General features: G+C 54.2%; 6 protein-coding genes across 23 annotated transcripts; 2 read left to right on the plus strand and 4 right to left on the minus strand.

Annotated features, from left to right (window-relative positions):
- Window positions 1-13,372: 13,372 nt before the first annotated feature.
- Slc22a12 (solute carrier family 22 member 12) lies at window positions 13,373-47,794 on the plus strand. Its single transcript, XM_042675827.1, has 21 exons — window positions 13,373-14,052; window positions 15,328-15,431; window positions 18,059-18,213; window positions 18,312-18,480; window positions 20,118-20,241; window positions 20,822-20,937; window positions 22,903-23,117; window positions 23,924-24,032; window positions 25,157-25,363; window positions 36,506-36,612; window positions 38,078-38,312; window positions 40,816-41,248; window positions 42,732-42,835; window positions 43,291-43,445; window positions 43,591-43,759; window positions 44,217-44,340; window positions 44,498-44,613; window positions 45,207-45,421; window positions 46,227-46,335; window positions 46,578-46,781; window positions 47,110-47,794. Exons 1-21 carry the CDS (start codon window positions 13,660-13,662, stop codon window positions 47,174-47,176), a joined length of 3,630 nt encoding a protein of 1,209 aa, XP_042531761.1. The 5' UTR covers window positions 13,373-13,659; the 3' UTR covers window positions 47,177-47,794.
- Window positions 47,795-52,586: 4,792 nt separating this feature from the next.
- Nrxn2 (neurexin 2) lies at window positions 52,587-156,952 on the minus strand. 4 transcript variants are annotated; one of them, XM_042676193.1, is made up of 22 exons: window positions 156,229-156,952; window positions 139,923-139,940; window positions 134,924-134,953; window positions 132,118-132,189; window positions 127,215-127,516; window positions 118,209-118,232; window positions 109,500-109,661; window positions 108,154-108,592; window positions 103,477-103,863; window positions 103,077-103,280; window positions 97,789-97,815; window positions 95,971-96,090; window positions 94,962-95,343; window positions 94,238-94,428; window positions 92,720-92,893; window positions 92,189-92,308; window positions 80,290-80,471; window positions 74,973-75,144; window positions 71,205-71,294; window positions 67,394-67,719; window positions 65,655-65,733; window positions 52,587-53,487 (listed from the first exon to the last, which is right to left on the minus strand). In XM_042676193.1, exons 1-22 carry the CDS (start codon window positions 156,950-156,952, stop codon window positions 52,601-52,603), a joined length of 5,112 nt encoding a protein of 1,703 aa, XP_042532127.1. In that variant the 3' UTR covers window positions 52,587-52,600. The 4 variants fall into 4 exon arrangements, with proteins under 4 accessions (XP_042532127.1, XP_042532125.1, XP_042532128.1 ...); XM_042676191.1 differs by lacking the exons at window positions 118,209-118,232; window positions 134,924-134,953; window positions 139,923-139,940; XM_042676194.1 differs by lacking the exons at window positions 71,205-71,294; window positions 97,789-97,815; window positions 132,118-132,189.
- Window positions 156,951-166,708, plus strand: LOC122104863 (translation initiation factor IF-2-like). The gene is made up of 4 exons (XM_042675828.1): window positions 156,951-157,232; window positions 159,181-159,231; window positions 159,877-159,948; window positions 166,361-166,708. The coding sequence occupies exons 1-4, from the start codon at window positions 156,951-156,953 to the stop codon at window positions 166,706-166,708; spliced, it is 753 nt and encodes a 250-aa protein (XP_042531762.1).
- A 4,212-nt stretch (window positions 166,709-170,920) lies between these two features.
- Window positions 170,921-187,262, minus strand: Rasgrp2 (RAS guanyl releasing protein 2). 5 transcript variants are annotated; one of them, XM_042675923.1, is made up of 17 exons: window positions 187,210-187,262; window positions 185,165-185,311; window positions 184,345-184,447; window positions 183,841-183,903; window positions 183,443-183,574; window positions 182,527-182,677; window positions 182,161-182,334; window positions 181,940-182,056; window positions 179,893-180,174; window positions 178,642-178,719; window positions 178,296-178,418; window positions 177,879-177,994; window positions 172,718-172,859; window positions 172,321-172,357; window positions 171,875-172,051; window positions 171,113-171,177; window positions 170,921-170,954 (listed from the first exon to the last, which is right to left on the minus strand). In XM_042675923.1, exons 2-16 carry the CDS (start codon window positions 185,235-185,237, stop codon window positions 171,119-171,121), a joined length of 1,827 nt encoding a protein of 608 aa, XP_042531857.1. In that variant the 5' UTR covers window positions 185,238-185,311; window positions 187,210-187,262; the 3' UTR covers window positions 170,921-170,954; window positions 171,113-171,118. The 5 variants fall into 5 exon arrangements, with proteins under 5 accessions (XP_042531857.1, XP_042531856.1, XP_042531855.1 ...); XM_042675922.1 differs by lacking the exon at window positions 187,210-187,262 and adding an exon at window positions 186,944-187,025; XM_042675921.1 differs by lacking the exon at window positions 187,210-187,262 and adding an exon at window positions 186,344-186,456.
- Window positions 187,263-188,403: 1,141 nt separating this feature from the next.
- Window positions 188,404-205,450, minus strand: Pygm (glycogen phosphorylase, muscle associated). Its single transcript, XM_042675920.1, has 20 exons — window positions 205,131-205,450; window positions 203,739-203,840; window positions 203,581-203,659; window positions 203,390-203,493; window positions 202,937-203,068; window positions 199,662-199,773; window positions 199,493-199,575; window positions 198,220-198,363; window positions 197,863-197,955; window positions 197,552-197,698; window positions 197,219-197,382; window positions 196,511-196,625; window positions 195,941-196,042; window positions 195,478-195,625; window positions 195,127-195,185; window positions 194,895-195,036; window positions 193,979-194,186; window positions 189,147-189,281; window positions 188,894-188,960; window positions 188,404-188,779 (listed from the first exon to the last, which is right to left on the minus strand). Exons 1-20 carry the CDS (start codon window positions 205,371-205,373, stop codon window positions 188,630-188,632), a joined length of 2,529 nt encoding a protein of 842 aa, XP_042531854.1. The 5' UTR covers window positions 205,374-205,450; the 3' UTR covers window positions 188,404-188,629.
- Window positions 205,451-211,762: 6,312 nt separating this feature from the next.
- Sf1 (splicing factor 1) lies at window positions 211,763-227,345 on the minus strand. 11 transcript variants are annotated; one of them, XM_042676261.1, is made up of 14 exons: window positions 226,929-227,345; window positions 225,111-225,239; window positions 221,222-221,297; window positions 218,070-218,222; window positions 217,562-217,651; window positions 216,832-217,015; window positions 216,621-216,736; window positions 216,412-216,519; window positions 215,223-215,403; window positions 214,693-214,966; window positions 214,358-214,417; window positions 214,062-214,241; window positions 213,133-213,337; window positions 211,763-212,704 (listed from the first exon to the last, which is right to left on the minus strand). In XM_042676261.1, the coding sequence occupies exons 1-14, from the start codon at window positions 226,957-226,959 to the stop codon at window positions 212,575-212,577; spliced, it is 1,917 nt and encodes a 638-aa protein (XP_042532195.1). In that variant the 5' UTR covers window positions 226,960-227,345; the 3' UTR covers window positions 211,763-212,574. The 11 variants fall into 11 exon arrangements, with proteins under 11 accessions (XP_042532195.1, XP_042532192.1, XP_042532200.1 ...); XM_042676258.1 differs by having other exon boundaries at window positions 226,572-227,314; XM_042676263.1 differs by having other exon boundaries at window positions 212,577-212,704; window positions 214,689-214,966; window positions 226,929-227,307.
- Between the last annotated feature and the right edge of the window lie 5,269 nt (window positions 227,346-232,614).

The raw sequence follows: 232,614 nt of genomic DNA on the forward strand, positions 1-232,614 counted from the left end.
CAGGAGGCTGCGATCTAAGGACTGAGTTTAGAAGCCAGCCCAGGCAAAAAAAAAGTCTGTGAGACTCTTACCTCCACCTAATCAGCAAAAAACTAGAAATGGAGTTGTGGTTCAAGTGATAGAGCACCAGCTTTAAGCACAAAGCTCAGGGATAGCTCCTTGACCCTGAGTTTAAGTCCCAGTATCAGCATGCACAAATACACACACACACACACTCAAAACAAAACACAAAAATAGAACTGCTTATATAGCCTTCCCTCATTTTATCCTGAAAAGCCTCACCGCCTTTGCCTCCTGGAGATGCCCTGAGACCACCCCCCCACCATCACATGCATATCCCAGGTTGCGATCACTTGTCACCCCAAATGAAATCTGCTCACATCATTAATATAAGTTGACAGTGTGTTTTCTGAGTTCTATTTGTTCTAGCAAATGGCTAAAAACCAAGGGCTCATTTGTAGCCAGTCATTTAGAAGTGCAGCTGGCCAAATTGTGATCCTCAAATCTCAGCCTCTTGAGTAGCTAGGGTTACAGATGTGAGCCACCGGTGCCTGGCTGGGAAACTGTTTTAAACTCATGGAAATGCAGAGTTGAGAATAGCAATGTCAAAGTAGATCAGAATTACTCCATTTATATTTTTGCATTTAAATTCAGAAATTTACTTCACTGTCATCTTAAGAACTTGCAAAGTCGAAGAGAATTTGGCACATTTGAGTGTTAGCATAACACTTAGGATTCTGATTTTAAATAGGCCCTTGAGTTACTGATTTCAATTGGTGATTGCAAGTTGAAATCTTACTAAGTTGGTAAATAGTTTTTGAATATTTAAAACTCATCATAATTGTACATTTAACATATCTGATTTATAAGAACCCAGGTAAAGACCTCAGAAGATTTGTTAGTCAAATAATTAAAAATAAAAACAGAAAATTGAATATAATAAATTTTGATTGCAGCTTAAAATGTTTAAGGAACTTTAATTAATTAAGTAGGTAAATGGTAGAAACATTAATCAAAGTTCTCCTTAAATATGATTGTTAAAATTTACTGTGTCTATTCATAGAAGATTTGTAACATTTTGGGAGCTGGAGAAATGGGGGAGGTGGGGAGGAGCAGCAGGCTCAGTTACACAAGATGAGAAAGTTCTAGTCACCTGGACTATTCCACACTGGGCCAATCGTTAAAAGTATTGCCAGCACCAGTGGCTTGCACCCTTAATCCTGAAGCTGAGATCCGAAGCCAGGGCAGTTTGAAGCCACCCAGGGCAGAGAAGTTCATAAAGTCATCTTCAATGAACTATCAAAAAATTGGAAGTAGAGCTGTGAGCTGTGGCTCAAGTGGTAGAGTACCAGCCTTGAGCAGAAAAAGCTAAGGGAGGGGGGGGCGGGGAGGGAGAGAGAGAGCGCGCAGGATCGATTGATCGAGAGAGCGCACTGCAATGTGTACTTAGAAGCCTTTGTTAAGCGGGGCTGGGGTATGGCTCAGTGATAGAATGTATATGAGGCCTGAGTTCAATGTGCAGCACCATAAGAAATATTTGTTCAGAGGGTAGATCTCATGTTGTGTTCTCACCATAAAAACAAAAGTAGGAAGGGAAGAAACTCAAGAAGCACTAGGTCTTTAAAACTGGCTTTGAAAACCAAACTAGCTGGGCACAGTGGCTCAGGCCTGTAATCCTAGCTACTTGGAAGGCAGAGGTAGGAGGATTGCTGTCTGAGGCTGGCCTGGGCAAAAAAGCAAGAGACCCTTTCTTTCTTTTCTCTTTTTTCTTTTTTTGTCGGTTGTGGGGCTTGAACTCTGGTCTGGGCTCTGTCCCTCAGCTCTTCAGCTCAAGGCAAGCACTCTACCACTTGAGCCACAGCGCCACTTCTGGTTTTCTGGTGACTTATTGGAGATAAGAGGCTCATGGACTTCCTTGCCCGGGTTGGCTTTGAACCTCCATCCTCAGATCTCAGCCTCCTCAGTAGCTAGGATTACAGGCATGAGCCACCAGCGCCCAGCTTGCAAGAGACCCTTTCTAACAGCAAAAAGCATTAGGGCACTACTCAGGTAGTAGATCACTTGCTTAGCAGGTGTGGGTCACTAAATTCTAGGACGCTCGAGAAGGTTCTGTTCCCCAGGAGCAGGGTGGGACTGAGGCAGCAACCTGCATCTCCGCTTCCAGGGCTCCCTGAGAGGAGCACTATCTGCTGCTATCCTGGGACGTGGGGCCTGGCGCTCACGTGCTGGCGTTGGCTAAGGGCAGCAGGAAGCTGGGCCCAGAGAGCTCCAAGTTAGCAGAACCATCTGGAACAAGAAGCCCAGGGGTTCTCCATCTGTACCAGGCCTGGCGTGGCCACAGCTGCATGGCTGAGACTCCTGGGAAGAGTGCAGTTGGTCCCCAGCACGGGCAGCTGCCTGTGGTGCTAACGGGTCTTTACCACGTGACGGGAAGTTCACTCCCTTCTTAGTTCTCTTTCACGCCGTCCCCCTCACCCCAGATAGAAGAAGGGGTTCCTGGCCCTTCTATGCTATCTTATTCATCCTTTGCTATCTGTGTTTGTGTGTGCGCGTGCGCACGCACCAGTACTGGAGCTTGAACTCAGGGCCTGCCGCTGTCCCTTAGCTTTCTCGCTTCAGCTTGGAGCGCTTGAGCAGAAAAAGAACCATGGCTCCACCCACTTTCAGCTTTTTTTGGTGGTTAATTGGAGCCCAGCCTGGCTTTGAACCGTGATCCTCAGGTCTCAGCCTCCTGAGTAGTTAGGCTTCCAGGTGTGAGCTGTGGTGCCTGGCTTGGTTTATTCTGGCCTGCAGCTGTATGAAGGGCACTTACCTAGCTCCTGCCCCGGGTCCCGTAGGAGAAAGGGGGAGAGGGACAAAGAGAGAGGGAAAGCGCGTGTACCGTTCTCCGCACGTCCGTTTGTTTGCTTGGGATGTGTTTTTACGGTTCCTTCTATTTGTGGTGAGAGACGCTGGCTTTCAGCGTGACTGCTGGTGGTTCTGCTCTGCGCACCCTGGACTTTAAAGCGGTCAGTGATGAAGGGAAACCATGGGAGAGATGCCAGTACAAATGGCCTGGGGAAGGGAGAGACGGCGAGGCGTGGCCGGAGGCGGGGGTGGGTCTCTGCCGGCCCCAGAGCTCATTGTTCTGTCACTGTCCTGTTGCTGGGCCTGTCTGATATCTTGAACTCGAGCCCAGGCCTAGAGGACTTGGGAATCCCTGGGGCCCATGAAGCCTTTCTCAGATGTGTTTTCGTGTAGAAGTGTGTCAGCTCTGACCAGGCCTTCCCCTTCCAGGAGCTGGCTGCCTCAGAGCACCTGAGGGCTGCATCATCACCGCCATCGTCACCATCATCCTCTGTACTGTAGAGATGAAATTGGTGTTTGAGACTCCAATAAAGAGATGACTAAGGTGAAGGGCAGAGAAAGGAGACTGGTTGCACGACCCAGGCTTGCCGTGGAAAACAGCCCTTCACACCAGCTTCAGCTGTCTTCAGGGGTACAAACATGAGCTTTAGGTTTTATAGACAAAAAAAAGAGAGCTGTTTTGTCATGGTTACCCAGTCCTGCTCAGAGTGGCCTGGTGACTTCAGTCCAGAGGGGTCATCCTTCCCTAGCGGGTGCTCTGATGCATCCCCCCTGCCCCATACCACCCCAGGTGGAGACAGGACCCCGGAGGAGAAAGGCCACACAAACCCTAGTTTTATTCTGGGAGCCTCACCAAGACCTAGGTTCAAAGCTCTGCACCTCCGGATCGTCTTCCTATTCCATGTCTCAGAGAAGCACACAGTCTGTCACCCTTCTGGAAGAATCCGTGGTCTCCCCGCCCCCCTCCCCCCTTCCCCAGCCATGCCCTGCCCCAGCCCGGCCTCCCGCCCACAGGTTGGCCCTGGCCTCCGGGCTGAGCGTGATGTGCTGAAGAGAAATCAGATTGTGGGTGAACGAGACTATCTAATAAAACGTGAACTATCTAACGTGGCAGGCGGCTTCCTGCAGGGCCTGGTGACAGCGCAGTCCCCGTCAGTGTCACCCAGACAGGGTGTGACAGGCCCAGAGCCCCCGGCAGCAGCCTGGCGCACCTCACAGGAGCCAAGTGGACAGCAGAGGCTGCGGTCCAGGAAGGCGGCGCTCGCCCGAGCAGGCCAGGCCTGAAGGCTCCCCGCGAGCCGGGCCCGCAGCGCCCCCACGGTCAGAGCCCACAGCCCAAGGAAGGGCAAGCTTGGATTAGGCTCAGCACCCCATAACGTTAGTATTCGTGGCTCTGGATTTAGCAAGTCTTTATTTGCAGAAATATCTTTTTTTTTTTCTTTTGGTTGGTGGTGGGGCTCGAACTCTGGGCCTGGGCGCTGTTCCTCAGTTCTTCAGCTCAAGGCGAGCGCTCTACCACTTGAGCCACAGCGCCACTTCCAGCTTTTTCTGCTTATGTGGTGCTGAGGAATCGAACTCAGGGCCTCATGCATGCAAAGCATGCACTCTGCCACTGAGCCACCTTCTCAGCCGCTTTTTCTTTTCTTTTTGTCCAGGCTGGTCTCAAATGGAGATTCTCAGGATCTCAGCCTCCTGAATGGCATAGGATGACAGGCGTGAGCACTGGTGCCCAGGTTGCACTGATCTTCTCCTGGGAAACATCATGGCTTCCAAGCTCCCCTTTCTTCCCACTTGGGTGAGTTTCCAGTGTGCCTTTCAAGCTCATTCCTTTCTCATCCCATTTAGATCTGGGGGAGCAGGGTGAGGTGAATGAATGCCAGAGTCCCGAGCGTCCTCCACACCCCTGAAACCAGCGAGCCGACCTCAGGGCCTTTGAATCCACGGGAGATGCCACCAAGTTGCTTATTGGCAGTCCTGGGACTTAGACCCAAAGCTTCACATTTCATAGGCATGTGCTTCACAACGTGAGTCACACCCGAGTTCTTTTTTGGCTCTAGTCACTTTACAGAGAGAGGCTCAGATTTTTGCCTGGGGCTGCCCAGGACCACGATCCTCTGGTCTGTGGGTTCCTTAATTAAGGGCAGGATCCTTCATGGGTGGAGAAGCGGCTGAGGGGGTTTAGCCTGTAGCTGGCTTGCATGAAGCCCTGGGTTCCATTCCTCAGTACCACAAACATAGAAAAAGCCGGAAGTGGTGCTGTGGCTCAAGTGGTAGAGCACCAGCCTTGAGCAAAAGAAGCTGAGTTCGAGCCCCAGGACTGGCGATAAATAAAATAAAAGCTCCTCTGCCCAGGGAGAGGGTGTAGAGAAGCCGTAATTCTTGAGAACATTCTAGGCCAGGGACAATGCCCCCTCCCTGGCCCAGAGCAGCGGAGGCCCAACCTCCTCCCGCACCCTCCGTCCACCTGCTTCCCCGCATGGGTGAGCACCCATACAACCCCTGCAGGATCAGAGCTGCCCCTGGGGGCGGCCGTGCCCCAACCCTGGGCCCAGAGATGGGTTGCTGGCCAGCCTGGCCTGCATGGGTGCCATCAGCCGGAGGGAAAGGCCCGTGTGTCCCTCAGCTCTCGGGGGTTGTAGTGGGTCCTCATGAGTGGGGGATGCTGCTGACAGGCGTGTTCACTCGTGACAGGTCCCAGGACCCTCCGAGGGGCTGTCTCTGGGGCCAAATGACTCACCAGTGGCTAGCCGCTGACCCGTGACTGGCTCCCACAGGGTCCCGCCAGAGAATCCCGAACAGCTGACACTCTGCCACCCGTGGTGGCTTGGGCCACCCTGGAGCCCCGATGCCTGGTAAGCAGGAGTGCTGACCCGAGGTTAATGGGCTCATAGATTAATCCAGCACGGAGCAGGACACGCCTGCTCCACAGGGGACTGCGGTCAGGTGGCTCTCCCTCACCAGGGAGGTGGCTGAGTTCTGAAACCCTTCTATGGGTCACCATGAGCTCCAAAAGAGCCATGCATTATAAAGCCCATTCTGGAGACTTGGCAGTGGTTGCTTGTCTCTCTAGAATGCAAGCCTTTGACATATATCCGTTCCTTACTATCCCCACCCTGTACCCAGCTAAGCCTGGCAAAGGCAGGCTTCCCTCCATCCCCACATATTCTCCGGGAGCCAGGCCCTCTTATCTCTGGTGGCCCAGCCTCAGGACCTTTGCACATACTGTTTGGCTTCCCAGAATACCTGTCTTCCTTCTTCCTTGCTCTTTGAGTCCATCTCACTCCCCCTCCTCCCCCGTCCCACCATTAATATCATTTCCCTTTGTTTCATGGTCTTTTGGGTTTGCTGTGGGCCCTGGCGTGGGGAGGTGTTTAGTATATGTTTGTGGAGCTCAGCCCTGAGGATCCAAGTCTTGTGGAGTGGAGAGAAATTGCTAGGGAAGAATGTCAAGAACAAGTACAATAAAAGTGTGCGATGAGGCCAGGGGCTGGTGGCTCATGCCTGTAATCCCAGCCACTCAGGAGGCTGAGATCTGAGGATCACCGTTCCAAGCCAGCCCAGGCAAGAAAATCCAAAAGACTCCAAATGACCAAGAAGCCGAAAGTGGAGGCTTGGCTCACGTGGAAGAGGGCTAGCTTTGAGTAAAAAAGCCGAGTAAGAGCGAGAGGCCCTGTGTTCAAGCCCCAGTACTGGCACACACACAGAATGATGATGACATACGTACGTGACAGTGTCTTGGGGCTGTGGTATCAAAGCCACACACTGGGTGGTGAGCTGCAGCAGATATTTCTTCTCTCACAGCTCTGGATTGAAGCCCACAGTCAAGCAGGCGGGGCCTGCCTCCTCCCCTCCCATCGAGGTGGGCGGGGCCTGCCTCCTCCCCTCCCACCGAGGTGGGCGGGGCCTTCCTCCCCTCCCATCGAGGTGGGCGGGGTCTACCTCATCCCCTCCCATCGAGGTGGGTGGGGCGGCCTGCTTCCTCCCCTCCAATTGGGGTGTGGGCGGGGCCTGCTCTCTCCCCCATGGGGGTGTGGGCAGGGCCTGCCCCTTCCCCTCCCATTGAGGTGTGGTCCCCTCTGAGGACTGGAGTGGATTTTTGTGGGGTAGGGATGCACATTCGATCCATCAGACCTCAAACAAATGTAGACAGCCGGGCTACATGGGGTTCTGGCCTCTGCTGCACCTTCCAGCACAAGCACAGCCCACCTGGAACCTAAAGGGAGAGGTGGAGCCTCCTCTGCGCGCCCTGCAGTCTCCATTCTGGCGGCCCTTCAGTTGGTCAACGATCTCAAACGGGAGACAAAGGCAGCAGCTGGCCAGGGAGGCATTCTGAGCAGGGGTGAGATCTGGGATTTGATCCTCTCCCTCTGGCCTCCACACTGGGCTTGTCATCAGATTGAACTTTGCAGAGCCTTATCCCAGGGTGATACCTCCACACTGTGCTGAGCTGGACCCTCCACCCCTGGTCTTCACCACGGCAGGAGCTGCTGTGAACCAGCAGTGTTCCACCTCTCAGGAAAGCTAGAGCCGGGTATGCTGGTGCATGCTCCCCAGGAGGCAGAGATAGGAGGATCATGGTCTGAGGCCTGCAGGGCAAAATTATGAGACGTACCTAAAAAACAAACATAAGCAAAAAGGGTTTGGGAGGAGGGGTGACTCAAGTGGAGGAACACCCGCCTAGGAAGCAGAAGGCCCTGAGTTCAAACCCCAGGGCCACAAAATAAAGCAGAGCACAGTTGGAGCCGGGCGCTGGAGGTTCACGACTGTAATCCTAGCTACTCAGGGGGCTGAAATCTGAGGATCGATGTTCAAAGCCCCGGCAAGAAAGTCCAGGAGACGCTTATCTCCAATTAACCACCAGAAAACTGGAAGTGGCGCTGTGGTTCAAATGGTAGAGCATTAGCCTTGAGCTGAAGAGCTGAGGGACAGCGCCCAGGCCCAGAGTTCAAGCCCCATGACCGACCAAAAATAAATAAATAAATAAATTTATATATGTGTGTGTGTGTGTGTGTGTGTGTGTGTGTGTGTGTGTATGGGACCCCCCGATCAGTCAGTTCTTCAGCCCCAGAGATTGGAAGGCGCGTAGTTTTATTTGCTGTGACTCCAGCAAGTCATCCTGACTGCAGGCTGCTCTGGGCCTGGGGTCCCCAATGTTGCTGCTTTGCTCCAGGCGAGGCTGTGGGCAACGGCTGCAGACAAAGCCCCAGGCGCCAGGGGGAGGGAGGGCATCAGAGGCCTGAGAGGGGAAGGCCCGTCCCCTTCCTCCCCCTCAAAAAGTCGAGGAAATGACCCAAAGTCAGAAGCCAGGCATGAACTCCAGTCATTTTTCCTGAGGGAAAACTAGGCCTGAGGCTACTGCCTCAGGCAAAGCCCGGCACCGGCGCCCTTGCTGCTGTTTAATCCGAACACAGCAGATCCTTCCTCCCATCCCGGACAAAGCTCCACCTGGAGAACGAGATCGAATCCAGCCAGAGCTCTGGACAAGCTGTGCCCACCTATCTAGGAGCCATGTGCAGGCGGGGCACCGGTTACCATCGGGCCTCCGGGAACTCCCTGCTGCACTCTGACCCGCCCTGGCCCTGATCCTCTTCTGCGTCTCAGACCAGAAAGGAAGGAGGCGTGAGCAGCGCCAGCTCCATCTTAGCTGTGAGGTTTAATGACAGCCTGGAAGTGATACGGTGACGCGCAGGACCTCGCTGTACAGGAGGGGAATTATACACAACACAGGGACATGAGCGCCATCCTGGAATGAAAGGAAGGCTTGACATTAGGAAATCCATTCATATAATTCATCTCATTCATACACTCAGGAAGAAAAGGCATACTGTCACCTCTATAGAGACAGAAAAGCAGGCGATAAATCCAACAGCCATTACCCATGAAAGAAAAACAGCCATCAAAGAACTCCTTTATCACCAGGGAGCCGCGAAGACCTTTCTAATTATGCTTCAAAATCCAAAAGTCAAAAAGAAGATATTGATAATTCAATAGCCCAAAAATCTCAGTCAACCAAACAAACAACCTATTAATAACAACATGCTATCAAACATGCTATTAATAACACGCCATTAATAACAACATGCTATCAAAGTCCAAAGGAAAAAAAATATTTGCAACTTGTATCACAGTCCATCGCCCAAACCTATCAGATGCTTATAAAAATTGGAAAGACAACAATAAATGATTTAAAAATAGACAAAGAGGGGCTGGGAAGGTGGCTCAGTGGTAGAGCGCTTGCTTGCATGAGGCCCTGGGTTCGATTCCTCAGCACCACATAAGCAGAAAAAGCTGGAAGTGGTGCTGTGGCTCAAGGGGTAGAGCGCTAGCCTTGAGCTGAAGAGCCGAGGGACAGTGCCCAGGCCCAGAGTTCAGGCCCCACAACCGACAAAAAAAGTCAGAAGAAGAGGCATGGCTCCAGTGGTAGAGCACTATCCTTGAGCAAAGAAACTAAGCAAGAGTGAGAGGCCCAGTAGTGGCATACACACACGCATGCACGTGCACACGTGCACACGCACACAGCATGTGGATAAATTCTGGAGGCTTGCAGAAAAGAGTTTTTGTAACACAAACAGCACAGATTTCTTAGCTGCTGCTGGGAGGAACTTGCACTGGGCCCCTGCCCCCGCTGAGGAGCCCGGAAGTGCTGATGTAACCGGAAGACCTGCCCTTGCTCCCGGGGGCTGAGAACCGCACTGCCGAACTGGAAGGTAATGGGAAGGTGAGGTGGCCCTGACTTCCCAGCGGCTCCTTGGGCATCATTGTCACTCAGGCACAGAGGGAAGTGAGGCCACAGAACAGGAGCCAGGATCTGAGCCCTTGGAGAGCCAACCTGCCAGTGTGCACCCAGGAGAGAGCACCTTGGCAGAGCCCGGCTGTGACCGGGAAAGAAGGGGGGGGGGGGTCATGTTTGATGGTGATGATAATGGCGGTGATGATGGTGGTGATGGTGGTGATGTGGTGATGGTAGTGGTAGCAAGTGAAGGATAATGATGGCTACAAAGTTTATCATCAGTCTCATGCATCTTACTCTTCCCATTCCAGAGATAAGGACACTGGAGTTCAGAGGAAGGAAGTTCTAAGGTCTTTGGAAACAAACCTGACTCCTATAGTTTTGTGGGTTTTTTGTCGGTCGTGGGGCTTGAACTCTGGGCCTGGGCGCTGTCCCTCAGCTCTTCAGCTCAAGGCTAGTGCTCTTATGCCACTTGAGCCACAGCGCTACTTCTGGTTTTCTGGTGGTTTATTGGAGATAAAGAATCTCACAAAGTTTCCTGCCCAGGCTGGGTTGGAGCCGTGATCCTCAGATCTCAGCTTCCTGAGTAGCTAGGATGACAGGCGTGAGCTACCGGTGCCCCGCCAAGTTTTAACTTTTTTAAATCAAAGTTTTGTTATTTATAGTCATTAAAATTTCATATATTTTCCTAGCCATAAAGAGATGTGTTATCAAAGAATTGCCTTACATTCTGCCTCTTGGTGAGTGGATCGCATATAGAGGAATCTTTTGATTTTAGCTGGAATCATAATCAAATAAGTTGATGTTTGGTTACATTGTGTCTGTGCGCCCGCACCAGTCCTGCGGCTTCAACTCAGAGCCTGGCGCAGCGTCTGCTCAAGGCTGTCACTCTATGTTTGAGCCACAGCTCTACTTCCATCTTTTCTTTTGGTGGTTAATTGGAGATAAGAGTCTCAATGGACTTTCCTTCCTAGGCTGGCTTTGAACCCTAATCCTCAGATCTCAGCCTCCTGAGTAGCTGGGATTCCAAGTGTCAGTCACCCTTGGCTAGTGTTTGTTTACTGGATGGGAATCTTTAGCTGAGAGTCAACTAGTATGGTGATTCTGGTTCAGAGTAATGGTTCCTCCTTATATACTCTTAATGGGGTGCCCCAGAGGCCTCAGTGACTAAAGCTGAGGCAGCCACCATGTTCCCCAAGGCTCCCCTCCATGCTCCCGGACGCCCTCCCTGCTCCCTAAGCCCTCCCTCCCTGTTCTCCACTCCCCCTCCCCTCCATCTTTAGAAATGGACAGCCTGGGCCCAGGTGAGCCTGGGCCTGGGAAGTGACGCAGTGCCGGGTGTGACCACCAGGTGGCGGAGCAGCTGCACCAAGCCCTGCCCCCAGCAGTCCCAGAAAACCAGAAAATGGAGATTAAAAATTCCTTGGCCTGGAAGCAGAAAATCAGTTGGAGATTCCAGGCGCCTTCTGGCAAATCTGGGAGGTTTGACCTTCCACTCTGGGCAAAGCCTGAGTGTGTCCGTGACAGGCAAAGGGCAGGAAAGAAGAAACGAATTGTAAAAGCAGATGGAAGACGGAAGGAGAAAAGAAAACATATTCCTTCTTAGATGCCTGGGTTTCCAGCCCCAAGAAGCCCAGAAACTCTCAGTGTGAACCGGGGTCCCAGGGCAGTAGCCCTGTGCAATTGGTCACTGCCGGTAGTTCCTGGTCCATGCTAAGGTTTGCAAACACCCACACACCACCACTTAATTTTACAGACTAGAATCCGGAGTCAGGGAAGGGGGAGAAGATGGCGTCCACTGCTGGGCCTGGTGGCTCAAGCCTGTCATCCTAAATACTTGAGAGGCTGAGATCTGAGGCCAGCTGGGTCATCAAAGTTTTTGAGACCCTATTTCATGCCATGGCTGGGTGTGGTAACTTATAGCTCTTACCCTAGCTGCAGGGGAAGCACGGGTAGGAAGATTGCTATCGAAGCCTGCCTGGGCACAATATGGAACCTTAAAGATAACCAAAGTAGCCAGGGGCTGGTGGCTCACCCCTGTAATCCTAGCTACTCAGGAGGCTGAGATCTGAGGATCGCGTTTCAAAGCCAGCCCGGGTAAGGAAAGTCTGTGAGACTTTTATCTCCAATAAACCACCAGAAAACCCAAAGTGGTACTGTGGCTCAAGTGGTAGAAAACTAGCCTTGAGCTGAAGAGCTGAGGGACAGCGCCCAGGCCCAGAGTTCAAGCCCCATGACCGACAAGAGAAAATAAAAAATAACCAAAGCAAAACAGGGCTAGAGGGGTGGCCCAGGTGGCAAGGCTTCTGCCTAGCAAGCATGAGATCCTGAGTTCAAATCCCTGTACTCCCTACATCAAATAAATTACCCCCAGTGTCCAGTCCCTGTGAGGACAGAGCTGACACAGGGTTGAGATTCGGCCTTCGGCTGTTTAGCTGTAGCTCTGCCCAGTGAGGCCCTCTGCCCCGTGGCCTCCTGAGCTTCTCCTTGGCCTGCCTCTCTCCCATCTGTCTCTGTTTGCTATTTTAAAATCCATAATGACTTCCTGCCCAGAGAGGCAAAGTCAGGAAGGAGCCTGGGCTCTGAAACCCAGGTCTAGGATCCCGGCTCCCCGGCTTCCTGGAGAGCTGCCATCTTGGCTGATGGAGTGGTTCTCGGCAGTGCAGAGTTCGGGAGCCCTCCCAGTACTTCTACCTTGGTCGTGGTGACACTGGAAATGGAGGATAGCAGCAAGGGCCTGCCCCTTTCTCCCACACCCTGGCAGGGGACGTGGGGCTGGTCCACCTGCTGATCACATCCTAAAATCCAGCTCTTAGCTGAGATTTTTTTTTTTTTTCCTCCATGACAGGCTGGAAGGCCATTCAGCAGCCATCCAGAAGCTTTGCTGTGTGACCTTGGCAAGTTGCCTACCCTCACTGAGCCTTGATCTCCTTGTTAGAGGGCATTGACCCCATTTCTCCCATCAGCTATGAGGAAGAAATGCCATCAGGCAGGTAGCCCTTGGTGCCTGAAGGAACTGTTACCAAGAGGCTGAGACGCAGGGCTGCGTCACCCCTCCCATGCCTACTACTGAAGCTGGGCTGGCCTCGGGCTGTGGGCATTTCCCTTCTGCCCAGTTATTGGGTTCCAGCTTGCCATGAAATGGTTTCCATGACTACCAGGAGGAAGCTTCCAGTCCACAGCCTTAGCATAGAAGACTTCTCGACAGGGGCCTATAGCTCATGCCTGTAATCCTAGCTGCTCAGGAGCCTGAGATTGGGAGGATTGTGGTTTTTAGCCAGCCTGGACAGAAAAGTCCATGAGAATTCTTACCTCCAGTGAACAGCAAAAAGTCCACCTGGAGGTGTGGCTCAAGTGGTAAAGCACCAGCCAAGAGAGCACGCCAAGTGAAAGCAAGGCCCTTAGTTCAAACCCCAGCACCATCTCCCCGCGCCCTCCCCCAAACACACAAAAAAACGTAGCTTCTGTCTGCAGGCTGGTCTGGTCACACCGGAGGAGGAGAGCCAGGGAGACAGGCCCTGACCGAGCTGATAGGCTTCAGCCAGGGTGGTTCTGGGTTAGGCCGATGGTGCCCTGATCACACCAGATCACACAGAAGGTTCAAAGTGTGAGGTGAGCAGGTGTTGTGCGTCCAGCACTGAGGTTAAACGTTAACGGGACACTCTTTCCAGGACCACTGTAACTCAGTAACGGCCTGGCCCTGGTGTGACCTTTTAAAAACCTTTACCCTCTTGGTGCTGGAGCAGCCAGAAGATGGCCGGGCCCTGCTCAGTCTTGGTTGGAGGATGGCTGGGTGTGGTAGATGTGGGGGTGGGGGGCCGCAGTGGAGACTCTCCCTGATACCCCCCGGAGCATGCTGGGATGTCTTCTAGAGACAGTGGGCACGCTCCCTGATGCCCGCCCCTCTCCCAGGGCATGCTGGGATGTCTTCTAGAGACATCAAAGCCTTCCAGAGAACCTGGGGACTGTCATCCTGCTGGTGTGGGGACGGTGGCCACTGAGAGGCTCAGCCAAGGCCTGGGGTCTGGTTCCAGGCAGGCGAGGCCCTGGCCTGCACCCTGGGCGCCAGGGGCAGCCAGGGCATGGCGTTTGAGGAGCTGTTGGAGCGTGCTGGTGGCATGGGCCTCTTCCAGGTGCTCCAGTTGGCCATACTGTTCCTCCCATCCCTCTTCACCCCTCCGAACCTGCTGCTGGAGAACTTCTCGGCCGTCAGCCCCAGCCACCGCTGCTGGACCTCCGTGCTAGACAATAGCTCCCAGATCCCCGCCAATCTCACCCCGGAGGCCCTCCTGGCCGTGTCCATCCCCCTCGGTCCTGACCAGCAGCCCCATCGCTGCCGCCGCTTCCGACACCCCCAGTGGCAGCTCCTGGACCCCAACAACACGGCCACCAACGGGAGCGAGGCTGGCACAGAGCCATGCATGGACGGCTGGGTCTACGATTACAGCACCTTCACCTCCACCATCGTGACCACGGTAAGCCCCCCTCCCTCCCCGCTGGTCTCGTGTGACAAGGGGTGTGTCATTTATTCTTGTTAAAAAATAATCCCTATAGGTCCCTGTGGTTCACGCCTGTGATCCTAGGTAGTCAGGAGGCTAAGATCTGAGGATCACGGTTCAAAGCCAACCCGGGCAGGACTCTTTGGTTGAATTAATCAGCAAAAACCAGGAGTGGAGCTGTGGCTCAAGCAGTAAGTGCTAGCCTTGAGCACAATGCTGAGGGACAGCGCCCAGGCCCTGAGTTCAAGTCCCAGTATCTGTGTTCACGTCTTGCATAACTCCCACCCACCCACCCAAACACGCACACACGCAATCTGGTGACACGAAGGACATCACAGGCAGAAGACTCCATTCAGGGCCCTGGAGATGGGCACAGGGACCACTGCCTGGGCTGAGGTGCCCGGGCACCTTGTAACCATGGAGCAGAAGCAGAGGAGTCTCAAGGGCTGGAAACCAAGGAAGGTTCAGCCACCAGAGGTTTTTGCTTAAACCAGGCCTACTGAGACTGCCACTTTCTTCAGGGTGGAGGGGGATGATGAGCCCCCACTGGGGTGAGATAGAAGTTGGGGGGGGGGGACATTGAAGCACACAGAGCAGCCAGTGTTTTGTGGTGCTTGTTTTGTTGGTCATAGTTCTTGAACTCTGGGCCTGGGCGCCGTCCCTGAGCAATTCAGCTCAAAGCAAGCTCTCTACCACTTGAGCCACAGTGCCACTTCTGGTTTTCCCGTGGTTCACTGGAGATGAAAGTCTTACGGACTTTCCTGCCTGGGCTGGCTGTGAGCCACGATCCTCAGATCTTAGCCTCCTGAGTAGCTAGGATTATAGGTTGAGCCGCCGGTGCCCAGCTCCAGCCAATGTTTTGAATCGTTCATTGTGTAATTCCTGGCTGGGAATTGGGCTGGGGATGAGGGATGGCAGAGGGGGCCACAGGACATGTCCCAGCCATTCTATCAGCATTTCAGCTTGTAACACGGACACAAGTTAACCCTCACCCACACCCACCTGGCGCCTTTCGGGTGGCGGGCACTGTCCTGTGTGTTTGCCTGCTGGTCTCAACCTCACGCACGTGTGTGGTGTGGTTGTATCTCTGTTTACTATGGACCGCACGTATTGTGTCCTTGTGGTCTGCCACCAGACCCCTTAGCCTCCACCGTTGCCACTAGAAACCTAGGGGGTCTCATGGCGGACGGCTGGGGATCTCAGCCTGTCCTCTAGCCCCATGGCTCCCAACGGTCACACCTCCTGTTCCAGTGGGACCTGGTGTGCAGTGACCAAGGCCTGAAGCCCCTGGGACAGTCCGTCCACATGATGGGGTTACTGACGGGGACCTTCGTCTGGGGTATCCTGTCTTCCCGGTGAGTGTTCCCGCCCCCCCCCCCCCCCAACGACATTGCAGAAGCATGGAAGTGAGCCATGATGTTCCCCGAAAGAGCAGCTACCTGGCTCTGTCTCCTGGGGGGCAGAGACTCCCCAGGCCCTGATGTGGATGGGTGGGGAGGGGACCTGAACCTGGGTATGTGGCAGCTGGATTGTGAGAAAATCAAACTCGGAGTGTCAGAAACAGGTTGTCCCCTTCCTTACCACCAATAGACAGCACCCCAGGAGCCAGAAATCAGAGGCCCTGGAGCAGGATGGCAGGAGGGGGGGGGGGGCCTTGAAGGGTGACTGGGATTGGACAGAGGAGGACTCCAAGTCAACAGACACTCACGCGTGTCTCTCGGGCTGGGTTAAGCTGTTCCTGTCCCTCTGAAGATGCCGGTCCCTGTGTCTCTCAGCTGCTGGCCGTGTCTCCCTTACCCTGAGGCGGCATCTCTCATCTGCCCATCCTCAGGCTGGTTCAGGTGTGCCCCACATGGCTGGGTAGGAGAGTGGAGGCCGGTCCTGCACTGGAGTCCCAGCCCTGTGTGTGCAAAGGGACAGACCCCGTCTCCCACCCCAGCCTGCCCCCCCCCCCCCCCCGTTTCTCCTCTCCCCAACAATCCACAGATGTGCAGGCTTGCCCTTCCCCCTCCTTCCCCGCCCCCCTCCTCCACCTTCCTAGGTGAAGAGCCAGGACTCAGTCCAGAACCTTCCACACCCTCCTCCACCCAGGACAGATAAAGTGCAAGTTACCCCTCCCCTCACACCCTGCCAGATTGCCCACCTGGGGCTCGAGTCCTGTGCTGGTCCCTGAACTGCAGGCCCCTCCCATGCCGACCCCCTCCAGACTCCATCCACAAAGCCGTCCCCCATTTGGATGCCCCCCCACCCCCTGGTCTTCTTCGCTCACCCTGGTCCCACTTTCCCCTGGAGGTCTCTCCAAGCCTACCAGTCCCCACCCCTACCTGGAGGCCCCACCTCCCCAAAAGGAAGTCCCCCCCAGGAAGTCCCACCTCTCACAGGCAGCCCTAGCCCCTCCTGGAAAGCCCCACCTTCTCTAGGAAGCTCCACCCCCACCCTGGACGGGAGCTCCCCCTCGGCCAGGAAGTTCCACCCAGCCCTCCTGCTGCACTGCTCAGTCCCTCAAACCTGGAGGTGGGCCTGGTCGGTGACCCCCTCCCCACCAACACGCCTCAGAGACACCGTGGCAGTGAGGATAGTCCCCTGCCTGCCGGTCTCCAGCCACACCAGCCTCCTCCCTGACCATAGGGCTCCATGGTGGCCAGACTGCCTAGGGGCTGCTACATGGCCTGCCCCTAGACACCAAGCCCTGCACCTCCTCAGAGAGGTCCTCACCCAGGCTGCCCCCCCCCCTCCCCCAGTGCTTTGCTCAGCCAGTCCAGGCTGGCTTGCTCATTGTCTGGGTCTCTGTGGCAACAGGAATGTGGGGCCAGTGCAGCACCTGGCGGGTGGTGACACCCCATCATTATTTTGTCAAGGCACGAGTGGCCCAACACGCTTGGACCTCCCCAGCCACAGCACAGCACAGCACAGCCCAGCCCAGCCCAGCCCTGCCCAGCCCAGCCCAGCCCAGCCCAGCCCAGCCCAACACAGCCCAGCACAGCCCAGCACAGCCCAGCCCAGCCCAGCCCAGCCCAGCCCAGCCCAACACAGCCCAGCACAGCCCAGCACAGCCCAGCAGAGTTGGGGATCCCCACATTAAAAATCGCAGCATTACCCAGTCCAGCCTGCCCCTGGGAGCACAGTGTCTTCCCTTCCCTGTGCCTCAGTTTCCCCACCAAGGGGGCACCTCCTGTGTGGTTACTGTGGGGATGAGGTGAGTTAACCCAGACAGCTGGGAGGTAGCCTGGCACAGTCAGCTGCCATGGTGATGTCGTTGGAGCGTGGCGGGAGCCTGAGCGGCAGGGATGGGGTCCAGTCTGCATTTTAGGGGACTGAGCAGCTGCCATGTATCGATTACTGTCCATCACTCAGTCCTGCTGCCCATCCATGCGCAAAGCCAAGTGGCGATCGGTCTGTGAGTCATGGGATAAGCCTGGGGTCTGGGCTGAGGTCAGACGGCAGACTTAACCCTGGATCTGGGCTGGCTGTCCCGCTCTCCTGAGCACTGCACACACGGGCCAGGCACGTCTGGCCAGCAGGCCAGAGGAGCACGGATGAGCTCGTGGTGAGCTGGGGCGCCAGGCCAGAGGCTCTGCCCGGGCCTGCAGGACGTCTGTCCCCATGCACAGGGGACGGGGGCTGGCTTTTCCGAGGTCACGTGCGCGTGGCCTCTGTGGTAGACTGCCTCTTTGCTTAAGGTTTTGATTTCAGGAACCATGAGTCGTGGCCATCTGAAGACCTGGTCATATAGCCAAGGCAATCTAGGCAGGGCAGAGCCAGATTCAAATCCAGTCTTTGCTCTTGACCACAAGGCTGCATTAACTCTGAGAGCAAGGTCCTCACTGTTTTGATGACAGAAGCACTCTATGTGTACTCCTAGCAGCTCCTAGAACCTTCTAGAAGCTCCTTCCAGAAGTTTCTGGAAGGTTCTAGCATGAGAGGATTAGCCTGCCCTCCCCACGCACCTGCTGTGTGCATTGTCCCTGGGTCTCCTCCACAGGTTAGGGCGTAAGCCAATGCTGACCTGGTGCTGGCTACAAACTGGTGTGGCTGGCACCAGCACTGTCTTTGCCCCGAATTTCCCCATCTACTGTGGCCTCCGGTTCCTGAGTGCCTTCGGGCTGAGCGGCAGCATCCTGATCACAACCACGCTGAGTGAGTCTCCCATGCCTCACCCGCTCTGGGAGGGTGGGTAGGGGGAGAAGAGGAGCCAGACTCTCAACTCTCATGGGCACCTCTGCATTGCCTTACAGTAGCCGAGTGGACCATAACCCGCTGGAGAGCTGCTGCCATGACAATTCAGTGCTGCACCTACAGCATGGGCCAGATGGGCCTGGCCGGCCTGGCGTTCGCCCTGCGGGACTGGAGAGCCCTCCAGCTGGCTGTGTCGGTGCCCTTCCTGCTCATCTCCCTGATCTCATGGTCAGTGCGGTGGGGAGTCTCTTCCCAGGGGAGACCTGGGGCAGAGGGGACAGGGTCCCTGCCTCCCACTGCCTGACAGTCCACGGTCTCGACACACAGAAGGACGGTGACATCTGTATACCTAATTCTCAGGTGAACATTTCAGCCAGAGGCCTGGGCACCATCCAGCCTGGACAGGCGCCCACGGCTCAACTAATGATGTGAAAAAGGAAAAGAAAAGAAAAAAAAGTAGTGAACAATGCTGGAAACCCAGGAGATATTTTAAAACAAAACCAAAGACAAACACTATTTTGACCTTTTCTGGAAAGAAACAAGACATTCCCAGGACACAGGGCCACTCCCACAATGGCCTCTGTCACCTCTGTGGTGGCACACTGTCATGTGCCACAGGCCCGCCCTCCCCATCATCCGGATCTCTGCAGTGACATTGGATGTGAGAATTTGTCACTTATTTGGAGTCCTACAAACCAAGCAAACAAACCCTATGGTTTGGAAAACCCTGTTTGCATGTGGAAGGGGGAAGGGACTCCAAGAGAGACGCGCAGCTGAATGTCACCCTAAGGTCACTAGTGCACAGGAGCTGGAGCCCAGCGGTGCAGGGTGGGGTGTGGAGAATGACAGGTCCCTGTAAGGAAACTGAGTCACGAGGGTATCAGAATAAACAGGGCAGAAAGAGGACTCCACAGGCCAACAAGCTTTTATTCAGGAGTGAAACCTGTAAGAGCAACCAAGTCTCCTACAGCCTGGCTGAAGGGGAAATGGCATGTGTGCACGTGTGCGTACTCGCGCGCGCTCACACACACACACACACACACACACACACCCTTGCAACTAGGGCTGTTTAAATATCAGGTAGAGTGAAGTGGGTTGAGATGGAGGTGGTGATGAGCAACATTTTTTTTTTCTTTTGGTCGGTTGTGGGGCTTGAACTCTGGGCCTGGGCACTGTCCCTGAGCTCTTCAGCTCAAGGCGAGCGCTCTACCACTTAAGCCACAGCGCCACTTCTGGTTTTCTGGTGGTTCATTAGAGATAAGAGTCTCACAGACTTTCCTGCCTGGGCTGGCTTTGAACCAAGATCCTCAGATGTCATCCTCCCAAGTAGCTAGGATGACAGGGTGAGCCAACGGCGCCCAGCATCCCCGAGCTTCTTTTGCAAAAGCCTCTACCACTTGAACCACAACTCTACTTCCAGCTTTTTTTTTGTAGCTTATTAGAGATAAGTGTCTTAGAGACTTTTCTGCTAGGGGGTTGGCTTTGAACTGTGATCCTCAGATCTCAGCCTCCTGAATAGCTAGGATTACAGGTATGAGCCACCAGTGCCTGGCTTGAGGATCTGTTAAATGAGCTGAGAAAAAAAGTGTGTGTGTGTGTGTGTGTGTGTGTGTGTGTGTGTGTGTGTTTGAGAGAGAGAGAGAGATGGGGGGAGGGAGGGAGGGAAGGAACCCAGCACTGTGTGGGTGGCCTGGCACCCATGGGAGTACTCTAAGCCTCCCAGCATGGCCTCTACAGCCCAGAAGGGAACGGCTGGACTCCTGGCCATGGCCCCAGAGGCCCCCCGTGCCCCCTTCCTCTCCTTCCCCCTCCTTCCTCCCCCCCCCCTGCACAGAGCGCAGGTCCAGCCCCTGCATCCTTCACAGGTGGCTGCCAGAGTCCGCCCGATGGCTGCTCATCAAAGGCAAACCAGACCAAGCCCTTGGGGAACTTCAAAAAGTGGCCAGGATCAACGGCTGCAAGGAAGCCCAGAAGACCCTGACCATAGAGGTGAGCCGGTAGCGGGAGCCGCGGGAGGTGAAGCGGTGCAGAGAGGAAGCGCTGCCAGCCACACCCGTCCCCACCAGCGCACAGAGGCCGCGGCAGTGCCTGCTGCCTGCAGTTCCAGCTTGGAGTGTATTAGCCATGCAGGGTGCTCTCGGGGAGCTGTTTCAAGGGAGGGGGGAGGGAGGAAGCCACAGGGTGCTTTTGGGGATAGAGACTGGTGGGGGGGCTTCCAGGAGGAGGCAAGCAAGAGGGGAGGGGACTAAACTGAACCCAGGGCAGGTCTGCGGAGGGCCAGAGGAGCAGATGGACTGAGGGAACTCTTGGGGAGCATTGGGGAGCCTGGAGCCGGCCTGTGGCAACCTCTGGTGCCATCTCTGAGGGATGAGGAGGGGTGGTGGCGTTTTGTGGGGTTCCTGCTGGGTTCCCGCAGCTCAGTGGCCTGAGCCAGGCCAGGGGCTCCTCCTCTTCCCAGCCTGGGGGTGGGGGGAGGCTGGGGGGAGGCAGGGGCCCCACACCAGCCCCGGGCGGGGGGGGGGGGGCAGACCTCCTCATTCCTGTGCGCGCCTGCGCCCCTGTCCCCCAGGTGCTCAAGTCCACCATGGAGAAGGAAATGACCTCTGGGGAGGCTCAGCGGACGCTGCTGGACCTGTTCCAGGTGCCCATACTGGTCAGGAGGATATGGGTCATGTCCATGGTGAGGTGCGTTGCCTGGGAGTCAGGACAGCATTTGTGGGGTGACGGCATGTCCTCCGGACCCCAGTGGAGCCGAGGAGGCCAGGGACTACCTCCCCCCACCGCCCCTGCACTAGCCTGGAGCTGAAGAGCTCGGGGACAGCGCCCAGGCCCAGAGTTCAAGCCCCATGACCGACCAAAAAAAAAAAAAGAATCAGGATCCGGCTGGGTAGTGGTGTCTCACGCCTGTAATCGGAACTACTCAGGAGGCTGAGATCTGAGGATTATGGCTTCAAAGCCAGCCCAAGCAGCAAAGTCCATGAGACTCTTGTCTCCAAAAAGCCAGGAGTAGAGCTGTGGCTCAAGTGGCAGAGTGCCAGCCTTGGGGGTGGGGGAGGGGGGAAGAAAAGGCTGAGTGAGAGCATGACACCCTGAGTTCAAGTCGGGTACAGAACACAACCAACAAAAACACCAAAAACCAAGCTAAAACATCTTCCAGAGAGGCGGCGCTGTGGCTCAAGGTGGTAGAGCACCAACCCTGAACAGAGAGTGTGTGTGTGTGTGTGTGTGTGTGTGTGTGTGTGTGTGTGTGTGTGTGTGTGTGTGTGTTGGGGGGGAGAAGCTAAGAGACAGTGCCCAGGCCCTGAGTTCAAGCCTTACAACCAAAAAAAACCCCAAAAAACAAAAAACAAGCTGGGCACCAGTGGCTCATGCCTGTCATCCTAGCTACTCAGGAGGCTGAGATCTGAAGATCAAGGTTCAAGGCCAGCCCAGGCAAGAAAGTCTGTGAGACTCTTATCTCCAGTGAACCACCAGAAAACTGGAAGTGGTGCTGTGGCTCAAGTGGTAGAGCGCTAGCCCTGAACTGAAGAGCTGAGGGACAGCGCCCAGGCCCAGAGTTCAAGCCCCATGACTGACCAAAAAACCAAAAATCCTTTAAGCCTCTGGTCCTCCCAGGGGCTACCCAACATCCTTTGTTATTTAAATCAGAAGCGCCTTGATGCCTCTTACCCTGTAGGTTTCCAGGAACCAGAGACCTGGCCTGCTTGGGCTCCCACAGAGCTGTTGCTCCTCTACTGACAGAAACTTCACTACACACCGGGGCACTGGGTACCGGTACCTGCAGACATTGCCTGTCCCCCACACCTGTCAGGGGTCTGGTCTACGGAGTGAAACCATCAGGGACTGCAAGAGGGACCAACTGAAAAGTGCAGGGACGGGGACAGATTTTCCACTGTGGTTAGAGCAGAGCCTGGGAGCTCATGCCTGTAATCCTAGCTACTTGGGAAGCTGAGATTAAGATGGATGACTTTAGAGGCCAGCCCAGGAAGACAGTTGAGGAGAGTCCCCAACTCCAACTCACCCCCTGACCAATCTTAAGAGGAAAAAAAGAATCTGGGTGTGGTAGTGTGTATTTATGAATCCCAGTCACTCAAGGAAGCAAAAATAGGAGGATCACAGTCCAACCTAGCCCAGGCATAAATGTAAGACCCTATCTGAAAACAAAACAAAACAAAAACAAAAAGGCTTGGAAAATGCAAGATCTTGAATTCAAAACCTGTCACCAGGTCTCAGCTGAGGACAGTGCTCTTAGGGGTGGAGGACTAAGTCTTTCCATCCTGATGGGGCCTGGGCAGCCCAGCATGCCCCGCTCAGCCCCCATTGCTCTTCCTCCAGGACTTTCCAAGCATATCTGGGAAGCAAGGCAGAGGAGCTACAGCAGCTGCAGAGCAGCTCAGCTGACCCTCCGAGGTCTGAGGGCAGCCTGGGGGCTCTCCCCACAACCAATGTGGGGATGGCTGTGGCTGTCACTCCCCGCCTCCCCCCCTTTCCTAGATTGAGCTTGACCCTGGGCGACGGGCCTTGCACTTCACAGGTTGCTGGGGGGCCTGGCCACCGCTAGCTCTGACAGGTGGCCTGGTGGAGGTGGCGTGGTGGGCTGGCGTCCCTGTTCTCTGTGGCAGTGACCCAACCCCTGGCTCTGCCCTGCAGCGTCTGCATACAGCTGTCCTACTACGGGCTGGTCCTGGACCTGCAGAGCCTGGGCCGGGACCTCTTCCTCCTGCAGGCCCTCTTCGGAGCCATAGATATCGTGGGCCGGGTCACCTCTATCCCCATGCTCAGCCTCCTGGGCCGCCGCATGACTGTGGCCAGCTTCCAGGCCCTGGCCGGGGTGTGCATCCTGGCCAACGTGCTCGTGCCCCAAGGTGAGCAGGAAGGCTGAACAGGAGCGGCTTGGGTCCCAGTCCCTGCCCACCCCACCACACAATCCACGCGGCCTCCTTCCCCTCCACTGGCCCAAGAGGGTGTGTTTCTGTGGCCATGGCCACTGGGCCTCCGTCTCTGACCATCCCTCCCTCTGGTGCCTGGCTCAGGGGTCCAGAATCCACTTCCGTCTCCCCAAGCTTCAGAGAGGTGAGGTAGATGCCCAGGCCACTCAGGGCCTGGCCCAGGCTTAGGCTTGATGGGCCTGGAAGGGCCTGGAAGACTGCTTCTTCCAACTGAGGCAGTGGGGACACCAAGCAGAGAGCGTGCACAGGTGTGTTGCACATGCATACTTGTACACACGTGATTGCCTATGCACAGGCATGCTCCGGTGTGTGCTGCATGCAGTGTGTGTATTGTGCACACATGTGTGCTTGTGTGCACCTGTGCCTGTGTGTGCACACGCGCATGGCAGGTGCTGAGATGGGGCCCGGCCTTGTGTTTGCTAAGCTCATCTCCGCTCACTGACGGCCCAGGCCCATGGCAGGCAGAGACCCAAGCCCGGCTTCTTAGCAGGGACTCAGGCCACCCACCTCTGCCTGGCCTCCCCCATACCCCTACTGCCGCCACCTTGCCTTGTACCTGCTCTCCTCCTGGACTTGGGCTTGGGTGGCCTGGCACCGGGTCAGCCCTGCCCAGGGCTCGGGTGGGGGGGACCTGTCTCCCCTCCCCAATACACACAGCTCCTGAAGGTGATCTGCCCCTGGGGGGCCTCTCAGGAGACCCCACTCGTCCCGTCTCTGCCCAGATCTGCAGGCCCTGCGCGTGGCGCTGGCTGTGCTGGGGAAAGGCTGCTTTGCGATCACCCTGACCAGCATCACTGTCTATGGGACAGAGCTCTTCCCGACCTCGCTGCGGTAGGCTGGGGTGGGTCCCAGACAGGACACCCTGGCAGGAGGTGGGCAGGCCCTGGGGGAGAGGGAGACCAGGCCTGGGGGCAAACCTGTGGGGCAGGCCCAGGGAGGGGGCAGGTGGGGGAGCAAGCCTGGGGGAGGGCAGGCCCAGGGGGTGGGCAGGCTGGGGATGGGGGTAGCCTGGAGGGGGTCAGGCCCTGGGGGAGGAACAGGCCTGGGGGTGAGGCAGACCCTGGGGGAGGGGGGGGACAGGTAGGAGGAGGGGCAGGTCTTGGGGGACAGAGAGGATGGGGGACAGGCGGGAGAGGGGTGCAGGCTGGGGGGGCAAGTGAGGGGGGCAGGGCAGGCCTGAGGAGGGGGCCAGGCGTGGGGGGGGGCTAGGCCCGGTATTTATGCCTCAGGGCATCCAGGCTTCAGTGCTTTGTTTTGTTTTGGCTGAGTCTCAGAATGTAACCTCGAACTCAGAATCCTCCCGCCTCCGGCTCTCCTGGGCTGGCATTATAGATGTGCACTACAACACCTGACATCTTAGGCTTGAGTTTTGAAATTCTTTGGGTCTGGCTAAAATCTTTAAAAACAAAAACCCTCGTAAAGAGATGGAAAGTGGACTCTCACGTTCTCTCTACTGCCCCAAGTACCCCAAGTCTCCTCCTTAGGACGCAACATAATGGAGGACCAGTGGCCTAGAGTCTTAGGACAGTTGAGTAAACTGAGGCTGGAGGTAAAGGGCTGACAGCAAAGAGGAGATTGAGCCCCAGCCTCCAGCCTCTGCCCAGCCTTATCGCTACCATTCCTGCCAGTCATGTCTTCCTCATTTCTCTATTCTTTCACCCACATGTTTTGGCTCTTTATTGGTTTGACTGCTATCATAAGGAAACCGGGGGCTAGAAGCTCCGGCGCTGAGGCCATCCCCAAAAGTCAGGGAGACTCCGGGGGGCCCTGAGTGTGCACTTGAAGGAGGGAAAGGGAAAATCGAGAAGGTGGGCTTCATAGAGGTAGGGGTGTTTTCAGAGACCTGGAGGAAGCCACTAACGCCTCAGCACAGATTCCCATCCCTGCCGCCGCCAACTGTCCTCTTACCACAGGGGCAGCTGTGACGTGGGGCCGGGCCTGCTCTTTCCCCACAGCATGACAGCAAGTGGCTTCCAGCAGTCTCTAGGCCGTGTGGGAGCTATAGCTGGGCCTCTGCTCAGGATGGCCCACCAGACCCTGCCTCTGCTGCCACCGCTCTCCTACGGTACTGTCCCCATTGTCTCCGGCCTGGTCATGCGGCTCTGCCTCCCTGACACCCAGGGACAGCCACTCCCCGACACCGTACAGAACCTGGAGAGCCAGTGAGTAGCCAGTGGGAATCAGGGAGGGGCCTGGAGAGACTGGGAGGGGCCTGGGGAGTTGGGCGGGGTCTAGAGGGGTTGGGAGGGGCCGGGAGGTTATATATACCAGGCACCAGTGGCTCAGCCTTTGAACCAGGATCCTCAGACCTCAGGCTCCTGAGTAGCTAGTATTACAGGCAGGAGCCACTGGCGCCCAGCTTTAGCATCTGTTTGAGACAGAGTCTATTTAGTCCATGCTGACACCAAATTTGCAATCCTCCTGCCTCAGTCTCTGAGTGCTTGATACTGCAGATGTGTGACTGCACACAGAGTCGCATGTTACCAGAACAATCCAGCCCTCCACACAGTGGTATAATTGTCTGTTTCTTGGTCAAGGGAGGTGGGAGACTGATAGCTTCTGTCATTTGCCTAAAGGCACCAGGCTGAGGTGGGCAAGCTGGGACCTAATTCTCCCTTCGCGTAATCCATTCTTGTTGCAGACGACTCTGCTCTTGGTGCTCTCTTAGCTTCTGAGTATTTAGGGAAGGCCAGACTCTAACACTGGACTTAGAGCCCCACAAGCTTTGGTCCCAAGTTGTGCTCACTTCTATTTGTCTTTCTCGATTGTTCTAGGAGACATAGTGCAGCCAGGGACAACAGAAAAGCGGTCATCATTACACAGAGCACCTGGCTCTAGATATTCCGCCACACGGAGCCCCACTGCCCCCTCCCCCCCAACACCCCAGGAAGGAGCTGCCTGGACTCTGGGGTTTGGCGTGGCCCAGCCAGTGGCCACCAGGCTGGAGTGAGATCTGCTGTGACGGGAGGCTGCGTGTCCTCCCTCGCCTCCCCTCGCCCTGCCCCAGCCCTGTAGGAGCCTGGCTCACGTCTCCCCACCTTCCCCCAATCACACCCGCCATGTACAGAGTCTTCCTCTAGAAAACAAGAATGGTTTCGGTGTCCACCTCCCAGGGCCCGAGTTTGAGGCCCGCCAGGCCAGGCCTGCTGTGGGCCCTAGCCGAGGCTCGCAGCTGTGGGCTTCACCATCGCCTGCCCACCCATCACCCATGGGAGATCCTGCCCTGGGCTCTGAGGACCCAGACACTGGACACGCGGCCTGCGGGCGGCGTGCTGGCTGCCGGCGTCTGTGCACAGGGCTGGGAGGTGGGGAGAGGGGGTGGCTCCATGGTGGGGGAGGGGTCGGGTGACACCGGGCTCCTGGGAAGACTTGAGGGGAGGAGACAAGAGGAACGGCTCCCGGGCCCCTCGGTGTGTAGGCCTTCTGCCACGCTCCATGCACCCCCACAGTCCCTCCTACCCCTCCCTTGGGCTGCCCATCACTGTCTGCCGTCCAGACCCCACACAGCCCCGGGGTCCCCACAGGCTTAGGCACCGCCTCTCCCAGTCCCCTGGGAGCCCAGAACCCTCCAGGGGCTCCAGATGCAGCTCACTCACACCCGGACCCTAGCAGGTGCCCCCCGCCCCCCAGCCTCTCCCCACGCAATAAATTTCAGTGATTCAGATCGTATGAGAAGACTGCCGGCTGTCCGGGAATGAAATGAGAACTAGTGATAAGTTTTGCAGAAGCTGAGGGGGGAGAAAGGAAACCACGGCCTTAGAGTCAAGGACTAGGGAGGGGAAGAGGGCTAGAGAAGGAGGAAGGAGGGAACAAGGGAGAAAAGAAGAAGCGGGAGGGAGAAAGAGCAGTACTTCACTTGATTTAGAACTAAGGGATTTCTTGAAGAACACTGACTCAACTAAAGAAGAAACAAACATTTATTGGTCCTAGACCTATTAATGACATTAAACTTACGGTTCAAACGCTCCTCACAGAGAAAACTCCAGGCTTCTGCCAAACATTTAAGAAAAAAATAAATCATAGCAATGCTTCAGCCAGATGTGATGGTACACACCTACAATCCCAGCACTGAGACTGAGGTAGGAAAACAATCTCTGGTCAGCCTGGACTACATAGCAAAACCTGTCTAGAAAGAAAGAAAAGCAGGCTGGGAAGGTGGCTCAGTGGTAGAGCGCTTGCTTTCATGCATGAGGCCCTGGGTTCCATTCCTCAGCACCACATAAGCAGAAAAAGCCAGAGGTGGCGCTGTGGTAGAGCTGAGGGACAGTGTCCAGGCCCAGAGTTCAAGCCCCACAACCGACACACACACACACACACACACACACACACACACACACACACACACAGAGAAAATGAAAGGAAGGAAGGAAGGAAAAGAGCTAGGCGCTGGTGGCTCATGCTTGAAATCCTAGCTACTCAGGAGGCTGCCATCTGATGAATCCAGTTGGAAGCCGGGCTGGGCAGGAAAATCCATTGACTCCTATCTTCAAGCACCCAGCAAAAAAAAAAGGCTGAAAGCGGGGCTGTGGCTCAAGTTGTAGAGTGAAAAAAAGGGAAGGAAGGGAGAGACAACACTAATTCCGTACAACTTCTTCCAGATTATTTACAAAGAGATCACGCCTCCCATCTTATTCTTGACACCAACCCCCCAAAAGAGACAAGAAAACTGGAAACCAATTATTTCTTACAACACAAACACGAAAGATGATGTGGTGCTGGAGATTTAAAAAACAAAAAACCTCATACATGCTAAGCAAGCACTTTACCACTGAGCTATTTTCCAGCCTGAGACAAAAATTCTTTTTTTTTGTTGGTCGTGGGGCTTGAACTCTGGGCCTGGGCGCTGTCTCTCAGCTCTTCAGCTCAAGGCTAGCATTCTACCACTTGAGCCACAGCACCATTTCCAGTTTTCTTGTGGTTAATTGGAGATAAGAGTCTCACAGACTTTTCTGCCTGGGCTGGCTTTGAACCATGATCCTCAGATCTCGGCCTCCTGAGTAGCTAGGATTACAGGCGTGAGCCTCCGGCACCCAGCATGAGACAAAAATTCTTAACAAACATTAAATAAACAACATTGAAAAAAAGGCACCATGAACAGGTGGACTTTATTTCAGGAATGTAGATTTGGTTTAACATTTGAAAATAAAGGTTAATAAACTAATTATTAACAAACTTCAAAAAGAAAGTTCAGTCCGGGTATGGTGGTTCACACCTATAATCCTAGACCTTGAGAGGCATCCCATGTGGAATACATACTGAGTTCAAGGCCAGCCTGGGTTACGAAGCCTGATGTCTAAACAGGAAACGTCATCGTGAGAGATGCGGAAAGAATATTTTACAAAATATTTTTTAAAAATCAAAACATTCATCCAACTAGGAGTCAAAGGGAATGTCTAGCCGGGGAGGGCCGCTCACGCCTGAAATCCTACCCACTCCAAAGGCAGAGATTGGGAAGATGGGGTTGAAAGCCAGCCCAGGTAAAAAGTTCTTGAAATCCCATCTCACCCAATAGCAGGGCATACATAAAGGACCTGTCAGCTGGACATCCTGGACTTTACTTGTTAAACTGGACTCTCTACCATCATATTTAAGGTGAAAGATGGAATGCTTTCCCTTTAAGACCAGGAATTAGGGGCGGGGGGACACAGGGTGTCTGCTCCCACCCTTCCTATTCCACACTGCTCCTGAGCCATGCCGCAAGCCAGGCATAGAAATAAAGGGGTCTGCAGGCGTGAGGGGTAGGTAGCTCTCGCCTGTGATTCTAGCTGCTCTGGAGGCTGCAATCTGAGGATCGTAGTTTGAAGCCAGCCTGTGTAGACAATTCTAAGAGACTCTAATCTCCCACCAATCAGCAAACAGCCAGAAGTGGAACTGTGGCTCAAGGGGTAGAGCACCCGCCCTGTTTGAAAAGGCTATGAGAGAGCAGGAGACCCGGAGTTCAAGCCCCAGGACAATTTGGAAGACACACAACAGTCTTCGCGATTGTCCCTCCTGAGTAATGGGGACAATGTTACTGGAACTAGTGAGAGACTTCAGTGAGGCTGCAGGGTGTACAGTGCGTGTAGGAAATGGATGCAATTTCTGTGGACTTGTAACTACAGGGGACAAAACCCTTCAATGCAGATGTGTAATTCAAGCTGGAAAAAAGCGACCTGGAGATAGAGTTGTTCCAGGATCGTTAGTTGCAAAGATTATGCAAAAGCAAGGCAAGCCCCATGAAATATAAACTAGTATATTGCAAAAGGGAAATAAAGATGGCCTAAAAAATTGGAGACGCAGATGTTCTGTGGTGAGAGATTGAAAATCTCAGTATTACCAGAACTCCAATTCACAAGTGAATCCATAAATCCAATGAAATCCCAACCAAAATGCCAGCAGATTATTACTTTGTATGAATTAACAAGTGCATCCTAATACAAGAAAATGCAACCAACATTGCCTTAGAGGAGCTACAGAACTTCAAAAAAGAAGAAAGGAGGAGGAGGAAGAGAACAAGAAGGAGCAGGAGGAGGAGGAAGAGGAGGAAGAAAGAAGAGGAAGGAAGGAAAGGATGGAGGGAGGAAGGAGGGAAGATAAGAAGGAAAGAAAGAAGGAAGGAAGGAAGGAAGGAGGGAGGGAGGAGGGAGGGAGGGAGGGAGGGAGGGAGGGAGGAGGAGGAGGAGGAGGAGGAATCAAAGAATGCAGCACTTTGCCCAGCAGCACTCCAGCACTGATGGTGTTTAATTTGGTGATGTGGAGACTCAGAAATAGAGCCCTGCCTGCCTGTGTGGTGCATTGATTCTCAAAGTGCCAGATAATTCAATGGGGAAAGCATAAATTTTGCAACTAATGATCCTGGAAAAATTGGATTGCAAAGCACAAGGGGGGGCCCTCAAATCTAACTCATACCACATCCAAAAAGTGACCTTACTCATACTATAGATCCAAGCGTAAGAGGTAGAATTATAATCGTTTTTAAAAGAAAATTGGAGAATGTCTTAGTAGTTTGTTTGGCAAAGGTGTGTGTGTGTGTGTGTGTGTGTGTGTGTGTGTGTGTGTGTGTGTGTGTGTGTGTGCGCGCGCGCGCATGTCAACATTGGGGCTTGAACTCAAGGTGGGCTATGTCCCTTAGCTTTTTCACTCAAGACTGGTGCTGTACCACTTGAGCCACAGCTCCACTTCCAGAGTTTTGCTTGTTGATTAGAGGTAAGGGTTTCACAGACTTTCCTTCCCTGGGCTGGCTTTGAACCGAGATCCTCCACATCTCAGCCCCCTGATTAGCTAGGATTACAGGCATAAGCCTCTGGCACCATGCTAGCTTGGTGGTGGAGCACTTGCTGGAACATGTGGAGCTGTGGTCCAGCCCTAGCGCTGCCCTAAGAGACTCGAGGCCTCCCCCCCCCCCACGCCCCCAGGACCAGCGACTCCACTCCTGAACATCCACCCAGAAAAACTGCACGGCCTGTCCTGTCCTTAACTGTGCAGCAGTGTGCACGTGAGAGTTCACAGCTGTTTTATTTGCAATTACCCAGAGCTGACGTCAGGCAAAAGATCAATAGACAGATGAACAGACAAAATTGCTCGTATCAATATAATGGAGTACTACATATATTCCATTTACATATTTAAAATTCCAGAAAAATGTAAATGAGTCTACTTTGACAGAGGGCCCAGGTCAGTGTTTGCCCAATACCAGGAGAGGGGGGGGGGATTGGGGAGGGATTGGGGGCTGGGAGAGAGGATGGGGGAGGGGGCAAAGGAGGGGATGGATGGGGGAGGGGAAGTGTTTGTGACTGAGCATGAAATGGTCTCACAGGTGTCCACACATGAGTCAAACTCCATTTAATATGTATCACCGATTATACTCAAGAAAATTGATGCATTAAAAACTACAGTCACCTGTAGTTGTCTGTATTCTTAGCTACTTAGGAGGCCTGAGAGGATCATGGTTCAAAGCCAGCCTGGGCAGGAAAAGTCCGTGAGACTCTTCTCTCTCATGAACCAGCAAAAAAGCAGGAAGTGGAGTTGTGGCTCAAGTGGTAGAGCAACCACTTTGTATGCAAGACGCCTTGAAGTCTATCCCCAGTATCACATAACTAAATTTAAATTACCAAAAAAAGCCCTTTATACTGGCGACCCAGCTGACAAAACAGAGCCGCCCCATTCATTACCTAGCAGAAGCTGTCCCATGGCTCAAGGCACCTTCACCCGAATGCTCTTCCCTTCCTAGTGAGCAAGGTGAGCACGCCACGCTCCCCTGAGACAGCGTCACCCCACTAGATGGAGATGCCCAATCTGTGGCTGCTGGCAGGGCAGGGAAGGGAGACAGTGCCAGGCTGGGGGGGGGGGATGACGCTGGAGGAAGGGGCTGCTCTGCTGTCTCAGAGGGAGGGGCTTCCAGGAGGAGAGAGGGAAGGGGAAACAGAGTCAGACTCCTGGGAGGGAGAAGTCTTGCTTGCATCTGGCCATAAATCATCCGTGGGCTCTCCCGGCAGGGCTGTGTGTGTCTTCCTCTTTTTGTGACGTTGAGGATTGAACCCAGGGCCTCATGCACCCGGAGCCTGGGGCTCAGCATTCTTTCCAGCCCAGGGGCATCATTGGACACCAAGAACTACCAGGTACCGGCTAGACACTGCCACGTGACACCAGGAAGCCTCCAGGCAGCTGAGCCCCGCCTGGCCAGCACACTATGCGGGCCTGACCCCTCACCATCGTCCCCCGCAAAGCACCGCCCCGATCTAATCGCAAGAAGGAAAGATGGAGGCTCTGCTCCAGGCCGCAGGAGCCGGTGAAGATGGGCAAAGCACACACCGGATTCTGGACAGCAAAAAGAAAATCAAAAACAACAAAAAAATCCAGACAAACTCTGAATGAAGCAGGATGCTCATCATAGCCAGGCTGCGGGAGGGGCAGTGTCGCTGCCCCCCCCCCCCACCAGTGGTTGCCATGGAGCTGGTGAGCGCAGGGATGTCTGGAGTCACTGGAGGTCATTTTTAGGTGAGCTTTGCAAGCATTCACCTGTCGCTGGCTCATTCTACTCACCTCTGGACCACCTCGGAGCCAAGCGAGGACAAGGCCCGGCCTCCACACACTCCCTTCCTGGGCCTGTCCAGCAGGCTCGGAGGTCAGGCCCAGCCAGGCTCCTCCCCACACAGCTGCGGCTCTGCAGCCCCTGCACTGCCTTCTTGAGTTGGCGGGGACGGCTCTGCGTGGCCTTCACTAAACTCTGGGTCAATGGCAGGGGAGCTGGATGGGCAGGTGCCTGTCCCGGAGTTCTCTGTTCCAGGGCCTGACTCTGGCATCTGACTAGAAACTGGCTGGATGATGGAGGGCTGGTTGATGGATGGATAAGAGGGGACGGAAGGATGGGCAGACGAGTAGGTATAGCTGATGGAGGGATGGACAGTGGATCGATAAAAGCATGAGGAGCAGAGACCTGGGTTGTCAGTTGTGTCCCCATCCATTCTGACTCCATCTGCTAAAAGCTCTGGTCCCCCCTCCCCAACATGAGTGTACAGTGCTGGTGTGTGCACGTGTGTGCCACACATGGTTGTGTGCGGGTGTGGGTAGATCAAGGCCGCTTGCAGGGCAAAGGTCACCCAGGATAGACACAGGAGTGTTGCAAAAACCCAGTAACTCCAAAGAAAGGAGGAGGAGGAAATGGAGGAACAAGAGGAGGAGGAAGAGGAGAGTTGTCTTGAGACTTGAGAGCTGGGCTGGGTGAGTGCAGGGACAGCAGGGCAGCCCCCCCCCTTTGCCCCAACCTCCCCCCTCCCCGAGTTCTACCCAAGCATCACAGCTGGGAGCGTTGGGGGAGGGTACTTCATGCTCAACATCTCAGCAGGTGAACTTGCTGTAGAAAAACGAGGGCTTTCTTCAAGAGCAGATTGGACCCATGTGAGAAGATAAGTCACATCTCCACCCAGATTCGCACCCGCTGGCCGTGCGGTGGGCGGCGAGGGGCACTGCTCATCCCCCAACACCCATTCCACCCCTGGCCACCCGCGGCCCTTCTCCAGCGTAATCCTGGGATCCCCTTCCTTGTCAAGTCATTTAAAACAACGGTAATAAGCCAGGTGCCGGTGGCTCACGCCTGTCATCCAGCTACTCAGGAGGCTGAGATCTGAGAATCGTGCAGTTCAAAGCCAGCCCAGGCAGGAAAGTCCAGAAGACTCTTATCTCCAATAAACCACCAGAAAACCAGAAGTGGTGCTGTGGCTCAAGTGGTAGAGAGCTCACCTTGAGCTGAAGAGCTGAGGGACAGTGCCCAGGCCTACAGTTCAAGCCCCATGACCAACAAAAAAAGAAAAGATGGTAATAATAATGGCAGGTGTATGAAGCAGGGACTAGTCTCAGTTATTTATGTAAACTCGTGGGGTCCCTACATGAATCTTACGAGATCAGATCTAGTAGCCTCCCAGGGAAGAGAACTGAGACACGCAGAAAGGTTAAGCAACTTGCTGAAGCCAGAGAGCGGGTGTGGGGCCAGCACAGACAGCCCAGGGAACTGGATAGAGAAGTCTGTGTGGGTCATGGCTGGACCACACAAGCCACAGCCCACTCTGGCTACTCTGATCTCTGTCTGGGCAGCAGCAGGGAAGCTGGGTCCAGATCGCATGCTGGATCTCTGTGCCAGGGCCCACCGCAGTGTGTTCTGGTTAGATGAGATTTTGTGCCCCCAAATCCCTGTCCCCCCCTCCCCTGGCCCTGTCTTTGCAGCCATTTGAAGTTTTCTCCTGAGTAACGGGGCTGGGGCTCACAGCCAGGGCCTGGCAGGCCAGCTGGCCGGGAGCTTGGGCGGCCAGGGCCTGCTCTCCCTGAGCACTGGGATCTCTCTGGTGTGCTGTGAGCCCCGGGCGGGTGCAAAGTCCAACCTGCCCAACAGCTCCCAGTTCCGAGGGCTGCTTAACATTGCCGCGTTGAATTTTAACATGGAGCATCTTTTTGACGCGGCGAGCAGAGCGAAGTCCCTTTGGAGTGAGAAAAACAGACTCGCAGGAGCCGCTGGGCACAGGAAAGACAAGGGAGCGGAGCCAGGCCAGCTCCTTGACCTACTTACAGCGCGGCACAGGCTGGGCTGGGGAGCTGGGCTGTGGGGTACAGGGCCCAGCAGGGAGAAAATGCCTGGGAAGGGGATCTGGGGGGGGCCTAGGGGGGTGACTGGAAGTCAGCTTAGGGGAAGAGCTCCTGTTCTGGCTAGGGGAGCCTTTGTGCTGGAAGCTGGACCACGTTATCTCTGGGGAAGCTCCAGGCCCTGACCCCCCAACCATCACCCCCTCCAGCCGCCTGCCCAGATTGGTCGCCCTGCCCGCAGGGCTCAGGCTGTGCTGAGCCACTCCCTGTCAGCGCTCCGCTGCCCTTTCTCCTGCCTGGCTTGGGACCCGAGGCAGCTGCCCACGCCACGGGGCATCGGGGCTGGGAGGGTTTACAAGAGGAAAAAAACACCCCAAAACCTTTAAAAAAAATGAGATCTGCTGCCAGGCAGCCGTGCCCCAGCCTGCCGCCCAGGCGGGGCTGGTGACCATCGCTCCCGGTGAAAGGGGTCAGGAGCAGCGAGTGCCGTTCAAATCCAGAGCAGGCCGAGACCTGTGGATCAGGGTTCAAAGCCAGCCCCGGCGGGAGAGTCCGTGACACTCTCATCTCCAATTGGGAAAAAGCTGGAAGTGGAGCTGTGGCTCAAGTGGTAGAGCACTAGCTAAAACAAAAACCAACTCAGGCACCGAGCCTAGGCCCTGAGTTCAAGACCCAGGACTGGCGGGCACACAGACACACACACAGACACACACAGACACACACACACACACACAGACACACACACAGACACAGACACACAGACACACACAGACACACAGACACACACACACACACACACACACAGACACACACACACACAGACACACACACACAGACACACACACAGACACACACACAGACACACACACAGACACACACACACACACACAGACACACACAGACACACACACACACAGACACACAGACACACAGACACACACAGACACACAGACACACACACACAGACACACACAGACACACACACACAGACACACACACACAGACACACACACAGACACACACACACAGACACACACACACAGACACACACACACACAGACATACAGACACACACACAGACACAGACACACAGACACACACACAGACACAGACACACACACACACACAGACACACACACACACAGACACACACAGACACACACACACAGACACACAGACACACACACACACAGACACACACAGACACACAGACACACAGACACACAGACACACACAGACACACACACAGACACACACAGAGAATCGGGTGAACTGCCGTCCTCTCTTCCCCTCTGGCTGGGTGCACACCTGGATGACAGGTGAGAGGTGGGCCGGGAGAGCCTGCCTCCCCAGACTCCACCAGCCCAGAGGACATCCATTTCTCTGGCACTTGTTTGAGCTGCTGTGTGTTTCAGGGCTTGCTTGTTAGAGCAGCCAGGAGTCCACCCGCCCCCCCAGCCCCCCCCAACCCCACCCCCACCCCTCCCCAGCCTGGCCCTGTCTCCCCTCCCCCACCTTCCACAGCATGGGCATCACTGAAGGAACGGAAACTTCTAGAAGGCCAAGCCCCCCTTGGCCCTCATGCCTTACTGATTTGGCCTCCCACCCTCTTCAGCCTTCTCTGATCCTCCTGAGCCCAGGGCCTGGGCCTCCAGCTCCCCACAGTGCTGTGTGGTGACCCCCATTTTTTCCCTGCCCTTCCGTGGCGCCCGGCTGGCTCAGGCCATGCCCTCTGTCCTTTCCCACCATCACGTGACCAATCTCCACCTACCTCCAGCCTCAGTTTCTTCTTTCTGCCCATTCTTTTCACTAACCTAACTCCAAACCAAAGCAGTGAGCAGACCCCAAGTCCAAGTGCTTCTCCCTGCCCTGCTGCGCTGACCCGACCCCTCCTGGGGCTGCTGACGTAAGGCCCTGTGGTCTCGGGTTCCTCTCTCCACACACGCCGCCTTCAGGCAGCCAGGGCACCTTCATAAACATAAGCGATGGATTCATCCCTTCCCCCAGGCCCTGAGGGATCTGGAGACTCTTCTTTGCCCCACCCCAAGCTCACTGGCCTTTCTACGCCTTCAGCATAGGAGCACATGCCTACCCCAGGGCTTTTGCACAGCCTCTACCTTCTGCTAGTTCTAGTCCCTTCAACTATTTGAGCTTCTTCCAATATCACCTCCACAAATAGGACTTCGCTACTGTGCTGCCGAAGGTGACGCCCCTTGGACTCCCCAGCTCACGCTACCGCCTTTCCCTTTAAGGCCTGATCACTACATGCGCTTCCACAGAGCGAGAAATGGGGCTGGGAATCATCTCACAGGCAGCAGCTGGCGCGTCATCCACGCAGAACTACCGGACAAGCGAGCGAGTGGGTCTCCACGCCAACAGCAGCAGCCAGGACAGGCCTGTGACCCTGGCATTCACAAGGGGAAGGCAGGGTCATAAGTTCAAGGCCAGCCTGGGCTACATAGCAAGACCTTGTCTCAAAAGGCGGTAGTAGCCTGGGGATGTGGCTCAAGTGTAAGCAGAGAACCTGCTGGCCAGCTCTAAGGCCTGCATGCACACCCTAGCTCCACCACAAATCTAAGTGAGTAAACAGCAAGAAAAAGGGGGGGAGGGAGGAACACAACACATCCAGTGTCCCCTAAGAGACAAAGAAATGAGGGACCCCCCCCCCATGAAACAAGAACGGGCAGAATCAGAATAGGAAGAAGCAAGGTATGGTTTTCAAATGAAAATTATGATCAATTCCAAAGTCAAGGGCTGCGTATTTTAAAATAGAAATTTTAGAGAAGGACTAAAGAGCAGAAGGAATCTGGGTAAAGAACAATTGGCAAGATGGCCGTGGGCAGGGCCGCGCAGGATGCACATTCCGGGGTTCTGGAGCGTGCTGGTGACATCGAACTCATGCCTGGCTCCCTCCCGCCCTCCCGCCTGCCATCCACGGTCACTGGTCACCCATGGGTTTACCACGTGCCAACCAGCTCCAGGGCTGGGGCCAGCAAGAAACAAAACAGCCACTGTCACCTGCTGCCTTCGAGGAGGTTACATTCCAGGGGTGAGAGGCTGCTCAAAGCTCAATAAATGAGTAAATTATGACCTGTGAAGGTGATAGCCAGAGAAACAAGGAAGTCTAAGTTGGGGTGCCAAGAGCCGGGGCAGTGAAAATTTAGATAAAGCGGTAGGAAAAGCCCTCACTGAGGAGACTTCTAGCAAAGACGGGAAGGAAGTGGGGCCATGGGGAATCTCTGGGAAGAACAGCAAGTGCAAAGATCCTGAGGCAGAAAGCCACAGCAGGTTCATTCACGGGATGGCCAGGAGGCCAGGAGGCCGGGGCTGGGGTGCGGAGCTCAGGGCAGGAGGAGGCAGCTTCAAGAGGCGATGGAGGCTGCAGCCTCCTTGCGAGGGCCGTGCCGTTTACTGGGAATCGGAAGAGGAGGCAGTGCCAGCTTTGGAGCCCAGCAGGGGCAGGGGCTGACTGAACAGCATGGCTCGGGGCTTAGGCCAGATGCGGAGTGGGTAAGAAGTACGTCTGTCCAGGGGCCGCCATGGATTCTCCATCTGCTCCTGGGAATCCTGCTGAACAGCTGGAAGGATCCAGGTTCCAAGTGGAGGTGAAGGGTGGGGGGTGAAGGGTGGGGGCAGACGTCCAAGAAGCACATCTGGGAGAGTCCCGCTGTGGCCACGCTATGTGGGAGATGCTCGCAAAGGACGGAACTCAGACAGCGGGAGGAGATGTGGGCCACTGCAGGAAGAGGTGGAGGCTGAGATGAGAACTGACGGACAAGGGAGAAGACACCGAGAATGGAGCCCCGGGTCCCCCCTCTCGTCAGGGCAAGCCTGTGGGGAGAGGAGGAGGCCCCGAAGGAGCCTGAGGAAGCCCCCGGAGGACGCGGGAAGCAGGGAAGAAAGTGTCTCAGGAGGAGACGATCGGAGGCTGCGGGGGCAAAAGGGGATGCAGACGGGAGATGCCACGGGCCCCAGCGACGGGTCAAGACTTGACCAGAATGGATCAGAGAAAGAACAGGAAGAGGGACTGAGGATGAGGGTCAATTCTATGCTCAAAAGGTACTACGGTCGCCTAGCCACTCAGGAGGCTGAGGTCTGAGGATCGCAGTTCAAAGCCAGCTGGGGCAGGAAAATCCACGAGATTATCTCCACTAAACCATCAGAAAGCTGGAAGTGGCGCTGTGGCTCAGCTAGCCTTGAGTGAAAAAGCTCAGGCACAGGCCCTGAGTTCAAGCCCCTGGATCGGTGTGCATCCCCACCCCCCCCCCCCCCATGTATTGTAGGTGAAAGCAAAGAAGGAACAGTAGTTGAAGAGGGAGGAAGGAGCCAAAGAAAGGAAGATGCCGGAAAATTAGAACCACCCGGAAGGAAAAGGACAAATGCCAAAGACGGGAGGGGAGATGTTCCCAAGTGGGGGTGCCGAGAAGGGGGGGCTGCTGACAAAAACGAGACGGGCGGCTTCTATTTTCTTAGTGGAATAAGCAAGGCCTTCTGTTGAGGGTGAGGGTGGAGGAGGAGGTGGGAGGTTTGGAGAGAAGGGACAGCACAAAATAGCTCCTCGTTTGTGCGTTCAAATGTAAGGAGAACAGAAATGAAAATGTATAACTGCTACACTGAGACAGAGAAAAATAGAACAAGAAAAGTCAGGGGGAAATCGGAACCAGAAAAGCATGATTTAAAAAGAAAATACAGTGCAGAAGAAAACATACCGTAAATCCAACGTATCGGCCATCACAATAAATGTGAACACGTTAAAATCACTAATTAAAAGTCAGAGGCTTTCTTTGGGATTTTACCAAAGGACATGTTAAAGCTGTTTGATAGCTCACGCTGGTCAAGCTGAATGTACCTGGATATAATGACTTCAAAACATAAGCAGTGGGGAATAATGGCTTGTGGGTTTAGGAGCAATATTTATTTTTGTTAAAACTTTCAATGTTTTCTGAATTTCTCGGGAGAGGTGTACATGAAAATCTCAATTAGGGGGGAAAAAACAACTTGTTTTTAAAAAATAACTCATACCTCCATAGGTCTTTCCCGAGTCTTCATTTGCTTTTCAAATCAGTACTAAAATCTGAAGAGACGTGAAAAAAGGGCCCATGACCAGAGAGAGGAAGATAGGGGGAAGGCAGGGTGCCACCAGGCCCCATAGGGAAGGAACAAGCCTAGGAGAGCCCCCTGGAGGAGCCCCTGTGCCTCCTGGGGGAGCCCAGAGAGGGCCCTCGGGACAGGCACAGGAAGGGCAAGGGGGCAGCCAGCTCACCTGAGGATCACAGTTCAAAGCCAGCCAGGGCAGGGAAGTCCAGGAGACTCCTACCTCCCACTAACCACCAAAAAGCCAGAAGTGGAGCTATGTCTCAAGCGGGAGAGCACAGCCCTGAGCACTCAGACTCAGAGTTCAAGCACATACACACAGACACAGACACACACACACAGGTAGGTGGCAGAGGAGTTATTCCCAGAAACATAGAATACCTGGCCCAGCTGCACATACACACACTGGACACACATGGAGACGTGAGCATGCACACGTGCAGGCCCCTGTGTGCACATGGACGCACAGATTTGCAGCTTTCTGTTCTCTGACCCTCTAGCCTGGACAATTCACTACTGCAGAGGTCTTGAGGCTGCACCTCCCTGAACGCAGAGACCCACGGGCACTGTGGTCTGTCCCGCTTGGAAGCAAGAGTCTCTAGCTGTCACTGACCTGGAGTCCATCCATGCCCCCCCCCCGCCCCACTGTGAGGGCTCAGAGTGTGGGTCAGCCCAGAGGGACAGGAGCAGGGGAGGGCAGCCCAGGGCGAGGCTGGGGGGGGACCCGCTGGGACTACCCATCCAGAAAAATTAGGAGTGGCGACCATGTTGCTGGTTGCAAAATGGAGGACGCGCAGTGGGGACGGGAGACCTGGGCAGAGCACGGCTGGGGGCACCCAGCCTGAGGAATGTGGTGACATCACAGAGGTGTCACCCGTGGGCTGGAAGGCCCAGCACGCACGCGCTCCGCCAGGTCCGCCACCCAAGGCTCCTGCCAGCCTCCAGACAGGAGACGTTCCCCGAGCTCCTCCCTGTGGGTCCCTCCACGAGAGGCAGGCGGGGCGCCGTGAGGAGCAAGGCAGCGGACTCGGCACCCCCTGTGCCAGCGCCAGAGCCTGGGGCCTCTCCAAGAGCCATCTGAGGCCAGGCTGGGGTGGGCAGGAGACGCGGCTGTATTTCTTCTGCTTGGGTGCCTCCCCTGCCCTCCAAACCAGGTTAAAGTTTGTCAGGGGAAATAATTACCCACATCTGCAAAGTGAGCCCTGGTCACACTTTAATTCCAATCTGGGTGACTTCAGTCTCCCGGGCTCCCCTCCCAAATTTGACTTTTCCTCATCTCGGGGGGGAAGCCAACAGCCTCCTGGCCTCAGCCCAGGACGGGATCTCAGGGAGAGCCACCCCGGGGGCCAGCGGGCGGGCAGATGCCAGCGCAGCCCCTGCCGGAACCCTGGGCAGGCGGGCGTGGGCGCCGCTGTGAGGGAAGCGGCTGGCACGCTCTGTCCCGGGGTCCCGGCCGGGCCTCGTGACGGGGGTGCTCACCGCGCCTCCACGTACGCGCCATGGCTTTTCCTGACCTCCTGGACAAAGTAGGGGACCTGGGCAAGTTCCAGCTGCTACAGAATGTGGCCCTACTGGTCCCCATCATTTTGCTCACCAGTCAGAACATGATAGAGAACTTCTCGGCCGCCGTGCCCAGACACCGCTGCTGGGTGCCCCTCCTGGACAACGGCACTGCCCAGGCCAGCCTCCCCGGGGCCCCGGGCCCCGAGGCCCTCCTGGCCGTGTCCATCCCCCTTGGCCCTGACCAGCAGCCCCATCGCTGCCGCCGCTTCCAACACCCCCAGTGGCAGCTCCTGGACCCCAACAACACGGCCACCAACGGGAGCGAGGCTGCCACGGAGCCATGTTTGGACGGCTGGGTCTACGATTACAGCACCTTCACCTCCACCATCGTGACCACGGTAAGCCCCCATGTCGACTACATGTCCTGTCACCGCCGCGGCTACTGCTGCCACCACCGGGGAGGTCAAAGGCATACTTTCACTTGGCCGGATTCAAAATGATTTGGTTCCAGTGGTTGAAGCCTGTAATCCTAGGTTCGCTAGAGGTTAAGAGCAAGGTTTGAAGCCAGTCGGGGATGAGACTCTTAATGCCCAAAAAGTAGAGCTGTAGTTCAAGGGCTGGCACACTAGTTAGGAGGAAAAAAAAGCTCAGGGTCCCGAGTTCAAGTCTCAGGACCAGCACACACGCATGCGCACACATCATCCAATCTTGAGAGGGAGTCACCTCCCTAGACCTCCCTCTCCTCGTCTCTCTTCCTCTCTTTCTCCCCCTTCCTCCTCTTTTCTCCCCCTTTCTCTCTGTCTGTCTCTCCCTCTAGAGGGCACTCAGTTCATCAGTCACTTGGTCCTACAAACACTGGGTGGTGTAAGCACCTCTGCAGATTCACATCTGCACACCCAGTCTGACACTGTGAATCCAGGCAACTCAATAGTGGGGGTGAGCTGGGCACTGGCGGCTCATGCCTGTAATCCCAGCTACTCAGCAGGCTGAGATCTGAGGATTGCGGTTCAAAGCCAGCCTGGGCAGGAAAGTCCATGAGACTCTTATCTCCAATGAACCACTAGAAAACCGGAAGTGGCGCTGTGGCGCAAAGTGGTAGAGCGCTCGCCTTGAGCTGAAGAGCTCAGGGACAGCGCCCAGGCCAAGTTCAAGCCCCACAACTGACCAAAAAACAACAACAAAAAAAAGTGGGGGTGTGTGTTCACCTGCAGGTTCTCTGAGGCTGGGCACACAGAGCCCAGGATGCCCAGGTACCCCACATGGGCACCAGGCAGAACCAGGCCAGCGGAGAGGGGCAGCTGTCCCAGCAAGTGAGCAAGAAGCCTCCTAAAGAAAGAGAAAACTAGCCAGGGGTGGGGGGGCCCTCACGTCTGTAATCCTAACTACTCAGGAGGCTGAGATCTGGGGATCATCTCTCAAATCCAGCCTGGGCAAGAGAGTCCATGAGACCCTTATCTGTAATTAAGCATCAGAAAAACTGGAAGTGAAGCTGGGACTCCAGTGGTAGAGTGCTAGCCTTGAGCATCAAAGGACAGCACCCAGGCCCTGAGTTCAAGTTCCAAGACAGGCAAAAAAGAAAGAAGGAAAGAAGAAAAGAGAAAAAGAAAAGAAAAGAGGGAAGTGGCTTCAGGGCACGTGAAGAGGTAGAAGCTAAGGTGGCCAGGCAAGGTGGGGGAAGGGCATAAGCACAGATATGACCTATGACCCACTGGGTAATAAGGAGTCCTGGAAGTGCTGAAGCAAAGGGTGATGGGATACAGAGGAGACCACGCTGTGCCTGTGGGCGCCCTTGCTCCCCAGGGCATCTCCTGAACTGCTCTGGCCTCTCTCACGTGGGCCCTATGACCTCCTATGCTGAGCTCTCCCCTCCTCTCCCTCCAGTGGGACCTGGTGTGCGACTCTCAGGCCATGAAGCCCATGGCCCAGTCTATCTTCTTGTCTGGGATTATGGCTGGAGCTGCAGTGTGCGGCCACATCTCCGATCGGTAAGACCCCCATCTGCCTGAGCAGGCCCCTTCTTCTGGGGTATCAGAGAGCCTGCATCTTTTCCCAGCCACAGTTCCTCAGTTTTCTCCCGGCTTGCTGAGGGTCCTTCTTTCTCATCAAGATGGTCATTCGTAAAACCTGCTCAAAGCCAGGCACAGGTGGCTCACGTCTGTAATTCTAGCCACTCAGGAGGCTGAGAGCTAAGGATCTGGGTTCAAAGCCAGTCCTGGCAGTGAAGTCTGTGAGATTAATCACCAAGAAGCAGGAAGTGGGGCGCGGCTCAACGGGTAGAGCTCTAGCCTCGACCAAAATGAAGCTCAGGGTCAGCACCCAGGCCCTGAGTTCAAGCTCCATGACCAACACAAACAAGTAACAGCAGCAGCAACAAAAACCTACCCTGCTCTACCACATGCTCGGAGGCCCCAGTGACACGGCGTGTCCCTGTGTGCCACAGGTTCGGGCGCAGGAAGGTGCTGACGTGGAACTACCTTCAGGTGGCCGTGTCAGGCACGGTGGCCGCCTTTGTCCCCACCTTCTCCCTCTACTGCCTCTTCCGGTTCCTGGTGGCCTTTGGCCTGGCAGGCATTATGATGAACACAACCACTCTGCGTAGGTCCTGGCCCTGGGTCGTGGCGGGGAGGCTGTGCGCAGGCGCCAGGCCATGGCGGGGAAGCTGTGCGCAGGCGCCAGGCCATGGCGGGGAGGCTGTGCGCAGGCGCGGTGCTGGCCTTGCGGCTCACTCTTGTCTTCCTAGTGATGGAGTGGACGTCCGCGAAATCCCGAACAGTCACGATGATCTTCAACTTCATGGGCTTCAGCTTTGGCCAGATGCTGACGGGCGCCGTGGCTTACGGGGTGCGCAGGTGGCCACTGCTACAGATGGCGATCTCTGTCCCCTTCTTCATCTGCTTCCTCTACTCATGGTGAGTGTGCCGCACCCCATTTCCTGCCCACTGTTAGGGTGTCTGGTGTGAGAGATTTTCATTTTCCCGGCTTCAGAGGGCAGGAGCCAGGGGGCGGGGCCACGACAGGAGGGCGGGGCCAGGGCTGGAGGGCGGAGCCAGGGCCGCAGGGTGGAGCCAGGGTAAGGACAGTGGAGCGAGGTAAAGGAGGGCGGGGCCAAATAGGAGGGAGGAGCCAAGACAGGAAGGCGGGGCCAACGTGGGAGGGCGTGGCCAGGACAGGAGAGCAGGGACTGGACAGAGGGGCAGAGCCACAGAAATTAGACGTTCTGGCCTAGTGTTCAGGTACCAAGGATGCAGCCTGGGTCTCCAGGAACCTGCTCCAAATTACCCTCAGTGAACCCTGCAGGCACAGGCTAGCCTTGGAATCTGTAGGGGATGACCCAGATGACTCCCTCTCATGTCCCCTCCACTCCAGGTGGCTGCCGGAATCGGCACGGTGGCTCATCATCACAGGCAAGCTGGATAGGGGCCTGCGGGAACTGCAGAGGGTAGCCATTATCAATGGAAAAAAGACTGTGCAGGACACACTGACGATGGAGGTGAAGTGGGCCGGGTCCTCCCTCAGGCCCACCTCTCAGATCCTCTTCCTCGCATAGGGTCCTCATGGAGGCCAGCCGAAGGCCCCGCCTCCCAGGACAAGTGTGTAGAGGAAGAGGACCTATTGGTGCCCAGTGCCAACAGCCCCTGTCTCCACAGGCCTTGCTGTCAGCCATGCGGGAGGAGCTGAGTGGGGACCAGGCTACCATCAAGCTGAGCACCCTGCTCTCCACACCTGTACTGCGTCTCCGGATCTGTGTCTCCATGCTTTGCTGGTAATCGCCTCTCAATCCCATGCCTTGGGTGCAGCCTCCTCCACCTCTGGCTGCCAGCTGCAGAGGACCTGAGTCAGGACTAGGTGCTCAGGGTAACAAGGTGGGCCCTGCTGGGTCTCCTGTGGGCCACCGGCCAGATACGCCCGGGACAGGCCTGCAGCACTGTCACCTCTGTGTATATCAGGGTCCAGGAGGGACCAGTCAGGACAGATGAGCACCCTGGCAGGGGTGAGCATGAAGTAGAAAGCAGAGTTTGAATAATGGAGCTTCGTGACAAAGACACGAAGGCTGCGGAGCCGGAAAGGACAAGAGGTGATCCAGGGGTCCAGGCCACTCAGCAAAGCCCCAAGCCCACAGAGGAGGGGCCAGATGTGATGGCTCAGGCCCATAACCCCAGTTACTGCAGAGGCAGAGAGCTGGAGGATGGCAGGTCAAGGCCAACCAGGGCAAAAAGTGCTACCCCATCTCAACCAATAAGATGAGCATAGTGGTACCAGTCAGAAGCCACTATGGTCAGCAGGCTCAGGAAATGCAGTCTGAGAAAGACAGAAGAGCAGCCCTGCCCCGCCCTGCCCCACCCTCCCTGCTCCCAGGTTTGCCTTTGGCTTCTGCTTCTACGGTGTGGCCCTGGACCTGCAGTCCCTGGGCAGCAACATGTTCCTGCTCCAAGGGCTCATCGGGGCCATGGACTTCCTGAGCAAGATCTTCACCCTGCTCCTGATGAACTATCTGGGCCGCCGCTCCATTCAGGCCAGCTCCCTGGTGCTGGCTGGGCTCTGCATCCTGGCCAACACGCAGGTGCCTCAAGGTGAGCTGTACTGCTGTACCACACTATGGAGCTGGGAACAAAGACCTTTGGGTCCCTCCTCAGAGGGCGCAGGACCACCGCAGTAGCCTGTTAGGAAGGAGGGTGTTGGGATTGCCAGGATACTGAGGCTGTGCTGAAGCCCAGGGACAGTGATAGAATTGAGGCAGTGGGGAGAAACACTGTGCAGCAGTTGGGCACTAGTGGCGCATATCTGTCATCCTAGTTACTCAGGAGGCTGAGATCTGAGGATTAAGATTCAAAGCCAGCCTGGGAAAGAAAGTCTGTGAGACTCTTCTCTCCAATTAACTATGAAAATAAGGCTGAACTGGAGTTGTGGCTCAAGTAGTAGAGCACCAGCTTTTCAAGCCCTAGGACTGACACAATAAATAAAATTATATATGTGTGTGTATGTACGTGCATAGACGTGTAGTATATATGTATATACACACATAGATGTGTTTCAACAAGGGGAATGAGGGCTCAGAGAAGATTCTGACTCTGGGAGTCTGGTGGGAAACATTGGGAGTACAGGGCTAAGATGTAGCTCAGTGGCAAAGTGCTTGCCTAGCAAGTGCAACGTCCTGAGTTTGACCTCAGTACTAAAAAAGAAAAGACAAAAAAATACAGTTAAAAACAAACAAAAACAGATTAGGGGCACAGTGTGGTGTGGGAGACCATTCGCAGGCATTTGGAAAGATGGGCGTAGAGTTCGTGGTGATGTTCCGAGGATGAAGGGAGCCCCCTTCAGACCCCCACCCCAGCCATGACCACCCACTCTAACCCCAACCCTGTCTCTTGTCCACAGAGATGGGGGCACTGCGCTCGGCTCTGGCTCTGCTGGGGCTGGGGTCTCTGGGGAGCACCTTCACCTGCATCAGCATCTTCAGTGGCGAGCTCTTCCCCACGGTGCTAAGGTAAGACTGTCCTGAGCCCGAGGAGAGGGGGCCCGTGATTTGGGAGGGGGGGAGGGCAAAGGACCTCCCCTAAGACCCCAGTGGTCATGCCCTGGGTCTTCCTTCCATGTGGCCTGGTTGCTGCCTGGCTGTCCTGGCCCAGCCTCACCTGAGCTTCCTTGGACTGAAAGGGGGGCTGGGTCAGGGCAGAAGGTCCAGGCTGGGGGTGGGGGGAGCGCTCACAGGGACATCTGCGCGGACAGGATGAGAGCAGTGGGCCTCTGCCAGATGGCGGCCCGAATGGGGGCCTTCCTGGGGCCTCTGATCCGGATGCTGAGCACCCACAGCCCCTCCATCCCCCTGTTCATCTACGGGAGCGTGACAGTGCTGGGCGGTCTGGCCACCCTGCTGCTGCCGGAGACCAAGAACTTGCCGCTGCCTGACACCATGCAGGACGTGCAGAAACAGTGAGTGGCTAGTCCTGGAGGGCGGGTTCCCCCCCCCCCCCCCGCCTTCCTGTCCCCTCCTCTCTCCCTATCTCCCTCCTTGGCCCAAACCGCCCTGCCATTCCTCAGGACCACCTTGAGAGAGGCCAAGTGGGAAAGAACGTTAGTCCTTTGCCCAGAGGGCATTTCTAGGGGGGGGGGCTCACAGGCCCCAAACCCTACTCCAGAGCCCTCAGATGGCTGGCAGGGCCACCAGCAGGTTCTCTGGAGCCCTCAGGATGCTTTCAGGTCAAGGGTCATTCAACATCCCCACAACACTCTCCTTTCCTCTTGTGTCTTTCCTGAGCAGGGCTGTGAAGAAGCCGGCGCGCCCCACTCCGGCGGCACCCTCCGTGCTCAAGTCCACGCAGTTCTAGCCTTCTGCAAGCCCACAAAGGATGAGAAGAGGGAAAGGAGGAGAAGGAAGAGGAGGAGGAGGAGGTAGCTTCTTTTCTCCCCTGAAGATGGCAGAGGCTGTCTCTTTGGCAGCTCTGTCTAGCTCAGAAGGGACAAAGGACGGCGTGATTGGCAAGAGGCTGCAGGCAGCGCGTCGCCCCGACTTGCCCCTGTGACTGCAGAGAGGGGAAAGGCCAAGGCCAGGGTACATGCCCCCACTGCTGGGCGCCCCACCGGGCCACCTGGTGCACGCCGGCTCTCACCTCCCTGGCTGGGCATGCGCTGTGGAGGCCTTTGGCTATGTGACCCCTCCCACCCTTCAGGAAACCCCAGCCACATGCTCAGCTGCATCCTCTGCCCGCCACTGTCCCCCCTCCACCATGCCTCTTGGTCTCCCAGACCCAGGACAGGGGCCCTACCTCCCTGGTGCAGAACCAGACTTCACCCTAGCCCACGGCGAAGGCCACACGCCTATCTTGTCCACAGCAGTAGAGGGCCAGGTGGCCCCGTTGCTCCGTGACCCAGCTGGTACAGGGCGGGCCAGAGAGACATCGGTGTGAACAAAGAGCCGAGAATAAATGAATGATGTCCCCTATTGACTCCAGTGAGCAGCGATGGGCCAGGGGCTGGGCTGGGCTCCTTGGAGCACTGACCCCTTTCCTCTTTCATCCCAAACCCCGTCAGGTATGCACTGCCCCTGTTTGACAGATGAGAAACTTCGGGCTCACAGCTAGGAGGAGACTCTGTAGGTCTCCAGAGCTTAACTGGGCCTGCTCCTAACCTCCTGATCCGAGCATCTGACACACTCATCAGGGCCTCCTCATCCCTCTCAGAATCAGCCAAGAGCCTTTGGGGCTCCCTGGCACAGCTCACGGGAAGGGTGGTGCAGTGCGCCTCAGAGACCAGGCTCCAGACAGAAGCTGTGTGCCGCCCAGTGATCGTTGACAGCCCGCCTGTCAGCCAGTTCTGGCATTCATCCATGTGGCCACTGCCAGGCACCTCAGTGGAGGCTGAAACACACGCACACACACACACACACACACACACACGTGCGCGCATGCACACACGCCAGCTATGTGCACTCACTTGTACATAGACGCAGAACACTTGGTAGGAGAACAGAAAGCAGCTCCCACCCCCCAGGAGAAGGGGTCCACTGGCCTGTTCTTGCAGCTTCTGGGCCTCTGGGGCCTTTAACCTTTGGCCCTCTGCCTATGACCCTGCTCAGATCACTGCTCTCTGAGCAGCCCCCTGCCCCAAGGCAAAAGGGCAGAGGCGGAGATTGCGTTTGTACAGATGCTTGTGCCTGGGCCATGGGGCCTGCCCTGGCTCTGTCTTCTATCTGCCTCTACCCAGCCAAAACCCAGCTGCCTTAGTAAAGCTCACTCATCATATGGGGGACTTTAGAGTATCTAGAAACTTCCAGAAAGCAGACCCCAGGGGAGATGGCTCCTCCTCTCCTGCTCACTGAGCAGGCAAGGACTGCCCCTCTACCCACATTCAGAGTGGCCTCTCTCCTGGCCTTGCCTGCTGGTCTCGGCCTCCTAGGAGCCAGTCCTTCAGCTCCAACACAAGTCTCCCCTTTTCTTTTCTTTTTTATTTATTTAATTTTTTGGGTCCGGTTGTGGGGCCTGAACTCTGGGCCTGGGCGCTGTCCCTCAGCTCTTCAGCTCAAGGCAAGTGCTCTACCATTTGAGCCACAGCGCCACTTCCGGCTTTTTTCTTATGTGGTGCTGAGGAATGGAACCCAGGGCTTTGAGCATGCAAGGCAAGCGCTCTACCACTGAGCCACCTTCCCAGCCCAAGTCGCCCCTTTTCTAACGCACTAACGTGACAGGTCTAGTTCCTGCCACTCCCTACTCCTCTAGGGAGTGACATCAGGAGCCCAAAGGCCTCCCCTCAGAGATGCTGGGCACCTGGATAGCAGCCTCCATGGGGAGGCTCCTATTCTTACTGCCATGACCCGAGAGGCTACAGAGCTCTTACGGTAGAAAGACCAACTACACAGTGTGGGAAAGGGGAGCCATGGGCACCCGGCAGTCCCGGGCTCTCAACCAGACCACTGCTGGCCTGGATGACCGGTATAGGAGCAGCAGAAGGCGCTGTGACTCCACTCCCACCTCTGGAGGAAGGACTTGAGGAGACCTTGGCACTGACTGGGCTGGCTTGCCCTCTGTGGCTGGGTAGGTCTTCAAGGAAAAGAGGCATCAGCCAGACTCCATGATGAACTTCTCAAACCCTTGGCATTGGTGCCCCTAAAATGGGATTTCCTGATCATCTTCTCTAAGCACCATTCAAATAGCCCAGACCTAGAATTTCTGCCACTTCCACAGGCTATTTGGGCCAATCCTGGGGTTGCGGCCAGGTGAGCCAGGTATCAACCGCACTGATGCAGGGGGCAATGACTGGGCTGCAGTCAAGCGCTGGTGGCTCACACCTGTAATCTTAGCTAGCTGCTCAGGAGGCTGAGATCTGAGAATCACAGAAGCCAATCAGGGCAGGAAAGTCCATGAGTTTTAAGAGCAAGAAACATCTCCAATTAACCAGCAAGAAGCTAGAAATGGAGGTTTAGCACAAGAGGTAGAGTGCCAGCCTTGAGTGGGAAAAAAGCTGGGCACCAGCTTTTTTCAGGTGGCTCACACCTGAAATCCTAGCTACTCAGGAGGCTGAGATCTTTGGATCAAGGTTCAAAGCCAGCTTGGGCTAGAAAGTCCCTGAGACTCTTATCTCCAATTAACCACCAGAAAACTGGAAGTAGCACTATGGCTCAAGTGGTAGAGTGCTCACCTTGAGTTGAAGAGCTGAGGGACAGAGCCCAGGCCTAGAGTTCAAGCCCCATGACCAACCTCTCCCCCTAAAAAAAAGCCAAGCAAGAGTGTGAGGCCCTGAGTTCAGGCCCCCGTACCAACAAAGAAACAGAGACAGAGACAGACTGAAATGACCATCTCTAAGGGAAAAGTAATCTAAGTCAATGGCCAAGTCTAGAAATCTTCCAGCAAAGCCCTTTAGGGGCAGGAAGTCTCAACCTTCTAATCACAAGCAACCAGCAGGGCCACAGCCAGACTTCCAACTCTCTGAGGTCATCCTAAAGCCTGCTGGAGCAAGCATGTGCCCTCCTGTCACCAAGAACTCCCGGCTGCCTGACTAGTGACCATGGGGGAGAAGCTGAGGTGAGTCTTGTCCCTGGGTGGAGGGCAGTGACAGAGGATCCAGGCGTGAGGCTCAGTGCGAGACACCCTAGCAACACTGGCTCAGGACAGGGCCTCTTGACTCCCACCAGCTTTAGAGCTCAGGCTCCAAGACTGTGCAGTTGGGGGACAAGCGGGGCTGGAAAGTGCCTCCGGGCGTGGCTGGCTCAGGTGGGCAAAGAAAGCCAATGTCCCCAGCGCTCCACACGTGAGTCAGGCTAGGAAGGATGACGTTGTGCCCAGAGCCTAGCAGGCAGAGGCAAGAGGGGGAAGGGGAGAGCCACAGGGTTGAGGGAGGGGCCCTCATGACATATCCTGGTGTCCAGCGTCATGACCACCCTCTCCACCTCTCCTGGGACCCTGACCCACCCTCTGAAACCCCAGGCCCCCACACGTGGGTCCTCCTGGACATTTGAAGCCTACTGCCCAGAAGTGCCCATGAAGCACAAAGGACAGACCCGCCCTCAACCCTGCCAGGCCACCGGGAAGGAGCAGATTCCACCGATGGCCAGGCTGCTGGGCTCTGCCTCTCCCCTTCAGCATCAGGAGCTGCCAGAGGACTTGGGGGCCAAGATGTCCCCAGATTCAAGCTCCTGTTGGCCCAGAACTAGAGCAGAGAAAGGGGGTGTGGGTGGGGCTGTGGGCATCGTGGGCTCAGCCACTGACACACCTGGAGGCCCTGGATCTATGAACCCAGCAGGGGGCCGCCTCCCTCCCAGGGCTGGACAACATCTGTCCTGCATCAGACCAGTACAAGCACAAGGCCCTTATCAGACACATCCTGAGTAGCTGAGGTCATGACCTTGATCAGAGACCGGCCTCCCTCACCAGCTGCAGCGTGTCCCACCCACACCGCTTCCCCCCAACTGCAGGACACAAGACACCAGGGGTACTAGAAGCCCAAAGCTTTGTTCAGCTCAGAAGTTTGAGGGGTACTTACCAGTTCTCATGGGCCTCTACTTTGGGCCCAGAACCCAGCCCAAAGCTAGGACCCACCCTGAACAAACTGCACAGGACTGTTGGAATTTGGAAAGTTTTTGTTTTCTTTTTCCCACACATTTCCAAGGTTGGGGGTGTTTTCCAAGACTTAGACACGTTTGTTAACAAAGAGAGAGAGAGAAAAAAAAAAACTGGGGGAGCAGGGAGCCTATGGGCCGAGAGGTGACCCCAACAGTCCACAGACACCGGCTCGCTCCCTCCTTTGCCCGTGCCCAACTTGGCGGCTGCCACAGGCGGTTGCTCGCGGTATCTAGATTATTTGTCTTTTAATATATATCTGCATTTGCCTTCCCCCCCCACCGCCCCCCCACCCTGCTCCGCCAGCAGCTTCCCAATGCACGTTGCCCGGCAGCACACAGAACAGGCCTTCAGCCAGGCCCAGGCCCCCTCCCGAGGCAGCCCCAGAGGAAGTTGGGGGGCACTGAGGGGCAACCCCAGCGATGCCTCTGCCCGCTGGCCACGTCGGGGCCACCCTCCCACCCTTGTTCCACCAACTCTGGAAACCCAAAGGGAGGAAAAGGAGAAACCAGATACATAAAAAAGAAGAAGAAAAAGAAGAAAGAAGAGGAAGAGGAGGAGGAGGAAAAGGAAGGCAGAGGGAAGGAAGGAAGGAAGGAAGGAAGGAAGGAAGGAAGGAAGGGAGGGAAGGAGGGAGGGAGGGAGGGAGGGAGGGGAGGAAATTAAGAAAAAAAAGCGGGAAGTGGGGTGTGGAGAGACACAGCAAGCCTGGGATGGGGGCTTGGGAGAAGGAAGGCGGAAGGAACAGAGGGGGGAAGAAATCTTGAGGGGGGACGCAGGGGGACACGTGGTGGACACTTTACAAAACCCCAGCCTTCCTTCCCGCCCAACAACCCCACCAAAATAAAACTAACCCCCCCTTAAAAAAATAAATCAACCAGGGCTGCCAGCGCGGGCCCTGCCTGGCGCACGAAGCCGGCCAGACAGGTGGACGCGGGCCGGACAGGTGGACGCGGGCCGGCGGGGCGCGCGCGGCGCGGCGGGAGGAAGGGGACGAGCACGGGGTTCTGATTCCTTCTCTTCTTTCGTTCTTTTTTTTTTTTGCGTTTGTTTCCTCCTGGTGAGGGAGGCCGAGGCCGCGGGGTTGCGGCCCCCGGCGTCCCCCCCACCTCCGGCGGGGCCGCGCCCTGCTCCGGGCCCTCCCGGGAGGGGCGGCTGGCAGTGGGGCGGTGCGGGGTGGGAGGGAGGGGGGGGGGGCGCTCAGACGTAATACTCCTTGTCCTTGTTCTTCTTGGCCTTGCTGGGCGTCTTGGGGGCGGCCGGGGCCTTCTCCTTCACCACCGCCCCATTGCTCTGGGCCGAGTTACTGATGTAGTTCCGGCTCTGGTCCACCTGGTAGGAGCCCTCGTCGCGGTTGCGGTACTTGTACATGGCGTAGAGGAGGATGAGGATGCAGAGCGCCGCGGCCGCCACGATGCCCACCACCATGCCCGTGGTGCTGCTGGACTCCCGGATCACCTCCACGGCGCCCGGCGGGCCCCGCTCCCCGGGCCCCGTGGGGCTGGCTGTGGGCAGATGGGGGAAGCCGGGCGCTGAGCTGGCGCCGGGGCGCGGCGGCGGCCGGCGGGGCTCGAAGGCCGTGGGCGCCCCGGGGCCCGCGGGGGGCGGGTTCTCCAGCAGGGGCTGCAGCGGGTCTCGGTGGTTCATTTTGCCCGCGGGCAGGTTGGGGGCCGGGGCGGAGGGGGCGAGCAGCACCCCGGGGGCGCCCGTGGCCCCGTCTGTCCTGAGGTTGGGCCGGGGGGCGGGTTTGCGGGGGGCCCGGAGCGTGGTGCGGTCCGTGACCAGGGGGAAGGTGGTGTAAAAGTCCTCGTCGTCCGTCGGGGGGAGGCTGGAGTCAAAGACCTCCCCGGAGGCGAAGCCCGAGGCCTCGATGGGCTCCTCGCAGTCGCTGTCCTCGCGCTCGGCCTGGCACGGGCCCCCGGGGGCCGGGCGGCGCGCGGCGGGCGGGGGCAGGGTGTCTTGGGTGGCACCCAGGCCGGTGAGGAAGGGGTAGAAGGTGGGGGGCGGGGGCACGAAGGGGGAGCGGGTGGCCACGGGAGGGGGGTCTAAGGAGTCCTCCGTGATAATGGGCAAAATTAACTCTCCTCCTAGAAGAAGAACGAGAAGAGAAAAGAGGGGGCGTCAGCGCGGGCCCGGGGCGCGCGCGGGCCGGCGCAGAGAAGAGAATCAACAGCCTGACCACACCCACTTGCACCGCTTCCCCCGGGCTTGGCGGACACTCGCGGGCCGGGCCCGGCCGCCAGCCGCAGCGCCCCGCGCCCCGCGCCCCGGCGCGCTCTTACGCGGGCGGCGGCGCCCCACGCGCGGGCTCTGTGACTCCCTGGGTTTGTATTATTTGTATTCATTTCCATTTTTTTCTTTATTTTTGATCTTTTGTTGGTCTTAAGAAACCAAAAGGAACAGAAAGGAAAAGGAAATCGAAAAGAAACGGAAAAAAAAAGCTCTACCGGCTTAAGGCTTTAAAAACAGACACAACAGTAGTATTTACACAAACCTAACGACAATATTTGCTTTTTAGTTAGTTTTTTTTTTCTTTTTGCTTTTTTTTTTTTTGTTTTTTTTTTTAAAAAAGAAGATAGCATACCACGGAATTCAGGCAACTTACATCAACAAATAGGCCGTGTGATTTTAGCATGAAGAAAAAAATTACAAACAGAGCTGTGTAAGCGGGTTCTCCCGGAAAAAAAATAAGAAAAAACAAACTTTTCCGAACCACTTTCTCTGTCTATCTGTTGGGTCTCTCCCTCCCTCGCGCTTCTCTCCCTGGACCTCCTGCCGCCTGCGGCTGGCTCTCCTCCTCCTCTCCGCCCTCTCTCCGGCCCTCTCCCCCCTGGCTCCACCCCGGGGCTCACGCGTGCGCAGTGCAGGCCGGGGCTGAGCCCCTGTCACCACACTCCCAGGCGCAGGGGTGGGGAGGGCGGGTGGAAGATGGGCAGGGACCCGGTGGGACAGGGTGGGCCACCAGGCAGGAACCACTACCAAAGGGGGGTGGGGGTGGGGAGGGGCTGGGCCTTGAAGGCGAATGGCAAGCTGGCTGGGGGGGGTCGGGGAGAGGACACTCAAGGGGGAAGGCCTGGCAAGGAGTCAGATGTGTAGGAGCAAGGGCCCCCTCTGGAAGGTGTGGTGAGAAGCCCAGGGAGACAGGGACCCCCAGGAAGAGAGTGAGGGGAGTGGCCATGGGATTCCTGAACTCAGCCTAACTCAACTTTCTCTTGCTTCACCCTCCACCTCTGACCCCCACTGACTTCCCCCCTCCCCCTCCCCAGAACCCCCGATGGTTCGCCAGAATCTGGCCCAGGGCTTGACAGCCTCTGGCCCTCTTATTACTGTTAAAACGATAATGAAACAACGGAAAGAAGAAGAAAGCAAAAAAAGAAAAGAAAATACATACACAGCCATCTGGGAGGGATGCACTTGCTAAAATAGGGCCCGGGGGGAGGGGCGGGGACTAGTGGGGAGGACCTGTGGCTGGGGTGTCTTTCTAGAATAACTGGAGTCCCCTGGGCAGAAAGCTGCAATTCCCATCAGGCCCTAAAGGGTGAAAACTACAATTCCCATTAGCCCTTGGAGGGGTATGGACCATAATTGCCATTAGTCCCTGGATCAATGACTACAACTCCCATAAGCCTTTAGGCCAAAGGAAGGCAACCCACTGGCCTTGGATAGAAGGAAGCTGGAGCCAAGCTCTGGGTAGCTGAGGGGGATGTTCACTGGCTGGTCTTGGAGAGGATGCCTCTGGGCCTGGTTTCCTCTCTCTCCTTTCAGCACAGCCTAAACCACCATCCCTGGTCTCTGCTCTATGTGATCTACAGACACCATACCTTCAGTCCTCCACCCTGCCAAGGTAAACCTCCCGGGCCTCCACTGCCAAGTCCGGCCCCGCTGTAGCCCCTGCCTACATCTAAGTAGCTCTCTTCTCTTGCTCCCCCTACCCCCATCCCCCTGGCTAACTCTGTGGTTCCCACCAATCCAGCCCTCTGGCAGAGAGTCTTTGGCCCCACCAGAACCAGGCCAAAGCCTTGCATTAAACTGGAACCTCTGCCTTTGCCAAGCTCCCCAGATTTACTCTACCCAGAAGGTTCCAATCCCTCACTAAGTGCTCCCTTGCACCACCATTTTTGAAGCCCTGGAATCCCTGTCTTATGGCTTTAGCAACAATCAGAAGCTGAACTAAGAACAGAGAAACGTGTCTTGTGTGGCTGCAGCTGCCAAACTCTAGTTGGGTGTTTTCATTCGTTCGTTGTGCTGAGAATAGAACTCAGGATCTCATGAGTGCCAAGCAAGAACTCCACCACTGAGCTACATCCTCAACCCTCAACTCCAGCCTCCACTGGAAGATGCTGAGGCCAGAGGTAAGCAGAACTTCCCAAGGCCACCAAGTGCCAGTGAAGTGAAGGAATGGACTGTCCAGTCCTCTCTGTGACTCCCAGAGGCCGGGGATGGGTCAGGTCTCCTGAGGAGCCAGGGAACCATCTTTGTGCCTGCCCGAAGCTGTTGTACTTCTGGCTTAGAAGCACACCTGGTAGGCTGCTATACCAGTCCTGTCTGAATTCCTGTGCGACTGTAGGTGAGTTTCTTCCAACCACTAGGCTTCAGGTTTCCTCTGTCTATAGAACAAGGGTACTGGACTCCAAGCCTGGGCCAGGGGCTGGCTCTGTGGGCCCTGCAGCATATGGGTGAACATATGTGATCTCCAACCTTCCCTGAGCCCCAGACCCACCAAACAACAGCCCAGCACTCGGGCCCCTGGATGAGGAGAAACGCAGCTGTCACCCTGGGCCCCGTCATGCCCGGAGCCCATCTGGGGTTCACCACCTGCCATCTCCCTGAGCTTTGCCTTGTGTTCTTTTTAGCACATACCCTCTGCCAATATCTCAGTGGATCCCACACCATGCTCCCTGCCTCTGGTGCCTCAGTCCCTGTGCAGCCCTGGAGACCCAGGTTTGGCCTCGCTGCCAAGAGAGGCCTAAAAGTTCCATCTGTCCACCTCCCTCATACACAGCAGCAGTTCTGGAACAGAGCTCGGGTCGCTATACTTTTCCAGGGAAACGATGGCCCTTGGACATTTCCCCTGGGTTGAGTCAGACTCCCCCACACTGGGGGAGCAGAGAGAGTTCCTCTCACAGCAGAACCGACTTCTGCAAGCCTCCTCCTCTACCATCTTGGGGAGTAGAGCCCACTGAGAGCTCAACCTGACAGGCCCAGATCCCAACCTCTGCTGGCCCTGCCTTCTGCCTTAGACCAGGCCACCATCACTGCTGTGAACTCCAGGATCAAGACTTGCCCTACACAGACTTAGGACTATCAACCTGGCATATGGCATAGCTGGGGCTCTAGCAAAGTGCCAGGCCCAGGCAATAGGATCAAACCTAGAAGCTCTTGCCAGGGACACGCCCTACCTAGAGCGCTCATCCTGCTGCTCAGGGCATGCCTGGGTTCTCCACCACCCTTTCCCCAGAAGGGAGGAGGTGATTCAGGCCTTGGACCACAGACAAAGCCTGTCCAGGGCTGGGAAGGTGGCTCAGTGGTAGAGCACTTGCCTTGCATGCACGAGGTCCTGGGTTCGATTCCTCAGCACCACATAAGCAAAAAGAAAAAAGCCGGAAGTGGTGCTGTGGCTGGAGTGGTAGAGCGCTAGCCTTGAGCTGAAGAGCTGAGGGACAGTGCCCAGGCCCAGAGTTCAGGCCCCATGACCGGACCCAAAAAAAAAAAAAAGCCTGTCCAGCCTGAGTACCTCACAACCATTTACCCCGGCTTACTGATGCTTGGGACACCCAGGCTTGCTAGCTTTTCCTTCTCACAAACCCCCAGAGCCCTTCCAGGCTCTAGATGGAGGCCTCAACCTGTCTCTGACATTCTAGCTTCCCTGAGGCTCTCCTGGCCCTTTGATCCTGCCCACCCCAAATCCCTACACCACTGTGATTCCTCCTCAGTGCCCCCTTGGCAGGGCAGTCTCTGTCTTCTACTCTCCTTCATCCCTGTGTCTTACACGCCATTCCAGAAGGAGCCCCCAAACCCTCACAGCTTGCTTCCCCTTCCCCCGCCCCTCCCCCCCCCCCCCCCCCCCCCCCCCCGCAGTCACAACCCATCCTGGGCTCTGGGCATCCAGACACATGCAGCATGGGGCTTTCCCGAGATGAAGTGAGTCTGCCCTGGAGCGGAGCCAACGGGGCTCTGCATAGCCCATGCCACTGGGCTTTGCGGGGAGATGGACAGATTCAGGACGACTCGTGGTGCTGCCAGGGTGCATGCTGGAAGGTACAGCCCCTGGAGCCACCAGAGTCAGACAGGGGACCCCAGGCAGGCTGCCTCCAGCTTCCCTCGTTCAGACGGCTTCAACAATTGGAAAATACTCACAGGTGCATGCGAGTCACAGGTGCTACCCACCCACAGGTGTTCCTCAGCATCCTAAGGAAAGGAATTTCAGTGCATGTCAGGTCCACTTGCTAGAGAATTCCATTCTGGTCGGGCGCCGGTGGCTCACACCTGTAATCCTAGCTACTAAGGAGGCTGAGATCTGAGGATCACAGTTCAAAGCCAGCCCGGGCAGTTAAGTCCTTGAGACTCTTATCTCCAATTAACCACCAGAAAATGGGAAGTGGTGCTGTGGCACAAGTGGTAGAGCGCTTGTCTTGAGCTGAAGAGCTCAGGGACAGCGCCCAGGCCCAGAGTTCAAGCCCCATAACCAACAAAAAAAGAATTCCATTATGGCCAGGACACAAGCAGCCATTCCTAAGTGCCCCTTCTTCCTCAACCCTCCTCTCTCTGGGGACATGTGCCCAGCAAGTAGGATCTTTTAGTCTTTAGAGCACAGAAGAAATATACCCACAACTCTTATTTCTCTCCTCCCCTCACCCCAGTCAAGATATGCTCAGTCCCACAGAAGGGGCCAGAACTAGGGTTAAGAGTGTCCCAAACCCAGGCTCTGGTGGCTCTCGCCTGTAATTCTAGCTACTCAGGAGGCTGAGATCTGAGGATGGTGGTTCAAAGCCAGGTCAGGCACAAAGTCTGTGAAAATCCTATTTCCAATTAACCCACAAAAAGCTGGAAGTGAAAGTATAGCTCAAGTGGTTGAGCACTAGCCTTGAGTGGCAAAGCCAAGCAAGAGTGCAGAGTCCTGAGTTCAAGCCCCAGTACAGGCACAAAAAAACAAACAAAAAAGCACAGGGTGCCAATGGCTCATACCTGTAATCCTTGCTACTCAGGAGGCTGACATCTGAGGATCTTGGTTCAAAGCTAGCCAGGGGAGCAAAGTCTCCATGAGACTCTTACCTCTAATTAACCATGCAAAAAACAGAAGTGGAGGGCCGGTGCTGGAAGCTCATGCCTGTAATCCTAGCTACTCAGGAGGCTGAGATCTGAGGATCATAGTTCAAAGCCATCCCTGACAGGAGACTCTTAACTCCAATAAACCACTCAGAAAACTGGAAGTGGTGTTGTGACTCAAGTAGAGCACTAGCCTTGAGCTGAAGAGCTCAGGGACAGCGCCCAGGCCAACAGTTCAAGCCCCATGACTGACTAAAACAACAACAACAAAAAAGAAGTGCAGCTGTGGCTCAAAGTGGTAGAGGGCTAACCTTGAGCAAAAGGGCTCAGGGAAGGTGCCTAGGCCGAGTTCAAGCTTTACAACTGACAAAAAAAAAAAAAAAAAAAGTATTCCAGACTAAGCCATCTGCTGGCTGTAGACCGCTGCACGTCGGTGCCATACAGAAAAGAGCATCCTCCAGGTGGACGAGGCGCTGGCCCAGGGCTCAAGCCATACTGCTACCTCCATTTCAGTCCCTACTCACCTGTTGGAGCAGAGAACTAGGCCAGAACAATGGTCCCCTGCCCACTCTGAAAAGCCAGTGTGACAAGGACAGAGGCCAGGGTGGCGCCAGGGTCAGAGAAGGTGAGCTGCATGATGAGATGGGCACACGCATGTACATACACATGCACACTCAGTGAGGGTTCCTGGGCCTCTGGGCGTATGTTCCTAAACACCGATGTGGGGACGTAAACCTCAGCGATCAGAGACATGAATGTCTATGAGTCTGAAAAGACATGTGGACATGTGAGTGGGTCTCTGGCCCTAGCGTGTGCCTGCTGGTCTCTGGGCTCCCGTGTGCATGACAGGGTAACTGTGCCCTTCAGAACACATGAGTGCATCACCATGTATGGACACCCCCAGTGAAGTAGGCCTCCATCAAGCTCACTTCCTCCTTCTCCTGGACAGCTAGACTACATTTCCCAGCATTCCTTTCGATTGCATGTGGTCACATGACTGAGCAGTTTGTCTTCTAATAACCCCAAGTGTGCCATCTTCCACACTCTTCTCCTTCGGTGACCTTGGAAACCACAGGTTGATGGGAGGAGAGTGTGGATTCCTAAAGCATCAGAGCCCAGGTAGGGAGCACCTGAGTGAGAAACTTCTTGGCTAACTACTGAGATTCAACAGAAAGTAATGTTACTTTATCTAATACAGGCCTTAATACCTATAATGGGTGTCACAGTAACAAACCCCTGTGGTACTCAGGTGACAAATATAAGAAAAGCGACGGGGAGGCTGGGAAGATAAAGATCCACCTAGCACAATGGTCAGCCATTTAGGACAAACCTTTACTTGTGATGGCCAGAGACCGGGACCTGCTGGGAGGAAGCACTGGACAGGCGGAGGGACGACGCCAGCTCTTACTTTCAGCCTTTAGCAGTGTCATGAGGAGACACACCTGAGCAAGAACTGGCTGCTTTGCTGGCAGGAATGAAGGGAATGGCAACAGCTGGAGATGTGAGTGCTATCAGGTCAGAGAAGCCATTGCTTCCAAACCCCAGACAGAAAGAGAAAGGCTGAAAAGGAATGGAGGGACAGGTGAGAAAAACTCATCTGAATAAGGGCTGCAGCCAGGCTCAGAGATCAGATGGAGCTGAGAGCCTGTGGCACCTGCCTGTCATCATAGCTACTTAGAAGGCTGAAATCTGAGAGGGTCATGGTTCAAAGCCAGCCCAGGCAGGAAAAGCCCATGAGACTTTTATCTCCAATTAACCGGCGATCAGACTCTGAGTTCAAGCACTGGCACACACATGCACAAATAAAAGATCAGATGGACGATGTGGCCCAGCCATGGTGTTACAAAGGGAAATGGAGGCACAGAGAAGCGAGGGCAGCCCTGGGCTTGAGGACAGTGCCTAGGCCAGAGGTCTGGTCGGCTTGCTGTGACCAGGTCTTGCAGTCAAGACCTGTGCATAACCCACAGTGGCCGTCAAACATATCATGTGCCAAGAAGACATTTCTCTCCCACTTCTGAGGGTGCCACAGGGGCATGGATGGGAACACTGCCCAGTGGCCGGTGTGCATCTTTGTCTTACTCCAACCCTAAGACCTGAAAGTGGCCCATTCATTCATTCACTTATTTCTTTGAGGAATGGGAACTTGAATTCAGACTTTGTGCTTTCTAAGCAGGTGCTCTACCACTTGAACCATACCTCCAGCCCTTCTTTCTCTCTCTGTAGGCCAGGCTAGCCTAGAGCTCATGACCCTGAGTGTTGGCTACCACTGTATGTCTTGGTGTGTGTCGAGCTGTAGGAGCTGTGAGATAAACCATCCTTCAGTTCATGGTTCTCCACAGTCCAGCGGGCATTCCAGCAGAGGGGGCAGGTCTGGGCTGGAGGGAAGGTCCAGACTCTCCCAGGCTCCCTTACGTTGAGATGGTTGCCCTTGCTGGCTAGGACTTTACTTTGTCTCCTTTGAGGAGGGGTGGGCGTGTTGCTGGAGGGGAGGGGAAAGGCCAAACAGATCACGGGTGACCTTGGAGGCCAGACTGGGACAAATAATTCAATAGCTGCTCCCCAGATTTGTTTACATTTCTGGGGTACAGCTCACAGCTTTCCCGAAAGCTCGGTTGTGACCCCCCAAGACTAAGCTGTAGACAGTGGAATGTGGCAGGAGCAATGTGCACTGCCCAAGCCTGGCCTGTAGAAGCCTTGGGGGCTCTAGGCTCCTGTTAAAGATGGTGCAGCCAGAAGAGGGCAGGAGACCAGGCCCCTGCATCACCACCTGGACCAACCAGGAGCACAGTTTGGAACTTAGGTGAAAGACATACAGTGTCATGTGCTGAGCTACAGAGCTTGTGCAGTGTAACCTTAAGAGCAGCGCAAACATGCTGGAGCCATGTGGGCAGTAACTGTGTGCGATCCTGTGGGATGAAGCGCTGCTCTGACGCCTCAAGGAAGATGCATGAAGCTTCTCCTGTGCATCTGAGCATGCGTGGCCTGTGGCCATCGGAAGGCTGTGTTTCTATGTCCCCAAGCATGTGTGCACTTGCATGCACACATGGAACCTGAGCCATCTGAGAGGTGAGTGTGCACCTGTGCATCTGAACGGCTGTGTGTACGGAGGGTGACGGAGGACGTGCAGGCAGATACTACATTCCACGTAGATCTGAGCACGTGCGCATGCCTGTGAAGATAGCATGTGTGCCCTTCTGCATGACGCTGCATGGGTAATGCCAGACACACGAGTATAACTATGGTTGTGAACACCTGTGCAGGTCAGTGAAGGCCTGGGGGTGTGTACCAATGGATGTGCTTTGCCTGTGCGCGTGTGCTTCGGTATAAACCTTGCTTGTCTCTGTGGTGTGTATGTGTGCATACCACCATGGAGCTGGGCACATGCATGTGCACCCTGTGGGATCTGAGCACAGGTGTGTACATGTAATGCATGAGCCCCAAAGGGTGAGTGAAGGAGGCCTCAGAGGGCCCCTCTCATGAGAGCAGTGTGGGACAAATGCAAGTCGGGAGACTGAACAAGTGTGTACAGAGGCATGGCCGCTGCAGCGGGGCACACATCACCTTCCCCTGAGGGCACGCCCCTGCACCCTGGTTTTAGGACATGCATGCACACTAGTGCAGGTGCCTTCTGTGAGCAAGCACGCATTTGGTGGTTGGGTGTGCATCCTGGCCAGTATACCTAGAGAGGGCTGACACGCATGCAGAGATGTGTCCTAGCATATGCAAATGTGTGTGCACACTTCCAAGAGTCTGGCCACTCTTTGTACATGCACACGGAATCTCTGGGGTTCTGAAACACAGGATTGTCTGTAAGTCTGAACACATCGGTGGGTTCAGACACATGTGAGTGTGTAATACAGATCTGTTCACATAGATGGAGGTGGCTTTGTAAGCTGAACACACATGTGGAATCTGTGAGACTAAGGGTGTGTCACAGGTGTGTATCTGGATGATGTGAGCACACACCCTGACATACACGCATGTCAGGAGTGCTTCTGCAGCTCTGGGCACGTGTGTGGTTCTGGACATGTGGTCTGCATATGCCCCTCTGGGAGTTTGGGTGTGCACAGCTATGTAGCTCTGAGCTCACATCAGGACATGGGTGTGTGGTGTGTTACCTTTGTGTAGCTGAACACACACACGAGCCTCCAGGGCTGAGCAGGCAAGCAGCTGTGTCTGAGCATCTCTGGGCATCTGGGAGCTCTGAGCTCACATATAGGACACTGTGAGGAATCACACACCTTCACGAGTCTGTTCACACGTGCCCAAGTTTGCACTTTTCTGGTTCTGGCATGGGCATCCAAGCATGCAAGGGACTCTCAGTGTAAGCACGTGCGTGCCCACTGTCGATCTGGGTGTGTGTGGCACGGGCTCTACGGTTGGCTATAGGTGTGTAGAAGATCGCGTGAGCTTGCTGACAGTCTACAAAGGTGTGTTGGATGTGTGCATACCTGTCTCCAGGCAGAGCAGCATGTGTGTGGATATATGCCTGTCTTATATCCAAATCTACAGAGGCAGGCCACGTGAGAGAATGGGAGACAGATAGCTCACACTACCAACTGTAGGTGCATGTCCCCATTTGAAAGAATTTTAACGATCATCTCTGGCTGCCATCTTCAGGTAGAATACACTGTTCGAGGCCTGGCTCACTGACCAGGGAGGTGGCACAAGGCCTGAGGTCTGGTGGGGGGGGGCTGAGTTAGGGGAGAGGGTGGAAAAGTGAGCAGACCCTGGACGATGCTGAGGCCTACACCTTGTATCCGGGGACGAGGCTCTGGAAAGGCAGGAAAGCGCCGGCACCCTGGGCAGTCAGTGTTCCCAGACAGGCTGTCTCCACTGCCACCATGAACGTTGGTGCCAAGGGGTCTGAGCCTCTGCTCCAGAAAGCCGCCCTTCCTGGCATCCCAAAGAAGCTCTTGCTGGAAAATGTCAGCCAGAAGGGGGAAGACATGGTCTACACCAGCTCAGGGACCCTGAAGTCATCCTGGTTCTTGCCTGGCCTCCTGTTGGGATGCTGATGGCCAAGTTTAAGCATTTTGCATGTGGATCTGCAGACCCACGGCAGACCCATGGCTGCGGGGGGAGGGGGGGGACAGCGGGATGGGAGGGGGGAGCCAATGGCCCTTGTGGTTTTCTCTGGGGGCTCCAGTGAGGCCTCTGTTTCTCTCCAAGCCTTATTTTTAAAGCTGATGATAGGGCGGCCACCAGTCCCTCCAACCCCAGCTTCGGGTCTTCTACCCCCCTCCCCATCCTACCCTCACATCTGTGGCTGTCTTCCTAGTGGCCTCCAAAAGCCATGACTAGGGGACAGTTGGCCTGTCTTCTTCAAGTGACCCTCTGGTCCCACAAAGCCTGAAAGCTCAGGCCACCAGAGCACACACTGTGGGTCACATGCCGGCCTCTGGCTACACTGAGCCGGGAGGCTAGGATGGAGCGCCAGCACATGCTGCTCTTGCCGGCATGGTGACCATCTGGCCCCAGATGGCCTCTGCAAAGTCCGGGGCGAGCACAGAGGCTTCCCGTGGCTGGAAGCTCCCCGAGCGTGAGGACAAGCAGAGCCCTGTTCTCAGAGCTCCGTCCCACGGCCTCTACCGCCATTGACAGCAAGCTTAGGAAAGAGAGGCTATGACAGCCCTCAGTCTGTTCCTGGAGCTCAGAGACAGGGCTGGGGGAGATGCTGTTACAGCCCGTAGCTTCCCAAAGCAAAGACAGGGTCAGGGCGATGGTGGGGTGGCTCCCAGCCGAGGGCCTCTGTTCCAGGAAGCCCAGGCCCTGAGCTGGGAGGCCAGACACCAGGCCTTCCCAGCCCAGCAGCTGGCAACCCCTATGAGTACCCTGGGCCCAGCACCATGGCTACTCAGGAGATACAAAGGACAATGGGGTTCAACCCCTAGGTGTTGGAGCCTCTATCCTTGGTCTCTGAACTTCAGCCTTGGCCCCAAGTCTCCACAGTCCATATTTGGACCTTCTGTTCCCTTCTTTGCTCTACCGACGTCTCTTCAGATGCTACTTTACCCCCAGGCCCTCTCCCAAAAGCCAGACTGTACCAGGGTAGACTGCCTACCTCCTGACCGCAGCCCTCCCTCGGCCCTGCGCATACCTGCCCCAACTTCCAGCCTGCCAGAGGTCTTCTTCCATTCCCACTATCACTCCCAAGCGTCTGCCACCAGCTCAGATGAGCAGCCAGGCACCCACCAAGCCACCCTGCTCCCACTCACAGATGTTCTCTCTGCAGCTCCAGCTGACACCATCAGACAGAGCCCCACAATACCCCTAAACACTAGCAATCCTCCTTCCAAACCCTGCCTTCCTACAGCAGCTCCACCACTGGGCTCCCCCCAGGAGATCTCATGGCTGGCTTAGGAGTACCTCATCCCCAGCATGCTGCCAAGCGTAGAACTGCAATGCAGCAATGCCTACCTTGGCCTGGCTTCCTGGCAGGCTCTACCCTGGGGATCCTTCAGATTAGAGCTCCAGATTTGTTCCTGAGGCTGGGCATGAGGGGGCTTAGGATCTAGCAGAGGGCTTCTCTATGAGTGACCAAGAGAACACCAGAACCCACAGCTGATGATGGGAGTTGTAGTTCTGTACCTCAGAGCTAATGAGAGTTGCAGTTCTGTACCTCAGGGCTGATGGGAATTGTAGTTCTGCACCTCAGAGCTGATGGGGGTTGCAGTTCCCCACCCTCCACCCTGGACCTGCATTTAGCTGTCTTTCTAAAGGAACATCTCCCTCTTCTGCCCCAGCTCTCCACCCCAGGACCCTGTGCTAAGGACCTGACTACCTCCAAGGGCTGGGGGCCACCAAACGGCACCACCAGAGGGCATGTGAGGGAACTGGGGGCTCTGAGCATGGGAGGGGTCTACCAGAGGAAGCTGAAGCCTATAGCAGGCCCTGGGCTGGGACCAGGTGGCTGGGACAGTCGCCCCCCTCCCATCAGCGTCGTGTCGCAGGGGCCCGGGGCAGGGGAGGGGGGAAAGGCACTCACCAGTACTGGGCTCACACTCCTCCAGGTCCTCATCATCACTAGGACACTCGGCTGAGGCCACCAAGAGGTCATCTGTGTTCTGGAGGGCCGGAGAGGAAGGGTAGGAAAAGAAAAGGTTCCAGGCTGGTGAGTGGACCCTACAACTGACTCTTGAGGTGTGCGACAGCACGGGGGATGCGCCTGGGCCGAGACCTAGCCCTCCCGTCACTTTGTGGGTGACTCTGGCTGTCTAGCTTCCCCATGCAAATGGACACGAAGTGGCAGCCATGCCAAGTGGATCAAGCCGCATATGTTGTGCCTTTTATTTCTGGAAGCGGGAGATGGCTCTCAGACCTGGGTGGGAGGGTGGGAGCCGGGGGCTCGGGGGGCGTGGCAGGGGCCCGCAGAGGCCTGCACAGGCACAGGGGACAGGACCTGGAGGGGTTTCTTAGCTCCACTCTCACCACCTCATCACCCCTCATCTGGCTCCCATCCCCCTTCGGGGAAAGAACTGGGCTGCACACAATAATTAGGGCTGTGGTTGCCATGACAACAGGAGTCGACTTTGTCAGCATTTTCTTTCCTCCTGATTGCAAAGAAAGAGAATCCCTGAGATGAATGAGTTGGGGGGGGGGGGGGAAGGAACTTGGGTGTTCGGAAAGAGACCCAAGGAGGGAAGCCCAAAGTCCAGGTAAGACGAGAGGCTGAGAGGCTTCAGGACAGGAGGCAGGGCCAGGCGAGGCTGCTGGATCGAGAGGCTCCTACCCTGCCTGGTCCTAGGTCCCTTGTCAGCTAGTGCAGCCCTCACCTGAGGATGTGTTCTCCGACTTGTACCACAGCATTAATCTGGGGGATCCCACCCTTCTCTTCCCCCTGGCTGGTCTGCCCTCCCCCCTGAGACTGGACAGTCCTTCTATGATCTGGAGGGCACGGATGCTAGGCCCAGCCCTGGCCCAGGGTTCCTGCCCCCTACAGGATATCTGGATAGCTCCTCAGATAGCTGGGCAGTGACAGCAGACAGGGAGGGGTACAGGCTTGTGACTTCCACCTGCCTACCTCCAGCCAGCCCAGTCCCAGGCTCCCCACAGCACAGCCTCACAGGGGAGATGGGCCTGGAGGCCCTTAGGACCCACCCCTCAGTTAGAGAGAAACCAGACACAGCTGCTGGTGGAGGTCAGGCCATGTCCTCATGGCCAGGCCCCGTGCTGCATGGGGGATGGGGAGACAGCCACTAAGCTCCAGGTGCCAGGTGCAAGCCCTCCATGACCAACCATCGGCACTGGTAACTACACCTAGGAAACTCAGACCTGGCCCAGGGAGCACTGGGCAAGTACTAGGGAGCACCTTCACCCTGTGCAGACCACAGCCAGAGAGGGGAAACGGAATCCCACTAAGCCACGCTGCCTGCTCAAGGTCACGTGGGGATGATGAGTGGAGGCCACGCCCCTCCCATTGCAGGGACTCCAACCAACCAGGAGAGGAGCTACCCACTGCCGGAGAGGCTAGAAGGAGCTATTCTCCAGGTACTCGCTGCCCAGGGGGCACTGGCCAGGGCCAGGAGGTGAAATCCATTGACCCGCCCCCTCCTTTCCCAAACTTCCTCTGTCTTAAGAAGAGTAGGCAGGCTTCCCTGTTCTGCTCCCCTCCACTCTTGAGAATGGACCTTCGAGAAACAGGTGTGGTCACCCCCACACCGGACACATCCCTCGCTACCACCACCCGCAGGCTACTTCCCGAAAGGTGGGGGGGGAGGGGCTTACCTGGGTGGTGCTGTCCCTCAGCGTGGGGGAGCGGCCCCGGCGTGTGGTAGTGGTGGCCATGGTGGTAGTGGTCTCCATGATGGTGGTGGCCATGTCGGCCAGCAGGGTGGTGGCGGTGGTCTCCGCGCTGAGTAGCACGGACGGCCCCTCCCCCACCAGGCGCAGATGGCCCTCGGTCCGCACATTGGGGTCACTCTCTGCGGCCAGCGCCAGCACCTTGAGCCCATTGTAGTAGAGGCCCGACACCTGGCCCTGGAAGGGGCGGCCCTGATCCCGGCCCCCGATCTTGATGGCAGCCTGGCTGTTGAAGATGGTCAGCTGGCGTCCTGGGGGGGGGAGGGTAAGGGAGAAGGGAGTACAGAGGAGGGGCAGGAAGTGGGAGGGGGTGGGGGGCAGAGGCAGGAAGGGATGGAGAGAATGGAGGAAACCAAAGGGAAGAGAGGAATCCAGGAAGAAGCCAGCAAGTGGGTGGGGGGAGAAACGAGGAAGGACAGACAACCAAAGAGAAAGGCCCCATCAGCCAGAGAGCCCCCAGCCCAGCCAGGCAGCACCCCAGCAAGGGGTCCCAGGACACACAGGGGCTGGGAAAGGGAGCCCGGTCACCCCCTTTCCCAGTGAGCACATGCCTCTCCCCCTCTGCCAAGTCCCCCTGCCGCCCTACCACGGGATCATTTCCCTCTTTACTTCGGTGCGACCCCATCTTCTCTTTCTGCTTTCCCAAGCCTCCCACCCAAGCGTCCAGCCCCACCCTACAGGTCTCCTCCCGGAAGCAGCGCACAGTGGTGACCAAGGCAGAGATAGAGGGGGCACTGCCCGGCTGTGGTGGAGTTAGTGCGTGTGAACAAAGCCAGAGGGAGAAGAGGGGCGCAGTGGGCGCAGCCGCTGCCCAGCCTGCTCTGGGCTGGACTCTGACCCCAAGCGACCCTTCTGCCAGCCAGGCTCCCTGCCCACTCTTCCTCCTGCCCACAGCCACCCAGCCACTGGCTGAACCCAGGCCCTGGTGAGCACAGCCCTTCCTCCCAGTCTGGCCGTGCAAGCAGAGAGGTGAAAATGTTAAAGGGACCTTGCTTCGCTTGCTGACAGCCAAAACAACCGCTCCAGCTCCAAGTTGGTTCGCACCTCAAAATCCCCACCTGTGTGGGCTCAGGCTGCTTGCTTTGGTTTTTGAGTGGATCTGGGGGTCGGTTTAACCCTCTGAGTTTGTAGTTTTAGTTTTTTAGAAAAGACGTTTATTATGTTTAAGTTTAGCTTTAACTTTGGTTTTTGGTGTGGCTTATTTGGTGGGGGAAGGGCAGACGGGCCACTGCTTTGCCCCTTGTTCCCCTGGACCTTTAGCTGCTGGCGCTGGGGGGCGGTTTAAGATCTGGCTTAGCCCTTGTTAGCCTCTGGTTAGTGCCTCGTTAAAGATCTGGTTTAGAGTTAGGTAGCTGTACCCCCAAAAACCCGGGGTGAGGCCAGTCCAGCTTGTGAGACCCATGCCCTGCTTGGAAACACAGGATATCTCTGGAATGGCTTCCAGTTCTCCCTGCCCGGCTTCTCTTTCTCCCTCAGTACTTTCCCCTGGCCTACTTGAGACAAGGCTGGCCCTGCGAACGGATGCCTCCCTACAAATGGGGAGCAGGGGGGCAGGAAGGAAAGTCATAGAGTCTGCAGAGCTAGAGGACAGGTGGCAGTTTGGGCCTAGGCCCCTGAGAACCAGGTGTCCCACGTTGATTTCCAGGCAGAAGAATTGCAAACAAAACAAAGGAAAGAAGGGTCACCAGTGGTCGTGAGTTTGGGAAACAAACAGGTCACAACCATACAGGATTTCTTTCTCAAAGGATTTCTCTATATACCTGTGTATCAGATAATGCTAAGCAGGACCTAGCATTTCAGGCTCATTTTTACCACAGATCTCTTCATTGTGCAGCCTCTCAGGAAATATGCTTTGGAACTAGAAAATAGATTCATTCTATAAATATTTATTGAGCACCTACCATATGCCAGGTGCTGACAATAGAATATTCCCTCCTTGAATGCCTGCCCTTGTTCCCTTATTTTTTTTTTTTTTTGCTCCTCTTTTTTTTGTTTGTTTTTGTCGGTTGTGGGGCTTGAACTCTGGGCTTGGGTGCTGTCCCTGCACTTGAACTCTGGGCTTGGGTGCTGTCCCTGGGCTCTTCAGCTCAAGGCGAGCGCTCTACCGCTTGAGCCACAGCGCCACTTCCTGTTTTCGAGTGGTTTATTGGAGATAAGAGTCTCACGGACTTTCCTGCCTGGGCTGGCTTTGAACCGAGATCCTCAGAACTCAGCCTCCTGAGTAGCTAGAATTACAGGTGTGAGCCACCAGCACCCAGCTACCTCTTTTGTTTTATGTCATCCTCAGGACCCTGCCTGTGATGTGGACTGAGCCAAAACTATGGTCACTGTCTTTCTAAGGAGAGAACCAGGCACAGACAGAAGTACAAGGCCCAGGCTACATTAAAAGTAAGTTTCTCTTTTAGGAAGGAATTGTCTTTCCAGGCCTGAAGAGAAGATACAGACAAGCTACTGGTGGACAGCCCCTAAATCCCACCCTCTCCCCCTGGACCTGTCCAACTCTCCCTTCTTGGCATCGCAAGCTGTTCCAGCCTCAGCCAGGCTGCTCCTTGGCCTCTGATTCTGGTCGAGAAAGGGAGGTGGGTGATGGAGAGGAAGCCACATCATTTAGTCAACTTGGTCTCTGTGGCTCCAGACCCTGGCCCACCTACCACAAACACCTCAAAGGGTTAAAGTTCGCCCCGCTGGAGACAGCAGCCCAGTGTGGCTGGGGGCTGGAGGTTTTAGCACATCTGTTACAGTCCCTTTAACTTTTTTTTGTTGTCGTGTTATGGATTTATCACATCTGGTTTATCGGCATGTTTAGGCCCACTGGTGCAGGGCTAGATGTGGCGTTTGGGGGTTTATCGGGGAAGGCCCCATGGACATTTAAAGCACAAGTTATCAGCTGGTTAAGTGGGAGTTTAACAGTTCTGCTCCCCGCTAGAGTTTAGCCTTAGAGGTACAGAGCTCGCCCCTCCTCCAGAGGGAAGGAGACGGTTTTGCCCTTGGCCCACAGCCACCCGGTGACAAGATGCCTTCTTCCTCTCCCCCGGCAGCACCTCACTGCCACATGGGGCCTCTTGGGGAGCCCCCTGTCTTCCTCATCAGCCCAGCTGGAAGGAACCCCTACTCAGCCACGCTCTCCTCAGCCTCCACTATTTCTAAGAGGCTGCTAGACAAGGAAGGAAGTCCATTCCTGTCTATTCCATAGCTGCTCTCTTTGGAGGGGGGGGGGGTCTTTCTAGAAGGATCTAGAACCCAGCTTGTCAGTTCTCTCCTCTGTCTTGGTGAATGAAGCCTTCCTAACCCTCCTCTGAGTCTCGGGATCGGCCATTCCCACTTCCCAAAGCCTTTGGGCCTCCAAAGCACCCGAGGCCCTTGTCCAAATCTTGGCAGCGAACTTGGGCAGGGAAACCACCTATGAACCTCATGCCCGCCCACCTGTCATGTCTGGGCTTAGCACCTCAGAAAATGGGGAGCTTTTATCCTCAGGGGCCTCAGGGATGGTCCTAGGCAGATCCTAGCTCTTCTCCTCTAAAGAAAACAGACCCTCCCATCCTGCCTCAAACCAGGGTCCTGGCTCTATCCACCCTCACTGCAAAGGGAAAGGGGGCCTCCTGGCCCAACAGTCATTCCTTCGCTCAGGGCTGGGCACGGCGAAGGCGGGGGGAGGGGGGAGGGAAGAGAGAGCTCTGCACCTTTAAGATAGTGTTTTTAAAGTTAGTTAGTTAATTAATTAATTCTGGTGAATTACCTTTGTCGAGCAGCCACTCATCTACTACTCGACCAAGCCGGTAGGGGATTCTCTGTCTAGCAATCGCCAGCCGCTCGTTATCAAAGTTTCCTTGGAAAAGTTTAGAAAGACAGTAGGTTTCTCAGGCAGCGAAGTCCAAAGGAGTTAGAAAAGTAGTTATGCATTTCTCAGGAGACCCAGAGTGAGCAGCAACATCCACCGGAAGGAGGGAGGGAGCAGGAAGAGAATAGCTGGGTCCCTCTTCTGCCCTGCCCACCTCCCTAGGCTCCCATCCAGAGCCAGCCCCACCCTGGGGGGGGGGGCAACCCAAAGAAAGGGGGGAAAAGGAGAAAAAGGAAAAAGGGAAGTGGACGTGTAAAGAAAAGGCAGCTGGAAGGTCAAAGGTTAAACAGATTTATCTGGTCAGGCATTGAGGTTGACATCCGCTTCCTTTACCATCCCAAAGTGGGGTGGCAGGGCTGGGGCGGGACATTTAGCAGGTTTAAGTTGGGGGGGGGGCAGAAGGCTTGGGGCCCAGCTGGTTACTGAATTTAGAGGGTGGTTTAGAAGTGAGGGGATGGGTTAAGCGGGGGTTTATGCGGCATTTAAGGGGGTCACCCAGTACACACATTTAACTGAGATTTAACCACTTCTCGAAGCCTTTGCAACTCCCTGTTCTTTCTGTGCTCAACTCCCACCCACCCCTCCTTTCCCATCCCACCACACACACACCCCTTAATTCCCACCCTCTGTGTGTCCCAATCTCTGCTCTCCCTGAAAGACTCTTCTCCCTCATGCTGGTACCTGGTGGCCACTGCGGCTGACCTCAGGGAAACGAGTCTCCCCAGCTCCCTTCTCCCCGCTGCAGCCACCCTAGCTCTCCTCTGCTGCCCGCTCTGCCTGGCTCTTCCCCATCCCAGCCCCACTTCCAGCTGCCCAGCTCCCTCTCTGTTCAGAGCCAGGTTCTGTACCTTCATCCCTTAGGACCCAGCCTGGCCCTAGTCCTCTCCTCTCCTTTAGCCACATACCCTGCCGGGCCCCTGGCTTTTCCCCTTCCGGTTCCTTCCTCAATTCAAACCCCATCCTTGGCGGCCTATCAGTTCCCTTCACTCTCAAGCCCCAGTCCAGTGTGTGTGTGTGTGTGTGTGTGTGTGTGTGTGTGTGTGTGTGTGTGTGTGTGTGTGTGTGTGTGTGTGTGTGTGTGTGTGTGTGTGTGTGTGTGTGTGTGTGTGTGTGTGTGTGTGTGTGTACACGCATGCCTTTGTGGAATGAGGTATGACAGTGTGTTTATGGGAATCTGTGTTCAGTCATGGGCCGTGGGTGATTTCTATCTGCATAGTGGAAAGAAATACGACTTCCTTTGGGAATCTGACCCCTTACTTAAATTCCCTCACACGCCATTCAGGGCCTGAGAGGGGCAGGAGGCTTCACTCACCTGCCTAGACAGACCTGACCATGGTCCTGCTGTGCACAGCTCCCCTGACACCTGTATCCCTGTGCGAGGATGAGGATGATAGCACCTCGGGTGCTTGAGAGGCACCGAGGATTCAGGACACACTTAAAGATGAATAATTTGATAGTCTGTGTGTGTGTGTATTGACTGCAAAAACACACTTCTGCCTCATTTGGAAAGAGATTGAGTATATGTAGATTCTAACCAAAGCTCTGTTTGTGGATCATCTCCTCTAGGCCATGCTGTTCTAGCACCTTCCTTGGATTTTCCTGTGGGAGTCGCAGGATGGCTATGAGTCAGGTACTATCCCCACAACTCAGAGGTTCAGAGGGGTGAGATGGTGCCCACGTCACACAGCTCTGTCAGTAAGATTCAGGGTTAAAACCCAGGTTCTGCAGAATGGAACCCAGTGTCTCTGTGCTCGCTGCAAGACGGGGTGGGGGTGAGGGAGCTCACTCTCTGGACCCTCGGCACCTCAGACTTGGCCTGCCAGGGTGCTAAGGCTCTGCCCTTGCTGTGCACACAGGTAGCAACTAGGTCCTCGGGTTATACAATGTGCAGGCATGGGACATCAGGCAGGCTTTCCCTTACTCCTAGCCAGGATTCCTGACAGAGCAGAACAGGCAAAAGCCCTCTGGCCTGCTCAACTCTAAAGAGTGAAGCTCTAACGGTAAGTCATGGCTAGATATGGGTTGATTTCCTGCCCCCGAGTCTAGCCCGGTCCGGGCCAAGCCAGAGTCATCACTGCAGTAAAGACTAGCCTGAGCCAGGGCTTGGCGGCTCACCCCTGTAATCCTAGATACTCTGGAGGCTGAGATCCAAGAATTGCTGTCCAAAGCCAGCAAGGGTAAGAAAGTTCTTGAGACTCTATCTTCAATTAACCACCAAAAAGCCAGAAGTGGAGCGGTGGCATAGGCTTCGAGATGCCAGGCCATGCTCTGTGCAGCTGCTTTCTCGTGTGTCTGTCTGACCTCACAAACGTGTGCAGTCATGTGGGTGCTGGGCAGCCAACACCCAATGTGTCAGCCTCTGTGTTTAATAGGAGCTGTGTGGGCATAATCTCAGGGGCTGCCCCCAAAAGTCTGGGTGCAAGGCTTCATGACTGGGAGTTGGGGCTGTGTACTGGCTTCTCTGTTCCAGCATGGGTGAGCCTTGAATGCTTGGCCACGGTCTACCCACGCCCCTCTCACGCTGCATTGGGGTCAGAGTCGCTCGCTCTGCTCCTCAGTTGGCTCCTGTGTGACCGCAGATCATCCAGCCTGGATCTCAGCATCTCTGTATCCCTGCAGTGCCTCTAACTCCCTCCCTCTCTGTCTCTAGACTGAGCTCTTCTCCACTCACTCCCTCCTTCGCTCAGCTCTGTCCACCTCTTCTCTCCCTGGCTGAGTTGGTGTGTCAGCATCTCCCCTGGAGCTGCCTCCGTCTCTGCAAACGTCTCAGTGACTATTTCCAGATCTCCCCCACGCCCCCCCACCCCTCTGGTTTCCTGTCACCCAAAGGCCCCCTCCCTATCTTACACGGGGCCTCTGACTCCCTTTCTTTCGTGTTCTCATCCCCACCCCTCCCAAGTGCTCCCTAGACCTTGGTTTGTCATTGAGCACCACAGCTATCACCTTGTTCGCTTGGGTCTGTGTGCATTGCTAAAGCATCCTGTCTCCTGCACCTCTGTGTCCCCAGGGGCCAAGCACTGGGCTCCATACCTACGAGTCTGTGCTTGGAGGTAGCTGAATACACTTGGCCCTCCTTTCTACTTTTCGTGTCCTTTGTGTCTCCCTCTTTTTCACTTGTCCCTTACTACCTAAGAGTCTGGGGTTCCTTTTCTGTGGGTGTCTGCAGCTACTTCTCTTCATTTACGTACTTCTCCTACAGGTTGTTGGCTTGCTCTTTTAAAGACTTTGTTTCTTTCTCTAGCTCTATTTTTGGGAACAGCTCTGCCTTCTGCCAAGATGACTTTTATGTTACTTCTGGAGCCTCTCTCCTAGATTTTTACATCTGTCTCACTTTTTCTTCTGCCCCTCCTCTCTGAACATCCTTTTCACTCTCTCTACCTTTACCCCCTCCCCTTTTCTCTCCTTCTCTACAAACTGGACCCTAGCCTGTACCCTCCTCCTCCAGATTGTCATACTTGCACCATTACCAACAAAAGCCTCACCTGCAAATCCCCATTTTCTCAACCATGCCCACCCTGGTCCTACCCCTTTATTTTCCATAGCCAAGGCCCCGTCAGCGGGAAGCCTCTGCCTAGCCACGCCCCACAGAGGACAACCCTCCAATCAGAGGCCACCAACTTCCAACCCCATCCACACTGCACCACTGCTGTGGACCTGGTCGCCTACCTGCTGGGTACCGTTCGTTGACCGGCCAGCTGTCCACCTGCAGAGTGGCGTTTCCACCGCTTCGAGTAAAGCGCACCACATGGTATTTGCCGTCGCTCACGATGGCGTTGGGCTCATCAATAGTAATGTCGTCCGTGCCCACATTAAAAATCACCCCCACGGTGCCCTGGTCCTGAGGACAGGGAGGTTAAAGGTCAGAGAGAGACCTGGAAGGAGCAATTGGTCTCTCCTTGTAGAACTCCAACTGTGGCCGCTATAGGCCAGCAGCCTTTTACAGATATATAATGTCCCTTTCCTGGTCTCAACGACCCAAGGAGGTGGGGATGCCGGGGGCTTGTCTCCCAACCCATGTGCAGGTGGAAGAATAAAGCCAGGCTCAGAGGTTGGGGGCAGCCAGGACCAGGAGCCCCTCCTGTTCATCACCCATCTTTTGTGGTTTGGGGGGGGGGGGGGTTTGTCGGTTGTGGGGCTTGAACTCTGGGCCTGAGCGCTGTCCCTGAGCTCTTCAGCTCAAGGCAAGCGCTCTACCACTTGAGCCACAACGCCACTTTTGGTTTTCTGGTGGTTCATTGGAAATAGGAGTCTCATGGACGTTGCTGCCCGGGGTGGCTTTGAACCATGACCCTCAGATCTCAGCCTCCTGAGTAGCTAGGATGACAGGCGGGAGCCACCAGGGCCTGCCTCCGTCTTTTGCTTTTGAGTTCACTGAAAATATTCACAAATGTTTACAAAGCACCTACACAACGCAAGGGCCACTGAACCCAGACAAGGTCGATGGGGGTCCAGCTGGGGACCAGCCTGGCTCTCAGAGTGGAAGCTTCCCTAAGGCAAGGAGGTCCTTAGACCTTAGAGGAGCTTTACGCCGCCCCCACCCTCACCCCCCACCCCCTACCCCTCTGAATGCCCTGCCCTAGGTGGCAGCAGGGCTACCCCTCCCCCCCCAGGTCTCCAGCCTGCCTGGTGGACAGGCAGCCCCTCTGCAGTCACGGTGTGGGACTCTCCCAGCCTTATTCAGGGAAGGGTGTAGGGTAAGGGATGGCACTGGGAGTTGGGGAAGAGCAGGCAGAGGATAGACAAGGACTGAGACCCGCTGAAGGGGAGCAATTTGGGGACCCAGGCCCAAGGGGGGGACCCTGAAGGGGCTATCTGATATGTAGGCCAGAAAGACTTCTGCAAGTTGTGCAGATCCCAAAGGTGCCAGGCCCTGTGGGAACCATGTGCAAGTGATCTGTCATCCCTCCAGTAGGGGGTGCTCTAAGAAAGTTCACAGCGCCCCTGCTGTATCCAGGAAGAAACTGGGGGCTAGGGAGGTTAATGAATGGAAGGGACTGGGAAGGTGGCTCAGTGGTAGAGTGCTTGACTTGCATGCAGGAGGCCCTGGGTTCGATTCTTCAGCACCACATAAGCAGAAAAAGCTGGAAGTGGCTGTGACTCAAGTGGTAGAGTGCTAGCCTTGAGCTGAAGACTGAGCAACAGTGCCCTGGCCCAGAGTTCAGGCTCCACGACCAAACAAAAAAAAACCACCCACAAACAAAAGAGGAGAGCCCCAGGTCTGAACCCCAGCTGGCCTGACTCCAAAGCCAGTGCTCTTACCCCTGTGCCCACAAGTCAAAGAGCTGGGGTTGAGGATGGGCTGGAAGCCATCAGAACTGGACGGCCCATTGGCTTAGGTCCTCTGCCTAGGCCCCTGTGCCATTCACCTGCCCCTTCCAGACACATTCTGAGCATGGTTCCTAAGCCAGCCCTGCCCTTCCCCACACAGGGCAGACTGGAGGCGGACCAGCCTCGCACAAAAACACACTATATTCCTGGCATCTTCCCCAAAGACTCCAGCCTGGGCAAGAGGAACCACTGGACTGTCACTTCCCTGGTGGTCCTGGAGGTGGAGGCAGGATGTACAGCTATTGTCACTTTGGAGATCCTTTCCTATCCCTCTCCACCTCCCAGAACCTAAACAAGCCACACACGCCTGCATGCACACGTTCACACGCACACTCCAGATGCAGCAAAGCAGGGAAACTGAGGCCAGCCTTGTCTAACCAAGAGTATTAGCGAGCCCCACCCAGGTGCCACCCACAGCCTTGACAACATCCCCAGGGAGATGGGCTCGTCATCTGCTCCTCACCCCCCAGCCTGCTCCTTACTATTGTTAGTAATAATATCACCCAGAATAGTGCCAGCCTCTTGCATGCCTGGAGGCTTTCTCCCTACGAGACTCCGCCTGGGCAGAGATGGCACAAGGGTGCATGCAACCTGGGCGCTGGAAGGCAGGACACCTGGGCTGCCTAGAAGGCAGCGGAGCTGGGAGCTGTGCACTCCGGGGGAGAGGCAGCTCCCCAGAGCCGTTCCCGATGTGAAGTCAGTTGTCACTTCTGTTAAAGTCATTAATTCCTAATTCCCCAATTACCTCATTAGGCGGCGGTGGGGAGAACGCGGCCGCTCCTACAGCAAATAATTATGGGAGTCAAAATTAATTTGGCAAAGTGGAGCGACGCTTTATTAGAAACGTCAAATTGCTTTTCTCTTATTTTGCTGCCGCCTCCCCACTCTCTGAGAGCTGCTAACGACGCTGTGGTGGGAGCTGATGTGTCACCGCAGGAGGGCGGCGTTTGGGGGCTGCCCACAGGGGGCTTTAGTCTGTCTGGGGCGTAACTTTCCCTACAGTGCTGGCCTTTCTAGTGGCCCTCACCCTTGCCAGGCTCTCCACCCTGGCACCAAGCACACACAGAGGATTGTGGAAAGGAGAGACGATACCTTGCTCACAGCCCTGAGAGGAAGTACCGTCCCTTACACCTGCAGGTCAGACACACACACACACAGCCCAGGTGATCAGTTCCCTGAGCACTCCGTGCCAACAGAGCAGTACTCTGCGTGCATTACACACTCATTTAAGCCACTGGCATGGCATCTCTCTGTCCTCTTATCTTTGCTCCACCCAGGGAAGCATGCTCAGAGAGCTGCAGTGATTTGAACAGAGACAGAACAAGAAAAGAGCAGAGCTGAGATGTGAACCCAGACCATCTTCTCCACAGCTACAAATGACCTCACTCAGAAGAGACAAAGATGAGAGGAAGAGCTAGGAGCTGGGGGCTCACAACTGTCACCCTAGCTCCTCAGGAGGGTCAGATCCGAGAATCCCAATCTGATAGCCCACCCAGGCAGAAAAGTGAGACTCTTATTTCCAATCAGTCAGCAAAAAGCCAGGAGTGGAAGTGTGGCTTAAGTGGTAGAGCACCAGCCTCCAGTTTAAAAGCTAAGCAGAAGCCGGGTGCCGGTGGCTCATGCTTGTAATCCTAGCTACTCAGGAGGCTGAGATCTGAGGATGGCGGTTGAAAGCCAGCCCGGGCAGGAAAAGCTGTGAAACCTCTTATCTCCAATAAACCACCAGAAAACCAGAAGTGTGCCGTGGCTCATAGCCTTGAGCTGAAGAGCTAAGGGACAGTGCTCAGGCCTAGGGTTCAAGCCCCATGACTGACAAAATATAAATAAATCAAGCAAGCAAGCAAGCTAAGCAGAAATTGGAGACCCCGAGTTCAAGCCCCAGTACCAGCAAACACCAAAGGGGGTGGGGGAAGTGAGAGGAACAGCAGCCTGGCTCGCAGTGGACCCTGCCGCACAGACAGATGACTGAAATCCCAGCAAACACTGCTTCGCGGGAATGTACAAGCAGAGCAACATGGGGTGCAGGCTCTCTTGGCCGCAGCCATTGTGCACCCAGCGCCACACTGCCATTCACAGCCACACCATCTCTGCCAACAGGCTGCCACTCACGGAGACACAGCCTGTCTCATTCGCTCACAGGCACAGGCCTCTCTCCCAGACCCGACTCTCTCCCTTGCTCATCTTTCCTCTGTGCCCCCTCCCTAGTGGGTGTCATTCGTCAGCTGCCACTGCCACAGCAGCCACACTCTGCCCACAGGCCGCCTCCCCCCTGCCTCCTTCCTTCACACTCTGGTGTTGGGCGGGAGGGGGCCAACTTCAGAACTGTGCATCCCTAGCCTCCAACCGACGGGGAAGGTCAGCGCCTTCTCCTCTGGCCTCCTAGGCTTCCTTCCCAGCCCACACCTTTCTGACCCACAGCCTGGCCGCCTCACAGCTCAGGGACCTGGCCAGGTAGGGAAAGCAGGCAGAAAAGGGGTCCCCATGTGGAGATGGAGACTGAGGGCAAAGGCCCAGAACTTAAGACTATGGGGAGGGGTAGGAGGCAGGCTGACGCCAGTCTTCCCTGGGAAGACTGGGGGGGGGGGGGGAGACACAGAAGGAAGCACTGAGAAGGAGCAGAAGAGGATGGGGGCGGGGGGAGGGGCTCAGTACTCAGGGAAGGGGCAGAGGTCTGGGCCAGGATGTGGGCTGGGCCAAAAGGTCAATGAGGCTTGAGCTTGGCCAGAGTCTGGTGAGGGGCCTGCTGGGAGGGCTCAGGTCTCAGAGGTCAAGAGCAGGGCAGAGGCCAGGGCAGGATCTGGAGAACCACAGTGGCTGCTATTTGGGAGTAGATCTAAAGGAGGGGCAAGGCCGGGTGCTGCTGGCTCACGCCTGTAATCCTAGCTACTCAGGAGGCTGAGATCTGAGGATCCCGGTCCAAGCCAGCCCGGGCAGGAGAGACCGTGAGACTCCTATCTCCAATAAACCACCGGAAAACCGGAAGTGGCGCTGTGGCTCAAGTGGTAGAGCGCTCGCCTTGAGCTGAAGAGCTGAGGGACAGCGCCCAGGCCCAGAGTTCAAGCCCCACGACCGACCAAAAAAAAAAAAAAAGAGGGGCAAGAATGGATGCAGGACACCCTAGTGGACTGCTTTAGGTGGTTTAGGAGTGAGCAGACAGGGGTGTCACAAATGTGAGGGCAGGGCTGGGAAGGTGGCTCAGTGGTAGAGTGCTTGCCTTGTATACATGAGGCCCTGGGTTCGACTCCTCAGCACTACATAAGCAGAAAAAGCCGGAGGTAGCACTGTAGAGCGCTAGCCTTGAGCTGAAGAGCTGAGAGACAGTGCCCAGGCCCAGAGCTCAGACCCCACGACCAGCAAAAAAAAAAAATGTGGGGGACATTTCAGAAGGCTACAGAAGAATGACCTGGAAGGCTCAAGGAAGCCTTTGACTAGGTTTATAGTAAGTTTGGGACTCAGGAGGTCTATGAACCAGATGGGTGGCTCTGGGAGATGTGGTGGATGACCAGGAGAGGGCCGAGGCTCAGCAGCAGAACTGCTGAGGAAAGCCCCAGGGACCAGGGGTGGAGGACCCGAGGGTGGGCGGGGAGGTGCTGAAGGTCTGGAGGGATTTGGAGTTGGGGAAGGTGGAGTGGAAGGGCTGAGCCCCGGTCCTTACAATGTGCAGCTGCAGATAGTCCCCGAGGCCGGAGGCGCTGTCCACTCGCACCAGCACGGCACTCCGCTGATGGGTGCTGAAGCCCACGGCCAGGCGGTCCATCCTCGTGCTGGGCCGATCATTGGGGGGCCATGTGTAGGTAATGAGAGCGCCCCCCTTCCCAAAGATGTATGTGGTCCCGGCTGTAGAGAGAAGGGAGAGAGAGGAAGCGCTGGGTCAGAGGGACAAACTCAGCAGGTCCTTGGGTTGTGGCCACAGCATGAGGCCTCCATGAGCGCAGGGTGTGGGATAGACGTTCAGCCCTGATGCCCTCAGCAGCCACCAGCCCCTCGGCCTTAGGCACACTTGGCAGGCAGGTACCTGGGTGATAAGACAGCCTGGGCACACACTCAGGCAGATGTAGCTGCCTCATCAAGAATCCTAGCTTTAAGTACAGCAAAACAAAAGAGGTAATACCCTGACACCCAGAGCATGCCCAGAGAGGAGCTGCAAGTGAACCAGACAAGTGTACCTGGGCAGGAAGGATGGGGTGGGAGGGGGACACACAGCTCAATTTCTGCTAACAGAGATGACAGATACAAGATGTGGGTTTCTTGGGGGCCAGAGTTAAGCAGTAACAGGGCCAGGTGAGGGCGGGAGGATGAGCAGGGCTGTGGGCAGCTCTGACTCACGGGCTGTCTCTGGCTCACTGCCAGTGTCTGTCCATCCCCCTGCCTCAGGCCCCTCCCAGCGCCCTGAGAATCCTCCAAGTTCATCTCAAACCCGTTGCTTCCACCTTCGGGTAGGGGTGCTGGGTCCCAAAGCAGGGAGTTCTGGAGCCCTGCCCAGAAAGGAAGAGACAGACATGGGGGGGGGGGGGGGGGAGGCTGACAGCCAGAGGAGGAAGGAGGCAGAGAGACAGATGGACAGAGAAGGACGGAGAGGGATGTAGGTGAGAAGCAGGAGAGTGGGAGCCCAAGATGTAGGTTCCCTCTCCCAGCCTTCCCCCACCCCACCCTCTCTCCCCTTCTCCCTCTCCTCTTCGCCATCCGGCTGCCGGGGGCGGGTGTGAGGTCCCTAACGATCTCAGCCCCAAAATAAACCCCATTAGTCGCCATGTTCCCTCCTGCGGCTGACTGAGCTCCCTGGGGGTGGGGTGGGGATGGGGGCCTGGTCACCCAGTTTCTGAGAAGGGAGCCTTGTCTGGAGTACTAGGGCTCTGGAGCCTGCAGGGAAGGGAAGGAAAGGGAACCGTCTTTGTTCTTTAAGATATAAATGGAGCAAATGAGATTCATAAAATGCTTAATTAAATAATTAGCCATTAACGACTCTTCTCAAACCACTACTTGGGGTGAAAAGGGTTCAAGGAAAGCCTAGACCTGAGAGAAAAGGAGAAGCAGATGAGCGCGCAGGGCAGAACCCCGGAGCATGCTGGGAGAACACAGGTGCCTCAGGTCTCTCTCCTCAGGCACTCCTTGTAGTTCAGGCAATCAGGTGGAAGAGAGTGTGTGCCAGGGAGCACCATGGCCGCCACAAGAGGTGGGGGGGGGGGGGGCTTTTGAGTGCCTCGAAGGGAGGCATTCTCTGCTTGGTCACTAGGAGCTGAGGAAAGAAGGGGAGCTTGCTGCCTGGGTCCCCAAGAGGCCTGAGTTAGTACTGGGGAAGCAGGAGCCACAAATCCTCCCCCACCCCCCCCACCCCCCCTCCTCCTGCCCCGCTGTCCCCTGGCCCTGCCACACTGCCCTGTAGGTTATAAATGGAGCAGATGAGATTCATAAAGGCCAGAGTGAGAGGCACGACCCCCAGGGGCAGGGCAGACAGGGAAGGAAGGATCACCTAGATGTCTAATGACTGACAGCGCACCCCAGCTGTGGTGGGGGAAACACACCCAGCAGACAGGAATCCCAGCTCTGCCCAGCCAAGGCTCCAGTGTCCTTCCTCAGGACCCCTCAGGGTGGATTTGAAGTTTAGTGTGGAGAGCTGGCTGGGGGTGGGGTGCACGCCTGCGGGTCACTGGGCCTGGAGGAGACAGGGGGGAACCTGGAGGCCAGAGCTCCCTGCACAGGCTAGGCCTCAGCCTGTACGGTCTCTCCACTCCCAACACTGCAGCACTCCGGCAAATCGGCTGTTTCCATGGCAACTGTAATACCCAGGGTCCTCCCTCCCTTCCCTCCACTCACAAGCTGCACGTCCAATTTGGGGGCTGGGAGGGGGGGAGCTCAGTGGCTGACCTTCCTCCACAGAGGCTTCCAAACCAGAGGCTGGCAGCCTCTTCGGCCCTGGGTTCCACGGCCCCCAGGAAGAGGTTTATTGGCTTTCTTGGTCCCTGCACGGCAGGGGAGGCGCCCGCATCTACCTGGGGTCTGAGATACCCAAGGCGCTCAGGTGTGGTTGGGGGCGAGGCCGGGGAGAAGCGCTTCCTCCTCCCGGGCAGTCCTTCCCCACCTCAGCGGGAGGGGGGGGGGGGCTGATGGCCTGTGGGGGGGCGGCCAGGCCGCAGGGATCCGGGGTGCGCGCCCCCCCACCCCGCAGCAGACACGTGCCCGCCCAGTGACGCACGCCAGGCCGCACACCCACGCACCCGGCCGCACACAAAGCCGGGGCAGGACGGGCGGCCCCGACGGGAGGCTCGCGGGCCGCCGCGAGGGTGGCGGAGGATGGCGATGGCGGCGGCGCACAAAGACGGCGATCGCGGGCGGCCCGGGCAGGGCGAGCCCCCGCCCCCCGCGGCCCCCTCCCCAGCCCTCCCCCGGGATTTACTACCCAGCTGTTCCCACACTGCAGCCCGCTTTATTACGCTGGGCGCGCGCGCGCCCGTGGAAGCCGAAGGGCGTTTATCACACGGAGGGGGACCCGGTGGAGAGGCTTCCTGGGCCGAGGAGGTGAAGGATGAATGCTTTACTGGACCCGGGCGGCGGCAATTGCCCTGGGGACACATTTCTCTCCCCAGCGCCCCGGCTGCAGCCCGCGGCGAGATCAGGAAGGGGGGAAGGTTGTTGGACGGAGGAGGCGGGGCCTCCGGAGGCCCTGCCCCGTCACGTGACCAGGAGCTCCGCCCACCGCCCACCCGGGGCCGGCTGTTCTCGGCCCTCCCCGCCTGGATCCCCCAAAGAAGGCAAGGCTGCCTTCCAGCAGACACGGAGCCACCACCCCGCATCTAGAACCTCTGACAGCCCCCACGAGGGGCTCCGGAGGAGGCGGGGCCTGAGCCAAGCCCCCCCCATGCTGCCCAAGAGTGGTGCACACCCGATGTTCCCTAGGAAGTCGCTAGCGAGCAGGATTGTACATGCATTTCCGGGAGTACTACACACCTAAAGCCCTCAGCAAGAGTGTTTCCTGGCCAGACACAAGAAGCCAGAGAGGCCAGGGCTGGCACCTTCTGCCCACACCCAAAATAGTCTGCTCCATGCCTCCCACATCCAGAGAAAAAAAAAAATCACTGGACCAGTAAAACACTGGAGACCATCAAGAATCGTTCACACTCCCCACACACCCCCATTCTAGAAAGAAAACAACAACAACAACAAAAAACCCAACCATTAATAATAGCCAGCAAAGCCGGGCACCGGTGTCTCACACATGTCATCCAAGCCACGCTGGAAGCTGAGATCTGAGGATCTCAGTTCCAAGCCAGTTTGGACAGAGACATCTGTGAGACTCTTATTTCCAATAAACCACCAGAAAACCAGAACTGGCACTATGACTCAAGTGGTAGAGTGCTAGTCTTGAGCTGAAGAGCTGGGGGACAGCGCCCAGGCCCAGAGTTCAAGCCCCACAAAACAAAAGCTAGCTGACCAGACTCACAACATAATCGCATCCCCTGCCAGCTAGAATGACCCACGCAGTGCAGACTATCTACTTGTGTCCCTGCAGTCTCAAAAGCCATGACAAAAGCCTTCTGAGAGATCTAAAATTGCAGGAGGATAAAGCTCCCGCACAATCCAGAATAAAAACTATCCTAGGTGCCTACAAGTAACACCAGATCCTTCTGTAAGACCCTCCACAGTTCAGAGTAGGGAGATCTGTACTGGCCCTGGTCCCTGAGCTCCAGTTCTCTCTTGATCTAGAATCCTGGAACTTGTCTTCACCACTCTTAAACCCATGCTTGGCCATAAACCATGCGGTCTGAACTCTACCAAGCAAACACACCCATACCCAGAATTAAAATATATGCTGGCTCTTTTACAAGCTCAAGGGATAAATCCAGAAGCTCTGGAAGCTAATGACTCAGAGCTGAGCTGGGAAGGACCCTTCCTTCCCAGGCTCCTAAGAGCACCAGAAATGAAGGCTGAGGGGCTCACAGCTCCTCAAGAACTCTGAAACCAGAAATTGGGAAGCAGGAGGGTGACACCTCCTCAATCCATTTTTAGGACCCAAATGTGCTGGCCTTGCCATGCCCCAGTGTGCCATCAGGAGTGTCACTGGTGTCTGGCAGGTGGGCAGGGACTTTATATAACAGGGGTTGGGGGATGGGTGGGGAATGGGGAAGAGGTGAGGAGGAGGCAAGTAGAAACTCAAGACTCCAAGAAGGGAAATGGAGCAGTAGGTGAAGCCTGGCCTGGCCTGGCCAGGCCTTCAACCCAGCATGGAGTCCCCAGAGAAGTCAGTTCTCACCTCCCAGGTAGTTAAGGTGAGCCAGAGGAGGGGTTCAAAATAACAGATGTTCTCTTCTCTTCTCTTCCATCTTTCCTGGGCCCTATCTGCCTTCCTCTCAGTCACTTCACCTTCCAGACTGGACCATCTACCTCCAACCACATCCACCCCTGTGTTCCACAGCCTCCAGCTCCTCCTTTAGTTCTTCATGGCCCTGGGTGGCCATTGGCCACCTTTTTCCTCTGCCCAGCCAGAGGACAGCTATCTCTGAACCAATCCCAAGGCCAACATTCCATAGATCTCCTCTATTCCCACCCAAGCTCCTTCTGCCCGTGTCCCTGAAGTATCAGAAGCCATAACAAAAACCTTCTGGAAGATCTAGAATGGCGCGAGGATGAAACCGCCTGGGTCCATGCTGTTCCCTCTGCCCCTCTCCTGCTCTTTGTCTGCGCTTTGGACTCGCCAGCTCCTGGGGCCTCCTTCCAACCTGCCCATCATTCCTACACCAGCACCTCTCTCCTATGGCTTCCTCTTTCACGTCCTCTCCTCTTGCCCCATCAAACACCCCCTCCAGGACACCTGACCCCCTCCTTTCCTATCTCACTCCTTCATGCCTCACTTTGCTGCCCAGAAAGACCATGGCCTCTCCGGGCACCTTTGCCAGCCACACTGGAACTCAGGACCCAAATGTGGACAAACAAGGACAGGGAGGGGAAGAGAGGTAAAGAGGACCAGAGATCCCGGGGAGAGAGAGGGAGTTCAGATTCCAAGCAAGGTATGGGGTGGGAAGCTGGGAGTACCATGTGGGGCAGGCCCAGCTGAGCCAGAGATTAAATGAGGGAGACTATAGCGAGGAAGAGAGAAGAAAGGAGTAAGGAAGCGTGTGTAAGGGGTGCTCTGGGGGAACTGGATGGAACAAAAGTAGAGGCATGGAAAGGGAGATAAAGAAGCAAGAGAAAAGGGAGGAAAAGAAGGGGGGGGAAGACAGGAACTAATACTAGGAAGCCAGGAAGATGATATGGAGGACAATAGTAGAAAGACAAGAGACTGGGCCAAGACAGAGGTGGCGAGGGACATGGGTGCAAAGAGATGGAGGAGCAAGTGAACAAGATGATGGAGGAGCAAGAATGGAGTCAGAGTGGGAGGTGATGGGCAGACAGCATCGATGAGGGCCCGGGGACAGGAAGAGACAGAAGTTCAGAAACTGGAGGCCACCCTGGGACCGAGCGAAAACGGATGAAGGCGCCATGACAAGATCAGAGGTGATAGGGACCTCGAGGGGTCAGAATGCCAGAGGGAGGTGACAGAGGTGACAGACACTAGAGACGGAAGGACGGGCATGGGATGAGCTGGAGGTACAGAAAAGGGAGGCAATGGAGGGCTGGGGGGAGGGGTACGATGCAGGAGGTAAGAGGGACAGAGACGGAGGGGGTGGAGGTGACATAGCAGGACAAGGTACAGAGATGGGGGGGGGGACAGAGAAGGGAAATGAAGAGACTAAAATGAGAGGCGATGAGGTTCCCTGGGATGAGAGGCAGCAGAAGCTCTGGGCTAGACCGTGGAGGAGAGACTGAGATGGAAAGCCATGAAGGCTGGTGTGCAATGAAACAATGTGAAGAGAGGGAGGTGTGCAGGAAATGGGGGGCACACAGCATGCAAACTTGTGGGGGGGCCGGTGATGGGTGCCTGGAGTATGGAACACAGAGGTGGGAGGTGGCAGGTTCAGAGATTTACCAAGAACCCCCGAGAAGCCCAGGGGCTCTGATAGGAGTAGTGAGGGGCCTGGGCTGGGAGGGCGGCGGGCAGTGCTGGGGCTGTCTGGGAAGGAAGGGAAGCCAGCGGACAGCGGTGACCCAGGGCTGACAAGGAGATCACAGGGAGTCTGGGAACGTAGAAATGCTGGGACTACAGGGGTGAAAAGCAGAGCCGAGGAGGAAGAATCAGAGATGGGGGAAACAGGGATGGGCAAATGAGAGGACTGGGGGGGGGGGGAAAGTCGGCGGCTGGATGGGCAGAGGTGAACCAGACAAGCAGTGAGAGGGGCCGAGGTGACAGATGGGAGGGGGGCGCCCCCCGAGGGTGAGGCCGAGGCCGGGGGTGAAGGAACCGGGGCGGGGAGGGAAAGGAAGGGAAGGGAGCGAGGATGGGAGGGCAGGAAGGTGGCAACAAAGCAGCCACGGTGAAGGTGAGCCGCGGAGGCTCGGGGAGTGGGGGGGGGAGAGGAAGGCAGACATGGAGGTGAGGGCGGGGCCCGGCGGGACCGGGAGGTGAGGGGCCGGCTGGGGTGCGGCCCCGCGGGTACCCCGAGGCCCCGGGGCCACTTACCGTGCCCGCCGCGGGTGAGGAAGGGCATGCGGTTGATGGCGATGGGCACGGTGCCGTGCTTGCTGTGGAAGTGGTGGACGTGGTGGGTGGTGCTGAGGCTGGACGAGACCCGGGCCCCCTCGGCCGCCCCCAGCAGCAGCAGCAGCAGCAGCAGCAGCGGCGGCGGCGGCGGCGGCGGCGGCGGGAGCAGCGGGAGCGGCGGCGGCGGCGGCGGCGGCGGCCGGGGCCCGGCCAGGGCGGGGGGCCGGCGCGGGGTCCCCCCCGGCCCGCTCCCCCCGGGGGGCATCTCGGCCCGGGGGCGGCCGCCTCACAGCCCCATGGCCGGGGGGCGGGGACGCGCGGCCCCGCGAAGCCCCCCCTCCGGCTCCGCGCTCCGGGAGGACGGGGCGGCGGGGAGGGGGGGGGGGAGATGGGACGGGGGGTGCGGAGAAGGAAAAAACCGGAGCCCCAGCCTCGGCCCGGAGCCCGCGGGAAATCAACTGGAGGCCGCCGGAGAATCCGGGGTCCGCGGGGCGGCGACGCCGAGGTGCAGGACGCCGGGGTCCATGGCGGGAGGCGCGGGGTCCCCCCCCACCGCGGGCCGGCGGGGGTCGCCGTCAGAGCCCCGGGGGAGGGGGCATGGCGCGGGGCGGGGAGGGCGGGCCGCGCGGGGCGGGGACGGCGGGGGGAATCCTGCGGAAAAACCGAGCGGGGCGCGGGGGGGGGGGACGAGAGGAGAGGAGAGGAGAGATGGGGGACCGCGGCCCGGCTCCCCGAAAACGCGAGAGCCACCGAGGCTACCGGCCGCGCCGCTGCCGCCCGCCCGACCGAGGCCGGGGAGGAGGGAGCGGCCGGGGGAGGGGGGCGGGAGCAGGGACGGGGGGGGGGGGAAAGGGAAGCAAATCCGGGTGAGGAGGGGTGGGGTGCGGGGAGCCGAGCGGAGGGGAGCGGAGGGAAGGCGCAAGCCTGCGAGATTCCGGCGGAGAGATGGAGGCAGCGGAGTGTTGCTGCAGAGGCAGAGAGGGCTGGAGGGGCGGGGGGGGGGCGGGGAGGGGGAGCGCGGAAGGAGGGGGGGCCGGGCGGAGGGGCCCCCGCGCGCGCGCGGCTCCCGAGCTGCGGGCGGCGCTGGGCAGCTCCGCGGCGCGGCACCTGGCTAGCCCGCTCGCCTCGCCTCTCCGCTGCGCGCGCGCGCACGCGCCCCTCCCTCCCCCGCGCCCGGGAGCGCGCTCTCCACCCCGCACCCCCCCCCGCACCCCCCCCACCCCGCTCCGGGAGAAGGGGCCCTGCTGAATAATTGAACAGGACTGAGGCTCGCGAGAGAGGCTGCCGCTGCTCGCTCTCCCCTCCCCCTTCCCCCTCCCCTCCTCCCCCCCACCTGGACCAGCCCCGGTAAGTGCACGACGGTCCAGCGCGGGGGTGCGCCCGCGCCCGCCTCTCCACGCGCCCCTCGGAGCGCACGTGCGCGTGCCGGGTTGAGGCCTGGCCTGGGCCTGGAGACACCCACGCGCCCACACAGGTACCAGCCAGTGTACGGGTGGGCACACGGCTCACACACAGGTGCGTGCCTGGGCTCACACACACACACACACCGGCACACCGAGTCACGCTCACCCAGCCTGCCCTGTGTACACGCTCGCAGGGGCACACCTGCGCACCGACATTGAATGGCCAGCCAACACCCCTCCAAATCAGGGTCCTCTGCGCCCTCGGGAACAGTGTCACCCAGAGCCCTAAAGGCACTCAAAAGGAAGACATCGATGTCCCCTGTCTGCCCAGAAGGGATGCCTGCCTCCTCCTGACCCAGGATCCCTTCAGGACCCTTTGGATCCTGCCTCTTCTAGCCTTTGCCTCTACCTCACACCTCCCCTAAGGTCTCTAGGACATCTGTCCACTGGGTGCCCCACTTAGGACAAAACCTTCCTGGGGTTTTGATGCCCAGCAGAGGAAAACATGTCTTCTCTCAGATGTTCCTCTACACTATAATCTGCACCTCAAGGCTTGTAGGGGCCTCTGGGAAGCATCTGTGGCGGCCCCAGAGAGAGGTCAGTGTGAACAGACTCCTTCCCTAGCCTCTGAACCCACCGCCACACCCTCCTCCACCTGCCCCACCGGGAGAGGTTAATGCTGGCCGGGCAGATCCAAAGAGGTGCCGAGAGGAGACCCTGGGAGGAAGATGAGGGAATGGTGTGGCAGAGTAAGGGCAGGTGGAGAGAAAGGGCAAAAAGAAGGGGCAAATGAAACGAGTAGAGGACAGGCTGGAAGAGGGGAGGAGAGAAGGGGCAGGAGAGGCGGCTCCTGCTTATTGATCATAAAGTCCAGTTTGGAGCAATATTATCACAGTGACCATTGCATGCTGGCCCAGCCCCTGCAGGCAGTCAGGACCCCAGACGGATTCCCCCATTGCTGCTGCCACCCCTCCACCTTTGCTAGATGCCCTGCACGACCTCCAACCCTTCAAAAGTGAAGAGAGTAGTCCTTCAAGGCATCCAAGAGTCTTCAGGATGGTACATGGCCCCAGGAGGGTGGACAGACAGGAGGCTGGGGCTGCCCATTCTCTCATCCCGTCCCATCCTTGTACCCCCGGCTGTGGAGTAGACTGACACAGCTCTGAGCAGGCAGAAAGTGAAGGGCCCCAGAGGGAAGGAGGGAGGAGCCGGTGGCAAGAGAGGAAGGGAAACCGCCTCGAGGCCAATCAATATCAGTGAGTGGGAGCTGGAGGTGGGGGTGATGCGAGGGAGGGGGGAGGCCTAGAGGGTAAAAAAGAGAGAGACAGAGGTGTACAAGAGATCAATAGAGGCTGCAGAGGGGAGCAGAGACAGGGAGGCAAAGGGTGAGGAACTGGCTCCTGGGAGAGGCAGGAGACGCTTGAGAGACAGCACAGGCCCAGGGCTACAAGGAAGTGTCCCGCCACAAACACCCCCCCCCCCCCATTTCATCTTCTCTGGTCTGGTCTCTCCGTTTGCCTCCCTCTGATCTCTTCTCTCCATTTCCTTATAGAGCTCCCTTTATCCCCAAGGGGAGGCCCCATGTCACAGATGGAGAAACTGAGGCAGCCAGCAGGGAGAGGCTGTCCTGAAAGTCGAGGGGGCCTCCTTGGCCCCCTCCCTTGCAGACAGCTTCACCCTCCCCCTCCCCAGAGGGCGGGCTCTGCCCTCCCACCTTGGCCACGTCCCCTCCCCTCTCTCTCCAGGCCCCCCTGCCCCCTGCCTCATTGAATGTCCCTCTTCACTGGGCTCTGCTTGACCTTGTGTGCAAGGGGGCGAGGAGAGGAGGAGGGACAGGAAGACCAGAGGTGGGCAGGTCCCAAAAAACCAGACATCAGTGCCCCCAGGAGAAAAGGGGGTACGGCTTGAAAAGCCCACCCTCGCCTCTCCATCTCCCCCTTACAGCTCACAAATGTCGTCTTTCTCTTGAGGCTGAGAGATCTCGAGGTACCGGAGCGCGACGCCCCGTGTGGCTCCCAGGTCGTACCCACCTTGTCCTTAGCGTTTGCTCAAGGCCATCCCACCAGTCGCGCATAGGCCTCTGGACCAAAGCCAGCCCCAGGTCTGCCTACCTCCCACCAACCTGGAACCCAGAGCAATTGTTCTCCCCCAATAATTCCCATCCCACCCATCTCTAATGCCCTTTTCCAGAAGCTTCTAACGGGTGGAAGTGAAGTACTATAGATGGATAGCAGTGCCTCTTGATCCAGATTCTCTCCACCTGGGCAAGAAATGCTCCCCCTGGGTCCCGCTGCCATACTGAAGTTCAATAAGGGCAGGGCAACCATTGGCATGGCAGTGGGCGGGGCGTGGTTTCGAGTGGAGCTCTGCCGCCAACTGCCTGGCACTGGAGGCTTGGTTTCCTCCTCAGGTAGATGAGAAGGGCAGTCCCTACCTCACCCCCACCCCACTCGCAGCCACAGCAAATGCTAATATTAAGCCATACGATTACCATGGTCTCCAGATGTGTGCCAGGCTGAGCACACGGGCGGCCAGGCTGCCGCCGCACCCAGTGAGGGCTGAGTGCCCTGAGCCGACCGGGAGGGGGGACAGGTAGAGGGCCCCCATAGGGAAGACGGGGTAGATCCCCGGGAGTGGGGGCAAAGTAGGGGAGATAGCAAGACCCAGGGCCGGCCGTGTCTGAGAATGCAGGAAAACGCTGAGCACCATGGGCTGGACATTTTTCAAAGCAGAAGAACAAATCAGCAGCCAACCAAGAGCCCCAGCCTGCGGGACCAGCACGGGTCCACCGGGAGATGAAAGGCTGGAGGTGTCGTGCAGAGACAAACGCCCGATCCAGCCACGCTCTGACCCAGAGCTGCTATGAACTAGCTCCAGAGAGGTGCCTCTCTTCTGTTCTCCAAGTAGAGAAGCTTCGTCCTCAAGTGTGTAAGAGGTAATGTGTGTGCACGTGTGTGCGCGCGCCCGCGCACGCGCATTTTCTGCTCATTTCTCTGCAGGGCTGAAGAAGCCTGCTCACTGCGTCCCCCATCAGAGGGAGACCCCAAAACGTTCCCCCAAAGTCCAAGGTTGCTCTCCTCCCCTCCCCCAAGTCTAGCCCCCCTGGCTTCCCTCTCCCAGGCTCTGGCCAGCTGCTGGTCACTAATCCCTGGGGACTAGAAAGTGCTGCGGAAGCTCCCTTCAGTGGGGACAGGCGGCAAATATGCCAAGTTGGCAGAGAGAAGAATCAAGCGAGGAGACTAGGGAATGTCCTTGGGCCTCCAGGGGACAACCTGCAGTTGGGGTTCCTGAGGGAGATGGAGGGGAAGAGCAGGGCCCCAGGCCCAGGAACATCATCTCTTCTACCAGCTCAGGACCAGCTATCAATGGCTAGCTCCAGAGACTCAGGCCATAACCTGAGCAGCTCTGGGAAGGGACAGGGGACAGCAGCTGGTAGCTCCCTTGCATGCCACAGCAATGAATAAGAAGGAAACAGGCAGCACCAGGCTCTGAGAGACCCTCCTGCTGTCCCTGCAGCTGGGAATGAGTGTGAGGAGCGGGGAGTGTCCGTTCCCCCCACCCAATCTCTAGACACTCACGGTCATTGCAGACAGGGCCTCCGTAAGAGGTCATAGTGCAGTCGCAGGTGAAGCCGTCCCACTGCTGCAGGCAGACGCCCTGGTTGGCACAGGATTCTTCGGTGCAGGTGGTGCTGGGGCCTAGAGAGGGAGAGGAGGAAGGAACACCTCCAGCTCAGCCAAACCTCCTCCCTCCTCCGAGGGCATAGAAGCTCCAGGTGCCTGGTTGGACCCAGAGGTTGCTCTCACAGGCCCTAAGAGCCAAATGTTGAGCAGAGAGATGGGGAGAGAATGGGAGGTTTCAAGACTGCTAGGCTGGGCTTTGGGGCTGTGATCGTGGCCAAGGTGCGAGGCAAGGGGGGCCGGGAATGAGCAGCCCTGTACTCCCCTGAACCTCTGCCACAAAGCTCTGGGGTCAGGGTCCAGCAAGGCGTGAGGAGGAAGGCCCCCTTCGCCACCCTGGCTGCCTGCCCTGGTCAGTGTCTGCAGCTGGCCCTTCCATCACCCCTCAGGGTCACGCCTGACCACGCTGTCCTCTGGTCTGGTACTCACCGTCACAGCCCCTCTCCACCTGCCCGATGCGGTGCAGGGCGTCGGCGATGAGATCTGGGAGGCGCCCGTTGAGGTCCACCGAGGCCAGGCAGCCCTGAAAGCCATCTCGGGAGGCCACCAGCTTGGGCAGGTTGCTGAACATATTCTTGCTCAGGCCACCAATGTACAACTCCCCTGCAAAGGGATGGGTATCAGCTCCCTGCTAGATGTCTGGGTCCCTGTCCCCCCGCTTCTCCCCCACCAGCCCTCTGGGAGGCTCATGATGTTCCGAACCAGGATACAGTGACCTACAGATTCCCCTGCGTGCACACACACACACACACACACCTTCCTCCTTCCTTTGCCATGGAACCATCTGTCTACTCCCCTCCCAGAGCAGCCCAGATGCCTGGGGGTGTGGGGGTTGGGGGACAGCTGGAGGAGCCCGCTCCCCGCTTGCTCCCACACGCTGGATTCCAGTTCCGGCCTGTAATCAGGGCCTTTCATAATGTGCAGCCCCAGCCCCTCCACCCTCGTTCCCTTCTTCCCAGAGAAGTCTCTGCTTCCCCTTCAGGCCTCTCCCAACTCTGAGTTCTCTCCTGGGACATTCTGAGTCCCCTTCCCCCCAATGACTAGAAGTCCTTCTCGGGGACTCCCAGTTCCCCACATGGGCCTGAACTCTCTGGAAGCCTGGTGTAAGGTAAAGCGAGCTTTGGCTGGCAATGGCCAACCTGCTGCCCGGTCCAGGTGGCTAAAGCCATCCTCATTGGTCACAGCGACCCCTAGGTTTGCTTGCGTCTTCCATTCTCTATGACATATCGCCCTCTCCTGGAAGCAAGGCGAATCTGCAGCACTGTGCCTGGAGATGGCAGAGCTCAGATCTGCCGAAATCCACCCATCTCTGAGGAGCCTCCCTGAGATGGGACAGTTTGGGTCACACAGACACCGAGAGGGCCTCGTGTGGGGTCACGGACAGGGAGGGAGCTCCTACTGGTGGGGACAGGCTCTGTGGCAGCGTCTGCCTCCTCTCTCCTCTGCCTGCTCTCAACCCAGCCCTTCTGCAATGCCTGTCTCGATGACTAGAGCGGAGGCCCTGGAGAAGATAGGGCCCAGAGCCTGCCCAGCCAGTGCCCAAGATACAGAACTTGGGGATCCCAGGTGCTGCTGCTCCCTTATATTCTATCACACACACACACACACACACACACACACACACACACACACACACATGCACACACAGAGCACTGGCCAACGGGAAGCTCCCTGGCCTCTCTTCAGCCCTCCAAGACGCCAAGACAGACACCTCAACGTTGGGGCCCCTGAAAGGCCTGGGCCACCTACCCAGACCTCTACAATCAGGCCACCGACCACTTTTGTGACCCTTCCTGTCATCAGTAAGAGGTGATCTCAAATGGGGCATGTCAGCTGGACAGTGGAGGATGGGAAAAGGGAGCCTTCAAGGAGGGGGTGATGGGTGATCTTGCTGGGGTGAAAGGGAACTAGGCTTAGGGCTGGCCTTCTCCAGAGGCCCCACCCCACCTTTGAGATCGAGGTTTCGGGCACCATTGGAGTGCTGTGTGACCGTGCGGGAGTCAATCTTGAGCGTGTGCACGTTGCCCGGGTCCCTGGACACCACCACGTTGTGCCACTGGTTGTCATTGACCGGTTTGTCGGAGTTCCCCTTCATCAAGGACGGGCCATTCCCCAGGTCAAACACGTAGTGGATGTACCTGCCCCGCAGTAGGGAGGAGACACTGGGTCAGCCTGGATGAGGCTGGGAGCTATGGCTGGCAGGGGCCCAGGGGGCCTGGGAAGGAAGGACAGAGGAGGAGACCCCATCGCAGGAGACCAAACCAAGGGCAAGAAGCTAAGGTGTGAAGTACTGTCACGGGAAATGGTAGTAGGCCATCAAAGAGCTGGCTCCTGCAACACTGCTGAGGAGTTGGGGGGGGGCAGGAGGGCCCCAACCCAGAAGTAGGATCTGCTCTGCTCTGGGGTGGGCTCTTCCAAAGCAAGAGAGGGGCCAGGCTGACTTCTGCCATCAAGAACACAATGGAGAAAGAGCAGAATGGAGATCCCTGCTAAGCAAGTAGCTGGGGAGTCAGCAGCCTGGAAGTTGGGGTGCTTCTCCATCTCATTGGGGGACTGACCTTGATCTGTGGTTTGGGGATGCCGGACACCCCCTGGTGGCTAGGGGTGGGGTCTGGGTGCGTCACGGGTCGGGGGCCCCTTCTTGACAACCCTACCCTAGCCAGCCCCTCACCCCTTGACCAGCTCGATGACGATGAAGTCGTTGCCGTTGCCCGAGTTGAACAGCAGCAGCCCGTCGGGGGCCGTGGTCTTGAACTGGAAGAAGAGGTGCATAGAGGCGTAGGCCTGGAGGGTGGCGAGCGCCAGGTAGCTACTGCGACTCTTGAAAGTGACAGGATCGGCCACGATGGCGCGCAGGCCGAAGCGGGCATTGAGCTCGCAGTAGGTGATGTCGCCGTCCTTGCACTGGTCCATGTACGGCTGCCCGTTGAACACCAGCCCGCTCAGGTGCCCTATGAAGTTGGAGGGCACCACGGAGATGAAGCGGCGCTCGGTCATGATGCCCGTCTCAATGTTGTGGAACTCCAGCCGCGTGTGGGCGCCTGCCATCTGTCCTGCTCGGGACGGGAGAGGAAGATGACGGGACAGCTTTGGATCACAGCCCAAAGAATCATTTCTGGGGCTGGGCCTCAGGTGCCCCAGGGACAGACTTCCTCCACGTGAGACTGACTAGCAGGAGACCTTCAATTAGCCCTAAGCAAATGTAGCTTCGGAGTGGGGAGTGGAGGGCTGCCGGGCATCCGGTTAATGCTGTTGCTGGGGGGAGGGGGTGGGCTAACATGGCCCCTGATGCCCAGACTCCCATGATGCACCACACCCTTGGGACAGGGAAGAACATGGATCCCCAAAATACTTCCCTAGAACAGCAGCCCAGGCAAAGGTCCCTAAAAGAAACACAAGGTTAGCTGGGCACCCGTGGCTCACACCTATCATCCTAGCTACTCAGGAGGCTGAGATCTGAGGATCGTGGTTCAAAGCCAGCCTGGGCAGGAAAGCCCATGAGACTCTTATCTCCAATGAACCACCAGAAAACCGGAAGTGGTGCTGTGGCTCAAGGGTGGAGCGCTCGCCTAGGGCTGGAGAGCTGAGGGACAGCGCCCAGGCCCAAAGTTCACAACCCATAACCAAAAACAGCCCACAAAGCCGTAGAGACGTGTGCGCGCCGGGCCCAGGCCACCTACCCTCCACAGTCACGTTGTCCACAGACAGCTGCAGGCTCCTGCCTCGTCGCACCACCCTCACCGTGTGCCACTCATTGTCGTTGAGCTTGTGGCCCGCAAAGAGCGTCTCGGGGCCTTTACCTGCAGCACCAAGGGGGGGGTGAGCAGGGCGCCCGCACACGTTCACACGGCTCTGCGTGCAGTTCCAGGCACACGCGTGTATACATCACCTACAGCATGGACGCTGTACGGCACCCATGAGCAGACACGTACGCGCACCTCATGGTCCGCCTCCTACCCAGAGTGTGTGCACGGACAACTTTCACATGCTCCGCATCTGCCCCGCTACCCACTGAAAAACCCACTTGCTCGGCCACTTTGTGTGATTTGCAAGGGTGCTGTTCCTATAGCCTGGAAAATGACTAGTGCCCTGGAGTTGTACCCTGAGGTAGGTCCTGCCCACACTCACACCTACCACCTTAGCATCAGCAATGCATGATGCCAAGCAGCTAAGTTCCCAGGCCTAATGTTTTGGTTTAAAAAAAAAAAAATAGCACAAACCAGGCGCATATCTGTAATCCTACTTAAGAGGCTGAGATCTGCGGATCCCAGTTCAAAGCCAGCCTGGACAGGAAAGTTTGTGAGACTCTTATCTCCAATTAATCACAAAAGAAAAAAAAATGCTGGAAGTGGAGCTGTGGCCCAAGTGGTAGAGCGCCAACCTTGAGCAAAAATGCTCAGGGACAGTGACCAGGCTCTGAGTTCAAGCCCCAGGCCCAGCACATGTGCATGCACACACACATATATGCACACACACACACACACACACACACTGCACAGCCTGGCTCCACACCCGTGACCATGTACTCCACAGATTCATCCTCCACCCACACACTCGGGCTCCTCCATCGGCAGGGGACCCCACGTGACCCGGTTAACCTACATACTGAAATCCTGGGCATGGCCAGGGGACAGTGTTCTATCTCTTGGGAACTGTGGCCTTCTCTTCCACACCCGAAGTCTGAAAGCAAATATATTTCTCTTTCAAATGCTGCTGAGCTTTGCAGCCTAACCAGGCCATCCCTGAGCTGGCTGGTGCCCCCTGTGGCTCTCTCTGCCTGGGACTGGGGGTCCTGGCTCCAGTACGCACACACACCATGCCACACACACATAAGGCAGGCATCTCCCCCCCCCCCCACACACACACACAGAGGTCTCTCTACCTGTGCCTTCCATGTTCCCATGCCCCCTCAGGTGATGAGCCCCAAGACACCCTCTCCCTAGCCAGACACACAAGGAAGCCTTGTTCCCAAGAACTATTCTTCTGACCCCTTGCTGCTGGCTCTCACTGGTACCCCCCCCCAAATAACTCTCATTTGGCATTTGTCCCCCAGCAGGTATAGCAGCAGTGGAGAGCCTGCAGAACTCGGGAGGCCGGCATCTTCTTTCCATGGGCCTCGCCTGCCCCCTGGTGGCCACTGCTGGAGCTGTGCCGCAGAGCCCCAGGTACTCCGCCAGGTCCTGACCACAGGTTGGCAGGGGCAGGCCAACTCCTTCCCACCCCTTCTGCTGACAAGCTGTCCTGGCCTTGGTGTCCTCTTTTCCAGAACCTAGTGAGCATCCTGACCACGGTGGCTCCACCAACTCGCCTAGTTGTGCTTCAATCCATTCAGCCCTTCCTGCTCCCAACCTCCCCCCGTACACCCATGCTTGTCCCCACCCCCATTGGCTTTGCCAGCCAGCAGTGACAGCTTCTTCTCCTCCCCCCACCCCTCCCCAAACCCCAGCGTCCAGCACCCCAGACCCTTGGGCCTGCAGAAGAAGAGGGAAGCCACTTACTGGGTGCGCAGCCGACGCGCAGGCAGTCTGGGGGGGCCGTGTGGGGCGGGCAGAGGGGGAGGGAAGACAAAAAGGCAGAACAAGTTTTTTTTTTTTTTTTACATCCTTCACAGGGAGGGGTATCTGCGGGCGGGGGTTCCCCCAGGGCCACTTTCTGGGGACCACGCGTGCCCAGGTGCCCTCTCCCCTTCCTCAGTTGCGCCCCTGTCTCTCCTGCCCCCAAGAGGGCTCCAACCCTCCCCAGAGCCAGGAGGCAGGGCAGTGGGGGTCCCCCTTTCTGGAGGGGCCCAGGCCTGTGTCCGAGGGAGATGGGCACCTTGGGATCCCAGTCGTACAGGGGACCACGGGGGGCTGAGGGCTTGGCCAACCCCCTATCTCCTCAGTGCCTGGGAGGGAGATAGTCGGGGAGGGCCAGGATCCCTGCACCCCCAGCTCTGGAACGACTCCCTGCTCAGAGCCCAAGTGTAACACATCACTGCTTGAGCTCTGTGCTCAATGGGGGGGTCTGCCCCAGGGCCCCCGCCCGAGGCCATGCACCCCTCGAAGCCCCAGGGGCTGTACCACTCCGACAGGAACCTTCCTTCTACCCCGAACCTTCCTTCTACCCCGCCCTATTCGGAGACCCCAGGCGCCCCGGGGACTGGGAGCTCTCCTTCATGCGGAAGAAATACTATTTCTTCTCTTTTCCTAAGAAAGGAGAAGGATTTCAGAGAGCGACAGTGAGTCCCCAGCCTGTGACTCCTCCTAGGACATAAAGCAAAGCAGAGGCCAGCCCCGTTTCCTTCCCTGGCCCTTCTTCCAGCTTCAAGGCTGGAAGGCGGACAGCCCAGGGCTGCAGGATCTCCGGCCATCTTTCCAGCTGGACCCATCAGCCATCAGCCAGAGCCCCAGCTCCGTGACATCCGGGTCTCAGGCCCTTCCCATGCCTGGACCGCTTCACAAGATCCCGGACCCTGATTGGTCCAAGGATACAGGCTGCCTGGAGGGGCCACGAGGCTGGAGCCTCTTCCGCCCTACACTAACTCCCAGTGCGGCCTTGGGAACACCTCTCTGAGGCTGGAGAAAGGGGAGGTCCTGAGCGGGCAGCAGGGGTGCCTTTCAGAGAGGCTGGGCTCCAGCCTTCAATGAGCAACATCCCGACTTCCTGTGATTCTTCTGTCAGCAGCCTCTGCCCATGTCCCCGCCCCCACCCTTGGCCTAGGGCACGCCTGGCACCCTTGGGCCTCTGAAGGTTCCTGGAGCGGAGGTGCACGGAGGCCCCTGTGGCTGTGGGGGTCATGGGCGCCTCGGGCAGTACATCTGAGCTCCACACGCGTTGTCAACCGCAGCAGAAGAGTGGGGGAGCAGCCGGGACCCTAAGCCACAGCCTGGCACCAGGGAAGGGCAGAGGAGGGCAAAGGGAGGACAAGGGGGAAGACAGGGAGGGTGAGAGAGAAACAGGATCAGGAGCCCAGAGAGGAAAGGCTAGACAGAGCGGGACAGTGGGGTGTCAGAATGAGGTGGAAGGGTGCCAGGCCCTGGAGTCAGGTCTTGGGGCTCTCTCTCTGAGCCAGCAGTCTTTCACCCATGAAGGGTCCAAAAAAGAAAAAAGGGGGGCTGGAAGGGTAGGCCGATCTCCTGCCGGGGAACAGGTCGGCCAGGAGTTTGACTTTCCCTTCCCCAGGAAGCAAACACCAGGAACGGGGGGCTCTGTCTGTCCAGAAAAGAGGTGAACGCTCCAGCCTAACCCCACAGCAGCTTTCCCCTGGGTGCTCCTGGAACCCGCCTGGAAGACGGACACCCAGGGGGGCCAGGCCCCTCCCATAGGAGAGCGAGCTGGAGAGTGGGACACACCCACCCACACACACACACACACACACCAGGTGTGGTCACTAGCAACGTGTCAACTTGTGGTTTATGCCTCAAGAGCAGGAAATGGACAGGACATGCCAAGGCCCCAGCTGGACCCAGAGCATGCAACCGACGGCGGGGGGGGGGGGGGTGGCAGCCATCCCCATGCAGGGGACGGGGGGTGGGGGGAAGGCCAGCCGCAGCTCCCCAGGGCCGCAGCCCCTCCCAGAGGGTGCAGCACAGACCTAGGGGTGCCCTCACTCAGCGGTGGTGGCTTGACCACTGAGGGAGCTGAGTATTCACCAGCTCCCACGGTCCCAGGGATCAGAGGGCTTTGGGGTGCAATGGGACTTAAGTGGAAACAAGAGTTAGAATTGCTCTAAAAGGCAGGCCTGGTGGGGATTTAGAAGCAAGGGGACGTTTCTGAGGGAAGGACAGCTCAGGGAGTGGAATGGCCAGCCAGCAGCCAGCTGCTGCTAACACAGCGCTTCCTGAAGCAAGCCAAGTCTCCAGTGGGCGTGGCCTCCTGTGGGCGGGGCAGAGGCCTTGCAGGTAGGTTGGAAGAAAAGGAAGCAGGGGACCGATGAGGCCCACACTGGCCCCAAAGGCCAGACCCAAGGTAGAATGCCACACTGGAATGGGGCAAAGTATCCAAAGGACAGTCATCCCCTAGCGACAAAGGCCAGCCACCCTGCTCAGAGACCACAGGTAGCTGGGAGGGAGGGGGAGGCCCACTGGGGGAGGGGGTACAACCCCCCTATCTGTGGTCTAGCTGGAGGAGCCAGCAGAGCCTTTCAGGCTTTCTCTCATCTAGCAAGTTCCCTACCTCGGGAGGTCGGCACCAAAATGCCCCTCTAGGCAATACTACCTCGTGGTCCCTGGCAACCTCTGCTCCCTTTTCAGGCCCAGTGCCAAGTGTCTTTTCTGGCAGGATCGCCTGCTGAGATGTGTGGCCACTTCCTGAGCCATTGGTGCCCTCCAGGAAGATGGAGATCAGACCTCCCCAGAATCCCCAGAGAAAGTCCAGCCTGGGACCCCGGTCTGGGTACTGCTGCCAAGTGGAAGGGGTGATGCTATGTAGAAGCAGATCCACATGCCCAACTCTAAGCATGGATTCTCTGCCAGAGAGGTCTGCTCTTGGTGGCACCTACATGTGTGTGCATGTATGTGTGTGCCCGCATGTGCGTGTGTCTGTTGCTTCTAGAGAATATCTCCACTCCTATTCTCCTGTTTGAGTTTCAAAACCACCCAGAAAACAAGCAGGGAGAGGATTCTCATCTCAATTTTACAGAGATGAAAGCAGGATCAGAACGGGGAAATGACTTACCCAATAAAGAAAGAAACCAGGTCTAGAACCCAGGTCTTCTGGCCCTGGTCGCAGAGCTCTTCCCATCCCAGCCTGAGGCGGGATAGGTGGCTGGGGGCCAGTTCTGCCTCGACACTGGCCACACACCCCTGTGCCCTCACATCTGGTGGTTCCAGCAGACAGATGTGTCTGCACCAAGTGTTTTGGTCACAGCTTTGTTGTCAGCTATACTAATGAGGGCATCTCAGCAGGGATGTCTCCGTGGATGGGGTAGGGGTGGGCATGAGGCCCATCATGTTGGTTGTCAGTCTAGGAAGCCCATTCTTAACACTGGGGTGGAGGGGGAATCTCCCAGGACGGCCATCTTGTTCTTCAACTTCTGAGAATGTGGTATGAACAGAAAAGCAGGCCCACAGGAAAGACAGGGTAGATAGGCTCCTCTATGGAAAGGTCCCAAGGACCCCGACAGCTTGACCTACGGAAGGAGCTCCAAAATGATTGTCTAGCCCTTCCCATGGCTCCAAGGATCAAGCTACATTCTCCTGACCCAAGATGCTGCCTCCTGTCTAGTCTCAAGAAACTGGAGTTTCTTCCCAGAGGACCTAGGGCAGGCCAAGTAAACGAGAAGTGCCTGTCTTTCCTGCCGATGGAAGGCTCCAGATTTCCTCTGCTGGGTCCCACCAAGCACAGAGCCGAGGGTTTTGCCACAGAGAGTGAGCACATGCAGCCAGCAAAAAGGGGGATCTTGTGCTGTGTACCCAGTCTTATGCAGTCTGAGACGCACAGGGTCACATTCGGGGAGAGTCGCGGGGAGGAGGGGGGTTGCTGGGCTGTCCATTTAGGACAGTGTCATGGGCCGGGGGTTGGGGCTGTGCTGACCTGGGAAGCCTTGATCAGAAGGTATGTTGCCCCTCACATTCCCCTATACAGCTTCCACGTGCCACCTGCCCTAAGGGCTGAGACAGCAGTGAGGGCGGGGCCAGTGACTCCTCCAGCCAACCAGAGGCCTTGGCCCCTGCCCAGCTCCCCACCTCCAGCCCTGGCCTCTCTCTGCAAGTCCTTGACATTGGAGTACAAAGGCCAGGGAACCAAAAGAGAAAGAGACACAATCTAATTCTATTAACAGGGTAATGGGCCCCTGAAGGCCACGCCTGTCCTCTGGGGGCCCAGGTAAAAATGAGATTTTGGATAAATATTTAAATGCTCCAAGCACTGCATTCTTTCTGGAGGGGGGGAGCGGGAATGAGACTCAAATCTGCTGAGAGTTCTCCCTTCTCCCTGTCCAGGTGACCTGGGTGGCCTGCAGGCTTCTCCATGGCACGTGCTCAGGGCCGCACAGTCCCCTGCTTCAGGCCAGTCCGAAATGGACAGACGTGACCCCAGCCTGATGTGACAGACAGCTCTGGCCGGGCCCCATGCGCATGGGTGGAGACGGTGTGAGTGGTCTGATGGCAAAGGCCAGCAGCCCAGCGCCCCACACCCCATGACCTGGGTTTGAGATGGGTTCCTCCCTCCTCCCCGCCCCATCCCCCATTAGCTTGAGGATGTTGGACATGTCCACGTGAGTTTTATGATCTGCAGAACAGCGACGGCAATGTCTGCCTGGCAATCTGCAATCCTCCCGGGCGGCTACGGGACTGAGGCACGGAAACACGCATGCGAGATGAGATGGTGTGTCCCCGTGTGCCCAGTGTGCGCACAGGCAGACAGCTCTCAAGCCAGCACAGCGGCTGAGGGCGGCTGCATGCGGGGACCAGCCGTTTGTCACCCCTAATCTGCCACTGCTCTGAGCATCCATGAGCGCCAGCAAGCATCAGTGAGCACTGCCCAAATGAATGAACCAACGAATGAAATTCGTAGATGGACCGGAAGTGAGAATGAGCTGGGTGACGGCGACAGGGGGGGGGGGGGGGGCCTGGCCACGCTCTGGGTCTCCACCCCTCAGTTGTGGGACGTAATGCACAGCTCTCAGCTGCAAACCCCTGCAAATGGTCAGAGCTCCCTGGGGCTCAGAGCTGGGGTGTCACCTCCCACCTTCAAATCCTGCTGAGGGCACCTCTTGCTGGTGCTGCCACCAGCTTCTCCAGACAGAGGGAGGTAGGGATGAGAGGCAGGCCGGGAGGGGCTAGGAGGCCTGGGGCGGGGTGGTTACCGAGGTTGACCGTGAGCTTCATCTGCCCCCCGTCCAGCTCAAGGCGCAGGGTGTCGGCAGACTCCCTGGAGGTGGTGGCCATCATGAGTCCATAGGCCCGCTGGGACATGAAGCGCAGGGACACGTCCTCAGCCTCGGTGTGCATGGCATTGGGCAGCATGATCTTCATGTACATGGAGCCGTCATAGCTCAGGACCGTGGCCTCTGCCCCAGGAGTGGGAAGAACGCAGGGAGGGGGACAGATGGACAAAGGGGAGTGGAGAGAGAAAGGAGAGCAGAGCATCGTTACAAGACCACAAGCCTCCCTCAAGAGGAAGGGGCGCAGGGGTGGGTGGTGCAGGTCACCTGAGCAGGGCGGCAGGGGTGAGGCGTGGGGAGGGCTGGGATCAAGGCAGCTCACCTCTCTCACAGACCCGCCCTAGAAAGCCGGTCCCGATGCAGTCACAGACAAAGCGGTTCCAGCCTTCCCTGCAGATGCCCCCGTTGCGACACGGGGCAGAGGCGCACTGCTTCAGCGTCTCGCGGGAGCAGAAAGGGGCAACACCCACAGCCCCCTGAGCCTCAGCCAGGCCTCGCAGGTCTCGGCTACGTCCATCTATGAACAGGTCTCGCACACAGCCCACGTAGCCAGCCCGGAGAGCTGCTGTCCACACCTCCGGGGGCAGCGGCAGGTCCACTCGGCCCCCCTCAGGGAGGCCACCCAGGTACAGCTCACTCTCCAGATCTAAGATCTCACTCTCTCCGGTGGCTAAGAACGGAGTGCTCCGGCTGTTCACTGAGATGGAGCCTGAGGACCGAGAGAAAGCCAGCCTCAGTGGGGAGAAGCCACGTACCAGAAGGGGGTGTCGCGACTCTACCCAGGAAGCCCCCAATCCCAGCTGGGCACCACCCCCCTGCACCCAGCAGTAGGCTCAAGAGGATGAGCAACATTCTGGCCTGGAGATCTGGCTTCACTGCCACGTTGCCCAAACTGCCTTAAGGTTTCTGAAGCTCAGGAGCGCCTGTGACCCAGCTGCTCTGGGCCCCTGCCTAGAACCTTCCCTGCTACCTGAGCAAGATCTCAAAGGACACACCCAAAAAGATTGTGTCCTAAAAAGACCAGATCATTCTCTGGGTTGTCCATGCTGGCCAGTCCCTTGGACCAAGAACCAGGTGGAGAACCGTGGTAAGAGGCACAAAGTTGAATCCAAGGTTCCTAGTTTGAAGCGGCAGGGAGAGCTTACAGGGACTTGGGGACAGGGGCCAAGGGGCTGCCTGAGTGCCACAGCAGTGGAGAAGCAAAGACCAAGATCCCAGAATCTGCAGCTCCACCCTTCAGCCTCCCTGCCCTGGCCTGGAGCCCCATCCTATGGCTGGCAGACAAGACAGGCAGGCAGATCAGTTCCTGGGAACTGTGAAGCAGGCCGGCAGCCAGGAGAAACGAGGCCAGACCTGGAGATTCTGAGTGAGAAGAGTTTTTTGTACCAAGAGAGAGTTGCTATGGTTAAACATAATTGGTCTCCAAAGCTCACGGTGAAATTTGGTTGTCATTGTGGTGGTATTGAGTGGAGCCTTTAAGAGATGATTGGGCCGTGGATTAATGCCTTTCTCAGAGTGGGCTCAGGGTACGTTTGTTCTCAGGAGAGCAGGTTGTAAAGCAAGGCTACCTCTCAACGTCTGTCTCCTTATGTGCTGGTCAGCCTTTTCACCGTGTGTGATACAGTACAGAAGTTCACACCAATCCACCAGGCTCTGGTGGTTCACACTTGGAATCCTAACTACTCAGGTGGCTGAGATCTGAGGCACAGCTCAAAGTCAGCCTAGGCAAAAAAAGCCCATGAGACTCTTTATCTCCAATTAACTACCACAAAGCCCAAAGTGGAACTGGGACTCAAGTGGTAAAGTGCCAGTCTTGAGCAAAAAAAAAAAAAAAACTAAGGAACATCACCCAGGTGCTGAGTTCATGCCAGTCCCAGTTCAGAAACACACACACACACACACAAGCTGCCACCCTATCCTTGTCTTTTCCAGCCTCCAGAACTATGAGCCAAATAAACTTTCCTTTATTAATATCCTAACCTCAAGTGTTTTGTAACAGAAACAAACAATAGACTAAGACAAGTGATCACCTTTGGAAAAAGCTTTGGGATCAGAAGAGAGTACCAAAGCCTTTACTAAGATCTTAAGCTATAGAAATCTATACAGTAGAAACTTTATTCTTTTTATAGTTTTTTTTATTCTATATGTTTTATTTCCTTCTTTTTCAAGTTTGGAAAAACCTTTCAAAGAAGGGTGTTGCCAGGCACTGGTAGGTCACATCTGTAACCCTAGCTACTAAGGAGGCTGAAATCTGAGGATTGCCGTTCAAAGCCAGTCCTAGCAGGAACACCCATGAGACTAGAAAACCAAAAGTGGAGCTGTGGCTCAAAGTGGTAGAGCACTAGTCTTGAGTAGAAAGCTCAGGGATAGTGCCCAAGCCCTGAGTTCAAGCCCCATGACTGACCCCCCCAAAAAAAAATTGGAGGAGGGAAAATATCAATGATTTCAATTGTGTGAGGTCTCTAGAATCACCAGATTTCACAGAGATGGAAAGTAGTGTCCAGGGTAGGGGAGACTCAGAGAAGTATGTGTTTAATGGAGATAGAGATTAGTTTGGGAAGATAAGGATGTTCTGGAGATCGATCGTAGTAACAGTTGTACAACAATATGAATATACTTCATACTTTCTAATTGTGCACTCAAAATGACTAAGATGGTAAACTTAAACTTAAGTACAATTTATGACAGTTTTTAAAAGAAAGCAATTTTGCAAAATATCATGGAAAGCTGGGAGCTGGTAACTCACTCCTGTAATCCCAGCTACTCAGGAGGCTGAGATGTGGGGATCATAATTCATAGCTAGCCCAGACAGAAAAGCCCATGAGACTCTCATCTCCAATCAACCACAAGAAAACCAGACATGAAGCTGTGGCTCAAAGTGGTAGAGCACTAGCCTTGAGCAGAAAAACTCAGGGACAGTAGTCAGGCCCTGAGTTCAAGCCCCATGACTAACACCCAAAAAGAAAAAAACATCAGATAGATCTGAGAGGGCACTATTAGAATGGCTGCCCCAGGTCTGTGTTTGTACGCCTTGTGAACAAGAGGCATCAGAAAAATCTAGAGGTGGGCAAGACTGTGACCCTCACAAAACCCAACCAGACATGGTGCCTGGACTGTGGGGCTCAGTGTGAGGTAACAGGACCCCAGCCTAAGGGCTCAGAGGAGCAGGAGGTCTGGCAGGTTCTGCAAGGCTGAAAGACACTGACAGCCTGCACAGACACAGTGGGAGGTGTCCACGAAGACCCCACTGGTGCCGACAGGAGACACAGCCCGGAGAGAAGCCATTTCCCATTAAGTCCTCTGAGGAAGGAAGAGGGACAGCAAGCCCAGGAGAAGCCGAGGTTTGCAGGAGCGCTGGCGGCCCCCTCCTCCCCACACGCAGAGGAAAGGTCACTCCACGCAGATCCCAAGGCCCTGGTGGTGACAGCCCGAGGAGCAGAAAAATTTAGCTGACATTGATAAGCACTGAAATTGGATGATGTGTCGGGTCTCATTTATATCAATTCTCTTTCTTGAATAATTCTGTGTCCAATAACACAGAGGAGAGAATTGGCAAGCAGAAAACAAGAGGCTGGGAAGGAAGGCTGAAAACGAAGGGTGGAAGAGAGTGGCTGGAAGGGATGGAAGGCCCAAGCACACACACCTGCTGACCAGGCACTCCCTACCCTGCGGCTCCATCATTCTAGTCTTCTCTGCCAGGCTGTTTACCGTGTCTTTCCTGGCCAGACATGGAGGATCATCTATTTGTGCTGTCCATAGCTCCAGCACCTTGGACAGTGCCTAGCTCACAAGAAGTAAGTGGCTCAGTAAACCCAGTCAGCCTTGGTTTCTGCATTCAGTTCAGCCAAACACGGATGGAAATACGGGGGGTGGGAGGAGGAGGGGAACGGACTGTGTCTGTACTAAACATGTGCAAGCTTTTCTTTCCCATCATTATTCCTCAAACAATACAATGGAACTACTATTATATATAGCAGTTACATTCTATTAGGTATTGTCAGATATCTATGATTAAAGGATTCAGGAGCCAGGCTAGTTAGTGGCTCACTGTAATCCTAGCTATTCAGGAGGCTGAGATCTGAGGATATTGGTTTGAAGCCAACTGGGGTAGGAAAATCCATGAGACTCTCATCTCCAAATAACCACGAGAAAACCAGAAGTGGCACTGTGGCTCCAAGAGGTAGAGCACTAGCCTTTGGGCAAACATGTTTAGGGATAGAACTCAGGCCTTGAGTCCAAGTGCCATAACCAAAAAAAAGAAAAGAAAAAATTATAAAACACTATATCGGGTTTTGGTGGCTGTGGGGTATCCTGGAACCAAGTCCCCCAACCAGAAACTGCACCCATTGGTTGAGACAATAAAAGAAGGTTCAATGGTTCTGGGTTGGGGAGAGGCACAGTTAGACGCTGTCTTCGTGGAGGGATGGGATGGGGTGTTCTGTTCTGCTAGGGGCTGAGCTGATGCTTCCCCAGATGTGCCCAAATATGCTGCCACTCTCTCCTCTTGAGGGTCCTTGTGGAAGTTCCTTTTGCTAATAAGCACAGAGTCCCACATGCTGTCTGTGGGAGCCAGGTCCGGCTGGCATTGAAAGCTGTGCTCTCTCTGTGGTGTGCGGGGATGGGAAAAACAAAGGCAAGACTGGAGGAGACATGGCACGGGAGCAGAGCAAGAGATGATGAAGAACAAAGACTAGCCGGACGCTGGTGGCTCACACCTGCAATCCTAGCTACTCAGGAGACCCAGACCTGAGGATCGAGGTTCAAAGCCAGCCTCTCATCTCCAATAAACCACTCAGAAAACCAGAAGTGGCGCAGTGGCTCAACTGGTAGAGCGCTAGCCTTGAGCTGAAGAGCTGAGAGACAGCGCCCAGGTCCAGAGTTCAAGCCCCATGACTAACAAAGAAAAAAGAACAAAGACCAGCTGATGACAGATAAGGAGGAAGTGGGGACACAAGGAGAGGAGTAGCCAGGGCAGGGGGTGATCCAGACGCCTCCTGACCTTTGCGCCCGTCCCTCTGGAAGTCCACATGGCACCATTCACCGTCGTTGACCTTGCGGCTGGACGCCCGAAGCTTGATGCCCCCAGAGCCCATGTCCAGAAGAAGATAGAGGTAGCCGTCCAACAGCTCCATGGCAAAGTAGTCAGCCCGCTGGGCAGCGCTATGGCTGCCTGCCCCGGCCCCAGCCCGCCGGCCCTGGCTGAACAGCAGCAGCCCGTTGGGCTCGGTGGTGCGGAAGTCCAGGGAGATGGAGCTGGTGCGCTTGGCACTCCAGCGGGGCAGGGCAACGAAGGCTTCGGGGCTCTCAAAGGTCACCGGGTCCAGAGCAGCCACATCCTCGCAGCGGAAGGACAGATCCCCCTGCAACTTCATCTTTGGGTCCCCTTCCTTTGCCAGGCGGGAGAGTTCCAGCTTGAAGTCATTGTTCTTATACACCACCTGCAGGGAGGAAAGGGTCAGGAAAGGGCCAGGGCCGGCCTGCCCTGCCACGGCCAGCAATTGCAAGGACCCCACTACCCATCCCCGGTGGCCCTGGCCCAGTGCCACTAGATAACCTGGCTCGGGCCTCTGCTTTGGAACCTCATATTCAGTGGCTGTGCCTGAGTTCCTTCCTTGGCCGCTTACTTCCTCCGCCCTGGCGAGGTGCCACTGGGTCATGGTAAAAACAGAGGCAACTGCCACTACTAGGTGGCTACCTTTTCTTTTTCTTCGTTTTTGTCAGTCCTGGGGCTTGAACACAGGGCCTGGGTGCTGTCCCTGAGCTCTTTTGCTCAAGGCTAGCACTCTACCACTTTTGAGTCAGAGTGTCACAATGGTTTTCTGGTGGTTAATTGGAGATAAGTGTCTCAAAGACTTTCTTGCCTGGGGGTGGCTTTGAACTGTAATCTTCAGTTCTCAGCCTCCTGAGTAGGTAGGATTACAGGCATGAGCCACCTTGCTGGGTTTTGTTGTTGTTTGTTTTTATAGACAGAATCTTTTCACTAACACTTGTCTCTGCTCCTCAAGACAATCGTAAGAACTGGGTCCCAACTACCCATCCTCATGTAAAGAGACTCAGGTCACCCAGCCAGTGAGTAGAAGGTATGAGACTGAAAGGCGGAGCTTCAGCCTTTCCCCTGTACTGCCGGCTGCTCCTGCTGCTCCCGAGGAGCCTCTGAAAGGAGCAGGGAGGAGGCAGTGCCCTCTAAAGCGCAAGCAAGTGAGAGGGGAGAGGCCTCTTAATGGCCATGGGTTTTGAAGAGAGGATGTGTCTCACCATCTAGCTAGGTCAGAATAAACCACATGGCAGATGGGGCGGGGCCAAAGGGCTCTGGGGCCAACCCCAGCCCCTCCGGGTCTTACTCACGTCCTTGAGGCAGCCCATGAAGTTGTTGCTGACGGGCGAGCCCGGCAGGTCAGCGGTATTGGGGCTGCCCCCAATGTAGAAGAAGTCGTCCGAGCCCAGCATGGTGTAATCCTCCTGCGTGTAGCCTGTGGTGGTCAGGATCCCGTCCACCGAGATGGTCACCTGCCCAGCCCAGGGAGGGGGAGAGACAGGAGACAACCGGCATCAACTCCCTGGGAAAAGCCAGGGCTGGGGAAGGGAAGGGCCGGGGGTCGTGGGGGAGGGGGACCCCCATTTTTATGTCTGCTTGTCTTGGAGGAGGAACAGTGGGGGTGGAGAAGGAAGGAGGAAGAGGAGGCAGCACAAGATTTGATGGTTTCAGGGTCTGCCCTCCACGCCTACAGCCCCAGCTTGGCAGGCCCAGGAAGAGGCTCACCGCAATGCCAACACAGGCACCAGAGGCAGCTCCTAGAAGGCGCTGGGGACGGAGGGTGGGACTCCGGGACGGGGTCCTGTTATGGGAAGAGGAGGAAAGCCAAGTGGTGCCCTTACTCTTCACTGGACAGTGCTCTCTGGACACACGCGGATTCAAAGCTTCCTCAAACAACTCCGCAGTCCACACTGGCCCTGAGTGGCTGAGACTCACCTGCACCTCTGCTCGGGGCACCAGGTTCTTTCAGCCTCAGTCCAGGAGGGAGATGAAGATGGCAGTGAAGACAGACACACATCTGTCTGAGCAATCCCGGGACTGATTCCCTACTTCTTGATACCCAACTTTTGTGGGTTACTAATAGTCTTTTTTTTGGGGGGGGGAAGTGTTGGTGGTACTGGGGTTTGAACTCATGGCCTCTTGCTGGCTAGGAAGGCACTCATTATTGAACAATAATTCTAACCCTGATTTTTGCTCACTTTAGAGATAGAGTATCACTTCCTGCCCAGGAGCCAGGCTTCCTAGTAGCTATGCAGCAGGCATATGCCACCACATCCAGCTTTGTTGAGAAGATAGGGGTCTTGCAAACTTTTTTCTTCCCTGACTGGCCTTGAACTGTGATTCTAACATCTCAGCCTCCTGAGTAGCTAGATTACAGGCCTGAGCCACCGGTGCCCAGCTTGTCTGTCTTTTCCCTCCTCAGATACCTGTTATTCCTCCAAAGAAGGCAGCTTTGCACCTGCTCCTAGCTAGTCCTGGCTTTTTTCACATCTAGTGTGCTCTCCATAGACATCCATTGTTCTACCCTTAGGGAACGGAGTAGGGTAGGGCTGATCTCCAGAATAATCTTCCCCAGGGTGGAAAACTGGAGGACAGGAGTGGGAGTGGCTGATATTCTGAGCCTTTCAGCATGGACTTTGGGGGTGGCCACTGCCCCCCCAGGCAAAGGCTCCCCGGGACCCTGCAGAGTCCAGGCACGTGAGCAGCCACAAGGCTCCAGCCCCCCAGTAAAGTTTGTAGGGAGGAACCAAGGCCTGTGGGATGATGAGCCCCTCTCTGGGAACTTAGGAGGGTCGATGCGGACAGAGGTAGCCCCCTGGGGCCCCCAGAGAGCTGGTTCTCTGTCATCCCAACTTTGTGTTTCACTATACCATCTGCTCCCCAAATATGCTCTAGAACCCCCTTTTTCCAGGCAAAGGATCGAGACTGGGGCTTTCCAATCACACCCAGTCCACGTGCACTGCTACTAGCTTTCGTCCAGCCTCCAGGGTTCCGCTGTCTCAGGGACTCTTAAGGGACAGGGGAGAACCCTATAGAAGGAGCGCCCCAACTTCCCCAGGCCGCAGGAGTGTCCCTCGTGTTGGCTGGAGCCTCTCGTGGAGTGGGAGGGCTGGCAGAGTGAGGGCTGAAGGAGCGCCCTGGGGAACCATCAAACCTTGTGCTGGGGGCCAAGGTTCAAGGACAGAAGAGAACAGGTGGCGGTGGCGGAGGGAGGGGACAGTCTGAAGCTTTTGAGTCATGTTTTGAGGGGAGAGCTGGTCATTACTTATTTCTTCTTTCCTCCACCTCGCCTTGAGGCTGGAATGGGGGGGTTGGGGGACAGGAGGATGGGGTCTGGGTGGCAAAGGGCAAGGGCAGAGTAAGTATTAGTCACAAACACATGCAAACAAGATTAGACCTGGCAGGAGAGGCTAGAGAAAGGGAAGGGGGAGAACTGGAAGGGGGGCAGGAGGAGGGGAGGAGCAGGACTGGGGAGGGAGAGAGAAGACAGGAGGAAAGGACCTCTCTAGGGAAAACGTGGCTCTACCTCACTCTCACGCCTCCTGATATGCAAGAGCCAGAACTGGACTGCTGACTGCTTCTAGAATCTAAGGCTCACCCCCTGCAGGCTGGCCCCTGAAGGGTGGCACCCCATCTGACACGTCCCTGTGACCCCACCTGTCCAGCGGGGTGGCGGACATCAAGGTACAGTATTGTCCCTATCTCCATCTACAAACCTAATGCTACCCGAGCCTGTGACTATGGTGGCAGCCTCAGGGGTCCTAGGGGTCCTAGGAAGAATGTTCTACTGGCCCCCAGATCTCTCGGAAGTCTCTCTGGCCTCCAGAAGTCTTCTCTGAGCTCCTCGTGGGGTCTTCTCCCTCCCTGTCTCAGGCCATCGCCCCCCCCCCCCCGCCCCCCGGCTCTGAGCTCTCTTCATCCTTCTCCATTGCCAAGGTCAAGGCCACCCTCCTTGCATCTCTCTGAGTGAGAAGCGCCTGACACAGGGCTGAGCACAGGGGCCCGGGATCACCCTCCTAAATCTGCTTCTGGGCTGGGAGCAAAGCCCACTGTGCCTCAGCGGCTTGGGGAGAAAGGGCTGCCTTAAGCCCCACTCTGGGGAACGGGGTGTGGGGAGAAGGTGGCAGGAGGCAGGGAACCACCAGGAGGTACACTGGGGAAGGAGATCAGCAGGGGAGGGAGGAAGGAGAGACAGCAGTGGGTGGAGAGGAAGCAGAGGGCGGAGGGAATGGAGGAAGGTGTCTGGGGAAGGCAGGGAGGAGATGACTTAGATTAGTAAAACCCGACTGTTCCCTCAGACAAATCAAAGTCCAGACACAAAAATGGCAGGTTCGTTAGTAAAAGCAGGAAACAGGGGAATCATTCCCCTGTCCCCCTCCACCCCAGGGGCTCTTGATGCCCCTGCCCCCCAACCCCTCCCACGCAGCTTTCTGGAAGGGGTGGGGCCAGTGGGGGAGGAGGAGAGGAAGGGGGGGCCTTGCGGGACAGAGCAGCCGCTGCAGCTGGGACCCATGCGGGTTAGAGGGGCAGGGTGGGGGCCAGGCCCAGCAGGACAGGCCAGAAAGGCGGCAGCATGTGAGAAGGCATGCCGGGCAGGGGCGATTGGAGGAGTGGAGATGGAGGCGAAAGAGCTGCGGGGTACAGGGAGGAGAAGCTTCCTTCTACTGAGGAGGACAGAGGAGCAACCCCTAGGACAGAGACTCTCACGAGAACAGAAAAGAAGGGCTCACCAGTGAGCCCCACACATCCCACTGCCACCAATCACAACGCATGCATGCGTGCACACACGCACACGCACGCGCGCGCGCACACACACACACACACACACACACATACACACACACCATCCTACCAAAAGCTGAGGAAGGAGGTCTCTAAGCAGCAGCACCATCAAGACCACAGTGCGGACCCCAAAACCCTGCCAAAGGTCTACGCCCAACCAATGCTGACCCATTCCACAGCCAACCAGCGCAGTAGGTCCTGAAGAGACCAGAGGAAATGACCATAGCCTCTGTGCTGTTTAGCCTAGAAACTGAGACTAGCTAGCAGTGGCCCAGGGGACAGCCTGTGACCTAGCAGGGCTCTGAGCCCCTCCTGCTGGCCCTGACCCCCCATCTCTGCCCTGACCACTCCCATTTGCTCAGTAGGCTGGGCAGAATAAGAACCAAATACTAGCCACAGAAAACCCTCATGGGTGGGTACCCAGCCCCACATGCCACCAGAAGAAAAGCTCAGATAGAAGGCACCTTCTGACGCTGTCCACCTGCCGCGATCCCAGGCTGACCTCCTATTTGGAGAATACAATGGAGTGCAGATGTGAGTTACTCAGTGGGCTTGCCCGAAGCCCCCTGACAGCATATACAAAACTCTATGGACGGGGGTTTGTCTCGTGTGGGAGTTCACTGCTGTCTTCAAATCTTCAAAGGAATCCACAAGCCTAATGTGGTTCAGATCAACAGTGCAGGCCAGGCACCGGTGGCTCACACCCGTAATCCAAGCTACTCAGGAGGCTGAGATCTGAGGATCACAGTTCAAAACAGTCTGGGCAGGAAATGTCTGTGAGACTCTTATCACCAATTAACCACTAAAAAAAATAAAAAGAAGTGGAGCTGTGGCTCAAGTGGTAGAATGCCAGTCTTGAGCAAAAAAGTTAAGGCACAGTGGCCAGGCCCTGAGTTCAAGCCCCAGTATAGGCAAAACAAAAAACAAAGAAAAAAAAAAAACAGTTGAAGCTGGAAGCTGGGAGCTCACGCCAGTCATCCTAGCTACTCAGGAGGCTGAGATCTGAGGATCACAGTTCAAAGCCACCTTAGGCAGGAAAGTTCCTGAGACTCATCTCCAATGAACCACCAGAAAACCAGAAGTGGTGCTGTGGCTCAAGTGATGGAACACTCGCCTTGAGCTGAAGAGCTGAGGGACAGCGCCCAGGCCCAGAGATCAAGCCCCAAACAAGCAAAAACAAACAAACAAACACACACCAGTCCACAGGAAAGTTCCTGGCTGGAGTGGAGTAGGCCAGGGAAGGGCTGGAGGAGGAAGCCCTATAAGCAGCTCCCAGTTTCCCACTACATGAGGAACTGCAGCCCTGCGCAGCAGTAAGTTCAGTCACCAGACAAATGGGGAGTTGACAGCCCTCTGCAAATCCTGAAGCCTGTGTTTCATAAAGTTTGAAATCCCAGGCTCTCATTTAGCCTTTACAATTTTTCTAGAACAATCTCACGTTGACTTTCTGGCTGTAGCCTGCAAAAGGAATTTAATACTCCTCCACCCCTGTTTCTTCCAGGCTCCCTGTGAGCAACAAATAAGAACAAGTCAAAGTGCTTAACTCTGTAAGCAGGCAAGGTGCTTTTCCTGGGACCCAGCACCCTCACCTGCCGACTGAGAACTCGCTCTGCCTCCTGCCTATAATGCAGGCATCATCAAGTTTAAATGACATCCAAAATGTGAATGCTGCTTAAAGACCTAACAAAGAACCATGATTGTTTTTATAAGCAAATGTTCATCAGCCTTACCACACTTAGCCCATCTGGCTCATTAGGTAAGCTTTTTTGGTCTGTCCATCTACTCTCTTAAGGAGAAATGCTCAAATAATATTAGACATGAGGGGTTGGGATTGTGGCTTAGTGGTAGGGTGCTTGCCTAGCATGCATGAAGCCCTAGGTTCAATTCCTCAGTACCACATACACAGAAAAAGCCGGATGTGGCACTGTGGCTCAAGTGGTAGAGTGCTAGCCTTGAGCAAAAGAAGCTCAGGAACAGTGCCTAAACCCTGAGTTCAAGCCCCACAACCGGCAAAAAAAAATCTATCTATCTATCTATCTATCTATCTATCTATCTATCTATCTATCTATCTATCTATATGCAGATACATATACACATATATGTATGTGACATGAGTCCATATGAATGAGTTAGTCTAACATAAATACAATACAATATGAGCCTGGATGATAGTCACTCAGGCCTGTAATCCTAGCTAACTCAGGAGGTTGAAATCTGAGGATCACGGTTCAAAGCCAGATGGGGCAGGAAAGTCCATGAGACTCTTACCTCCAATTAACCACCAGAAAACTGGAAGTGGCACTGTGGCTCAAAGTAGTAGAGCAGAACAAAAAAATCTCAGTTCAAGCTCCACTACTGACAAAAGCAAAAAACAAAAAGCTGGTGCCCCATTCTCTGAGTGGTCTTGGCTCCTAGGGCAGGTTAATGAAGGTTTGCGAAACAACAAAATCTGTTCACCCATCAGCTGTTGCTTATTCAGGGAAGCATGGACTTTGGACACAGCATTTGCCAAATACTTCCTTTGCCAGGACTGAAACCAGACAAAGTTGTTGGCTTCTTAACTAACTAAACTATGTCATTCATCTTCAGGCTTCCTCCCAACTCCTGAGGCATCTTGATTCCTAATAAGGGAGGATAACAAGATCTCCAGTGGGGCCAGAGCCTCTCAGTTCCCCCAGGACTCTTATGGGAAGGGAATAGCTTCTTTGTACAACAGCTCAGCCCCAGACACTCAGCGATAAGCAGCTAATGCTTTATAAAGCTTAATAAAATTATCATTCCCTTATGCAGTCCAAAGGCTTCCACACGCCTCGCATATACACTTGACCTTCACACTGATCCATGCCAGAGCAGTTCAGATACACTGTCAGCCCACTGGTGGATGAAAGCACTAAGCTTTTTTAGCCTTATTGAGACTAGCAGGCCCAGTTCTAATTCTAGGATGGTACCCCGAGTCACCCGGGAAGTCCCTCGTGGGTTGATCATACCTCCCTCCCTCTGTCCTCAAAGTCACAGGTTGTCTGTGCCTTGAAATGGCCAGCTTCTGACAGGTACCCAAGGGCCTGGCCCCAGCAGGGTAGACAGAAGCTAACTTCTAGAAGCAGCAGCAGGAGGAAGAGGCTAGAGAGGGCTGGCACTGGTCAATCTGTACACCTCTGTTTGTGGCAGTAGCCACACACCAGGTCTTAGACCGGGGAAGGCTGGGGTGGTGCTGGCTGAGCGCTAGTTTGTGTGAATTCAAGAAAGCATACATGGCCACACGCCAAAGGCTCACACCTGTCATCCTAGCTACTCAGCAGGCGGAGAGCTGAGGACTTCAGTTCAAAACCAGCCCAGGCAGGAAAGTCTGTGAGCCTCTTATCTCCAAAAAAAAAAAAAAAAAAAACTATAAGTGGAGGTGTGACTCAAGTGATAGAGTACCAGCCTTGAGTGAAAAAAACAAACCAAAAAACTCAGGGACAGTGTCCAGGCCCTGAGTTCAAGTCCCAGGAACAGCACAAAAAAAAAGAAAACATACACCTGTGAAGACATCAGAAAGACCAGACATGGCCTCAGAGATGCAGCCTCCTGGGGAGGTCGGAAAGCCTCTGAGGCTGGGAACTCCAGCTCCACTACCATAGACAGGTCCAGGAGGCTGAGTAGGCCAGACAACTGCCCCAAGCAGTTCCCACCTCAGACAGGGGCAGACAAGTCCATCTACAGGGCCCCCGCCTGGTGTTCAATCACTCTGCATTATTAATAGGCGATGACTAACCAGCTGCTGCCGCTGCGCCGGAACTGGGCAGGCAGGAGGGAATCCCAGGGGATGGCTCCGCGCAGCCCGCGGGCACACGCTCCCGCAGCGCCCGCCACCCAGCCCCTACCCTGTCTCTGTGCATCAAGGCATCTACACCGAAGGGCCGGCCTCCACCGCCTACCTCCATACAGAATCCCTCAGCCCCCTCCAAACCAGCCAGGGCTACAGCCCCCACCCCCCTCGGTTATACCCAGAGGAACACCAGCAGTCTCCCAAACACACAGCATGGCTTCCCACTCACACCCCTAAAAGTCACACCAACATTTACACACAGTCACACCCACATGCCAACACACACCAGCTGCCTTTCCACCGACACCCACACCCACGCCAGCATTCGCAGGGACCGAGCCCAACCCAAACACAAGAAGCCTGGCAAGGACAAGGACAAGACAAGGCTGCCCTGCTCCACCCCTGCACGGCCCGCTCCTCTGGCCACTCTCAACAGGGAAGGAAGCCCGGCCCTGTCAGAGGCCATGCAGGAAAGGCAGGGACAGGGGGGTGGGGGGGCAGGGGAGGGGCTCAAGGGGCAGGAAGACAGTGTGAAACACAGTGTTAGTCAGAGCAGCGGAGCTTGGGGGAACTGGACACTATCCCTGGTTGGGAGAAAAGACCATTCATGCCATGCAAAATGTAGGGGAGACAGAACTGGAAATCCTCAAGGCTGAGAGGTGGGGAGGGGTGCCACCTTTCCCCTGGTAAGCCAGCATGGGGCAGCCCACCAAACTGGTATGAACTGGTGATCTGAAGCAGGGCGGGATTGGTCCCAGGCCACTCTGCATCTCCTAAAGCCATCCCTCCACACCCCTCTGTGGAACCTGCCCCGCCGTCCACCAGTGGAGGTCACACCCCAGCCCCGAACCCTCAGCTTGAGGAGCCCCGTCTGGAGCCGACGGTGAGCAGAGCGTAGCATGTCATGGGATGGCGTTTTCCATGGATTTTCAGGAGACCAAGAAAGAAATCAAACCAAGAGAAAAACAAAAATAGGGAAGGGGAGGAAAAAAAAAAAAAAGAACAAAAGAAAGCGATAGAAATAAGCTTGTAGATTGGCATCGGGGCTGGCCTGATGGGAGCCGTGAACGGAGGCCTGCCCAAGGCCGCTCAGGCCAGGGCTCTGACTTCATTCGGAAGGCAGGGATGACAGGGCAGGACCAGGCCAAATTCTTTGATTGCCATTTGTCTTTTGGATTTGAGTTTGGACCAAAAAAAGGAAGAAGAAGAACGAAAAGGGAAAGAAGAAAATTAAAGAGAATCAAAAATCTAGATTGTCCAGGACGCAAAAAATAATAATAGTAATAATAATAATTGGAAGAGCAAAACAACCAAAACCAAACGAGGAGAGGAAACAAAAGTGGGATAATCGAACAGTTAAAAAAACCCACGGCAAACCAAACGGTAAGACAATTAGAGTGATATCTACCAGATAATGCAGTTTGTTTACCATAGCGTGTCCAATCCCTGCGTGCTTCACCGGAGATGGGGGAGGGGAAGGGGGTGTCAGAAAAAACAAAAAACAAAAAGGACAACAACAAAGACAACAACAAAAGACCAGAACGAAAAGAAAAGAAAAATAAAATGACCAACTGTGAAACTCAAGGAAGGAGGAAAAATATATATGCATATATATTTGGTTGGTTGTTCAGACCCTCCCACCTCGGGCTCAACAGCAGTATTTAAAAGAAAAACTAAATTATAATGAGAGGGAGAAATAAAACACACACACAGATTAAATCCCTTCTTCTCCCAATCCCCTTCCCACCCCTCTTCAGGATTCCTCTCCCCAGTCTTCATTCCCCTCCCCCCCAAGAACCCCATTCTGCAGAGAAGGGGAACAGTTAAAGACTTTGGTTAGTAGAGGTGGGGGGAAAAAAAAGGAGAAAAAAAAACCAACAAAAGAACTGGACCAAGAAAGCAAAGACTTAAAGATGGCCGACATTCCGCAGATGACACAGAAAGGTTAGTTCGGTTTTTCACTCATACCTTGCCCCACCTGTCCCTGCCCGTCCCTTGGTCCCCAGGGTTATAAGCGTGTTAGTAACACACACGGAGTCAGTAACGGGGTTTTCCAACAGAAGGTGAGAGAGGGAAGGTAAGGGTTAAGAAGCAGACCCAGTTATGCAGTATTAGTAGGTCCTATCCAGTTGAAATGTTAGGGAGTTGAGGGGAGGGGATGGAGGGAGGGGAGCAAGGGTGTGAGACGGGGTGGGCTGCTGCCTTGGGGGGATGGACGGATGGCTCTGTTGGCTGACTGGTCAACCAGATGGCTTTCTAGAGAACTGGCTAAGGAGTGAGATGCTATTGGCCAACTGGCTGACCGGTGGCCGTGTTGGGTTAATGGGTTAACTGGTTGCTGATGGGCCAGCTGGCTGTCAGGCTGGGAGACAAGTGGGCAACGCCCGTGGAGAATTGCAGGACTGGCAAAAATGAGAACGCTTTCATTGGAAGCGGCCCCCACCCAGAAGGGGCGTGGGCATCTGCTTTTCTGGGGGACGGAGGGGAGGAAAATGATTGCAGTCACTGGGGGAGAAGGGCAGCTCCTCTCTCTCACTCTCCTTTTTTTTTTTTAATCTTTGCTTCTTTTTGGGAGCCGAGGAGAGAGTGAGTCGCCATCACAACCGGAAGGAGGAGGGCTGGCAGAGGGCTCACAGTGCCCCCCCACCATCCCAAACCCTCCTCCCGCTCCTCCCCTCTCCCACCCACAGCTGGGTCCTCCTGCTGCCCACCTTGATTTGTCCCGAGCCCACATTTCCCAGAGTTCTCTGGGTTCTTCAATAACACATTCCCAACCTCCAATTCTCTTGTCCTTTGTGCAACCATCACCCCCCCTCCTGAATTAAGTACCCTAGAAGCACCCCTGAAAGTCCCTAGAACTGATGAGGCTTTCCCAGCAGTCATGTATACCCGCAAACCCCTGAACCTCTTTTTCCCATGGCCAGTGCCAGAAATTCACTCTCCTTGAACTCATGAAGAACACAGTTACCCACCTACCTCTGAAAGCCCTTACTCTTCCCTGTACTGAGCCTCATCTTCTACCCTGGCCTCTCAATTCTGATCTCCATATACTACTAAGTTTATTTTCTCTTCCCTCTGTCAAGGACACAGCACCATCCACCTTCAAAACTACCCGAGACTTTGGAGAGGAGAGGTCAAAGGCACTGAGGCAGCTTTACTTAAAAGTAGCAGAGATGGAGGGAGACAGTTGCTCAGGGTCCGAGACTGTGCTTGGGAGAAGGTGTGGAGTTCTAGGGTCAAAGTCATTCGTTAAGACAATTTTATAACCAGTGGGCACAAAACTAATTTAGTAAGACAATTAATAAGGGCCTCATATAATTAAAAATAACAGAATTCAATATTAGCAGCTAGAAGAAGTGCTGAATAACCAATGCAGAAGCCGTTTACATAGCAAGAGAAGAATCTAATTGCAGGTGCAATGTTAGATAAGATTAGCTCTGCTGGCTAGTAGGATTGTCAGGAAATGAAGAGGCCAGCTAGTCAGAACATGGAGTGATTAGCTTTGGGCAGCTAAATCAATTGTGACCCAAAAGGTTAAAAATAATAATAAGTTGTCTGACATCACTATACCAGTTGACCAAGAGGAAGAGGAGGGGCGTTAAAGGTAAAAACCTAAGTATTGTTCCTTTTAAATTAGAATTGGTTGTGGAGAATACAATGGCAGGGGGAAGAACATTTTTCAGCATGTATGAAGTTCCAGTTTTGTTTTTTTGTTTGGGGAGGGAACTCGGGGCCTCTCACTCTTTTTAGCTTTTTTATTCAAGGTTGGCGCTCTAGCACTTCAGCCATGCTTGCACTTCTGGCTTTTTTCTAATTTATTGAAAGTTAAGAGCCTCTCAAGAGATTTGTGTGCCCTACTGACTTAGAATCTGAATCTTCAGATCTCAGCTTCCTGAGTAGCTACAATTACAGGCTCGAACCAATGGCGCCTGACGGAAGTTGCAGCATTAACAATCAAAACAGTAGATTAAAACCAAGCCTGAGAGGGGAGACATGAGTTCAAAGCCTAGGCTTTCCATAAATTGGTCAGGAGATCATGCTTACCCAAAAACAGCAGGGCTGGCGTGGACAAGATAGGGCCCCTGTAGATCCAGAGAATAAAGACCCAGAGCGCTGTCCATGGCGATAATGCTTTGGGGACAACTGTGGTCAAACACTAGAATGGAGCTTCCCGGTGATCCGCAACACACATGGGGGAGGGGGACACCGCAGCCGGGCTCTGGGGAGCCAAGTATTAGACCAGAGAACGAGCAGTATAGACCTATCTACTTGTAGGGGCAGGGAGCACAAGAACTTGGATGTCTGATGAGTGGCACGGCATCGTGGTCGCAGAAGGGAGAAGACAGTCATTATATCAAGTGAGCTTACCATGGCCAAGGGGCTTTGGACATTATACCCATCTGTCAAGACAATGGGGGTATACACACACACACACAATGGAATTTTATTCATCTATTAGAAAGAATAATATGTCATTTGCAGGGAAATGGATGGACCTAGGAAAAATTATGTGAAGTCAGGCTCTGAGAGACAAATGATGCATTTTTTTCCCTCTCCTATATGGAAGCTGAATCTACTGTATTCAGGGTTTTATGCATAAGCCCACAGATAAGCTGACTAAAGGGTGGTATAGTTAGGGGAAGAGTCCAGTGGTGTAACTCCTCTGAACCAATGAACTGTTTACCAAGATGAATACCAGAAAGTAGATGAAGTGTAAACATGTTTTGAGGGGGGCATACAAAAGGAGGAAGAAAGGGTGAATAAATACAGTCATTATTCCATGTACGTTATGTAAAAATTGAACTACATAATGAGGGTAGGGCTGAAACGGGGGGGGGGGGGGGGGGGGAGGAAGATGGATGATACTGATCGGGATGCACTGTACTCCTAAACTGACATGTGGAACTGAAACCCTTTGGTACAACTACTTAAAGATAATTTTTAAAACATAGTTGCTGATATTAAACCCTCAATTTGCCTACCACCTAGAAGTAGAGATAAGAGTGAGCACAAATATTGACACACAGGCAGAATGTAACAAGAGGCCTAGAATACAAATTTCCAAGGGCTCAAAGAACATAGCAAAGAAGGAAGTTGGCTGGGGATGGAGTGCAAAAGGCTTTTTGTTGTTGCTGTTGTCAGTCGTGGGGCTTGAACTCTGAGCCTGGGCACCATCCCTGCACTCTTCAGCTCAAGGCGAGTGCACTACCTCTTGAGCCACAGTGCCACATCCAGTTTTCTAGTGGTTTATTGGAAATCAGTGTCTCATGGACTTTTCTGCCAGGGCTGGCTTTGAACCGTGATCCTCAGAGCTCAGCTCCTGAGTAGCTAGGATGACAAGCGTGAGCCACCGGCGCCCAGCTTATAAAGAAGATGGCATTTGCCGGGCACCAATGGCTCACGCCTGTCATCCTAGCTACTCAGGAAGCTGAGATCTGAGGATCACGGTTCAAAGCCAGCCCAGGTAGAAAAGTCCCTGAGACTCTTATCTCCAATAAACCACCAGAAAACCGGAAGTGGTAGTGTAGCTCAATTGGTAGAACGCTAGCCTTGAGCTGAAGAACTGAGGGAGAGTGGCCATGCCCACAGTTCAAGCCCCACAACCAATTAAAAAAAAAGAGGGGCTGGGAAGGTGGCTCAGTGGTAGAGCACTTGCCTTGCAGGCCCTGGGTTCGATTCCTCAGCACCACATAAGCAAAAAGAAAAAAGCCAGAAGTGGCGCTGTGGCTCAAGTGGTAGAGCGCTAGCCTTGAGCTGAAGAGCTGAGGGACAGCACCCAGGCCCAGAGTTCAGGCCCCACGACCGGACCCAAAAAAAAAAGAGAAGGAAGAAAAGGAGGAAGAGGAGGAAGAGGAAGAGGAGGAGGAGGAGGAGGAGGAGGAGGAGGAGGAGGAGGAGGAGGAGGAGGAGGAGGTATTTAAGCTGGGCCTGAAGGACTGTGGGAAAATACCCCACAGCTAACGATCATGGCAACAATCAGTCCCTCAGTGTCCCTCACGCCAGGCATGAGTGCTTGAAGCAATCTGTCATGAAACTCTTCCCTCCCACTTTGCCTATGAGGAACCAAAACTCCAAGGGGCTTTGTACTTTACCTAGGCAAACAATTGGGCCTTAAGCCCTCTCTGTCTGTCTATCCGTCTGAAATGTCAGTTCTGAGATTTCATCTGGCAGAAGGGTGAATGGGAGAGCTGTGGAAGGAAGAGAAGAGCTAGGAAAGCCTGTACAGACCCGTGTGAGGAACAGCAAAGTTGGGCCTCAAGATGGGCTGTGTGCCGTGGCAGCCAAGAGGAATCCCTCAGGCCAGCTGGGCTCCACCATGGAGGCACTGCCCTCCCCCTCACTGAATCCATCCCTGAGAATCCCATCCCTGGGGACTCTACTCTTGGTGGTCCCATCCTTCTCCATCAGGGGAGTTTCTGAAAGTGTCAGTAGTGAGAAGAGACACCATTTGAGGTGAGCCAGGAAAAGTACCACATAAGGTTTGGTAGTCACCTTGCCTTCCAAGTTTGGTCCTGGTTAATGATAAAATGGGTTTGCACATTCTGCTTACGTGGTGGTTGGAGGCAGTTGGGAGGTGCACTGGGTAGGAGAGGAGATTGGGCCCAGGGTTAAAAATAGGCCGCAAGAAATTCTCAGCGGTAATCATCTCGCCAAGATCCCCCCAAGAGAACTAACTGCCTGTTACAGTGGCTTCAGGAGCGGAGTCTGAAAGGGGAGGAAGAAGGGAGGGAGGTGTTTCAGTCAGGCCTCTTTTGGTCCTAACTGTTCAGTCTATCTAGATGATTGCACGGGTAACTTAATCCAAGGGTATGTGAGAGGAAATCCAGCCTCCTTCCAGTCTTTGGAACTGGCCTTTGACCTATTCCCAAGTTCCAGAAGCAAAAGGAAAGGAGAGCCTTAGATGCAGCTTCTGGGACAGGCCCTCCCAGAAGACGGTCTCTCCAGTGGAAAGTGTGTGGAAGCCACAGTGTTCTCAGATCCTGGCCCCTGGGCCAGCGGCAGATGACAGGGATTAAACTCAGGACCTTCAGCATGCAACCACCAAGCTATACCTCCATCCCTGATGTCATTTTTTTTACATTAACCCCTGCAGTCCCAGCCAATAAAAAACACCCATCCCACAAGATCCTTGGATCACAGAGGAATTTTCCACTCCCAGAACACGGTCTGGATACTGGACAAGCTGGCATGAACAAAGTTCTTTCCAGGAGCCCTACTGACTTTTGGGGTCAACTGATTCCTTGTTGATGGCTGTCCTTCGGACTGTGTGATGGGGAAGAGTCTTGGCCTTTACCTACAAGATGCTGGTAACACGTCTTGAGCTATGACAATACTTTAAAAGGTCTCCAGCTATTGGTGAATGTCCAGTGTGATTGACTGATTGAGAGTACTGTAGGAAGAGGACTCAAGAAATTACTCTTAAAAGTCCTGAAAGCCAGGCAGGTGTCCGGCCTGGCGAGGGTGCATTGGGCAGTGTAGATGTTGAATGAGGACAGTGACTTCAGAGCATGGTCCTGGGGGTGACCACCTGCACCTGTCACTCATGGACATAGACTAGACTGGACAATGAAAGAAATCCCCAGAGCCCCTTCTTAAAGAGGGCTCTCAATCAAGGTCTTTAAGCAAATACTCTCTATGATCCAGAGGTCCTTCTTTGGAGTTGACATGGCTTGCCTGTTCTCTGAGCCACCTTGTAGAACAATCTAGGGAGAAGGAATCTCTATCAATTACTAGCTTGAACCCACAATGCTGCATACCCCAAGAAGAGGTGGTCACGAATCACAGTCTACACTCAGCATGCTGAAGCCATATGTCCTGTTCTGGATGCCATTTCCACCTTGCACAGATCTCTTGTTTCTCTTAGGTGTCTCTTCTGCTGCCCACTGGGCACTTGCATAGCCTTGTTCTTTTAACTTTTCAGTTGTGGGGCTTGAACTCGGGGCCTGGGAGCGGTCCCTGAGCTTTTATGCTCAAGGCAAGCACTCTAGCTCTTTGAGCCACAGTTCTATTTCCAGTTTTCTGGTGATTAATTGGAGATAAGAGCGTCACAGACTTTCCTGCCTGGGCTGGCTTTAAACCTCGATCCTCAGATCTCAGCCTCCTGAGTAGCTAGGACTACAGGCATGAACCACTAGCACCCAAATTCTGTTCACTTTTAATGATCCTGTTCTGTCTCCTCAAGAACCCCAACACTGGGAGGGCAGGTACAATGTCCTTTTTCCTTCTATACCCAGTGTGAGGTGCTATATTTGCTGGCTAAATGATGCATGGATGGGGACTGTGGGATTGCAGTGTGTCGCCAAGTGCAGAGCTAAGTGGTAGTAAAAGCTCTTAAAAAGAGGAGGCCTGGCGCCCGTGGCTCACGCATGTAATCCTAGCTACTCAGGAGGCTGAGATTTGAGGATCGTGGTTCAAAGCCAGCCCAGGCAGGAACGTCCATGAGACGCTTATCTCCTATAAACCACTAGAAAACTGGAAATGGTGCTGTGGCTCAAGTAGTAGAGCGCTAGCCTTGAGCTGAAGTGCTGAGGGGTGGCACCCAGGCTCAGAGTTCAAGCTCCACAACCGACAAAAAAAAAAAAAAAAAAAAAAAAGGGAGCATGGGGAGTATCAGAAGCTCACATGCATAATCCTAGCTACTCAGGAGAGTGAGATCTGAGGATTGTGGTTTAAAGCCAGCCCAGGCCAAAAAAAAAAAAAAATCAGTGAGATTCTTATCTCCAATTAACTACCCAAAAAAGCCCAAAGTGGAGCTGTGTGTGGCTCAAGTGGTAGAGTGCTAATCTTGAGCAAAAAAGTTCAGAGACAGTATCCAGTGCCCAGTACTGGGTTCAAGCCCTAATACTGGAACAAAAGAAAAAAGAAAGAGGAAGCATGCAAACCAGAGGCACCAAAGGCAGTTTTCCTGCCCCCTCTAATAAAATAAGTGGCACCCAAAAACACAGGTCATGTGACACCCCCTCAGATGAGGGGGTAACCCAAGCCAGTGCTCAGATGTGGAAATGGGGTGATAGGACCCAAGGGGGCAGGTGGTAGCGTCAGGAGGGACACCATCAGGCCTGTCAGTCTTCAGAATGTGGGACCTCTAAGAATAGGTGTCTCCGTAGGAGATGGACTGCAACAGGTAGCAGGCTCAGGCTCCGGGAAAGAGCAGCGGGATTAGTCACAGCATTGTCACAGCAAGGGGGAGTGGTGCTCCATGAGGAATCCCCACCGGATCATCACTCACTCGCGGTGTTCTCTACGCACAGGTGAGAGGAGAGGGATGGGCCCTTCCGGAGAAGGAAGCCAGGAAGAGGATGATAAAGATGATGAGGAGAAGAGAGGCCAGGTGAACCACCCCAACTCGAATCAGAAAGCCCAGAGAAGAGAACTAGCAAGAGAAGCAGCAGGGTGGGGGTTCTGTGTGCAGGGCTGTTGGTTTTTCCCGGTGGCCCCAGAGATGGGGCTGGAAGAGCATCGTCGCCACCAGCTATGAGACCCAGGAGACTGCATGAGGACTCACATTCAGGAAGCAAGTACGCTGGAGAAGGAGCCAGAAGGAAGGTAGAGACAGGAGACCCGCTGGGACCCTTCTCTTGCTTGGGAAGAAAGAGGTAGAAATCTGATGGATTCTGGTCAAACAAAGTCTGGCCAGCAAAAGCCACTGGGGATCTTAGAAAAGATGAAGTGACCCTCTAAGCGGTGAGAGAGTGTGGGAACAGAAGCCGAGGGGGTACTGGGGAGAAAAGTGTGCTACTGTATCCAGGGCTGACTCCCAAGGGGATCCTAGGAGCAACTGCACAGCTGATCTCGGAACCAGGGGCAAAAGGCAAGCATGGATGGCTGGGAGAGGCCAGATCCTTGGAAGGGCAAGCACTGCCTAGGGGAACAGCACGGCCCAGCTCCCCCCACCCCCGCAACCTGCTGCCTGCGCCTCCCTCTCAACTCCAACTCCTCACTGCCTCTGCCCTGGAAATGCCCGGCTGAGGGCAGCCCAAATGCTGCCTCAGGCACTGCTCAGCATCTTTGCTGCCCTACTGTCTGAACTCTCCCTGCTCTCCCAAGCCTGAGCTTACCCAGCATGGAGGACATTTCTTCATCTCTCAGCATCCCAGGCCCTTAGGAGCTCCAGCCCACCTCTTCCCATCAGCTGATCGCTGAGCCTCAGCCTTTGAACCCCAGCTTCTTCACCCATCTGAGCCCAGTCCTTCCCTTGGCCTGGGGCTCCCAGCCCTGAGGCAGCCCTGGCGACTCCTCCGAGCTCAGCTTCCACGGTGCTGAGGCCTCTGAAGCGTGGCTGAGTTTCAGGGAAGGGGGCCACGTGTCCCCCCCAGGCCCCCGCCACACACACACACATCCAAGTACTGTTCCTCTCCAGAACCATGCCTCAAGCCCTAGCCCAGGCGGCCCTCTCTCCACCTGCGTTCTGCCCTGGCCTTCCTGCTCCCCCTACCTGGCGCAGGTTTCGCGTAACCCGGACGTCGTGCCAGGCGTTGTCGTTGAACTTGCCATTGACCGGTTCCACGAGGGCCTCGAAGGCACCTGAGCCTAGGTTGATGACCAGCCAGACGGCACCGGACTTGAGGGAGAGGTTGACGTAGTCGGCCGACTTGCCCGTGTGCAGCATCAGCCCGTTGCGCTGCAGGGTGCGGAAGGCCAGGGTGATCTCGTCGGTGCTGCTCTGGATCGGGTTGTGTGACAGGTCGTAGCAGAAGAATTCATTGCCTTTGAAGGTGGCCACAAACTCCTCCTTGCCTGGACGCCGTGGTTTGGGAAAATGGGAGAAGGCTGAGTAGAACAGGGGACACCCTTGCCTCCTTTTCCGCTTTCAGCAACCCAAGTGCCAGTCCTGGGCACCAAGAGTCCTGCAGCCCCAACCCCAAGCTTTCGGCCTCCTTCCCTCCCTCCACCAGCCAGCCCAGCCCTCAGGATCCTGCTGTCTTTGCAGTCAAAAGTCAGCGTCCCCCAGGTCCATTTCCAAAGCAGGAGGCTGCTAAGTGGCTTTCACACTGACAGCTGACAATTAAGCTGCCACAGGGCCAGGCAAAGTGGATGGCTGGACCTCACCATTTCCTCCCCACCGACCCTCCCCATCAGCCACTCCTCCACAAAAGGATGTAGGAGAGAAACAAGAGGCTCTACCTGGCTTCTCCCTGTGAGCTCCTCCCTAGGATTGGGGGCTGGGGGGGAGGGAGAGCCTCCCTCCTGTCCCCCACACACACCTCTTCTTTGGTGGCAGCTATACTCAGTGGCTGAGGACAAGTTCAGGCTTTACCATCTTGGATGGGGCCAGCAGGCCTGTTGTGTAGCACTGAGCAGATGAGGGGATGGGAAGCAGTGGGGTGGGGAAGAGTTAGGGAGAAGATGCCCAGGAAGGCAATGCAGGTGGCATGGACATGCGCATACATGGGTAGATACTGTGCCAGCGCTCACCCCACCCCCAGCTTTCTACTCGAACCTGTATAGACCTATGTGTAGCAGGTAGTGGCAAAGTGAACACCATAGGGGTAGGCCTGGCTTGTATGTGTGTGTGTGTGTGTGTGTGTGCGCACGCACATGCATGTTTATATGGACATAGCACCCAGCCTAAGATCCCTTCCACTGACAGTTTTTAAGCAGAAGCAACAACTACTACCAGGGCCTTACCATTTGCTAAAGTTCTACTTGTGGGTGACAAGTAAGAGAATGGTGACTCTGGTACCAAGAAGTCCAACTTCATACCCTAGAGCACAAGTAGAGGGAAGAGAACCAGATGCAGACTCAAAAGAGAGCAGAGGCCCTGGCCTCAGGCAATGGCTCCTGTCTCCACACCAGAAGGTAGTGACATTACAGCTGGTCCTAATATCTCTCCAGGTGGACAAGGGCAAACAGGGCCGAGTGATGAGGGGCTCCACTGAGCTGCCCAAGTGCATGAATTACCAGGAGATGCTTCCAAGGCCCAAGAAGAAGCAAGCACCACACCTGAGACACATCTAGCCACCAAGAGGCACTTGCTCTCCCCATAGGAGAGGGGGCCAGGGGGAGGGGGCAGGGCTCAGCAACGATGCCACATGTGGACACTGGGGGGGGGTGTCTCTGGGTGTGGATTCTGCAGAACCTTCTTCTATGCACACAGCCTGCCTCTCCCCATCTGGGCAGGCTGCCCACAGATTCTGCCCTCACTGCCTCCGGATGCCAAGGCACCAGCTGCTGCCCCAGCCCTTGGCACAACCCTCACTGCAGCTGGCAAGGCCTGGTGTCCCAAGGCCACAGGGCAATGAGCTGGGGGGGGGGGGGGAGCGTGGGCCACATCAGGACAATCTGCATCCCTCCCTCTGCCTACTTAGGGGACCAGAGGTAAAGGTGAGGAATCTAGCAGACAAGAAGGAAAAGGGAGAAGCAGGTGAGGTAAAAAAGAGCAATGTACAGTCAAGAGAAAAATGGACCATTGAAAGGGCTGAAGAAAACAGAGCCAGCACTGGGCTGTGAGGGACAGAGAGGTCATGTGAAGCTATAAGGATAAAGGAGAAAGCCCAGAGGGGACAGGTAAGGAAGATGGGAAAAGGGCCAGCAAGGAAAGGGGACAGGGACCTCTAGGGAAAGAAAGCCAAGGCTTTCTAGGGCCTTATTGTTGCCATAGCAACCAGGCCTGCTGCTCAGACACTGGCAGAGCCAGGGGGGCTCAAGGAAGTGAAAAAGGGAATGTGTTTGACCTTGGGTTTGCCACCCGTTTTGCTAGTCCCACCCAGAAGCCAGCCCTCGCCTCCTACTACCAAAACCTCGACTACAGCAAAGAAAAAAACCATCATACAGTCAGACGGAAGGGAAGACTAAGGCAGCCATGTTTTTTAAAAAAAAGTGACTGAGCCAGAACAAAAGAAGCCAGTAAAAAAAAAAAAAAAGGGAGAGAGGTTGGTTTGGGGCTGGACCACACCTGCCAAGACAAGGCAACGAAACCTCACACCTCAATTCCTCAGCTCAACCTCAGTCTCTCGGGAGAAGAGGCAACGTCAGCTGCACCGCAGCCGATGCCTACTGAGCTCTCATCCCTTTGGCCGCCAGAAAACAGGTAGGGAACACCAGAAATGGGAAGGGACACAGAGCAGCCTGAAAGCCTCTGAAGAGAGGTGAACAACTGCAGAAAAGAAAACTAGAGGATGGAGAGAAGGGAAGAAGGCTCACTATTGGGGTCAAGAAGTAGGATGGTGGCCGGAGCTCAGCAGAGCACAGACCATAGCGAAGAAGCAGAGGAAAGCACCAGGGGGCGCTCTGCTCTGTCTCCCGCACAGCCCAGACCAGAAACTACATCTCCCAGCAGCCCCTGAATCATTACATCCTGAGAGCTCCGGGTGCAAGAAAAAGTAATAGCAGATACTTGTTTGTCTCTCTCAGTTAGGGCTCTCTCTGTGGCCCTACAAGTGTTCCCAAGCGAAGCTGAATGTAACCAGAGATGAGTTGTTGTGGTCCTGGGTTTCTGAAGGCCATGAAAGGAAGGGGACACAGCATCTGCCTCCTTCCCAGGCCCAGCTCAAAGGCCTCCTCTGGGAAGGTCTCCAGCCCCCTCCGCCCCTCCCTGCTTTCCAGCACTACAGCTGTCTGTTCTGCGCATTTGGCACTTACTGCCTAGTAACATCTTGTACTGCTCCCCAGGGAGGAAGTGTGATGTGAGAAAGAAGACCTGGGCACTAGGGCTGGCTCACCACCAGCTTTGTGACCTTGGCCGAGACACAACAGCTCTAAACCCAACTCTTTCCTGGAAAAAGCAGCTCATCCTCAGCCTACCTTACAGGTCGCTCTGCGTCTCCAGAAAGCTCAGACAGGGGCAGCTTCCAGTGGCAAACCAGTCCCCACATAAACTACTCTTCCACTGGGATACGACTATTTACTTTTTGGTGCCAGTCCTCAGCTTCTTTTGCTCAAGGCTAGTGCTCTACAACTTGAGCCAGAGCTCTACTTTTGGTTTTTGGGGGGTAGTTTATTGGAGATAAAAAGGCTCATGGGCTTTCCTGCCCAGGCTAGCTTTGAACTGCAATCCTCTGATCTCAGCCTCTCTTTCTCTCCCCCACCCCCTTCTCTCCTTCAGTGAGTGCAATTAACTCCTCTGAACAAAGTCTGCAGTTTGCATACAGTTTGCATGGACCACAATTCAGTGTAGTTACGTGTGGAATGCCAATGATCCTTCTAGGTCAGACACCATTCACTCATTTAAAGTGAATGTGCTGAGCTCACACCTACGTATGTGCAGGAGCTGTGCAGAGCACTGGGAGATACAAATAAAAATACCTAATCCCTGTCCTCAGGGAGCTCAGTGTAGCGGAGTGGCAGACAGGTAAAGTGACAGGATGTAGTGTGACTGACTCTACTGGAGGTGTAGACAAAGGGAACTCTGGGAAGTGCCAGGCTGGCCTAGGGAGCTCAGGGAGCACCAGTGTGGATAGCCTGGCTGCTTTTTCAAGAGCTGGCTGAAAGAGGCAGCAAGGAGAGGAACTGGAGGAACAGGGGCAGCAGTAGCACCCAGGAATTCAGAAGCACACAGGCCAAAGGATGGAGATGGGGACTCCAGATGCAGTTTCTGGAGGTTCCCAAACTGGCCTGTGAACTTTTTTTTTTTGGTCAGTTGTGCGGCCTGAACTCTGGGCCTAGGCACTGTCCCTCAGCTCTTCAGCTCAAAAGGCTAGCACTCTACCACTTGAGCCACACCGCCACTTCCCAGTTTTCTGGTGGTAAATTGGAGATAAGCGTCTCATGGATTTTTCTGCCTGTGCTGGCTTTGAACCACGATCCTCAGATCTCAGCTTCCTGAGTAGCTAGGATTACAGGTGTGAGGCGCTGGCACTGGGCTTTCTGTGAACTTCTTTACAGAGATTCTGCTAAGAAAGGCAGTCTTGATGTGGAAAAAGGAACTGAAATTCAGGAACCCTGAGACACAGCCTTGGGGGCTGTGGCCAATATTGGGTCTCCTCATCCGAAAAATGAAAAGCAATGATTCTCTACCAATGAGAGTGGGAAAAACTCCATGTGGGTCGTAGATGCCCTGAATAGTGCACTAGTAGCCTTCCAGAATCAAATGGTGAAATGGGGAACTTCCCACTACCCATTCACTCCACCGAGAAACACACACTTTCTAGGGACAGGCTTGACAACTGTGTGCTAGAAGGGCATTATCAACATGGCCAAGCTTCAAGAAAGAAATGGAAGTTGTGACTCTTCACACTACAGCAGGAAAGTGGCACTGGATGGGGGGGAGGAGGGGAACACTGGCACAAGGGAATGCGAGGCACCTGTGTCCACACAGCTTCCCCCAAGAAATAGTGCAGTGCAGTTAGCCTGCAGCAGGGTAAAGGGCTGGGCTCTCTGGGGACCGTGGGGTCACTGACCTTTGGTTGGCTGGTGCACATCGCCGGCTCCTCCTCTCCCGGCCCCCCCCTCGGAGAACAGTAAGGACCCTACTGGAGAAGCAGAATTGGGGAGTCAGGCACAGGGGCTTCCCAGCCAGTCCCACCCCAGCCTTGAGGTGATGGAGGGCCCTCTCCAGGCCACAGGTGCTGCTTGCAGACACAGGTGCGGGGAGGGGCTGCCCTGGAGACTCGTTTGCCTTCAGGGACCCACAGACCCCCATCAGATTCCTGACCACCAACTCCCACCTTTTGCCCACAGTTGGGGGGAGATGGTGGAAGAACAGAAGGGCCAGCATCCAGGCCAGCCCTGGGCCGCCGGAGACTCCCGCATGCTCTCCTGGCTCCTGCCTCCCCGAGACTTGGGCTCTCCCACTTCGCTCACACCCTCCCCTGGCTCAGGATTCACATTCATCAACTTGTTCAAAAAGCCTGACTCCAGAAGTCACCTTGGAGTCGCCCAGCAGAGGATCCCTCGTCTGCTCTGTGCCTCTCCTCCCTCTGCTTACCCTGCACCTGCTCCAGTCCCTCACTGTGGGGCTCTGTGGTTCCACTGTGCCCACAGAAAGGCCTGCGCCCATCGAGAGACATACCAGCGGGTAGAGCTCACCAGGGCTGTGGGAAAGCCTTCACCCTGTTTGTCATCACCCAGGCCCCTGCGCCAAGCCCCACAGGTGCAAGTTATCACGTCCAGGTCCTAGGCTAGTTTGAGCCTCACTCACCCTGCCAGGAAGCATGTGCTCTTGGCGCCTGGACTCCCTCAGACAAGTGTCTTGTTGCCAGAGCCACAGGATGGCTTTGGGACAAGGGGAACTCAGGGATGAGGGGGAAAGTTCCTACGTGGGCTCTTACTCCAACTCCATTCCCAGATCCCCAGAACTACCACTAGAGTAACATCTGAGCTGCAGAAGTTTTTTTAAGAGGAAGGGAAGGATTTCTGGATCCTCCAGTCAGGGGTCCTCATAGATGTCTATGGTGACTGAGCTACCTGGGGCTTCCTCCTTCCCTACACTTCTCAATGTAATTTCACATCCCTGCAAGAATCCCAGGCCCTTACATCCCCAGATCTAATGCCATCCCAAATTTCAGACATCTCTGAGACTCTCTGCAGCCCAGCTTTGGTCCTCTGTGTTTCCTTGCCTACAGTCAAGGACCCCAACCAGTGCCTGTGTGGACTGACCCTGGCTGAGGGCCACACCTGCAGACACAGCAGCGCCCAAGGGTCAGGAAGGTCATCAAGATGGAGGACAGGGAGAGTGTGGAGGGCAGAGCTGGAGGGGATCAGTCAGGACTCCTGGGTTCTGCCTCTGGGTTTGCTGAACACTACGTAGGGCTCTCTGCCCCTCAGTGCTGAGAATTGAGGTCGGCATCATGCACTCTTAGGCAAACACTCTATCACTGAGCCAAAGCCCCGGGGCTTTGAAGGTGGTGAGGACTTGGCCAAAGGAAGGCTCAAATTAGAATGACTAGTCCTAATCATACCATCTGTTAGGCCTGGGCAATCACTAGCAAGTCACTTCTCTCTGGTTTTCAACATTGTCATCTGTCAGGCAGGGATAAGAGTCATTCAAAAGATACAAAGTGAGCTGGGCACGGGTAGCTCACACCTGTCATCCTAGCGACTCATGAGGTTGAGAGCTGAGCATCATAGTTCAAAGCCAGCCCAATAGACAAATGCAAGACACTCATCTCCAACTAACCAGCAGAAAGCTGGAAGTAGAGGCATGGCTCAAGTAGTAGAGTGCCATCTTTGAGGGGGAAAGCCAAGCATGAAGACAAGGCCCTGAGTTCAAGCTCCAATACTGGCACACACACACACATACACAAAAAGAAAAGCCTGTTTCATCATATTCTGAGTCAAGCAGATGGGTCCTTTGGAGAAACATGTTTCTCCTGCTTAAGTGAGGGCTGCTTATTCCAACCTCAGAGACACCAGTGTCAGGAGAGTGGAGGACCTCCTTCCTGATCCTTAGTACAGAATCATAAAGAATAGACACTGGGCTTGGACTGAAATCAAAATCCAGAGCTACACTTTTAAAGATCAGTAAAATATAAATCATATTTTAAAATAAACAGCAAAATGCAGGGTTGGGGTGTGGCTCAAGGGGCAGAGTGCCAGCCAAGCAAGCAAAGCCAAGCAAGCACAAGGTCCTGAGTTCAAAACCTCCAGTACTGATTTAAAAAAAAAAAAACAGGGTGAACACACATGGTGGGACACTGTGAAAAGGCGGAAGTCCTACACCTCCCCCCCCCACTTTTTTCCCTCTTCACTCCATTCTGGGGACAGGGGTCTCCCAACATCAGGAGGGGAGGTGGGGGTACGGCTGCCTGAAATCCCTTTTCCAGCCCAGGCCCTTCTCTTTTTTACTTGGTTTTATAGAAAGGAAAGAATGGTGAGAATGAGTGGAAGGAAATAAAACACCACCGTGAGAAAGAAAACAAGTGAAATAAATACACTACCAGGAAAACGCAAAAAAAAAAAAAAAAAAATGACTGGAGACAACGGCAGGAGTTCAAACATCTCTTGATGTCAGAAACCAAGGTGAGATGAGGGTGGATGGAATGAATCGGGTGGGTGGGGAGGGAGCGCACAGACAAGGACCAACCCCCCACCCCCACCCGGCACCCCTCAATAAAATAAAGAAATGGCAGAGGAAGGAGGGAGGAAAGGAAGGAAGGAAGCTGGACAGGTGGAAGAGGGAGAGGGGAGGGAAAAGAACAGAAAATCCAGGTGCAGGCTGGGAGCAATCCAATCCAATCCAAACCAAACCAAAACTTCAAACCATACCTTCGCTGTTTAACGTCAGGTGAGCCGGACCTTGGAAAAGGGAAGGAGAGAAAGGAAGAAAGAAAAAAAAAAGAAGAGAAAAAAAAGAAAGGAAGGGGAAAGAAACAAAGAAAACACGAGTCATCAAAATCAGCCAGAGAGAAGGAAGGAAAAAAAAAAAAAAGCTTTTGCTGCCACAATTTAAAAACCCTTTTTAACTTGTGACAGACATCGGGGGAGAGCCCCCAGCCTAAAAGCTGAGGGAAGGGGCCCGATGCAGAAACAGAGGGTAGAGGGCAGGAAAAGGGAACAGAGAGAGAGAGAGAGAGAGAGAGAGAGAGATAAAGGGGTGTGGGGCGGGGGGAGACCAGAGGAAGATGGGACAGGAAGTCACTGCAAAAGGGGAGAGGAAATTTTGGTTTCTTTTTTTTTCTTCTTGCCGGAAAAAAAAAAGGAAAAGGAGGAGAAGCATGAGGCTAGGAGAGTTGCTTTTTCCTTTTTCTTTTTTTCTTTTTTTTTTTTCTTCCGGGAGGCGGAGAGAAAAAAAAACGGTCAACGAGAAAAACGATTCGGATGGAGGAGAAAATAAAACACGACACAAAAAAAATCAAAGCCACCTGGAGAGAGAGAGAGCGTCCTGTTAGCGTGGGATTGAGTGGGCAAAGGGGCCTCCAATCCCACTCATGTACACCCCCCCCACGTTCTCCCCCTTCCTCCCCCCCCCCCCCCCCCCCCCCCGTCAGCCCCCAGGAAAGGTGGGAAGTGGATATGAGGGACCTAGGCCTAAAAGGAAACTTGCACAAAATTGTCCTTATCTTTCCAGCTGCCCCTTCCTAAGCCCCTCTATGTGGCAAGCCTGTACCCCTGTACCCCTAGGTTGTAAAAGGAAACTGGAGCTCCTAAGGACAGTTGGAGAGGAAGCAGGGAGGGGGACAGTGAGTGGAGGGAAAGTCTGAAACAAAATTAAGTCATGGATTCTTCCCCAGGGAGGTCTGGGAGAGCGCAAGGGCACAGGTCATGGACAGCCAGGCCCAAAGACAGCATCCCAGACCCCAGGGCGGGAGGTTCTGCTCTCAATCCTGAGATGCCCTGCAGATCCCCTTGCTCTGGCCAGGACCTCTCTGAAAGGATCCAAAAGCTGAATTTGGAAAATAGACTTGACAGCAAAATCTGTTCGGCTCTCCCACCAGGATTGCCTAGTCAGCCCTAACCTAACCCACCTCTCCCAGACCTGACCCATCCCTCCCAGACCTGACCCATCCCTCCCAGACCTGACCCATCCCTCCCAGACCTGACCCAGACCTCCCAGACCTGACCCACCCTTCCCAGACCTGACCCATCCCTCCCAGACCTAACCCACCTCTCCCAGACCTGACCCATCCCTCCCAGACCTGACCCACCTCTCCCAGACCTGACCCATCCCTCCCAGACCTGAGTGGGGAGAGCCCAGCTCACTGGACCGACCAGAGTCCCAATCCCCAGAGAGGCTGCTGGTACCAGGCACACAGTTGAGCTGAGCTGAGCCCCCTGGGCTCCCTGAGATGACCAGCCCTGCCTCCCTGCTGTGGGGTCTAGGTAAGTAGGAACAGCCCTGCCAGGCCTCTGTTGTACTGGGAAACCATCCCAGCCACTGTGGTGATGAGATGTGGGCCCCGGGGCCAGAAAGGAAGCAAGGCTAAAGACCTACAAGGGTCTCTGGGGCAGCAAGAGCCAGGATGCCTGGGACCCAGGAGAGAAACAGCAAGGAATTGAGAAGGGTCGGGGTGGGAGGACAAAGGGCAAACACAGCTACCCCGGAGTCCTGGCGCCTCTTCTCCTCACCTCTCTGAGATGGCATTCATTCTTCCCCACCTATATATAGGTCCTGAGGAGGAAGAGGAGGAAGAGGAGGGGAGGAGGCCACAGCTGCTGGGGGCTGCCTCAAGACAGAAGAGCTCCCGGGAGGGATTACACTCACAGCACAGGTGGACTACTTTCTGACTCCTTGCTTGGAATAGCCCCACCCTACCTCAGACTCTTCCCAAGAAAGCTACCAGCACCTTCTAACAAAACCCTAAACTCAAAAAACCCAGGTGCAGCTCTGACCCTCCTCCCCCTTGCCTGTCAGCCGCAGCCTCGCCCTGGAAGCAAGGTCTTGGAAGTCCAGGTTTCTGCTGCCCTAGCCTAGCAGCCAGAGGCCCCTCCAACCACCGGCTGTCCCCCCTCAAGTCTGACTACTGTTGGGGGGAGTGGCATCTCTCCCCTCCAAGACCCTTCCACTGCCCAGCTCCCCGCCAGCCTCATTAGCATGCCGCGCTCTCCCTCTGTCACCACGGCAACCAGCTGCTCAGCTCCCTCAGGCATGACAGCGCCAGCCATCTTGGTGAGGGGAGGCCAGTTCCCTTCCTGTCTACCCCTGGCTCAGCCCCAGCTGGCAGAGGGCCCCTCCCTAAAGCCTGTTCCCCCCCCTCACCCCATCTATAGTCTGTGCCTTCTCCCAGTCTCAGCCCCACTGGGGTGCTCGCAACCCTCATCCACCTGTGGCATCGGCCCCTCCTCCCACCGCCCAAGAGGCTGGCAGTGATGGATGGCGCTGCCAAGGGTCCTTCCTAGGGCACTCTATCTGGCTGCTTCTGGGTCTCCTCTCCTTGCTGCAAGAGACGGGGGGGGGGGGGAGCAGGGGGGGGAGGAGGCGCCTGGCAGGCAGGGGGTGCCAAGTAGGATGCCCAAGTTCCCAGAGAAGCTAGGCCTCAGGCACAGTAACCCAGTGTCTCTGGCATAGAGGGATGGACCTGAGAGATCGGAGGGGGGACTGCGGTGCCAGGAAGGAGGGCATCCTGGGAAACCACCACCAAGCCCACTTCTCCACTTCTAGTCTTACCCCTGACTCTCCTACCGAGCCCTAGAGAGAAGGCCATGGGAAGGAGAAAGACGGCTACGGGCCAAGATTAGGACTTATATGTGCAGACACACAGACATGGCACAGAGACAAACAGAGGGAGCACAGATCTGAACACACACACACACACACACACACACACACACACACAGCCTTCCAAATACACCCTGCCCAGCCACGGACATGCAGCTACAGGCAGTGCCCATCTAAACCAGATCAGCAAGATGCCCCCCAAAGAAATGGTAGGTGTCACCCATAAGGTCTCAGGCCTATTGTCCCCAAAGCCCAGCTTCCCTTCTTGTCCCTGTCTATACTCCCTTCCCTCTTCCCAATCTAGACCATTCCTCTGAAGCCCTCCTGCCTTTTTCTCCTGTCTTGCCCCCGCCATACCCTCCCTGAGCTTTTCCGGTCTGCCTCTCCCTCTCCAGTCCTTCTGGCCCCACCTCTTCACTTAGCCCTTTACCCCTCTCCCGGCTCTGCTCCTTCCTTCCTCCTCAGCCACTCTGCTCCCCCCTCTTTCTCTCTCCCTCTTCCTCCCTCCACCTCTTCTTTGTTCCAAGGAGACATGACATCAAGAGCAAGTAAAAGTCACATCAGCACTAAATCTTATCGCCAGCCCTCAGAAGGCTGCGTCCAGCCAGACACACAGAGTCTCTCTCTCTCTCTCTCTCTCACACACACACACACACACACACAGAGTAAACACTGTCACAGAGATGCAAACATAGATGTGGACACATGAAGGCTCAGCAGCTCCTAGAGGCACACCACAGAAGACACAATATGTGAATGTGCAACACACACATAGACACAAAGCCATGCTATGTACACACAGGTGTTGAGCCACAAATGTGTGTGGCACCCAGAGCTACATCAGATCAGCAGAGAGGCATGAACATGTGCTTACACAAATACACGTGCATGTGCACACGCACGCACACACATACATACACAACTACCTGCTGGGATCAAGAGACTTAAGGAACCCCAAGAAGATGACACCTCTAGGGGGAGAAACAAGACAAGCCATTGGCACTTCGGGGAAAAAAACGAGTTTCACTACCACACAAGCAAAGAACGCTGGCTTCTCCTGGGGCCGTGGGGCTCCCCTCTGCCCCTCTCTGTGACCGTGGGGCTCCCCTCTGCCCTTCCCTGTGTCCGTGGGACTCCCCTCTGCCCCTTGGGGAAGGGCTGGGCCCAGGGAGCTGAGCATCCCACAAGTCCTGCCCTCCCAGGTTGGGCCAGATGGTGACTGGTTGGTGGGCTCACGTCACGCCCACTCTGCTCCTTTCTCTGTGAGATCCCTACAGCCCAGCCTTCGTGTAAGAACTCAGGCAGGCTTCCCGCCCCTGATGTTAGACTACTGCAGAGAAGGAAAAGCAACAGAGGGAAAACCTAAAGCTAGAAGGAAAGGCAGAGAGAATGTCAAGAGCCTGCAGACCTAGAGAGAGAGGTCCAGGGAAAGAGCCCTGAAGGGAGAGAGGGGAGGACAAACACCAGAGAGAGAGGGCAACCAGAGCAGGTGGGGAGAGAATGAACACGGACCCCAGAGAAAGGCAGGCGCCCACCCTTGCTCTGGGGCTGGGCTGAGGGAAGAAGCTGCCTGCTGTGCCCTCCCAGCCATGGGCAGCGCTGGCAGAGCAGAGGAGCTGCTCCCACCCCGTCCACCCGCCTGCCCTGTCCGGGGCTCCACACTGCCCGCGCTCTGTGCCCCACCTTGGCCCACCTGAGCCCCACCGCAGAAGCATGGCTTTCAGGACAGCAGTCAGCCCTGCCAACCCCACCCCCAGCAACGTGGCCCGTCTCTCCTTCCTAAGCTGGGCTGGGCAAAACGGTGTCTACCCACTCGCTCTGGGACACTTCCGAGTTGTCAGCTATGACCTTCCCAGCAAGGAAAAGGCAAGGGCAGAGGGCTGGGGAGAGGAGTGTGGGCAAGGGGAAGGGCATGCCCCCTGCGGGCAGCTCCCCCCACCAAGCCAACCAAGAGGAAGCTGGGAGGACCCCAGAGAGCCTTCCCCTGCGGGGCCCCAAACATGAGCAAGGGAGTTGCTGTTGGGCGGTGGATGATACCCCCACACTCATGGACCACCCCCCCCCATGGTGACAGGTGCACCACCCCAGTGCCACAGAAGCTCCACTCACCTTCTATGGGGTGCTCCTCTATAGCCAGCGAGGTTCAGAGAAAGGAGAGGTAAGGAGAGAAAAAGAAAAGGAAGGCTGTTAGCAAGCGCCTTACCAGTAAGTGCTCCAAAGAGAGGGAGGGGCCCCTAGCCCACCCAGGCCCTGGTGGGAACAGCTCTGCTGGGGACAGAGAGGTGACACTGCTGCTCCCCGGGATGGGGGCACCACACATGGCCATCCCCTCCACACGTCACCCCTCGCCCCTCAGGGCAAGGGAAGTGACCAGACAAAAATCAAGCAGACACAGGACTTAAGAAACAAAGAACTCCCGCTCATCTGGTTGAACCACTACTAAATATCCTCATGCTGCTGATCACAAATATGGTATATAACATGTGAACACTGTTATATATTACAGACTGTGGTAGACAATTTGCTCCAGGGAAGTTAGAATGAACTTGTGACTTTGAAATTATGTAATCATTTAATCACAATCAAAAAAAAAAAAAAAAAAAAAGAACCTCGGGGAAGGGAGGGAGGGAGGGGATGGTAGGGGGAAAACAATGGAGGGGGTAACAATGTTCAAGAGGAAGTGTACTCATAACCTCACTCATGTAACTGTGACCCTCTGTATAGTAGCTTTACAATAAAAAAAAAAAAAAAAAAAAAAAAAAAAAAAATCAAGCAGACAACAGACGAGGGGTCAGGAGCTGCAGCCAGGCTCCCAGAGTCCCCAGAGGAGGCTCCTTCCCCCTTGCATTCCACAGCGGCATCTCAGAGACAGATGGGGACACACTCACACCACAAACCATCTCCTGAGACACACTCGCGCTCAGTGACACACTGACACACATAGGCGTTGAGCAATCAGTGATTCGTGCCGTTCTCACACAATTCGCCCTGGAAGCCTGGGTACACCAGGATCCAACTTGCCACACCCACCAGAAGAGGAAGGGCTCCACACACACACACAGATCTCTAGCACAGGCAAAGCTTTGAGATCCCACCCCAACACCACAGAAAAAGAAAATGCTGGCACCAATGGCTCCTGCCTGTAATTCTAGTTACTCGGAAGGTGAAGATCTGAGGATTGAGGTTTGAAGGCAGCCTGGGCAGAAAAGTCTCGGAGACTCTTATCTCCAATTAACCGGTAAAAAGCCAGAAGTGGAGGTGTGGCTCAAGCAGTAGAGCACTGGCCTTGAGCTGAAGAGGTGAGGGACAGCGCTCAGACCCGGAGTTCAAGCCCCATGACCAACAGAAAAAAAAAAAGCAAGAAAACACACTGCCCCAAACTGCTGTATGATGCCCATCCAAGTCACTTAATGTCGCTGAATCCCTTCCCCAAAGCTGAGAGGGTGGGAGATAGTTTCTGAAGCCACTCTGGGCTCTGCTTCTATGATTAGGATTCTGATTCTTAACCACCAAGTGAGGCAAAGGGTCCTCGGGCTGGATGGCCACTTCGGCTGTAAAAGGAACCATGCCACACCCCCTGGCGTCAGCCTTAGCTGTTAGGGCTTTCTGAGCCTGGCCTTGGGGAGCACCAGATGGGTAAAGAGAGAAGGTAGGAGGGAAGGAGGATGGGAGCCACTTCTGCAACTAAGCTACAACTCCTCAAGTAGGCTGCATCCCGGCCTGCTTTGTAAGAGGACCAAGGTGTCTGGCTCCCAACACGTCACATCCCCGCCTACTGGGAGCTAGCAGATGAAGGAAAAGGCAGAAGAGAGAAATAACAAATATCCCACCCATGGGGAAAGGCTCCTACATGCGTGCAGGCCCCGGAGATCACAGGTGGATGCACTCTCCCCATGCCGGCGCACATGGCCTCCCCCACACTCCCCCCCACAGGCCCATTTTGTGTTATTTGTTCATCTCTCCTGGGAGAGGAGTAACTACACTGCAAGAACAAATACCGTTATCATACCTCACACCACCCCCATATACAACATGGCTGAAAGCAAACATCAATAGCTGCATAGCAATCGAATACATAATATTAGATACATTCCCATCCCGTTGTCCCTGTGAGAGATGAAGACATACACACACACACACACACACACACACACACACACACACACACACACACACACACACCCCGCCCCGCCATGAACCAAGCTCCCCTTTCTGTCTGTCCTCCATTTCCATCACGCCTACATACACATTTCCTTGTATTACAAACACCTTTACAACACAGAGCTTTTTATTCTTATTTTGTGTTTGTACTAGGGCTTGAACTCAGGGCCAAGGTGCTCTCCCTTAGCTTTATTGCTTAAGGCTAGTGCTCTACCACTTGAGCCACACCTCCACTTTCAGGTTTTTGCTGTTTAATTGAAGCTAAGGGTCTCACCATGGACTTTCCTTCCAGAGTAGCTAGGATTACAGGTGTGAGCACTGGCGCACAGTGAACACAGAGTTGTTGTTTGTTGTGGTGGTTTTTCAATCTGACAACTAAAGCCCCCAAAGCTATTTATACAATGCTTTTCTCAAATGCACCGAGTCATAACCCATTGTGGAAGGGGCAGGCCAGGCTAGTTAAGGGGGCTTTCCAAGGACTGCTGTGTTGGGACTCTTTGGTGCTAAGACCAGCGTCAGCACAACCTGCTCACTAGCACCTGTGCAAACAAGGAGTCACAGACATTTCCACATAATCCAACACGGCAGACACTTCAAAAGAAATCTTCCTAGCTGGCAGGAGCATGCATTGTGCGATGCTCAGTCAGCAAGCTAGGTGAGCTCCTGCCTTCTGAGGGACAGCACGTGGGAGACCCAGGGACCTCTTTTCCTGGCTGTTCCTTGTGGTCTGCTGGCCCGGCCTGCGCCCCTCACCTGCCATCCCAGGCCCCGCCAGGCTTGCTCCCCTGCCCTCACACTTCTGTTTTCTTTCTCTCTGCTCTCCTTGGTGATAACTCACTTTGGTGGCTTAGGGACTCCCAGCCCCGTGTTTACAGCTCTGGTCTCTTCCCTGAGTGACAGTCTTGCATCCCCGCCTGACTGCTCCGTCATTGCCTAGACAGGTCTAACACCTCAGCTCTACCGCTGAGGCCATGTTCGACATCCCGCTCCTGAAACCAAGTGCCCATTCCCTGCGTTTCATAAAGCCACGGCCGATATTCTCTAAGCTTTCACTACATGCCCTACGCTACCAGGCGCCAGGGGCTCCACTTAACCATGTGCCAGGCACCCCGCAGATCCTCACGTGCATCGCCCATCAGCCGCATTGCACTCTAATGAGCTCAGTGGGGTCTCGTCTCTCTCTCTCCCACAAAGTAGGGGAGACACGCCCTGGGGAGGGGAGTCCCATCACCTCTCCTTTCACTGCCAACCTGGGTCAGCACAACTACAAGCTTACCCTACATGCTTGGTTTGCCCAGCCTCCTGCCGGTTGGTGCCCTGCCCGGACACACCCATGTGATCCACACACAAAGCTCCAAAATTGTTAGTGAGCCCGGCTGAAATCTCACTGTGTGTTCGCAGCCCCGCCCCCCCCCCCCCATACACACCTAGCTGCCTCCAGCAGCCCCAAGCAGGCAAGCCTCAGAGGCTTGCCCCAAGCTCCCTCCCAGCTCATGTACCCTGACCAGTTACTAGGGATTATGGGTCCTAAAGCCCCCCCACCTCCTCACCAGCACAGCCCCTCCCCCAGGCCTGTCCCTCACCTGCTCTTCTCCTGGGAGCATGAATGAACTTCTTAGAGGACCTACATACTCCACCAAATTGCTGCAATCGTGTCACCGCCCTGGTGGTAATGATCCATGGCTTCTCACTGGGTTTTACCCAGAAAGGTCCAGGCTTCTCAAGAAAATCCTTTTGAAGTCAGACAGTGCCTTCCTCCCGTCTCTTTCCTCCAATAGCCACACCCAGTTTCTGGCTGCATCCCTAGTAGGCCATGTTTCTGCACCTGCTATTCCCTAGGCTTGGACACACACACACACACACACACACAGAGCAGTCTAAGATTGATGCTTCCTTTAAGATTCAAGACAATACACATCTAGGTGTCAAGAACATACACGAGAGTAGCCAGCCTCTTCCACGTCAGCTGTAGACATGTAAGCTCTATTACTTTGCGCTTATTGAAGCTATATTGCAATTGTGTTTTCATGCCTGCTTCCTGACTGAACCATGAAAATATCCAGGAGCAAAAATAATGACTTGTTTGTCTCTATCTCCAGCTGCTTACAGAATTTCTGGTTAAGACAATGGCATTCCTGGGCTGGGAAGGTGGCTCAGTGGTAGAGCGCTTGCCTTGCATGCATAAGGCCCTGGGTTGGATTCCTCAGCACCACATAAGCAGAAAAAGTTGGAAGTGGCGCTGTGGCTCAAGTGGTAGAGTGCTAGTCTTGAGCTGAAGAGCTGAGGGACAGCGCCCAGGCCCAGAGTTCAGGCCCCACAACTGACAAAAAAAAAAAAAAAAGACAATGGCATTCCTATGTTTGTTAGGTGAAAACTAAAATAATACTTCACATATTAATCACTAAAGCATGCCTGGATCTTTTTTTTTGTCTATCGTGGGGCTTGAACTCTGGGCCTGGGCACTGTCCCTGAGCTCTTCAGCTCAAGGCGAGTGCTCCACCACCTGAGCCACAGCACCACTTCCAGTTTTCTGGTGGTTCATTGGAGATAAGAGTCTCAAGGACTTAACTGCCTGGGCTGGCTTTGAACTGTGATTCTCAGATCTCAGCCTCCTGAGTAGCTAGGATTACAGGTGTGAGCCACCAGCACCCGGATTATCTTAACATGCAGTTTCTTCCACCCACTGTTACTAATACATGGTTACAAATTACAATTACTCTTTAAGATGAGGAAACCAGCTTGTGGTTCACGCCTGCAATTGCAGCTACTCAGAAGACTGAGATATGAGGATTGTGGTTCAAAGCCAGTCTAGGCGAGAAAGTCTGTAAGGCTCATCTTTAACAAGCAAAAAGCTGGAAATGGAGCTCACTAGACTAGTGCTAGCTCACTAGACTTAAAAAGCTAAGGGAGCTGGGCGCCAATGGCTCATGCCTATAATCCTAGCTACTCAGGAGGCTGACATCTGAGGATCACGGTTCAAAGCCAGCCCGGCAGGAAAGTCCTTGAGACTCTTTTCTCCAATAAACCACTAGTGGAGCTGTGGCTCAAGCAGTAGAGCACTGGCCTTGAGCTGAAGAGGGCAGAGACAGCGCCCAAGCCCAGAGTTCAAGCCCCATGACCAACGGAAAAGAAAAAAAGAAAAAGCTAAGGGACATCACTGAGGCCTTGAGTTCAAGCCCCAGTACTGACACCAACCAAAGGAAGAGAAAGAGAAGGAGGAGGAGGAGGAGAAGGAAGAGGAGGGAGGGGGGAGGAGGAAGAAGAGGAGGAGGAGGAAGAGGAGGAAGAGGAGGAGGAAAAAGGAAGAAACCAAGATTCAAAAAGCAGAAGCAACATGTCAAAGGCCACACTGATGGTGAGAAACGAAGTTTGAATCCAAATCTGTCTAACTTTAAAACTTCTGATGGGATACGTTCTTGGTCAGAAAGTCAAGCCTTCTAGAAGTTTCTTAGAAGCTCTAATCTATAGTTTTATAGCCAACCTGGTCTCCTCATTAAGCCCTGTAGACCACTCAGCTCACACACCCCTGTACCTACCAGGAAAACCCTGCCCTTCCCTTTCTACCCCTGAAAGTCTCTGTCATCCTTTGAGGCTAGCCTCGCCCCGCCCTCCTCCTTCAAGCCTCTCCTGACCACTAGACATAGTAAGCCCAAGTAGTCCTTATTGAGCACTTAGAATAATGCCTAGTACATGCTAAAGGAACTCTGCATACTCCGTCCTGCAGTCCTTATACGTTATTACTTTCATTTTACAGAGGGAGACACTGAAGAGCACCAGGCGTTGGTACATTTTCCAAGTTCACACAGTGAACAGGTAAGTAGCAAAGCCAGGACTCAAAGCTAGCAGCCCATGCTCTTAACGGTTCTGTCACCTTTCCTTGGAAGCACCTGGGAACAGCCCGCAGGAAGTCCCATTCTGTCTGGAACCCTTTCCACACACCGGCAGTCAGGGCCACGGGTGCTGTGTCATCACGGACAGGAAACTCCATGGGACATGACCGCATTTACTTAGGATTTTGTTGTTGTTATTGTTGTTTTTGTTTTGGTGTCACTCCTGAGGCTTGAATTCTGGGCCTGGGCTTTTTTGCTCAAGGCTGGCACTCTACCACTCCAGCCACAGCTCCACTTCTAGCTTTTTGTGGTTAATTGGAGATGAGTCTCACAGACTTTCCTGCCTGGGTTGGTTTTGAACCATTATCCTCAGATGTTGGCCTCCTGAGCAGCCAGGATTACAAGCATGAGCCATTGGCACCTGGCTTCATTTACTCGGCTTTGATACACAGGGGTCATAGTTTCTCTGCCAGCAGAGATGGTATCAAGACGCCTTGTCTCACCTGAAATGAACTCAGGATCCCAGCAGACTCATGATCAAGTACAGTGATGATGACAGAGCAAAGAAGGAACAAGTTCCAAGCTGCCAAAACACGGTTCTATCAGGTCCATCTACTGTGACCATAATGTTGGGGGCCAAGTACCAGGGTTTGAACTCAGGGCCTCACACTCATTTGCCTTGCTTGCTAAGCTGTCATGGAACCATTTGAACAGACCACCAGCCCAGTTTTTTTGCTGGTAACTTTGGAGACAGAGTCTCACAGACTTCTCTACCCAGTCTGGTCTCAAACATCGATCCTCCAGATGTCAGCCTTTGGAGTAGCTAAGATTACAGGCATTAGCCACTGGCAACTAGCTAGTGCCACACAATTCTAATTTGGGAAGGGTAATTTTCAAATTAGCCAGAAAGAGAGAGAGAGAGAGAAAGAAAAAGAGTCAGGCTGGGAATGTGGCTTAGTGGTAGAGTGCTTGCCTAGCATGCATGAAGCCCTGGGTTTGATTCCTCAGTACCACATAAATAGAAAAAGCCAGAAGTGGTGCTATGGCTCAAGTGGTAGAGCGCTAGCCTTGAGCAAAAGAAGCTCAGGGACCATGCTCAGGCCCTGAGTTCAAGCCCCAAGAGTAGAAAAAAAAAAAAAAGTCAGTTGCTACTGCCCTTAGGATAACTCTTCTAAAGGCAAAGATGGAAAAATTAGAAAAAGCTGGTGTAAGAACTCAAAAGCTGGTCTGGGAAGGTGGCTCAGTTTTAATTCCTCAGTAGCACATAAGCAGAAAAAGCCAGAAGTGGCACTGTGGCTCAAGTGGTAGAGCGCTAGCCTTGAGCTGAAGAGCTGAGGGACAGCGCCCAGGCCCAGAGTTCAGGCCCCACGGCCGGCAAAAATAAATAAAAAATAAAAAAATCAGAACTCAAAAGCTGGGTTTAAAGGCATGTCTCAGTTGGTAGAGCACCAGCAATGAATGAGCAAAGCATCAGGTACTTAGTTCGAATCCCAGTCTTGCAACAACAAAAAGAAAGGAAAAAAAGAAAAGAAAGAAAAAACACAACAGTCAAGCACCATTTCGAGCCAGGAGAAACCCTCAGTGAAGGAAGCACTTGGTAAGTCTAGTGTAATACCTGAGGGGACGCTGAGCCTCCCTCTGAACATCTGTAGAATGGAGTCCCCTTCAGGAAGGGATCATGAAGACTAAATAAGATAAAACACCCAGGGCACTTAGCAAAGTTACTAGCTACAAGGCTCTTTGCTCCTCCTTTAACCCTCCATCCGGTTCTCCAGTTCTTTCTGGGTTCTAACTGCACCTTTGCTATTTCTTTTACCTTTTGATGACACTCGGGTTTGAACTCAGGGCCTCACACTTGCTTGTTCTGCTGGCACTCCACCACTTGAGACACACCTCCAGTGTGGCTTTTTGCTGGTTACTTTTAGAGACAGAATCTCTCCAACACTTTTTCTTTTTTTTTAGGTCCGGTCATGGGGCCTGAACTCTGGGCCTGGGCGCTGTCCTTCAGCTCTTCAGCTCAAGGCTAGCGCTCTACCACTTGAGCCACAGCGCCACTTCTGGCTTTTTTTTTTTTTTTTTTTTGCTTATGTAGTGCTGAGGAATCGAACCCAGGGCCTCATGCATGTAAGGCAAGCGCTCTACCACTGAGCCACCTTCCCAGCCCCTCCAACACGTTTTCTGTGGCTCACCTTGAACCTCAATCCTCCAGCTCTAAGACTCCTGAGTACCTAAGATTATGAGTGAGCCACTGGCGCCCAGTACAACCGTTGTTTTTGAGATAGGGTCCCATTTTGTGCCTGGGTCGGTCCAGGTGACTATCTTCACTGGTGCTTCCCTGCATTGCTGAGATGACAAGCATGTGACACTATGTCTGGCTATTGGTTGAGGTGGAGTCTTAAAAACGGTTTGTTGCCAGGTGCCAGTGGCTCATGCCTGTAATCCTAGGTACTTAGGAGGCTGAGATCTGAGGACAGTGGTTCAAAGCTAGGCTGGACAGGAAAGTCTTTGAGACTCTTACCTCCAACTAACCACCAGAAAATCAGAAGTGGAGCTGTGGCTCAAAATGGCAGAGTGCTGGCCTTGAGCAAAAGAGCTCAGGGACAGCACCCAGGCCCTAAGTTCAAGTCCCACAAGCAACCACAAGAAAAGAAAATATTTGTTTGGTCAGGCTGGCCTCACACAAGGATCCTACAGTCTCTACATCCCAAGTAAGCAGGATTATAGGAATGAGCCGTGGTACCTGGATCTTTTACTGCTTCTGCAGCTGTTCCTCTCCCCTGCCTCTTCTTTGGGATCTTGTACACAATTCTCATCTTCTCCTTGGCCATTCCATGCAACCCCAGAGCTTCAGATACTTTCTTTCTGCACATGTAGTTCCCAGAGCTACCTCCGCAGCCCCACTTTCAACTCAAAGCTCTGGTCTTACAGTTCCCACCACCACGACATCTTTGTCAGACACATGCACTATCTCATCCCTACTTTAATCCCCTTCCTGACTTCCCCCTTCCCTCTCACCCCTCCTCAGCCCCTTCCCCCTCACCCCTCCACCCCCTTCTGTCTCACCCCTCCTCCCCCTTCTCTCTCACCCCTCCACCATCCATCCAGGCAGGCACACTGAGGTCTCCTGTTCTCTGCGTTCTCCCCTCCCTCCCCACAGACAAAAGGCAGAGCCCCTCCCAGGCAGCGTCCATCTCAGCAATGGCTCCCCACCACTGCAGCTGCCAGGATGGCACCACAGCTGCCATTACCCTTCCTGGCCACTCTCCAAGCCAACCAAGCTTTAGGGCCTCAGAAATCTCTTACCCAAACGATCTCCTAAATGCCATCTATGTCTGCCCTCTGCAAATCCCTCCATACCTCACTCTCAGCTTCCTAACATAGCTCCTAACTACCTTGTCTTACACCTGATCAAAACTCTCGTGAGCCAGCCACCAGCGACACACGTCTGTAATCCGAACTGCACAGGAGGGTGAGATCTGAGAATCACAGCTCAAAACCAGCAGGAATTTCTATGAGATGCTTATTGTCAATGAACCAGTAAAAAGCTGTAAGTGGAGACATGAATCGAGAGCTGGAGTCCTAGCCTTGAGCCACAAAGCTTTGGGACAACGCCCAGGCCTTCAAGCCCCCTGGACTGGCATGGAGATTTTATTGTATTTTATTTTTTGGGGGTCTGGTCGTGGGGCCTGAACTCTGGGCCTGGACGCTGTCCCTCAGCTCTTCAGTTCAAGGCTAGCACTCTACCACTTGAGCCACAGTGCCACTTCCGGCTTTTTTCTTTTTTCTTATGTGGTGCTGAGGAATCGAACCCAGGGCCTCATGCATGCAAGGCAAGCACTCTACCACTGAGCTACTTCCCAGCCCTGGCATGGAGATTTTAAAACACAAACATACACACACACATACACACACACACACACACACACACACACACACACACACACACACACACACACACACACACACACACACACACACACACACACACACACACACACACACACACACACCTCTTGTGGCTGCATATACAAGTGCCTGTGCTAGTGAGAATTCACTAAATGTTGATTCAACAATTTGCTACAACCTGGCCTCAACCTGCAGCCCTGCTGTAGATCTCATTCTCTTCCCTCTACTGCCACCCCCACCCCCCACCCTGCTATTGTTGATTCCCCTGCTTGGAGTCATCTCCCCAAGCCACGCTTGCTAGTCAGTGCTTAAGGACAGTCCTAAATAGCATGCCTTTCATAAACCCATTACCAGTCCCCTCGGCTTGTAAACCCTCCTTCCTGGAGACTCCAATAGTACTTAGCTTATAATAACTATCATTTAATCATCACTAATTATGTCCTCGACACTCAGTTATCACAACAACCCTATGCAATAAGCATCCTTATTTATCCCCATTTTACAGATAAAGAAAAATTAATCTAGTGGGACACCTGTGGCTCACGCCTGTAATCCTAGCTACTCAGGAGGCTGAGATCTGAAGGTCATGGTTCAAAGCCAGCCCAGGCAGGAAAGTCCGTGAGACTCTTCTCTCCAATAAACCACTCAGAGAACCAGAAGTGGCACTGTGGCTCAAGTGGTAGAGTGCTCACCTTGAGCTGAAGAGCTGAGGGACAGCTCCCAGGCCCAGAGTTCAAGAGGCCCAGAGTTCATGACCCACCCAAAAAAAAATTTATTCTAGTGGCTCAGGCTAACTCAGGAGGCAGAGATCGGGAAGATCTTGGTTCAAAGCCATCCCAGGCAAAAGTTCATGACACTGTATCTCAACTGATAAGGTAAGCAAGTGGCAAGCACTGGTCATCCACATAGAAATTGTAAATAGGAGGGTGGGCTTGGATAAGACTCTCATCCAGATCTGAGCTACAGAGTATGTAGTTTAATCATTAAGCTGCATGATCTCCTAAGACATCTCAGGGCATATACCACACTCTGTTGTGTTGTTACTGTGAATTTTGTTTGTTTATTGCTAGTATAGTTGAGTAGCTTTACCTGAAATGCTGAGGACTAGCAAAATCTCTGATTTGGGGAGGATTTGGGAATATCTGCATATATCTCTATGTATCTGTCTTTAGAACTATCTTTAGATACAGGCAAATATCTCTTTTTAGATAGGTAGACAGATCTGGGAATAAGACCCAAGTCTAAACAAGATATTCATTCCCCTACCCTTTCTTTAGATAGCGTCTCACTGTGTAATCCTGGCCAGCTTCAAACTTGCAATCCTCCTGCCTCAACTTCTCATGTGCTAGAATTACAGCCATGATTTGCACCATATGCTTACAATCTGAAGGTAATTTTATACAGTATCTTCCCTGTGTCTGCATTTTGACCAAAACACTTCATATGACGTCAGTGGTGGAATTTTTCACTTGTAACCTCATGTGAGCCCTCAAAAAATAGCAGTTAGGTGTCACTGGCTCACAGTTGTCATCCTAGCTACTCAAGAGACTGTGAGACACAGAGATCTGCCAGCCTGGGTAGAAAAGACTGAGAGACTCCATCTCCAATGAGCCAGCAAAATGTTAGGCTAAAGGTGTGGCTCAAATAGTCAAGTGTCAGCTGTGACAAAACAGATTTTGGAGCATTTTGAATTTCAGATTTTTGGACTGAAGATGATCAACCAGTATTTACTGAGCACTTTCAATTTGCCCAGTACTGTTCAGTGTACTTTACATGAATTAGCTAAGATAATTCTCATAATAACTCTATGAGATTGGTATCATTATTATCACATTTTTTCAATAAGGAAGCTCAAGTTGAAATCCACTGCCCAGGCAAACTATTGTGTGTGTGTGTGTGTGTGTGTGTGTGTGTGTGTGTGTGTGTGTGTGTGTGCGCGCGCGCGCGCACGTACCAATCCTTCAGCTTGAAGTCTGGGCCTGGGAGCTGTCCCTGAGCTTTTATTTTTGTCAGTCATGGGGCTTGAACTCTGGCCTGGACGCTGTCCCTCAGCTCTTCAGCTCAAGGTTAGCGCCCTACCACTTGAGCCACAGCTCCACTTTCAGTTTTCTGGTGGTTTATTGGAGATAAGAGTCTCACAGACTTTCCTGCCCAGGCTGGCTTAGAACCGCAATCCTCAGATCTCAGCCTCCTGAGTAGCTAGGATTACAGGTGTGAGACACTGGCATCCAGATGCAGTATATCCCTCTTTCCTTCCTTTTTTTCTTTCTTTCTTTATCCCTCTTTCCTTCTTTCTTTCTTTTATTCTTTCTTTCTTTTTTTGTGCCAATACTGGGGCTTGAACTCAGGCCTCTCGCTTGACTTTTGGCTCAAGGATGGCACTCTACCATTTAAGCCACACTTCTATTTCCAGCTTTTTGCCAGTCAACTGGAGAATTTCTTAGATTTGTCTGCCTAGGCTGGCTTCACAACACAGTCCTCTGATTTCAGCCTCCTGAGTATTTAGGATTATAGACATGAACCACTGGCACCTGACTCAGTTTCTTCTTCTTAACCATTCACTGGTCTGTCTTTTATCTGCTTCCTCAATTAAACAGTGAAGTCCTGCAGCAGAGTCCACCCTGACTGCCACTAACAAACCTCCAAGATGCACATGAAACGTGTGTTCTGCCTCCCTGTAGAACATGAATCCAACCCAGGTCTCGCACACACCTGCACATCCTTCCCTGACCACTTCTTCACATACCAAGGTGACATGAGGAAGCAGACACACAACCCGCTGTAGAATCCCAGCCTACTCTATCCCAGCTTTGGCAGACACACCGAAGCAACCACTTAAACTGAGATCTGTCTACAGTTACATGTGGCCAAATCTCCACCCCCCACTCCACACACACACCCAAGAGAAAGAAAACAAATTTCCTGGCATGGAGGTTCTCAGTCAGTGGGTAAACCCAGACCCTGGGAAGGCAGAGGAGATTCCAAAAAAATCCACAAATCCATATGCACACCAAATATCTGAAGGCAGATGGGTACATCTTGCATACAAAACTAAAACTATTTTTCTAATGTATATTTTATCAACTACAATAGAGAACCTAACATCAACATCATCTAAAAGCTTTTCTGAATTCATAGGAGCTTTGAGTCATTTATTTTCCCCAATAAATAGATATAAAAAGAATAACTACTACTTGGAAGAGAGACTGTGAATTACTGACTTTTTAAAATGTCCTCAATTTCAAAATAAGGTTGGAAACAACTCAAAGCAGAAAATAATGTGACTCTAACTTCCAGAGGAGTCTGAGGACTCTAGCCCCAGAAACCAAACCTGTTCCCCTCCAAGTCATTCTGCCCTCACCCTAGTAACCAGCAGTGAGACCATGCCCTTCCATCTTGACTAGATAAGAATGTACTACTAAACGCTGGGCACAACTGGCTCCCATTGTAAACCTTGCTATTCAGGAGGCTGAGACCTGAGGATGGCAATTCAGACCAGCCTAGGCAGGAGATCTGAGGATCACAGTTCAAGTCCATCCCAGGCAGAAAGGTTGTGAGACTCTGATCTCCAATTTTTTTTTTTTTTTTTGAGTCCAGTCGTGGGGCTTGAACTCTGGGCCTGGGCGCTGTCCCTCAGCTCTTCAGCTCAAGGCAAACGCTCTATCACTTGAGCCACAGCGCCACTTATGGCTTTTTTTTTTCTTTTTGCTTATGTGGTGCTGAGGAATCAAACCCAGGGCCTCAGGCATGCAAGGCAAGCGCTCTACCACTGAGCCACCTTCCCAGCCCTCTGATCTCCAATTAACTACCAAAAAAAAAAAAAAAAACTAGAAAAACACTGTGGCTCAAACAATAGAGCACTAGACAAGTAAAAAAGCTCAGGGACAGTGCGTGGGCCCCAAGTTCAAGCCCCAAGACTAGCGCGCGCACGCGCACACACACACACACAGAATGTACTAGAAGTGAATGAACACAGGGTATTACAAAAGCTGCCTAGGAAATTAGAACGGAGGAGCGGACCTGTCATCTCCAGATACACTCAGTGTCTGCACCTCCACAACCACCCATAATATATACCTGAAAATATACACATGCCTATTTTCATGTACATATATGGCCTCACCTTTATTCTCCCAAATGCTTATTAATATCTCTCCATTCATTACACAAATCTTTATCAAACACCCACTAAGTGCCTGGTACTATATTAGGTGGAGAGAATACAAAGATGAATAAAAACACATCCTGCCCTTTTATCATAGACAAAGCAGCACCTCAACAGATCACACACCAAGATACACACACACACACACACACACACACACACACACCATACCCAGACACCCATGTCCCTGAGAGCTGTCTGACATCCACTGAATCTCTCTCTCTCATTCACATACACACAAAATGGGTCACAACACAGCTGAAAACAATTCACCTGATGCACATCCCCTTCACAGACACAACCACACACACAACAACTCAAACACATCTTTTTTTTTTTTTTAATTGGGGCTTGAACTCTGGGCTTGGGTGCTGTCCCTGAGCTCCTCAGTTCAAGGCAAGCACTCTACCGCTTCAGCCACAGCGCCACTTCCAGTTTTCTTATTGGAGATAAGGGTCTCACGGACCTTCCTGCCCGGGCTGACTTTGAACCGTGATCCTCAGATCTCAGCCTCCTGAGTAGCTAGGATTACAGGCATGAGCCACCAGCGCCTGGCTCAAACACATCTTAAGACACAACCATACAAGTGTGTGGTTACTGGTTTACTGGCTTACTGGAGCCTCTGGCCAATGGGTATTTTCACAATGACCAGGGTGCCTCTGAGTACATTTTCATATGACTAGGCCCAATTCAGCCACAGTGACACCACAGACCTGTTTCTGTAATCTCTCCATAGTTCAACAATCCGCTCCATCAAATTTTCTTAAGAAGCTTAGTGGGGAGGGGTTAAAGGAATTATAGAACAAAGCTAAAGACCTGAAAAGATTCTTCACAAATTCCAGGTATCTTACTGAGGACTCACATGCAAACACATGCACCTTGATGCCTAACTACACATCTAAGCACACATGTCAACTCATGCATACTGCTCACTATACTAAGACCAGACCTCTGCCAACAAGCACTACTATTCAAACTACCATTCACACCCTAAACACGCTGCCAGACTCGTGGGCCTCTGCACGCAAAACACGTGGTTTCACAGTTTAGGGAGCACCTGAGTTCCTTGGAGAAAAGGAGAGAAGGTGTCAGATTCCTTAATACGCACATTTCCTGAAGATGTAGCCCACAACCTTGTACAAACAACCCTACAAAAACAATCCAAATCCCTCCCAGGTATTCATCAAAGCACTATCCAAACAACAGAGTTCTCATACCTAGAGCCACACCTGCAGACTTGGCTCCTCTCAGGGCCTGCAACCATGGGGACACCCATCACCACAGCCACACTGGCCTATAGATACACACACTCACATACACACTCCCCCAAAGACACACACATACATACAGAGTGGCCCAGACCTTCTAGGAGTACTGGGATCAGGGAAGTCTGACTACACATATCTGCTGGGAAAAAGCTACTAGTCTCAAATTGATGAGGTAGGGCCTCACCCTACCTGCCCAGACAGACCAAATTAAAAGAGGCGCCTAAAAGTCCCTCCTCCCATCATCCCCAGCAAAAGTCACAACCAAGCCTACCTAGCTCAACCCAAGGCTCTCCACTGGTCTCAGCCAGACATACCCCCCTAAAGCCTGGGGTGCTGATGGGACACCGCCTCCAACACCTCCCTCTCATCTCCCAAATATATATTCAATCCCATGTTCCAGAGTTCTAGCAACCCTTAACCAGAGCAGTGACCCTCGCCAGAACGCCATGCTCCTAAGGCTTCCGATTTCTGACACAGACACTTCCCTTCTTCCACCGAGAGAGACGACCTGCCATCTTGGCCCCTCACCCAAACTAGTCAGCTCCTACTCAGGTCTCTCTCTGGTGATTCGGTAGTGAAAAACAAACGCTCAGCTCCGGCCCTCTTGGTCTCGTGGCCAATGGGGCCACTTTTGCCGCCCCATTCCCACGCGGGCTCCGTCCAGAACTCAAACGCGGTGCTCAACCAGCCCTTCAGCAGCAGCACCTCGCCCAGTCCCTCGGAGGCCACGCCCACTCTAGACCCGCCCACTCCGAACTCGCCAATGATGGCCCCGCCCGCGACGCCCGCTCCCCACGCTGCCTCCCGCAGGCCCCGCCCCCACCAGCCCCTCAGGACCGGTACCCACTGAACTCCAGGACTCACTGGCCACGCCCACGGCCGCGTGCCTCGCCCGCCTTCCGGCCGGCTGCTTAGGGACCGTGCCCTCCCTCAGACTCAAGCGTTCCCGGGCCCCTTCCTGGGACTTTTATCCTCGCACGCCCAAGCCTACAGGCCCCGCACCCCGGGACCTCCGCCCTCCGGGGCCCCAGCCCCGCGCTCCCGCGCCCAGGCGCAGGGCGTCGGCTCCCCCAGCCGGGGCTCACCTTCACTGCAGAACTTGCCGCCGAAGCCCGTGTGGCTGCAGTCGCAGCCCACCTCGCCGGGGGCCAGCACGGTGCAGAGGCCGCCGTTGGCGCAGGGGTTGCGCGCGGGCGCGCACAGCGGATCGGCCGCGGCGCCGCGCAGGCCCTGGCTGCCCAGCAGCGCGGGGGGTCGCTCGCCCAGCTTCAGGTTGGCCAGGAGGCCGCGGAAGGGCGGCTCGTACTTGACGGTGCTGAGCGTGAGCGCCGAGAGGCGCACGTCGGGCGGGATGCCGCCCACGAACAGGTCGCTGGCCACCTGCATCTCGCGTCGCTTGGAGCGCACCTCCGCCGCGCGGGCCTCGCCGTCCACCGCCAGCGCCGTGCGGCGCGCGTCGCGGGTGAGCAGCACCATGTGCCAGCGGTCGTCGGCCACCGGCGTGTCCAGCTGCAGCGTGGCCGGCTCGGCGCACGAGAGCGTGAAGCGCAGCCGCAGACGGCCGTCCACCAGCAGCAGCTCCAGAAAGTCGCAGTCGCCGCCGTCGTCCAGGTAGAGCAGCAGCGCGCGCGTGGCGTTGGTGCGCAGGCTGAAGCTGAGCTCGCCGCTGCTCGCCGCGCCCGCCCAGCGCGCGTAGCGAGCCCACTGCCCGGGGCCGCCGCCGAACTCCAGGCCGCGCGCGCCCGCCGCCAGCGCCAGCAGCAGCAGCAGCAGGTGGGGTGGCGGCCGCCACCGGCTTCCGGGTGCCATGCCTCTGGCGGCCCCGGCGCCGCCCGGCCCCCGGCCCCGCTCGGGCTTCAGAGCCGCGGGTGCATGGGGCGAGGCGGGGAGGGGGCCGGGCGCCCCTCGCGCCGAGCGCGGCTCCCTCGCCGGCTCACAGTGCCATGGGCCCGGCCGCAGGACGGGGCGCGCCCCGGCCCAGGTGCCCCCGGGCGGCGGCGGCGGCGGCGGCGGCGGCGGCGGCGCGGAGCAGCCCCTCCCCCGCGGCGGGCTCGGAAGCAGACTGGGGAGGGACAGGGACGCCTGCAGGGTGAAAGAGAGAGGAAAGGTTGACATGGGGTCAGGTTCTCCCCTCAAACTAGCAGATGACCACCTGTTTCCCTTTAGGACTTGCAGGAGCCGACCCTGACCTGCAGAGGTTCGCAAGGAAAAGACACCCTCAATGCTAGGCGCCCGTGGCACACACCTATAATCCTAGCTACTCAGAAGAGTGAGACCTGAGGGTCAAGGTTGGAAGCCAGCTCAGGCAGGAAAGTCTGTGAGACCCTTAATCTCCAATTAATGAGCACAAAACTGGAAGTGTGATTCGAGTGGTAGAATGCCAGCCTTGAGCGAAAAGCTAAAGGACAGCTGAGTTCAAGCACCAAAAAAAGGAAGACACCATCGCAGACGGAAGTGCTGGTGGCCCATCACCTGGGGAGAGATGGCACTCACTAGGGGCATTATTGGTTTAAGATATGGACAGTGGGGGAGGTGAGACCTAGAGTCCAGTGGGAATGCAACTCAGCTGCCCTCACCTGAATCCTCTTAAAGAACCCTGGTCAGGACCAAGGCCAGCTTCTACAGGCGGGCGTGGCCTGGCTTAAGAACTCTTCCAGTTGGTGACTCAGCCCCTTCCTCTCAGAGCCACCCAATCTGCAAGTGGCTCCCAACTCCAGCCACAAATCCCCCTTGAACACGCTCTCTCTCTCTCTCTCTCTCTCTCTCTCTCTCATCAGCTCTTGATGCTGGATAATGAAGTTGCTAAATAATTCATTGGGATTAATTAAATGCCAATTCGTCAATGGTATCACAGGGTAACCAAGCCGGGGAAAGGAGCAAGGGAAGAAAGCCAGCAGGACCCAGGTATCCACATCCCAAGACCTCTCCACCTCTGCAAGAACATCAGCATCCCATTCCCGGGCCTCTGATCTTCTCCCCCCTCCCCAACCACACTTGCCTCTACCTGCTAACCAGCCCAAGTCCTATGTGTGTCACCCTCCAAGTCCAGCTCCCAGTCCTCAGCCTCAGGACCTGGTTCTCTTCATCCCTCAGTTCCTCCAGGCCCACTACCTAGGTCTAGGGGAGCTACCAGGAGGCAGTCAGACTCATTTGCATAAAATTGCCTTTCTGAAATGATTACCCTTGTAACGGGCTGTCAGAGAGCAATTTATACCCCACGACGGGGAGGGGAATTTGCATCTCGTTAAACTCCAAGTCGTAATTATTTATATCCAACAACCCTCCTGAATATTGCATTGATTTTATTTTGGGGAGGGAAGGGGGTGGAGAGAAGCCTGGCAGAGAAGGAAGGAGGGGCCCGAGTTTAGGAGATGGGGGGGGGAGGCGCCCATGAAAAGTGGTCGAGATGGAAGAGTAATGGAAGAGAAAAGGGGCTTGATGGGGGAAGAAAAGAAATAGAAGATTGAGAAAATTAAATTCCAAATTCAAACATCATTTGTCAACGCCCTGGATCCTGGACATTTTTACAAATGTCATTTTACTTAATCACTCAGAGAAGTTCTATTTCCATTAAGCCTTGGGAAAACCCAAGTCAAAGAGTCTGGGGATTTGCCCAAGGGCACACACAGCCCATGGGCCTCACATGCAAGGCTGCCCAACACCTTTATGCCCATAAAGGAGACAAAGGATAGGACAACCCCAGGTACAGCTCAGAAAGGGGACCAACAGCACAGGAGAAGGCTGGCTTGGAAAGGGGGGAGGGCAGAGGGTAGGGTGAGAAATTAAGAGCTACAATACCGGAGGAAGCTGAGGTAGGAAAAGAAATTACGCCTCCCCCCCCCAAAAAAAAAAGGGACAAGCAGAGTCACAGGAGAGCAGGAGTGCTCAACTGGCACATGTGGAAGGAAGAAGGACAGAGAAGGTTCAGAAGCCATCAGCAGTGTCTAAGATGAGCTCTCCAAGAGACCCGCAAAGCCTCATCGGCCCCTTCTCAGCTCCTTCAGCAGCTCCTGATTGCCACCCTCCCAATCCTGTAGGTGGGCGCCCTGTCCCAGCACCCCTCCAAGGACTGCCCCTTCCCAAGTGAGGTGAGGAAATCCAAGCCTGCAGCCCCCCATTCCCCACAAACACTGTTGGGTTATATATAGCTTGCCACTGCCTCTCCTCATTGGGTAATGGAGATAATTAACATGCTCGGGCTAATTAGCCAATCAAATTAAATGCAGCACCTGCTCCCAGCCTGATTGACGCCCTTATCCACTCCCCCCCCCCAACACACACATGTATACACCCCAGCCCAGGGCAGAGGAGGGGTCCCTGAAGCTTGGTGAAGTGAAAACCAAAAATACCCCTCTTCTCCATTAAGGGCAAGCCCCTCACCCCTCAGTACAGCACCAAGCCCTGTTGTCCAAAGAGTGATCACCCTCCCTTCCTCCGGCCTTGCTTCTCTGCCTGGTCTGTCTCAGTCTCAGTCTGGCCTAGCCTCGCCTCTCTCCCCTCCCCCAGCCCCAACCTCTGGACCCTATTTTGGGGAGGGAATTAATTAGCTATCGATTTCTGCTGGTGGAGGGAATAGGATTGTGTGCTGCCTGCTGTCCACTCACCCCGCTAGCTTGCGGGAGAGGGAGGAGGGACTTTCTCCTGCCCCGCCCCCCCAATCCCTGGTCATGCTCACACACCCCATGCTCAGGAACATGTAAGAAAGCCTCAGAACGGGGTCTCCTTCCTCTCAGGAAGTTGGAGGAGCACAAATGGAGCGGAGGGTGGTCAAGACGCTGGGAAAGCAGCACCTGGTCCAGAGCCAGGTTACCTAGTTGAGAGGCAGAGTGCAAAGTGGGTTGGAGTCCAGGAGGGCGTGACTCCGCTGGTGTGGGTGTGGAGGGACAGCTGCAGGCAGGCGCGTGTGTGTGGGCAGCTGTGGGAGCAGAGGCTTGGCTTATGAAGTGCCTCTAGGGAAGGGCCAAGGCAGGGTCTGGGCCTGCAGCCCCTCCAAACTCATTGCTCATTCTCTCCACAGCCCACAGCTCTGCAGCACAGGCTGGCCTGGCTTAGCAAAGCTGACCAGCCCTCTCCACGTCCTTTCTCTAGAGACCCAAAGACCCTGGGGACGGCTTCAGGTGTGTGAGGAGGAGGAACAGCCTCCAGAGGAGCGTGAGCGAAGCAGACAGCTGGGCTCACATCTGCCACACCCCGAAGTGCCCAGGATACCCGCTGCTCTTGGCGACTTTGCTCCCCCCAGCTGCCCCCACCCCAGGGCCTAGCCCCAACCCACTCTGTTCCAGCATACCAGGATTCCTGCTGGCTTAGAATGTTGTTCAGGCCTCAGCAGCAGCCTCATGACCAGAAAGCTACTCCCTGGGGGCCCAGGGCCATTGCACAACTACATCAAGCGAAGGGTGTTCTGGGAATTTGTGTGAGGAGAGGCCCCTCTTCCCTGGCTTTGCACCCGGGATGTCCAGGCACTGTCCCCAAGATCAATACTTCTTCTCTAGGACCTACTGTCAGAGCACAGCCACCATCCAGAGTGGCCCCCAGGGTACCCTGTCTGCTCACAGACATCACTGTGCTATACAATGCCAGCCCCTGCTGGCCCCAGGCCACTGCTTCTCCAGGGAGCTGACCTCTCCCACGGCATCCCAGGATTCTGTGCCCAGTCATACCCCCTGCCCAGGCAAGTGGTACCACAGGATCGGCAGGGGTGGGGCGACCAGGCAGCCCTATGGGCCTCACTCTGCTCTCTCCCACTCTTCCCTCCCCCTGAAGACTCGCCCTGGGTCTCCTGAGCAGAGCTGCCTCATCTCCCCACAACCAGACCAGAGCCATGGTGGCACAAGGGCAGGAACCTTGTTCCTCCTCAGGCCCATCAGGTGCCATCTTGTTTATCCTTCTGATCCTAAGCAGCAGTGTTCCAGACAAAGCAACTGAGCTGAGGGATACATTCACTAGCACGGGAGGTCAGGGGGTGTCTGGCCCAAACTCCACGGCATCCCTCTACCCTGCCCGCAGACTGCAGGGCAGTGTCCATGGCTCAGAGCCCACCCACTGGCCTGGCCTTCACAAGGGATGTTGCCCTTAGAGGTGCCTCAGACTTTGAGCTTCCTGAGAACTAAAGACAAAAACCCCTGACTTTGTCCCTCTTGGGTTTTTTTTTTTCTTTTCTTTTCTTTTTTACTAAGATAAAAACAGAGTCCCAGAGAAGAACACAGATTAACCAGAATTCACACAGAAGAACATGGCTAGCACCAAGGTCACCGGCACTTCCATCCTAACACGCCCCCCAATGTACCCACTGCTCCAGGCCTGGCCCCTCGAGCCTGGCCCCGGGCCTCAGCCCTGCACCACCAGTGCAAATTAAGCAAATAGATGCAAATTCCACCATTGGCCACCCTGGCAGAGGCCCTGGCCAGGGGCTCCTCCTCTAGCATCCGTTCAGCCTCCTCTCTGGCCAGCTCACATCCTCCCCCCACCCCCCACACACACCTCCAAGCGTGGGAATATGCCAGCCTTTCTCTGGCTCTCCTCGCACACCAGCTGGGAGTGAGACAGCAGGGGCCTCCCCAAGCACCGAGGAGGAAGAGCGGGGTTTACACACATTCTGCTGGCCCCAGAAGGCAGCACGGACAGGTGGAAGAAGTGTGTGTTATGGGGGTGGGGAGAGGTTTTTTGGCTTGAGCAAAAGAGAAACTTGCTGGCAATCTACACCATGCAACAGTGGAGCAGACTGGGGGGGGGGGGGGAGTGTCTCCCCATCTGTAGCGGTATGCGAGCTGAGGCGGGTGACTGCTGCTCAGAGACCTCCAGGAGGGGGACTCTTGAATCACCATGGAGACATTGGATTGTTCAGCCCTGGACCTGTCCCTCAGGTTCAGAATGGTTTTGGAGCTAGGGACCTAGTGGCTCAATCCTGTAATCCTAGTTATTCAGGATACTTAAGATCTGGGGATCAAGGTTTAAAGCCAGCCCAGGTGGACATGTGAGAGACACTTATCTCCAGTTAACCAGCAAAAAAAGCCAGCAGGGGAGGTGTGGCTCAAGTGGTAGAATGTCAGTCTTGAACAAAAAGAGCTAAGCAAGCACAAGGATCTGAGTTTGAGCCCCAGTACCAACATACACACACAGAATGGTCTGGGGGAGGATGCCTTCTCCCCTGCTGAACTGCCCAAGTGGGACTGACAGACAGTAGTTCCTTCTCCACCTCCCTCCTCTCTCCCCGCCCTGAGGACCTAGACACAAGGGAAGACTGGGCACATCCACAGCCCATCAGAACCTCAGCAGTGGGCTGAACAAAGTAGCACCATGGTCAGAGAACCTGGCTCTGTGGCTCAGTCCCAGTGCCAGCTCTCCCTCCATCTACACCTGTGGGGCCTTTGGCAAGTTGCTTAGTCTCTCTGTACTGCACTTTTTAATGTATAAACCAGGGATAATAGGTGTGCTGTCAGAATTAGCATTCATCTGGGTAAAGTACTTAGTGCAGAGCCTAGCAGAGACAAAAGTGTGAAAGAGTGTGTTGTGCTAATGATGGCTTGTAACACAACTCAGCGCTGTCTTTTACAGCTTGCAAAACTACATGTGTCTAGCGTAGATCTTGATTCTCACCAGGGCCTTATGAAATGGAGTAAGAAGGGCTGCCATCATCGCTGCCCTTAGGGGAGTAGGGTCCCACAGAAGGTCACACCTCTGGGAGACGCAGAGTCAGGACTCAGGTTTGGGTCTCTTCTGGTCCTGGAGCGGTGGGAGGTCTGAAGACCAGGGAGCCTATGCAGCAGGGGCTGAGAGCAGGGGGGTACATGCAGGTCCCCTGAGCAGGTCCCCATGTGCGTGGAGAGAGGCAGAAAGGGGCTGGGGGACCAGGGTGGCAGCTGGAGTTGTGCGTGATGAGGCTGCTGCCAAGAGTGTGGGACTGAGGGAATGGGTGGGCTGGGCACCGAGGTGTGATGGCATGACTCGGTGGCGTGGGGGCCGCAGCACGGGTGGGTGGAAGCTCGGGGGTAGGCAGTGGGAGGGGTGAGCACACAGAGAGTCCCTGTGTCGTGCACAGCCAGGGCACGCCGACCTGCAGGTATGCCCCAGTGGGAAGGGGACAGATGGTTTCCAGGGGCGGCCTTGTGAGTAAGCCCAAGGTACCTGGGAGCCTTAAAGGTATCCATGGCAGGTGTGTGTGTGTGTGTGTGTGTGTGTAGGAATGGTTTTGATGATGACAAAAATATCTGCTTACTGGGGGCCTTCTGTGGGCCTGACAGACGTCGGATGAAATAAAGTTCCCAGTGCCAGGCACCAAGTAGGTGCACAGTAAATATAGTCATTGCTACTATTACTGTTGCCATGCTAATCATCTCATCTAGTCCCGGTAACATCCCCATGAGGGAGGTAGGAGAAGGCCCATTTTACAGAGGAGGAAACTGAGGCTGACTGAGGGACAGAGCACAGTCCACAAGGCCTCGCCTTCACCCGCCACATGAAAGGTTGGTGGGAGCGGAAGAACAGCTTTGTAAGGAAGGACCATGAGGGGCTGTGCCCACGCCAGAAGGTATGCACTGGGTTTTCTGTTGAATGAGTCTCGCCAAGCCCACAGGCCTGTCAGTGCGGAAGGGAATGGGACTGCAGAGTCACACCAACAGATGGAGCCTCGGGTGGGTGGTGTGTGAGGACACACATCCACACATACCGGGTGTCCCCGCGGGGGCTGGGCAGGAGCTAGGGATGAATGGACAGTGTGTCTCCAGGGTGGGTGTTAGGCTGGGCATCAAGGTTCCATAGGAAGCCAGGTAGAGGCTGAGGTGACTGTGGTCCAGGGTCAGGAGGGGAAGGAGGGGGCGGAGATAGGGCCTGAGGGGAGGGGGTGTGGAGGGGGGAATATGACCTAAGCATGTGAAGAGAAAAGAGAAAAATAACAGCATGATCTTGGGAGAGAGACTTAGGGGGTAAACCAAGGCATCACAGGTGTGTTGGCATGCATGTGCAGGCTGGCGTGCAAATACACATGTACTCATACAAAGGTCTAGGGCAGGAGGCTGAAAACCCAGATAAGCACCCATGTCAGGGGGAGGGGCTGGGCAGGTGTGCACTTGTGGGAGGTTGGGGGTGCCCAGGGAGGGAAGACTTTGGAAGTGAAGGGGGCCCCTGGGGGGGCGGGGGTCTTGTGCATCTGAAGGGTGAAGACAGGCCGTGCTGCCTCAGAGGATCTGGGGACACAGAGGGGCCATATGTGTGTCATGTACTAAAAGCAGGGCTCCTGGGGGAGGTCTCTGAGGCAGGCGACAAGGTGGCAGTCTTCCTGGGCGGGGAGTGTGGGCGGCGTGCTGCCGGGAGGTGTATTGTGTACGCAGGTGTGTGTGCTTGTGTAGGTGTGTGTCTGGATGGGTGCCACTGAGTATGCGGATCCGGGTCACAGTGTCTGTGTCACTAACGAGGGCTTGGGGGGAGGGAGCGGCTGGACATAGATAGAGAAGCCCCTTGGTCCCTCCTCTGGAGCCCAGCCCCCTCTTCTGGAGGGAGCCCTGTTGTCATGTGGATTCAGCCCAGGCCTAGCCTGGAGAGACCGGGGCTCCAGCTGCAACGGTCTGGCGGTCAGTCCCGCCCACCCTTAGGAAGCTGAGGACTGGACCGGTCTGAGCACACACGTCCTCCTACAAGAATGAGGGCCTCCCCGCCAAACCCTTCTCTTCTTCCCCCAGAAGGCTGTGGCCTATTCTTGGAGGCTGGCATCTCTGAGCCATCCTGGGAAGTAGGAGTTGGGACCTGAGTAGCTAAAGCACCCACCAGATCTAAGGCCCCCACAGTGAACAGACTAGTGGCTCTCCCCCTTCCTTCCTTCCTGCTTCCTTCTCTTTCTCCTTTTGCTCTGGCTGAAGACGAGAATGTAAAATCTTAAAAATCCACCCTGCTTCAGAAGGAACACCCAGACGCCCTGGGAAGGTGGACAGGAGGAAAGGGTGGGAATGAACTGAAAATCCTCACCCACCCCACCCACTGCCAACACGTACGTACAGCAAATCGGGTGTGTGGTACAGTCAGAAAAGCTGAAGACCCTTTCGAGAACCACCTCCTAAGATTCATTTCATCTCTCCGGGTCTGGACAGGCCCATCCCTTCACCTCCAGGTATCAGCAAACAGCCCCTCCCTGCCCTCAGTGGATCACCTACACACCAAATGCCCACTCAGGACTCAGAGGAGAGGGGTGAGAGTGAAGATCACAGCCCCCCCCCCAAAAAAAAATCAGTTTGCCTTTCCAGAGCTCATACTTCAGCCCAATGAACCCGGGTCAGACTGCTCCTGGAGCTGAGGGAGGAAGCTGGGACCTGAGAAATATCCCCTCCTCTTTAGGGGGTGGGGGAAGAGCTTGGACCCAGTGGCTTCGTCCCCCCCCCCCAGCACTCTGACCCGAACCCTGCCACCACCCCTAGCGCATTCCCACCCCGGCAGAGCCCCCTCCTACTGCTTTTCCAGTCTCCCATCACCCCGGCCTTCCCCCCCGCCCCAAGCTTCCGCTCCTCTCCCCCAGACACCCCCCCAATCCTGCCCAGCGCTCCCCCAGCACAGACCTGTCTCTGCCTCCCAGCACCTTGGCATCCCCCCCCCCTCTGCTCTCTCCCATAACCTCCTCTCCCCTTGGCTCCCATCCCCCAGGAAAGCCTGGTCCTCACTGGCTCCCCCAGACCAAGCGTGGCCCCGGCTCCTTTCCTCTCCACTTGTCTCCTCTCTCCTCCTCCTCCTCCTCCCACGAAGCCCGGAGCCTCGTTGGATTTTCCCCTGCAGACCCTTCAGCGCACAACAGCTCACAGCCCCTCTGGCCCAGCACCGCTGCCAGCTCCTGGAGCCGGCACAGACCGGGGACCCTCCCCCTCCAGAGCCCCTCTCCCGAACCTCCGGATGCCCCTCCCTCCCTCCCCATCCCTTCCCCCAACGACCCTCCCTCCCACCCTCCTCCACGCGCCCCAGCTCAGGGCTAATGCCCCTTCCACCGGAGCCTCCGGGCCCCCGGACGCCCCCCCAGCGGCTTCGCCTTCTCGCTGACACCCAGCCAAAGCTCTCACGGCGCCCCCGCCCCCCACCCAGCTCCCTGCCTCCCCCGCCCCCTCCGACCCGCTCCCCTCCCCCGATCGGCTCCCGCCCCCCGCCCGTCTCCGCCGCAGCCCCCCCCCCCCGTACCTGGTTCTGGGGGCGCCAGGAGCTGGAGGGTGGGGAGCGAGAGCTCCGGGGACGCTGCGTCTCCCACAGGTGACAGATTCGGGGCCGGCGGTACGGGCCGCCTCGCGCCTCGGTCCCCGCCGCGTCCCCGCCCGCCCCGCCGCGGTGCCGCTCCGAGGAGGAAGCTCCGCGAGTCAGGGCGGCTGCTCCCGCCGCCGCATCCCTGCAACACCGACTGACGGAAGCATCAGCACCAGGGCCCGCCCCCCGGGCGCGCGCATTGGGCCGCGCTGCGCTAACGGACGGGCGGCGCAGCCAATGAAAGGCGTGGAAACCGTCAGTCCCGCGGCTCCCCAGACCCACCTCCCGCCCCGCCGCGGGACCCAGGCGTCCCGGCCCCGGGCACAGCCGCTCTTCCCCGCCCCGCCAGGTCTTTAGCCGGGGCTCCGGCGCCAAGCAGGCAATAGCCTCAGTGTCTTTTCCAGGCTCCCTCGCTCCTCGCCCCTCGGGTCAGGTCCTGGGGTTCCGCACAGCCCCTCACCTTGCCCGGCAAGTCTGGGTGGCAGCGCCCAGGACTGGCACGAGCCAGAGGCGAGGCTCGAACCCAGACCCGAAGCTCCGAGGAAACAGGACGCGTGCGGGGCCTGGGCCGCAGCACCCCCTGCTGGCTGCACCCAGGGGCGGCCCGGACTGCGGGGAGCTTAGGGAAGGGACCCCGGCTGGATGTTGGGGCCCAGGAGAGGGGAGGGCCCAGAACTGAGGGTGGGGTCGCTGGGACAGGGAAGGCAGAGATGCAGGCGTGGTAGATCTAGGGGCTTGGGGATGCCCAGCCTCCTGGGGATCCCAGAGTTTGAACCAGACATTCCCCCCCCCCTTTCCTGCCTGGAAGCCAGGGCTGCGCGAGGAGTCGGGGTTTGCAGCCCCGTTACGGGTCTGTCCCCGCTACACCCAGCCATGAGTTTTCGTGCCAGTGTGGTACTGGGGCGCAAGTCTTTCCTGGCAAGGCGTCTGCAAAGTACCAATTGTGGCCGAGGGTGGGGACACTCAGCTGAGAAAAGGTAGATCCAACACCTAGCTAAATTAGACCCCGAGCATATGAATGAGGCAGTGTGGGGTTGTGTGAAGACCAGACCATTTTGCCAGCTCCCTCCAGGACCTTGATTTCTGTTGCAGGGCCTGTGATCTGCACAGCTGGTGGTAGCTGGCATTTCCTTAGCCAGAGGCAATATGCAAGAACATGCATTTAAGCCACGGATGCATGCATTTGCATTTGGGGGGCATACACAACTATCCCAGAACACTGATGTTCCACATGCCTGCAGATGCGCCCCAACAAGGGAAACACAGCCAGGTGTGCACACAGGTACCTTGCACATTCAAAGGTACACACATGTCCAGGGAGCCCGGCACACACAGAGGAGCTGCCCGCCCACGGGGTTCCCTGCCCTCCGCCCCCGCCCCAAGCGCTTGGCAGAAAATAGTCAATGAATGAGTGGATGGATGTGGACACTCTCCCTAGGGGATTCCCTTCAGCAGCCTGTCAGAGGCTGAGACTACTGGGGTGTCTCCAAAAGGGTGGGGAAAGGGAGAGCCCTGCACCAGGTGCCACACTGGAGGCCTGCCCTGACCTTGGAGAGACCCTCAGGCCGTCCCCACCAAGCCACTGAGAATGGGAACTGCTGAGTCAGGCAGTAGCTGGGAGGCCGCCTCTCTCGACCCCACAACCCACTGCCCCACCCATCCTCCACCATTCCTCCCCTGCAGCCTCTCCCTCCCTCCCTCTCTCTCTTTCTCTCTCTCTCTCTCTCTCTCTCTCACGCGCGCACACACACACACACACACACACACACACACACACAGAGGCATCAAGCATATAGGGGCAGGCAAGAGTGCAGCGACTCACAAAGACAACTCTCAGACCATGGACAAGGCTGGGAGGGAGGGAGGGAGGAGAGGGTGAGCACTTGTTTCCTGTCCCCACCCTCAGCTTTGCCCACAAGGGCAGGAAAGGTCACCTGGCTGCTTTGCCACCTCCCTGCCCCTCCCCCTACAGAGATGTCTCCCAGAAAGTCCTAGATGCATACCCTTAGAGCCTGGGGGACCCACTACCTCCATCAAGACCCGCCCCCCACACACAGGTACCCACCCCAGGGGGCACTCCTGGGATATACTGAGCACATGGCCTTCTCTCAGACACACAGGCCAATGCCGGCCCACCAGGGAGCAGCAAATACAGTGTGCAGGTCCACACATATGCACAGGCACACACATGAATAGGCGCACATGCACACACACACACACACACACACACACACACAATGGCAAGCTCAGACATCAAATTTTGACACCTGAAAAGGCAGACACGCATCACACCCTGGGCAGGGCAGCCTTGAGTGTCACAGATGCCTGTACACACACTGGGCTGGGCGAGGCCAGGCTGGGGGCCCGGGGGGGGGGGGGGGGGAGCCCACCTCCAGGAGGCAGGGATGGGATGGAGACAGTGCGGGAGGCGGGCAGCACCGGAGCAAGCTGCTCTTCACCACACAATCGCCGTCTGTTGTTATAGCAACTCAGCCCCCAAATCGTGAAACGGATATTACAGCCTCCAGAGGGGGAAGGGGGGGCTGAGGACAGAAGGAGGGGCAGAGCAGGGGACCCAATAAGGGACAGACCTGAAGCTGAGGTATGACAGGGAGGCAGAAGGGGGTAACCCAAAATAAGGAACAGGCCAGAAGTGGAGTGGACATGGAGAGATGGACATGAAGCAGGGGACCTTAGGGCTGGGGGAACACATTCATGGAGGGGGTGAGGGGGGGGAGTGAGGCCCTGCCAGGTCCGTAGATATTGTACTGGGCAAACAGAAGTTAGGGATGCATTTCTACCCCCCAGAACAGTCCCACTGTTTCTGTAGGAACCCCCAGTTTGGGGTGCAAGAAAGATAACTCTCATTCTCAGGACACCTATGTAGTCCCTTGAACCCTAAGGTCAGAATCCTTAGGAAACTCCCAGCCACCCCAAGAAGTGGCCTTGGACTTCAGGTAGTGGTGACCCCCAAAACCTCACGGGTCAAGCTCAGGAGGGAGGAAAAAGCAGGGCAGGGAGAGGCCTTCTCCGGAGGCTGAGTGCAGGATCAATATGCATTTCCTCTGGAAGTCACCGTCCTTCAGGCTGGCAGCAGCACCCAGCCAGGAGCTGCGGGACCAGGGAGCACCGCCCCCACCCTGAGGTTCCCTAGCCAGCTCTGGCCTTCATGGCTAGAGCCCAGTGCTCTTCTTCCAGGATTCCTGCAGTGAGTACTTTGTAGCTGCAAGTATTCAGACCACTTGTTTTGTTTTGTTGTCATCATGGGGCTTGAACTCTGGGCCTGGATGCTGTGATGCTGTCCGTCTGCTCTTCAGCTCAAGGCTAGTGCCCTACCACTTGAGCCACAGCCGCACTTCCAGCTTTTTCTGCTAATACGGTGCTGAGGAATCCAACCCAGGGCCTCATGCATGCAAGGCAAGCACTCTACCACTGAGCCACCTGCCCAGCCCCTCAGACCATTTGTTTAATAAAAGAATTTTACTTAAGAGCTGAAGGCTCTGGTGTTATATGACCACTGGGCCCAGTCATTCTGGGGTACAAAGATGCACTAGTTTTTTGGGGTTTGGTGGTTTTTGGTTTTTGTTGTGGTTTTTTGGGGTTTGGCTTTTTTTTTTTTTAACTAATCAGGGCCTGGGTGCTATCCCTGAACTCTTTTGTTCAAGGCTAGCACTCTACCACTCTGAGCCACAGCTCCACTTCTAGTACTTTTTGTGCTTAATTGGAGATAATTGTCTCACAGACTTTCTTGCCTGGGCTGGCTTTAAACCACAATCCTCAGATGTCACCCTCTTGAGTAGCTAAGACTACAGGTGTGAGCCACCAGAGCCTGGCTAGATGAACTGGTTTTAGGTCATAAGTCTGGGCTCAGATTCTAGGCCCTTCCCAAGATTCTTCAATTCCAAGGTTCCATACCTCCACCCAGATTCCAGACCCATGTGAGATTCCAGGCCTCCCACACTTCCCTGGTTACAGAGTTCAAGATCCTTGCCGGGCATTGGTGGCTCACGCCTGTAATCCCAGCTATTAGGAGGCTGAGATCTGAGGATCTCAGTTCAAAGCCAGACCAGACAAGAAAGTCTTGAGAGACTCTAATCTCCAGTAAACCACTCAGAAAACCAGAAGTGGCGTTGTAGCACAAGTGGTAGAGCGCTAGCCTTGGAGCTGAAGAACTGAGGGACAGCGCCCAGGCCCAGAGTTCAGGCCCCAAGACCTACCGAAAAAAAAATCTCTATAAGCACATATTCTTGCATTGCCCATTCCCCCTCCCACCCTGCCCTGGCCCCCCCCCACACACACATACACACACACACACACATACACACACACACACTTCCCAGCCAGGATTCTAGGCTCTGATGGTCCAGGTTAATTACATGGGCCTTTTTATTCCATCTGGAAAATACAAATATTCACAAGAGTCTGTACAACCTTAGGGACACCAGCCCTGGCCCTTGCTGTCCATGCATGCTACCCTTACACCCCACCTCCCAGCCCCAGCCTCCTCTTGTCCCGCCCCCCTCCCTGAACCCCAGGCTCCCTATTCTGGTCCCAAGACTTTTTTTTTCCCCAAGGCAGGAATGAATCCTTGATGCAATCACATCTGGGAAGAGATAAACAAAACACAGGTTATGAGGAGGACATTCCCCTAATGGGGGGGGGGGAGGGGGGGAATGTGCCTGAGTCATCTATTTCCCAGCACCACCCCTGACTCACCCCAGCCCTTGATGGGGAGCACTGCCAGCACCAGGGAGCACTCACCATCTCTTACAAGTGGATGTCAAACACTCCATCCTCCACCGTCTGCACCTCCTCCTCCCGGATCTCTGTGGGGACGGGGTGGGCGGGGGGGGGGGGGGGGGGGGGAGGGAAGGGGTGTCACAGAGCCCACCTTTAGATCCCTGTGATGCCAGCAGCCCCCCTCGTCACAGGGGACCCCACCCTCAGCTGCCAGTAAGCAATTCCCTGGATGACCCCACGACCCCATTTTTGTTGTTTCTCTAAGTTTTCTTTCTGCCACAGCCACTGATCTCTCAGTGTAGTTTGCTTAAATGTCAACGCTATGTACATTTCACCCAACCCTTCTGCAAGGTTCAATGCAAATGGTTTTATCTTCTCTATTTTTAAGGACTTACGCCAACCCAAGCAGCCAACTGCCTTAGACCCTCAGGTCAACACAGTTATTTATCGAAACCATTCTCAAAAAAAAAAAATCATTTAACAAGCTGTCACTTAGCAAACTGATGGGAAACTACCACCGGAGAGTGCCCCCCACCCCCCAAGACAGCTGCGCACCCCAGAGTTATCACAGCAGAAGGACTTTTGTCAGAATAGCCTAAAGGAGAACTGCAGGCAAAGGACTCACACGACTCCAATCCTTTGTCAACCCTCACTTGTCCCATTGTCCTCTCCATTAGCAGCCAAAGGCGGAGAATTACAAAGTCTGGAATGGCCTCCATTCTGCTCGGGTTGCCACAGAGCCCTGCCTATCCCCTGCCAGCAGAGTTCAAGGCTCCCTCTTACCAGGGGGCCGGGACCCACGCCTGCCAGGGCGGGGCAGGGAGAAGCTGAAGGCCCGATGGTGGGAGTGCGTGGGAGACGGAGAGGGCACAGAGCCCTCCAAGCTCACACTCTGGGCCCTGCGCCGGCACTCCACCGACAGGCGGTCCTTGCACTGTTTGTGGCAATTCACACCACAGGCTGGGGGAGGGAAGAGGGGGAGGCCAGTCAGGGGCAGCTGCCCCACCAAAACAAGAGCCTTCTTCCAGAGTGCTCTTGTCCTAATAACCAGTCCCTAGCCCCTCTCCAAAGTACCTCCCCAAAACAAAAAAGCTTCCCATCAATCCGCATGCCTCTTTGCTTCCCAGGTCCTGCACTTGGTGGCAATCACCCCTCCAAAGCAAAAACCACGACCCAGATAGCCGCTCCAACACCCCAGCCCAGCAGCCCGGCAATTTATTCCATCTTACCTCTGCACTTAAGACCCTGCTTGTAGATGCCCAGAATCTGCAAAAGAAGTGGGGGCCACGCTGGGGGGATAGGGATTTAGAGGTGATGACCACCTCCTCCTTACTGAGAGCAGGGGTCTAAAAGCCTGCCTGGGGGGCCTAGGGCAGGAGAGCAAGGGGCAAGTGGCATTACTGGTTGTGAAGGTTGACCTGGATTGAGGCCTTCCCTCGGGGGCGTGGCTAACAGCGGGGGCGGAGCCGCCAAAGGGGCTAGGCCGAAGGGCGTGGCCGGGGAGGGGCGTGGCCATTCGGGGGAGGGGCCAGTCGGAAGTGGGAGGGGCTAGTTGGAAAGGGCAGGGCGTGGACCAAGGCTGCCCAGCTCTGGAAAGGGAGGTCGGCAGAGGTGACTGGGGCTCACCAAAGCTTTGCAGTGGCGGCAAGCGACCGGACGCAAGGAGTTGCTCTCCTGGAAGTTGTGTACGAAGCCCATTCGCCCCCCCAGCACGGAGCTGGAGCGCAGGAAGTAGGAGATCATCTCCTCCCGGCTAATGCAGCCATCCCTAGTGTGGGGGTGGGGGGGGTACCTCAGCTCTGGCCTTCCCCATGGGCTGCCCATCGTCGGCCTCACACACCCCGCTAGGGAGCCCCCTGACTTTGAACTTCTGGTAACAGGGAAGAAGGAAGCCAGACACAAGGACCAGCTGCCACTAATCAGTCGTGAGGTTTTGGCCAAGACACCTTCCTGACAACAACGGGCGATCATATTCCTGCCCAGCCCATGGGGTCACGCAGGCCAAAGTGTATTCTGCAGGACCTGCTGGGAGGGACCCCTCCCGCCATGAGTTCTGGGGTTGAGCGTGGAGTGAGCCGCACCTGCATGGATTCCACCCGCCTCTCCCCAGGCTCCCCTCTAACCCAGTCTCCTGCGGGGGGGGGGGGGGGGGGGTCCTTCCACCTGCGGGTGTATTTTTAAAGGAAGAGGGTGCATGAATGCTGGTCAGCGACTTCAGTTCAAACCCCAGCCTTATTTAACCACATAGGACTTGAAGCTGTTTGACCACCCAGTGCCTCAGTGTCCTTCTTACCGAATGGGCTTCAAGTGTATTTCCCTACACTTCAAATTTTTGTGTGTGTGTACAAGAGTCAGTGTGGGCAGCAGGCCTTGTCTGAAACTTCCACCTATTATATTTGGGGTTCTAAAGTGTGATCCCCAGTGTTCTTCCAAGTCAGTGGAGCATTGAAGACAACTGGCCATTTTGAAAAAAAAAAAATTATCTAAGGTATGTGAGCTTTATCCTGTACATGAAAACCACAATCTTGCTGATTATGGACACTGATGGAGGGGTAAGAGGCCCAAATGGTAGAGTGTCAGTCAATGAGCAAAAGCATCAGGTACTGAGTTCGAATCCCAGTCTTGGACAAAAAAAAAAAAAAAAGAACCCTGATGAAAAGCAAGTAAAATTCTGAAAGTATCCAGAAAGACAGGAGGAAAGCTTTTTGTGATTTCGAGGGGTTGAGAAGTGTCTTCTTACACATAACAGAAATCTGCCTGAGAAGTCATAAAGGAAAAGACTGACATAGTGAACACACAAAACTTTTGAAATTTTTATACGGAAAAGACAACATAAATGACAGACAGGGAAGAAATATTTGCGAACACATTCGACAGCAACGGGTTAATATCCATTAACACAGATTCTTAAAAAAAAATCAATAAGAAAAAGACCAACAAACCCAATAGAATAATGGACAAAGAATAGGAGCAATTAGCAGAAGAAATAGAAGTGGCCCATAAATGTCTGAATAGATAGCCCCCCTCTCATTTGTATTAAAGAAATGCAAATGTAACCAAGACACCGTTTGCCAAGACTGGCAAAATTGTAAAGCTTATTTTAGCCTGGTTCTTGGCAGGGAGGTTGGGACACACAGGCACTTGTACGCTGCTGACTTGGGGGGTTGCTGGTATAACCTTGTCTGAGGTCAGTTTGGCAGCCTCTCTCCTAATTTTTAAATGTGTACCTCATTTGATCCAATTATCCCACTTCTAGGAATTTCTCCTACAGAAATACTGGCCTGAGTGTACGGGTACACGGGTGTTCCCAGCAGCATGGCGTATAATTATAGCACAACGCTGGAGCCTTGTGCATGTCCTTCAACAGAAAGGATGGCTAGGTAAATGATGCCCAGCCAGCCTGTGCAGCTGTTCCCAAGAATGAACTCGTTCTACATAAATCCATATGGGAAGATAGCCAGGATAAGGGGTTTAGTGCAAAGCAAAAGCAAAAGGGAAAAAAAAAGTGAGGAGTTCAGTTCTGTCAAGACAGTGACAAAAACAAAGGTGAAAAGAAAAGAATGAAAATGAGCCCTGGTGGCTCAAGCCTATACTAAACTACTCAGGAGGTGGCGTTCAGGAGGACTGGTCCAGGCCAGCCTTGAGTGTATGGGAGGGGTCCACAAAACTCCTTCTCAAACAATAGCTGGGCCCAGTGGCAGGTGCCTGTCATCCTAGCCAAACAGGAGGCTGAGATCAGGAAGACAGCAGTTCTAGGACAGCCAAGGCAGAAAAGTCCATGACTCCTTCTTGTTCAACAGAAGAAGCTGGGTATAGTCATGCATGTCTGTCATCCTAGCTATGGACAGAAGTAAAAAAAAAAAAAAAAAGAAAGAAAGAAAGGAGGATCACAGTCCAGACTAGACTAGACTGGTCCTTCCAACTAGAAGGAAGACCCTATTTGGAAAATAAATAGGACAAGATAGGTGCTGGTGGTTCATGCCCATCTTTCTAGCTACTTGGGAAGCTAAGACCTGAAGGATTGAGGTTCAGAACCATCCACAAGACTCCATCTCCAAAATAATCAGTAAAATGCCAGAATGGAGGCATAGCTCAAGTGGTAAAGCATCAGCTGTGAGCAAGAAAGCTGAGTGGCCTGCGTACCAGTGGCTCATACTTGAATCCTAGTTACTTAGGAGGCTGAGATCTGAGGATCCTGGTTCAAAGCCAGCCCAGGGCAGGAAAGTCTGTAAGACTTTATGTCCAATTAACCACCACCTCCAATTAACTAAAGTGAAGCTGTGGTAGAGCTCTAGCCTTCAGTGACAAAGCTCAGGGACAGCACCTAGGCCCTGAGTTCAAGCCCCACAACTGATTTAAAAAAAAAAAAAAGCTGAATGACAGCTTGAAACTCTAAGTTCAAATCCTAGTATGTGGTGGCTCACGCCTGTAATCCTAGCTAATCAGGAGGCTGAGATCTGAGGATTTCGGTTCAAAGTCAGCCCAGACAGGAAAGTCCAGGAGACTCATCTCTAATTAACCACCAGAAAATTGGAAGTGGTACTGTGGCTCAAGTGGTAGAGCAGCTAGCCTTGAGCTGAAGAGCTGAGGGACAGCACCCAGGCCCAGAGTTCAAGCCCCACAACCAACAAAAAGAAAAAAGAAAAAAAACCTCCTAGTTCCAGCACAAAAATAAACAAAATAACTAGTACCAAAAAGAATTGAAGGAATGACTCAGTGGTAGCGTGCCTGCCAAGCATGCAGAAGGCCCTTGAGTTCAAACCTCAGTAAAAGAAAGAAGAAAGAAAAAGAGAAAGGGGATGAAGGTGGGGGGAAGAAGGAAATCTCAATGCTACAAATATCTAGATGCTGGTTTGCTGGTTTAAAGTATATCAAAAATCGCTTTAAAACTGGGTGCTTGTGGCTCATATCTGTAATACTAGTTACTCAGGAGGTTCAGATCTGAGGACTGTGGTTTGAAGCCAGCTTGGGCAGGGAAGTATGAAATTCTTATCTCCAATTAACTACCTAAAAAGCCAAAGTAGAGCTGTGGCTCAAGTGGTTCAAGTGGTAGTGTCCTAGCCTTGAACAACAACAACAAAAAACAACCTCAGAAAAAGTGCCTAAGCCCCAAGTTCAAAAACATTTTTTTTGTTTTATATGCATAGATGACTTTTCAAAACATGGAAGCCTCAAGCTCAAGAAATGAGAGAACTTTGGGACAAAGCCAGGAGCTGGGGGCTGGTTGTGGGAGCAGGTTTCTGGTCTTCAATGGATTTTTGTTTTGTTTTTTACCTCTTGATTTTGTGGCGGGGAGGGGGGTCCTGGAGAATGTTGGGGGGGACAGTACTAAGAATTGAACTCAGTGTCCCCTGCACTCTACCATTTGAGCCATGCCCACCCCAGGACTTTTGCTTTTAGTTGCTTTTCTTTTTTGCTGGTCCTGGGTGCTGTCCCTGAGCTTCTTTTGCTCAAGGCTAGCGCTCTACCATTTGAGCCACAGCGCCACTTCCAGCTTTTTCTGAGTAGTTTATTGGAGATAAGAGTCTCATGGGCTTTCCTGACTGGGCTGGCTTCAAACCGTGATCCTCAGCTCTCAGCTTACTAAGTAGCTAAGATTACAGGCCTGAGCCACTTTTAGTTGGTTTTAGCCCAGCTTTTAGTTGGTTTTTTCAGGCTTGGTCATAATCCTTCTATTTCTACCTCCTGATTAGGTGTGCTGACAGGTGTGTACCAACACTGCTTACTTATTGGATAAAACAGGGTCTTGATAACTTTTGCCTGGTCTGACTTCCAAACTATGAACTTCTTGATCGAATCTTCCTAAGTAGCTGGGACAGGAATGACATACCTAACTTACTGTGGAGTTTTGTTATATGGAGAGGGAAAAAGAAAAAAAAAAAAAACAAGAGTTTTGAAATACAGGTCATATTTAAAAATAAATCGACCTGGCATGGAGTGTAAATTTTGATTGGGATTTTGTCTGCTCAGCAAAAAAATGGAGCATAAACATGGTGGGAGAGGGCATGGCTAACCTACTTCAGAGAACCAGCTGCTTTCCTGAATTGTCAGCATCTGAATTGTGGCTAAGTGGGTGCTGCGAATTATAGGCTTTTCTTTTTTCTTTCTTTCTTTTTTTTTTGTGCTGCCACTGGGGCCTGAACTCAAGGCCTCTTTCACTCAAGGCTGGCCCTCTACCACTTGAGCCACACTTTCACTTCCAGTATTTGTGTGTGTGTGTGTATCAGTCCTGGGTTTTGAACTCAGGGCCTGGGTGCTGTCCCTGAGCAAAAGTTTTGCTCAAGATCAGTGCTCTACCACTTGAGCCACAGAGCCATTCCTGCCTTTTTCTGAGTAGTTTATTGGAGAGAAGAGTTTCAGGGACTTTTCTGCTCAGGCTGGCTTCGAACCGTGATCCTCAGATCTGTCTTCTGTGTAGTTAGGATTACAGGTGTGAGCCATCAACACCCAGTTCTCGGGACTTTCTTATCTACTCATTAAACCCGGGGCTCCACTTGCCCATACTTTGGCCACCGTGAGCTTCATAAATAAAGCAGCCTTCATGTGGCAAAGGTCCCTGGGCTCACCATCTTTGAAAGACTCAGGTGGAACCTAAACTAATACAATACTAATACTGTTTCTGTAGTCAGCAGCCTCTTCTCACCCCAAAACATAGCCACCCCCCTCCCCCACCATTGACTACTTCCCAGTCAGCCAAGGCCATCTGGGTCAACGGCCTCTTCTTGCTCATGAAGGGGAAGTGGACAGGGCGCCTTCCCTCTCCCCCAGGCCCCAGCCCAGTCCTCACTGGTTCTGGTCGAGGTCCCCAAAGGTGCTGAGGTAAGGGAAGTTGCCCCGAATGATCTGGAATTCCTCCTGGGAGATGTGGCCATCGCCATCAACGTCAAAATTCCGGAATACAGACTAGGGGTGTACAGAGTGACAGGCAGAGGCAGAAGAGGGGATGAATAAAAGGTTCATGAGGGCCCGTCCCTCCCCACAGGCCCGTCTGTACTCTAAAGAGAGTCACAGATGTTCCCCACCACCCCGCTCCCTAACCTGCCCTTCCACCCAGCAGCTGGCCTGCGGCCAGGCCCCGTGCCCCAGTGCCTCTTGTTCCGTACACTGTGACACTAGTGCTGTGTCATAGGGCAGGACTCTGGCAAAGCTGGCATTTACCGACTACCACTTCCACCAGCGGACTTTGGTCTCTGTGAAGTCTCACCTCCACCATCTTCTCAATGTGTTCTGCCACAAGGGCCTGGTCCAGCTTGGGCTTGGCAGCTGAGGTCCACTCTTCTAGCACGGGGGGCCGCGGAGGTGGGGTGCAGCTTGTGGGGCTGGTCGGCTGCAGGAGTGGTCAGACCTGAGCTAGGAAGTGGTGGCAGCCCAGGACCCAGAAAAACAGAGAGAGGATCTGGGGCGGTGGGGGGGGGGGGGGGGCCGAGGGAGGAGGCAGCCCTCCCTAGCCCAGCGGTTCCCCCCAGGATCCCTCTGTCAGGCCGGCAGAGCCTCCAGCTGGGATGGATTCTTGGGCAGGGCAAAGTGGAGAGCTGGGGCTCCTCCCTCACCGAAGACTTGGAGCGTGGTTCTCGCTGCAGAGATAGTTGGTACAGCTCATCCTCCGTCTGATACTGGTCCAGAGACACCTGGGACACACAAGTCGGCTCTCATCCTCTGGCCAGGGCTGTTCCTACAAGCCCCCAGCCCAGGGCTATAGGGCCACCTAGAGGCCACAGCTCGGCCAGACCGTAACCAAAGGTAGACTCAGAACACGCAGTAGCAACCTACTGCTCTGGCCAGGACTCACACAGCTTGGCCCCCAACTTTGAACCCAATGCACTGCCAAACTCCCAAACAGGAAGCCAAATCAGAACTCAGCCCCAAGCTGTGAAATCCATCCAGAATCCAGCTCAGATTGCAACCCCAGCCCCAGCCACAAGCCGCTAAGAAAGAATCCACTCCAAACCCTCCAACTTCATTCCCAGTCTGTCACCTAAAAATCTTATACCAGGCTGGGAAGGTGGCTCAGTGGTAGAGCGCTTGCCTTGCATGCACGAGGCCTGCCCTGGGTTCGATTCCTCAGCACCGCATAGGCAGAAAAAGCCAGAAGTGGTGCTTTGGCTCAAGTGGTAGAGCACTAGCCTTGAGCTGAAGAGCTGAGGGACAGTGCCCAGGCCCAGAGTTCAGGCCCCACAACAGGCAAAAAAAAAAAAAAAAAATCGAACCATTCTAGCTGGGTGCCAGTGGCTCACACCAGTAATACTAGCTACTCAGGAGGCTGAGATCTGAGAATTGAGGTTTGACACCAATCCAGACAGGAAACTTCATGGACTCTTATCTACAATTAACCAGCAAGAAGCTGGAAGTGTGACTCAAGTGGTAAAGCACCAACACTGAGCAAAAAAGCTATAGGACAGCGTCCAGGCCCTGAGTTCACACACACACACACACACACACACACAATAGATAGATAGATAGATAATTTATAGACCTCAACTCCCACTCTAGACCTCCAAACTTGAATACAAGGCCAAAACTTAGCTCAGAGCTCACTGCCACATTAGAATCCACCCCCTCTCACCCTGCCACTGAATCCAATCCACAGGCTTGAGCTCAGCCTCAAATCTTAAACACAATCCAGTGACAGGGACTCATCCTAGAACCCAAAGCCCAGGCCCAGGCTCCAGTGCAGCCCCACAGGCCACACCGCACCTGGGAGCCATCTCAGTGCTTACTGCCCAGGCCACATCTCAGTTCCTTGGCCAGAACCCAGAAGCCCAGGCCAACCCCACAGGCAGGGCCAGCCGTCAGCCCCTCACCATGAGCAGGCTCAGCAGGTCATGGTTGGCCTGCATGGGTGGCCTTAAGCTGGTCACCATGGCCAGCTGCTCCAGGATGCTGAAAAGCTGTTTCATCTTGGTGCCATTGAGCCGGGTGCGGGCAGGGTCCAGCCAGTCGGGCAATGCCAGCTGCAGGGCCACCAGATCCTTGAGATGCACACCCAGGATAGGAAAGCGGAAGCCCACACAGGCTGCCAGCCGGCGTCGGTAGTTACCGTAGTTGCCTGCGGCGGTCACCAGTTCTGTCAGACTTTCCCAGAGCTGTGAAGCAAAGGACAGAGGGTCACTCACAGCATTCACGGGTACCCCACTCACCCTCAGTCCTGGGGTGCAGAAAAGGACGATGATCAAGGGCAGGGATAGGAGAAAAGGCAAAATCCTCCCCAACTCTCCCCTACCACCAGTCCCCTCAACCTCTAGAAGTTAGAGTTCACAGGTCATGAGTTCAAGATAACATCTATTGCCAAATACCACACCTCTACACCGGACCTGGACAAAGGTTATCTTCGACTAAGGCTTGAACTCTGGGTCTGGGCACTGTCCCTGAGCTCCTTTTACTCAAGACTAGCAATCTACCACCTGAGCCATAGCACCACTTCCGGCTTTTTCTATGCTTGTGGTACTGAGGAATCGAACCCAAGACCTCATGCATTTGAGGCAAGCACTCTACCACTAAGCCACATTCCTAGGCTCACTGACACTTAGTAGAAGAAGAAACTGAGGGCCTGGGTGCTATCCCTAAGCTTTTGTGCTCAAGGCTAGTGCTCTGCTACTGTGAGCCACAGCAATAATTCCAGCTTTCTGGTAGTTAACTGGGATAAGATTCTCACAAACTCTCCTGACCAGGCTGGCTTTGAATCATGATCCTCAGATCTCAGCCTCTTGAGTTGCTAGGATAACATGAGCCACCAACACCCAGCTTTTTTTTTTTTTTTTTTTTAACAGTGCTGGGGGTGGAATCCAGGGCCTTTCCACGTGCCAGGCAAGTGCTCTGCTACTGAGCTACACCCCCGGCTGGAGTAATACTGTTTTATTTCTTGAGCTGAAGATGGTTACACAAGCATTTTATGGGGTTGGTTTGGGGGGGGGGGGTTGTGGGGGAAGGATAGGTATTTTAGTTTTTGTTCTTAAAAGAATATTTCACTGGGGCTGGGAAGGTGGCTCAGTGGTAGTGCTTGCTCTGCATGCATGAGGCCCTGGGTTCGATTCCTCAGCACCACATAAGCAGAAAAAGCCAGAAGTGGTGCTGTGGCTCAAGTGGTAGAGCGCTAGCCTTGAGCTGAAGAGCTGAGGGACAGCGCCCAGACCCAGAGTTCAGGCCCACGACTGACAAAAAAAAAAAGAATATTTTACTATGTAGTCCAGGCTGGCTTTGAACTTGAGTTCATCCTGCACCCTCTGCCTCCCCAGTGGCTGGGATTACAAGCATGCCCCATCGGGTCCAGCTTTACACACAGACATTTTCTTTGTCATTTGTCTTTCAACTGTCCTAATGTTTTACATACATTTCTATAGCTCTATTGCCCAATTGTGTGTGTGTGTGCTCGCACGCGCACGCACAGTGGTTCTGGGGCTTGAACTCAGGGCCTGGGTGCTGCCCTTGAGCTCCTTTGTGCTTGAGTCTAGCGCGTTACCACTTGAGCCATAGTGCCACTTCTGGCTTTTTCTGAGTAGTTTATTGGAGATAATGAGTCCCAAGGGACCTCTCTGCCTAGGCTGGCTTTGAACCCCAATCCTCAGACCTCAGCCTCCCCCCGAGTAGCTAGGATGACAGGCGTGAGCCACGGGTGCGCGCAGCTTTTCTCCAATAGTTTTATAAAAATAGGAAAAAGCACCAGCTCTGGGGTCAGGCAGGCCAGGGCACCTCCCCCTTCCGCCTGCATTGCGAAACCTCGGGAAAACTCTTAACCCCTTCAAGCCTCCAGTTTCCTCCACCGGCAGAGGCAGACAATAATGGCCAGCCCCAGCCCTGCAGTTGAGAAGGTGGCAGACGGGAAGCCCAGGCCCCTCCCAGGTCCCCGAGCACCTTGATGGTTTCAGGGCTGACGTGGCTGTGGGTCTCCTTGAGACGGGAGATGGAGCTGTGGCTCAGGCCCCCGACCACCGCCATCAGCGTGTTGAAGTTCTGAAGCTGCAGCAGCTTCTGGAGACACACGAGGAGGGAAGGCAGTGAGCAGAGAGGAGGCCAGGAAAAGGCGTGGCCTGCCTGGCCCGAGGATGCACTGAGGGTGCGGGGAGGGAGGGCACCTCTGCCACGTGCACAAAGTGCGTGATGACCAGCGCCCGCTGAGGGGCGGTGGGCTTGCTGAGGATCATGAGCTGCACCCACTGGGAGACGCTGTTGAACAGGGAGATGAATCGCTCCAACACCGGGTTGTCCACCGTGCAGCCGTGAGTCACAAAGCTATGGTAGTCCTGAAACTGAGGGCAGGTGTGTGGGGGGGGGGGTGTGGCTCAAAGGTGGGGTCCCCTCCCCACACCCATGGCTGCCCTTTTGTGAGCCCTTCAACTCTCCCTGTGACCCAGCCTGGTCCAAAGACCCTGCTTTCCATGGAACTTCCCCCCGCCTTCCCCGCCCATGCTGGATCCCCACCACAAGCCCTTGGGCCACACCAGGATCTTGGAGAAGGAGCGATACTCCAAGTAGGTGAGGTGCTCCGCCAGCTCCATGGGTTCCAGGTGGTCGAACAACAGGGACATCTTGCGCTTTTTCTGTTCCATGGGGTTCCGCTGGGTCACCTGCCGCTTCCACTTGTATGTGGGGCTGGGGGAGGAGGGTTGGTGAGGCCGGGCTGGGGTACCCTCTGTCTCCTGTGGCCCCACACCGCACTGGGGCACACTTCGAGCCACTGTCCTACATCCATTTGTCCCCAGTCCCAGCAACGTCTCTGCTTCTCCCCACCTTGCCAGATCTCTCTCCCTCTCTCTCTCTCTCTCTCTCTCACACACACACACACACACACACACACACACACACACACTTCTGGACAACGTACTCTGTGCCAGGCACTGTGCTAAGGCGCGAGGAGACAGAGATGAGCAAGACACGATTCCTGCCCTCGAGGAGCTCACAGTCTACTGAGGGAGACAGACACAGAGACACATGATCACCAGACAGCAGGACACATGGCCCCAGGCCTAGGAGCAAGAGTCTGCACAAAGGGCCATGGGCAGACAGAAAGGAACAATACATTCTGCCCAGCCCTCAACCTGGGAAGCCTTCACACCAGAGCTGAGTCTTGGTGACAAGGAAGAGAGGAACAAGGACAGCGACAAGGGTGAGGATGCAGGGCTCAGACAATGGTGCATGGCCCCCGGTGGAGGCCACAGCAGGAGTGTGGGATGCGCAGTGGCCCGTGGGAAATGAGGCTGGCTGGAAACCATGAAAAAACTTTCACAGCCTACCGGAAGGTAGAGAGCAAGAGAGTGACATGACCCCCATTCATTCGATTCAACAGACATTTATTAAGCGCAGGTGGTGTGGGGTGCTGACCCCCCCACACCCCTGAGGGCCCCCCGCCCCACGCACACGCTCTCGATGTCGATGAGGCTGCTGTGCCGGCGGTTCCCTTCTTGGTCCAGGAGAGCCTTCAGCTCCTTGATCTGCTCAGCCAGCTCAGGGTTCAGGTCAAACTCCGCTGGGAATGCTGAAATCCAGTATCTGGCAAAGGAGTGGAGTCACCCACAGCAGCCCTTCCCCACCATCCCCAAAAGGCGGGGGGGCACCCAAGGTGTTCCATCCACCTTCCCACTGGTCAGCTAGGAACAGGAGGGCTGGGTAGATGGCTGGGCCACACCTGCACAGCCCACCTGAACAGTGCCAGGAGGAAACCCATAGGACCCAAGGGTGCTGTCCACTCTTCCAGCCTATCTGAAGTCTGAGAGAAGGGACAAGGGGAGGGGCTAGGGCCCCAGAGGGAGACTCACCTGACTAGGTGGCACGTCTTCACCTGTAGGGAATTGGAGTTGTCCTTCCGTGATTGTTGGTAGGTGAAGGGCAGTTAAGGGAAACAAGGATGGAGGCTAACACTCAGAAGGGGGCGGAGCCTGATCCCTGACAGGGGTGCGGGGTGGGGCCTGGGCAGGTAGAAACTCTGTAAAAGGTGCGGAGGATGAAGGCCTGGGTTCTGGGAGGATGCTGGGTGAGGCATCAGCGTGGGAGGGGCCGTGGGTGGGAGGGAACTGCTGGATTCTATGGGAGGCTGAGAGTAGGCTCTGAGGCCAGAGCTGGGGCAGATCATAGACCCTAGGGAAGGTGAAGGGCAAAGCCTAGGCTCAGGAGAGCCTTTGTGGCCAGGACAGGAGAGAGGAGGGGAGAGAAAGAGAGAGGGAGAGAGAGAGAGAGAGTGCCCAGGCAAGGAATTGTGGGATACCGGAGGGGCACCAGGACCAGCTCAGGGACAGCAAGACCTGGGAGGCCAGGAAGGATATATGTGGAGCAGTTTGGCCGCCAGCTGGGATGATGGGATGTACCAGGGGTGCATCATGAGGAACATGCGCACCAGCTGCGGATCCCGCACCTTCCCGGAATCATCTAACTCAGAAGGGTCAAAGAGAAGCAGGCTGAAGAGAAGAGACCTTGGTGCCAAAGCTCAGATCCCTGAACCCTAGCCTGCAACCTCCAGAACAGCGGGGCCGCAGCTGCACCACTGACCCTGCCTACCTCCTGCCTTCCCAGGTCTTCTCACAAGCAGCAGGCCAATGGGAAAGGAAAGGCAGGGTGAGAGAGGGGAGTAGGGCTGCACCAGAGACTCAGGAGGGAGCAGAGCTCTGTGGAGGCCCCGTCTTCCAGAGGGAAACCAGCTGGGCCCAAGGAGCCTGGGGGCCCCCCAAAAGTCAAGAATCTAGAGGTCATTTCCTGAATGTTGGGGGAAGGGGCACCCCGTTTGCCAGATAAGTCCACCCCCCACATCTGCCGGAAACAGCTCCCAGGCCTGAGAGATAGTGAGTTCCTCTGGATCCCCATGGGAGACAGATAAGGTCCCTCCTGTGTCAGAGCAGGGACGGAGGTCCTGTCCCTCCCCGCCAGCTATCACCTAAGACCAGGGGAAGGGGACAGGCCATCGGTAGCATGAACATCTCTCTACTCTGCCATGAGGAGGGGCTCTCCTTGAGGCGGGGGTCCTGGCCAGGGTTCTATCTTGAAGCCCAGATCCTGGGGGTGCCGGGTCCTGGCTAAGGTGGGGGAGATCTGTCCCCAGAAGAAGCGGCCCAGATTCTCTGGCTTGGTGTCCCCTCCCGTGCCACTCACCAAAGGCTTCGATGCAACCCCGGAGCAGCTCCTCCACCGTGCAGCCCTTGTCCAGGTCCAGGGTGCTCGCCATGGCCACCAACGCCCCGTAGGCCTGGCCAGGCCGGGCTTAGGAAGGCTCCTCTCCGGCTGGGACCCGGCCCGGTCCTGGGGGAAGCAGAGCTGGAGTCGGCAGGCGACGCGGGCAGCAGCGGGGCGGGGCGGGCACGCCCCCTGCCGGGCAGGGCCGGAGTTGACGCCGCGGTCACTCCCGGGGTTAAACGGCCCCACCGGGGATGGTGCAACCCGCTGGTTGGGAAATGGGCCCACTAGACGCTTCCGGCCCATCCTCCGAGTCGCGGGCGGGAGGGCCGCGGGGCTCCCCGGGGGGGAGGGAGATGGGGGCTCCCCGGGACTCCAGGGGTCGGAGATGCCCCCGTGTCCCCAGGCCCTGCCACTCCTCGCCGCTGCTCCCCAGGCACCTGCAGCGCCCCGCAGCTCGGCGCGGCGCCCCTCCTGCTCCCCTCCCTCCCTCCCAGCCTCCCCTCCCCCGCAGGGTTATTTTGGGAACCCGGAGCCTGAGGGGACCTCGGAGGAATTTCTTCTCCCCGGGATGGGCTGGGGGGGGGGAACCCAGGCCCGCGTGCCCCCGCCCGGGCGCCCCGCGCGGGGGAGGCCCGCCCTCCGGGAGGCGCGGGAGGGGAGAAGCGCATTCCTGGGGCGGGGGAGCCCGGGTTGGGGGGAGGCGTCCGCGGGAAGCCGAGCCTGGGAACGCGCGTGCTCCCAGGCCCCCTCCAAGGGCGGTCCCGGCTCGGCCGGGGTCCCGGGTCCCCTTCCTCCCCCACCTCGCACGGGCGACCTGAGCGCACCGGGTAGGGTGCCCGGGAGGGGGCGCGGGCACCGTGGGGGGGGGTCGTTGCGGGCATGACACCACGAGCGCCCCGATCCTTGGCGGGGACTATGCGGGGACCGACACCTACTCCACACCCGAGTCCTTTCCCGGAGGACAGGGGTCCTCCGGAGGTGCAGGAAGCCCCCACCCCCGGCCCACACGAGGTCACAAGCCCTCACCTCCCGGACCCCGCCGCTCGCACAATGGCACCCGGCCCCGCGCACACCTGCACCCAGGGACCCTCAGGGACACTGCCCGCCCAGCTCGGGGACCCGGGGCGCGGGCGTGGGCCAGGGCGCCTCTCCCACCTACTGGTCCCTGGTCAGCCGGGTCAGCGTCCGGTCCCGCGCGCAGCGGCGCTGACATCTGCGCACGTGTGCACGCAGGTCGGCGCCTCTCCACGCACGGACTCTCCCACACACGCACACACCCCCGTGGGTGCGACACGCCCCTCCTGCCGTGCCTCCCCCTTCGTGCCCGCCCCAGGGCCCCGATCCGAGGAGCCTGGCCCCGAGGACGGGGCGCTGTCCCAACGCGAGCCCGCCATGCCGGGCGGGGTCCTCCGCGGACTTCTCGGGACTTTCCCCCAGCGCCTCGCCCGCAGCCCCCCGCCGGGCTCCGCGGCTTCTCGCCGAGTGACCTTGAGAAGCACTTGGCCTCACGGAGCCTCGATGTTTCCCATCTGTCAAATGGGGGCGTGCAGGGGGAGCCCCCCCGGCAGGGAGGTGCAGGGGAGAAGCGGGCGCGTGCTGGGCGCGCCCCTCCCGCGGGGGCCCGGCGCTCTCCGCAGCTCCCCGGCCTGGGGTCCGAAGACTCCCCACCCACCCTCGTCCCGGTCGGCCGGCGCCGCCCCTCGGGCCGCGCCCTCCTCCGCCCCGCGCCCCGCTCCCGCGCTCCCGCTCACTTACTCTCGGGACCCGCAGCAAGGAGCCCGCACCCGGCCGGCCGGCACCGCCTCCGTGCGCTCCCGCCCGCCGGCCTCGCTGCGGCGGCTGCGGCTCCCGCCCGCTCCCGAAGCTGCGGCCCAGCTCCCCCGCGCCCCGCCCCCTCCCCGCCCCGCCCGCCCCGCGCGGGGCTCCGCACCGCCGGCCGCGCCTCCTCCACTCGGGCTCCCCCTCGCCCCGCACGCGGCCGGGCCCTGCGGCGGTGGCGGCGGCTTAACCCCTCCCCTTACCGTGCCGCACTGCCCCCCGGCCGGGGCTGCGCGCGGGCGGGGCGGGGGCGCCGCGCCCCGAGCCTCGCCGCGGAGGGGGAGGGGGTCTTCCGAAAGCCCCCTCCCCCGCCCCGGACGCTCCTGGGTGTCGATCGGGAGGAAGCCGGGAGGGGCAGGAAGCGGACTGCGGTGGGCAAGGGGCGCCCCGCCCAGCCCCCAGCCCGGGTTCCTGTTTTCGAGACAAACCGTTCCCACGGGGCAACCCGGGCCGGGCGCCTTCCTGCGGGTGGTGGGGGGCCCAGCCCGTGCGGCCGGGCCGAGGGGGCCGAGGGGCCTGGTGACCGTCCGTCCACGGAAGGAGGGGCGAGGACAATCGAGATGGGAGCTGCGGGGCGGGCAGCAGCCCGAGCGGGCGGGGAATGGAAACGTCGCTACCTGCAGAACTAGCCCCACGTCTGGGAACGGGGCGGGGGGGGGGGGTGGCGGGGACTGGAGGCCTGGGCCAAGGCGAGGAGGACCCTGGGAGGGGCAGCCGCAGGCAGTTGGGGTCCCCACAAGCCCTGCCTGGGGGAAGCAGTAACAGTTTCCGGCCATTGGGGTTCAAACACACTCACTCTGAAACCAGCGGCCCCAAGCGTCCCCGCCTCGGGCCGGGAGGCAGATCTCCCCGGCACCGCAGGAACGAGGGACCCAGAAACAGGCCATTTCTGATCCTGTTTCCCCATAATTGGGCGGGGGCGTCGCTCGGTCTGTGACTCTCCCCCTGTCCTGGACCTCCCCCGATTTTAGACTGAACCATAGCCACCTGCTAGGAGACCCTAAAAACGCCGCAGTGGGGCGGGGTTAGGGGAGGAGTCAAGAAGGTGCCAAGCATCTGTAGGCCGGCCCCCTCCTGCACCCCTCCCTAGATAGCGTGCATCCTCCCCAGTCCCGAGGCCTCAGCCCAAGTCCCCTCTTCCAGCCTGAGCGGGCCCCACCCAGGCCGATGCCCCGCCCCCAGCCAGCCAGGCTGGCCGCTGACCTAGTATGGACACAGCACTGGTAAGAGAGGCGTGGAGGGCGACTCTGGAAAAGGGACCAAGTCCCAGGCCACGCCCCAGGGCCGCCTCTCCCCTTCCCTGCAGAGGACGCACCTGCCAGGGTGTGGGGGACAAGGGGGTGATTTTGCTGCAGCTGTTGGGCTCGCCAAAGGCTAAAAATATTTCCCAAAAGAAAGAAGAGTAAAGAAGCTCCCAAGGAGAGTCAATTTATTGGAAGTGGGTACAGCTGGTCAGATAGGAAGGGGACAGTGTTCCTCGATCACACTGGACAAATGAGGGTTCCAGGAAAGGGCGTAGAGACCCAACTCCAGGCTCCCACCCTCTGGAAGAGGAGCTGGATGGAGTTGGCCCAAAGGATTGCAAACAGACACCAGGGCAGGTTTGGGGTTTGGCCTAGGAGTTCAGATCTTCTCATCAGGGGCTGGCAGGCGCTGGTAGGAAGGCTCCACGCCCCAGATCTCCCGGGCATACTGGGCAATGGTGCGGTCGCTAGAGAACTTGCCCGAGGTGGCTATGTTCCGGATGACCATCCTTGTCCATTCTCTTGGGTTCTATAAGCCAAAGGGGAGCTCTGGGTTCACTCCGCCAACAGGGTCCCCACCTTCTGCCTCAACCCAGGCCAGAGCCACTCAAGTCCTGCCAAGCCCAAGTTTGGGATCTCTCACCTTATACAAAGCACTGACTTTCTCCTGGCACTTAATGTATTCTTCATAATCTGCAAAGACTTTAAACCTGAAGTGGGAAAGAAAGACAGGAAGCTCTATGGGCAGCTGGGGCCCTGAGAATGTCGCTGCTTCCAAAAGAGCCTGACCACAAATGCCTAGCACCCCAGCACCCCTGTTGAGCCTCCCCACACCCTCCTGATGCTTGTCTAGGCCCAACAGCCATCTTGCACGGTTGCCTGGCCAGCCTGCTCACCGGTCATGGTGCATGAGCATGTTGACAATGTCCTTGAATAAGTCGGGCTGTTTGGGGGAGAAGAAGCCACTGCTCAGCTGCTCGATGATCTGCCGAAGCTCAGGAATGCGGTCATAGTATTCCTGGGCGTTGTACCTGCCAGGATAGAGCTGGGGTCAACAACCTGCTCCTCCTCTAGAGAAAATCCCAGCCCTAAGCCTCAGAGTCTAAGCCTGGAAATCCTTCTCTAATAGTCCTCTCTCTTTTCTACAGTCACTTTGTGGGTGAGGAAACTGGCCTAGAAGGGACAGAAAAGTGAATCTCAAAGCCAAGGCCCCCAAACAGGGCTCTTCCTACTACACATCACCAGTGGGTTTCCTCTGTGCATGTATTGGGCTGGGCTGTGGCTCAGTGGTGGAGCACTTGCCAAGCATCTGCAAAGCTCTAGGGTTCCATCCCCAGCACCGCCAGAAAAAGAAAAGAAAGAACTCCACACATGACTTTTCTCTCCCATCCCCAACGTAACACCCTCAGGTATGTCCCCACTTTCTGAGGCACTACGACTGTCCCCCCAGACTTCAGATTAAAACCCTTCCCAAAGGCCAGGGAGGTGTGGTGCATGTCTTTAATCCCTGAACTTGGGAGGCTAAGGCAGGAGGATTGAAAGTTTGCGGGCAGGCTGGGAAGGTGCTCAGTGGTAGTGCTTGCCCTGCATGCATGAGGCCCTAGGTTCAATTCCTCAGCACCACATAAGCAGAAAAAGCCTGAAGTGGTGCTGTGGCTCAAGTGGTAGAGTGCTAGTCTTGGGCTGAAAAGCTGAGGGACAGTGCCCAGGCCCAGAGTTCAAACCCCACGACTGACCAAAAAAAAAAAAGTTTGAGGGCAGCCAGAAGTGTGGCTCAAGTATGCCTTGAGTTCTTGCTTAGCAAGCCTGAAGCTTCATGTTCAGACCCCAGTATCAGTATCAAAAACAAAAAACCTCTGCACAAGGCCAGCCTGCCCCCCCCATCACCGAGTCACCACCCTTCCTCTATTGTCTTCTAATCAGAAACCAAGGCTTCCTCCAGCTCCCCCGCATTGGCCCGCTTCAGGTGACCAGACACTCTCCTTCAGGTATCAGCTCCTACACTGGTTCCCCATCTGATCCCTCAGCCCAGTCTCCCTTCAGCAGCCAGAATTGTGCTAATGCCTAGTGCTGAGTATGTGAGCCTGGATCAAAATATGTCAGGGTTCCTTTTTTTTTTTTTTCCTGTCCTGGGCTTTGAACTCTGGTCCTGGGTACTGTCACTAAGCTCTTTTTTCTTCTTTCTTTTTTTTATTTTTATTTATTTTTGTTGGTCGTGGGGCCTGAACTCTGGGCCTGGGGGCTGTCCCTCAGCTCTTCAGCTCAAGGCTAGCGCTCTACTGCTTGAGCCACAGCGCCACTTCTGGCTTTTTTCTTTTTGCTTATGTGGTGCTGAGGAATCGAACCCAGGGCCTTAGGCTTGCAAGGCAAGCGCTCTACTACTGAGCCAGCCCCATAAGCTCTTTTTTTCAAAGCTAGCATTTTACCACTTGAGCCACAGCACTACTTCTGGCTTTTTCTGTGATTAATTAGAGATAAGAGTCTCAAGGAAGCTGGGCACCAGTGGCTCACACCTGTAATCCTAGCTACTGAGGAGGCTGAGATCTGAGGATATGGTTCCAAGCCAGGAAAGTCCATGAGACTTTCCACAAGGAAACCGGAAGTGGCGTTATAGCTCAAGCGGTAGAGCACTCGCCTTGAGCTGAATTGCGCAGGAACAGCGCCCAAGACTAGAGTTCAAGTCCCACAACTAACAACAACAACAACAACAAAAAGAAGAATCTCATGGATTTTCCTGCCCAGGCTGACTTTGAAATGCAATCCTCAGATCTCAGCCTCTTGAGTAGCTACAGGCATGGGCCACTAGCTTCTGGCTTTTTTTTTGTACTGAAGATTGAACCCAAGGACTTTTACATGCTCATCAGGTGCTCTACCACTAAGCTACAGTCCCAGCCCTTTTATTTGTATTTTGGTTTTTGAGATAGAGATCTGGCTGAGTTTGATCCCAGCCTGGGCAAACTCATGATCCTCACAATTTTCAGGGTGCCCCTGCCTCCACCTCCTGAGCATTTGGGATTTCAGGACCACCACTATACAGCCCATGCCTGGCTCATAGGAGAAATTCCTTTCAGCATCAAATGCCAGCACTTTAAATCTGTTGGTAGAAGCAAAACCTGGTACTGACTTTTCTTCCTTTCTTTTCTTTCTTTTTAGCAATAAAACAGTTTGAATTCAAGGCCCCTGGTACTGACCTTCCAGAAAGCAACTTGGCAATCTGTGTCAGAGTCTTAAGCACTCCTTCTTTTTGATACCAAAATATCCTCCTTCTCGTCATTCTCTTAAGGAAATAATCAGATACTTGCACACAGATGTAAAAAGCTCTCACTGCAGCAATACTTAGACTAACAGCAGAGAAAAATCAATCTTAATGTCCAATCATATGGCACTGATTAAATAATATGGCATGTTGATAGGACAGAATACTATAAAAACACTTAAATTTTGTTAAAAGATGAATGATGTCAAGTAAGGTATTGGCATTCAAAATTATATATATTATTCCTAATCTCTTAAAACTGTAAATACAGCTGGGCCTTGGTGGCTCATGCTGGGCTCTGGTGGCTCATGTCTGTAATCCTAGCTACTTGGGAAGAAATATAGGTTCAAGGTTCAAGATCAGCTTTGGCAAGAAAGTCTGAGATTCTAACCATCAAAAAGCTGGAAATGAAGGTGTGGCTCAAGTGGTAGAGTACTATCCTTTAGTGAAAAAGCTGGTAGGTGTCTCATACCTGTAATCCTAGCTACTCAGGGAGCTGAGATCTGAGGATTGTGGTTTAAATCTAGCCTGCACAGTAAAACTCATGAGACATTTATCTCTAATTAACTACCAAAAAAACAAGTGGCATTGTGGGGTAGATGCTAATCTTGTGCACAAAACCTCAGAAACAGCACCAAGGCCCAGAGTTCAAGCCCAAGATAGTTACAAAAAAAAAGAAAAGGGGGGCTGGGAAGGTGGCTCAGTGGTAGAGCACTTGTCTTGCATGCTCGAGGCCCTGGGTTCGATTCCTCAGCACCACATAAGACAAAAGCCGGAAGTGGCGCTGTGGCTCAAGTGGTAGAGTGCTAGCCTTGAGCTGAAGAGCTGAGGGACAGCGCCCAGGCCCAGAGTTCAGGCCCCATGACCGGGCCCAAAAAAAAAAAAAGAAAAGGGGCTGGGAAAGTGGCTCACTGGTAGAGCGTTTGCCTTGCATGCATGAGGCCCTGGGTTCGATTCCTCAGCACCATATAAGCAAAAAGAAAAAAGCCGGAAGTGGCGCTGTGGCTCAAGTGGTAGAGCACTAGCCTTGAGCTGAAAAGCTGAGAGACAGCGCTCAGGCCCAGAGTTCAGGCCCCACGACCGGACCCAAAAAAAAAAAAAAAAAAAGAAAAGAAAAAAGGAAAAGCTGAGGGACAGCTCTCATATCCTACATTCAAGCCCCAGTACTGGCATACACACACAAAAAGTGAAATATGCTCCTATACATATAATACAACTGTACAAATATATACATATAAACAAGAATATACATAAAAAGAGAGCTGTGACTATAAATCTGGGTGTGAAGTTATACATGGTAGTTACTTGAGTCTGTTGTTTTCTATTTCTCAATGAGTATGTGTTACCTTTATTACTAAAAAAAAAATTTTAAATAAGTTTTAGAGCTGGGTACTGGTGGCTCACACCTGTAATCCTAATTACTCAGGAGGCTGAGATCTGAGGATTATGGTTTAAAGCCAGCCCTGGCAAGAAAGTCTGGGCTGGGAAGGTGGCTCAGTGGTAGAGTGCTTGCCTCGCATACATGAGGTCCTTGGTTCGATTCCTCAGCACCACATAAACAGAAAAAAAAAAGCCAGAAGTGGCGCTGTGACTCAAGTGGTAGAGCACTAGCCTTGAGCTGAAGAACTGAGGGACAGCGCCCAGGCCCAGAGTTCAGGCCCACAACAGGACCCAAAAAAAAATAAAAAAGAAAAAGAAAAAAGAAAGTCTGTGAGGTCTGTGAGATTCTTATTTGCAATCAATCATTAAAGAACCAGAAGTAGAGCTGTGGCTCAAGTAATAGAGCACCAGCCTTGAACAAACTAAGGGAAGCCCACACCCTGAATTCAAGCCCCACTACCATCACAAAAAATAATAATGGAATGGGCTGGGAAGGTGGCTCAGCGGTAGAGCACTTGCCTTGCATGCATGAGGCCCTGGGTTCAATTCCTCAGCACCACATAAGCAAAAAGAAAAAAAGCCGGAAGTGGCGCTGTGGCTCAAGTGGTAGAATGCTAGCCTTGAGCAAAAGAAGCTCAGGACAGTGCCCAGGCCCTGAATTCAAGCCTCAGGACCGCACAAGTAAATAAATATATTTTATGTATTATTTATATGTATGTGTGTTAAAATGTAGGAAAAATGTCTACTCTGAAGATTTATGTTTCAAGTCACAAGTAGAATTGCAAACACCATGTCCATTTTTTCCCTTGTGACAAGGCTATTCAGGAAGCTAATGATTTAACTTCGCTTCTAATTTCAGAACATTATCCCTTAGGATAGATATAATTTTCCCTTATTTTTCTTTGCTTCTGTCACTTCTTTCTTTTTCCATTTTATTACCTTTATTTGCTAACTCTCAAGTTTTCCAGAATCCTGACGGCCACTGCTAAGACCTTTGTTCAGGCATTCCAGGTAAGCCTCTCCCAGCCCAGGCCCCTCTAGCAGCTATACTTTGGTTCCTCCTGCCCAGGAACCCTGAACTTTGACCCATACCCTCTCTGGTCAAGCCTTTCTACGTCCTCCACGCGCATGCCAAAGATGAAGAAATTCTGTTCTCCTGCCTCTTCTGCCATTTCCACATTGGCCCCATCCATGGTGCCAATGGTCAGAGCCCCATTGAGCATGAACTTCATGTTGCCTGTGCCTGAGGCCTCAGTGCCTGCAGTGGAGATCTGCTCGGAGAGGTCGGCCGCTGGGATCACTGTAAGGCAGAGGTGGGGGTGGGGGGAAGGGTCAGCTTTGGGGTGGTCCTGCCATACTGGGTGAGGTTGGTTCTGCACATAGCCAAACTCAACCTCCCCTCTGCTGCCACCAATCTAGTCTTCCTCCCACCATCTCTTTTTCTTTTTTTTTTTTTCTTTTTGCCAGTCCTGGGGCTTAAACTCAAGGCCTAGGCACTGTCCCTGAGTTTCTTTTGCTCAAGGCTAGTACTCTGCCACTTGAACCACAGCTAATAGGAGGATCTCAGTCCAGGTAGGCCTGGATAGAAAGCAAAACCCTATCTCACAAACAGCAAAGCTGAGTGGCTCCTGCCTGCAATCCTAGTTACTAAGGATGATGAGATCTGAGGATTGTGGTTTGAAGCCAGCCTAGGTAGGAAAGTCTATGAGACTCTTATCTCCAATTATGTCAGAAGTGGAGCTGTGGCTCAAGTGGTAGAGCCCTATCTAGACTTGAGCAAAAGAAGCGCAGGTATCCCTGCCCAGGCTCTGAGCTAAAGTTCAGGACTAGTAAATTAAAAAAAATTTTTTAAAAAGAAAGCACAGAGCAAAAGGGCTAGAAATGTGGCTGAAGCAGCAGAGTGCCTGCCTGACAGGTGCAAAGTTCAAACCCCAGTACCTCAAAATAAATAAGTAAATAAAAGGAAAGCTAATGCCTCCCCTGGGATAGGGCCCATGGCAGTGCCCACCTTTCTCAGCCAGTGAGACTCGGTAGTTCTCCAGGAAGATCACACGGAGGCGGTCTCCCACCACCGGGTCGTGGTTCACCACATCCCCGATTGCAGTGATAAGCTTGATGATCATCTTTGCCATGTGGTACCCGGGTGCGGCCTGTGGAGCACAGTCTAGGGTCAGTGCTACTGCCCAGCCCTGGACCCACATGTCCAAGGCTCAGAGCCCAACCTGTATGCAGCTTCTCACCTTGCCTCCGATCATCACAGTCCGAGGCACAACAAACTTATTGGGCTCTCTCTTGATCCCTGTGGAGAAGAGAAGAGAAGCTTCAAGCCAACCAGCATTTGCCCTCCAGCAGTGGCTCCAAAAAGCACCCAAGACAGCCAGGCAGGGTCTGAGATGGGCTGCCCTGGCTTAGGCTGTCACTTGTTCTGTGCCTGTGACTTCCTCCTGAGATTCAGTTTGTCCATCTATGAAATGAGATACTACTTTCATGTCCTAAGAGTGGTCACTAGGCACAAAGAAATACCGATCAGGCAGTGTGGGGGGAGGTGGGTGGAAGTGAGGACTGAAACGAATGCAGTCCCAGCCACTCACGATTGTACAGGGTGATGACGTGAAGGCAATTGAGGAGCTGACGTTTGTATTCATGAATCCGCTTCACCTGGACATCGAAGAGGGAGTTGGGGTTGATTTGGACTTTGTATTCTCTCTCCAGGTATGCAGAGAACTTCAACTTGTTTTCCTGTAGGTAGGAGAGGCACAGGGCTCACCAATGAGCTTCGCTTCAGAAACTCTACCCAATCACTGATTTCCCTTCACTCAGGCCCAGGAAGGTAGGTAATAGGAAGCTCCATCGCTACCGTCCTCCACCTCTGTACCAGGGCAGACATTGTTAATGGATGTCAGCACTCGCCCAGTGAGATCAGATACCGCCTTCCACAACCCACTCCAGGAAGATTCTACCAGTGCCTGGGGCTGGCAAGAGAGATGTGCTCTTGCTACCATTCCTGACCCAGATATAGGGCCTTGGCATGGTATCCCAGGTTGCATTCCACACCTGCTTCACTTTGGCCACATCCCTGATGAAAGCTTCATCGTCCACATAGGAGAGCAGTTTCCGCAGCTGGTCCAGGTCTGAGATGTACTCCTCCCCAATGCGCTGTGGAAAGGCAGTGTTTAGTCATGCCTGCTCCCTCCCTGGGCACAGAGGGTTCCCTTTCCAGGTCAGCAGGGTGCCTCCACTTCAGGGACTGCGCTAGGGACAGGGCATGGTGCATCCGTGTCCGCCTCCCCTCCCTCGCATCTCTGAGCTCTGATGGCTGGTCCCACCTGACCCTCCCCACCAGTAGGCCTCCTGACTTCTACCCTCTTCCTCTTCCCCACTAACCTGATTTAGGGATGACACCTTCCCTTTAAGACTCTGATCTCCAACAGGAGGTTGGCCTCTGTAGGTAAAGCCTCTATTATCCTGTGAGGCACACTTATACACCCATATCCTCTCTTCCAGGGGGATGTCAGGATTGGAGAACACAACTGTATTGCAATCCTCAGCTGGGAGTACCTATACAGTGAGCTACCCACCCAACTGTATGCAGCAGATCCCTGCAGTGATACAGTGGCCTCTCACCTCAGCAATGACCTCTGCCAGGCCAGGGTTGCACAGAACCAGCCAGCGCCGAGGGGTGATGCCATTGGTCTTATTCTGGAACTTATGAGGCTCCAGTTCATAGAAGTCCTTGAAGCTGCAGCATGGGATTGAGCGAGGGTCACCACTCACCCCTGTAGGAACCTCCTCCCGGGGGCCCTACTCTAGTTTCCTTCCTTTCCAGGGGGCCTGGGAGATGGGATGCAGAAATGGGAGAAGTAGAGACTGTTGTGTAAAAAAGCGGTTAACTGGGAGCCGGGTGCTGATGGCTTACACCTGTAATCCTAGCTACTCAAGAGGCTGAGATTTGAGAATCATGTTTCAAAGCCAGCCCCCCCATAGGAAAGTCTGCAAGACTCCTATCTCCAATTAATTACTAAAATGCGAAAATGGAGCTGTGACTCAAGTGGTAGCCTTGAGCAAAAAGTCTCATGGACAATAGCAGGACCCTGTGTTCAAGCCCCAGACCCTGCACAAAAAAAAAAGGGGGGGGGAGAGGTTAACTGGAGTGTAACAGTACATATAACTATACCGGATGGAAAGGACTATAGTGCTCTCAAAACAGGTTATGTGTGGGAGGGGCCAGTGGGAGGAGACCATAAAGGGTCCAGGTGATGAAGAAGCAGGACGTGTGAGGCTGAGAAGCTGTAGGCAGAGCCTGGAGAAGCAGGGCCTGGAAGGAGGGCTCACATGGTCTTCTTGAGGATCTCCGAGTGGATACGAGCTACACCATTGACTGCATGCGAGCCCGCAATGCACAGGTGTGCCATGTTGATGCGTTTCACTGCACCCTCCTCCACGAGTGACATGCGCCGGAGCCGGTCCACATCCCCTGGGAATGCAGCTGCCACTCTCTGCGCCCAGAGAAACAGAATAGGATCAGGACCCCCAAAAGCACAGATCAACTTCATACCCCTCAGTCTTCCCCACACCTTAAGGCTCAAGCTCCTAAGGGACACCCCTTCCATGCACCTACTCTGGGGCCCATTGCACACCTGCCCACCACAGGCCCTCAAGACTCACATTAAGGAATCGCTGGTTGATCTCGTAGATGATCTGCAGGTGCCGGGGCAGCAGCGTCTCCATGAGGTGCACAGGCCAGCGCTCCAGGGCCTCGGGCAGCACCGTGTGGTTGGTATAGGCACAGGTCTTCACTGTCACGTCCCAGGCCTGGCTCAGAGGGCGGGGAGTCAGGGTAGAAGGCCTGAAACCTAAGACTCTACAAGCCCTGTGTTCTGCCCCTGCAGAGCTGGGTTTGAGGACTCCCAGCCTCATTCCCTTCCCATCCCAAGACAGAGCAGTTCAAACAAAGGTAGAGGAATCCCAAAGCCCACCTTGTCCCAGTCCAGCCGTTCCAGGTCCACCAGAATTCTCATCAGCTCAGGGATGGCCAAGGAGGGGTGGGTGTCATTAAGCTGGATGGCCACCTGTAGGCAAGGGGGCTGGGAGTCAGCCTGGGCCCAAAGCAAACATTATGGTTTCCCTTCAGAGCTCCTGGGGGAGGGGGGGGGAGGGGCCCTCAGGGGCAGAGGGTAGTGGATGGAGGAGGAAGGCTCAAGTGCTATGTGCATATTGGTTAAAAACCTTGAGCATGTCACCTCCATACTGCCGGTTTCCACATCCTTGTCTATAAAGTGGGGCAGGCGAGTCCGGAGGGCCAATGGGACACTCCAGTCCCTCTGGCACCGTACCTTATCCGGGAAGGCATCGAAGTTTGTGCGCACAGGATCCCGGCAACCGAACTTGGAAGATTTGAAGCGCCGGATGATGTCCTGGAGGGTGGCAGCCACTACGAAGTACTCCTGCTTCAGCCGCAGCTCCTTCCCCTCAAAGAACTAGTTGAGAGAGCAAGGCAGCATGGAGTAAAGGCAGCGTGGAGTAAGGACAGCAGGGGTGGGATCTAATGTTGCTGTGGGTGTGGCCAGAATAGATCTCACTTACTAGGACTCAGAACACTAAACTTTCCCTGCTTCCAAGACCCAGGGTTTTTGTCCCCATTAATTAGTAATCATGGGAGATGGTGTCAGAAACAGGGACATTATGGAGGTGCCAGAAAAGTCCCTTCTAAATACTCCATTCTAGCTGGGCGCTGGTGACTTTACCTGTCATCCTAGCTACACAGGAGGCTGAGATCTGAGGATTGTAGTTCAAACCCAGCCTGGGCAGGAAAGTCCATGAGACTATCTCCAATTAACCATCAGAAAACCGGAAGTGGCACTGTGGCTTAAAGTAGTAGAGCACTAGCTTTGAGCTGAAGGGCTCAGGAACAGCGCCCAGGTCCAGAGTTCAAGTCCCATGACAGACAGACAAAAAAACAAAAACAAAAAACAAAACACCTCCATTCTTGGGCTGGAGTGTAGCCTAGTAGCAAAGCACTTGCCTGGCAAGTGCTGGGTTCAATCCCCAGTACCAAAAAAGAAAAGACAGAAAAGAAATACTCCATTCTGCTGGACACTGGTAGCTCATGTCTATAATCCTAGCTACTCAGGAAGCAGAGATCTGATGATCCAGTTTCAAAGCCAGCCTGGGCAGACAAATCCAAAAGACTTATCTTCAGTTAACTAGCCAAAAAAAAAAAAAAATCCAAGGCTAGGAATGTGGCTTAGTGGTAGTATGCTGGCTTAGCATTCATGAGATCCTGGGTTCGAGGGTTCGATTTCATTATACCATATAAGCAAAAAATAAACCAACTAAAAAACAAAAAATATCCAGAAGTAGAAGTGTGGTTCAAATGGTAGAGCACCAGCCTTGAGAGAAAAAGCTAAGCAATATCTCATCCTAATCTTCTTTCCTCAGGACTCAGGCCTCTCCTACTCAAAGGACACTGGGAAGGTGGGAGAGAAAACAGGGTCCACAGGTCCAGGCCATAGAAGTGAGTAGGGGAGCAGCAAATGTCCCCCCCTCAGTCCCCTGACCATCTCCCAAAGACTCAGGCTTCCACGCCCAGCCCAAAGGGCAACGCACATTATCGTTGGGGTACAAGACACGAGAGATGTTCTCAGCCAGATTCCGGTCCAGCACAGCCTGGATATAGCCACCGACATTAACTGTGGGACAAAATGAAGACAGCATCAGAATGGGCACAGGCCAGGTAGGAGGTAAGTGGGGCTGCTCTCCACCAATGGAAACTCACAGTCCTTGAGGTTGAAGTCGTTGGGAGCCTTGGCTGACCAGAGGCGCATGGTGTTGACAACATTATTGCGGTATCCAGGCACAGGAGTGTCATAGGGCATGGCCAATACCACCTGTGGGAGACACCCTGTGTGATGAGCTGGACAAGCTGCCAGGAGACCAGCCCTGGGCAACTGCCTGTGTCTGACTCCTAGGATCTCCCTCACCTGCAGGGCTGGAAGTCCAGGCATTGTCAATGCCTGCTACCAGCTCCCAAGCCTGGGTTTCAGTCCTAACACTAGTGTTTACTAGCTGGTACACAGGAGAAAACTGCACAACTGGACCTCATGTATAAAAAGGGAACATTCCCAATATTGATTCCCAATACATCAACTCCCGTCTTGTTAGAATGTTCTGAGCTGGTGCTGGGGGCTCACATCTGTAATCCTAGCTACTCAAGAGGCTGAGATCTGAGGATCGCTGTTCAAAGCCAGCTCAGGCAAGAAAGTCTGTGAGACTCAATAAACTACCAGAAAACCAGAAGTGGTGCTGTGGCTCAAGTGGTAGAGCACTTGCCTTGAGCTGAAGAGCTGAGGGACAGCGCGCAGGCCCAGAGTTCAAGCTCCATGACCAACAACAACAACAAAAAGAATGTTCTGAGGATTAGGGGAAGAGGAAGTGTGACAAGAGTTGCAAGTACATGCCTATAATCAGGAGCCTGAAATCTGAGGGTCCCAGTTCAAAGCCATCCCAGGTAGAAAAGTTCATGAGACTTTTTTTGGTGGTGCTGGGGCTTGAATGTTGTCCCTCAGCTCTTTAGCTCAAGGCTAGCACTCTACTACTACTTGAGCCACAGTGCCTCTTCTGTTTTTCTGATGGTTAATTGGAGATAAGAGTCTTATGGACTTTCCTGCCCTGGCTGACTTTGAATTGCGATCCTCAGATCTCAGCCTCCTGAGTAGCTAGAATTACAGGCGTGAGCCAAAAGTACCTGGCTCTTATCTCCAATTAATCACCAAAAAGATGGAAGTAGAGGTATGGCCCAAGTGATAGACTTAAGGGATAGTGTCAAGGCCCTGAAATCAAGTGCAAGAATTGGCATGTGTACATGCTTCACACACACACACACACACACACACACACACACACACGAGTTGGCTAGCCTGGCCTGGGCAAAAATGAGAAGTCACTTTGGACTCCAGTGTGGCTGGGAGAGCTTGAGGCCAGCACAGGCACACCAGATAAACCACAGATTTATGTCTGGTTGAACATAGAGCTAATTCACAGTGACTAACGTTTTTCACCTCTCACAATAAGCAAACAGTAATAACAAACAGCTGCATTGTTCAAAATGAAATATACTCATTACCTGACTTATGTAACCATAAACCCTCCGTATATCACCTTTATAATAACAATAAAAAATGCTAAAGTTTTTTGTTGTTGTTGTTGGTTGTGGGGCTTGAACTCTGGGTTTGGGCACTGTCCCTCAGCTCTTCATCTCAAGGCTAGAGCTCTACTACGTGAGCCACAGTGCCACTTCTGGTTTTCTAGTGGTTTATTGGAGATAAGAGTCTCACAGAGTTTCCTGCACCGGCTGACTTTTTTTTTTTTTTTTTTTTTCGGTCGTGGGGCTTGAACTCAGCCTGGGCGCTGTCCCTCAGCTCTTCAGCTCAAGGCGAGCACTTTACCACTTGAGCTACAGCGCCACTTCCGGTTTTCTGGTGGTTTATTGGAGATAGGAGTCTCACGGTCTCTCCTGCCCGGGCTGGCTTTGAACCACGATCCTCAGATCTCAGCCTCCTGAGTAGCTAGGATTACAGGCGTGAGCCACCAGCGCCCGGCTGCACCAGCTGACTTTGAACCGTGATCTTCAGATCTCAGCCTCCGGAGTAGCTAGGATTATAGGTATGAGCCACTGGTGCCCAGCTAATGCTAAAGTTTTGTTTTTTGTTTTTTGGTCGGTTGTGGGGCTTGAACTCTGGGCCTGGGCACTGTCCCTCAGCTCTTCAGCTCAAGGCTAGCACTCTACCACTTGAGCTACAGCACCACTTCTGGCTTTCTGGTAGTTTACTGGAGATAAGAGTTTCACAGACTTTCTTGCCCAGGCTGGCTTTGAACTGAGATCCTCAGATCTCAGCCTCCTGAGTAGCTAGGATTACAGACGTGAGCCACCAGTGCCTGGCATGCTAAAGTTTTTTAATTGAAAAATATATGGCTGCTCAGAACTCGGTGTTGCCAGTGTGCCAAGCGCACCTGCACTTTTCCAAAGGACCCTAAAAGGGGCATCACCATCCTTCTCTAACCCTAAGAGGCCCTGACTGGAGCATGGAGGAAGCTGCAGCTCAGAGGTGGAAGGGACTTGATCCAATATCACACGGCCAGGTTGCACAGCCAGACTGAGCCAAGTTCCTGGCCTACTAGCCAGAGGTGCTTGTGCCAGGCCAGCCGCCCCTTCTGGAGTAACAGTGCAATGAATACCCAATGCTGAAAGCCTAAACGTTTGAGAATCCACTGAATGATGATTAGGATGGATGCCTGGACCGGCTTTAGGCTCCCTGGAACTTGGTGTGTGACCTTGGACAATTCAATTTCACTCTAGAAGCCTTAATGTTCTCCTGTGTTCCCATTTCTGGGTTGTTGCCTTTGTTTTCATCAGATCTCCAGGTCAAATGCACAGGCAGGCATGGAGTCACTGTGACAGTCCCCTGACATGTCTTGTGCTAGCTATGGTAAGGAGTGGGCTGGGGGTGGGGCCCTGGTGGAGAAAGGATAGCACTTTCCTCCTCTTGAGCTTTATTATTTAGTCTAAACCCATTGTGTCCCTGACTCCAAGGCTCTCCTGGTTCTGGCTGTGTGGTTTTGAGTAAGTCACTTAGCCTCTCTGGGCCTGTTTTCTAACCCACAGTCTAATAGACTGTATGTTTTTTCCTTGTATCCTGTTCCCTCTACTAGCTTCCTCCCTTTCCCCTGTCCTGTCACGGATCTTCCCCCAGCATCCCCCCCCCCCACCGACTCAGATCCCCCAGCATCCCCCCTCCCCCCCCACTCAGATCCCCAGCATCCCCCTCCCCCCCCCCACCGACTCAGATCCCCCAGCATCCCCCTCCCCCCCCACTCAGATCCCCCAGCATCCCCCCTCCCCCCCCACCGACTCAGATCCCCCAGCATCCCCCCCCCACCGACTCAGATCCCCCAGCATCCCCCCCCACCGACTCAGATCCCCCAGCATCCCCTCCCCCCCCACCGACTCAGATCCCCCAGCATCCCCCTCCCGACTCCCTGCTTCATCCTGACCTGTGTGTCTATCCACTTGGCTCCCTGGCTGGTGTGCTCCACTCGGCCATAGAAGTGCACTGGCAGTGTGAACTCAGGCCGGGCCTTCTCCCAGGGGTTGCCATAGCGAAGCCAGTCATCAGCTTCCTCCATCTAAATTAAAGGCAAGACAGGGGAGAGTAGTCAGTGTCCAACCCAGGAGCCCCATCAGCTGGTAGGGCACGGCAGAGCAGGAATGGTGGTCAGGAGTATCCTATATAGGGATTCTTGGTCTGGGAGACTATCCAGTGGGGTTCACAGATGTGGTCGACCTATTTCAGGGGCTACCAACTGGCTTTGGAGCCAGCAGAGAAAGAAGAGCAAGGATGTTTTCCCAAGTCTGTGGCAGGTTCTGAACCTATCCAGAAATAGATGACACAGGAGAACTTCTGCATCACAACCAAGGTCCAACGAGATCAGGGCCCAGGCTCTCACCTGCCAGCCCCCACAGATCTTCTGATTAAAAATCCCAAATTCATAGCGGATCCCATAACCATAGGCAGCCAGACCCAGTGTCGCCATGGAGTCCAGAAAGCATGCTGCAGAAACACAGGGGCGGGGGATCAGGACCCAGCACTGAAGCAGCCCTCTGCCCGCACCCCTCCCCACACAGATCACCTATTCACCTGCCAGCCGACCCAGGCCCCCATTGCCCAGCCCTGCATCCTCTTCAATTTCTTCCAGCTCCTCCATGTCCAGGCCCAACTAGGAGGAGGGATGGCAGTAGTCAAGGCCAAGTATCAGCAATGAGACCCCCGCCCCAGGCCTCAGTGCTCCCCACAACCTGGTAGGTGGCTTCATCACAGGCATTCTCTAAGGCCAGGTTCACCATGGTATTCTGTAGTGTCCGTCCCATGTAGAACTCCAAAGACAGGTAGTAGATCCTCTATCCAGAGACATGGACAGGGAAGGGGGGGGGGGGTAGTCAGGTTATCCACCAACATTCACCAACTGAAATTCACCGAGATCCCCCTCTCCTGCTCCGCTCCCAGGTTCCAGAATATCCCATTATTACTTGTGTGTGTGCACACACGTGCCAGTACTTGGGCTTGAAGTCAGGGCCTGAATACTGTCCTTGAGCTTTTGTGCTCAAGGCTAGTGCTCTACCTTCCTTGAGCCACAGCTCCACTTACAGACTTTTTGGTAATCACTGACTTTCCTGCCTGGGCTGACTTTAAACTTCCTTTTCTTTTTTTCTTTTTTTGGTCATGGGGCTTGAACTCTGGGCCTGGGGGTAGGTGTGGGCTGACTTTGAACTGTGATCCTCAGTTCTTAGCCTCCTAAGTAGCTAGGATTACAGGTGTGAGTCACTGGCACCAGCCAGCATATCCTACTTCTGTGTCCAAAATTTTTCTCTCCAGTCAGAACAACCATCTGAAACATAGAAGTCTAACAAGTAAGGCCTCGGTTCTAAGTCAAATCATTCCTCTGTGGCCTCAGTCTTCTCATCTGAAGAATGGGACAGGACAGGCATGCCTTAGGGATCAAGGTGCTTAGGAGAGGTGAAAGAACCCCTTTCCACACACATGAGCCCATCAGAGTCAAAACAAAGAAATACTTCCAAATGTTTTCTAAAAGGGCTAGGCCAAGGCCTCGAGGAAAAAAGTCCTTTGCTCAAGGTCACACAGTGACTCAGGGCTAGGAATGGTCTGGGCAGAACCCCTTCATCTTCCAACTTCTGACCCCAAAGAGGATAGACAACAGCCATGAGCATGCCAAGAGCTTGGACCCCTCCTGTCCCCGGGACCCCTCCCCCACCATGGGCATGTGGTATTAGGTTGCTGACATTTACCAATGACCCCTTCAGACACTTGATCCTGACCGCCCCAGCTGCTCCAGCCTCGCCCTGCCTGTGGCTCAGGCACACTGCACCGTGTACACATTAATGGCATGTCATTCTACCCCAGGTCTAAACCAGGCCACAGGACAGTTTTTTCCTCACAGCAGCCCCTCCAACCTTCTCAGAGTAGATGGGGCCAGGCCTTTGCAAGCAGCCCACCTGCTCTGAGACTCCCCCCGGCCTTCTCCTACCCCCAGCACCTACTCCATCTGGTACTCCTAGATCCTCCAAACCCAGTTCCCCGGAGCCATCCTTTTGCTGCAGAAAGCACAGGCCTTAGAAAGCGACAGCCACTTGGTGACGGCCCATTTCCCACGCGGGGAGCCCCCGTAGCACCTTGGGGTCCTTCTCATAGTAGTGCTGCTGTGTGCGGATCCAGCGTCCCACGAGGTGGTCTCGGACAGTGTGGGCCAGCGCAAAGTAGTAGTCTCTCGGCGTGGCCACATTGCGGTCCTTGACTAGCGTGAAATGCAGGTGCCGATTGAAGTTCTTTTTCAGCTCAGTCACATTCTCCACACCAGCCAGGCCACGCACACTGATTTGCTTTCTCTTATCCTGGTCTGACAGGGGCCGAGACATGGCTGCAGCAGGGTGGGCTGGCCTGACAGACTAGTACACAGACCAAGAGCTTCCGTGCCTCCAGCCAGGGAGTGGAGTGACCCAGCTGGGATGGGATTTAAAGCCTGGCTCTGGGCAGCATGCCCCGCCTCTCCCCCAACCTCATCACCCTCTACCTCCTCCAGGGGAGGGTCCTGGCCAGCAGGATCAGGGAGCTATTTTGGGGGCAAGAGGAGGAGAGAAGAGGGAAGGAGGAGGGGCAAGCTCTACAAGGAAAGGGCCAAGCCCAGCCTGGCTGGTTAGCAGCCTGTGCTGACCCACTTCTCCAGTCTCCTCTCTGTAGGGTTTGGAGACGGGAAAGTTACTACAGGCAGAACTCTGAGCTGAAAGGCCCAAAGCCTGACTGGAGCCTGCTAGCTGTGTCTTTCTTTGTCTAAGGTGCTTCCCAAATCTGGGTCCTTCTCTTAGTGTACAGATAAGAGGTGGGACTGCTGGGCGCCGGTGGCTCACGCCTGTAATCCTAGCTACTTAGGAGGCTGAGACATGAGGATCACGGTTCAAAGCCAGCCCAGGCAGGAAAGTCCGTGAGACTTATCTCCAATAAACCACTCGAAAACCAGAAGTGGCACTGTGGCTCAAGCGGTAGAGCACTAGCCTTGAGCTGAAGAGCTGAGGGATAGCGCCCAAGCCCCAGGACCAAAAAAAAAAAAAAAAAAAAAAGTGGGACTGAACTGTGGACCCTGCATCAGGTCTGAGAGACCAATGGGCTGTCATGTGGGCCAGGTTTCAGAATTCACACATCCTTCTTTTTTTTAATTATTTTTATTTTTATTGTGAAAATACTGTACAAAGGGGTTACAATTATATGGGCAAGATGAGTACATTTCTTATCAAGCATTGTAGCCTCCTCCTTTGTTTCCCCTTCCCATCTCTTCCCATCCTCCCTCCCCGCCCCCCCCATCCTCCTCTTCTTGAAGCAGTAGGATTTGGGGGGGGGGGGGAGTTGTTTGTTTTTGGTGGTTGTGGGGCTTAAACTCCAGGCCTGGGCGCTGTCCCTAAGCTTTCTTTTTTTTTTTTTTTGGTCCGGTGGTCGTGGGGCCTGGGTACTATCCCTCAGCTCTTCAGCTCAAGGCTAGCGCTCTACCACTTGAGCCACAGGGCCACTTCCGGCTTTTTTCTTTTTGCTTATGTGGTGCTGAGGAATCGAACCCAGGGCCTTGATCATGCAAGGCAAGCGCTCTACCACTAAGCAACCTTCCCAGCCCTCCCTAAGCTCTTTCACTCTACCACTTTGAGCCACAGAGCCATTTCTGGTTTTCTAGTGATTAATTGGAGAAAAGAATCTCATGGACTTTCCTGCCTGAGATCCTCAGAGCTCAGTCTCCTGACTAGCTGGCATTGCAGGCATTGTGCCACTGGCTCCTGGCTAGGATTGCTAGTTACGTACAAACCACAGGGAGGATGAGCACTCTTTAGAGCAGCTCTCAGTAGGTTGGTTACTGTGGCCCTCACTGGGTTGGTAGTTGTACTCTCGTGGGGAGACTCGGTGTGTGTGCTTTGTATGGGGTATGTGTGTATGTTGTGTGTGATGAGAAGCAGGAGCTAAAAGTGTGTCCTGAAGTGCAGCCTAGTGCAAGAGAATGCTGGGCAGATGTCCTGATCTAGGACTCTGGGCTCCAGGGAATAGTATAGGTGGAGGTCCCCTGAGGCACTCCCATTTCTCTGGCCCCACCCTCACCCAAGCTAAGTGGCTCTGAGTACCCCCTGTTGCTGTCCTTCAAGGAGCTCTGAATGACCTTTTCCAGGATGGGTCAGATTACAGCCAAGCTCTTGGCTGAGGTTCCAGCCTGGAGCAGGGCCCTCTGGGTACTGTAGTCCTGTAGGTGTATAGGGTGGGAGAAACTGAAGCATCATCCACTCTCTCAAAATACCATTCCTGGGGGATGGGAATGAGCTCTGAGGGTAACAGAGGGTTGAATGTGATTAAAGAATGTCATGGGGGCTGGGAAGGTGGCTCAGTGGTAGAGCGCTTGCCTTGCATGCATGAGACCCTGGGTTTGATTCCTCAGCACCACATAAGCAAAAAGAAAAAAGCCGGAAGTGGCGCTGTGGCTCAAGTGGTAGAGAGCTGAGGGACAGCACCCAGGCCCAGAGTTCAGGCCCCACAAATGGACCCCCCCAAAAAAAATGTCATATACATGTATGGAGTATCTCAATAAAACCTCTTACAGGGGCTGGAAAGGATGAGGCCCTTGGTTCGATTCCTCAGCACCACGTAAGCAGAAGTGGGGGCTGAAGCTCAAGTGGTAGAGCGCTAGTCTACAGCTGAAGAGCTGAGGAACAGCGCCCAGGCCCAGAGTTCAAGCCCCACAACTGACAAAAAGAAAAAAGAATATAGGTGCTGGGGTTCATACCTGTAATCCTGAGGAAGTTGAGATTTGAGGATCATGACCAGCCTGAGAAGTCTGTGAGACTCTTACCTCCAATTATCCAGCAAAAAAACAAGACAGCCAAGTAGAAGTGTGACTCAAGTGGAAGAGCTCCAGCCTTGAGCAAAAACTCCACTGAAGAGCATGAGGCCCTGAGTTCAAGCCTCAGTATTAAAACAAAAGAGCTATAAGCTATGGAAGTGGAGCTGTGGCTCAGTGTTATGAGAACTAGTCTTGAGCAAAAAGCTTAGGGACAGTCCCCAGGCTCTGAGTTCAAGCCCTACTACTTACAAAAACAAAACCCTATAAGCTGGACATGCCTATGATCTGAGAATCATTCAAAGCCAGCCCAGGCAGAAAAGTCCATGAGATGCTCTCTCCTAGACAGCAAAAACCTGGGCTGGATGTGTAGTTCAAATGGTAGAGTACCAGCTGATCAAGCAAGCCCAGCAACCATAATAAGGCTCTGGCATGCGCCCGCGCGTGCACACACACACACACAGTGTGCACCCCATAAAGGCTATAGATCTCCCACATGAGAGGCAATGTTTTTTTTCCCCCCATGGCTAGTCCTGGGGCTTGAACTCTGGGCTTGGCCCCTGTTCCTGAGCTTTTGTGCTCAAGGTTAGCACTCTACACTTGAGCCACAGCTCCACTTTAAAGCTTTTTCTGTGATTAATTGGCGCTAAGGGTCTCATGGAATTTACGGCCATGGCTGGCTTTGATCTCAGCCTGACCAGCTTTCCCCATCCGCCCCCCCCCCCCATTTCTACTTTACCCTAAATTAAATCCTTGCTAAAACTTAATAAAAAAAAAAATGCCAGGTAATAACCCTCAGGTCTCCCTATAGTGCACTGCTGTGCTAAGTGAGTGACTGAAGGCCTTTTTCCTCCCTTCTCCTCTCCCTCCTCCCATGTGACCACACAGGCAGAAACTCAACAGGTCCAGTGCTTGTGCCTGGCCCTCCCTTATAAACAGAGGCCTGTTGCCTTCCTACCCATCGTGGGTGGGGACTGCTAGCTTCACGGCCCTTCTATGCTTTCTTTTTTTGGGGGTCAGTCAGGGGCTTGAACTCTGGGCCTGGGCACCTGTCCTTGAATTATTCAGCTCAAGACAAGCACTCTATCACTTGAGCCACAGTGCCATTTCTGGTAGTTTATTGGAGGTAAATTTCATGGACTTTCCTGTCCAGGCTAGCTTTGATCTCAGCCTCCCGAGTAGCTACAATTACAGGTGTGTCTCCCGTGCCCAGCCCCTTCTATGTTTTGGCTGTCCCCGTTCACTGATGCTGTCCTGACCCCAACACTGCTTGACTCTGTAGCATTAAGCTGGATGCTTTGCCTTTCTATGCCTTGGACTCCTTTTTATCAAATTTATTTTTTATTGGTCGTGGGACTTGAACTCTAAGACTGGGAGCTGTCCCTCAGCCCTTCAGCTCAAGGCGAGTGCTCTACCACTTGAGCACCTCTTCTGGTTTTCTGGTGGTTTATTGGAGATAAATGTCTCACAGAGTTTCCTGCCCAGGATGGCTTTGAACCATGATCCTCAGATCTCAGCCTCCTGAGTAGCTAGGATTACAGGCCTGAGTCACCAGCATCGTTTCAAATGTACTCTTGAATGAGACTACAAGCCCTGCCTCATCCAGTTACTGCCTCCTAATCTTGAAGGGGCAGACTGGTTCTTGAGTTATTTTCTTGAGCAGCTCGACAGCTGCTAGATAGCCTGGTTCTGGGAAGGCCAAATTGTTTCTGAAGCTTTCAAAGCTACACCAGACCCAGCCCTGGCGCCTCCAACCTGCAAGCCTTTCTAGCCTACCCCAGGCTCACTGCCCTGCTCCATGATGCCAGGACTCCAAGCAGAGAGGACGGCAAGAAACTCCTGAAATATACTACACACACACACACACAGTGCATACTATGCATAACTTTTTCTACTTCCACTTTTGAGGTGCTGGTGGCAGAACCCAGGGTGTAATATATACTAAATAAACATCCTACCACCAAGCTTCCCTACCTCTGTATCCACTTTTTTTTTCTGTCGGTCCTGGGGCCTGAACTCTAGGCTTGGGCGCTGTCCCTCAGCTCTTCAGCTCAAGGCTACCCCCTCTACCACTTGAGCCACAGCGCCACTTCTGGCTTTTTCGGCTTATGTGGTGCTGAGGAATAGAGCCCAGGGCCTCTCATGCATGTGAGGCAAGCACTCTACCACTGAGCCACCTTCCCAGCCTTGCCATTGATTTTTGAAATAATGTATAAAGGACAATTCCTCAGCCTAGCCATTTGGGATAGGATCTACATAGAACAGGCCATCAAAACCCCATCCTGTAACTTCCTGACAGGAAAGCTCCTCTATCCAACTGCATACACAATTCTAATGTCCCCAAGCGGCTTTCCTGTGGGTTGTCTGTCCTGTCGTCAGCAGCCTTCCCTTGGGCTGTCTCCAGGCTCTCTACCCTAGGGAGACACCATTATACAGCCTTTCATTCTACATGCCCCAGCCTGGCATCAATTTTCATATCTCCAAGAACCTTCAAGGGACAGTTCCTTGCCTGAACTAACTTAAGGTTGTTTATGTCTGACTAAGTTTCTAACCAGAAACCTTGGCCTCTCTGTTGGGACCAATCTTGGGTTTCTACAGAGCACTTGGCTGGGTCTAAGTAACACAGCTCTCATGCTGACCTTTCCTTTCCCACCTGGCATGCCCCTCACCAAGCTTTGATGGGTGTGGGGACACTGCTGTAGCAGCAGAAATGGGACCGGGGCAGACAGCCCTGTCACAATGGGAATGAGGGTTTTCAGGGGGCATGGGTGTTTCCTAGCTCCTCATACTGCTACTACACTTGCTGTAGCTAAGTGTGCAGAGCTATTTCAGAACTTCCATTCTATCTTCTCTGCCACAGTTTTAACACTCCCCAAAATCTTAACAGAAACTGCAGGGAGTAGAAAGGGAGGGAGCACAAGCAAGCTGGACCCAGGGGAGTCAAGAGACAGCTGGGCTGTGGTTAAGTCATTTATTGATTTTATTTCTAAAACCCACATAGCGCCACTTTGCTGCTTCTAGAGCTTCAAAGAGCTAATTAACCGCCCAATGAGCCCACCAGGGAAACCAAGCTTGTGGGGGAAGCGATGAGGTAAAGCCAAGGTCAAAGAGGGCAGCAAGGCCCTAGTTCCAAGTCAGTTAAGGACAAAGTGGGAAAAATGTACATATACTCCTCCCCTCCCCAGTTAAGGACCTGGTTAGGGAAGGAACGTGCCTGCTTCTCTGGGTTCCTCAAGCCCTGCAGCCCTTAGTCAAGTGTCTGCTCTTCTCAACCCCGCAACACCGGAGCTGACACAGAACCTGAGATTTCCATGTGTTTTCCTGTTGCCACAATGAAACACTGAATCTGTTTAGATAGCCCAAGGCCCCCTTTGTAAGAGGCGCCTCCCAAGTGTGAGGGGCACTTTTATTTTGTCACTCCTCCCAAAGACCTGCAGTGCTGGCATGATGCAAGCCACCAGCAGAGAAAGAAAAAGACACTTGGCGGTTTTAATTTTAGCTGCTCTGTGCCTGACAGGCAAGATTAGTTGGTGTGACCTTTAGTGTTGATGCCTCCCCAGGCCCAAGGCCTTAATCAGGTGGCAGCTCACAAGCATATCACAATTGGAGCCCATCAAATGTAGAGATCCAAACCCTAGGAAAAGGCCTTCTAGAAGACAAGACTCCAGGGAGATACGGGTGGCCACGAGGGGTAAGGCTAGTTATCAGCTCTGTGAAGGGGAAGGGGAGATAGCAGAGCCACTCACACACCGTTCCCACCAACCCAGCCACATAGGAGGCGGCAGGTGAGTGGAAGGTTTCCTCAGTTCATGTCCTGTGGCTTCACTCCAAGAAAAAGAGAAGCTGGGGCCAGGTGCTAGAACACAAGGTAAGGTGACTTTGGTGCTGCTACAACGTGATAGCAGCACCTTCTCTTTTTAAAAGAAAATAAACAGACCCAGAAAACCACACTGCTCTTTTATTCAATGGAACATCCCCCCGTTAGCGCAGTGTTGATTGAATCAAACACCGAAAAAAAGCCCAGAGAAATTTCTGTAGATAAACCAGTGAAGAGAACGTGCGCTACACATTGTCAACATAATCACTCCATGAAGAGGGAAGGGGGGCAAAAGAAGCAGAACAAAGAACAAGGGGCTCAAACCCCTAGACACGGCAAAACATTCAGACATTTGGGATAAAAATAAAACAGAAAAAGCTTTCCAGGAAGGAGAGGAACAAATGGCCTCTGAGGCAGCTTAGGTGGTCAGGAGCAGAGAAAGGACTCCATGCAGGCCGGCAGGGCAGGCCCACTGGCCAGCCAGAAGCTTGTGCTGAGCCACCTACTGCTGGCAGGAGTGCAGAGTGATGTGGATCCTGGGCCTGGAGATTAACCCACCCTCAGCAACTTCACATTTCACAAGACTTGACAACTGTGGCAACAAATTGCACACTTAAAAAAAGACAAAACATCTCTGGGGGTGGCTATGGCACCTTGAAAAACTTAACCAAAGGACACCCCCTCCCCCAGCCTGACAGTAATGGTCAAAGCCTGTGCCTAGAACCATTTGCTCCCCTTTCCTTAGCAAGGGATGGAGGAACGGAGACAAGGGAAAGGATCTAATTGCAGCAGAAGACCGGGGAGAGCATCTCCTTGGACGGAGTCTGAAGAAAGGAAGCAATAAGAAAGTAACAAAGAAAAAATAGGAAAAAGAAAAAATTAATAAAAATATCACGATATGGAGCCAGCGTGTTCCGATTCCGTCCACAAAAATAACTCAGGCTGCTTTGCCGAACCATCCTGTCCACCAGGGGCGCTGCTGAGGCTGTCTGCCTGGAAGGGTCACCAATGGGCGCGGAAAGTCCTCACTCTCATGGCTCGGGCCATCGCCGCTGCGGGGAGGGATCCTGGTGGCCCGGTTTGGGGAGAGGCAAAGGGAGTTGGGTGAGGAGAGAAAGACAAAGAAGACACTCGATGCTACGGGGCGCCAGAAGAGCCCAAGCTGGCGCCCCTACTACTGCCTGCGCATTCCCAAGCGAGTCCTCAGTCGCTTGGCCCAGCCCAGTGAGTGCACACACACACATGCGTGCACACAATCACATGCGTGCGTCCCAATGTCTGGCTCCATATGGTGAGGTTCGGCGTGTTTAAACGAGACCAGTTCTCTCTCTATATAATATATATTTTCTTAAAAAACCAAGTCTAGTTCTGTGGTGGAGGCGGTGGGGGAGCTGGAGGCATCCCAAAGGGTGGCATGCCCGCCACCCCCATGCCCATCATGGTGACAAAATTAGAAGGGTCCATGGGAGGCGGAGGAGGGGGGGGCGGGGCATACATCATGCCGGCGGAACCAGGTGGTGGAGGCGGCGGAGGGGGAGGGGCCCCGGGCGGCAGAGGCGGCTGGACCCCGGGGGGCAGGGGCACCATAGTGGGGTTGCCTTGCATCTGAGGGGCTCCTGGAGAAGCTGCGGCAGCCGCCTGCTGCTGTTGCCATGGCGGGATGGACCCTGTGCCAGCGCTCGTGGTGGTAGTCGTCGTATCTGGGGTGGTAAAGAAGCCCAAGGTCACACGCGCGGGGGGCACACCGCGGCTCTCTGCGGCTGCTGCCTTGGGATGGGGGATGAGGGGCGCCTGCTCCTTGCTTGGCATGCGGTACGGTGGTGGGGGGCGGGCGGGCTGGGGCTGTCCTGGTGATGGGGAGTGGAGGGGTGGGCAGGACTACCCTGGGGGTCAGCCTCAAGGTCTCTGGGCTTAACAAAGTAAGCCCTTTGTCACCAATGCCCCTGGAGGAGCTGAAGGTAAAATACCAGACACAAGAACCGGCTCTGACATCCCTCCGCCCAGCCGCCACCGCCACCACCGAACGGCACATTCAACACCAAGGCCACTGCTCTCTCCCCACTGCCCCCATCTCTGCAGTCGCTCTAGCCCAATCACAGCCCCCTCCAGAGCATGCATGCACCATCCCATTATGACCCTGCACACAAGGTCTAGCCAGCCAGCAGCTCACTTAGCTGGTGAGAGCCTGGACTTCTGGCGCCCTACCTGCAATAGCAGGCTCCCCTCCAGTCCCCACGAATCTCTCCCAGTCACAACCACACCAAACATCAGCTCTCTTCCCCAAGATATCCCCCCTTGGGCTGGATGGCCTCACTTCCAACCCCCACCAAGACATGCCAAGGTGTCTCCTGCCCATGAGTCTTCTGCCTCTCAGACCTAAGCCCCATACCACCCACCCCCATAAGCCCAAAATATTCCACTCACTTTGCTGCCATGGCAAGGGGGTACTGGAAGCCATACTGCTGCTGGGCGGAGGGGGTGGCGGAGGCTGCTGCTGCTGCTGCTGCCATGGGGGAAGAGGACCAGAGGGAGGGGGCGGGGGCTGCCCACTGGGAGGCGGCGGCGGCGGTGGCATCATGCCCATAGGCGGCGGGGGCATCATACCTGCAAGGGAGGTGGGATACAGGTGAAACCTCAGAGAACCAGACCTGAGCCAGAGCCCCTGTTCACATTCAACTCCCAGGCCTCAGTGGAGACTCAAAGCAAGCTGACAAGGTTACCTTTTCCTTGATGCAGGCGATAGACCCCAGAGCCCACAGGCGTACTTCCCAGGTACTGATCTTGATGGAAGGAAAGAGCAGGGACTTAGCAGGACATTTGAACTGGCCATGGAATATATTCCCCAACAGCTTCCTCACATAGCTTGAGTCACTGTCCTTATGAAAGCCCTGCCTCTGAGCCCATCCACACAAAAAGTTTTCCCTGAGCCCAACAATCCTGCTTCCTCTGCAAAGCCAACAGACCTGGCAAAAACTACCTACCCCCCACTAGCACTGCTTCTAGCTCAAGTCACCTGTCCCAAAGCCCCAAGGTTTCTGGTCTGACACTTACTTACCCATTGGAGGAGGGCCATGGTGCCCAGGTGGGTGGGGGCCCTGGTTCATCGGAGGTGGTGGTGGCTGCATCCAAGGAGGTGGGGGTCCATTTGGATTGTGCTGCATGGGATGTCCACCATGCCCACCTGTCAGGCTGGGCAATGGATGTGGGAAGCTGTGGGGGCCACCTCCAGGCCCACCAGGACCACCTCCATGCATGCCATGGTAGGGCCGACTCTCTGAAGGTCCAGAATTCATCCAGGGTGGGCGGCTCTGGGTGGTGGACATGAGAGACTAGGTGAGAGCATTTCCCACTCACGTCCCTGGCCTGCTCCCCTGGTGGCAACACTGTTCTTCTGGCTATGTCACAGGACCAAAACACAAGGATGAGGACTCCCAAAATGAGAGGTACCTACACCGGCCAGACATTCCAGAAGAACAGTGTTGCCAGCCATGTCCATCACTCTACCCAAAACCCTTGGCCATAGCTCCCAGTCTCTGTAGAAGAGCATGGGCAAGCTAGACCAAGAGACCCAGTCCTAAGGCTCACCGGAGGAGGTGGGTTATTGGCAGGAGCAGCAGGCCGAGGTGCACTTGCCAAGGGTGTGGTGGCAGGCCCAGAGGTAGAGCCCACAGATGCAGGAACAGGGGCTTCCCCTAGCTCAGCCATGAGGGACAAATATTCTTTATCCATCCTTGCTTTATCCTGAGCTGACTGTGGGTCACCAGGCCTAAAGGATGAACACAAAAAGGAGAGAAAAAAAAAATTCACTCACTAGTTGCCATCTAGTCAGTGACCCAATTCTATGACTCAATCACATTAACTACCAGCTACAGCTGACATTCTAAATGGCTAGGACCAACGGGTTTATCAAACCCTACCTTCCCAGCCTGAGCGAAAGGCAATCAATGCATCATCGAAGTAACTATAATACTCTCCTTAACAAAACCCTTACAGGCTTTTTTTCCTGTTGGTTGTGAGGCTCAAACTTAGGGCCTGGGCACTGTCCCTGAGCCCCTTTCTGCTCTAAGCTAGTGTTCTACCACTTGAGCTACATACAGGACCACTTCTGACTTTCTGGTGGTTCATTGGAGATAAGAGTCTCATGGACTTTTCTGTCGGGGCTGGCTTTGAACCGTGATCCTCAGATCCCAGACTCCTGAGTAGCTAGGATTATAGGCATGAACCGCAGGCACCAGCTCTCACAGGTTGTTAATTGGTCAAATCCTGTCCTCAGTAGTATGTGTTGTATCAGGGCTTGAACTCAGAGCTTTGCATTCTCAGCCTTTTCATTTAAGGCTGAGCCTCTATCACTTAAGCCACTGCTATATTTCTGTTTGGGGGTGGTTAACTGGAAGTCTTACGGACTTTCCTGTCCAAGCTGGCCTTGAACTACAATCCTCAGGTCTCAGCCTCCTGAGTATCTAGAATTACAGCATGAGCCACCAGTACCCAGCTGACTGCTTGGTATTGAACAAATCTTAAAGCAGCAAAGGTAGTGAATATGAATATTGAGTCCCAGTGAAAATATAACCAATGACATGCAAGCTTCCAGTCAAGGCAAGTCAATAAAACAGTAGACTTCTATATGGCTTTTCTAATCCTCCTGAGCTATAACTCAACATCACAGGTCTCTTAAAGTGTGCTCCGCTTTGGTGCATGAAACCAACAACTACAGTTAATGTGTGTCTTATATACCACAGAATGCCAGGAAGCTACCAGAATGGTTGCTTCTCACCTCTGGAACTTGCAATCTGAAGCAATGTGACCAGCTCCTCCACATTTGGTACACACTGTAGTATTAGTGATGCTGCGGGTCTCTGAGCTCTGCCAGGGTCTTAAGATCCTGTTAAGGAAAAAAGTAATCAACTCAAGAGTATGTGGACATCCCCTCTACTTCCATAGACTCTTTCGATCCTACAGAGCCTCCACTACACCAATCACTACCTGTTATCGTCCTCCCGAAGTGTGCCATTCAAGCGAGCCAACTCCCGAAGCTGCATCTTCCGCAGGTCATTTTGGTCCTCTGGAGTCTCAATACCCTGTTTCAGGATGTTTCTGATCTAGTATAGACACAACAGCCAGTCAGTCACTTGCTAAAGTATTTGACAACTACTTACAGTTCTGGTAAGAGGCTCTTTCTGGGCCCACCACTCACCTGTTCTACTGCTTTTTTGACATTCTCCATTGTATTGGCAGTAACTAGGGCATGAAGGGGCTCATCTTCTCCTGGCAACATCTGGCCATCTTTGCGTCCAACTTTCCCTTCTTTCACAGACCCTTTTCCCCGGATCATGATCTTAGCATTGCACTCTTTCTCAATGTTCTTCAGGGTGTTCCCTCTATCAGAAGAAGCAAGAAAGATCTGTATTTATATCTATAACACAAGGTCATACTCCAGAAAGAACAGAGACTGGGCTGAGTAGGCATTTGTGGGAATCTGCAAGTATAAAGAAACAGCAAGATTTTCCACAGAGTTTTGTAACCTATACTTTCAGATTACCCCCAACAAATCTCAAGATTTCACTTCTAGCCGGGCGCCGGCTCACGCCTGTAATCCTAGCTACTAAGGAGGCTGAGATGTGAGGATCGCGCCTTTCCTTGAGACTCATCTCCAATAAACCACTAGAAAACCGGAAGTGGCACTGTGGCTCAAGTGGTAGAGTGCTCGCCTTGACCTGAAGAGCACAGGGACAGCACCCAAGCCCAGAGTTCAAGCCCCATGATAGGAAAAAAAAAAAAAAAAAAAAGATTTCACTTCTCTGCAGTAAATGGGCAAATATCAACAAGAATTTCTAGCAAAAGAAGGAGCTAAACACAGTGGCCCTCATAAGATGGGTGTTAACAGATTCTAAAGGAACTCTATACTACACAGTTTAGTTACTTACCTAGGTCCAATGAGCAGCCCCACAAAGTTGATTTCTGGATATTCATCTTGGGGGATCATTACTTTATCGCTCACACGTGTTGCTGGAGGTCTAAGAAGAAAGAGATTATCACCTTCTGCACACTTACGGGAAGTGACATAGATAACTAAAACCTATAGGTCTACTTGAACAAATCTGTGATACATGTACAAACTCTGCTGGGCACTGGTCGCTCACACCTACAATCCAGGTTACTTAAAAGCTAAGCCATAGGGCTCGAGGTTCAATGCCAGCCCTAGCAGACAAATCTAAGATTCTTCTCTCAACTACCAAAAAGCCAAAAGTGGAACTGTGACTTCAGTGGTACAGTACAAGCCTTGAGTAAAAAAGCTAAAAATTAGTGCCCAGTCCCAAACCCCCGTACCAGCATACACAAAAAAAGAAATGAGTACTTTTACAAAACTGCCCCAACAGGTCATATATGACTTGCATGCTGTCCCTAGACTAACTAGCCCACTCCTCTGCTTACTTGTAATCTGCAGGTGGCTTAAAATCAGGATTGAGGGCAACCATCTCTGTAATAAGGTTGTGCCGTTCTTCCTCGAGTTTTTTGCGAGTGCGGAACTCTCGAGTATTAAGCCTCTTCCCCTCGCTGTTGTAGATGGGTTCAGGGGAAGGGGACCTGTGGGAAACAGACCTCATTACTGCTCCACCTCAACTTCCCTCATTCCCACATGGACTACAAAGTCTTCCCAGCCCTTCTGCCTCTCAGACCCTAACAATACTCTTCGGAGGAACCGACCATAACGTGTGCTATTCAAGATCGTGTGGAATGGGGAGATGAAAGCTGGCTTAGCATTAAGGGAACTGCAGTGTATATGAGAAAGGAAAAAAAAAATGAGGGATGCTTCTAAAAGTGACAGGGGTGGGGAGAATTGTCCTTTAGAAGACAGTATTTGGGCTGTAAATGGCAAGGACAGTAATATCGTTCTCTGGAACCTTAACAATATGAATTTTCTTTGGTTTGAAAAAAAATTCCAATAATCCAACCTGATGAACCATTCAAACACCTCAAGTTTAGGTCAACTGTTAATCCTTGGAGAGCTCATGCCTATCAGGAAGAGCATCTTACACCCCTGACACTTAGTAAACACGAGCTCTTTCACCCAAAGCAGCTGGGACTCAAGCTACTGCAGCTACTTGGCCCCCCCCACAATGGAGAGAGATGGTGCAAGGCTTCGTCTCTGCTTTTCCTTCAATGGCCTGGCTGGCTGTGTCCAAGGCCCGGTAGACAACCTGTTTCTGGCTGTTCGAAGTGGGGAGTCTGGGTAGAGAAAACCGTTAAAAGTGCTAAAGCAGCTTCTGCAAGAGGCTGCCAATGCAGATTGGGTCAAATAGTTGTCTAGGGTCTGAACCTGCCAACAGCAAGGGGAAACCTATCATTCTCCACCAGTTTACAATTCCAGAAAGCAGATTTTTCTTTCATTTTTTGAGTAATAAAATGCTGATGCTATAAGCAAAAAAACAAAAACAAAAAACAAAAACAAAAATAGTAATGATAAAATGGTCAGTTTACTACAGCTAGCTTTTTGCGGTAATTATTTAAAAAAGAGAAGTTACACTCCTAGAACTGAGTTGAGATTACAAAAAGGACCATAAGCTTGATATTCTGTATGGAAATTTAGTAGCAGCTGCAAGAAGGGAAAAAACCATGTGGATCAGGTTATTAAAAAAAAAAACATCCTGAAAGTAGTCCAGACTCCTATACCCTTGGCTTTAGTTGAGAGAACTTTGCCTAGTTGGAGAGCAAGGACTGAACTCGGCTGCTCCCACTGTCTTCAGCCTAAAGGGAACCATGTCATACCACGTTACACACACGATGGAATAAAAGGTCAGGTTTGTTCATGGCTAATGACGCTAAATGACACCTCCGTTTCTAGCATTTATATAAACTGTTAGCACAATCCAGTGATAGTGAACACAACCAAATGTATCCCCAGCTCATTAGACTATCATCTTATACATTTAAGTCTACAACAGATTATTAAGACATTTTTAACTGTTTAAGTTAAACAACATTAAAAGAGCATTATAAAGTGGCTTAATTTCAATACACCTTAAGAAACCATCTTATTAAGGTAAGAAACTCATGTATTTCCCTCCAACCTGGGCTCAAAAACAAAACCAATCAGGCACAAGAGCCTCTTTCAAAATTGAACACAAGGGAGGAAAAACTCTGCTCTGGTTTTATTTCTAACATACTTAACATTTCTAAACCCCAAGTTTGTCTAGAATTAAGCATCTCTGGCTATTCACCAAAACAAGTTGTACCAAACTGGCCTTTTAAAGGCATCACAACAATTTAACCTCTTCCCAAAGTGTGGAAGTTAAAGGTAAAAAAATGCTAATAATCTAGGTTAGACTGGCAAACTTCTTCACCTAGAATAGGCACTGGATGGATCAACTAAACTCTAATCCCAGTTATCCAGGAGGCAAAGGTTTGTTAAAAACTCAATCTTTGGAAGAATTTCCTGGTAACCTGTGGACATATTATTAAAGGGAGAAAGGCCAAAAAGGCACTGAACAGTTGTGGTCTATAACCTACAATGTGAATTTTTTAAAAATTAAAAAAGCTAAAAAAATCTTCAAACAAAAAATATAGAACTCAACACAACTTTCCAACCAAAATCTATAAGTAAAAACAAACAAATTTAGTAAGTAAAATTAGTCAATATCAGGGGGGAAAAAGTCAATTTGTTTCTTGGCAAAGGACAGCAGAAAGATGCATGCTTGAGTGACTTCTTGGGAGTCAATATATCATCTTCCTGACTTAATGAGCTATTAATTGGGTACGAAAAGCCAAAACTCACTACTTTTCCAAGAAATTATTCTGCATGCACTAAAATATTCCAGTGAGAAAAAGCAGTGTTTTTATTAAATGACTAGACTTAAGCTGTTCAAAGATCAGCCAATAATTCACCTCCCTCATACAATCTTTTTATTTCTCAGAAGGGAGAAAAAAACTAAACTGTAATGATAGTACCACAGCTGTTTGAGGCCCACATTCCCTCTATTAAAAAATAGAGTAACAGGATTGGTTGCTTGCCTTACCAAAACAAATTATAGACTATTCTGGCCCCTCCCACCAGCCCCCAGGGCAACAGCCAAGTCTGAAAATTAATTGGCAATGAAGCAAGTTGGTTAGAAACCTCATCTCAAAAACAGGAACAGGAAGACTCCAGCAATAAGTCATCCGTGTTTCTGGCCTGCTCAAATTCAGTAATACTCAAAAATATTCTTAATCCCTACAATTATGTTCCTGTGAAAAAAACTATGCCCTCAAGCTTTCAGCCAAAGCAGGTACTGAAGAGGTTTAATGTCATCTTTCACTGTCTTTTAAGGGTGGTAAATCAGGTTAAAATCTACATGCTTACCAATTAGAAACCAGTTGTCCATTTTCCTGTAACTTTTTATTCTCTCAGTATTTAAGTTTCATTCCAATTTTCTAACTGTTGACTGACCATATATATACTGCTAATCAAACCCTAGTCCCAAAATGGTCAGAGCACCAATCTTAACTAGGATTTTATTGAACTCATACACAATATGATGCCACCAGTAAAATGTATTGAGAAAAAAGGTAAAAGCGTTACTGTCAGCTGGTTAAAACTGTTTCCCAACCTGTCCTCAGGGTTAGGGGGGATGCCCAGGTCTCCTGTGCGCAGTTTACGAGTCAGGTCTTCTATCTGCAGTTGCACTGGAAGAAACCAGGTTAGGAAAGAAAAAAAAAGGATGGAAAAAAGACAATGTTACCAAAAAACATCTCAAATCTCAACAACAAGCATGAAGAACTCGGAGACTTTGAAAGGGACGACTGATCAGTGAACACATTGAGGCAAAAACCCCCAACCACCTATTGGCAGGAGTCCATTTACATCTATAGTGTTTTTCACTTCAAAATGGTTATCACTTAAGGAAGCAAACAGTTTGTTGGAAGAGGGGTTAGCAGTGAAGACTCTTCACTAGGGCTAACATCAAAACAATTATTAGAAGGATTCACCTCTCCCTCCCCATCAATGATTGCTTACAACTGGCACTCAGAGCCAACACCATATATCATATCACCGGTAACCTGGTTCCCACCAAATTGAGTATTTTCTTTTCATTAAACAGTCCAAAATGAGACCCAATTAACAATGGGACAAGGAAAAATACCAGTTGAACATGTTTTCATGAAGACCTGGTTAAAACTCCTTAAACAAGACATTTAATAACCATTTCAACACCTTATAGAAATCTGTGCATTTGCTTTCTGTACCATTAGACCTGTACATTCAGATCTCTCAGTAGACAGTTTTTATTAAATGACAAACCATATACCTTTTCATAAACCAGTAGGCATAAGGTGCTAGTTGCTTATCTGAAGACCTACTATTAAGAAGGAGGTATGTAAAGATAGAAAACATGGGTCAAGAAAAATGTATATGCCAGGAGCTGGTGGCTCATGTCGTTAATCCTACTCAGGAAGCTGAGATCTGAGGATCGAGGTTCCAGCCAGCCCAGCCCAGCCCGAGCAGGTAAGTCCATGAGACTCTTATCTCCAATAAACTACTCAGAAAACCAGAAGTGGCACTGTGGCTCAGTGGTAGAGCGCTAGCCTTGAGCTGAAAAGCTGAAGGACAGCACCCAAGCCCAGAGTTCAAGCCCCACAACCAGGAAAAAGAAAAAAAAAAAAAAGAAAAATGTATATGACCTTCAGGCCTTGACCTGAGGCTACATTAAAAAAAAAAAAGTCAAAATTTCACAGAAATTGTCTGAAACTTCAGGGAAAGGTAACAGGTAATGGGGCTGCAGAGCCAGAGTGATTTTCAATGTGCTGAATAACCTCCTGCTCCTTACCTTTGTAGTATCCTAGATCTCTGAATGGGCATCATTAGTAAAAACAAATCTTATTGGGTTGAGCTAAAGTTGAGCTATTTCCAAGACAGAATTGATGTAGATCTGTCTCTAAATGTTCTTCAAATTTTAAGCATGTCCCACAAGACCTTAACATGACAACCTTACACTGAAACCCTGAAGAAATCAAAGTTCATTAATAATGGTATTGGGAGGCTGGGCGCAGGTGGCTCACACCTGTAATCCTAGCTACGTAGAAGGCTAGGATCTGAGGATCGAGGTTCAAAAAGCCAGCCCAGACAGAAGTCTGTGAGACTCTTATCTCAATTAACCACCAGAAAACCAGAAGTGGTGTTGTGGCTCAAGTGGTAGAGTGCTTGCCTTGAGCTGAAGAGCTCAGGGACAGCGCCCAGGCCCAGAGTTCAAGTCCCACAAGTGACCAAAAAAAGAAAAAAGATGTAATCCTAACTATTCAGGAGGCTGAGATCTGAGGATCACAGTTCAAAGCCAGCCTGGGCAGGAAACTGTGACTTTTATCTCCAATAAACCACTAGAAAATCAGAAGTGCTGCTAAGGCTCAGGCGGTAGAGCACTCGCCTTGAGCTGAAGAGCACAGGGACAGCACCCAGTCCCAGAGTTCAAGCCCCATGACCGACCAGAAAAAAAAAAAAGGCATTGGAGACATTCTGGATGAGACAGTATGTACCACAGAAAATAGAAGATGAGAAAGATACCCAATTCCTTGCTAGGTAAGTTGACTTTGTAATCAAGTAACTTTGCAGGAAGAGTTGTTGACATTTGAGGAGGAGGGGGCTAAACATGAACAGCTCATACCAAAAATTAAATCAAGGGTTGCATTTTTCTTGCGGCAGTATCTCTAACAGCCTCTGCTTTAATTCATCTACTTTGATGAAAGCTGTAAGTAGTTCTTAGGACTGGGTGCATTACTAGACAGACCTCTATGATAAGAGAATTGGAGTTCTAAATTTCATTTTCCCCATTTTTCACATACGTGTTCTGGCGATGACTATACTAGGAGCATTCCACAAGGCTATAAAATCTGACAATGGTAGCTGGGCGCCGGTGGCTCACACCTATAATCCTAGCTACTCAAGAGGCTGAGATCTGAGGATCAAGATTCAAAGCCAGCCAGGCAGGAAGTCCATGAGACTCATCTCAAAAACAAAAAAAAACAAAAATCAAAAACTCAGAAACCAGAAGTGGCATAGTGGCTCAAGTGGTAGAATGCTGGCCTTGAGCTGAGAGACAGCGTTCAGGCCCGAGATCAAGCCCCATGACTGACAAAAAAAAAAAAAAAGAAAAAAAAAGAAAAAAATTCCAACAATGATCTGATGAGACCTAAGAGGTTGGATGGAAGTAAACAGGAATAGGGAGAAAGTAGTAGTAGTCAGGAGATAATTTCAATGCCTCAAAATTCCCAGCAATTAAAAAACCAGGAAATTAGTTGGGTGCAGGTAGCTCACACGGGTAATCCTTGGAGACTGAGATCTGAGGATGGCAGTAGGAAGCCAGCCTGGGCAGTAAAGTGGGACTCTGTGGGACTCCTCTCCAATTAAGCACCAAAAAGAAAAGATGGAAACAGAGTTTTGGCCCAAGTGGTAGAGCACTAGCCTTGAGCAAAAAAGCTCAGGGACAGCCAACTCAAGCCCCAAGATCAAGTCCCAAGACTGACCTCCATCCAAGAAAAGGAAATTAAGAACCTCCAAATTCAGACCTTGCTGGCCTTGAAGCTTTTTGTTTGTAAAGGCCACACAAAGCCTCGTAGCAGGAAGTAATCTTAGATCAAATTTCTTCCAAAGAGATGTTTATTTGGTTAGTAGGAAATGTTCATCTAGTGCACCTTTTCAAGACAGTTGCACACACATGTATATACATAACCTTGCATTAGGGACCTTGCATTAAAGAAATAATTTTTAGGTTAATTCAAGTTACATTTTGGATAGCCACTCTTAGTTCTTGACATCTCCCAACCGAGATCTTTTATCCTAACACATCATTTCATATCAAGCAGTATAGTCCTTCCCAGTAGAGTCCTTTAGTAGTAAATACAAAGAGCCTTCATCTTAAGACAGCTCTGCAAAGCCCAAACCAGATGCTGAAGGGAAGGTTAAATTCAACAAAATAGTAAAAGGGGTAAACTGTAAGTACACTTTCAGAGCCACTTTTTGTTCAAACTGTTTGGTACCTATAAAAAGTAAAACCACATTTTAGGGGAAGGGAGGAATATGAAATTATAGTAAAAGGTCATGCTGTGAAAAAGGTACCTGGTTTAAAACGACACATCTGCAGTGTTCTCCACTGGGGCCTGTCCAGAGAGGCAGATGACACTCACCTCATCAACTGGCAATGCACAGCAGCTGAAAACGTTTAGCTGCTGACTAGAGAGGCTACTTACTCCTAAGTGGGTCCTGCTACCTTCCTGGCACTTGTGGAGAACACTGCTGTTAGGAACAGATCAGAACAAGGAGCTGCTGATGCAGGACTCACTAAGCAAAATCTGAAGGGTTACACCGAAGTCATGAAAGTACACCTGATCATAAGTAGTCTCAACAAAGAACGCTAAAGCCTCTAACTTCTTAACAAATGTGTAACTCAAAAAAAATACTAACAGTAACAATCTAAAAAAGTGCTTAGATACAGAACGTGTATTTACCTATATAAGCTCTTTCTTGCTCCCGAGTAAGTCCAGGGGGGATAACTGTGGGCATGCCTGGAATCACTGTCTTCTGTTCCATTGTGTCTTGATTCCAGCGGCTCCGCTTCCGCTTCTTGCTTGGAAAGTCTAAAAGGCAGACAAAGTCCATCAGATACAAATACAGACCAGCAAACATTTAACTACTAACAAGTTCAGCAGCCGTAACATATCATACAGAACTTCGGCAGACTAACGTTAAACAGTGAATGGAAGATAAACCTGAAGCCAAAGATGCAAACACTCTGCCGCCATAGGGGTATCTGATTCTGTATTAAAACCATTATTTCACATATGTAAGTTTTTTTTTCTGGAAGAACTTCCTTCCCTTCTCACCCCCTCAGTGTATCAACCAGTGCCATCAACCCAGGTCCTCGCATATGGCTCATGGGCACTCCATCACTGAGCCACACACACCCAAGCCCCCAACATGGTAACTAATAACGGGACTGTGGGTTAGTGGTAGAGTGCTTGCCTAGCATGCATGAAGCCCTCCCCGGATTCAATTCCTCAGTACTACGTAAACAGAAAAAGCTGGAAGTGGTGCTGTGGCTCAAGTGGAAGAGTGCTGAGTTCAAGCCCCAGGATTGCGCCACCCTCCCCCCACACAAATTAAAGTATGAAAGAGATACATATAATTGACATGTCAAATAGTCTAGCAAGACAAAAACTGAAGCATCACGAACAGGCTATAACAAAGCAGTAATCAGAAACTGCTGGCTCTTCCCACCAGTCACCTGTCTAAAAGAGCACTAACACACTATACTGCACTCAGTGCAAACCTCAATTGTTTCTTTTCTTCACTAGTGTATTCAAGAACAAAATATTTAAGCCAAAACGAGTAACAGCTAAATTTCCTTTCCTTGTATTTCCCACAGGAATTCTTTTTTTTTTGTACTTCCCAGGAATTAAAAGTCTTTTGAGACAATGAGGAGAAAAAAGATTGAACCTAACTACTCCCTGAAACCTTTTAAAGCTTCTCCAAGGTAAATATTCTGGGTATTCCCCTTTGTTTCTTCTAAAACCAAAAAGGGAATCGTTTCGCTATATCAGCAGGCCTTTCCACCCTACACGGCACCCATCATATACCCCCCATTTGACAATTCTACCCCATCGGATCGGGGGCACAAGATGGAACTACCCGGCTTCCAGAGTTACGCCACCAAGCCAGGGTATCAGACTGCGACTGCGCAGAGCACTCCGCCTCCCTTCCTCCCACCACCTCCCTCCCGCGGCGCGCGTGCGCACTCGAGGCCTCGGGAACCAGGCCGCGCGCGCGCCCTGGGGCACCTCCGCCCGGGCCTCCCACGAGCGCGCGCGCGCGCCCCTGCCGCGTGCAGCCGCCGTCGCCGCCGCCGCGCGCCCCTCCGCCGGCCGGGCCCGTCCGCGCGACGCCTCTCGCGCTCTCACGGCCCGACTCACCTCCTCCGCCGCCGGCCGGGCCCGGCTGCTGGTCCTGACGCGGCGGCTGGGGTGGCGGCTGCGACGGCGACACGCGCTGGTAAAGCGGCGGCGCGGGGGACGGCTGCGGTGGCGGGTACGAGGTGCCCGGGGACGGCGGCGGAGGCGGCGGCGGCGGCTGCTGGGGCGGCGGGGGGGGCGGCGGTGGCGGCGGCGGCAACGCCGCGAAGGGGAAGGCCGAGGTCAGGGCCCCCATCGAGCCCACGGGCGGAGGCGGCGGCGGCCCGGGCGCCAGCAGCCCCGCCCCGGGCGCAGGCCCCGGCTCGAAGACCCCTTTGGGCCCGGGAAGCGGAGGGAGGCCGGGGGGGCCCAGCTTACCCAGCGGCGTGGCGTTCGCTCCGGTCGCCATGGCGCCCCCGGGGACCGGCACCAGCAGCTCCTCTTCCGCTGTGGCGGCTTCTCCTTCGCGAACCTTCCAGGGGGGGAGGGGACCCGACTACGCGGCCGCGGAGCGCGGGGAACCCGTCCTCTCACGCGGCGGGCGGCGGCGGCGCGAGACGCACAAAGAGGGAGGAGAGAGGGCGCCGCGGGGGCGGGGGGGCGACGGGGCCGCGGCCCGGATTGGGCCAAGCCGGGGCGGAGGGTCGCAGCCGCCGGCCTCCGATTGGCAGAGCGCTAGTCTTCCTCGCTGCGCCCTGGGATTGGCCGAACCGTTAGGCCGGGCGAGGAAATGGCGGCGGAGTCCGGCGAGCTGTGAGGTGTCGAAGCGCGCACTTCGTTTGTTACAGCGCGGAGTGAGCTCGGAGGCCAGAAGGGAGGAGATAGGGCGGGGCCAACTCTATGACGTAGGAGGGAGGCGTCCTCTCACTGGCTGGAGCTGAAGAGCCAGTCAACACCGTTTGCGCCGTAGTGGCCTGGGATTGGCTGGCGCCACGTTCCGTACTCCCCTCCTTCCCCCAGGGACTAGTTGCGCGGTGCTTTTAGCGAGAAGACGCGGCGGAAAAGCCTCGGCCGGAACGAGATTTGAGGCGGGAGGGAGGGTGGGAGGAGCGAGCAGGAGCTGCGCATGCGTACTTGGGGCAAATCGACCTTTGCTTCCCCTCCCTCCACTGGTGACCCTTGAGTCCGGAACCAAAGCCCTAAGTGACGTCAATCACAGTTCCCATGGTAACAAGGAACCAAGGGGCCAGACGGATGGGGCGGTCTCGCGCCGCCAGTAAGATCCGTTGACACCGCAGGTAGCAAGCAACTTCCTGAGATTTGGGGGATTTTTTGGAGGGGAACAACACATCCCTAAAGAGTTATACAATAGTCTTATTGAAGGATTTAAATCAGTACCTGAACCGATGGAACAGCGTATAAACTTAAAGACAACATGAAGTTAATTAGTTTATAAATACACAGTTAATATTGTGATCCCAAAGCTGAGATATTTAATTAAATTTTCTTAAAGTTCCCTAACTAGTCCAGCACCGGCTCTCGCCTATAATCCTATCTGATCCGAAGTTCATGATTTAAAGTCAGCCCTGGCAGTAAAGCTTGTGAGACTCTTGTCTCTACCCAAAAGCAGGAAGTGGAGTTGTGGCTCAAGTGGTAGAGTGCTACTTTCATGTATTAAAACCAAGAATAAGCTGAACTTAACTAGGTAAGATTCACTGGCAATCTTGGAAAAAAGCCCCTGTGCATAGGAGGGACTATGCACAAAAAAATAAGGAAACTGAAGCACAGAGGTATTGAATATTTCCCTCAAGGACACCCAGGCTGTACTTGTATGAGGCTCCTTATATGGATAGAACAAGACTGCAATCCAAGCAATCCAAGTGTTTCTAGCTAAAGACAACTGAGCCTGATCTCCTCAATCTTGGAGCAAGTTGGGGTCCTGCTCACCTGGGCCAACCTTAGCCATCCACCAGCTGTTAAGGAATTAATTTCATTTTTGCAGCTTCAGTTTTTTTGTAGACTACAGGCACTGATTCCGTGAAACTGCTGAGCACAATTGAGCCATACCTCCAAGTCTGTTTTTTGCTGTCTATTTTGGAGATAGCGTCTCATGAACTTCAGAGATACTCTGGATCCCAGCCTCCTAGGATTACAGGCATGAGCCACAGTTGAATTTAATAGGGGTACCTCTTGAGCTTCAGCCAGAATTACAGACACCTCTGATTTTATAGAAGGGTGTCTTAGTAGAGAAAATATCTGGTCTTTTATCTCACATTCCTGGCACAGAGCATCAAACACTTGGAATTTCCTGAGTGGTTTAAGTGTGCTTAATTATTCACAATGAACTTCTTTAGACTACCAAAAGTGACTTGTGCTGGCTGCTAGTGGCTTTCAGCTGTGATCCTGGCCGAGATCAGAAGGATCAAAGTTCTGAAGTCAAACCAGTCATGAAGCTTTCAAGACCCCATCTCAAAAGAAAAAGCTGGAGGTTGGTGGCATACACCTATCATCCCAGCTAAGGCAGGAAGCATGAATATGACCCAGGTCTGGGTTACCCTGACAAAAGGTATCCCAAAACAAAATTCTATTTAAAAGAACAAAAAAATGAAGCTCACGTCTATAATCCTCCTCAGAAGGCTGAGCTCTGACAATGGCAGTTCAAAGCCAGCCTAGGCAGGAAAGTCCATGACACTCTTATCTCCAATAAACCACCTGAAAGCCAGAAGTGGCGCTGCAGCTCAAGTGGTAGAGCCCTTACCCTGAGCTGAAGAGCTGAGGGACAGTGCCCAGGCCTAGAGTTCAAGCCCACAACCTAAGGGGGGTGGGGGGAGAGACAGAACTGGGCCTTCAAACAGTATCAGAATGGGACTGGTCGCCAGAAATCAACCATCTTTCAGCTGGGAAGGGAAGAGGGGTGGGATATCAGTCACATGGCCACTAAGTTATCCAATCCTGACTCTAGACATGGGGGTTAGTAGACACTTTGAACAAGAGGTTCAGAGAGCTTCCTGGATGGAGAACCTGTGGATGTGCACCCTTCCTCCGCAGGAACATGGATCTCCAGCCCTTGCTGCCCTGTTATACTTTCTAAGAAAGTGCTGCTGGGTGCCCGTGGCTCACACCTGTAATCCTAGCTACTCAGGAGGCTGAGATCTGAGGATCACGGTTCAAAGCCAACCTGGGAAGGAAAGTATGAGACTCTTATCTCCACTAAACCACTAGGAAACTGGAAGTGGTGCTGTGGCTCAAGTGGTAGAGTGCTTGTCTTGAGCTTAAGAGTGCAGGGACAGTGCCCAGGCCCAGAGTTCAAGCCCTACAACCCACAAAAAAAGAAAGTAGTAACCGTAAGTATGCGTATGGCACTCTCCTGAGTTCTGTATGTCCTTCTGATGAATTATTGAACTTGAATGGAGTCACAGAGTTCCCACATATTTTAGGTAATGACAATTTGGGGGGGGGGGGGTAGTGGGGCTTGAACTCTGGCCTAGGCACTGTCTCTCAGCTCTTCATCTCAAGGCTAGTGCTCTACCACTTGAGCCACAGCACTACTTCTGATTTTCTGGTGGTTTATTGGAAATAAAAGTCTCATGTAGGCCTGGGAATGTGGCTCAGCGGTAGAGTGCTTGCCTTGCATGCATGAGGCCCTGGGTTTGATTCCTCAGCACCACATAAAGCACCACATAAGCAGAAAAAAGTTGGAAGTAGTGTTGTGGCTCAAGTGGTAGAGCGCTAGCCTTGAGCTGAAGAGGGACAGCGTCTAAGGCCAGAGTTCAGGCCTAACAACTGACCAAAAAAATTTTTTTTTCTTGCCTGGGCTGGCTTTGGACCACAATTCTCAGATGTCAGCCTCCTGAGTAGCTAGGATTACAGGCGTAAGCCACCAGCGCCTAACTCAGATTTTTTTTTAACTGGTCTGGGGGCTTGAACTCTCTGAGCTGCTTTGTGCTCAAAGATAGTCTTCTACCACTTGAGCCACAGTGCCACTTCCAGCTTTTTTTTAGTGGTTTATTGCAAATAAGAGTCTCATAGGAACTTTTCTGCCTGGGTTGTCTTCGAACCACAATCCTCAGATCTCAGCCTCCTAAGTAGCTAGGATTAGATGTGAACCAACAGCACCTGGCTACTTTGACAGAATTTCAGGGAGCCTGGATACGAGTGACTTGTGGCCGAGTTCTTGACCTGTGAGTCTGTTAACTCCAGGTAGTGGAGCTCAAAATTATTTAAACACAAAACTTCAGAAATAAAGCTCTAGGGGCTGGGAAGGTGGCTCAGTGGTAGAGCGCTAGCCTTGAGCTGAAGAGCTGAGGGACAGGGCCCAGGCCCAAAAAAACAACCGGACCCCCCCCCCCCAAAATATAAAGCTCTAATGCTGTGTATAAATATAAATAAGCTTAAAATGGCCCACCATTGTGAATTGTGTAATGCACTAGTTACCATCTGAATTGAATCAACTTGTGGGACACCAAATTGGTCTCAGCTAATTGTTGTAGAAATGCAAAGGGCAAGTTTCTAGTCCCTTCCTGAAGTCTTTTGTGTGTGTGTGCTAGTACTGGAGCTTGAACTTGGCCTGGATAGTGTTGCTTAGCTTTTTCCCTCAAGTTCTTGTGTTCTATTTCTTGAGCTACACTTCTATTTCCGAGTTTTTTGGTTGCTAATTAGAGATAAAAGTCTCACAGAGGCCAGGTGCCTATAGCTCATGCCTATAATCCTGGCCACTCAGGAGGCTGATCTGAGGATTACAGTTCCGAGCCAGCCCAGGAGATTTTTCTTTCCAATAAATTATCAAAAAAGCTTGAAGTGGGCTGTGGCTGAATAGAGCACTAGCCTTGGGCAAAAGCAGCTCAGGGACAGTGTCCAGGCCCTGAGTTCAAGCAAAACACAAAGGATCTAAGGTATTATTAAAATTTGGGAAACAGGTTGGAACTGTAGATTACTTGCCAAGCACTTGCCTGACTTGGTATGAGGCCCCTGGATTCTATCCCCTCTGCCTAGGAGCTCCCCAAAGTTTCTGGATCCTCAAAAAAGTAAATGGGGAAAGCATTTTTACAATAAAAAATATATATTAAAAAAAAAGTAAACAGGAAAGAGAAAACAAGTGTCAGCCAAGATCCTCTTTGGGAATCGCCAAGTCCTGCAGGTTGGGAGATGTTCCTTTCTTCCTGACTCATCTGTATAGTTGTAGTAAGTACATTACAGCAGCACTTTCTGTCCTGCCAACAGCCCTTCCTTTAGGAAAGGCCGTGGCATAGGTAGAGGGAACCAGGCTTGGCTCAGCATCTCTCTCTCTCTCTCTCACACACACCTCTATCTGGGGAAAATTGGCTGTCCCAGGCTGACCCCCCAGTTCATGCTCATGCTCATTCCTCCCCACAGTGAACGTGCCTCCTGTGCTCTTAGGGAAATGTGATGAGCATCATCAGGGTTCTCTGCTAACCATCTCCACAGGTGTGCTGCAGGTGTGACCATTTCCTGAACACCCGAGATGCCTGTGTCCTTTCTTCATCCACAGAACAACTTAAAGATGTCCTGCCTGCCCCATTCCACCCACAGAGGGTGAGTTGTCATGCCAAATGCATCCACCTCTGATCCAGCAGGGCCACTGCCGAGATACACACAAAACAGCACTGGATAAGAATGGTTACATCGCAGCATCGCTTTTAATATCGCAGTGGTAGAAACAATTAGCTTTTCCATCCAGAGGGATCTAGTTACGGTGCATTAACATGAGTTATGGGAACCAGATACAGCTGGACCACTGCGAGTTATGAAACAACAAAGGACGACACTGATCAAGAAAAAAAATCTCCAGGCATATTTTAAAAGAGCAAAGCTGGCATTATATGTGGAATATGTATATACCCGTGTATAGAAAATATATTGAGCCGGGCGCTGTTGGCTCACGCCTGTAATCCTAGCTACTCAAGAGGCTGAGATCTGAGGATTTCGGTTCAAAGCCAGCCCAGGCAGGAAAGTCTGAGACTCTTATATCCAATAAACCACTCAGAAAACCAGAAGTGGTGCTGTGGCTCAAGTGGTAGAGCGCTAGCCTTGAGCTGAAGAGCTGAGGGACAGTGCCCAGGCCCAGAGTTCAAGCCCCAGACCAACAAAAAAAAAAAAGGAAAAA

This window comes from Dipodomys spectabilis, unplaced genomic scaffold (genome assembly GCF_019054845.1).
Source record: "Dipodomys spectabilis isolate Male_0828 unplaced genomic scaffold, ASM1905484v1 ptg000030l, whole genome shotgun sequence".
In the NCBI taxonomy this organism is placed as follows: Eukaryota; Metazoa; Chordata; class Mammalia; order Rodentia; family Heteromyidae; genus Dipodomys; species Dipodomys spectabilis.

Bases quoted from the DNA above. Each gene is read 5' to 3' on its own strand.
- Slc22a12 (XM_042675827.1), top strand. From the start codon at position 13,660: ATGGCGTTTGAGGAGCTGTTGGAGCGTGCTGGTGGCATGGGCCTCTTC. The intron at 18,214-18,311 runs GTGAGTCTCCCA...ATTGCCTTACAG, and splicing joins CCTGATCACAACCACGCTGA to TAGCCGAGTGGACCATAACC. The intron at 41,249-42,731 runs GTAAGCCCCCAT...CTCTCCCTCCAG, and splicing joins CCTCCACCATCGTGACCACG to TGGGACCTGGTGTGCGACTC.
- LOC122104863 (XM_042675828.1), top strand. From the start codon at position 156,951: ATGCCTCTGGCGGCCCCGGCGCCGCCCGGCCCCCGGCCCCGCTCGGGC. The intron at 157,233-159,180 runs GTGAAAGAGAGA...CCAATCCTGTAG, and splicing joins GGGACAGGGACGCCTGCAGG to GTGGGCGCCCTGTCCCAGCA. The intron at 159,949-166,360 runs GTTACCTAGTTG...CGTCTCCCACAG, and splicing joins AGCACCTGGTCCAGAGCCAG to GTGACAGATTCGGGGCCGGC.
- Nrxn2 (XM_042676193.1), bottom strand. From the start codon at position 156,952: ATGGCACCCGGAAGCCGGTGGCGGCCGCCACCCCACCTGCTGCTGCTG. The intron at 92,894-94,237 runs GTGGGGTGGGGC...ATCCCTTTGCAG, and splicing joins CCGAAACCTCGATCTCAAAG to GGGAGTTGTACATTGGTGGC. The intron at 75,145-80,289 runs GTAAGGACCGGG...CCCTGTCCTCAG, and splicing joins ACTATCTGCAGCTGCACATT to GACCAGGGCACCGTGGGGGT.
- Rasgrp2 (XM_042675923.1), bottom strand. From the start codon at position 185,237: ATGGCGAGCACCCTGGACCTGGACAAGGGCTGCACGGTGGAGGAGCTG. The intron at 183,575-183,840 runs GTGAGTCTCCCT...CTCCTTTGCCAG, and splicing joins AAGACGTGCCACCTAGTCAG to ATACTGGATTTCAGCATTCC. The intron at 178,720-179,892 runs GTGAGGGGCTGA...TGTGTGTCCCAG, and splicing joins ACCTGCTGAGCCTGCTCATG to GTGTCTCTGGACCAGTATCA.
- Pygm (XM_042675920.1), bottom strand. From the start codon at position 205,373: ATGTCTCGGCCCCTGTCAGACCAGGATAAGAGAAAGCAAATCAGTGTG. The intron at 203,841-205,130 runs GTGCTACGGGGG...GTCTCTGGATAG, and splicing joins ACTATGAGAAGGACCCCAAG to AGGATCTACTACCTGTCTTT. The intron at 198,364-199,492 runs GTGCGTTGCCCT...TCTCTCAACTAG, and splicing joins TCTTGTACCCCAACGATAAT to TTCTTTGAGGGGAAGGAGCT.
- Sf1 (XM_042676256.1), bottom strand. From the start codon at position 226,959: ATGGCGACCGGAGCGAACGCCACGCCGCTGGGTAAGCTGGGCCCCCCC. The intron at 225,240-226,571 runs GTGAGTCGGGCC...TCTGCCTTTTAG, and splicing joins CCCGGCCGGCGGCGGAGGAG to ACTTTCCAAGCAAGAAGCGG. The intron at 216,737-216,831 runs GTGAGTGGTGGG...TGTCTATACTAG, and splicing joins TCAAAAAAGCAGTAGAACAG to ATCAGAAACATCCTGAAACA.